The 288358-nt window shown below is 45.4% G+C and overlaps 3 long non-coding RNA genes across 3 annotated transcripts; 1 reads left to right on the top strand and 2 right to left on the bottom strand.

Moving 5' to 3' along the window:
* Window positions 1-75125: 75125 nt before the first annotated feature.
* On the bottom strand, window positions 75126-204501 carry LOC144680792 (uncharacterized). Its single transcript, XR_013576626.1, has 3 exons — window positions 204371-204501; window positions 191980-192066; window positions 75126-75185 (listed from the first exon to the last, which is right to left on the bottom strand). It is a non-coding gene; the product is annotated as an uncharacterized LOC144680792 (long non-coding RNA).
* Window positions 154093-155252, bottom strand: LOC144680791 (uncharacterized). Its single transcript, XR_013576625.1, has 2 exons — window positions 155110-155252; window positions 154093-154463 (listed from the first exon to the last, which is right to left on the bottom strand). It is a non-coding gene; the product is annotated as an uncharacterized LOC144680791 (long non-coding RNA).
* Window positions 204502-251404: 46903 nt separating the features above from the next.
* On the top strand, window positions 251405-280081 carry LOC144680317 (uncharacterized). The gene is made up of 4 exons (XR_013576534.1): window positions 251405-251871; window positions 253099-253263; window positions 264418-264574; window positions 279487-280081. It is a non-coding gene; the product is annotated as an uncharacterized LOC144680317 (long non-coding RNA).
* The last annotated feature ends 8277 nt before the right edge of the window (window positions 280082-288358 follow it).

The following is a 288358-nucleotide window of genomic DNA, read 5'->3' as shown; positions in this document are numbered from 1 at the left end:
AGAGAGTTACCAAGAAATCAAATAGGGAATTCGGAAGTAACTTCTTTACCCAAAGAAAATATGCAACTCGTTTGCATAGGAAAAGGCTAGGGCAAATAATATTGATGCATTTAAAGAGAGGCTAGATAAGTAGACAAGGGAGAAGAGAGTAGAGGGTTAAACTGACAGAATTAGATGAGGAAGGAAGGACGGGGGGTGGAGGGTCAATTGGAACATAAACACAGACATAGACTGGTGGGCCAAATAGCTTGTTCTATGCTGTATATTCCTTGCATTCCAATGAGTCTTTCAGCTGATTTATAATCCTGAATGAAATTCACTCTTAACCAAATAAAAGTTGCCTTCTGCAACAACAATCACAGTAATCAATTAATTTAAGAAAAAAAAAGACAAATAAGATGAAAAGCTTCAACATGTATCCTTCCCGTGTATACTTCATATGATGATCAATTCAGGAGATGGGTGGAAAGAGGCATATGAGTTTTATTATTCCCACTTCACCCTTCTTTTAGTCTGTAAATATGTTGGGTTATTTTGGCCAACGGGTGAAAACAGGAGCTAAATTGGTGCAGTACTACTAAAGAAAAAAGAAAAAAAATTATATTTGTATAGTGCCTTTCAAAACAACGGGACATCCCAAAGCACTTGACAGCTAATGAAGTATTTTTGAAGTATAGTGACTGTTGTAATGTAGGAAACACAGCGGCCAATTTGTACACAACCAGCTCCAACAAACACCAATGTGATAATAGCCAGATAATCTATTTTTACGATGTTGATTAATGGTTAGATATTGGCCAGGACACCAGGGAAAACTCCCCTGGTCATCTTGAAAAATAGTGAGCAGAATGATCCTAGATTTGCACTAAATACAGTAGCGGGCGGGTAAAATGACATTTTACCCGCCAGCCGCGATGGCGGGTTTTCACGCCGTATTGTTCCAAATCCACCACATTATTTATGCATTCCCGGGAAACACGCCATTTCAATGGCAGGTGGGCTCTCAATTGCCCACCTGCCATCACCTTGCCGCTTCATCATGCCGTTGCCATATTTAAAGTCCAGCCATGCACACCACACCTCAGTGCTTCCAGGGAAGATGTCCATGAAAGGCAAGAAGACTGCAGCCCCCAGGTTTAGCGACACAACACTGGAATGCCTTTTGGATGCTGTGGACTCCCACCAGGATGTCCTCTATCCACACTCTGGCCACATGATGGGCAGCGGCATGACCAACCAGGCTTGGGAGATGGTAGCAGAGGTGATCAGCCCTTCAAAAGAGGTCAGCCGCCCAGTGCCGCAAGAGGATGAAAGATCTCCTCCGTTGTGCCAGGGTAAGTCACTCTTCTCATCACTCTCAACTCACACATTTACAAGCCCATCGCACATCCACAGGGCCCTCACTCACTGCCAGTTCAAGGGAAATCACCATTCATTCTCTCACACTCAGTGTCATTGTCCTCATCCTGTCCATGGGACCATTCACCATTCACACTTGCCAGGCATACTTATCATTTGGCCTGGCAGGTGTCCTGCTTACACTTTCTCCATCTCTATTCATGCAGGACAAGCTGGCACATAAGAAGAGGGAGAGGTCGCAGACCGGTGGAGGAATGGCAAAAATGAAGGTCCTCATGGACTTTGAAATTCGCGCCATCCAGATGGCTGGTGATGGTCTGGACCAGTCCAATGCTGATGGTGAGGTTGGCTGTGCTCTATCAAGTGAGGGTCCAGCAGGGCAACATCTATCAGACGGCCATGCTGTGAGTGATGTATCCTGTTTCACAGACCACTGCCATGCACTAATTATCTCCCCCTGCTTCCCCAGGCACATCTGGGAAACAGCCGATGGAGTCCGTGACCCAGGGCCTCCATTCAAGCCCCGAAGAAACCTCTGAAGAGGAATCTGGAGGGAAGTCCCATCATAGCGCTCACCCACACTCTCCACCAGTGCAGAGATAGCCCCGGGATCACAATCTGGTGAGCACATTGTACTGTCTGATCCACAGCAGGTGGTGGCAGAGACTTCCCAGGTCCCCCGCACTCAGAGGACTGCTGGAGGCCAGAAATCTGCTGAATCCAAGTCAGATGACGAGCCTCTGGACTTGGTCATGTCACACTTGCTGGAGCTGCAAAGGCAAGCTAGGGAACATCAGGAAGGGATGTCCGCTGCACTCCTCAGTTTGCAAGGCACGATGGAGGAGTCTATCCACCTTCAGGCTGAGGTGATGGTGCCAGCATGCCAATGCACTGAGGTCAACACAGGTAGGATGGCGGATGCCATGGAAACCTTGGTCCAGGACGTCGCTCCTGCACTGCTGTGCGGGCTTAACTCAATCGCTGATGCCATAGGTTGGCCTCCAACAGTGTGTAAACAAGAGGGGTGCTGGGCAGCTTGATCTCACTCCAGCTATCCCTTCTCCTCAAGGAGTCAGCCAGGGGCCCTTGGGCACCCATTGGGAGGAGGGTTAGCAGGTGCACACCCTAGGGCCATCCATCCAGGTAACTCCAGGAGTGTCCGTCCCATCCAAATCCCCTCTCACAGGCAGAGGAGGGTGCCACAGCCACACAGCAGGACCCTGAAAGTAGGCCAGGGCCCTCCAGGTCTTGGCCCTCCAGAGGACGCCTGCCAAAATCATCACAGACATGGTGTAGCACATAGCAGGCTGCCTCCAACTCTGCTGTGGATATTTGGGGAGCACCAAGACATAGCATCAGAGTTAGGAACGTGAAGGAGAATTAGTTGCACAGCCTAGGCATGCGTGGTAATCACTTGTACATAATGTTCACTATTGTCAATAAACTCTCAAGAATGTCTCCATGCTTATGGTTCCTCGTTCTGGTGTGCAATGTTTTTGTCACTCAGGTGCGAAACCTTTCTTCACAAGAAAGTCGGGGGCCTCTTCCCTGTGCTTTGTGCAGCCTTCAGACCAAAGTGATGGTCAGGCCTCACCCTTCCTGGACACATTATTGATGCCTCAACCTCGGCGGTGCTGGTCATGGGCAGGTGTCACAGAGTTCCATCATTCTCTGTGTGCTTTCAGCACCTTCATGGTGGGGCTGACCCCCTTCTCTTCAGCATCTGTGACTGGTGACGCTGTGCTCCCGAAGGGCTCAGGTGCTGAAGGCGGACAAAGGATCAGATGCTTCTAAAGGTTCACGGCTGTATCTCCATGATATGACCCTGATCACAGAGTGCAAGTGAGCTGCTCTCAGCCAGACAAGAGTCAGACATTCTCAGAGGCTATGTGAAGATCTATGGAGTGTCCTCACTGCATGTCGTCATCATCCTCCTTGCGATCAAGCAACTATTAGGGCCTCCACTGCGTCTCCATGACAGGAACATTCTCATAGAGGGTATGTGCGCTGCCATAAGCCAGACTGGAATCAAATGTTCACAGATGCAATGTGAGAATCTATGGTGTCACCTCACTGCATGTCGTCATCATTCTCCACAAATCTAGCAGGTATGAGGGCTTCCTAAGCACACCTGCCTCATCTAGCCAGTGCGAGGGTCTCATCCCCATCGTCACCACCTTCGAGGATCTCCTCACCCTCATCCCTGTAGGCATTCTCCTCTTCGGAGGAGATTCCAGCTCTTCCATCTCCCCCTCAGCCAGCTCGCCTCCCAGTTGTAGCGCCAGGTTGTAAAGGGCACAGTAGACAACGACAATGAGTGACACCCACTGTGACTGAATTGCAGGGCTCCACCAGACTGGTCCAGGCACTGGAAGCACATCTTCAGCATCCCGATGGTCCGTTCCACCAAGTTGTGAGCTGCAGCATGAGCCTCATTATATCGTCGCTCTGCTGCAGCCTGAGGCCGCCACATGGGTGTCATCAGCCTGGACCTCTGTGGGTAGCCCTTGTCCCTGAGGAGTCATCCCTGCAGCTTCTTTGGACCTTGGAAGACTCCATGGACCTCTGACTGACTGAGGATGTAGGAGCCATGCACACTCCCTGGAAACTGTGCGCACACCTGCAGGATATGTTCTGGTTGCACTTTCAGCGAATGGAATTCCTTGCGATTGATGTAATTCACCGTGTGTTGTGACAGAGACCTGAGCGCCATGTGAGTGCAGTCGATGGCACCCTGCACCTGTGGGAAACCCGAGATCTGGACGAATCCAATGGCCCTTACGTTCTGGCTGTCCCGGCCCTGGACGAAATGCACAAGGTTGTGTGCCCTCAAAGATGGCATCCGTGACCTCATGGATGCATTTGTGGGTGGAGGCTTGTGAGATCCCACAGGGGTCACCTGTGGGGCCCTGAAAGGAGCCACTGGTGTAAAAATTGAGTGCTGCGGTCACTCTCAGGGCCACTGGCAGTGAATGCCCTCCTTGTGCCCATTGCACCAAATCCTGCAGCTGGTGGCAGATGTGACTGACCAGTTCCCTAGACATGCGCAGTCTTCGATGGCACTGGTCCTCCGACATCTGCAGGAATGAAAGGCGGGGCCTATAGACCTTGGGTGTTGCTAGGCAGTGACCAGTGACGGCTCGCTGTGGCTCTTCGGCGGTGTGTGCGAGAGCCCCAACCACCCCTTCTTCTTGAAGGTTCTGCTCCTCCCTTTATGCAGCCAGGACCCTCATTCACTCTCTTCTACATCTTCTTTGCTCTCTGTAGGCCATCAGGCATACAGCTAATTTACCAGGTTCCATGTTCCTGATGTACTCCTCCTTCAGGATGAAAGAGGGAGACACGTGGATTAGAAGCTGCCCTGGTTAAGTCTGAAGACCACTTAACGTTTCCTGGAGCATGCTGGCACCACTTGCAACACCTCCGCCCCACTTCACCCAACCGATTGGCTGCAGCTTTGCCCATTGGACTGCATGCTGTGCTCTCAGCTCAGGCACAGGCATTCTCCTAACCGGTACTGCAAAGCTGCACTGTTAGCTTGAACCGTGGGGGAGACTGGTCCAAACCGGGATGATGACATTGCAAGGGGCTGTGAGCACCTCCACCAGTGATTGCTCCATGGCCAGATTTAGCAAGGAGATTGTGCAACTTGTACAGTCCAACTGCTCTGCGGTCCAGTAAAATGCTCATGGCTTTGCAGTTTGCGCTGGGAGAGATGAAAAGCTCTGCAGAACTTGACGGCACTTTGACGCCCCTGAGTTGCTTGAGTGGGCAGATAAGCTAGAAGACCGACTCCAATCATCTCAATATAGCTGCTCCTGAACTGTCTCAGCTGCAGAGGAATGGTCACTTTATATAAGGTGCCCCTAATGCATGGCAGCTTCCCTCTCCAACTGTACCCTCACCCCAAATGCTTGTGTGCTATATTCAAACTTGAGGCAGCCCACAAACTCAACTCAATGGCAGGGCTGCCCTCACCTCCCCCAGAAGTCACTTCAATGGCAAGGCAACGCTTGCCCCACCCCCCCCCCCACTACCCCCACAAAAGTCGCCTCAAACGTAGGGCTGCCCTTCCCCCACCCCCACAAGTCACCTCAACAGCAAGGCAGCCCTTGACCAGCCCCCCAATACACCTCAAGCTTAAAGTCCAACAGGCGACCCTGGCGAGCACTGCACAATGTTACTGTGCACTCAACTCCGAGTTCCCCTGAAAGTGTAGCCCGTCAAGTCCACGCCTTTTATATGCTGTTGTGAAATACGTTGGACGACCCAGCAGCGGGGATGATTCCGGCGGGCTGGCTTAATAATGATATGCTGGTGTATTATAATGAGGTTCCCGATGCCCGATGGTGGGAAACGCAGCCCACCATTGGCGGGCTGAGCGGATGATCACAAACTGGTTTCAGGCCATCATGAAGCTGATTGCGCCATATTGTCCGCTCACACCACAGAACAAGCCTGGCGCTGTCGGGCACGGAAAATCCCGGCCAGTGTCATCAGCTCTTTTATATTCAACTGAGAGCACAGACAGATCTCAGCTAGTTTAATATCTCATCTGAAAGATGGCACCTCTGCCAGTGCAGCACTCCCTTGGAAGGGAGATTTTTGCACCCAAGTCTTGGAGTGGAACTTGAACCTACAAACTTCTTTTCTTTTTTTATTTATTCATTAATGGGGTGTGGGCATCACTGGCTAGGCCAACATTTATTGCCTATCCCTGTTTGTACTTGAGAAGGTCGTGATGAGATCCACTTCTGACTTAGAGGTGAGTGGCCTACCAGCTGAGCCACGGTTGATAAAATATTAAACTCATTGAAAGTTCAGATTTATCACACAATTTTGACCTTAACTGCTGATTACCATAATTTGTACTTACCTGGAGGTGCTAAACAGACACCTGCAAGTTTAGCAGTTAAGTGCTAATCAAATGCAATTTTTGTGGATAAGTACGCATGGGGTCCTTGCACCCACATCCACTGAAGGTGTGGAGTGTACTGGCTGGTACACAGTGGAATGTTGCATATTGGTTCAGGGACCAAGTGAGAGGACATGCAGGATCCTGCTGGTGGCACGGAATCCCTGATGAAGGAGGTCCAGAAGGAAGCACGGAGGTCCTGTACCCAAAGGGGAGAAGATCGTCATGCTGCTAACATATCCCTCCTACAGCAGCTGATACTACTCTTCTTGACCCCATGTCCCCCTCCCATTCCTTCTGTGGACCAAGAGGGACCCTTAGCAAATACCCATGATTAACCACTCCCTTTTTCCTGATGACTTCTAGAAAGTGTCCAACAAGCACCAGTGGCACAGTTTTTACCCTTCTTAAGTGTTGCGCAAGTGTTGATGAGATCTTGAAAAAGTTTTGTGATTTGCTTCAGATGTCTTCTTAACACCCCAGCAGCAATAACTATGAAATAATCAGCCTCCCGTTAAGTGGAGTACCCCTTTAAGTAGTGCTTGAAATCCACATCAAATGCTTATGGTCACTGTAATGTAAGGGCATTTGTTGAAGCTCTAGCCAGCAAAATGCTGTGCAGCCTCTTTCATGAGTACTAACAGACATTTTAAGTGGCAGGTGGTTGTTTAACGAGCCTTTGGGACAGCTGTTTCTAGTGCTGGTTTCAACTACTTTATCAAATGAGGCCTGAACCAAATACGAGCTAAACCAGAATTTCAGATCAAGACCCCATCTTGGCTACCTCTTCACTTCTTTAGTGCCTAAACTATTCAGCGAAAATCACCCCTCTAATTTAATCCTTTCTAAATATCCTTATGAAAACATACACAGAAATATTTAGAGCTGTACAGTGTTAAATGTCTGCAAGATAGGCATTTGCTGTGCCAACACTTTGGCAATGATCAAGAATTCAAATTAGGTGTTATGTTGACTCTAAATTTTTAGACAATTGCATTCCCCACCACTTCCAAGTAAGGAAAACTACTTATTGTTTATTTATAGAATATTACATAATAAAATAAATATGAATCCTTGTCTTATTCACGTTAATATCCACAGCATAAGTTTTTATGTCAACTGTAAAAATAGAAAATATGGTTTTGTTCTGCAAGCTGCTATAAAGATTAAATATAAAGATTAAAGATTAAATGAAACAACAGCATAAAAATTAGCTATGATACCTTCTACCCACTATCATCCCACCCCATTTTTGTTCAGTTTTACCTTGCCAACCCTTACACTTTGCAAGATCAAATGCATGAAATGCGTCATAGATTTAAGTTTCCTTAAATCTACATTATTGGTAATAATTTAATTCTTCAGTATTAGCATATTTCAAAGTCATCTAGTGATGAAATAAATCACTATAAAGAAATAAAATATAAGCAATGAAGAACTCAATTATCTGGGAAATTATCATTTATGGGATGTGGTAACCCATACTTTAAGTGCCTTTTAACCATTTCTAAAGCTAAAATTAATTATAATTTAATGTCGAATTTTGTCAACTTTTATGCTTGTCACTAAATTATGGTCAAATCCCCAAAGAACAATAAATTACCTTTGGCCTTGCCCAAATAATGCGAAAACTAAGTCATAGCCAATCTCAACAATCCAAAAACAAATTTAAAACATCTTATTGTATCACCAAGAATGGGGAGCTACTCCCACAAAAGTCAATGATGTCATCTCTCCCTCCATAGTCCTAGCAAAGTAGAATACCAGAGAGCCATAGTTGTCCCTGACATCCAGTCTTCCAGTGTACGCAAGAGAAAAAGCCATTTGCTCTATTTCATTAGTTTACATTGGTGTATATTATGCCTAGTCCAAATGAGGAGGTATCTGTAGGACCATCCCCAAAATACTGATGTTTTCAACAGGACTAGAAAGGATGGGATCCTGCCAGATTTGGGTTTAACCCAAAATTGCAACATTCCCTCCCCGTGAATGTTGTTCCCAAAATCTGTCCTCCCCAGCCTCCAGAATTTCCAGCCCACTTTTTTTTAATATTCTTTTTCCAGGAATTTGGAGCATAAATTGGTTGGTACTGCATTAAGACAGCAATTTTTCTCAAATCATTGAGGTTCCTGATGAAAGTGGTTAGCCATGTAAGCAACTACATTTCAAGAGTTATTTTAGTTTTGGGGTTAGTGCAGAAGAAACGTCTTGTTGTTTTTGACATTTCAAGGAGAGAATGAAGTTTGTAATTATTATAAAGATATGCTTATGTTGAGCACTGTTCATTAACTGGTATAATGGTCAAAAGATTATCTAGGGATTTATAGTTTGAACCATAATCAAACAAATTGTATGTTTCTATGCCTATCAAAGACAAAGAAATCACATTATGGCATGTGATATGTTCCAGTGAACCAGAGTACAGGTGACAAGAATTCTCTGTGGGACACCAAGGGTGGAATTTTCCATTCCGAATCAGATGGGAAGGCAGGTGGTTGGCAAAAAAATCAATTTTCAGGGATGATTAAGGTCACAATATGGATTACTAAGATTTCTGGGAGAGCATGTTAAATGTTTTCGGGTCTTTTCTAACCTTCTCACTTGAGGTTATTTGGGTATTCATGTCATTCTGATAGGAAAGATCCTTCCCTTCAAGAGAGCCCACTCTTGCCTTGAGACTTAGGGAAGCTTTCATTAAATTGCCTGGGTAATGAACAGCAAATCCTAACACAGAATTATTATTAAGCTATTGGAAAATAATATAGATCTCTACAGGGCACTAAGTACAGAGCTTGTTCATGCTGAGCTGCCAGCATGAATTGGTTGCAGAGAACAATCCCTGTAACTAAATGAGGTGGGTCCAAGCTACACCCCAAATTGCTTCATGCCTCATTTAAATGAGATTGATGAAGGGACTTTAAATTTTGATCCACTACGTTGCTGGCAGTTGCCCTCAGGTGAGTGCTTAAAGTGGAAGGGAAGATGATTAGGAGGTGGAAACAGCAATTGGAAAGGAAGGTGACCGGAGAGAGGTAGAATCAGGAGCCTGAAATGATCACCATGACTGCAGTTGAGCTGGAGCCTCCTTTCAGTTCTACTGAAGCCCTGAAAACTATTTTAACACCACCTAGCCTCACATTCAAGCATCTATAAAAACGTGCCTTTTTGGTGGAAACCTGCAGCCATTTAATTCTTAGGTAACTGATAACTACACATATTTTTAAAAGTTGGCCTCTATGTCCTTCACACAGTCTGGGATTTGTTATAGATAAAATGAGACCTTCAGTAATAAATAAGACCAGGTACCTCCTTCTCTATATATAGACCGGAAAATATTTACTGTAGCAAACTTTGTTACTGCAAAAGGTCATGAAATCCTCATGAAGACAAATAGTAAAGGTGGATTAAGCGCGCCTTTACTTTTGCTAATCCAAGCCATCTCACTGGAACTGCAGAAATGGCAATTTCTTAAAGGACTTCAGGAGGACATAGACAGACTGATGAAATAGGAAGACATATGGCAGATGAAGTTTAATGCAGACGAGTGAATTGATGCATTTTGGCAGGAATAATAGGAGGCAATATAAACTAGATGGTACAAAGTAGGTGCAAGAACAGACATACCTGATGGTTTATTTGTATAAATCTTTGAGGGTGGCAGAAGTTGTTAAGGCCATCAAGAAAGCATATGGGATCCTTGGCTTTCTAAATTGAGGCATAGAGTAGAAAAGCCAGGAAGTTATGGTAAACATTTATTAAATCAGAGGTTAGATCTTTGGTTGAAATATTGCAGCCAATTCTGGACACCACACTTTAGGAAGGATGGCAAGTCCTTGGAAAGGGTACAGAAGAGACTTACTAGAATAGTTGAGAAAGGGGAAGGATTACAGCTATATGTACTGGAGAAGCTGGGTTTGTTCTCCTCAGGGCAGAGAAGGTGAGGAGAATTACCTGTAACAGCGATGTTCAAAATGATGTAGGGTATTGATAGAGTAAATTAGGAGAAACTGGCAAGAGGATTAGTAACCAGAGGACAAAATTTAAGGTAATTGGTAAAAGAACTGGAGGGGAGATGACAAGATTCCTTTTCATGTATTTAGTTGTTATGATCTGGAATGCACTGCCTGAAAGAGTGCTGGAAGCAGATTCAATTGCAACTTCCAAAACGGAATTTGATATAAACTTTAAAAGGGAAAATTTGCAGGGCTATGTGGAAAGGGCAGGGAAGTGGGACTAACTGGATAGCTCTTTCAGAAAGCTGCCACAAGGACGAATGGCCTCCTTCTGTGCTGTGTGTTTCTACCATTTTAATATTCTATGGTTCTGAATCACTGAGGTGAAATTAATAAACAAAGTTCAACTTTTGTTGCACTTAACCCTGGTATATTTGCAAACAAGACTACAGAGCATGATTGGTATTGAAACCCCAGACTGATTTTAACCTTACCTGATGGGAGTGGTGGATGTAGTGATCAAAATTGGCTTCAGGAAAAAACAGCTTACACCATCTGGCATTTTAACCAGCTATTTTTACTTTAGGCAGTACAGAAACCATAGCCAGAAGAGGTCCAGGTAAGTATCATTTTTTGATTATGCTTACAGGTTTCATTGTGGGTGAGAAAAGTGGGAATGCCTAGGAGTCCTCAGTTCCTACCTCTTTTCACCTGAAATCTCCCTGCCAGCTTCTGTGTCATTACTTCCAGCATTGGGTGAAGCCCCTTTAGAATCATTCAAGTAGGGCATGGGATGTAAAATCTCTGTCTGTATCGGCCCCTGTTCACTGCAGTCCTGGCCCAGGTTAAAACTGGGACTCAACTTTCAATAGATAAAATCACTCTTCGAGTTTAGCAAATTAAAAAATGTCAGCAAGGCACCAAGGACTCTTGTTACATAATTCTAATGCTGGCAGTAAATTATTCTGTCAATGGTTTGCCAATGTCTGATAAAGGTGATAGCTTAATTACAGAACAATGTTTATATGATCAGTACTGCTCAACTAATCAGAACCCTGGATCTGTAGGAACTTAATTATTCCAAACAACAAAACTGCATTACAGCCTCATGAAAAGTACATAAAGGTCACAGCCTTGGAATTTCATGCAATTCCAGTGTCTTTTTTCACGATTTAGTATTGGATGATATGATCAGACAAAAACTAAACAGCAAGATTGGTTGGTCCTGTGGCAGCTAGTTGTTCTGCACTCAAGTAAACCAGCTCTATGTGCAGTCTAACCAATAGTCCTTCAAGCTACTGTCCAATATTAGGTATGCCATTCAGCAGAGACTGGCTTGAATTTCTAGACCAATGTGTGTAAATATCAAAGAAAAGGAAGTGATATTGTCTTAGAAAATAAAACATGCTGTTTTACCAGTACAGAATTATTACCACTTAGAGATTTTTTTATTAGAATATTTATATCCAAAATCCAGAGGCTCTTTTTTTTTTTACAAAATACAGAATATGACAAGGATTTCTGTTATGTATTATATTGCAGCGTAAATGTTCATGAAAAATAGATTTCAGGTAGCTGAATCTCATTGGCCCAGAATATCCTCTGAGATGATCCTGCGTTTTTTCATTAATCATGCTTTCATGGGATCTGGGCATCGTTGGGAAGTCCCACATTTGTTGCCCATCCCTATTTGCCCTTGAAGTGTGTCGCTTGTGAAGCCATTTCAGAGGGCAGCTAAGAGTCAACCACATTGCTGTGGGTCTGGAATCACATGTAGGCCAGATCAGGTAAGGACAGCAGATTTCCTTCCTTAAGGAACATTAGTGAACCAGATGGATTTTTACAACAATTGACAATGCTTTCATGGTCACTATTACTGAGATTGGCTTTTAATTCCAGATTTTATTAGTTAAATTTAAACTCCACCAGCTGCTGCAGTGGGATTTGAACACATGTCCCCAGAGAATTAGCCTGGCTCTCTGGATTACTAGTACCAGTGACATTACCACTATGTCACCATTTGGTCCTCCTAAGCCTCCTGCTTGCCACTCTTCTTGCTACCTTCCATTCACTGCCTCTCTCAATCCCTTTGGTTAGCTGCTCCTCTTGCCGCTTTCCTCACCTGACCCTCCCACTTGCAGAGCGGGAAGCAGTCAGAGTTTTGGGAGAGGGAGCTAGCAAGAGGGGTGGCAAGCCAGAGGGTCAGGAGAAAGAAGTGACGAGCCACAGAGCAGGGAGAGGGAAGTGATGTGCGAGAGTGGGGAGAGGAAGTGACGCGTGAGGGGGTCAGGAGAAGTGGCGAGCAAGGGGGCCAGGAAGAGTGGCAAGTGAGAGGGTTGGCAGAGGGAAGTGGCGAGTGAGCGAGTCGGCGAGTGAGGGGGCGATGTGTTTGAAAAACCAAACTGAACATGCGCAGTTACAAAGCAACTCTTAGGTAGAATCATACCTATGTCAGGCGGGCTGGGTGGGAGTGGGCCGGGTGGGTGTGGAGCCGATCGTTGCCCACAATCGGCTGCGCACTGCCATTTTACGCAGGTGGGTCAATTAAGGCCCACCCAGCGTAACGCGCAGTTGGCAGTGCTACCTGTGCGGGCAGGGGGAGGAGGGAGATTCGGGGCCTGCGCTCTTCCGCGCTTGTGTGCAGCAATCTCCCTGAGGCATGGAGCTACCTCAGGGAGATTAAGTACAGAATAAAAATTTTTAAATAAAGTGAAAAGCTATTTAAACATGTCCCCTCATGTGACGGTGTCACATTGAGCTGGGACGTGTTTGTGAAGTCAAGAAAATTTATTCATTTATTTTATACAAGCTTCAGGAAACCTCATTCTGCCCATGGATGAAGTTTCCTGAAAAATGCAAAGGCCACTTGGGCTCTTCACCTGCCCTCCAACCTTAAGGTTGGGCGGGCATATTTGCTAGCAACTTAAATTGCTTTTTTAATGGCCTTAGTAGGCCATTGACAGTTCGGCGGGCGCGCAGCTGCCTCTGGTGCGCACCCGCTGAATTAAATATCGAAATGGCACGCGATGATGTCGGGACACACGTCCGACCTCATTGCGCGTCATTTTACACATCAGCATGTCGGGCCCGCCCCTGCACACCGACGGCAATATCCTGCCCTTAGTGTAAGTGCAGTAGCCAGGCTAAAATGAAAATGGAGCCAATGTTACTCGGTTAAGTTCTGTTATTTACACACACACTAAAATTAAAATGTGCTATTGGTGCATGTTTTAAATGGGGGATACCAGTGCTTGTCTGTTTGGTTCAAATAAAGTATCTCTGTGGTAGCATTGGTCATCAGAGTGGCTGTGAATCTGCTCATTAAGATGTAATAAAGCTAGGGAGAGGGACACTGAGATGGCAGAAAGGGTCACTATACTATCTAATATTCAGAGGACTTGGATATCAGCGAGGAAGATGTTTGTGAGGGTTTGAAAGTTGCCATGGTAAGACTACCCACAGCCAGAGTTTTTAGGATGGCAGGGTCTGCCTTCCCACCATCCGAAGAATTGGCGGGGAAAACATCTCCATCAATACTGTCTGCCCGGTAGCGCTTTCATGCCAAACGAGCATTAATTGGCTGCAGGCGGGACTTAAGCGCCTCAGTCAGGAGGAAGTCCTGCCTTAGAGAGCTGCTGGCCAATCTGATTAGCAGGCAGCTCTCTAGTCCCTGCAGCACCAGAATCTGCAGTGGACAAAACCGGGACTGCATGCAAAATGGTGTCCTAGCTGCCGACAGTGATGGCAAGTTTTCATCCTGTATCGTCCCAAACCCGTCTCATTATTTATGCATTCCCAGGAAACACGCTGCTTCCATGGCGGGCGGGCTCTCATTCACCTTCCTGCCATCACCCTGTCGTATCACACCGGCCTACACGTTTAAAAAGCAGCTGACAGCACACCGCTCCTCGCTACAAGCTCACCACCGCTGCCTGGGAGACATGGCTAGCAAAGGAAAAAAGATCGCAGCCCCCTGCTTCAATGACAGGTCCCTCAGGCGACTGCTGGATGCCGTGGAGGCCCACCGGGATGTCCTGTACCCCTGCTCTAGCTGCAGGATGGGCAGCAACATGACCAATCTGGCTTAGGAGGCGGTGGCAGCAGTGGTCAGCGCCAACGCCTTCAGAAGAGGACAGCCGCCCAGTGCCGCAAGAGGATGAATGATCTCCGTTCCATCAGGGTAAGTCACTCTTTTCATCACTCCCAACTCACACACTCAAAAACCCATCACACATCCACAGGGCCCTCACTCACTGCCAGTTCAGAGGACATCACCATTCACTCTCTCACATACACCTTCATTGTCCTCAGCCCGTCCATGGGACCATTCGCCATCCACACAGGCCAGACACATTTATCATCTGGCCCGGCAAGTGTCCTGCTCACATTTTCTCCATCTCGATCCATGCAGGACAAGCTGACATACAACAAGACAGAGAGAGGTCACAGACCAGTGGCTGAATTCCCGAAATCAAGGTCCTCATGGACTTTGAAAACAGCCACCCAGCTGGCCGGTGAGAATCTGGACTGGTCCTGTGCTGATGGTGAGGTCGGTGCGGCTCTACCAAGTGAGGATCCAGTAGTGCAACATTCATCAGACAACCATGTTGTGAGTGATGTGTCCTGTTTCACAGGCCACTGCCATGCACTAATTATCTCCCCTTGCTTCCCCAGGCACATCTGGGGAACAACCAACAGAGTCCATGACTCAGAGCCTCCAAACAAGTCCCGAAGAAACCTCTGACGGGGACTCTGAAGACACCTAGAAGACCTGTCACGGTGCTCACCCACACCCTCCACCAGCACAGAGACACACAGCTCGGTGGGACCTAGCTTTAGAATAGGCACAGGATCACAATTTGATGATCTCACTTTCTGATCCACAGCAGGCAGCGGCGTGACTTCCCTGGACCCTGGCATTTGGAGGACTGCTGGAGGCCAGAACTCTGCTGAATCCAAGTCAGATGACAAGCCTCTGAACTCGGTCATACCTCAGTTGCTGGAGCTGCAAGACGAGCTCGGGGACATCAGGAAGGGATGACCGCTGCGCTCCCCAGATTGCAAGGCACGATGGAGAAGTTTGTCCGTCTTCAAGCTGAGGTGATAGCGCCGGCATTGAAATGCACCGAGGTCAACACTGGTAGGATGTCGGCTGCCATGGAGACCTTGGTTCAGGACGTTACTCCTGCACTGCTGTGTGGGCTCAACTCCATCGCTGACACCATAGGGAGGAGGATCAGCAGGTGCACACTCTGGGCCCATCCACCCAGGTGACTCTGGGAGTGTTCGGCCCATCTGAATCCCCTCTTCCTGTGACCTCAGCAGTTCCAGCTCCACAGATCGAGGAGGGTGCCACTGCCACACAGCAGGACACTGAAAGCAGATCGGGGCTCTCCAAGTCTCGGCCATCCAGAGGACATCTGCCAAAGTCATCACAGACAGGGCGTTGTAGTCAACAGGCTGCCTCCACGTCTGCTGCAGCTGTCCGGTGAGCACCAAGATGTAGCGGCAGTGTTAGGAAAGTGGAGGTGAATTGGTTGCACAGCCTGTGCATAGATATTAATCACTTGTACATATTGCTCGCTACTGTCAATAAACTCCCAAGAATGTCTCCCTGCCTATGGTTCCTTGTTCTGATGAGCAGTGTTCTTGTCACTCAGGTGTGAAACCTTTCTGCATAAGTTAAAGGCAGGTGTCTCAGTCCAGGGCCTCTTCCCTGTGTTCTGTGCAGCCTTCAGACCAAAGTGATGGTCCGGCATCACACTTCCTGGAAACATTACTGATGCCTGCACCTCGGCAGTGCTTGTCACTGCTGCCAGAATGTAGTGGACAGGTGCCACAGAGTTCTCTCATTCTCTGTGTGCTCTCAGCACCTTTAAGGAGGGGCTGCCCCCATCTCTTCAGCATTTGTGACCACTGATGCTGTGCTCCATCTCCTGAAGGGCTCAGGAACTGAAGGCAGGCACAGTATCAGATGCTTCTAAAGTTTCATGGCTGCGTCTCTATGCTATGACCCTGATCATGGAGCGCAATGGAGCTGCCCTCAGCCAGACAGGAGTCAGACATTCTCAGAGGCTATATGAAGATCTATGGAGTGTCCTCACTGCATGTCGTCATCATCCTCCTGCGATTGAGCGACTGCATCTCCATGACAGGAGCATTCTCAGAGGGTATTGGCGCTGACATGAGCCAGACTGGAGTCAAACATTCACAAATGCGCTATAATGATCTATGGGTTCACTTCACTGCATGTTGTCATCATCCTCTACAAATCTAGCAGCTATGAAGGCCTCCCAAGGCGCATGCCTCATCTAGTCAGTGTGAGGGCCTCATCCCTGTCATCGTCGCCTCTTAGGATCTCTTCACCCTCATCCCCGTCGGCATCCTCTTCATCGGAGGAGACATGCAGCTCCTCCATCTCCTTCTCAGCCAGCTCGTCTAACCATTGGAGCACTAGATTGTAAAGGGTGCAGCAGACAACGACGATGATATGTGACATCCTCTGTGGACTGCATTGCAGGGCTCCACCAGACTGGTCCAGGCACTGGAATCATATCTTCAGCATCCTGATGGTCTGCTCCACCAAGTTGTGAGCTGCTGCATGAGCCTCATTATATCATCGCTCTGCTGCAGCCTGAGGCTGCTGCACGGGTGTCATCAGCCATGGCCTCTGCGGGTAACCCTTGTCCCTGAAGAGCCATTCTGAGGAAGACTCCAGGAATCTGTGACCGACTCAGGGTGTAGGTGTCGTGCACGGTCCCTGCAAACCGTGCGCACACCTGCAGGATGCGTTTCTGGTGGTCGCATACCAGCTGCATGTTCAGTGAGTGGAAGCCCTTGCGGTTGATGAAGTCCATCGAGTGTAGCGATGGAGACCTGAACGCCACATGAGTGCAGTCAATCACACCCTGCACCTGTGGGAATCCCGAGATCAGGGCGAATCCAATGGCCCTCGCATCCTGGCTGTCCCGGTCCTGGGCGAAATGCACAAAGTTGTGTGCCATGGAGAAGATGGCATCCGTGACCTCAAGGATGCATTTGTGGGTGATGGATTGTGAAATCCCACAGAGGTCACCTGTGGAGCCCTGAAAGGAGCCACTGGCATAGAAATTGAGCGCCGCAGTCACTTTCACAGCCACTGGCAGTGGATGCCCTCCATGTCCCCTTGAAGCCAAGCCCTGCAGTAAGTGGCAGATATGAGCGACCAAATCCCTAGACATGCACAGTCGTCAGCGACACTGGTTCTCAGTCATCTGCAGGAATTATAGATGGCATCTATAGACCCTGGGTGTCGCTAGGCGCCGACCAGCCACGGCTCACTGTCGCTCCTGGGCAATGTGTGTAGGAGCCTCTGCTGCCCCTTCTTCCTGAGGCTGCTGCTCCTGCCTTTGTCACTCAAAGGCGCCTCAGTTACTCTCTCCTTCAACTCCTCCGTTCTCTGTTAGCCATCAGGCACGCAGCTAAGCCACCAGGCGCCATGCTCCTGACGTGGTCCTCCTGCAGCACGAAAGAGAGAGAGACGTGGTTAGCATGGGTGAACTTAGCACCTTTCCTGGCCCTGTGTGACTGCCCCTTAACACTTCCCGGAGAGTGCTGGTCACCCCTCGGATGGCCACAGATGAGTGCGCTGCCTGGATGCCCTATCAGCCTGCGACATGGGGGAGACAGCTCCTAACTGGGTTGCAAGGGGCTGTGAGCACCTCCAGCAGTGACTGCTACATGGCCAACGTTGTTGAGGAGATTGAACAACGTGTGCAGTCCAACTGCTCCGCGGTCCAATAAAGTGGTCGCAGACTTGCAGTCTGTGCTCGTAGGGTGGGGTATTGAGGGACGTTGGGGGGTAAGGTCTGAAGCGCTTGGTGTTACTCTAGTGCCTCTGCGTTGCTTGCATGGGCAGGCAGGCTAGGAGCCCGACCCCAATCATATCACTGTGGCTGCGCCTGATCTGGTCAGCTTACACAGATATCCATACTGCGTGGCCACTTCCCTCGCTTACCCTGCCCCCACCTCACCTCAGTTCCCCCAAAGTGAAGGCCGCCAGGTGCATGTCCCCTCTGTGCTGTTGTGAAACATGTTGACGTACTTTCCTGTTGATATGGACGTACAACCTGGCAGGGGTCCAAGAGCCTGGCGGGATGGCCTTTTAATGATATACTAATGTTTTACAATGAGCTCCCTGACAATTGTAGGTGGGAAACGCGGCCCGCAGTCGGCAGGCTGTGTAGACGAACTCAACCTGCCTTCCCGCCGTTGTGAAATCGATCGCGCCATATTTTCTGTACACACCACCTATCACACCTGCTGCCAGAGGGCACGGAAAATTCCCCCCTAAGCCCCAGGACTCCTGGAAGAGGTAAGCTTTGGGGGTCTCAGGCTGAGGAAGGTAGGGGAGGCCTGTGGGAGGGTGGGCAGTGGGAGATTTTGGGTGTCACAGTAAAGGCTGGGTGGGGGAGGGAGGTCCTGTGGTTACCAAACCTTAAGGTGGGGGGCGCCCAAAGTTAAAAGGGGGCTGCTGATGGAGGCTTCCTGCCCGGAGCCTGAATCTAGTTATTATCAGCCTTCCCCATACCCCGGAGCTCCTCCCGCCAGCCTAAAAATTGAGACTGGGCAGGGAACGGCACTTAGGTGGTCAATAATTGGCTACTTAAGGGCTTCAATTGGCATAAGGGTCAGCGGGCTGTCCAAGGCCTCATCCGCCCCAGAATCAAGTTGCAGAGAGGTCGGGCTGGGCGGAAATCTAGCAGGAAGCCCATCGAGGAATTTTATGCTCACCCTCCCCCCTGCCTACAAACCCACCCACTGCAGAGGAGTGTAAAATTCAGGCCAGCATTTCCCTATACAAAGTAAATGTATACAAAAGTATACATGCTGAGCTTCTCCCAATCTGTCATATTACTAAAGCTATATTCACAGCACTCGGACAACCTCACTTGGCTTGCTAGCTTTCACATCCATACCTATGCAGGGCAAATATTCTAATTGCTACTTCAAACTGGATCTATTATTACACTACCGTCTGTAAAGGTGTGCCCAGAAATAAATCTCTTAAGGAAACCAAGCTGGATGCTGTATGTTCATTCACACACATGTGCAGATAAAGGTGGGCATTTGGTCGTTAAACTTTTATGTCAACAAACCTTTTTTATTTGCAGGACAAGGTGGTACATAAATAGCAGCAAATATACACTCCAGGAGGACTAAGAATCACTGCCACATGTCCTTTTTGAACGCCTCCAATGCAAACATATCTTTTCTTAAATTTGGAGACCAAAACTGCACACTGTATTCCAGATGTGGTTTCACCAAAACCCTCTACAACTGTAGTATGACTTCTTTATTCTGCACTCCAACCTCCTTGCAATAAAGGCCAACATGCTATTTGCCTCCCTAATTGCTAGCTGCACCTGCATGTTAACTTTCTATATTCCTTATACAGCAGACCCAACACTTAGAATTTTCACACCTTTAAAAAAAAAAATTCTGCTCTTCTGTTCTTACGACCAAAGTGAATAACTTCACACTTCCCTACATTATACTCCATCGGCCTTCTTGTTGTCTTCACCCACATTGCAATACTATTCTGATGCCTCGACCTTTCTGTTTGGATTTCTAAACCACCCTTCACCCGAGCCCTCCCTGCCCCCTCTGTTAGCCTAAAGCCCTGTCCACAGCCCTAGTTATGATTGGCCAGGACACTGGGTCCCAGGCCAGTTCAAGTGGAGCCTATTCCAATAGAATAACTCACACTTCCCTGAGTGCTGCTGCCATTGCCCCATGAATCAAAACCCTTTCTTCCCACACCACTCTATGAGCCACACATTTAATTCACTAATCTGTTTGATCCTATGCCAATTGGTGTGTGGTTCAATAACAATCCAGAGATGAATACCTTTGATGTTCTGTGTTTTAATTTTGTCCCTACCTCCTCAAATTTTCTTAGCAGGACATCATTCCTGGTTCTACCATTTGATCCTCCCCTCCCATTCTCAGTTCCTCTCCAGCCGCAAGGAGGTGTCCTTAATTCTGGCACTGGGCAGGCAACACAACCACCGGAGTTCTGGTCATACCTGCAGAAAGCAATATCTATCCCCCTGCCTATACTGTCTCCTATCACTACCACATTCCTCTTCGCTCCCCCTACTTGAATGGCATCCTTCACCATGGTGCCATGGTCAGTCCGCACATCCACCTTCCAGTCCTTCTCATCCACACAGGTAGCAAGCACCTCGTACCTGCTGGACAAAGTCAGGAGCTGAACCTCTTCCATCTCCACGTGGTGGTTCCCCATATCTGCCTGACTTTCAGTCACACCCTTCTTTCCCTGACCACTGATCAACTCTAAAGTTCAGCCTAACCTAAAGGGCGTGACTGCCTCCTGGAAGAAAGTGTCCAGATCACTCTGCCCCTCCCCGATACCCCGCAATGTCAGCAACTCTGAGCCAAAGTTGCCTAAGCTGCAGACACAGTTTCCCGGGATTGCAGTGGATTCCAGAGATTCCCACATGCTGCAGTCATGGCGCGCCACCAGCCCTGCCATTTCCGTCCAACCTTATTTATTTAAGTAGTCAATTAGTTGATAATTTACACAGCTAAAGTAATAGAAAGTTGCACTTTCCTGGCTTGGAGACTACAAAGGAAACACCAACTATTGGAGGCTGAGAAAAGTAGTAAAAGGAGCACCTCTTTGCCCCTCTGCACTGAATTCCCACCTGAACCAAATTCCCAACTATTCACTCAATCTACGTCTCACTCAGGCGTAGTCTCCTGTCCTGTGCCCCTTTCTCCCTGTAGGTTGACAGATGACCACCTGTAGTAGCTTTGGAGAAACCAGAGGGATAAAACTTCAGTCCTGTGTTCACCTTTACAGCCAGTGACAAAAAATATCCCTGTTATTGACCATGACAGCACATCAAATTCCAGCCTACAGAGCAATTCAGTCACTGCTCAGTTACTACCTCCCGAGTAAAGCAAAGCAAAGCCTGCAAAGGCAGTTATGCCTAGGTCTATATGCATGTCTCCAGAGGTAAGATAAGGTATAATTAATCCAATTCTGGCATAACCGTGTCTGCTTTACATCCTTCCTTTCACTCTCTTCCCCCATCTTCAGAAAACTTAAAAAGAGTGCAAGGCCCCAAAATTATTTGGAGTTTGGCTCCTCTCCCATTGTAAGTCTGGAAGGAGCTGTCAGATACCCAAGCAGAGGTCTCCATTAGTTCTGGAAGTTCACTGGTTGCCTTTTAAGGGAGGTTATCTCCATCAACCCCTTACAGTTGGTAAATATCAGGGCGCAGTGGTGGGAATCTCACAACAGGGAGTTTCTGATATTCATGCGGAATAGAAACGTGGCTCATCAGTGGAGGCCAGCATGCCAGATGAATGAAGGTGTACCAGCCTCCATAGGAGCACATGTTGACCCAACCAAACAGGAGGACATGAATTTCTAATAAAAAGTAATTCCAGATCAGCTCCCTTATTCAGGAGGCCAATGGATATATGGTTGTGTTTGGGGATTAACCTGGCTAAACATAGTCACGAGATTTCAAAAATTTCCATCAGCATTAGGCTGGCAGGAAGTGGCCCTCGTGGCAGACATGCTTGTATGCCCCATTGCTAATTAGGTGCCCGGCCAGTGAATCAACAAATTCAGCTGAGATCGGTGCTGGAAGGCACTGGTGAGCATGATGCTGTGAAATGTCCAGGATTGCATCATGACTAACCATGGGACCCAAAAATGAATCCAGTACTCATTTAGGCCAAAACAATGAAGAATTCAGTAATACAGCTTTAAGCACTTGAAAATCGAGAACATGCCTACTCTTTTTATACATTTTATATGGTGAGATGAATAGATCAACATATTCCTAGTAAAAGTATCTTGGCTTCAGTTAATGCCATTCACACATTTAATGAAGCTCCCACACATTTTGTACAAGAACCCTTCAAGCCAGCCTGGGCAGGGATCTGGAAAATGGTGTCCTTGCCAGATTATCTGACATTTGCACATATACACATTGGAAAATCTCTGTCACACATTATATTTAAAAAAATTAGAAATGGATAATGCCTCCAAATGGTATCTTTTGGTACAGGAGAAAACAGAAGTCAGTTTTAATATTTCCTAGTGATAGTCATAGGAGGCTTGTAAAGCTGTTGGATGCCTTGTCTGTTTTGCTAAGACATATACCGCAATAGTGAACATGAATCATCGGATCAATATAACACTGTCTTAGGTGTGTTTAAACTATCTTTGACTCCATGAGCAAGTCTTGACAACTGTCTAAATTATTAACTATCAGTTTCCATCAAGAGTTATGGTATTTTATATCAAAGTCAGCTGTATAGAAAGGAAACATTAACACCACTTCAGTTCGTGTTAAACTGGCCAACCGCCAGTGGTCCTATGGTTATCTTCAAGCTTTAATGTAGCACAATAGATGCAAAAGCACCTAAATGTGTTGTATTTCACTGTAAGTCTGAGCTTGACCATGTGATGTGGCTCTCTGAAATTTCCATCCAGACATGTTTAAGTCTACTTACTGAGGTGATCCAATACATCGGGAGTCAAACTCAGACTGGTAAGTAAATAGAGCTATTTTGTAATGTGTGGCATGATGCACATTGGAGTATGGGGCACTGTTTTGACTCCAATCTCTGACTGGGATTTAGGATGGTGCTATTCCTTTATCAATCTACATATTCAGCTTAACTTGCGGGTGACAGAGCAACTAGGCTGGACTGGGAATTAGAAGTTCTATTGTAAGATTTTTTAAAATGAGTCCACTTTGTAATTGCCATGAATTTGGACCAAAATTCTAATTGAAGTTTTAAATCTTTTCCAAGCTTTGGTTCATTGCAGTTTTCCAGAGTTATTCCTATAAAGAATTGTGTATGAGCCTCCTTTCACGTGTGTTTGTTAATGAGACTGGTTGCTTACTGCTGAGAGCAGCATGTTAATTTTGGCAGACATGCTAAATTTAGCACAATTATTGCCAGGCTGTATTTTCCACATAGCATTAAACACAACATTAATGGGTTGCCCTATATTGGTTACAAACACTAATTCAGTTATAAGGCAGTAAATTTAATTTGAATAACTCAGGCTATCATTTTCTACACTTTTGGAGGTGTTAAACATAGGTGCCAGGAGTCCAATTTTACCTTTTGGTATTGTTCAGTATCATATTGCATCAACTGGAAGGTAGGATTCTGCAGTGATGAAAGAAAAAAACACAATTAAATAATTAAGCAAAGGGCAGTAGAGTAAAAGAAAAATAATTAATAGAACAGCAGGCAAATAAAATAAGAAAAAATGTAGCTGCCAATATTGTTTTTATCTGCCTCTTTACTTCCTAAAAGGTATTGACTTGAAGATGAACGTAGCTAATGAAGGTTTATAGCTTTAATGTTCAGGAAAAAGAATAGGGAATAAAGGAAGTAATGTAGGCTCATATGTCCTGCTAAGGAAATGCGATCCTGTGTTACATGACTTGATAATTAAATAATGGCGATAACATACAGAGAATGAAAGCTCAGGCATCCCTGACAGAAAACATCCACAGCTTGATGGGGATTGGCTGGGTGAAACTGTTTAACATTGAAGTTTAGGGGCAGAATTTTACATTCGGTGTGCAGGCGCGCGCCCGACATGCCCGAGCGTATTATGATGTGCGATGACGTTGGGCGTGTGTCCTGACGTCATCGCACACTCGTGCGATATTTCATTCGGCGAGCGCGCGCTGGAGTCGGCTGCACGCCCACCGATAATTGAAAGGCCGACTAAGGCCATTAATGACCTAATTAAAATCAAATTAACGCAGCCCATCCAACCTTATGGTTGGCGGGCAGGCGAAAAAGGCCAAGCAGCCTTTACATTTTTTTGGAAACCTCATCCACAAGCGGGATGAGGTTTCCTAAAGCAAATAAACATTAACTAAAAACTTTATTTTTGAATTAAAAACACGTCCAAGCTCATGTAACAGAGTCACATGAGGGGACATGTTATTAAAATTTTTTTACTGTCTTTAATAGTTTTTTAAAAAAGCGCTTCAATCTCCCTGAGGCAGCTCCTTGCCTCAGGCAGATTAAAGTGCTCTTTTGCCCGCATGCACGAACTGCGTGCCAGGCCTTCTCTCCGTCCTCCCCTCGCCCGCACAGGTAGTGCTGAGCGCTGCCGCCTCGCAATCTACGCAGGGCAGGCCTTAAGTGGCCCGCCCGCCTGAAATTGCGGAGAGGAGCCAATTGCCCCCGTCCACTCCTGCCTAGCCTGCCTGACGAGGGAAAAATTCTGGCCCAGGATAGGTTAGAAGCAGCACATAAGCCACAGTCATGCATGAGGATGCCCCTGTAGTCTATTAGACTGACCTTCAGGATGCTCTGAAGGGCAATATGAAGAAAGCTATCTTTCAGCTGCAAGAAGGATTGCTGATTTCAGACCGGCGTCAGTGGGTAATCAACTAGAAAGTTAACCAATTCTAGTAACTGCGTGATGGGAGCCACTTGGCTCAGTATCCAAAACAGAACATTCTGACCTTAAATACTTTTGTTTTCCACATGATCTGAGTACAGAATCATAATTGTTGAAGATATTTCCTGACCATTGTGCTTTCTGTCTGCTTTCATATTTTTATTATGACCACGCTTTTAGAAGAAATGACCTATGGGGGAAAATTGAAATGTGGCCATTTATTTCAGCCATTACCACATCGTAGAGTATGATTATCTCATGGCCAATTGCATTTTTTCTTTTATCACCGTCTGCTTCATCCTCATTAAATTGTCTCTCCTAAAATCACCAGTCATTCATTAGTGGAATAAATAATTTGCAGCAATATGAAACATTGGTTAAGATTTTTATTACATTATTTGAGGAACATTTTAAACCAAAATTACAATATAAGTTACAGAATTTATTTTCCAAATCTTCTATTACACAGATATTATTACAATCTGCCTCATCCAGGAAAAAGGGGTGGTTGGTGGGGGGCTGTTTGGGGCAGGTTGGGGGAGGTTTTCACAAGCAATTGAGTGTGCTGCAGTTAAAGGTGGATGTTGGTGGATTCCAGCCCATTTCCTGACTAGCTCTCAATTTCAGCCCTTTTAACCACTAGCTGCCTGATCCTAAAACCACACACACTGTTAGGTTAAAATCTTTCTCAATGTGTCAGGCATTTTGGGTCATTTCTTTTCTTTACAAATGCCCAAAATTTGAAACTCAGCACCCTAAAAGGTTTCAGATTTTCATCATTAGTTTGGCCTGGAAGGTATGCCCTGAATAATGAACACATCAACATTTAGCACCTTTGGAGGAAATTGCTGGTTTAACAGAGGTGTTAACCCATCTATTTTAAATATGTTAACACCTCTATGAAATGAACAGTCACTACATATGAAAGTTTAACCACTTGTATGATAATATTTCACAGCATGACAGCCAGCTAGGACATGGGTGCTTCGTGCAATAAAACAAACTGATTTAAAATGATCAGCTGGGTCATATCAGGTTATTAATGGCCTAAATGTATACATTTACAATAACTTTCCTTTGATGGGTATTTACTTATTGCTGTGTAAACTGCTGTGTGGCTATGTAGAAACTGACAGTCTTACAGATGTGCTGTAAAGAAGTGTAGTTATGCTTGTTTAATGTCAGCATTTCTCATTTACTATTAAAACTGAAAATAATCTATCAAAAGTATGTACTAGCATTTGGTTAGGCATACAGTTAAATCATATAATCTTAGAATCATAGAAACTTACAGCAACAAAAGGGCTGCTTGGCTCCTTGTGCCTGTGCTAGCTCTTTGAAAGGGCAGTGGTGCTCAGTCACAGATCCCTAAATGTGTACACTCCTCATCCCCAATTTCCTGCCCAACTCACATTTAAAATTATTTATGATTTTATTCTGATGTACTACTAAAATTGGTCCAACCACATACTTCCTATAATCAAGAACAAATATATTTTATGAGTCCAGTGCAATGCCTGCTACCCTGTTTTATGGATTACATGGCTATCTAATTAAGCGTTAAGCATGATTCCCTGTCTTGAGCAGCTGTGAGTGAAACCAAGAACCATTTGTTCAACCAATTACATTCTTAAATTGTAACAAGAAATCTACTTATTTCCTGCATTATTAGCAGTGGTGGTTCAATGAACCTCAGATATCTATCGCATATTTAGTTTAGATGAAAGGCTGATTAAACTTTTTTGTGAAAATGTGTTGCAATGACTACCATTGGCTTTCAACCACTCTTGTACTTTGTAAGTGGAGCAAAGAACAAAGGTAAAGCATTTCTTCGGATGGATGCCCTTAATCATTCACAGCTGCGTGTAACTCCATTATAAGTGGTTGTTTCATTAAAGAGTAAATTAAACTTGCCTTTACCCTAGAATAGATTTTGGTGTTCACCATCTGGCTGATGAACTGGAAGAATGAATCATCCATCCATTGTAGAACTTGCATGATTTTCATTTCCATTGCAAAGAATCAGTATAAAATCAATTGTGTTCTATAATAGGTAAGCAATCCACTTGTCCAGCTTACTACTACCCAAGTGGTGAAGACCAATGTCTATTCATCCATATCTATGCACCCATTAGTTTACACATCAAAATCTTGTAAAATCAAGTCACTAAATTTTGCACAAAGATATAAAAATGGCATCCATGCACTGGAACATGACTTTCAGGTCAACTTAAATTGGAATTGATTGAAGACTTTTAAGTGACACAAAGAAACAAATAACTTGCGTGTATACAATGTGAGGTGAGAGCGACTGCCCTTGACATCATTTGACTGAGTGTGGCATCAAGGAGCCCTAGCAAAACTGGAGTCAATGGAAATCAGGAGGAAAGCTCTCCACTGGTTGGAGTCATACCTAGCACAAAGGAAGATGTTTGTGGCTGTTGAAGCCCCAGGACCTCACTGCAAGAGTTCCTCAGGGTAGTGTCCTAGGCCCAACCATCAGCAGTTGCTTCATCAATGACCTTCCTTCCATCATAAGGTCAGAAGTGGGGATGTTCACTAATGATTGCACAATGTTCAGCACCATTAGCAACTTCTCAGATACTGAAGCAGTCTGTGCCCATATGCAGAAAGATCTGGACAACATTTGGGCCTGGGTTGACAAGTGGCAAGTAACATTCAAGCCACACAAATGCCAGGCAATGCCAATCTCCAACAAGAGAGAATCAAACCATCTCCCCTTGACATTCAATGGCATTACCATCACTGAATCCCCCCACTATCAACATCCTGGGGGTTACCATTGACCAGAAACTGAACTGGACTATCCATATAAATACTGTGGCTACAAGAGCAGGTCAGAGGCTAGGAATCCTGTGGTGAGTAACTCACCTCCTCACTCCCCAAAGCCATTCCACCATCTACAAGGCACAAGTCAGGAGTGCGATGGAATATTCTCCACTTGTCTGATGAGTGCACCTCCAAAAACACTCAAGAAGTTTGACACCACTCAGGACAAAGCAGCCCACTTGATTGGCACCCCACCCACCACATTTAACATCTACTCCTTCCACCACTGATGCGCTGTGGCAGCAGTGTGTACCATTTACAAGATACACTGTAGCAACTCACAAAGGCTCCTTAGACAGCAGTTTTCAAACCCGTGAACTCTACCACCTAGAAGGACAAGGGCAGCAGATGCATGGGAACACCACAACCTGCAAGTTCCCCTCCAAGCCACACACCATCCTGAGATGGAACTATGTCACTGTTCCGTGACTGTCAATGGATCAAAATCCTGGAACTCCCTCCCTAACAGCACTGTGGGTGTGCCTACACCAAATGGTCTGTAACGGTTTAAGAAGGCGGCTCACGAACACCTTCTCAAGGGCAATTAGGGATGGGCAGGGGTATAGTGCCAAATTTTGAGGTGTAGGAGATCTAAGAAAATGTGTAGCCATATCATTTCTAAATCTAGTATTATGCTGTTTTCCTATGTATTAATCATTTGAGTCCCCAACCATCAGTAAAACTATGTTTTTTAACTGAAAAGTATTAGCGTGGCAGGCATTTTATTTGGAACCATGTGGTATTTTGAATCATTGGTTTTGGCGTAGCTAGAATTTCATTATGCGTCAGTTTAATTATTTAATTCAAGCCTATTAAAAACATGAATTAGAGAAATCTTTACTTATTTCTGACAGGGGGATGGTGTATAGAGGTAACACTGCTTTTCTTGATTTATATTTATAACCTAGACTTGAGTGTACAGGGCACAATTTCAAAATTTGAAGATGATGCAGGTTGAGAAAGCAGTTAATAAATTATACTGAATCCTGGATTTTATAAATAGGGGCACAGGGTACAAAAGCAAGTAAGTTATGAACCTTCATAAAACACTGGCTCAGCCTCAATGGGAAGGATGTGAAGGCTTTAGAAAGGGTCCAGAAAAGATTTACAATAATAGTCCCGAGAATGAGAGACTTCAGTTATGTGGAGAGATTGGCAAAGCTGGGGCTGTTCTCCTTGGTGAAAAGAAGGTTGAGAGCGAATTTATTACACATGTTCAAAATCATGAGGGGTCTGGATAGCGTAAATGGGGAGAAACTGTTCCCATCAGCAGAAGGTCAAGAACCCTAAGGTGATTAGCAAAGGAACCAGAGATGAAATGAGGAAAAACTTCTTTATTCATCAAGTTGTTTGGATCTGGAATGTATTGACTGGGTGTGTGGTGAAGACAGACTCAATTGCAGTTTTCAAAAGGAAACTAGATAATTATCTGAAGAGAAAAGATTTTACAGGGCTGCAGGGAAAAGGTGAAGGAGTGAGTCTAGCTGAGTTGCTGTTGCAGAGCACTGACACAGAGACAATGTGATGAATGGCCTCCTTCTGTGCTGTAACCATCCTATGATTCTAGTATAGATACATTCAAGGAACTTGATAAATACATGAGGAAGAAAGAAGCTGAAGGTTACCCTGATAGTGTGACCAAGAAGGGTGGGAGGAGGCTTTTGTGGAACATAAACACCAACATAGATGAGGTTGGCCAGATGGCCTCTTTCAGTGCTGTTAATTCCATATAAAGCGGTCAGCAGGGAATACAAACACTTGGCCATCACAGCCAAGGAATTAATGTTCAGTAGGCAAATGCAGCAGGGCGTTTGGGGATATTGATGCTGCTTTAGATCCCAGGAACTTTAAGCTTCAAAGACCCTGAAATGTCTGTTTATGAGAAAGCTGTGTGCAGGGAGTTGTAAGGTCTGTATTTTTTTACACTTAGAGAGCTGTACAGGCGGGTCACTGCTGTTGTCGTTGCTGCACATTGACTCAAAGACATTCAGCAACATCAGCATAAGGCCTGGGACCATGGGCCTGACCTTTCCTCCGTCACCTCATAATCTCCCCAGACTCCAGATTTACAGCCGCACTGCGAGCTCCAGACATTCCAGTCAACTCTTACCATCCAGCCTGATCCAACTCAAACACCAGGAACTCGTGGCCAAACTTGCCCCTGTGCCCCACAAAATAGTGCAGGTAGAATTCACTCAACATGGTCCCTGTGCCAGCCGCTGTACGCTGTGCAAGTCACACAGCCCCACATGGTTGCGAGAGGCTTTCTGTCCAGTTCTGACCATCACCATGAATGAGCCAAATCCCCCTGCATGTGTTACATTTAGAAACAAATAGCTTCAATATTGGAGGCAGCAAGGATTAAAATCAATACCAATCTTATGATTGAAAATTCAGTCAGACAATTAATGGAATGGATTTCACTGAGATCAGTGGAAAAAAAAATTTCAGTGGGGTGTATAACGGATGTTAAGCCGGTCTGTCAGGTCCCAAGCTCTGGCTGCTCAGCATGGATGACAAGAACTTCGGTTAAAATAAGCTTGTCCAACCTTTTCACTTGTGGGGCCCACATTTCCATTTTTTCTTACTCAACGGGCCAATGTGCAAATTTTGGGAAGATAAGTTTTGGCATAACTTTAAACAGAATTTTGAAAAAAAATTGAGGTATTACGAAAAGAAACATTTGTTGAGCAAAAATAAAGCAATGTCATAGCAACAAGTTGCTAATTTGCAAAGAGTAATTCATAAAAATGGCCAGAGTGTCAGAGGGTCACAGTGTGTGTGTGCCAGGCTTATTCCCAGTCTCAGGGTGCTCACTTACCCACCATCACCCACTGTGGGTGGGTGTGTGTTGGTGTGTAGTGGTGAGGGTAAGTGAGAAATCTGAGACTGGGAGTAAGGCAGACACACAATCACATTCTTTCACTCGCCCACCCTCTCACTCACCCATGCACACTCTCTCTCTGACTCACTCCCACACACACATACACACACACACATATACACCCACATATGCATTCTGTCTCACTCCCCCCTGACATACACACACATCCACGCACTCTCTCTCTCACTCCCACAGACACATACACACACACACACTCTCCCACATACACACACTCTTTCTCATTCCCACACACACATGCACACACTTTCCCTCTTTCAATCCCACTCAAACACTTTCTCTCAATCCTACACCCACACCGACACCCCCACCCACCCACACACACACATGCATACACACACACTCTCACTCCCACACAGACACACTCTCTCACTCCCACATACACACCCACACACTCACTCCCTCCCTTACTCCCACATACACACACACACAAATACACACTCACTCTCACGCACACACTCATTCACTCTCACTCTCACACATGCACGTGCATACGCATGTGCACTCACACACACACACACTCACACACACAGGTACTCTGTTTCACACACACACAAACACACACATATGCTCACACACTCTCTCTTTCACTCCCACACACGCACTTACTCTCTCAATCCCACACCCACACACTCCCTCACTCCCACACACACACTCAGGCCAGAATTTTACGTTCGGCTTGTAGGCTCGGTGAGAGAGGGCAGGGGTGGTCGGGAAGCCGACCATCGCCCGCGATCGGCTCCGCACCACGATTTTACGCAGGTGGGCCAATTAAGTCCTGCCTAGTGTAAAGATGCGACAGCGGCAACAGGGAGAAGGGGGCAGGATCTCAATGTCTACCGGGTCCAATGGCGACCTGGTGACCGCGGCAGCCATGCGGAGGCTGCCAGTGAAGCAGATGCGCCTCGTCATGGAGCTCGTTACTGGTGAACACGGCAGGTGGGAGGGCAGGTGGGTGGGGCAGTCGGACCCGCGTTTTTCTGATGAGTGTCGCACTGCCCCCCTGGAGGAGGTGGCAGCATGAGTTATACTGGACCCCAGGGATGGGAGGAGGCGGCCCCCCCACCTCACCAAAAATGCCTGGGAGGAGGTGGCATCCAGGGTCACCTCCCATGATGTGGTGAGACGCACATGGGCACAGTGCCATAAGCGCTTCAATAACCTCCTGTGATCGGGAAGGGTGAGTATTGCGTTGGTATGGGTCACTTAGCACAGCAGTTAGGAGCTGCCCACTACCCCACCACCCCCCCACCCCTGCCTTGAACCTCAGAGTTCTTAGAATGGAAATGGCAAATGCCAATGATGCAGCATCTGGGCAAGTCCTGAACTGAAGCCTGTTATTTCTGTCAAAGCAGCTCTGAAGCAAAATGAAGTTGTCCTGTTCACACAAGCAAGCAGCAGTAAGTTATAATCTAAAGTACAAACAATTCGCATTAGCGAGCCCACTCACCCCTCTTATCCTGCCCGTGGGTGAGGTTTTTGAAAATGTGGCCCACCCACCTGTCTATTGCACCCATGCGACGCCCTGAAAACCACCCAGGCTGTGTAAACTCCGAGAGAATTGGCGTCTCAAGGGCCTTAACTGGCCCGTTAATTAATGGCGGGTGTGCCTCTGTATTCATCGCTTGTCCGCCTAGCGAAATATTGCGAGGGTGTGCAGTGAGGTTGGGACGCATGCCCAACGTCATCGCGCGACATATTACGCTTGGCTGTGTTGGGTACGCGATCGCACACCCAACGTAAAATTCATGCCTCACTCACTCACTCCCACATATGCGCACACGCATTCTGTTTCATTCACACACACACACTCTCTTTCCCTTTCACTCCTACACAAACACTCGGCAGGATTTTGCCCTTGGCAGGGGTGCTTGGCAGGGGCGGGCGGGGGCAGTTGGTAAACCGACCACTGCTCGCGATCGGCTCTGCACCGCGATTTCATGTGGATGGGCCAATTAAGGCCGCCCCGGCAGTGGATTGCGAGCGGCAGCACTCAGCGCTGCCTGTGCGGGCGGAGGAGAAGGGAGAGCCGGGCTTGGCGTGCAGTTCATGCATGAACGAGAAAGAACGCTTCAATCGCCCTGAGGCACGGAGCTACGTCAGGGAGATTGAAGCGTTGTGTAAAAAAAAATGAAGAGAAAAATAACTTAATAAAACATGTCCCCTCATATGACTCTGTCACATGAGCTGGGACATGTTTTTAATTCAAAATAACGTTTTATTTAATGTTTATTTGCTTTAGGAAACCTCATCCCGCTTGGCCTTTTCGCCTGCCCACCAACCCTTAGGTTGGACGGACAGCGTAAATTTGAATTTAATTAGATTGTTAATGACTTTAATAGGCCTTTTAATTATTGGCGGGCGCACCGCCGCCTCCAGCGGGCACCCACCAAACGAAATATCGTGAGATTGTGCGATGACGCGGGATGCATGCCCGATGTCATTGCGCACCTTTTTACGCTCGGGCGTGTCAGGCACATGCCTGCACACCAAGCATAATATTCTGCCCTTACTTTCTCAATCCCACACCCACATACTTACACACACACACACTCTTACTCCCACTCACACATGCACTCTCTCACTCCCACATACACACTGTCTCACTCCCACACACACACACACACACACACACACACTCACTGGTATTGTACAAGGAGGTGGGATTAATTAATGATCTCATAGTGAAAGCACCCCTAGCGAGCAGCAACCATAATATGATTGAATTGTACATCTAGTTTGAAGGAGAGAGGAGTGCATCCAAAATCATGTTTTTAAACTTAAATAAGGGCGATTACGAGGGCATGAAAGCAGAGCTGGCTAAAGTGAATTGGAAAATTAGGTTAGGGGATGGGTCAATAGAGACGCACTGGCAAACACTTAAGGGAATATTTCAGAATACACAGAATAGATACATTCCAATGAGTAAGGAAAAGTCCAAAGGTAGGACCCACCATCTGTGGTTAACTAGAAAGGTTAAAGATAGTACCAAACTTAAAGAAAAAGCATATAATTGTGCAAAGACAGGTGGAAGATCAGGAGATTGGAGAGAATATAAGGAACAGCAAAGGATGACTAAAAGGAGGGAAAAATTAGAGTACAAGACAAAGCTAGCCAGAAATATAAAAACAGATAGCAAGAGTTTCTATAAATGTTTGAAAAAGAAACATGTTTACAAAGTGAGTGTTGGTCCAATAGAAAGTGTGTCTGGAGAATTCATAATGGAAAACAAGGAGATGGCAGATGAATTGAAAAGGTATTTTGCATCAGTTTTCACTATAGAGGATACAAGTAACATCCCAAAAGCAGCTATAAATCAGGAAATGGAAGGGAGGGAGGGACTCAGGAAAATTACAATCACCAGAGAAGTGGTGCTGAGTAAATTGTTGAAGCTGCAGGCTGACAAGTGCTGGGATCCTGAAGGACTTCATCCTAGAGTCTTAAAAGAAGTGGCTAGTAAGGTGGTTGAGGTATTGGTTTTAATTTTCCAAAACTCCCTGGAATTGGGGAAGGCCCCATTAGGTTGGAAGATAGCAAATGTAACTCCACTACTCAAAAAGGGAGACAGAAAATGGGAAACGACAGGCCAGTTAGCTTAACGTTTGTCATAGGGAAAACATTAGAAGCTATTATTAAAGCTATAGCAAGGCGCTTGGATAATTTCAAGGTAATCAGGTGGAGTCAACATGGTTTTGTCAAAGGGAAATCATGGGCAGGATTTTCCCCTTGTCAGGAACCGATGGGCAGGCCCGGGAATGGCTGAGAAACGGTTCGCCACCCGCGATTGGGCCCTGACTGCGATTTCACTCTGGCTGGCCAATTAATGACCAGCTAGCATAAAACGCATGCTGAGAGCCTCAGCGCTGCCGGGCTGGGAGCGGGAGGAATGTGAGCGCTGAAGTTTGTGCATGCTTGGGGGTGCGCTAAGTGACAGCTCCCTGAAGGCACAGAGCTGCCTCAGGGAGCTGAAGAGTTTTAAAATGAAGAATTAATATAAACATGTCCCCACATGTGACTCAGTCACATGAAGAAGGACATGTTAAAAATGAGTTTAAAATTTAAAAGTTTTTTAAATTCACTGTTGGAAACCTCATTCCGCCTGTGGATGAGGTTTCACAAAAAGGCCGCCTGGCCTACTTGCCCACCCGCTAACTATAATGTTAAATGGGCACCAAAAAATTCTGCCTAATTACCTGCTTAAGGGCCTTAATGGGCCTCTTAATTGTCAGTGGGCACACTGCAGACTCTCATGCATGCCCACCAACCGAAATATCATGTAAGTGCGCAATGACATCGGGATGCTCGCCTGACTTCATCGCACGCTATTTCATGCTCAGGTGTGTTGGGCATGCACCCGCACACTGAGCTGAAAATCCTGGACCATGTTTAATCAACTTATTGGAGTTCTTTGAGGAAGTAATATGTGCTGTGGATAAAGGGGAACTGATGGATGTACCGCACTTAGATTTCCAGAAGGCATTTGATAAAATGCCATGTCAGAGGTTATTGCGGAAAATAAAAGCTCATGGTATAGGCGCTAACATATTAGCATGGATAGAAGATTAGCTGGCTAGCAGGAAGCAGAGAGTAGGCATAATTGGGTCTTTTTCAGGTTGGCAAGATGTAATGAGTGGTGTGCCACAGGGATCAGTGCTGGGACCTCAACGTTTTGCAATTTATATAAATGACTTGGATGAAGGGATGGATGGGATAGTTGCCAAATTTGCTGATGACACAAAGATAGATAGGAAAGTAAGTTGTGAAGAGGACATAAGGAGGCTACAAAAAGATATAGATAGGTGTTATGATCCCCAGCTGAGGTTACCACTGGACAAGCCTGATCCCAGGGAGGAATCCAGATGATAGGTCCTAACTTTTATTTGTTTGTTTAGATACATGGAGAGTAGCTACTGAACAGAATCACCAGAGTCAGCTAATGAACTTTTAACAAAAGAATAAAATATTTATTAAACAAGAAAAGATTAACTATATTACAATACTCCTTCACCCACAACTATACCTTTACAGATAAATACAGATTTGTAAGGATAACTCAGTAACAAATGCTATTTTATATGCTAATGTTCACAGTAAGTACACAGTCCATGTAAATCAAAAAAAAAGTGACCTGTGGTCAGATACACCATACTCTGAAACCAAGTGACAGACACCACTCCAAACAGGTGCAATGGATCTCTCTCCAAATCCCCCCCCAGACGCTTGTTACACCGTGAGCAACTGGTCTCACTGCACTGCGTTCTTTCACACGAGGGTTTCCAACATTCACTGTCCAAGACCTCGCCTTGGAGTCTTCTTCTCATAGACGCCTTCCCCAAGGGTTCACCTCCAGGATTTCGAACTCTCCTTCCAATGTTCCTCTCCCCTGGGTCACCATATGCATTCAAGATGTTTTCCACGCACTCTCTTTCACCAACTCAGACGCCAACAGTACACCACTGCTTCACATGCCCATAGCAAAGAGTTACAGACCTTCAGTTTTCTCTTTGGACCTTCTTGCCTCTTGCAAGCTGTTCTCAATTTAAATCTGCTTTCTGTGGCTTTTACCTCTTTAAACCTGAAGCTTGGAGCATTTCTCCCTGCCCCTCACTCTTAACTTCACTTAACAAGACCTTTTCCAGGTTCTTGTCCATCCTTTGACTAGAAGGTCTGCTTGACACCCTCCCCTGTTCCACTTGCCTGGATTTTTGGGTCTTTTCCTTAGCCTGGGGTTGGCTATCTGTTCCTTCTGGGTTGCGTCTCTGGCAGCTATCTTCAAAATCAGCTGAACTTCAACAGCTTCCAAAAAAAATTGCTGTTTCCAGCTTTTCTGTGTGTGTGTCTGTGGGAGGGACCTGTCTCTCCGGGCCCCTGTTGCTAGGCAACAGTCTAATTCTTTTATTCTTGTTTGTTTACCTTAGCTTAAGTCATAAAACTCTCATTAGAAATGCAGGCACCTTTTTAAAGTAAAACTAAGAGGGATATAGACAGATTAATTGAGTGGGCAATGAAGTGGCAGATGGAATATAATGTGGGAAAATGTGAGGTTATGCACTTTGGCAGGAAGAATAGAGCTGAATATTATTTAAATGGAGAATGATTGCAGAAGGCTGCAGCACAGAGGGATTTGGGAGTCTTTGTGCATGAATCCCAAAAAGCTAACATACAAGTTCAACAGGTAATAGGGAAAGCAAGTGGAGTTTAAAAATAGGGAATGGAGTATAAAAGTAGGGAAGTCTTGCTAAAACTATAAAAGGCACTAGTTAGACCACACCTAGAATACTGTGAACAGTTTTGGCCCCCTTATCTAAGGAAAGATATACTGGCACTGGAGGCAGTCCAGAGAAGGCTCATTGAGTTGATTCTGGGAATTAAGGGATTTTCTTATGAGGAGAGGTTGGGTAGGTTGGCCCTGTACTCATTGGAGTTTAGAAGGATGAGAGGTGACCTTATTGAAACATATAAGATTATTAGGGGGCTTGACAGGGTAGATGCTGAGAGGTTGTTACCCCTTGAGGGAGAGCCTAGGACCAGAGGGCATAATCTCAGAGTAAAGGGTCACCCATTTAAAACAGAGATGAGGAGGAATTTCTTCTCTCAAAGGGTGGTGGATCTGTGGAATTTTTTTCCCACAGAGGGTTGTAGAAGCTGGGTCGTTAAGTATATTCGAGGCTGAGATAGACAGATTCAGTAAGGGAATCAAGGGTTATGGGGGAAAGGCAGGAAAGTGGAGTTGAGGATTATCAGATGAGCCATGATCTCATTGAATGGCAGAGCAGACTTGATGAGCCGAATGGCCTACTTCTGCTCCTACGTGTTATGGTCTTATGGTTTTAAAGGCCAAATTTTCACCTTGGCGTGCGGGCGTGCACCCAACACACACGAGCATGAAATAATGCACGATAACGTTGGGTGGCATGAGGTTTCCGATGTTAATTAAAAATAAAATAAAAGTTTGCAGAACTCATTTGCAACATGTCCCTGCTCATGTGACACAGGGGACATGTTTTCCCTATTTTTTCAAACTTTATTTTTAATGTGGAAAACCTTCAGCTCCCTGAGGCAGCTCTGTGCCTTCAGGGGGCTTTTTGTGAGTGTATCCACATGCATGTGCTGACATCCGCGCTCGCCCTCCTCCCCACCCCCCCACCTAGACAGAACTGAACATTTCAGTGCGCGATTCACGCTGGTTGCCGTTAATTGGCAATGAAATGGCGGTTGGGCGTGATCGCGGGTGGCGGACCGTTGCGCGGCCACTCCTGGGCCTGCCCGCCCGACGAGAGGAAAATCCTCCCCTAAAACTAAATTTGACCTTATCTTAACACACAGATACAGAAATATAAATCAAACTCTAAAGCTAAAACTCATTCCTAACACCTACAAATACCAACATAACTTACTTAAACTGTCTCTATTTCCTAACAATAGGTTAATTGAATGGGCAAAGATCTGGCAAACAGAGTATAATGTGGGGAAATGTGAAATTGTCCATTTTTGCAGAAAGAATAAAAGAGAAGCATATTATCTAAATGGTGGGAGATTGCAGAGCTCTGAGATGCAGAGGGATCTGGGTGTCCTAGGGCATGAATCGCAAAAGCCTAGTATGCAAGTACAGCAAGTAATTAGGAAAGCTAATAGAATGTTATCATTTATTGTGAGAGGAATTGAATACAAAAGTAGGGAGGTTATGCTTCCGTTATACAGGGCACTGGTGAGACCACATCTGGAGTACTGTGTACAGTATTGGTCACATTATTTAAGGAAGGATGTAAATGCATTGGAAGCAGTTCAGAGAAGGTTTCCAGACTAATACCTGGATTGGGCAGATTGTCTTATGAGGAAAGGCTGGACAGGCTAGGCTTGTATCCACTGGAGTTTAGAAGAGTAAGAAGCAACTTGTTTGAAAAGTATAAGATTCTCAGGGGCCTTGACAGGTTGCACATGGAGAGGATGTTTCCTCTTGTGGGAGAATCTACAGCTAGGGTTCACTGTTTAAAAATAAGGGTTTGCCCATTTAAAATGGAGATGAAGTGAAGTCTTTTCTCCCAGAGGGTTGTGAGTCTTTGAAACTTTTTCCTCAAAAGGCGGTGGAAGCAGGGTCTTTGAATATTTCTAAGGCAGAGATGGTTAGATTCTTAGTAAGCAAGGATGTGATAGCTTATTGGGGGTAGTTGGGATGCAGATTTCAGGTTGCTATCAGATCAGCCATGATCTTATTGAATGGCAGAGCAAGCACGAGGTCCTGACTGGTCCTCTCCTGCTCCTTGTTTGTATGTTCGTATGTACTCCCTCACTCCCACACCCACACTCACTGTCTCACTCATATACAGACACATGCTCTCTCATTCTCTTATTGCACCCCCAACACACACACATAGACACACACACTCTCTCTCACATCCACACACTCACTCAATCTCCCACATACGGCAGTCCCCCTCCTCCATTCCCCTCTGCCAATCCTCGACCTGGGGCGCCACAATATCTCACTCCCAGGCCTCTCAGCCTGCCTCTACCCCTGGGGCCCTGGCAATCCACTCCCTGGCACTCCGCTCCCTGGCATTCCATTCCCCCTGTCCTGGTTGGAGGTGCTGAAGCGGCACTCTGATGTGCTCTGGCAGCACTACATTCCTGGGGATGGGCAATAACAACGCTGGCCTAGCTAGTGACACCCACATCCCGTGAAAAGAATTTTAAAAAACAACTTATCATACCCTTGGGTTCTCTCAACTTTGTCAGATCCTATACATTACTTTTTGAATTGCAGCCATTTTTATGTAGACTGGGTCAAAATCCTGGAACTCCCTTCCTAACAGCACTGCAAGTGTACCTACACCACATAGACAGCAATGATTCAAGGGATGGACAATAAATTCTTGCCTTGCTAATGGTCCCTACATACGATGAAAGAATATATATAAAAATACATCACCCAATTTGCACATAAGATCACACAAACAGCGTATTTCATGAATCCTTAATGTTTGAATAAAGGCAACGCACTATCTGTCTTCAAAAAGTGCCATGGGATCTTCCACAGCCACCTTAACAGGCAGATATGACATCATTTTAATACCCATGACTGTTGGTAGCACCAGCAATACTGCAATTGCAATATTTAAGTTATGGAGTGAGACTTAACACAACTCGATAACAACTCAGAGGTAAGAATGCGAGCACCCAAACCAAGCTGACAATGGCAGCTATTATAATATTGATTATAAAATAAAGTTTATTCACTTTGGCTAGCACTGATTTACTGCAAGCCAACAATATTTCTGGTCAAATGGCACAGCATTTTGATGTCCTGATCTTCTGGGAGGAAAGTAAGTGATATGTCAAAAATCCACCAATAATTGCGTGCTTGTGTAAATGTTGAGATGCAGCTATTGTAAACCTCTGTTGGCCCTGGTAGATTTTCTGTGGCCATGAGGAGGCTCATTCATTTTTTTGTGTTGGTGTAGGCGCTAATGTCATGAAGGTCACTTGCATGACATCCATCATTGCAGCGAGGCTGGGAACCTTGACCAAAGGAAGCACAATTGAGCCGAGTATAATAAAAATCAAAAATATTTGTGCTTCAAAGCTCATACATTTTTCAGATATGTCTGTCACTGTTGGCCAATTGTTTTCCTCTGTAAATAGGTCAAAACATTTTTTTTACATGTGGGTCCAAACCACAGTCCCATCCTAGAGACAATCCTTCATTCACCCTTTGGTGGGATGGAACCCTGGTGTGACCAGGCATACCATGAACAGCCCAACTCCAGTCCCACTGATGGCCAGGAAAGTGTAAACTCCTGATAACCTTATTCCTTTTAATAAATCTTTAAATCTGAGGTGGGTTGAGGCTTTATTCCCAATAAGCCAATTGAGAATGTCAAGGTAAAGTTGGAAAAAGGCCTACCTGAGCCCAGTTTTCAGCCCTTCTGTCAGATTCCCACCAAAGTTACAGCAGGAATATGCATTAAGGGCTATAGACTTCCAGGCTCAGGATGTCTAGGAACAGTATTTGTTAATGGATACTGCATAGAGGAAATCCTTCCCGAAGTGACTGTTTTACTGCAGGTTAGTGGGAAACACCCTACTGAGCAATCAAATTTTGAAGCATCAGCATTGCTAGAGGTGGATGCCGAGGAGTTAGTCACCAGTACAGAAATGGGGCATGGTGCAAGTTCTTGGGAAAAGGGGGAAAATAAACAAAAATATATTATTTCAGCTAATTAACTGTATTCTGTATTTAATATATCAAATGGGTTTTCCGCTCAATAAGGTGGAATCTAGAAGGGATAGAATCTGGTGACTGAGGACAGAAAGGCCTTTGGTTTGTCCCTTGTCAAACTCCATGACCGCTGTTGCTGAAAAGCTTTCATGTTCTATTTTACTTTGTTGCTTTAGCAAGGTAACCGTAGAATCAGGTTCTTGGCCAGAATTTTGTGTGGAGGCAATGGCCCTGCCCACTGGCTGGAAAATACCAGCTGAGACGCAGGAAGAAGCCCTATCGTGGCCGTTAATTGCCACTTAAGGCACTCAATTGGCCTATGGGTAGGTGCTGGTAAAAATACAGGCCAATGTGGGAAGGCAATGGCACCGCACATGGCACCATCGTGCCATCCTGCCCACCTCCCAGCTCGATCCCTGGTAACTGAATCATTGCGAGAGATCGAGATGAAGATAAGTTTATCTTCCACGTTGATGCCACAAACAAGGTGTGTTGAGACACATGGGTAGCGTGAACTCACACTTCCACAACTGCCACCTTTCAACATCAGAGTTTATTACTCTCATTGTCACCAAATTCCCATTTTAAAACTCTTTACTCTCACTCTGTTCCTAGCTTACTCGTTTACCGGTTCTCTGCTGCTAATAACTTACTTACGACATCCTTGTTCATGTTTCTCTGTCGTTACAGCTTATGTTTGCTATTTTACTGTACGATTCAGGGGCAGGGTTTTTACCTCGTCTGTTGGGCGCGGTGGGCGGCCCCGGGGGCAGCTGTGAAGCCGGCCGCTGCCCGCAATCGAGCCCCAACTGCAAGTTATTGCGCGCTGCAATGCTCAGCGCTGCCAGGGTTCGGGGGGTGGGGTGCGGGAGGAGGGCGAGGATGGAAGTTTGCCCAGGCGCGTGGGTGCGTGCACTGAAAGCACCTTGAAGGCATAGGGCTGCCTCAGGGAGCTGAAGATTTATAACAGTACATATAAAGATTAAAAAAATTAAAGTGAACAGGTCGTGTCATGTGACTCTGTGCCAACCGAACAGTTGGATGGGCAGCAAAAAATCTGATTTGATTAACTGATTAAGGACCTTAATAGGCTTCTTAATTGTTGGCGGCTGCGCTGCCGCCTCTCGTCCACGCCCACCGAGTGCTCACCCGACGTCGTCGCGCACTAATTTACTCTCGTTCGGGCCGGGCGCACATCTGCCCGGTGAGGGAAAAATTCTGCCCCAGATCTTTCTTCATCCTTGTGTCCTTCAAAAGATTGAATTATTTATTTCATGCCTCCATTCAGGCAGTCATAAGAACATAAGAACATAAGAAATAGGAACAGGAATAGACCAATCGGCCCCTCGAGCCTGCTCCGTCATTCAATAAGATCATGGCTGATCTTCTTGTGTTTCGATTTCCACATTCCCATCTAACCCCGATAATCAAATCACCCCTCACTCTTCTAAGCTGCAGCGGAAACAAGCCCAGTCCAAACTTCCCTCATAAGACATACCACTCATTCCCTGTGTCAGTCTAGTAAACTTCCTTTGAACCGCCTTCAAAGCATTTACATCCTTCCTTAAATAAGTCCTCTTAGGGCTGAATTTTCTGGCTGGCGGAGGGTTGTAGCGGGAGTGGGCGGGCATGGACCTGATCGCCGTCCATGATCGGCTCTGCGCCGCCATTTTAGGTCAATTAAGGCCTAAATGAATCATGACTCCCAAGGACAGCGGGAGCTGGCGGGCTGCGGCGGGTCTGCAATGGCGACCCGGCGGCCTGTTTTAAAAAGCTGCTGCAGCCTTTCAAAGGCCACGAATCATGGCCAGTGGAAGGGCTCCCCAGAGCGCTGCTGGTGAGAGGCCAGGCAGGAGGGTGGGGCAGGAGGGCACTGTGCCCCTCGTTTTTCCGATGATTGCCTTGCTGCCCTCCTTGGGGAGGTGGCAGCACGATGGGAGGTCCTGATACCCCAAGATGGGAGGAGGAGGCCCCCCCACATGACCAAACGTGCCTGGGGGGAGGTGGCGGAGGTGGTGAGCTCCCGCGACGTGGTGCGGTGCACCTGGGTCCAGTGTCGCAAGTGCTTCAATGATCTGTTGCGCTCAGTAAGGGTGAGCACCATGTTGGCATTGTTCACTTAACCCAGCAGGTAGGCTTTCCCCTGTGGTGCCCTCCCCCCACCTCAAGTCTGAGTGTAGTGACTACATTGAATCATTGATGGCATGAATCCTTCGTTGGGTGGGCCAGCAGATATTGTCCATGCCGAGGTCACCCTGAGAGGGTGGTGAAGAGATGGGTTCTGCCCCACAGCAAGTGGTGCACTGAGACCCACATTACTGTTTTGGGGGCAACCTGGAGAAGCTGCACCTAGGCGCAGTGCTGGAACTCCAGGACATGTCAAACTCAGGGTGATGACATACTGGGAGGGGAGCTTCAAGGTGGCGTGATCGATCGATCTGCTGCCCTCTGCGCTCCGTGTGCTTGTGCCTCCTTGCTATGGAAGGTTAGACCGTGTGGTGCCCAATGTGATGTAGGCAGCATTTGCCAAGGGGGTGGGGGTGTGGGGTCAGGCCTGGCATCTTTGTGTGAGTGTTCGGCAGCAGTGGGGTGAGGAGGCACTGGAGCCCTGCAATGTCCCACTCTGGTTGGGGTGGGCCGCCTGCGAAGAGAGTCCAGGTACAAGTAACGCTAATTAACGCTCTTCTCTCCTTTTCAGGAGAAGAATGCTCATAATGCCGCCGAGCGGGTGAGGACTGGTGGAGGGCCAGCATTGTTAGCCTTTCTCAGCCGCTTCAAGCAGGAGGCCCTAGATTTGGAGAGGGGCCTTGTGCACAGGTCCACCGGTGTCGGTGAGGCTGGGGTGCCACTGGCAGGTATGTTTGCCCAGCACTGAGGTCACCATTGTTTTCCCAGCAGCCATGGCAGTGTTGAATGTTCAGTGATTGAAGTTTGCAACATGGCTTGACCATTGCTTATGGAAGGATGAGCGCATAATGATCCAGGGGACAGGGATGTACATTGACATTGTCTCCACGTTAGCTGATCCAATGTCCTTGTTCTTCCTTTAAGTATCAGTGGAGCAGGGCTGGATGAGGACCAGCAGAGGCCTCCTCTCATACCTGAGGGCCCTGAAGTCTCACCAGTGTCACACCATCTCTGCCAGGCAGACACCAGCGCAGATACTAGCACCTCGGTAGGAATTAGAACATCAGCTAGTGTCCTGGAGTACAGCAGTGAGGGCACGTCACAGTTGCTATAACAGCTGGCAGAGACAGCGAGTACCCATGGTTCTAGCAGTCGGAGGGCTGCAGGGGACCAGGCACATGCTCAGTCGGTGCCTGATGATGTGCCTCTGGAGTCGTCCGTGATGTAGCAAGCGGAAGAAATGCGGCCGGGTGTGCAGGACGATCTGGGGGAGATACATGAGGCAATGCTTGGCTTGGTGTCCGTGGTGAAGGAGTCCACGCGGACTATCGCTGAAGCAATGAGCCTCATGGCCGAGCGCCATGCGTCCTCCATGGAGAGAGTGGCGACTCTCGTGGAGAGTCTCCTCCAGGAGACCAATCAGGGCTTCCTGGGGATGCGCTCTGATCAGCAAGCCCTCACATCAGCATTGATCTCATGTGGTCATTGCCAGTGTGGTGGATGGTGTGGGCATCAAGTTTCCCAGCTCGGTGCCCATCCATCCCCGGTGAGCAGGGAGGTCCGAAGTGACCTCATGCTGACGCAACAGCTGCCTGTCGTCTCTGCGGGCTCCTCTGGATGAGAAAGGCAGCTTCTCCGCCCCTCTGCCAGTGACCATTGCATCTGATGAGGCTACAATGACTGGGGAGGTGCCAGCTGTGGAACTGGCAGCTCCCTCCCAGGCGGGGCCAGCACAGACTCCACGGGCCAGAGGACAACCGCCAAAGTCATCGAGGCCAACAGGACAGCAGAGTCAGCAGGCTGGCTCAGATGCCAGTCCCAGCGAGGGGTCAGCACCAAGATATAGCACTCGAAAACGTAAACATAAAGCACCTTAGGTACACCACGGGTTTATCACTTGTGTTGGCCCGAGATGAGGTCTTTATGAGCTGGCGTGATTCTTAACACCTTTTTCATTTTGTTTTATTAGGTTTCTTTGATCGCAATATTAAATTCAGACATGTCACCATGGTTGAGGGTGCCTCTTTTGATCTGCAGGTGGATGGCTTCCAATAATGTTATGAGTGATTTGTGGGACATTCAGCTTTGTTTACAAGGATCTTAGTTAATGTTCCTCCCCAGGCAGATTTTGCACTTAGGTATCGAGTATGGAGCCTGCAGCCCAGACTTGTCCTGGTGGTCCATCTGTGGTGTGCTAGCTGAACATTTGTTGGATTAAAGCTTCCCGGGTGTCCCTGCCTCCCTGGAGTATACCTGGGTCAGCATCTACCCCCTCAGCATTTCCCTGTGTGTGCTCATCCTCGGACTCACTGCTGGATTCATCATGTGCAGCCGCAGCCACTGCGTCGATGTCTTCATCGTCCACAGCGTCCCCCCTTTCCAGCGCAAGATTGTGGAGAGCGCAGCATGCAACCACTATCACTGACACGCGATCTGGGGGATACTGGAGTTCACCCCCTGAGTGGTCCAGGCATCAGAAGCGCATCTTGAGCAGACCAACGGCTCTCTCCACCACAGCCCTTGTGGAGGCGTGGCTCCTATTGTAGCGCTGCTCAGCTTCTGTTCTTGAATGGCGGAGAGGCGTCATGAGCCACCTTCTGAGGGGATAGCCCTTGTCACCCAGCAGCCAACCATCCAGCCGGGCTGGAGCACTGAAGAACCTCATCATCTGGGAGTGTCTGAGGATGTAGGCGTCGTGGGCGCTGCCTGGGTACCTTGCACAGACTTGTAGAATCAGCTTCCTGTGATCACAAACTATCTGCACGTTCATGGAGTGGAAGCCCTTCCTGTTGACGAAGGCACTGGGCTCACCTGCTGGCGCCATGATGGCCACATGTGTACAGTCTATTGCACCCTGGACACGGGGGAAGCCAGCAATGGCCGCGAAGCCTCTGGCTCGCTGTGTCTAGCTTGCCTGGTCCCAATGGTAGAAGATGAAGGTCAATGCACGTCTGAACAGTGTGTCTGTAACCTGCTTGACACAAGTATGGACAGCTGATTGGGAGACACCACAAAGAACACCCACCGACCCCTGAAAGGAGCCAGAGGCATAGAATCTGAGGGCAGCTGTGACCTTTAGAGCCACTGGCATGGGGTGTCCACCCATACAGTCAGCGGAGATCTCAGGCCCTATCATCTGACAAACAGAGTTGACTGTCTACCTTGAGAGATGGAGCCTCCTTCGGCACTGCACCTCAGACATATTGAGGTAGCTGCTTCGCTGCCTGTATACCCTGGCAGCAGGATAGTGGCATCTTCTGTGGCTCCTTCCGCCTTGGACTACCTCTTGGCCCTGCGCCCCTTGTGCCTGCGCCTGACCTCCCAAAGGTGGCTCCCCTGGAGGCTGAATGTGCACTCCTGGCCTCCTCCCTTTTCTGGCCCTCCCTTCCTCCTCAGAGGAAGTGCCTCCAGTGGAGAGTTCAGCTCCCATTCCCAGGCTAAGGGAAGGCTTCCTGAAACCTGCAGGCCCATAAAATGATTCCTCACTGCAAAGTGCTGATCTGAAGGTTGTGAGTCCAAACCAAGCAGCTGGTATGCGTTTTGAAGTATTGCAGATCACACAGGCAAGTATCAATAACTTTGAAAAATCAAAATTTGACAGAGCACACTCGCGACCCCAATGAGCCCTCTTATCCCGCCAGTGGATGAGGCTTATACAAATGCATCCTACGTGACCTGAATATCGCATGGGTGCCGAAAAATCGCTGTCAATTGGCGCCTCACAGGCCTTAAGTGGCCCGTTAGTTAATGGCGGGTGCTCGTCGAAGAGCATTGCGCGCCCAATGCAATATTGCAATGGTGTGCAGTGACGTCAGGACGCTTGCCCAACATCACCACGTGTCATTTTACCCGGGTGCTTGCGGGGTCCGCCCCTGCATGCCAACGGGAAAATTCTGCCCTTAGTTTTAGACAACGCAGGTGTAATTTTCAGCTTTACCTCAGGTCATAACCTGGCAAAGAGAATAGAGCTGCCTGTTTTACAACCTGTATGATTCCCCGCTGATGAAAATCAAACGAGTTGTATACGTGTTGGGCAATCTCTTCCACTGCATTACTAGCCAGGCAGTGAAGGAGCCCCCAAATTGTCGGAAGTCACATATTTCAAAATTCTGCATTGCTTTATTTATTTTAATATATAATGCGTTTTCACCTCCTCTGAAGCTACTATACATATAACAGGACATTTGTGCATATACTTTTCAAACGAGTGTACACACACAGCTGCAAATTTCATTAGTGGTTCACCTTTTCCCCCAATATATTGAGAAATAAGAATTTGGTTGCTTGTTTTAAAATTTAATATAAAATATGTTTCCAACTGTGCTTAAACTGCAGAAAGGGATTTTAATGAAAGACTGTTAACCAAATGAATGGAACTCCCATGTTTGAAAGTGTAATGTTTGTAAATTTTAAGCTATACCTAAGTCTGAAAAAACAATAACTATACATATTTATTACTGAATAATGACCGCTTTTACATTGTATCATTACATAAATGATTCATTAAAAAATTGTAACAAATTGTGTACAAGAGTACAGTATTTCTTTGTTCGGAACCCAATGTCATCTACTCTTGTTTTGTTATGAGTCTGTGACCCCTGCTTAACTTTAATCTTGAGAACAATAATGAATTCTCACATTGTCAACTTGGAGACAGGAATTTGAAAATTCCTTTTCCATGGTAATAATGCTTTAACTCCCTACAGATTTCACTGACAGAGCAGCAGCGTGAACAAAGCTATAGCTGTTTTCCCATGATGGTCAGTCTTCCTGACAATTCTGGTAGTGACTAGGACAATGTGTTACAAAGTAACAAACCATCTGCCGATGAGTTACATCCTGAAGTCTCAGAACTCGCTGCTTCGTGTTCTTACAAGCAAGGATATAAAGGGAAGAATTATGTGAATCTCCAAGGCACTTGCACACTGTTGGTGGCTTACTGGAAAAATGAGTTCCTTTGTTGTCTGTACTCCCCAGTATTCCTTTACCCAGTATTGCCTGCACTAGCCTCCATTGATAACACTGGATATAAAATCATAGCCAGCATATCCATTACTTTACAATAAATCACCTTGCTGATGATGCCACAGGCCTTTTATGCCATTTGCCAAATGAGGCTTTCATGGGTGCCAGGGCCATGAAGAGACGTGCAATTGATGCCAGGGACAACCTGATCTACACAAGTTTCACGCAACAATAATGTATCTGCATGACCATCGCTCCATCGCCAACCTCCATCACCTTTCTGGGGTGTAGATCTATCCCTGCTATCTTTCTTTGCTGAGTAAACTATTAACCTGCATCCTCCACAACCTAGAATAGAAAGGGGAGCAGAGCTTTGTTACACACACTTGCTCGTAAGTGCTGGTACCAAGAATATCTTAGGGGTACATGGATATCCCCAACAAGTCTCAACAATTATGAATGATTACAGAAAACAAATTAAATTGCATGCATTTTAACAAGCGAGACAGACATGGAAAAATCACCCATGCCACCGTAGTTCTCATACATGTTTTCTTTCTACCACAACATCTAGGTGCGACTGTGACATCAGCAGCTGAGGTGGAGGCAGTCAGCTCAGTGTCATGCCCTGTTGCCTTCAATGACTATGGCTGGCACCCTCTGGAGACGAGGGCCCTGAGGGCTCCAGCCTTCTGGGGGTCTCCTGCACTAGTGCAGGGGCATCCCCTTTGGCCTCGCCTGCTGGAGCTCTTGGGTTTAAATATGGAGGGAATGAAGAGACGTTGCTAACCCTGGGAGTGTCCTGAGATGAAGGCCTGACAGCGGCTGGTGCACAGTCCTCATTCAGCTGTGTGCTTGAGGGCACCTTCCTGAGGGGAAGGGGTTCCTGGAGAGAGGTCCAGGGGCCTCATCGCCCTCTTGCCTAGTCACTGCTGCACTGAGTCCATGGCCACAGCAACAGAATGTAGGTCAGAGTGCATACGGATCGAATGCTCGACGTGGCTCTCTATGGGCGTTGCCAACCTCTCCATAGATGAAGCCATGCGCTCAAATGTCTGAGAAATGGCAGAAATCATGGTGTGCATGAACTCTACCATACCCAGTGCAAAGAAGCTGTATATAATCCCCAATGTCTTTGCTATATTTTCCCCTAGCCTCTGCTGCAAGTCCAGCAGACTTCTTGTGACCATGACCAGAGCCCCATCATCACATAGGGCTCAGCATGGGCCTGATCCCCATCGTCTAGGGACCCACCTGTTACATCCTCCCTCAGTTGCTGAGATGTGTCTGTGATGTGCTCAGCAGATTTTGCTCCTGAATCTACACACCATCCCTCCATGGACAATGTAGGTTCAACAGTGCTGGCGGAGGTTAATGATGAGGCAGATGATGGTGTATCTTCTGGGACACTGGCTTCTTTGTCTCCAGCAATGGAGTCTTCAGGCTGCTTCCTTGGCTGCGGCCTGGTCCTTGGATGATGATGACCTATGCGGGAGAACAAAAGGAATCACCATTAAGAATCATCGCAGTTTGGATGTTTTACATTTCATCATATCCATTCTGTGTACCCATATATCACCACCAGGATGTTTGTCTCTTCCTCCTTACTCCTGGCTGGTCCAGCCTCACCTTCCACCATCGATCATGTTCCTCCCTCGGCAGCAATCTCCAACGCCTCCTCCTTGGCTGTGAGGACCCTTAGGTCAGGAACTCATCTTGTATGTCTCTTCTCCCTGGCATCGTGGGTCAGGTTGTCCCATATGACAAAGTGCAGAGTTAGTGACATGCCAAGTGACATCTAACCCCCTTGTCTGCATGCATCCCTATCACACATATGGTCCTGTCATCCACATGTTGCATCCAAGCACACACAAAAGGCAAACTTCCGAATGCTTTAGACTCAGTTTCCATGTGGCACTAAGGCTGATCACACATTCACTCTGCTGGCATAACTGCCCATATGCATATACACATTATTGATGACCACACAAGTAATCCCTGTTGAAGATGCAACACCAGATTGGGGTAGGGCATTGACCTGTTCCTGCACTGGACCCAAGTTCAGAGGGTGACCTCACAGTTGCTCACCTCCTCTGGCACCTCCGTCCAGGCTGCCTTGGTCTGACAGGAGGGCTTTCTGATGCCAACTTCAGGAAAAACACGTCCTGCCTTTCCCTGGCGGCCTGGAGGAGAAAGTACAAGGTGGCATAGCTGAACTGTGGGGCTGGTCTGCTGCGACAATCTGACATTTCTTCAATAACATAGCATTCTCAATCAGTGGAGCGTCCTGATAGTGCTGCACAGCTTCACTGCATGAAGAGGAGACTCTTTAGTAGGCCACACATAGACGCAGTATTGTCAGCTGATGGCAGGTTTCACAAATGAGAAGCTTCCCTCACCGCTAAATTGCACGTTTTCCATCATGCCACTGGCAGTTAGCATTTTAATTATAATTGTTTGGAAAAGGGCAAAAAGAGAGAAAGTGGAAGTGGTGCATAGTTCTGGTTATGAGACTGGGAATGACACACTGTTGACAAAATCCTGGCCTCTTGTATGAAATTATAGATTTTAATAATTTCCTACAACAAATGTTAGACTGACAGGTCGATAAATTCCTAATTTCCCTATCTCACATTTCTTACATAATGGAGTTACATTTTCAATTTTCCAACCTAAAGAGACAATTCCTGATTTGAGAGAGCTTTAGCAGAATATGGCTTACACTAATTTCCTTTAAATCCTGGGGTGGATGCCATCAGGCTCTGGTGATTTGTCACTCTTCAATGCCATTATTTTTATAATACTGTTTTCTTGCATATGTTAACTTTGGTGAGTTACAATTTTTGATTATTAAGTTCTCTGAATGTCAGATATATTATCCTCTCCTCCTGTGAAAATTGACACAAAATAATTAGTCACCAAGTTTGCCATTTCCTCAATTTTATTTGCAATATTAATAGGTCCACATTATCTCTGACTATTCTTTTTCTTCTAATATAATTGTAAAAAAATTATCTGTGTTAATCCCGGTGTCTCTTACAATTTCCTGGAGCAAGAGTTTGAGAGGCAGTCACACCAATGGGAGTGAGGAAAAAGGCAATGAGGATGAAGATGGAGGATGAAGAAGAAGATGAAGATAAAGGTGGAGGATAAAGGTGGGTGACTATCCGAGACACATAAGAGTGTCAGGAGGCTATGCCACTTTCTTTTTGAAAATATGATTTTTCAACTTTCAACTGACTGGAAATTTTGCAATTGAAATGAGACAGAACAAACTACTTAAAAATGCAAGGCCACCTTCAAAGGAGAAGGTAAAAAACAACAAATCTTCAGGGACCCATTGAAACTCATCACTCTCTAAGGAAGGGACATTAAAATGCAAAGTTCTGGATATTGAAACAATGGCTGCCACAGGTAGACCCACCCAAAACCCCCTTGGAAATTCACAGTGGATGAAGTATAACAGGCCAGGCTGTAGCCACTGCAGAGAGTTTGCAAGAAAGTTTTCAGCAAAGGAAACAGGCTGAAAGCTGGGGTCTCTCCCTCTCTCTCTTTTGGAACAAGTGTCTTACCTGGTTCGGAAGCCAACATTTTTAGAAATCTACAGCAAACAGAGATCTCATAATAATTGCAACATCTACATCTGACCGCATCCACGAAACTAACTAATCCAAATCAGCCACAATGTTTAAAAATGTATGTCTCCAGGACAATCAAAGGACATTTAACTGTATATTCTTTTAATGTTTTTTCACTGGACTCTAAGTTTCCTTATTTCTGATACCCGTGCAAGTGACGTCGCATTTTTATTATTTTTTTCTCGGGATTAGTCGTTAATAAATTTGCTCTTTCTTTAATTCAAGAAGATCTTGTTTTTTTTGGCTCCTCAATTGCTCACTGCAGGAATAGTTAAATACATTCTGATTTGGAAAAGGCATATCCTCGTGAAAAAGAAACTTAAACCTTTGTTGTGACCAAACAAGGAGGTTGAATGGAGGGTACAGCTCACGCTGTCTCACCTGGTCATAACAGAGGTAGAAAGGCACAGTTAGAACAGAAACACCTAAAGCAACCTATGCTCTTAAACAGATCTGAATCTCCAACTTCCTGTTGGAAAAAAAAATGGGGAATCTGGACAAGGCCCCCAAATAAATATCGATAAATGTCAATATCGATATCAACTAAGAATTAGTGATTCTAGGGGGTGGGGGAGGGGAGGGTTAGTGTTGGGAAGAATGTGTGCCACAGCTAGGAATACAGTACTTAAAGGGGATTCAATAGTTGGAGGGGCTCAAATAATCTATTTTAGTCTAGACCAACAGTCCTGGATATTTTGTTGCCTCCCAGGTGCTAGGGTAAGGAACACACAGAATTGATCAGCAAAAATTGTGCAAAGGGACGGAGAGCAACCTGTCATAGTGGTCCATGTGGGAGCATGTGGTAAAGATAAAAATCAGCCTGAAGTCCCGCAAAGCGAATTTAGGAAATTAGCCAATGAGTTTAGAAGCAGAACCTTATAGATGCTAATTTTAGGATTACACAGTGCCAACTTTGGCTCAGTGATAGTCTCTGACTCAGAAGGTTGTGCATTCATGCCTATCTCAAGACACTTGAGAACATAATCTAGGCTGACACTTCAATGCAGTACTGAGGGAGTACTGCACTGTTGGAGGTGCCATCTTTCTGGTGAGACCTTAAAACACTTGTCCTCTCAGGATTTAAAATGTTCACATGATATAATTTAAAGAAGGAAAAGGGTAAGTTGTCTTCTGTTGTCTTCTTCATCATTTATCCCTCAACTAACGCCGAACAGAAGATCTGGTCATTTATTTCATTGCTGTTTATGGGACCTTGTGTGCTCAAATGGCTGCTGCATTTCCAGCATTACAACAGTGACTATATTTGAAAAAGCACTTCATTGGCTATAAAGAACTTCGGAAAGGTGAAAGTTGCTATATAAATGCTAGGTCTTTCTTTTTAGTGATGCATCAGAATGGGGAAAGGCTGGAAGAACATGGAAATCATTGTGACTAAAAGAACAGTGTCAGGAAGAAGGGTTCCACTTTGTTGGGCATTGATGCCAGTTTTGGGACCGATGGGAGCTATTCTGTAAGGACAAGTTACATTTGAACAGGCAGCGTGTTAATGTCCTGACAAAATGGTTAAGTAGGGAGGTGACAGGTTTTTAAATTATCGCTTGGTAGTACAGAACTTGAATATTGCTGAAAAGAGAGCCATGTTGCAGAAGCTTTTTGTCTTGCCCTCATCAGGACAAACACAAGAATTCTTAATAATAAAAAGAGCTCTGAAGAAGAGTCACATGGACTCAAACCATTAACACTGTTTCCCTCTCCACAGATACTGCCAGACCTGTTCAGTTTTTCCAGACTTTTCTGTTTTTATTTCAGATTTCCAGCATCCGCAGTATTTTGCCTTCTCAAGAATTCCTAGGGCAGAATTTTGCCCTTGTTGGGGGGGCACGGTGACCACCTCCCACAATCGAGCCCTGACCGCAACTTCATGCTGTTAATTAGCTCAGCGCTGCCAGGGTGGGGGTGGGAGGAGTGCGAGTGCTGAGGTTTGCATATGTACGCGGGTACCTGCAGTAAAAGCTCCCCGAGGCACAGAGCTGCCTCAGGAGTTGAAGATTTTTAACAATAAAACATATAAAATGATGAAAACATGCCCCCTCATGTGACTCATGAGCAGGGACATATTAAATAGGGGTGTAAACAGTTTTTATTTTTCTTTCAATCACTGGTTGAAACCTCATCCCCACCATGGATGAAGCTTTGCCAAAAATACAAAGGCTGCTTGGCCTTTTGAAAAATTTTGCTCAATTAAAGGTCTTAATCAGCCACTTAATTGTCGCGGGCGCGCTGCCGCCTCTCACACGTGCCAGCTGACTGAAATATCGTACAAATGCGCGATGACGTTGGGGCGCCTGCCCTAATTACAAATAACCACAACAACTTATACCAAAGTAGGTGTGCTGATTGGTTGGCAAGTCAACTATGATTGGCCAAGGCATTGCAATGAGCAACAGAGAAATATAGGCCCCCCTAGCTCCCTGGTAATTCAAAAAAGTCACAAGGCTTGAAAATATTCCTTTTATTTGCTGGTAACAGGTCCCTGCATATGAATGTGTCACTTCTAGCAAGCATAACTGAATATAAAGCTGCAGAAGCCCCAGAAAAAAACAATAGAGATGCAGTTCTGCTGAAGTTAATAAAAGAGAAGTGGGAAAGTCCCATGGAGGACTAATAAAATTAGCTGGTGTATTTACCAAACTGTAAGCCTGAACTTCAGGTCATTATCAACACGAACATATTTTGGTGATCCGTCATACATTTCCAGTGGGACAATTCATGGATACAGGAAACTTCCAGCTGAAGCAGATTGGAACTTTATTTAATCTTCTGCTGATACTCTATGATGTCATTTTGATATCAATGTGATTTCCCAACATTTGTACTTGCCAAACACTGAGACATCTACCAGCTTCTTTGAAATGGGCAATCAGGGATACAGGACACTGTGTGGTTTGTTAAAGTTTATTTAAATAGTCTTTGTTTCATGTTTAAAGACATGAAGAGCTTCTCAGTGCTTTCTCATTGTAAGTCTTTATTGAACTGATCTAAAATGGCAGCCTGCAAAGCTGAGGCCTCATGGAAGTCCCCTGACTATAGCAAGCCAGATTGGACATATAGTAATGTTGCATTTCAAATCCCAAACATCCCACTTTTCATAACGAACAAATGACTGTGAGTTACTCAAGTTACCCACTATATGCCCAGTCCTCACACATATGAACAAACTGTTAGTTATTCTTGACTGTCGCTACACATGCATTGCACACATAGTCGTTCAATTGTGCAAGTCTCTTAATGGTACGTGTGCGCGTTGTCATTGGCTGTTTGTCTGGATGACGTACCCTCTCTGGGAAGTGTCGTTCCTATGGCACTTGTTGCTATGGTAACTGTTGCAGTTCCATTGCCGTTCTTGGGCACACATGGACTTCTGGGACCGATGGTAGTTCTGTACTCAGTACAGCTGGTGAGATCCCTTCTTCCTGACTGGCCGATTGCAACAAAGGAACAGCTTCACGTTATGAAGGACCATCTTTGCTGGTTGTGTGTATATGTCTGCGCTGTTGTGCCGGTATATTTGGTCATCCACTTCCACCACATACAATCGAGGCGATAATTTCTCTATGCATATGCCAAGTTTCCATGTGGACCGGCTCCTGTTGAGAGTGTTGAATTTTTGTAGACTGACTGGCTCTCCAATGCTCAGCTCTGGCAATGGTTTGGCAGTCTTGTCAAACTGAACTTTGGCTTTCTGAGTTCCACTTTGATTTTTTTTCACTCATACCTTTTACTACGTATGGGCAGGAGTTTCCCCCCGTTTGGGCGAAGTTGAATTGTGGGCGCGCACAGGCGCGCCTTCGATAGGCGCCCCGATCGGGGGAGCAGTGCCATGTTACGTGGGCGGGCAATTAAGGCCCACCCAGCGTGATGTCCGCATGGAAGTGCTATGTGCTCCCTATGCGGGCGGTGGGGGTGGGGGGTGGGGATTCCCTAAATCGAGAGTGCGCTCTTTCGCGCATGCGCACAAAAGAGTGCACTCATCTCCCTGAGGCTAAGTGCTGCCTCAGGGAGATCGGCTGTTCTGTCAAAAATATTAAAAATAGAAAAAAAAATTCCTGACATGTCCCCTCATGTGACACTGTCACATGAGTTGGGACATGTCCATAATTTAAAAAAAAACTTTAATAAAATTTTTAAAACCTACATGAAACCTCATCCCGCCCATGGATGAGGTTTCATGCTTTTTCTAATTCCCACCAGGGCTCCTGGCTTGCCCACCAACCTTAAGGCTGGATGGGCAGGTCCATTAATTAGTTAAATGACTCTGGCAATAGCCAATTGAGGCCATTGACAGGTTGGCGGGCGCACAGATGATTTTGCTGCGCCCCCACCTACTTGAAAATTTAAATGGGGCGCGGTGACGTCGGGAGTTCCGCCTGACATCACCGCGTGTCATTTTATGTGTCGGTGAGCGGGCCCCGTCCCCCGCTCGCCGACGGGAAAATCCTGCCCATAATGTCAGTAGCACTTTTGCTATTGGAAGAGGCAATTGTGTGTAGCGTGACATTAGTCTTTGGACAGGACTACTTTCCATGCCTTCAGTTGATATATTTCTCTACTCGAGGATTGCCCTGTATACATTTGTGCTAGATTTGTTCGATTTCTTGATGATTCCTTTGGTGATTTTCACTGCTGCCTCAGCCTCTCCATTTGACTGTGAAAAGTTCAGAGATAATGTGTAGTGTTCAATTTCCCAATCCTTTGCGAAATGGCTGAATTCTATATCATGAACTGAGGATCATTGCCACTCATCATAATGCCTGGGATGCTGTAATGGCTGAATTGTGCTTTCAGGCAATCTACTATTTTTCCTGTTGATATTGAAGTCAGCTGGTCTAACTCCCAGTAGTCAGAATAGTAGTCGACAGTGACAGGATAATCAGTTCCTGCTATAAGGAAGGGGTCTACTCCCAGTCTCATCAATGATCTGTCTGGGATGTCATGTGTCATCAATGGCTTTCTAGCTTGTTTAGCTTGGTACTCATTACAAGCACCACACTGGCCAATGTGATCTTTAATTTCATTGCTCATGTTTGGCCAGTAGAGCGCTTCTCTTGCGTTTCCCAGATTCGATTCAATTCCTTGATAGCTTGCATGGATGTGCTTCAGCATCTCTCCTCTCATCTCCTTAGGGATGATGACTCTATTTCCTTTGTACAAGATGCCGTCTTGGGCTGTCAATTCAATTCGATATGCTCAATAGGCTCTTGCGACCACAGGTGTATCATTGATCCTCTAAGGCCATCCTTTCATCTTTACTTACTGCAGCATTTAAAAATCTGCATGTTGTTGGTAGTTTGCTTGATGTGAGGAGGCTCCTGCCTGTCAGGTTCACTGTCTCTGCTGGGCCAGTGATTTTGAGATCATGTCGAGCTGCTGCCTCACGATGAACCTGGAAGATTTCACATTTCGTTGTAGCTTCCTTGGCTTTCTTCAATGGGAACACTGCTCTCAACAGCATGCCAGCAATGTACATCTGTTTCCCTTGTTTGTATATCACATCCAGATTATATCTTTGTAAACAAAATAATATTTTTTGCAGTCGCTTAGGAGCAGATAGTAGTGGCTTGAGAAAAATGTTTTGAGGTGGCTTGTGGTCAGACTCTGCTGTGACTTTGTCTCTCCCAAGCAGGAAATGATGAAAATGGTCACAAGCAAAAACAATAGCCAGGCTCTTTCTTGATCTGAGTGTAACAATATTCTGTTTGCGTTAGTGCCCTGGATGCAACTGCGACTGGTTGTCTTTGCTGCATTAGGGTTGCTCCAAGACCTGTCTCGTTGGCATCACACTGCAAGGTGACTTCATCATTGACATCATAGTACTTCAGCACTGGCGTTGTTGTCACTAGTTGTTTGATTTTAGTGAACGCTGCTTCTTGTTCTTGTTCTTGTGCCACTGCATATCCTTGGCAGTCAGCTTGCGTAATGGTTCACACTCCACGGACAGATTGGACAAAAATTTTGCTACGTAATTCACGAATCCAACAAATCGTTGCACTGCATTCACATCTGTTGGTCGCTGCATCACTGTTAACAGCTGTCATCTTGTCAGGATCTGGGTGAAGACCTTTTGCTGTCAATACATGACATATGTACTTGACTTCAGACATTTTCAGATACAATTTTTTCTTGTTCATCTTTAGGTTCATCTGGTGAGCTCTCTCTAGCAGTCGTATTAAATTCTGATCATGGTCAGCAATGGCTTCTTCCATTATGTCTCCACATCCACAGACCAGTAGACCATCCACATGGCCTCCACTCTGGGAAGATCACTGACTATCTCATGCTGTCTGTGTTGATACCCTTCTGGAGCTGTGAAAATGCCAAATGGCATGTGCAAACATCTGTATCTCATGAGCTGCATCCAGAATATAGTTAGAAAGCTGCTGCTTTTGTCCAGCTTCACTTGCCAGTAACCATACTTTGCATCTAGGGTAGTAAAGATCTCTGCCTTGGCAAGTTGTGGCAAAATTCCTTGGATGGTTTTCATGGGATAGTGAGATCTCGTCAGCGCTTTATTTAGATCCTTTGGATCTATGCACACTTGCAGCTTTCCAGGTCATTTAACTGCCACCATGCAGCTAATCCAGTCTGTGGGAGTTGTCACTTTCTTGTTTACTCCCCTCTTTTCCAACTCATCTATCTTGTCTCTTAGGCTTGACTTGAGGGCAATTGGAACTCTTCTCAGTAGATGCTGAATTGATCTTACATCCTCATCTACTTCTAGATGATATTCTCCTGGTAGACATCCCAGCCCTGTAAACACATCTTTGTACTCCTCTAGGATCTGTACAGCAGTCAATAGTTTGGTGTGCTGCGACATGTTGTAAATCTCTGTTGGCATGTTCAGGGTTACCAGTCCAAGTTTTAGACTTGCTTCAGCTGAGATGAGTGGCTGTTGCATCCCATCTATGGTCTGGAGCCCTAGATCTTCCTTCTTGACATTGCATTGGGCTCTCAGACTAATGTGCCCTCTCGGAATTAATATCGTGCTATCATATAGCTTCAACCTTACTTTCGAGAGCTTCATTTTTGCATTGCCATGTTGAGCTACCTCTCAAATGTCTGTGAAGGTCATGATGTTGCATGATGCACCAGTTTCTATCTGACATTTCTGGTTCGCTTGATACACTCCTCCTGCAGTCATCATTGTAACAGTCACAAACCATTTCTCACCTATAGATTTGACAGAGCCAACCTGTTGCACCGTGTATAGTTCTTGATCAGATTCTTCTGCTGATATCTCTCCAGTGGTCACCTGTAAAGGCTTGTTTTGCTTCTTTATGGCCAAACACTTGTATTCAAAATGATTCTATTTCTTGCAGTTAAAACACTGCCTTCCCTATGCTGGGCAATCCTCCTTTTCCTTTGTATGATGTCTTCCGCAGTATTTGCATCCTGACATTTGTCAGCGATTGCTCCGCTCTTTTGACCTGGACTGCCTCTCAACATAATATACCTCCTGGTCTGCTCTGCCATACATGTGCTCTAAATGATGTTTCACAACTTCTGCATTTCCATCCACGTCTATGACTTTCGTGAGCATCAGTTTCTCATCTTTCAGTAGACTTGCTCTCACCGAGGGGTCTCAAAGGCCTAAGACTAATCTATCTTCAATCAGATCATCTTTTACAAACATATAAACATACGAAATAGATATAGGAGTAGACCATTCAGCCCCTTTAGCCTGCTCCACCATTCAATAAGATCATTGATGATCTGTTTGTGTTTCGAATTCCACATTCCCATCTATCCCTGATAACCTGTGATTCCCTTGCCTAACAAGAATTTACCTACCTCCCCCTTAAAAATATTCAGGGGTTCATGGGCGCCACATTTGTGAAGGCACACAACTTCGTACATTTTGCCCGGGATCAGGAAATCCAGGTAGCAAGAGATGATGCAGACAATATCCATATCCATAGATCCTCACATAGCTTATGTGAATGTCTGACTTCTATCTGGCTGATGGCAGCTCCCTTGCGCTCTGTGAACAGGGTCATATCATGGAGATGTCGTGGGAAAACTTTAACTTCTCCTGATCTCCTTGGTGACCTGAACCCTTCAGGACCACACTGTCACCGGGCACAGACGCTGATGGGATGGGGGTGCCAGTGGCACCTCAAAGGTGCTGAGAGCACACGGAGAAAATGACGGCCCAGGACATTCTGGCAGCAACGATAAGCCCCATTGAGGAGCAGGCATGACTGATGTGACCAGTGACTGTGAAGGTGCAACATCAGTGTGCTGGGAAGGTTTCAAAAAGCACAGGGAAGAGGCCCTGGACTGAGACACCTGCCTTAATCTTGTGCAGGGATCAGGATTTCACATCTGAGTGACACAAACACTGCTTATCAGAACAAGGAGCGATACACAAGGAGACATTCTTGGGAGTGTATTTACAATAGTCAACGTTAAGCACAAGTGATTAACATCCATGCCCAGGCTGTGCAATTACATCTTCTTAACCTTCTTAACCCTGTCGCTACATCTTGGTGCTCCCCCAACGTCCACAGCGGGGGTGGAGGCAGCCTGCTGGCTGCAACTACCTGTCTGTGATGACCTTGACAGGCATCTTCTGGAGGGCTGAGACCTGGAGGGTCCTGGCCTGCTTTTGGGGTCCTGCTGTATGGGAGTGGCACCCTCGTCAGTCTGTGAGGCTGGCGCTGCTGGGGCCACAGGGAGAGGGGATTCAGATGGGCTGCACAGTCCCAGAGTCAACTGCATGGATGGGCCCAGAGTGTGCACCTGCTGATCCTGCTCCCTATGTGTGCCTGAGGGCCTCTGGCTAAGGAGAAGGGAAAGCTGGAGTGAGATTGAGCTGTCCTGCACCGCTCTCGCATTGAAACTGTTGGAGGCCAACTACGGTTAGAGCATTGGAGTTCAGCCCACGTAGCAGTGCAGGACCGATGTCCTGGACCAAGGACTCCATTGCAGCCGCCATCCTGCCAGTGTTGACCTCGGTGCGTTGGCATGCTGGCGCTATCACCTCAGCCTGAAGGCAGACGGACTCCTCCATCATGCCTTGCAATCTGAGGAGTGCAGCGGACATCCCTTCCTGATGTTCCCGAGCTTGCCTTTGCAGCTCCAGCAATTGAGGGTTGACCGAATCCAGAGGCTCCTCATCTCACTCGGACTCAGCAGATTTTTGGCCTTCACCAGTCCTTTGAGTGCTGAAAACCTGGGAAGTCCCAGCCGTCACCTGCTGTAGATCAGACAGTGTGATGTGCTCACCACTTTGTGATCCTGAGGCTACTCTAATGCTAAGTCCCACCAAGGTGTTTGTCTCTGCTCTGGTGGAGGGTGTGGATGACCACTGTGATGGGGTCTTCAATGGGGCTGTCATCGGATTCTTCTTCTGAGGTTTCATCGGTGCTTGAGTCGAGGACCTGGCACATGGACCCCCTTGGCTGCTTCCCAGATGTGCCTGTGAAAGCAAGGAGAGTTAATTAGTGCATGGCAAGGGACTGTGGAACAGCGGAGCTCACTCACAGCATGGGTGTCTGATGTACGTTGCACTGCTGGATCCTCACTTGGTCAAGCACCGCTGACCTCACCATTAGTACAGGACCGGTCCAGATCATTGCCGGCCAACTGAATGGCTCTATTTTCAAAGTCCGTGAGGACTTTGATTTCGGGCATTCCTCCACCAGTATGCAAACTCTCCCTCATGTTGTGTGCCAGCTCGTCCTGCATGAATACAGGTGGAGAGAGTCTAAGCAGGATGCCTGCCAGGCCAGATAACAAGGATGCCTGGCATGTGTGTGGTTGCTGAGTGGTGCCATGGATGGGATGAGGACATGATCCACAGTGCAAATGAACGTGTGTGTGAGAGAATGAATGGTGATATCCCTTGAACTGGCAGTGAGTGAGATCCCTGTGTATGTGTGTGAGTGAAGGGTGATGAGAAGAGTTACCCTAGCGGAATGGAGGAGATCATTCATCCACTTTCGGCACTGGGTGACTGTCCTCTTTTGCTGAGCGTTGGCGCTGACCACCGCTGCCACCGTCTCCCATGCTGGATTGGTGACCTTGCTTGCTGGTCTTTGCCCAGAGTGGAAGTAGAGGACTTCATGGCGGGGCCTCTATTGCATCCAGTAGGTGCTTGAGGGAGGCATGTCTTCTCCATTTGGCAGCCATCAGTTCTCAGCAGCTCCTTATCCCTTGACGAGTGCTAGCTGTGTGCAGGGGTGGCCTTTGAATATGGTGCCTGGTTTACTGAAGGCCTGAGGTGATGGTGGGGTGGGCGAATCGGATGCCACCCTGCTAGCAGCCCGGCATGTTTCCCGGGAATGCATAATGAGGTGGGAATGGGATGATTCGGCATGAAAACCTGCCATTGAGGCTGGCGAGTAAAGCGTCCTTTTTCCCATCCACTACTGCACTTAGCGCAAATCTAGGATGATTCCGTCCCATCTTTCATGTTTAAGGACAGCAGAGTTTCTCAGCACTTTCTCATTGTAAGCCTTTATTGAACTGATCTAAAATGGCAGCCTACAGAGCAGAAGTCCTCTGACAACAGCAAGCCAGGTAACACATGTAGTAATGTTACATTTCAAAACCCAAACAGCCTTGAAAGAAGATTCCTCAACATGGGGTTTTTATATGATCGTCTAACTTTTTTTTTGGCATTTTTTTTGCTGTTGTGGCTTAAATTTTCATGAATCTTTGGCAATTGTTGAACTGCTGGCTTTTTCCCAACATCTGCAAGAATGTCACTATTGGCCTCCCTATGTGAATTCCTCATAGCTCTTGCTTTTTAAGAGGTAAAAGAGGAGCATCACCAGAAGGATACTAGGTAGGCCAGGCTGCACCTCAGAAGTGAATGCACCTATGCATCCATACCCAACATTTCCACACTAGATTCTGCAGTAGAGGTGCTCACCTACTTTTTACAGACCGGTAGTTCTTGCAAAACATTCGAATGACAAGAGGTGCCATGGATAAGTTATGTCACTACCCCAAGTACATCTGCAACTAAACTCAACACAAACAGGCACTGCCAAGCTCATAATTGCTGTTAGCTTTTATATTTTTGAGGTAAATTTTGGGGGTGCCAAGAACAAGGGCGATAGCCTTAAAATTAGAGGTAGACCTTTCATAAGTGAAAACTGGAAACAAGTTTTTCACACACAGGTAGAATAAATTGAGAACATGTTCCCAAACAAAATTGTGAATAAAATATTGAGATTTTTGTTAGCTAAAGGAATCAGGCTGTAGACCAAAGGCAGATAGAGTGGAGGTGGGGGCCAGTCATTGGATCATTGGATTATTGCCTGGAGACGATGAAAATTTCAGCAGCAGTTGAGTTGAGGTAGGTGTCGATGTGGGTGAAGTTACAGATGTCAAAGATAGGATATGGGATTGACAGCTTAGCCCAAGTTGAACAGGACACTGAGGTTGCAAACAATCTGGTTCAGCTGATGTGATGTGATGTGTTGGCTTTTTAGCTGGCTGTGACAGTGGCAGCCTACTGGAACAGAAGACATGTTGTTTGTAATACACTTTGTAAAACAGCACTTATAAGGCAATGTGCAGCATACTATTATGCTTGATTGCATACCTCTGTGATAATAAATGAGTCAAATTAATGGGATTAAAGGACATAACAAAAGAAGCACGATTGTGCTGCCCAACCAGGAAAAGACCTCCAGTTTCACCTAGCACCACTCCCTCTAAGGGCAGAATTTAATGCCCTCCCCTGAGCAGAGTTTGTTGGCTGGGGCATTTAATCTGGTGGGATGGTGGCAGGTAAGGACCAGCCTCACCCCCCTCCTTCTTGGCTCTGTCTCCATTGAATCTCGGGCGGAAAGACCTGTGACAGCCCTCCCAGCTGCAGCCAATTGAGGCCCTTAAATGGGCAATTAGCGTCCACCTAAAGGCCTCATCCTGATGCTGCTGTTAGTGACAGGTGGAAGGCTCACTGTGTGGAAAGCCCGAAAAGCAAACCCTGTTGAGGCTGCTTGTGGGCTTCTGGATGGGTGAGGGGTGGAGGAGAGAGAGTTCAATGGAGAAAGGGCATTCAAAGGCACTCAGTGCCTGATGGAAGGGCCTGGTATAAGGAAGGAGGGTTCTGCTAAAAGCCACCCCTGCCCTTGATGTCAACCCACCTCCCCCTCCCCAGCGACAACCACCCTACAACCCCCATTCCGCCATCATTCGCCTGTGATCCTGGGCCTTGCGTATGTTCACCGCTCCCCTTGTGGTGCTGCCGAGCAATGCATGTCTATCGGCCTCTGAATGGTGGGCAGTTCTTGGGGATGGGGACACGATTTCCACTCTGGGTGTCCTTGATCCCAGGGAAAGTCTTCCGCTATCCAGTTATGTGTCTGATCAGCAATTAATTTGGTGGGGATCTTCTTGAAAGGAGGCAACACAGGACACTCGCTAGCTCTCCAGCTGAGGGGCAAAACTCCCAATGCCTCCATTAAATACCATCCATATGTCTGTGACGATGGTGTCCATTATGGCCTCTTCTAGGGATATCATGGTGTATGATTAGTGATTATTTCATGTTGTAAGTTTGTTCCCTCCTTTTTGAAATAAATTGGCCTACAAACAGAAAATTGACATTGAGATACTGCGTGTTTGAAAAGTATATACAATGAGCTGAACTTGCCATCTTTCATCTCAGTGTACGTAAGTAAATGGCTATAGATCATGCAGATAAGTAGTCCTCCAAGGCTGTTTGTTGTGAGCACCTTTTAAAAATGCCTGCATGGGTACAGGTAGGGGAGTTTTGGATAGTCTTAAGATGATGGAGGGAAGAATGTGGTTAGCCAGGCAGGAATGTGTTGGATTAGTCAAGTCTAGAAAGGAAAAAAAATGAATGAGGGTTTCAGCAGCAGATGAGCTGAGGTAGGGACAGAGTCAGGCCATGTTACACAGGTAGAAATAAACAGTCTTAGTGATGATGTGAATATGTAGTCAGAAACTCACCTCAAGGCCAAATGTGATATCAAGGTTGCAACAATCTGGTAGAGATGGTAGACAGTTGCCAGGGAGAGGGGTAGAGCTGGTGTCTAGGGCACAGAGTTTATGGTGAGTACCAAAAGATTATGGCTTTGGCCTTCCCAGTATTTAATTGGAGGAATGTTCTGCTCACCCAGTACTGGATGTTGGACAAGCAATCTAACAATTTAGAGTTGATAGAGAAGTCGAGAGAGGTGGTGGTGAGCTAAAGCTGACTGTCATCAGCATACATTTGAAAACTCATGCTGTGTTCTCTGATGATATCGTGGAGGGACAAAATGTAGATGAGAAATAGGAAGGGGCCAAGATGTGGAACACCAAGGTAACAACATGGGAGGGGGAAGAGAAGCTATTACAGATATTCCCTGACTACAAATTTTCCAGCCAAGCTGTCGAGTGCAGCTACAACACTGGCATCTACCCGGCTATGTGGAAATTGCCCAGGTATGTCCTGTACACAACATGCAGGAAAAATCCAACCCAGTCAATTATGACCCCATGAGTCCACTCTCGATCTTCCGTTAAGTAATGGAAGGGGTCATCAACAGTACTATCAAGCAGCTCTTGCTTACCAATAACCTGCTCATTGACGCCCAGTCTGGTTTCCACCTGGGCCACTCAGCTCTTGACCTCATTACAGCCTTGGTTCAAGCATGGACAAAAGAGCTGAACTCCCGAGCTGAAGTGAGAGCGACTGCCCTTGACATCAAGGCAGCATTTGACCCAGTGTAGCATCAAGGAGCCCTAGCAAAACTGGAGTCAATGGGAATCAAGGGAAAACTCTCCACAGGTTGGAGTCATACCTAGCACAAAGGAAGGTGGTTGTGGTTGTTGGCGGTCAATCACCTCAGCTCCAGGACATCATTGCAGGAATTCCCCAGGGTAGTGTCCTAGGCCCAACCATCTTCAGCAGCTTCATCAATGACCTTCCTTCCATCATTAGATCAGTGGGGATGTTCGCTGATGATTGCACAATGTTCAGCACCATTCGTGACTCCTCAGGTACTGAGGCAGTCCATGTCCAAATGCAGCAAGACCTGGAAAATATCCAGGCTTCGGCTGACAAGTGGCAAGTAACATTTGTGCCACACAAATGTCAGGCAATGTCCTTTTGCGATAAGAGAGAATCTAACGCCCTTTCATGTACATTGGCATTTTCATCACTGAATCCCCCACTATCAACATCCTGGGGGTTACCATTGGCCAGAATCTGAACTGGACTAGCCATATAAATACTGTGGCTACAAGAGCAGGTCAGAGGCTAGGAATCCTGTGATGAGTAACTCACCTCCTGACTCCCCAAAGCCTCTCCACCATCTACAAGGCAAGTCAGAAGTGTGATGGAATACTCCCCACTTGCCTGGATGAGTGCAGCTCCCACAACACTGAAGAAGCTTGATACCATCCAGGACAAAGCAGCCTGCTTGATTGGCACCACATCCACAAACATTCACCCCCTCCACCACGGATGCACAGTAGCTGCAGTGTGTGCCATGTGCACTGCAGGAATTCACCAAGGCTCCTTAGACAGCACCTTCCAAACCCATGACCACTACCACCTAGAAGGACAAAGGCAGCAGATAGGTGGGAGCACCACCACCTGGAAGTTCCCCTCCCAAGTCACTCACTATCCTGACTTGGACATATATCACCATTCCTTCACTGTTGCTGGATCAAAATCCTGGAACTCCCTTCCTAACAGCACTGTGGGTGTACCTACACCACATGGACTGCAGCGGTTTAAGAAGGCAGCTCACCACCACCTTCTCAAGGGCAACTAGGGATAGGCAATAAATGCTGGCCCAGCTAGCAAATCCCACCATCCCCTGAATGAATAAAAAAAAGGTTCAGAATGGAACCAAGTATGTCTCACTCAGTTAGATGACAGTGCGAGAGGCATTTGAGGAGGATGATGAGGTCAACCCATGAGAAAGGCCACAGATAGGTTGAAAAGAACGGGGATGGATAGTTTACCTTTGTCACAGTCACATAGGATGTCATTTGTGACTTTGATAAGAGTCGTTTTGGTACTGTGGCAGGTGCAGAAGCCTGATTGGACAGATTCAAATGTACAGTTCAAGGAAAGATAGGAACAGGTTAGGAGGCAACAACATCTTCAAGGACTTTAGTGAAATAGAGTTTGGAAATAGGCCAAAGGAGGAGAGTTCAAATTTAGATTTTTTTGTTAAAATGAGTGATAATGGCAGATTTGAAGACACTTCAAAGGAGATCTGTTAACGATATCAGTTAACATGGGAGCCAGGAAGGGCGTTGGGTGGTCAGCAGTTTCGTGGGAGTAGATTTGAGGGAGCAGGAGATGGGTTTCATGGTAACGATGAGCTCAGAGAAAGCATGAGGGTAGGTAGGATAGAAACTAGAAAAAGATGTGAAGTCGGCAGAAGAAAGTTTTTGAGGACAATTTTCCTGTTGGCTGGAGGAAGGCAAGTGGCAGAAGCAGCTGTCTAAATTGCCTCCATCCTAGCTCCATGCACTTGTTATTAGAGGTCAGAGCGGATGAGACAGAGGAGAGGGGTTTAAGAAACCAGTTTGCAGTAGAGAAAGTTTTACTTTAACATTGGTAATTTTGACTTTCATATGTTATTTGAACAATTCCATTGTTATTTGCATGTTAGAAAATAGCAGAACCCATGTGGTATCTTCAGTTTAAACTCACCATAACTTAACAATGTCGAAATTTTTAAAAAGTACATGATAAAGAAAGATTGCTTAATAACAAAAGATGATGGAATCATGAAAGCAAGAAGTTACTCATGTGGTTGCCTTAATGCCATTTGCACCATTACTTAAACTTACTGCCTGTAGTACAGCTTACTGGCTGCCACTGAATTACTAACATATGTTTAGACTCAGAGGGAATGTGTTTGAAGTTTGAGAGAAGATGTTGACCAGCTGCCAGTAACCCTGTGCAATGGTGCAAATGGTTATCAGCATTGATGCATTCACAAGCTTTTCCTTTTCGTGACTTCCATGTGGTGCTGAAATCTTTGTTTCTCCACTGCTTCTTCACCCATGGAGCTTCTCTTTCTTTCATTTCAACTTGGCACATAAAAGGGCAACAGCACAAAGCAAATGACAAATTTCAATATTTTTGCATTAAATTCAGGGCCTTGATGAGGCTAAGGCACGAGATGGGCACAAGCAGCCCAGCTCACTAAATGCTGAAAGCCACAGAACTGCAAATAGAAAATGGCCACAGGACCAGCTGCACTTGGAGTTCTGTGATCCTTATACTCACCTACACTCCAGGAAAATGGTACCACAAAACCGACCCTTGTAGTAGCGGCATCCTGTTACTGTAGTAAACATAATTTGCAAAATGGAAAGGGGCAATTAAAGAACCAGGGTTGTGCCTAAACCCCTATTTTACATAAAATTTGGTGGCAAGCAAGAAACTCTTTAAAATATTCAAACTGTAGGGGCAGAATTCTCCCCTCCTGCCTGTGGTGGGGTTTGGGGTGGGCGGGAGGGGAGGACCTAGCAAAAAATCGGAAACCCGCTGGTGTAAAAATAGTTTGCGATTTTCCCGAAGGCAGGTTAATGGCGGGTCGAGTATCCTGCTGAGTAGTGGCGTGAACGCCATTTGCATCATTACCATCTCATGAATGGCCATTAAAATAGCTTTTCGCCAGAATCGGGTGCTGCCTTCCAATCTTCCGTCACACCAGCGGAAAATCATGTCTGTCTGAATCTCGTTTGAAAAAGGGTGGTGGCACACGTCGGGCCTCATTTTGCTCGGGACTTTGAGGTGAGCGCAACATACATAGCCTACTTTCGACTTCGCTGTGCTGGTCTCGTTGCGGTGCCAGTAGAATGCCACATTGGTGGGGCTGTATGGTTGGTCTGCTCACGGTGGTTGCCCCTGTGGTCACAAGGTCACCACTGTGCAACAGTACTCAGGCAGGGCTCAACTTTCAGACACTGACCAGTATTGTCCACCATTTTGAGTAGCAGGGTATGCGCTGTGAAACCTGCCCGCCACCGCATTTAGTTTCAAAACGGAAAATTAGGCCCTAAGTAGCAATTGCTTTAACAAAAGATTTTAGAAGATCTGTCAGCGACAGTCCATGTTAGTGGCAGCATTACCTTTTTTATTATGAGTGGGTTAAATTATAAAAAGACAGGATCTTACATTCTAAATGTTGTTGTTTGGGGCTTCTTACATATAAACTGGGAATTCTTCACAATAGAAGGTCCTTAAAACACTGACGTGTAAGGTTCTAATGCACTAATTCATGGGAGACATAAGTTTGACTAAAAGTTACAAGTTCCCTTTTCACCAGTAAGAAAATCTCATATGGTATGTGTTCTCTTTCTCTCTTATTTTCCTTCTCTGAACCTATACCCTGATTACTCAACGACTAAACACAAGTATGTTGTCTTGGTTTAGTTTGAAATAATTTCCCTAAAATGTTCGTAGACCCATTATTAGTCATCCCATTATTATCTTTGTCATGTGGATTTTACAAAAAATGTGCTGATGAGCGGAGACTAGCAAAACACTCGCATATTTCCCATTCAGCCACTGGAAGGAAATGTAATTAGTATAGATCAGAGCTGTCTGCAGTCAAGTGAGTGGTATACACCCAAACTGAGAATAACCTAGAATAAGCAGCTTGACCTTTGGGTCAGCGTAAGAATATACAAACAGCAAACATATTTTTCAAACTTATATTAGTGATATAGCTACCAAAAAACTAAAAAAAAAACAATTGCTGAATTAAATAAGGCTTGACCTATTTACAAAAGCTCTAATTATAATCTGAAAGCTAGGATAGACTTTAGCACTTACTGCTTAGATGAATATCCCACTGTAGTGAAGTCATTTTACTGAAGTTTCTTGCCAGAGATCTTTCTAAACAGAGGTAAGTACAAATATGAAACAATCTCAGGTTGATCCAAATGTTTCAGGATTGGTAGAGTCAAACTGAAACAGCATTTTGCTAAATTCGGCAACTGATCTATTTTTCTATTGTTTAGCACTTGGCCCAGACTCAATGGCAGGCAGTTTGCTTATCTTCCACTATATTGAAAGCCAGCGCTGATCAGTTGCTTCCCAGATGGGAGTTAGTGTTTCCAGATTAAACCGACACAGGCTACATGCAGTGAACTTACTTAGTAAAGCAACCAGGAAAAGCCTCACCCTATGTGAAGAAAGTAAGAACTTTCATTTACATAGTGCCTTATCACATCCTCAGGACATCCTTAAACCAAAGAATTACTATCAAAATACAGTCACCGTGTTTATATAGGCAAATAGAGCAGCCAATTTAAATGCAGCAAGGTCCAGCAAAAAATAAATGAACGAAGAAGCACATAACCTTGTTGTTGTATGTTAGTGAAGTGAACAATGTTGGCCAAGCACAAGGAGAATGTTCTGCTCTTCTTTATTAGTCTCATGGGATCTTTTGCATCCATGTGAGGTCTTGTTTAGCATCTCATCCAGAAGGCCGCAAAATTGACCATACAGCATTTCCTCACTACAACATGGTATAGTTCAAGTCAATTGTGGGCCTGTACATTCTGATTCAAAGCTGAGAACACTGCTGACTGAGGTAAGATGATATCAACATGGACAAATATTAGGAAGAAATTGGACTATAGAACACGGGCACACAGACAGATAAATAACACTAGAAATAACCTTGGGTGGAATAAACATTTCGTGTGGAGACTTTGGGATATATTTTCTTCTACAGTTACCAGATCCTGTTCACCTGACGCCACTGTGACAATTTCCCACTGGATGTGGCGTCGGATATACAATTTACCCATTGAAATTTGGCAAGCATGTTGTAATAAGTCACAAGTAATGGGAGTTATACTATCCTAATAAAGAACATCATTTGCACCATAGCAACAATTGGAATATTGTAATGTTCCTGCATGGTTGTGAAGTCAGTAGAGCAAATTTTGAACTTTAAAGGATCAGCTTGTCCAGTGACAAAATGGATGATTTAAAAGGTTGAAAAAAATATTCTTTTAGGGGCTGTAAGCTATGAAGCACTGTGACAAGTGCTGCAATCATTTCCTTCCCACTACTTCAGACAGATGACCTGACAGTGGCAGAAATTCCGCCTAGATCCCACCAAAATTTTCAATGGCCTTGACTTTGGAAAACACTCAAGGTGAAAGAGTGAAGCCATAGATGAAGGAAGTTCTGCTGTGTGAAGATCCATTGCCACAGGAAGCCAGAGGGGATCTGCCCTTTATATTTAATAATTACGTAAGTGAAAAAGTAAAAATGTCCTGGATTGAGAAGGAATGAATCTGTATTCTCGCGAACAAAAGAATCAGGATCCAGTCCCTGGCTGCGTTATACACGCCAATTCATTTCCTAGTCTGCAAACAGAGAAAAAATAAATGTTTTGCTGCTGGATCAGATGAAATTGGCACATACAACCTTCCCCCGGGTTGCCAGATTTAGCAGTGAGGCAGGGAACATTAGGAACTGATGATATTCATTATACATGTCACTGGTTGATTATAGAGTATCAGGCAACACTTTGGTTCAGAACTGTGGCTCCATCATGGAAGGATATTCTTAATTTTAATTTTACAGATTATATGACGCCTTTTAACTTTTCATATGGGATTTAGGATATACAGAGTTGAGATTAGAAGCAGATGCTTCCTGACTAACAAGAATCCTTTTGGTACAGATCCACCTTAGATATACTGTATATCCTTTGTATTGTAATTCTTAAAAAGGAAGTTAGACCAAAATGAGTGTCACAACCAAAATTTAGAATATATTTGTTGCAGAAATTCCCAAATTACCTTCCTCCTGTTTGGGAAAAAGTAAAACGCTTGTATCATTGTACATTAAAATATCTATGGACAGAACTTTCCACTGATCGGGCGGACGTGTGCCCAACCCGATTGGACGTGAAATCGCGCGAGATGATGTCGGGCGAGCAGCCCAATGTCATCCCACGCTCACGAGATATTTCGGTTGGCGGGCGCACGTGGGTACCGGAGCCCCGCTCACCATCAATTAAGAGGCCAGTTAAGGCCATTAAAAAGGTAATTCACCAAGATTTCATGTCGACCGTGTGAGTTTGCGCTCATCACACGGGCAAAACGGGCAGGCAGGCAGCCGACATTTTGCAAAACCTCAGCCAAGGGCGGGATAAAAAGGGTCATCAGCATTGCCAGTGTGAGCAGTGAGGAGTTTTGGACATAGTTTGTAGCTGGTTGCTTATTGGTGCTTGGCAGCTTCATCTCTGTTTGGGGATTCATTGTTAGCATTTCCAGGCCTCAATTCAGAACTTATTGGTGTCTCCAAGGGCCACGAAGGATTCAGACCATGTGGACCCTTCCAGGTATCAGACCACCTTCCCTTACCCTGATAATGGGGATTGTGGTCTCCGCTGGTGGCACCTCCTCTGAGGAGGAAGAGAGGGCCAGAAGTGAAAGGAGCCCAGGTGTCCCAACACAGCTTCCAGGGGAGCAACCTGTGGGAGGAGAGCCGCAGGCACAAGGGGTGCAGGGCCAGCAGGTAGGCCAAGGCAGAAAGGATCACAGAAGATGCCACTACCCTGCTGCCAGGGTTTACAGGCAGCGATGCAGCTATGCCAATATGTTTGAAGGAGGCTCCACCTCTCCAGGGAGATGGTGACTTCCATTTGTCCGATGATTGGGCCTGAGATCACCTCCAACTGTGTGGGTGGACACCCCATGCGAGTGGCTCTGAAGTTCACAGTGGCCCTCAACTTCTATCGGCCCGGCTCTTTCCAGAGGTCAGTGGGGGATCTGTGTGGAGTGTCCCAATCAGCTGTCCATAGTTGCATCAAACTGGTGACGGAAGCTCTGTTTAGGTGGGTCATGGCATTTATTAATTTTTGTACAGATGAGGCCAGCCAGGCAGAGCAAGCCAGAGGGTTTGCAGTGATTGCTGGGTCCCCCTGCATCCAGGGTGCAATCGACTACAAACAATCGACTGCCTTGGGGAGGCGGTGGTGTAATGGTACTGCCTCTGGATTGGTAATCTAGAAACCCAGGGTAATGCTCTGGGGACCCGGGTTTGAATCCCACCATGGCAGATGGTGGAATTTGAATTCAATGAAAAAAAAAATTCTGAAATTAAAGGCCTAGTGATGACCGTGAAACCATTGCCACCTGTTGTAAAAATCCATCTGGTTCACTAATGCCCTTTAGGGAAGAAAATCTGCTGTCCTTACCTGGTCTGGCGTACATATGACTCCAGACCCAAAGCAATGTGGTTGACTCTTAAACAAGGGCAATTAGGGATGGGCAATAAATGCTGGTCTAGCCAAGAATGCATAAAAAAAGTAGCATCAAGGCACCAGCAGGTGAGCCCGGTGCCTTTGACAACAAGAAGGAATTCCACTCCATGAACTTGCAGATAATGTGTGACCACAGGATGCAGATTCTGTAAGTCTGTGCAAGGTACCCTGGCAGCTCCCATGTTGTTTACATCCTGAGGCACTGCCAGGGCTCTTCATTGCTCCAGCCCAGCTGGATGGATGGCTGCTGGGTGACAAGGGCTATCCATTGAAAAGTTAGCTTATGACACCTCTCTGTCACCCAAGAACAGAGGCAGAGTAGAGTTATAATAGGAGTAATGCCCCCACAAGTGTGGTGATAGAGAGGATGCATATCTGATGTCTGGACTGTACAGGGAGAGCACTACAATACCCTGCAGAGCAGGTGTCACTGATAGCGATTGCATGCTGCACTCTCCAAAATCTGGCACTGGCAAGAGGGGGCCCACTGTGGACACAGCTTAACCATGACCTTATTGAATGGCGTAGCAGGCTTGAGGGGCTGAATGGTCTATTCCTGTTCCCATTTTTTACGTCCTTATGTTCTTTACACCTGGCAAGGCGCATCCGAGTCATGACCCTCGAGCCCCAAGACACTCAGTCCAAGTAGCCAGAGCTCACCCCCTTGGCCAGCTCCAATGTTATTGACAGTTGGCACTCATAGTCTAACACCCCTGAGCTCCACAGGGGCAGGGGATGGCCAGCCCTTAACACTTCTGCATACTGATCCATGCCAACATGGTACTCACTCTTCCTAAGCGCAGCAGATCATTGAATCTCTTGTGGCACTGCACCCATGTTTTAAAATTAGGGGTTGCCCTTTTGGGACAGAAATGAGGAGAAATTTTTTCTCTCAGAGGGTTGTGTGACTTCGGAACTCTCTGCCTCAGAAGGTGGTGGAGGACGGGGTCATTGAATATTTTTAAGGCAGAGGCAGGTAGATTCTTGTTAGGCAAGGGAATCAAAGGTTATTGGGGTTAGATGGGAACGTGGAAATCGAAACACAAAAAGATCAGCCATGATCTTATTGAATGACGGAGCAGGCTCAAGGGGCCAAATGGTCTGCTCCTGCTCCATTTCTTGGGCAGAACTTTGCCCTCAGTTGGCGTGCGGGCCCCACCGGCTTGGCGGTGGGTGGCCAGCCAACCCCCACCACTGAAACGGGGTCCGTCACCATTTTTTAAGTGGGCGGGCCAATTAAGGCCCACCCAGCGGCATCCCCGACAGGAAGCGCTATGCGCTTCCTGTTCCCGGGGGGGGGAGGGATTCCCCAGCTGTCAAAGTGCGCTCTTTCACACATGCGCACGAAAGAGCGCACATCTCCCTGAAGCAAAGTCCTGTCTCAGGGAGATTCGTGACAGGTAAGTTAAGTGCAAAAATAGAAACATTAAAAAATTATGTCCCCCTCATGTGACAATGTCACACAAGATGGGATATGTTAGTAAAGAACACATAACCTTTATTAATTTTTTACAAAATGGACATGAAACCTCATCTTGCCAGTGGATGAAGTTTCATTAATAATCTGGAGCCCACTGGGGCTCCTGGCCTGCCCGCCATCGACAGGTCGGCGGGTGAACAGCTGATTTCGCTGTCTGCCCACCTTCCTAAAAATTTAAAGGGACTGGGATGACGTCGGGGATTCCTCCCAACGTCATCCCACATCATTTTCCCGTCGGCAACCGGGCCCTGCCCCCAAATCACCGAAGGGAAAATCCTGGCCCTTATGTTCTTATGTTCCCACGTGCGTTGCACCACGTTGTGGCTGCTGACCTCTGCTACCACCTCCTTCCAGGCTTTCCTCGTTAGGCATGGTGGCTTCCTCCTTGGTACAAGGGTGTCCCTCCTGGAAGCCACCTCCTCTAGGCGAGACACTCCTCCAAAAGGCGGGGGCCGAGTGCTTATCCGACCTGCCCTCCCGCCTGGCGTCTCCAGCCGCTGCCGAGTCCATAAGTACCATCTCCACAACACAGACTGTATGCTTCTTCACCGGCAGCCATCAAGGGGCTGTTTTTAAACTGCCCACTGGGTTGCCTTTGGACCCGGCGCACGACACGCCCCTGCATGTGTCCGGTCCTTCCCAACCATTGGGAAGCCGCGTTCCACTCTGGGCGGGCCTTAATTGGCCAGCCAGTGGGAAATCATGGCCGTGGGCCGATGGTCGGTAGCAGCCTGTTTCCTGGCCAATCCTGGATCCGCCGATCGCGCCCGCCCACCGACATGAAAATTCAGACAGAAAAAAGAAAGGTAATTGTAGCTACTACGATTGCAAAAGGTTGCAACAAGTATTTATTTTTCATGTTTAAAGAAATATAATGAAAAACAATGTCAGGAAAAGTGTTTGTAAATTTTCATATGCAGATGTTAGGGTCCTGTTACAGTCAGGCGAAAAGTGGTAGAATTGCTGCCCTCTCTTTCCATCCCATGGTTGACTGCAGCAGGTGTTTTATTTAAAGGATTTGCTTGCCAATTCAGTGAGTGTTTAACTGTTTAAGTTCTGTGACTGTAAAAGACACACAGACAGGTTCACTTGAAAATTTTAAAAGAAAAGAGAATAGCATTTATTGTATTTAACACAATCTAAATAAAAATAATAAAAACGCTCCAACTCTCACTCACATATGCACTTAAGAGTTCATGCACACACACACACACACACACACACGGAGAAGTATGTTACAAAGTGGGAGGGCAGGTTAAACTGTTTAAGAGTTCAAAAAAAGTCAGCAATAGAGGGATCCTGTAGATTGATGGTTTGGATGCTTTTGGACTGGGCTCAATAGTCATTCCGGATTCTGCGCCCAGATGATTTAAAGATGTCGATGGATGATTTCTGTCTTTTGTTCTGGAGTTAGGAGCTGCTGTGTTGATATTTAAGATGCTGTCTGCAACAGTGGCTGGTCAGAAAACAGGCTGGAGAGACAGAGTGTCAACTCAGGCTCTTTCTGGTCTCACTCTGACTGACCTGGAAAGAAGCACTTTGTTATAATGCAAAGAGGAGTAGCTTGCTCACCACATGACTACCTCTCACAAACTGGCTAGTTACCCAGACATGGTCATAGTAGGCTGGTTCCAGGTCCATTGCTTAAAAATGATTAGGTTATATGGTTGGTGGAATTCCTTTTGCAGCGGGGTCCAATGTCCAAAGTGATAGCCTAATGGCTTGCTCCACACCCAACTGAACACACAGGTTAGGCTGGATTTTTACAGAGTCAGGGAGACTTGGCGGACCTTTAAAAATGATGGGCGAGTTCTGACTCTGGGATTCCTGGGCTCCCTCAATTTTCATCAGCATGGGATAAAGGTGCAGGTTAGTGTGGGTCACAAGCCTGGACCCTGCACTCCCAACCTGACAAGCTCCATTGTGGGGATAAACATCTCACAGCCCCCAGCAATTTTTATGGAGTCAAGCCAGCAACTCATGGTTCACAGCCCCTCAGACCTGTCATGAACCATTGCCTGGATGAGGGAATCTTCTGAAGGATATGCTCAAAAGGTCTTTCCCATGATCCCCATGCCAACCTATGCCCGTCCACCCACCCCAATGGCCTCTCATACCCTCCATTCCACCCTGAGCCAGGAAATTTTCCAACTCTCACTACCATGTTACGTCTGGATGTTTGTGAATGTTTCAGGAGATGGGTCATTCACACTCGTGTCTGAGTTAATTGTCTCTGGTGAGCTACTTCAAGATAGCCCGGCTTTTTGCTGATGGCTTTGGAAATTATAGGCTACAGCTATGTAAATGTTCAACCATCTTAGGAGCTCCTGTTTAAGTCACTTAAAATATTGTATTTTGTTAAGTCTTTTTGAACTTATCCAGTGGCTTCAGCCCACTCATTAAATAAAGTCATTTTCAATATTGGCTTACTGAGTGAAAGCCCTTATGTGCTTTATAATTCTGCAGCCCAGTGGCATGAGATTTGTATACTATTGGAGGAATTCTTTTTTTCCCTTCTTACATGATTCACCACTCCACCAGCTTTCATGTCTAACCACATGAGTGGGCAGTGCAATGTCTCTATTGTTACCTATGTCAATATTCATAGAAACTAAAGTAAATGAGGGTCTTTATATATTTTTTTATTATATTTGTTCTCATGAAGCGGCCAGCAAATGGTCACATTCATTGCCATCATACTTTCTTTCAGAAGTGGATGGTGGGCTTTCTTAGCAATCGTTTCTTATAACTGGATGACTTACTAGGCCATGTTAGAAGATGTTAAGGGTGATGATGTGTTTGTTTTGGCAGGGGGAGTTGAGGGGAATGGTTAAAAGAATGACCAAGCAGAACTTTTGCCTGCCCAGGGTCCCATATGCATTTTTAACTACTTACTCAACCTGCCCTGTCACTTTCAACAATGTGTGTACATGTATCCCCAGCTCCTTCTATTACTGTACCCCTTTTAGAATTGTATGCTTTATTTTATAATGCATCTCCTTATTCTTCCAGCCAATGTGTATCATTTCACACTTCTCTTCAATAAAATTCAGCTGCCACATGTCCACCCTTTCCAACAGCTTGTTTATATCCTCTTGAGGTTAACTATTGTTCTCATAGTTCACAATGCATCCAAGTTTTCTATCATCTGCACATTTTGAAATTGTGCCCTGCACACCAAATCATGATCATTAATATAGATTAAAAAAGCAGTACCGACCCCTGTGGAACCTCAGTATATTTCTTCCTCCAGTCTGAAAAATCAACTCTTCTCCGTTTACTGTCTCTCAGTTAGTTTCATATCCATGCTGCTGTAGTCCCATTTATTCTATAAATGAACTGGCTCCCTGGAACCATTCTCCTAAATCTTTTCTACAACTCTCTCCGATGTCTTCACATCCTGTGGTGAAGTGTGGGTGCCCAGAATTGAACATAATACTCCAGCTGAGGCCCAGGAGAGAAACTGTTCTCGTTGGTAGAAGGGTCAAGAACCAGAGAGCACCAATTTAAGGTGAATTGCAAAAGAAGCAAACTTTGCTTAACTTTGCTGACAAACCTGTTATGTGACACTTTATCAAACACCTTTTAGAAGTCCATGTACACCATATCAAACACATTACCCTCATCAACACTCTCTTACTTCATCAAAAACCTCAATCAAATTGGCTAAACATGATTTGTCCCTAACAAATCCGTGCCAGCTTTCCTTAATTAATCTACATTTGTCCAAGTGGCTGTTAATTCGGACCTGGATTATCATTTTGAAAAGCTTTCTCACCATAATTTAGCAATGAACTGCTGATTGACTAAGGTCACCAGGGATCACATGGAAGCATCTGAATGTGTAAAAGTTAAGCACTGATGTCAGTTCTGCAGCCACAGACAAGGTTGTGCACCTGGTGAGAAGAAGCTGTGTTATGGCACAGCAGATGGTGAATGCTGAGGTGCTCAAATCCCAAAGGGAAACTTGAAACAGCTGCCGCAACTATTTTGCAATTTGTATTTTTATTTGGAGATGCGTGCCTTGAATTCAGTAGTAATAAGTCCACTGAGTCTTAGAGGATTTTTACAAAACTAAATTAAGCATTTATTAATAAAATAAATGATCTTAAGCACATACATAGCTCTACAAATTACTACTATGATAACTCCTAGTTTCCCTAATTAATCTAACTCCTAGTTGCACCACCTTTAAGGTGACAGTAAAACATTATAGATTTCAACAGACCCAGGCAAAGCCCACAATACCCTGGACAGTGATATTTAAAATGAATTCTCTTAGCTTTTGTTCCTGGAGACAATAGCTTGGTACATGGGGGTTAGAGGCTTTTCACACTTGTTAGATCTTAGAATGCCCTGTTTCCTTCCACATAACCTCATCTCCTTTATACATGTTTCTCCCTTTTTAATGTAAATACCATTGTTCCATTATGTCATTGCAACTTCACTTTTTCCATAATATACATCTCCCATAGTACTCATATTATCAGTAATCTTTGGGGGACATAAACACACTGTTTGGCTTAGCCTCCATTGGCCAGGTATAACACCTTACCATCTCTTTGAAATTCATGATTCTGGTTTATCTAAAAATGCAAATATTCTTCACACCTCACATCCTAAAACTTCAACCATGTTTACGTATTTAGAATTTCAAACCTAGTTTCCCTTCTGAAGCATCAAAGCACCCAGACCAACTGTCTGCCCACACACACACCTACACACAGAGAAACTAATCCAAACCCCACTATTAACCTACCTTTACAATAAATTACAATACTATTATGAAAATTATCATATTTTCATGACAGCTGCAAGGTGGGTTCAAATAGTTGGTAATTTTTTGTGATGGTGTCAGAGGAACATACAGCCTTGTCAAGCACTACACATTTGAAATCTAATTAAGGCTTCCTTAATCTGTAGCCACTGGGGTCACATGTTGCCTACATTCACTTTGCCGGTCTCTCCATGCAATATCATCATCCCTCTCAAAGTACTAGATCAATCAAATCCTCAGAGGGAAATCTATTATTTCATGATGTAGTTCTCAGCATGTTTCACAAAATACCTTGACATTTTTAGACAAGTGGTGGAAATTACAGTATAAAGGGTTAATATATATTATGCTAATAGCTAATATACATTGTCAGTGATGTCAGATCAAGTGTGACCAAAGCTCAGAGAGAGAAGGAGCCTCGTGCTTATCTATCCCTGTATATAGTTGTATATCATTAATAAACGTTTGAAAGTTCCTGGAGGCCTTACTTCCAGCAGTCTATGTTAAACACACCCTGGACTGTTTGGAACGTTATTTCAGAAATAATTTCAGAATTGCAAGAACCTCACTCCTGTGTGATCTTTCACTTCCCGATCTTCTCCTCCTGCCTGTGGGCCATCGTACGTGCTCAGCATTCCGAGCTTGACAGTAGCAATTATTTTCAGAGGTAGTAATTGACTAGGGGGGATAGGAAAATCTCAGAGGGTAGCTGACACAAACTCTGCTATATTTAAATATAAAGGGTGTCCATCTTACAAGTGGATCAGCATCACATCGGAGTTATAGAAGCCAGTTTTTTGGACTGGAGAGAAATGGCTTCTGCTCCCTATTTTGCTTGCCAGATCATTACTGCACCACCCAAAAATGGTTAATTTTCTTCAAAAATTCAGGCCAAAGAGTGAAACTTTTATTGAGACCACAGTCTTCTGTAAACCAGAGGAGCCCAAGTCAGGCAGCAAACTCCTTTTCTTTAAGGGAATTAATGAATCATTTGCTTCCTTTATGATAAACTGGCAGCTTTGGTGATCATTGTTGCTATACTGTCTGCCCACAAATTACCAAACATATTAAATTCAATTTCTCAACTTTCCATGATGGGATTTAAAATCTTGAATTTTGGGTGTTGTGCTTTCTCAATGGGAAAAATCTGCTCATCAAATTGCAGCTTTAACAGTTCTAGACTCCAGAGACAAAGTAGTTTGCTTATTGCTCAGCGTTATTATAGGTAATAAAACATAAGCACTGCACAGTGAGGGTCAGGAACATCTCGTACAACTGATCGTTATTATCGGCAAATAAAATTTCTGCCTTTCCTTGAGAGCTGTGGCTCAGAATGATATGCTTACCACAAAATTAGAACCTATGTGAGCTGCATGGAGTGCAGAATTTGAAGTGCCAGTTTTTAAAAATGCCCTCATCCAAAAATCTGTTGTGCTCTCAAGTCTTACATGGTGAAGATTGATGTTTCTTTCAGTGAATACTTTGACAGAATTCAAATCATACAGCTATATAAGGGTAAGGATTCTACACTTAAGAATCTGAGTAGGAAAATATGGGCTGGAGTTTATCTTGCTGTGGTGCTACAGAGTACGGAATTTAACTTTAGTTTCTTGTATGCAACAGCATGTGACAAAACAAGATGTGAAAACAATCAGCTCCTGGTGTTCTCTGCAGAAAGTCAGGGGGTATTATGGCACAGCCGATGGTAAAGGCCGAGTTGTTCAAACCCCAGAGGGAAACTTGAAACAACTATCATAATCCATTTTTGCAATTTGTATGTTTCGAGATGCAGGCTTTGAATTCAGTGGTAATAAGACCACTGAGTCTCAAGGGATTTTTTTTACTAAAACTAAATTAAACATTTATTAATACAAGAAAAATTGTAAGCACATACATACGTCTACAAAATTACTACTGTAATAACTACAAAAATCCCCTAATTAATCTGACTCTCAGTTACACCTCTGTTAAGGCAACAGTAAAACTCATAGATTTTAAAAGACTCCAGGCAAAGCACATTTGACCTTATAAATTCAAAATGAAGTTCCTTGCAGACACAGTTGCAGGCATACAGGCTGGTTAGATCTTAAATGCCTCTGCCTTACACACACCATCTCCCTTCTGTTTATATCTAGTTTTTCCTTTGAATGTATATTTCCCATTGTATTACTAGGTTTTTAACGTCACATCTTCTAACAATAACATTTTCAATACCACTAATGTTATTCGTAATATAAACACATTTCTTGGTGTCTTCTAGTAGGCGCAAGATTTCACCCATTCTTTTGATGCTCTATTTAAAAATGAAAATTGCCTCCTTAACACCTATGTTTCTAAACTTCCCCATGTCTATCTAATTACCATTTCAAACCTACTTCTTTCTATACAACAAAGCACCCAGACTAGCTGGCTTTAATCCAATTAAGACACACGCACATACCACGCATAGACACACACACAAAACTCTATTTAAAAAAATAATTTCCAATAGCATGATGGACATTAATCTCTTCATGACAGATGGGCAGGGTATATAAGGTTTAGTGTTGTCTTCGTGCTACTAGATGGGTTAATGCCTAAATCACTTGTACGTTATAAGCTCAAGTCAATCAGACACATATTTGTAAGTATAATCCATGGTTCATATCTTTTCCACTAGCTATGAAAAAAATACTGACATCAATAAATCAGTTAAATACAACAGAATAGTGAAAATAATAGTTATTAAGTGGGTGAATTTTCTTGATGTTTCCAGTGTCATTTTAGTAATGAAATTTAGTGTGACCCATTTTTACAACTTGTGTGCCATTCAAACTGGTCCCTCGAGTTTCTTTAAACCTTTAGAACTTTCCTGCAAAGGGTCCACCAAGTCCCCGCTAAGCCCATTTTCATACCTCATCTGTGGGCTAACTGTATGGGCAGAGTGAGTTTCCTGTATTGTAATTGCACTTCGGGTAACTTAGACTGAAACAAATGAGATAATACATGATCAGTTGATCAAGGCAGAAGTGAGAAGTCTGTGGACAGAATTTAATCCCCTCCCTTGTGGCAAGTTTGGTGGAGGGCGAGTGTTGAATCAGGCTGGAGGATGGCATCCGTGAACAGCCTTCCTATTCTGCAGCCAATTGATGCCCTTAAGTAGGCAATTAATGCCCACTTAAGGGCCTTATCTCACCGCTGCTGATATTGACCCAGCGGCAGGTGAGAAACCTGAAAAGCAATCCTGTTGGAGTTGCCTGGGGCTCTGGGCAGGCCCTCGTTCAAAAGCACTCAGAGAGATCCAGCATCTGGAAAGGGGAGTGGTGGCTAGGAGCCATCTCTCTGCCCTTGTTGTTGAAGCTGTCTCCACTGCTCCCCTACGACCATTACCCTGCAACCCTAGGCCTTGGATAGATGAAGTACAGGCAGTAGCAAACCATCTTCCCAGTGGTACTGCCAATCAATGAAGAGCTGCTGGCCTCTGATTGGCTGGCTTCTCTCAGTGGGCGGGACTTCCACATCCCAGGATTCCTCAATCCTGAGAAAGGCCCATTGCTGTCCAGTTAAGTGCCTGAATGGCATTTAATTCATGGGGCCTTCCCCAAAGGAGGCAATAGCAGGATCTCGCAGGCATTCCAGCTGCTGGGTAAGACCTGTGTTGATCCATTAAATATCACTCTGTGAGGCATTAATTGCCCACTTAAGGGCATCAATTGACTGCAGGATGGGAAGGCCATCCACGGGGACCACCCTTCAGCCTGATTAAACAACCCCCTTCACCAAACTCGCCACAAATGAGGGCATTAAATTCCACCCACAAACTTCTCACTTCTGCCTTGATCAACTGATCTCATTTATCCCAGTCTAAGTTACCCAAAGTGCAATTACAATATAAACCCAGGAAACTCACTCTGACCACTGCCCTGTGAGCATGAAGAGCCTGGAAAATGGATTTGAACTTCTTTTTTGCATTTTTCTCTTGCCAAGCCTGCACTGGACACCTCTGGCCTCTCATTGATTCAGCTCTCTGGTAGGTTTTTAACCATCCTAACTCTCATCCCCCCTCTTCCTATCCTGCTTCCTGTTATCAGGGCATCTCAGTATGGCTTTTCCTGTGGGAACACTGTTGGAGTCATTCCTAGCACAAAGGGAGACGGTTGTGGTTGTTGGAGGTCAACCACCTCAGTCCCAGGACACTGCTGCAGGCGTTCAACAGGATATTGTCCCCGGCCCAACCATCTTCAGCTGCTTAATCAATTACCTTCCATAAGTGGGGATGTTCGCAGACGATTGCACACCATTTGCGACTCCTCAGATACTGAAGCAGTCCATGTCCATATGCAACAAGACTTGGACAAGATTCAGGCTTGATCTGATAAGTGGCAAGTAACATTCGCATCACACAAGTGCCAGGCAATGAACATTTCCAACAAGAGAGAATTTTACCAACATTGTCATCACTTAATTCACATGCCCCCTGCTTCCGACCCACCCCTCCACTTCCCTGGTAACTTGGGGGTTACCATTGACCAGAAAGTGAACTGGACCAGCCATATTATTACAAAAGCAGATCAGAGGCTAGGAATCCTGTGGCGAGTAACTCACCTCCTGACTCCCCAAAGCCTGTTCACCATCTACAAAACACAAGTCAGAAATGTGATGGAATACTCTCCACTTGTTTGGATGAGTGCAGCTCCAACAACATTCAAGAAGCTTGACACCATCCAGGATTGCTTGATTGGCACCCCCATCCACCACCTTAAACATTCACTCCCTCCACCACTGACACACAGTGGCAGCAGTGTGTACTGTATACAAGATGCTCTGCAGCTACTCACCAAGGCTCATTTGATAGCACCTTCCAAACCGACAACCAGTACCATCTAGAACAAGGACAGCAGATGCATGGGAATGCCACCACATGCAAGTTCCCCTCCAAGTCACAAACCATCCTGACTTGGAAATATATTGCCGTTCCTTCGCTGTGGCTGGGCCAAAGCCCTGTTAACTCCCTCCCTAACAGCAACATGGTTTACCTGTACCATTTGGACATCAGCAGTTCAAGAAGGCAGCTCACCTCCTCCTTCTCAAGGACAATTAGGGATGGGAACAAATGCTGATATAGACAACAACACCCATGTCCCATGAAAGAATTAAAAAAATCCTTTACCATTGTAAGGTATTCATATGTTATGAGCATGTGATCTGGCAATCTTGATCTCTGTCTCTCTGTACAAGCTCCTCCCAATATGCAAGAGATTATGTTGATATGGGTTTAAAGTGCAAAAGGTTTGGCAGCAATTGCTAGTAAGCACTGTGATGAACAAAATGAGCTGGCTCCCAGTGACCTACCTGTTAAGATGGTAAAGATTTTTGACTAGTTTGTGTTGAGCCTCATTGTTCCTGAAAATATATGGCTGTACTCAGTAATGGGCTGCTGTCAGGTCCCAGCATCCATCTACTTTAACTACCGACTATGTCAGTGGTAGGGAAATTATTGGAGAAGATTCTTCGTGACAGGATTTACTACCATTTGGAAGCAAATGGGCGTATTAATGAGAGGCAGCATGGTTTTGTGAAGGGGAAGTCGTGTCTCACTAACTTGATCGAGTCTTTCGAGGAAGTGACAAAGAGGATCAATGATGGAAGGGCAGTGGGTGTTATATACATGGATTTCAGTAAGGCCTTTGACAAGGTCCCTCATGGTAGACTGGTACAGAAGGTAAAGTAGCACGGGATCAGAGGTGAGCTGGCAAGATGGATACGGAATTGGCTTGGTCATAGAAGACAGAGGGTAGCAGTGGAAGGGTGCTTTTCTGAATGGAGAGCTGTGACTAGTGGAGTTCGGCAGGGATCAGTGCTAGGACCTTTGCTGTTTGTAGTATACATAAATGATTTGGAGGAAAATGTAACTGGGGTAATTAGTAACTTTGCAGACGACACTAAGGTTGGAGGAGTTGCAGATAGTGAAGAGGATTGTCAAAGGATACAACGGGATATAGATCGGTTGGAGACTTGGGCGGAGAAATGGCAGATGTAGTTTAATCCGGACAAATGCGAGGTAATGCATTTTGTAAGGTCTAATACAGGCAGGAATTATACAGTAAATGGCAGAACCCTTAAGTGCATCGACGGGCAGAGGAGATCTGGGTGTACAGGTCCACAGGTCACTGAAAGTGGCAACGCAGGTGGATAAGGTAGTCAGGAAGGCATATGACATGCTTGCCTTCATTGGCAGGGGTATTGAGTATAAAAGCTGGGAAGTCATGCTGCAGCTGTATAGAACCTTGGTTAGGCCACACTTGGAATATTGCGTGCAATTCTGATCACCACATTACCAGAAGGATATGGAGGCGTTGGAGAGGGTGCAGAGGAGGTTTACCAGGATGCTGCCTGGTCTGGAGGTTATTAGCTATGAGGAGAGGTTGGAGAAACTCGGATTGTTCTCACTAGAGCGACGGAGATTGAGGGGCGACTTGATAGAAGTATACAAAGTTATGAGTGGCATGGACAGAGTAGATAGTCAGAAGCTTTTTCCTAGGGTGGAAGAGTCAATTACTAGGGGACATAGATTTAAGGTGAGAGGAGAAAACTATAGAGGAGATGTGCGGGGCAAGTTTTTTACGCAGAGGGTAGTGAGTGTCTGGAATTCGCTGCCAGAGGAGGTGGTGGAAGCAGGTACGATAGTGGTGTTTAAGAGGCAGCTTGACAAATACATGAATAGGATGGGAATAGAGGGGTACAGACCCCGAAAGTGCAAAATGTTTTAGTTGACGGGCAATATGATCAGCGCAGGCTTGGAGGGCCGAAGGGCCTGTTCCTGTGCTGTACTTTTCTTTGTTCTTTGTTCTATGCTGGCATTGGTGAGTTTGTTCCTATTCAGCTTACTGAGCTTCTGCATCACTGTAACAGACAACAACAGTAAAGTGTTTACTGGGTCATAGCTACATTTGAAAATGGGACAAAATGGTTGTGCTCACACAATACATCAGAAGATGAGGAATAAATGCTAGAGCTTGAGAGCCATTCCATTCATACGTTGAGAGAATGGACATGTTCTTCAGAGCCAATAATAAATTAGAGTTCAATGGTGAAAGTGAAGAGGTCCAGGCTGAAAATGAAGCGATTCTTGAATACAAGAAAACAATTTTATTCAGAAGAGATTGGCCCAGAAGCGTATGGTGCACTAACAAACCTTTTTGCTCCCAGCAAGACAAAAGATGTAACAAAAACAGAAAATGCTGGAAAAACTCAGCAGGTCTAGCAGCATCTGCGGAGAGAGAAACAGAGTTAATGTTTCGAGTCCGTATGACCCTTCTTCAGAGACTCAGACCCTTCTTCAGGCGGAAGATGTGCCATTCAAAACAATCATCACCAGGCTGGAGTTGGTTTTAATCCTAAGCCACTAGAGAAAGCGGAAAGCTACATACTTGGAACCAGAAACCAGAAAAAACAAATAAATTAATTGGTGAGTACATTGTGGCACTGAAGAATTTACCATTACTTTGCAAATTCAATATATTCTTGGTATGAAACGGATTGATGTATGGAGGATGGATGAAAGAATCTAGTCAAAGTTACTAAACACATAAAATCTTACACTTGAGCTAGCATGCAAGATTACTTTTACCATGGAGATGGCATCAAAGAATGATTGGGAATTTCATTCTATGTAAGTGACTAGTACAGCTTCTGTCCACTGTCAGAAGTAAGGCTTCTGCCAAACCTAAAAAAGAGAGACCTAATCCAAAGAGTGCTGGTGATAGATGCTTAGTAACTTGTTATCGCCGTAATGACAGCCACATGGTACAAATATGTCCGTACACAAATGCCAAATGCGTTAATTGCCAAAAGAAAGGCAATATTGTGATTGTTTGCTGAGCGAAGGTCAGAAGCAGGAAAGAGAACTCATGTCAGTGGTAATGGAAAGTAGCGATATCTTAAAGATGGAGTTCACAATCTTGAAGTGAATTCAATTTGTTGAAGTAGAGAGGAGCTAGGGCTATACAGTATTTATGGCACTCAATCACTTAAATGACAGATTTTTGTACAAAGGTGTTGGAAAATCAATAGTACGTCAACATGCACATCAATAAGACTGCAGATTGCTCAATCAATGTAGAGACATGCCCAAGAGCCAATTCAATGAGGTACCTCTAACTGAGAGCATAAGTCAATTGAAAATCTGCTCTGGTGAGGTGTTAAGAATGTGCAGACAAATGGACTGCAGTGTCCAATATAAGGACAGGATCCTTGAGATACCTATTGTTCTAGTGGGATATGTCATCAAACCAATGTTATTGGGCAAAGACTGGCTTTGTAAGCTGAAGTTAGACTTGAAACATGTTTTTCAAGATGACCAAGAAACTTAATCAGCATTTTCAAAGATGATAATGAAGATATCATCAGTACGAAAATGCACACTTGAATCGGTCCCAAGTGCCGCATTGCTTGTATAATCACAGTGATGGCTTCTATAATCACAGTGATGCATTGATTGTGACTGCAACAGAGGAAGAGAATCTTCAAGTGCTCGATGAAAAGCCAAAAAGGCTCAATGATCATAATTTGAAGTCAAAAAGGAGCAAGTGTTCTTTTGTGCAATCCGAGGGAGTATATGTTGGCCTGAAAAGCAATATAAAAGAGCCAGTGGTGGTGAAAGAGAAGATATAGAGGCTATAGTCAATGCTCCAAAACCTGATGTGTCTGAGCTTAGATCCTTTCTAGTCGTGGTTTAATATTACTCAGGATTTCTGCCTGAGCTTGCAATGGTGTTAGCTCCACTACATGAGTTGTTTTCTGTAATGGCAGTGGACTGTACTTCTCTCACAGTATGGCTACAACATTGAGTACCGTAGTTCAAATGAGAATGCAATTGCTGATGGACTGTTGTGTTTGCTGCATGAAGTCTCAAAAGTAGGCTTTGAAGGTGCAACCTTCAAAATAGGAATACAGATTGAGGACTTTCCAGTCACTGCAGTTGAAGTTGGAGCTGAAATCCAGAAAGACTTAGGCCGGAACTTATCAGCCATCCTGCAGCGGGGCTAGCGAGCCATTGAAATCTTCATACTGGTGGGACCGGACGATCCCGCTGGCATGAGACGCTATAAATTCTGGCGTTAATTTTAAAGGAGTCTACGAGCAGACATTGAATGGCATGACAGAGTTTGACCTGAGTATAGATAAGGAAATGAAATCGTTCCCGATCCACTTAATGGTCAGAATTTTACGTTAAATGAGCGTCTGACCCAAAATCATGTAAAATAGCGCAAGAAGACTTCGGGCACACGTCCCAATGCCTTTGCGCTCTCGTGCAACATTATGGTTGGCAGGCACGCACAGGAGTCGGAAACACATCCGCTGACAATTAAACGGACAATAAAGCCCTTTAACAACCCAATGAACCCTAATTTTATGTTACCCGCATGATTTCGGGCTCACCAGACGGGCAACATGGGCAGGCAGTCAATCAGTTTTTTGTCATTTCTCATCCAAGGGCAGGATAAAAGGGGACTGGAGCATTGGCTGTGTGAATTGTTATGAGTTCAGGTGAGAGTTTGCTGCTGCTTTAGTGCTGAGATTTCATACCTTTTCCTGTGGTTTCTGCTGTTAGCTTTGGGACTCTCTTGGAGAATTTCTGCCGAGTGCACCCTTCAGTGCACGAGACAGTGCTGTCTGCATCTCAGCAGATGGGGATTGTTTACTCCACTGGTGGGACCTCCTCTGAAGAGGAAGAGAGGGAGAGGAGGTCAGATGTCCGTCCCAGGGAGAGACCTGTGTGAGGAGAGGCACAGGCACAGGGGGTGCAGGGCCAGCAGGGAGAGCAAGGCAGAAGGCACGGTAGAAGACATCAATATCTTGCTGCCAGGAGGTCAGATGGCTGCAGGCAACAATCCAGCCACCTCAACATGTCCAAGGTCCAGTGTTGCAGGAGGCTCCACCTCTCTAGGGACACCGTGACATCCATATGCTAGATGATTGGGCCGGAGATCGCTTTGAACTGTGTGAGTGGGCACCCATTGCCTGTGGCTCTAAAGGTTACAGTAGCCCTCAACATTTTTGCATCCGGATCTTTCCAGGGGTCAGTGGGAGATCTGTGTGGAGTTTTCCAATCAGCTGTCTGTAGCTGCATCAAGCTCGTTACGGACACTCTGTTCAGACGGGACATTCATTCAATACTGGACGGACGAAGCCAGCCAGGCTGAGCAAGCCAGAGGTTGTGCAGAAATTCCTGGGTTCCTCCACATCCAGGGTGCCATAGACTGCACTCACGTGGCCACCAAGGCACCAGCGGATCAGCCGGGAGCTTTTGTGAACAGAAAGAGCTTCCACTCCATGAACATACAGATAGTATGTGACCACAAGACACAGATTCTGCAAGTCTGTTCAAGGTACCCTGAGAACTCCCATAATGCACACATCCTATGACACTTCCAGGAGTTCATGGCTCCAACTTGGCTGGATGTTTGGCTGCATGGGTGACAAAGGACATCCCTTGAAAAGGTGGTTCCTGACGCCACCCTGCACCCAAGGACAAAGGCGGAAGAGAAGTACAATAGGAGTCATGCCTCCATAAGGTGATGGTTGAGCGGACCATTGGTCTGCTGAAGATGAGGTTCCGCTGCTTGAACCAATCAGGGGGTGCACTGCAATATCCTTCAGAGCGCGTGTCGCTTATCTTGTCTGCTGCCCTCTGCACAATCTGGCACTGGCAAAGAGGGGCCCACTGGAGGATGAAGATAGCAAGACAGTTTCACAGGCCTCAGAGGATGACTCTACTGATGGATCTGATGAAGAGCCCAGGCAGGCATAGGGTAATGACGTGGAGGCAGACTTGAGGAATCTTCAGGGAGGCAGGGACACCAGGGAGGCCTTGATTCAATGCTCCTTCAGCTAGGCTGCCAAGGATTGGCTTTGATCTTTTGGCAAGGGCACCGCCTCCTGCACATACAGTTCTGAGAAGGCAATCCCATGACCCCGGTGTCGCCTCATAACTCCTGTAATAAAGTTTGCTACCCCTGCCGTCTATCATAAGGCACTGATGAGGCCTGCAACTATGGAAAACATAAGAGAAACAGTGCATTGAAACAAAATCTATATTTATATCTTTTCCAGAGTTGCAAAAAAGGAACATAACATAATTTTGATGCTACTGTCACACAAAAACAATACCTAACACTGATGAAATGAAAGATTGTCACCCATGATAACCCAATCCTGTGCTCACAGTGCCTTAAACCTATGCTTGCGAGTTGCTGTGTCTTGGTGCCCGCCTCCCAGGTAGTGGCAATGGAAGCAGATTGCTATCTCGGCTGCTGTGTTGACCTTGATGACCTTGACGGTCGTCCTTTGGCCACCAGGGATTGAGAAAACTCTGCCTGGGAGGGTGCGACCAGCAACATGGCTAGGTACTCCTGAGTCATCGCGGCCTCATCAGATTTCACAGTCACTGGCAGAGGAGCGGAGGAGCTGCTGCCCTTGTCCGGAGCAGCGTGAGATGAACCCACAGAGACAACAGGCAGCTTGTCCATCAACGTGAAGTACATCTGGATCTCCGTGCTCACCATTGATGGATGGGCACCTAGCAGAGAGACCAGGTGCCTCATCCATCTCTCACACTGTGACCTCCTGAAGTTACAGCTGATGAGTAGATTGCACGTCCGAGAATGACCCTAGGAACCCCTGATTCTGTTCTTAGAGTTGCCTCTCCATGAGAGCCACCACTCTCTCAATGGAGGTGGCTGTGCGGTCGGTGCTCAGGGTCAACGTGGTACTCAAGCTCCTCATGGACTCCTCAAAGTCAGAGACCATGCATTTGTAGACCCTCAAGGATCTCCACCAGATCTTCCCGCGCATCTGCTGGACATCCAGCACCTGCTGCCTGATGGACGACTCCAGGGGCTCATCATCTGCCTTGGACTCAGCATTGTCCTGATCTGCAGCAGTCCTCTGACAGCTGGCACCCAGGGCACTCCCTGCCTCCGCCAACTCCTCATGCAAGTGTGCCATGACCTCCCCACAGTGCACTGCCACCTGAGCTGATGAACTAATGCCCACCGACGTTCTTGTATCTGCGCTGGTGCCTGGTGTAAAGAGAGTGTGTGGTGCAGGTGGATCTGTCTGCGTCTCATCCTTAGATGTCAAGGGAGGATCCTCGGGGTCTCAGCAGCCACTAGAGGATGGCTCAGCTGTGGGAGGAGGACAATATGTCAGTATTAACAATCATTGCATAGTCAATGTGCGTGCTAGGCAGACGGAAGAGACTATGGACAAGTGCATCATGGTGACTGTTGGATCACTGGGACTCTTGCTTCAAAGTCCTCATTTGAGATGAGATAACCCTGCATTGTTTGCACTCTTAGCCAGACTGGCATCTACCCACTGGACTCTTACCTTCCTCCAACACCCCTGCCTCCCTGTGACCTGATGACCTTGCTCCTCACTGGCACTTTAGTTCAAGGACGCGCATTTCATATTTGGTCAGTGTGAGAAGATTGGCCACCCCAACAGCCGCTCATCTGCGCTTCGAGTTCGGAACAAAGTGCATTGATTAGTCAACCCTCTACCTTCAACACTACACCAGCCCCGCTTCACCTCGCTGCGCCCCCCACCCCCACCCCACCGGAGGCCCAGGTTAAGGAGCTCTTCAAATTTGCACATCCCACCCTTCTATGCCTCCAAGGCTAGCGGCCACATCTCCCAGCCTTGGCTGGCACAGGTATATGTGCCTTTTGTCACGCTAATTCTTACGCTCCTGAGTGTCGTGAAGGTCGACCACCATTCACAACATCTCCACACAGTACCATGCCAACTCAGTAGTCACCCATGCTGAGCACAGAATATCATTAGACTGTTTGTGGCTCTATATCCAGGAGCGACGCACTGGGCTGCCAGCTCTGACCAGGCCTTCTTCATCTGGTATGGTGGCCTTCTCTTGCTGTCCCGCAGCATCAGGATTTCCTACCTGCACTTACTGCCTCCACTAGAGTGTGCAGTCACTTGTCTGAGAACTGGTGTGGGGTGGGGGCTGGTGGTGCAGAGAGCCCACCGGCATTGCCCTCCTGCTTTGCTTGCCCAGTGGGTGCTGAGGCCAAACTCCTGTAAATTTCAAAAGTCTCTCCATGACAGGTCCCTGAGGCTCCTCAAAACCTCCTGACAGCCTTCAGGGAGCTGCCTCTGCTGATTTTAAACGCCTCACTGGGTCTCCATTGGTCCCAGCACTTGCCATGCTCCCACCTCTGCCACCAGCACATCACCAATGTCCGGGTGCGTTTTATGCTGGACAACCCTTAATTGGCCAGCCAGCCAATTGCGTTCGGGGTCAATTTGCGGCTGAGAGCAGAAATTGGGGCTGCTTCCGGGCCCACTGATCAAGCACGTCTGACAAGCGCAAAGCTCAGGCCAATAAGTTGTCATTTGAGCAGGGCTGCATTAAATGGGGTCACAGAGTGGTAGTGCCTGGTTCTTTAAGAGATAAGATTCCGGCAGAATTTCATACTGAACACAGGTATAGTGTAATAAACTTGGTATACCGGACAGGTTTCTTACTTGAAACAGATAACTTTATTTACAGAGTTCTTGAAGAAGCTACATGCTTGAACCAGGTCCATGACTAGAAATCTCTGTCCCTAAGATTACCTGTGCTTAGGGCTGATTCGCCTGCACAATCACGTGACCCCAAAACAGTACGAAAGGCTTTAATTACAATCACTACATTCCTCGGCCTTTAATTTTTTTTTACATTGCTTATTTACAGGAGTATCTTAATCCACAACATATACATATATGCACAGGTCATGCGATTATAGATTGAGTCTCTGAGGTGGTTTTCTAATTCCGTTAGAGCGACGTAGTCCTACGGTTTGAGATTCTCCCACTGGATTGACATGGCCAAGAACTGGAACATCAGGGACCCCCTTAGACAATGGCAGTTGAGAATTATTTAATTCAACAGAGACATTGGGTATGTCTATTCTAGGTCAGCCTGTCACCTCAGGGATTAAAGGTTCAAAATCAATTTCAGGTGGTTGTTAGAGTATCTCTCTACTTCTTAAATGATTCACATGTTTATGAACAACCTGGTTTTCCACTTCCACTTATTATGACAAAGGTGCGGTTTCAGAGACAATTATACCAGGAATCCAGCTAGGTCCAATTCTAAAATTTTGCATGAAAACTGCCTCTCCCACTGTAAATTTTCAGCTTTGCTATGAATACCATGATTCGCTTTCTGTCTACTCTGATTCTTCTCTACCTTCCCCTCTAAGTTAGGGAACACTAGGTTTAACCTTGTACGAAGGCGGCGAATCATCAGTAATTCAGACGGTGTTGAACCAGTCGTTGCATGAGGAGTCGTGCGATAGTTGAGAAGTAATCATGAAATTCATGTTTCTAACATTACTTTGGAAAAGTTCTTCATTCCTGTTTTAAAACTTTGCACTGCTCTTTCTGCTAACCCATTGGAAGAGGGATGATATGGTGCTGTTTTAATATGTTTATCCCCATTTAAAGTCATGAATCTCTGAAATTCTGTACTGGTGAAAACAGTACTGTTATCCGAAACAGTGACTTCTGGTAGGCCACGTACACTAAAACATTGGTGCAGCTTTTCAATAGTTGCACATGATGTCGGTGATTTAACTTCATACGCATTCATCCACTTAGAATGTGCGTGGATGACCACTAAAAATATGATGCCTAAAAATGGACCTACACAGTCTAACCCAGTCTAACCCAGGATCGACTAGGCCACTCCCATGGATGCAGTGGAGCTGAAAGGGCAACTACTGTTGTTGCTGGCACTGAAGACAGTGTTTGAGCATTTTTTCTATATCACTGTCTATACCTGGCCACCAAACATAGCTTCGCACAAGCATCTTCATTTTTGAAATGCTTGGATGTGCACTATGACGCTCTGTCAAGAGTGGTTCACTTTCTTGCAAAGTGACGACGACTCTTGCTCCCCACAACAAAATTCCATCTTGACAACTTAACTCAGTTTTACGGGCATAGAATGGTTTTGTCTCTTTCGAGACAGGTGCATTTGATCATCCTTGCAATACCTGGTCTCGGTCTTTTGATACAATTGCGTCTCAGTTTGCCAATTCTTTATTTGCATTGCACAGACCAGCGAGGAGTTCAGGAAACACAACACAAGTACAACTTCTTGTGGCACTGGAGCATGTACAATGCTATCTGGCAATGGAAGGTGACTGGGGGTGTCTGCATTTGCTATATGTGCACCCAGATGGTGCATAAAGGAGTACTCGTATGCCAACAAAATCAAGACCCATCATTGAATTCTGGCAGAGGCTATAGGCGGAATCCACGACTAGAAGGCTCCACTCCTAAGATTAAGCAGGCTTAGGGCTGATTCTTCAGTACAATCACATGACCCATAAAACAGTAGGAAAGGTTTTACTCACAGTCACTACATATAATTAATATAAAATCCATAGCCAGAAATTTTGCTTTTTGGCCTGATCAAGGCAGTGATCTAAAATCATTGGTTAGCAAATGTACCATTCACCAAAATTGCAGAAGTAAGCTGACTAAAATCCTTTACAACCATGGTCATGGTCAACTTGTTTATTACAAAGAGGGTGTACAGATTTTGTGAAAAAGAAAACAAAGATTGCAATTAGAATTGAACCACAAGAGAAAGGAAGACTTAAAAAACATGAAAGCTAACTATGAAAAAATAACTAATCAGGAATGTGTAGTGTTAGGGTCTGGCACCTATATGGTTAACATGGGACTGAGTTCAGTACTGCCCACACAGTAATGTAAAGGAACACATGACCAGCACCTAGGGGTCAGTCTAGTGTTGGACAGAGCCGTGTGCACAAGCAAGCATGGAGAAAGCTTCTAGCTTGAACCCTTTACTGTATATGTGCACATAGTTGTTGTAGTTAATAAATACATAGAGTTAACCTAGTTAACACTATGAAGACTTCATTAAGACCTACTGAATGGTATCCAACACCCTGCAACATAATAGCAGCTCTTGGAAAAACTCAGAACCTCAGAGAAGCTGAAGCAGAAATTCAAAAGCTGGGAAATTAAAGGGGCAGCATTCTGACCTGACTGAAAGCACCTGAAGTGAAGACACAGGAGACTGCCTGAGAGAAGCTCCATAGCAGAATTGGGAGTAGAGGGCAGAAGAAAAAACTCCAATGTGCAGCTGAGAGTCCACATTAACGTGCAGAAGTTCAGTTTAAATACCCACAAAGCGCAGTGTCTTAGGAGCTAGCAAGGGTGAGTTAAAAATTAAGTTCTTGGCCAGAACTAGTCTTAAAATGTTTTAAAAGGCAGAACAGCCCATTTTCGAAAGCACAGCAGCCAGCCAGACTCCCAAGACAGAGTCTGAACACGTGGCATCTGAGCTTGCTCCAAGAAGGAAAAATATAAATTAATTAATTAATTTGGAAGACCAGTAAAGGCCAGGATTTAATGCTCGTGCGACCCTAAAGCAATGCTCTAAAATGGGGAAGTCTGCAGCTAGTCGATCCAAACAGCCATTGTTTAAAATTATTTTCAAGGCTGAGTGTAAGTGCCTTTGCAGTGGCAGCCAACCAAAGCTGGCAAGCGTGAGTAAACTCTTTGTCTTCAAATGAATGGCGGTGCCATCTTGAATTTCAGCAATTCCTTAAAGCTGAACTTACACTTTAAAAATTTTAACCATGGATCAGAAATCCACTCTTCCAGATCAATTTGGACTTACCTCAGGCCCAGATCAATCACATAATTGGGGACTGTGGAGAAAAAGATTCCTTAGATACATGATTGCTTCAGGCCTGGGTAAAAAGACAGGAGCCTCAACAAGATAATGCATTGCTTTACTCGGTAGGGTGGATAGTGAACAGCATTATTGCTAGACAAGGGATCAACGAATCATCTGCTAAAGTTGAAGAGGTATTAAATCATTTGATATTTATTTTAACCTAAGAAGTAACAAAATCCTCAAAGGGGCTAAATTTGATGAGCGAGTCCAGCAGCCAGGAGAAACCTGTCGACTCATTCTTTAGTAATTTATACAGGATGGCTGAAGGCTGTGAATACAGAGACCTAAAATCTGAACTTATCAGGGATAGAATAGGTGTAGGAGTAGCAGACAATGCACTCTCAGACATGTTGCAAGCAAAGGAAGATCTAACCCTCGAGAAAGCTATTCAGATTGTTAGGCAGTCTGAACTCTGTGTGCCGCACAGGTCTATTTTAAGAGGAGAAAGTAAACTGTTGTACAAAGGAAACCCCACAGTCCAGTTAGTTAAGCTGCACAGAAACAGGGGCACCCCAGGCTAAAGGAAGCAATACCCTTACTGATCAGTAGAGCAAGCATGCAGCGCTGTGGAGCAAAGTGACTCCACAAGTGAGGTAAATGCCCTGCCAATTCAGCCCAATGCTTTCAATGTGACAGAGTTGGACTCTTCAGCAAGGCCAACACATCTAAACACACAGAAGACCCAAGGATGATTCACGAGATGAAGTCTGCACAGCAAGAGGGAACACAGCCATGCTTCTTGGGTGAGGTCAAAGATCCAGGATTTTCATATTGGAATGCGGATATTTCTGTTAACGGTCATCTCACAAACTTTAAATTGGATATGGGAGCCAGTGTTACAGCTCTATCAGACAAAGAACCATGGCTGAGAGATGTCTGGCTTTGAACAACAGACACACCACTCTATGGGCACAGAGAAATTCGACTTGTGATCACAGACATGATTCAGGAACAACTAAGGTATGGTGGCAAAGAAATCTTTGAGCTGATGTACATCATCCAGAACTGGTCCCTCTTGAGCGGAGATGCCTGTGGAGCCCTGAATCTCCTCAAAACTGCCCCCATGTGTAAGAAGCCAACATTTAATTTGCCTTCCTAATTACTTACTGCATATGAATGCTAACATTTTGTGATTCATGTATCATAACACCCAGAGCATGCTGTACCACAGCATTCTGCAGTCTCTCTCTATTTAAATAATATTCTTTCCTATTCTTCCTGCCAAAGTGGACAATCTCACATTTTCCCACATTACACACCATCTGCCAATTTTTTTGCCCTCTTACTCAATCTATCTATATCCCTTTGCAGGCTCTTTGTGTCCTCCTCACAACTTGCTTTCCTACCTATCTTTGTACTGTCAGCAAATTTGACGATGAAAATCTCCGGGTGGGATTTTCCGTGCCCGCTGGCATTGAGCGTGTTCAGTGGCGTGAGCGGACAATATGGCGAGAAAGCCAAAAATCGGTTTCAGAACGCCGTGACATGAGTTTGAAATCGTCCACTAAACGCGTCGATGGCAGGCCACATTTTCCGACGTCAGACACTGGGAAGCTCTTTGTAATATGTCTGCATATCATTATAAACCTAGCCTGCCAGAATCATGCCCCCAAACTGGATCATCCGAGCATGTCGGCGTGATTGCATGCCAATGTGTTTCACAACAGCATATATAAGGTGTGCTTTTGGCGAGCTGTACTTTGCTCGGGACTCCGAGGTTTGTTTGCTCACCTTGCTTCGGGCAGCACTCACAGTCATCAGCGCCAGGCTTCACAGACAGCACCACATCACTTTAAAGGGGGCTCACAGGCAGGTCTCTACCTACCAGGCCAGCCATAAAGCTTGGCTGGCTTTTCAATGGCTGCAAGGTTAGGGTTTGTTTGGGGATGGGGGAGAAGTGGCCTTAGGCAAGGGAAGGTGCTTCAGGGCAAGGGTGGTACTGTGGAAGGGGGATACCCCAAGGTGTGTGTGAGGGCACATGTTGATCTGCACAAGTGGCCTCAAGATAGTGAGGGCTGAGGAGGCAGTCTCCAGAGGAGATGAGGCCAGATGGGCATGTGAGGGTATATGTGACAGAATGGGTAGTGATGTCCCTTGAGCTGGCAGTGAGTGAGATATCAGGGAATGTGTGATGGGCTTGAGTGTGTGAGTTTAGGACGATGAGATTGTTGCCACACCCTGGCTACGTGGATGAGGTCATTTATTCTCTTTCTGCATTGGATGGTGAACCTCTTCTGTGCAACATTGGCACTGATCACCGCTATCAGCGCCTAGCAAGCCAGAGTAGTAACATTGCTGCCCCTCCTGCTGCCACAGCAGGGCTAGAGGACATCACAGCGGGTCTCCACAGCAGCCAAAAGGCATTCAAGGGATGTGTCATTAAACCTGGGGGCTGCCGTCTTCTTGTCTTTCGGGCCCATGTCTTCTTTGCAGCAGTCCTGGGCTGGAAGCACTGAGAGGTGTGCATGCTGCTGCACTTTACATGTGGCGCCCGGTGTGATGAAGTGGTGAGGTGATGGCATGGCCACCAATGAAATGGTGTGTTTCCTGGGAATGCGTAATTAATGCAGCGGGATTGGGACGATGAAAAACATTGTTTTTCCTGACTGTGACCGTACTTAGTGCAAATCTTGGATGATCCCACTCTCAGTGCCTTCATCCAAGTCATTAATGTACAGGTACCAGATCCCGTATCCAGGAAGCTTGGGACCAGATGTGTGCTGGATTTGGGGATTTTACAGCTTTAGGGTCCCAAGCCTGGCATGTACTTATAGTATATAAAATAAAATATGAAAAATAAAGAACAAAAGGGTTTTATTCAAATTGTTACCCAGAGTGCCAGCTTCAAACGTAACTGGTTTTCAAGTCCTTCTGGATTTTGGGATGCTGGATAAGGTGTCTGGTACCTACAGACTGCAAATAGTTGAGGCCCTAGAACTGAACTCTATGGCACCCCACTAGGTACAGTTTGCCAGTCTGAAAATGACCCAATTCTCTGTTTTCTGTTAGTTAGCCAGTCCTCTAGTTATACTAATATATTAACTTCAACACCATGAGCTCTTATCTTGTGTAATAACTTTTTATGTGGCACCTTATTAAATGTCTTTTGGAAATCCAAATACATTACATCTACTCGTTCCCCTTTATTTAGCCTGCTTCTTACATCCTCAAAAATCTCTAATAAATTTGTCAAACCCTTTGGTATTTTATTTCTTATGCTCCTATTTCTTCCTGGCCTATAGTTCCCTGCCTTCTGTCTCCCTCCTTTCTTGAATAGGGGCATTACATTTGTGGTTTTCCAATCTTCTGGGACCTTTCCAGAATCTAGGGAATTTTGGAAGATCACAACCAATGCATCCACTATCTCTGCATACAGCCACTTCTTTTAAGACTCTGGGAGTCTGCAGACCATCAAGTCCAGGGGACTTGTCAGCCCTTAGTCCCATTAGCTTCCCTGGTACTTTTTCTCCAGTGATAGTGATTGTCTTAAATTCGTTCATCTCTTTGCCCTTTGATTTTATGCTATTTTTGGGATGCGTTTTGTGTTTTCTAGCATAAAGACAGTTACAAAATACTTGTTCAAAGTCTCTGCCATTTCCTTGTTTTCCATTATTAATTTCCCAGTCTCAACCTCTAAGGGATCAATGTTTACTTTAGCTATTTTGTTCCTTTATGTAGAAGCTCATACTTTATTATGGCAGAAGGTTCTTTCGGTGAAGTGCTTCAGAGGGATGCCAGAGCGACAGTGTAGGTGCTCGTCACTAACCTGGCATCAGCAGGGAACTGCTAAACTCACCAGCTCCCACAACATAAGCTGAGTGAGTGCTCACAAGCTGTATGCCCTTGATCTCAAGGGGGATGAGGGGTTTCAATGTGAGATCCAGTGTGCCTAATTTGCTCTGTAAGAAAATAGAGTAAATTAAGATAAAGCTAGCTTTAGAAGGGTATGTGCTAAGTGGCAGGGGAGGGATGAAGTAAGAGATAAAAGCAAAAAAACTGTGGATGCTGGAAATCCAAACCAAAAACAAAAATAGCTGGAAAAACTCAGCAGGTCTGGCAGCATCTGCGGAGAGGAACACAGTTAACGTTTCGAGTCCGTATGACTCTTCAACAGAACTAAGTAAAAATAGAAGAGAGGTGGAATATAAGCTGGTTTAAGCAGGGGTGGGACAAGTAGAGCTGGATAGAGGGCCAGTGATAGGTGGAGATAACCAAAAGATGTTACAGACAAAAGAGGTGTTGAAGGTGGTGATATTATCTAAGGAATGTGCTAATTAAGGGTAGAAAGCTGGACAAGCAAGGTACAGAAAGCCCTAGTGGGGGTGGGGTGGGGTGAAGGAATCAAAAAAGGCTAAAAGGTAGAGATAAAACAATGGATGGAAATACATTTAAAAATAATGGAAATAGGTGGGAAAAGAAAAATCTATATAAATTATTGGGTAAAAAAAGGGGTGGGATCGGAAAGGGGGTGGGGATGGAGGAGAGAGTTCATGATCTAAAATTGTTGAACTCAGTATTCAGTCCGAAAGGCTGTAAAGTGCCTAGTCAGAAGATGAGGTGCTGTTCCTCCAGTTTGCGTTGAGCTTCACTGGAACAATGTAGCAAACCAAGGATGGACATGTGGGCATGAGAGCAGGGTGGTGTGTTGAAATGGCAAGCGGCAGGGAGGTCTGGGTAATGCTTGCGGACAGACCGAAGGTGTTCTGCAAAGCGGTCACCCAGTCTGCGTTTGGTCTCTCTAATGTAGAGGAAACCGCATTGGGAGCAGCAAATGCAGTAGACTAAATTGAGGGAAGTGCAAGTGAAATGCTGCGTCACTTGAAAGGAGTGTTTGGGCCCTTGGACGGTGAGGAGAGGGGAAGTAAAGGGGCAGGTGTTGCACCTTCTGCGGTTGCATGGGAAGGTGCTGTGGGAGGGGGTTGAGGTGTAGGGGGTGATGGAGGAGTGGATCAGGGTGTCCCGGAGGGAACGATCCCTACGGAATGCTACCGGGGGGTTGAAGGGAAGATGTGTTTGGTGGTGGCATCATGCTGGAGTTGGCAGAAATGGCAGAGGATGATCCTTTGAATGCAGAAGCTGTTGGGGTGATAAGTGAGGACAAGGGGGACGCTATCATGTTTCTGGGAGGGAGAAGAAAGTGTGAGGGCGGATGCGCGGGAGATGGGCCGGACGCGGTTGAGGGCCCTGTCAACCATCGTGGATGGTTGATGGTTGAAAATTCCTCTCTGTCTCCCATTGTGCTGTTGGAATGCAGGCTGAACAATGTTTTTTAAAGATTTCACAGGAGTTTACAGTTTGTTTAGTTATGTCTACACATGGTGTATTTTGCACAGATGGGAATGCAAATGAGTAGACCCAGGAAACACATGTCTAACTTGTTCCAGAGGCTGCTGGCAGTTGCAATATATCTTGACAGGGGCATCAGTGGCCTAATTTATAGGAAGGAAATTCTAGGCTTAAGTGTCTTTGTGCTGGAAAAACAACTACTAGAAGCTGTTATCTAAGTCAAGGGTACAGATCTTAAAAATTAAGACAGTGAAGTGGTTCCTATCTTATTGCAGTTTCTCTTTTGATTATGTTTCAGCCAGCTAGGGCCTGCAAAGCGTCTTGTAATAATGAAAGGTTTGTAATAATAACAGCTTATTATTATCAAAACATCCACCAGCAATTTTCTTAAAATGTGAAGCAGGGAAGGAACTTTACTGAATCTATTATTATTTTCTCACGCATATCCTTGGAACAGTAGATGCATTTAAAATAAAAATATTTCTTACCTAGTACCTTTGGGTTGAGGCAAGCCATATATTTTGACATGGATGTTTACTTTGCAGTTTTATTGCTTAAAATTTGAATGATAGCATATATTAGCATAGGCATTGCAAACAAGTCAGGCCTGGACCTCATATAGAATGATGAGGCATGAACAAACACAAATATTAGTCCTGATTGTAATTTCCTCTGCTTTAACTTGGCTGAAACTGGGTGGGCCAGTTAAAATAATGTGTTGGTTACCCCTACCAATATTGTTCTCTTGCTATCATGTCTCCAAATAACCTACTATTCAACCCTTCCTCCCATCTGATAGTAGTCCTGAGCCTCAGACCCCACCAGATATTGGGGACTGCTCACAGGTCTCCAGATGCAGCCTCCTGCTGCTTGCTTATGCTCTAGCCTGCTGACCAATTTGGCCAGCTGGCTGGTGAAAGACTGTAGTATTTTACTGAAAATAAGACCCTGTATTTAAAACTGGCAGGGCCTCCTCTTCACCAGGTTTATTGGATTCTTTGGCTGATTACAGCTTCCTTGCCTCATTGTTAATATCGGGGCTATAGCGTGCAGCAGAATATTTGTTTGAAAATAAAGCTAGTTTTATGAGCCACATAACTTGGAAGCACCTTTAAATAAGATTTCATTGTGCCTGCTTTCTCAGGCATTCAGCTGTATGTGTGAATAATTAATTTATTCAAATCCTGAATAGTGGGAGTGAACAGCTTATGTTAATGCCCAGTGATAAGGAATTTTCGGGTGGTGGGGTGGTGTGAGGGGTCTTCAGCACAGGCATTCACCCAGTGATGCTGGGAGATGTAAGACACATAGAAATATGGGTTATGTGAAGTTGGGCAGAGACTCAGAGTTATGGGCCTCTGCACTTTTTCATCTCCATTTATAATTGGTGCACACAACGTTCTAGACAGAGATCTCCTTATTTAGATCAAGATAAAAGCTACTGCAATTATGTCAAATGTTTCTTTGCACATATGACAACATGGAGAAACAAGAGCCCCAAAAAAACTAACAATTCCAGAATGATCCTGATAAGGCATAGGGCCTTGTAACTTAAGCGCTATGTGTGCGTACTGCTTTTTCATTGGAATGGGATGAAAGAAAAATCCAAACCCAAAGAGAAACCCAGAGCGGAATCATCCCAGATTTGCCCTAAGTGTGGCCGCGATGGCGAGTTTTCACGCAGTATCGTCCCAAACCCGCTGCATTACTTACATATTCCCGGGAAACACGCCGCTTCCACGACAGTCAGGCTTACGTTCACCTGCCACGCCATCACCTCACCGCTTCATCTCACCAGGCACCACATTTAAAGTACAGCCACGCTCAGTGCTTCCAGCCCAGGACTGCAGCAAAGAAGACATGGCGAAGCAAGGCAGGCAAACAAATCTTGAAGTCCCAAGCAAAGTACAGCCCACCAGGTTCACTTCGCTTCTGTGCTGTTGTGAAGCACAGTGTTTTCCCACTGACATGGGGAGATGGTCCAGCAGGGTGTTGATGAGCCCGGTGGGCTGGCCTTATAATGATATGCTGATGTATTACAATGAGGTTCCTGACATCCGATGGCAGGAAACTGAGCAGATGATCACGCCGTCGTGGGACCGATCGCACCATGTTGTCTGCTTATGCCACCGAACATGCCCGACGCCAGTAGGGGTGCTGGGGGGGGTGGTGGTGTCGGTGGGGGGGTGGGGGGTGCGGAAAATCCAGGCGTAAATGTTGTAGAAATATAGTGATGCACTTTCGGGATTAGGTTTGGGTAATGGGGGTGTGTGGTGAATATGCTGCTATCAAGGATTCTGAATTTTTGCTTTTAAAGAATGATGCAATCTGGTTCATTTTAAACACTTCATATGTAATCCAAGCAAAGGAAAAGCAAAATGATCTTTGGATTATCAATATATCAAATGACCCAAAAGTTAGCTCAACAGTCAACTCCACCCCTCACTACTCTAGTTCATAAAGGCAGCCTTGCCCCATCAGGCCCGCTTAACAGAGCCGTAGCATTCCATCTAACTCCTGTCCCTTTTACAAACATGGGTGGAAGGGGGGGCTGAATTTTCAGATTGGTGCCGGGAACCCGATGCCTAGATTATCTCCTGGTCCTGATCCCGTGCTGCAACTGTAATGCTCATTGTTGAAATGTAAATGTCCTAATTGGGCCCAATTAGTGGTATCAGTGCTTTACGACGAGATGGGAACTGCTGCAGAGCGCAAGCGTCAAAGGTAGATGGCAGCCATGTTGGGGCCTGCTGCTGTCTTGCAGAGGAGGGCAGGGCAGCACCTTGGAGGGCCAGCAGCCTCAGCAAGCACCAATGGTCTGATAAAACATGCGATTTAACGCAGGATTCCTCAGCTTCTGAAATTTTTCACAATTAAAAAAAATGCTTTGACTTTTGCCTGATTTGAACCCGAAATCTGTGCACTAATGTGCACCAGGTGTTTTGGGTTCAATAAATTCAGCTTTGAAAATTGCATTCGTGGCACCCCCCCCCACCATCCCCCCCCCGCTGGCCTGTTGACAAACTCCTTAAGAAGCTTAATGGGCCACGAATTGGAGGCAAGCAGGTTCCCAATACCTCTTCCCGCCCTCCCTTTGAAAATGCATCATGGTCCGCGGGTGATGCGATCCAGTATCACACTCCAGGAATGCGATTTTCAAATCATGCCCACACCCCTTCCTGATTCCCCTGGCAACTGCAAGGCCCAGTTACTCTCTTCTGATCCCAGTTGATGCTGGTATCTTTCTCCCTCTCCTTTACAATTCAACCATGTATTCCTTTCCCCTCCCAACCCATTAGTGCTCTTAGTGGCCACAAAGGGAACATTTACAAGGCATCTCTCCTGGTTCCGCTTGCCTTCAGATGTGTTGGGTTGTGTCAGCTATTTTCTGAAATTCACTGTACCCAAGTGATCCAGTACATGCGGACAGAGACCCACTAAAATCACTTTTTCCTAAAATTGCTTGGCAGATCTGAAATCACCTTGAACGTTTATATGTGAAGGAAATTGGGGTCAGGTGACAAGACATACCAAACATGACTTCAAAACCTGAAAGTACAGGATTTACTGAGGTCAGAATGAATGCTAAAAAAAATTAGAAAACCTGGATCTCAGTTCACCACTTAGATAGCCATTGTTGTAAGGACAGGGAGCAGGGCTGAGTCGGGGACCTCCTAGATTGGGAGTTCCCATATGCTGTGCTTTTAGTATGACCTGGTATGAGGCCAACACATCTCCAGTGGGTGGTGTACTGGCCAACCAAGTGACAGATGTGGGACCCGCCTGGTTGGGGGAATGGGAATGGGGGAGGGTGAGGCCAGGATTTAAAAAGTATCTTTTGGATACCCGGTTAGTCGTCCTTTTCCCCTTCTGCTTCCAAGCTAACGGAGGAGCTTGGAACAGGGAAAGGAGTGGGGGATTTGACCATATTGCAGACTGAAGGCTGCCGGGTATTTTGGAGAATGATTTCTTCATGCAGATTGTTGCCAAGATTGCCTTGGGGTTATCACCTTCACTGAACTTTTTGTCTATGGATGCTTTAGATGTGCTCCGAGTGGCACAGGTGCCCACCAAGCCACCAGTGCAAGGTAAACAAAGGAACCTCTCCCTGAGCTCAAAATCCTCACACTGATATGTGTTGCCCTGTACATTTTCAGGGCTACAAGGTAGAATTGCTGTAAATTCTGAGGCCAGAGATGAAGTCTTGCTGGTGAGGGAAGTTTTCAGCTTGCCTGCCGCTTCTCCAACTCCAGGTCAGAATAAATCTCCATGAAATGAATGTCTTTCTTTCTCTTTTTTTTTTGATTTTTTGAAACTTTGGAGTGTAGACCCTGAAATTTAGTGGATATGAATGAGATGCATGAGTTTTAAGTGGCTACGTTTTTAACCAACACATGCATGAAATGCTTTGTGTGAATTTAAATCGGGATGTTATGGCCTTCGCTTTAGTGCTTGTACTCTGTAAAACACTCATTCACAAAGCTCTAGAGACTAATGTCCTATATGTCAGGCAGTAAATTTTCAATATTTCTACTAAGTTCCTACTAAATATCATAAATTACCATAGACACCCATAAATTGCCATATGACAATGTAGAAAATGTAAATATTTTGGCTCAGCAGTGCGCACTCACACAAAAGCACACGTATTATAACTTTTATGTATTCATACTCTAAAATTCTTTACAAAATCTTCAAATGGTGATGTAAAATTCCAGCCTCTAGCTTTGCTTAAATTGTAGAACTAAAAAAGTAGTTCAAATAAACCCATGCATTCCTTTGTAGGGCATTCAGACACAGTTAATAGCTTTTTCTCTTGTTCTGTTTTTGAGATTCACGTACAAGGATTTGGAAAAATGCTTATTGTGGCTTGACAAGAATTGCTTTTCCCAATCTTTGAAAGTAGACCTCAGAAAAGGGATAAAGTTCTTGACTTTGTTTGAATGCCCTATAATTATTGTGTGGACTTATGCTGTTCTGTGGAGTGAGGCTGACACGTGAACACAAATGTACTGATAATCAGCAGGAAGGAAGTGGCTGTGTCCTATTCATGGGATAAGCACATGGCATCATTGGTTACAAAAATATTTTTCTGTCATCCACTGTTAATGATGTGTGCATAGCTTGAACTCAAAACATGACTGTTAACCTTTGAGGGCTGCAACCCCACTTTTGCTCTAAAATAAAAAGAATGATGAGCTATGAATCTATTATGAGTCAAAGAATATAATTTATTAAAACTACAATTGGATCCTTACAATTATCTAATTTTCTCCATACTGGGCTGCATTGGCATTATTGTTTTTGTAAATGATATAGAAGTTTTTTTTAAGTATCCAAGGATGAAGTAGATTGTCAACCAAACTAACTAACTAGAGGAGGCTAGCCTCCTGTTCCTGAAGTAGCAGAGGTATCTCCACATTTTCAGCACCTGAACTTAAAGACCAGGACAAGGGTTAGCTTTAAGTATGATGGCAGAGCAGAGAGTGAAGTGGCTCATAAAAGCAGCTCTCATTTGCCAAGCAGTCTATGTAGGATGAGATAGAAGGGAAAAGGAGGATGAGGTGTGAAGCAACCACATGTCCCATCCCCTCCAGTATTTCCATTCGCATGATCATACCTCCTGTTGCCCAAGTTGACCATCATGTTTTCTTCCACAGGGGAGAAGATGTACAGACGGGCTTGACTCCTCCAGTGGCAGCTTCCTGGAGCAGGACCTCCTCCTGCAAGAAAGGAGTCTGTTTGTGCAGTCTTATGAGGTGTTTACTGCATGTAACTTCTGTAGTCAATTAGCGCACATGTAGTGTATAAGATACGAAGTCTGGGCAAATGAGGTTTGTAATTATGCTGAGTGTGAGTATGAGGAAAGTGTAGAGCAGTGATTATAGGAGAGTGGAGGGAAGTAGGGGAAAGGAGTTTCGTGAGAAATGAGGCTGGGGATGGTAGCGGTGAGGACAGTGTAGAAGACAACAGCATACCTACCTTGACAACACTGTTATAGTAATTGACCTTCTCTTGGTAGTGCAGCCATGTCCTGGAAACTAAGCATTGACCTCCACAGTGGCCTCATTCCACAGTTAGTGAAGGTATTGCCTGATTGGTTTTCTTCCCCTGGCTGAAACAGGATATCCTTCCCCCTGTCAATAATCTGCACCAGGGCATAGAAGAATTTGGGTGCCCTCTCTGAACCCCTTCCATCTATCTACTTCAATCTTGGCAGTTTCCCTGCTGTCTGCGACTAGAATATATCTCAGCTTTAAGAGAGGTTGACTGTGTGTAGATAGTATCAGACACCTATTTTACTGCCCATCCTCCAAAAAGGTGTGCAGTCAATGAACAGTGCAAGTAGTGCTAGCTGCTTGACTGAATCATTTTAATGAGGTTCAGCATGAATTTAACATGCTGACTGGACAAAGTGAACAGTTACATTTTTGGGCACGATTTAATATTTAAGCCTCAGGACAGAATTTTCAGCTCTTGTTGGCGTCAGGTGTGTTTGGCGACATGAGCAGACAAGGTGGTGAGAAGACCAAAAACCGGTTTTATGCCGTCGTAAAACCAATTTGTGATTGTCTGCTCCACCCGTCAATGGCAGACCATGTTTCCCACCGCTGCACATCGGGTACCTAATTTAAACACTTTAGCATCTCATTATAAGCCCTGTCCGTCGGAATCATCGCCCCATGCTGGATCATCTGGGTATATTGGTGTATTTGCACGCCGACGTGTTTCACAACTGTGCACAAGTGAGGTGCACCTGGCGACCTGCACTTCACTCGGGGCTTTGAGGTTTGTTTGCCTACCTCGCTATGGGCAGCTGTCCATGGTCATCAGCGCCAGGCTTCGCAGACAGCACCATATCATTTTTAGGGGGGCTCACAGGAAAGTCTTCACCTACCAGACCAGCTGTAAGGTGGGGGGTGGCATTTCAATGGCTGCAGGGCCAGGGCTTGCTTGGGGAAGGGGGAGAAGTGGCATCAGGCAAGGGAAGAGGCTGCAGGGCGAGGGCTGTCCTGGGGTAAGGGGGGGGGGGTATCCCAGGTTGTGTGTGGGGGCACATGTGGATCTGTGCAAGTGGTCTGAAGATGGTGAGGGCTGAGGTGGCAGTCTCCAGAGGAGATGAGGCCAGATGGAGATGTGAGGGTGTGTTTGGAGAGTGACTGGTGATGTCCCTTGAAATGGCAGTGAGTGAGATGCCAGTGAATGTGTGATGGGCTTGTGAATGTGTGAGTTTAGAGTGATGATTTGGTTGCCTTACCCTGGTGGCACGAATGAGATCATTCATCCTCTTTCTGCACTGGATGGCGAATCTCTTTTGTGCAGCTTTGGCACTGACCACCGCTGCCACTGCCTCCCAAGCCGGAATGGTGAGATTGCTGGACCTCCTGCAGCCAGAGTGAGTGTGGAGGACATCACAACAGGCCTCCAAAAGGCATTCCAGTGGTGAGAGGGTGGTGATGAGATGGGGTCTGCACCCGCAGAATGTGGTACAGCGACACCCACATTACTGTTTTGGAGGCAACCTGGAGGATCTGCACATAGGTGCTGTGCTGGAACTGCAAAACATATCAAAGTCAGGGTGCTGCCATGCTGGGAGGGGAGCTTCCAGGTGGCGGGGCACTGATCCATCTGCTGCCCTCTGCGCTCCATGTGCTTGCGCCTCCTTGCTTTGCAAGGTTAGACCGTGTGGTGCCAAATGTGATGTAGGCAGCATTTGGCCAAGGAGGGAGGGAACAGGCCTGGCATCTTTGTGTGAGTGTGCGGCAGCTGTGGGGTGAGGAGGCACTGGAGCCCTGCAATGTCCCACTCTGGCTGGGGTGGGATGGCAGCGAAGAGAGTCCAGATAGAAGTTGCACAAATCAATGCTCTTCTCTCCTTTTCAGGTGAAGAATGCACATAATGCCGCCTAGCAGGTGAGGACTGGCAGAGGGCCGGCCCAGTTGGCAGTCATTAGCAGGTTCGTAAAGGAGGCCCTCGACCTGGAGAGGCGCCATACGCCCAGGTCTACCGGTGTCGATGAGGCTGGGGTGCCAAGGGCAGGTACGTTTGCCCAGCACTGAGGTCACCATTAGTGTCCCAGCAGCCATGGCAGTGTTGAATGTTCAGTGATTGAAGTTTGCAACATGGCTTGATCATTGCTTATGGAAGGATGAGCACATAATGATCCAGGGGACAGGGATGCACATTGACATTGTCTCCACGTTAACTAATCAAATGTCCTTGTTCTTCCTTTCAGTATCAGTGGAGCAGGGCTGGGAGGAGGAGGCACAGGGGCCCCCTCTCACACCTGAGGGTCCTGAAGTCTCTGACCCACCAGCGCCACACCATCTCTGCCAGGCAGGTACCAGCGCAGGTATTATCACCTCGGCAGGAATTAGATCATCGGCTAGTGACCGGGGCACAGCGGTGAGGGCACTTCATAGTCTCTGGAGGAGCTGACAGACAGAGAGTGCCCATGGTGCCAGTAGTTGGAGGACTGCAGGGGACCAGGCACATGCTCAGTCGGCGCCTGATGATGTGCCTCTGGAATCATCCGTGAGGCAGCAAACGCTGGAAGTCCAGTGGGGTGTGCAGGAGGACCTGGTGGAGTTACATGAGGCTATGCTTGGCTTGGTCTCCCTGGTGGAGGAGTCCATGCGGACCTTCGCCAATGCATGGCCAGGCGCCATGCTTCCTCCATGGAGAGAGTGGCGACTCATGGAGAGGCTCCTCCAGGAGACCCATCAGGGCTTCCTGGGGATGCGCTCAGACCAGCAAGCCCTCACATCAGCAGTGACCTCAGCTGGTCAGTGCCAGTGTGGGAGATGGCCTGGGCACCAAGTTTCCCAGCTTAGTGCCCATCCATCCACGGTGAGCAGGGAGGTCCGAAGCGACCTCACGTTGGCGCAGCAGCTGCCTGCCGTCTCTGCAGGCTTCTCTCAGGGTGCTCCGGCTGAGGGTGGCAGCTCCTCCGCCCCTCTGCCAGTGACCGTAGCATCCGATGAGGCTGCGACAACTGGGGTGATGCCAGCTGTGGAACTGGCAGCTCCCTCCCAGGTGGGGCCAGCACAGGCTCCACGGGCCAGAGGACGGACGCCAAGGTCATCAGGGCCAACAGGACAGCAGAGTGAGCAGGCTGTCTCAGATGCCTGTGCCAGCGAGGGGACAGCACCAAGACGTAGCACCCGAAAGCGTAAACATAAGGCACCTTACGTGCTTTTCTGTAGCCCTGCAATGAGGTCATTATTAGTTGGTGTGGTGTTAGACACCTTTGTCATTTTGTTTCCTTAAGTTCATTTTGTTACATCATTAAATTTAGACATGTGACCATGGCTGAGGGTGACTCTTTTCCTCTGCAGGTAGATGGTTACCCATGATGTTATGAGTGAGTTGTGTCACATTGAGCTTTATTGACAAGGCCCTTAGTTAATATTCCTATCCAGGCAGATTTAGCACTCAGGTATCGAGTATGGGGCCTACAGCCCAGGCTTGTCCTGGAGGTCTATGTGGTGTTCTAGCTGAAGGTTCGTTGGATTAAAACCTCCCGGGTGTCCCTGCCTCCTTGGCGTCTGCCCGGGTCAGCGTCTACCCTCTCAGCGTTGCCCTGTGCGTGCTCTTCCTCGGACTCACTGCTGGACTCATCGTGTGCAGCCACAGCCACTGCGTCTACGCCTTCATTGTCCACTGTGTCCCCCCTTTCCAGCGCAAGATTGTGGAGAGTGAATCATGCAACCACTATCACCGACACACGATCTGGGGGGTACTGGAGTGTGCCTCCCGAGTGGTCCAGGCATTGGAAGCGCATCTTGAGAAGACCGATGGTTCTCTCCACCACAGCCCGTGTGGAGGCATGGCTCCTATTGTACCGCTCCTCAGCTTCTGTTCTTGGATGGTGGAGAGACGTCATGAGCCACCTTCTGAGGGGATAGCCCTTGTCACCCAGCAGCCAACCATCCAGCTGGGCTGGAGCACTGAAGAGCCCCGGCACCTGGGAGTGTCTGAGGATGTAGGTGTCGTTGGAGCTGCCTGGGTACCTTGCACAGACTTGTAAAATCAGCATCCTGTGGTCACACAATATCTGCACGTTCATGGAGTGGAAGCCCTTCCTGTTGACGAAGGCACCGGGCTCACCTGCTGACGCCTTGATGGCCACATGTGTACAGTCTATTGCACCCTGGACGCGGGGGAAGCCAGCAATGGCTGCGAAGCCTCTGGCTCGTTGTGTCTGGCTTGCCTGGTTGCAGCAGAAGTGGATGAAGATCAATGCACGCCTGAACAGAGCGTCTGTAACCTGCTTGACACAAGTGTGGACAGCTGATTGGGAGACACCGCAAAGATCACCCACCAAGACCTGGAAAGAGTCAGAGGCATAGAAGTTGAGGGCAGCTGTGATCTTTAGAGCCACTGGCATGGGGTGTCCGCCCACACAGTTAGGGGAGATCTCAGGGCCTATCATTTGACAGATATAGTTGACTGTCTCCCTTGAGAGATGGAGCCTCCTTCCGCACTGCACCTCAGTCATATTGAGGTAGCTGCTTCACCGCCTGTATACACTGGCAGCGGGATAGTGGCGTCTTCTGCGACCCCTTTCGCCTTGGACTACCTCTTGGCCCTGCACCCCTTGTGCCTGCGCCTCTTCTTCCAAAGGTGGCTCCCCTGGAGGCTGAATGTGCACTCCTGGCCTCCTCCCCCTTCTAGCCCTCCCTTCTTCCTCAGGGGAGTGCGTAATTTTACCACTCCACCCCCACCCCCGCATGCCAATGGGAAAAGTCTGCCCCAAGGCTTTTTCCAACAGAGCTTTTACAAATAGTATTAATTGAAAGTCACTGGAGTGAAATCTTTCTCCATCAGTTGTGAAAAATGGGCTCATAGCAAATTGCCAGAAAAGAAAGGCAAGCAGGATGTAGAATGGGCAGGTAATTACCAATGAAACTGTTCCGTTCCACTTGTGAAGACCAATTTTCACCGCATGAGTTTGACTTGGGTTTGAACCAATGGCTCAGATTTTCCTCAAAGCCAGAACAGTGAGGAACCATCTTTTTCTCCCACACCACTGACTCTCATAAATCTCCCTGGCCTTCTTCATTAACAGGCTTTATAGGTTCATGCCTTTATTGGAGAGCTGAAATCAAAATCTACTGCAGACCTCAGGTGGCAGTGACACCATGGCCTTGGTGAGGGTTCCGTTCCCAAAGTTCTCTGCATTTGATTGATGTCTTTATTCTCGTGAGAAGGAGGAATTAAAAGAAAGTAGTATTACTAAAACAAATAGTGCTAGGGAATTTAATGGAACCTACATCCCGGGGCACTAAAAGAGGTGGTCATGGAAATAGTGGATGCGTTGGTTGTCATCTTCCAAAATTCTGTAAGTTCTGGAACAGTCCCAGCAGGTTGGAGGGTGGCAAATGTAACCCCATTATTTAGAAAAGGAGGGAGGGAGAAAACAGCGAATTACAGACTGGTTAGCCTAACCTCAGTAGTATGGAAAATGCTAGAGTCTATTATAAAGAATGTGATAATAGGACACTTAGAAAATATTAATGGGATTAGGTAAAGTCAACATGGATTTATGACAGGGAAATCATGTTTGACAAACTAACAGGAATTTTTTGAGGACGTAACTAGCAGAATAGATAAGGGAGAACCAGTGGATGTGGTGTATTTGGATTTTCAGAAAGTTTTTGATGAAGTCCCACATAAGAGGTTAGTGTGCAAAATTAAAGCACATGGGATTGGGGGTAATATACTGGCATGGATTGAGAATTGGTTATCAGACAAGGAACAGACAGTAGGAATAAATGGGTCTTTTTTGGAGCAGCAGGCGGTGACTAGTGGAGTACTGCAGGGATCAGTGCTTGGGCTCCAGCTAGTCACAATATATATCAATGATTTAGATGAGGGAACCAAATATTTCCAAGTTTGTTGATGACACAAAACTTGCTGGGACTGTGAGCGGTGAGGAAGGTGTTAAGCGGCTTCAAGGCGATTTAGACAATTTGAGTGAGTGGGCAAATACATGGCAGATGCAATATAATGTGGATAAGTGTGAAGTTATCCACTTCAGTAGGAAAAACAGGGTGGCAGAGTATTACTTAGATGGTGATAGATTGGGAAATGTTGATATACAAAGGGACCTGGGTGGCCTTGGTGAGGGTTCCGTTTCTAAAGTTCTCTGCATTTGATTGATGTCTTTATTCTCGTGAGAATCACTGAAAGCAAGCATGCGGGTGCAGCAAGCAGTTAAGAAGGCAAATGGTATGTTGGCCTTCATTGCGAGAGGACTTGAGTACAGGAGCAAGGGTGTCTTACTGCAGCTGTACAGGGCCTTGGTGAGACCACACCTGGAGTATTGTGTATAGTTTTAGTCCCCTTACCTAAGAAAGAGTATACTTGCCATCAAGAGAGTCCAGCAAAGGTTCACCAGATTGATTCCTGGGATGGCAGAATTGTCATATGAAGAATGATTGGATTGATTAGGCCTGTATTCACCGGAGTATAGAAGTAAGAGAAGAGATCTTGTTGAAACGTATAAAATTCTGACAGGAATGGACAGACTGGATTCTGGGATGACGTTTCCTCTGGCTGGGGGTTCTAGGACAAGGGGTCACAGTCCGAGGATACGGGGTAGTTCATTTAGGACTGAGATGAGGAGAAACTTCTTCACTCAGAGGGTGGTGAACCGATGGAATTCTCTACTATAGAAGGCTGTGGAGGCCAGGTCAAGGAATATATTTAGGAAGGAATTAGATAGATTTCTAGACTCTAAAGGCATCAAGGGGTATAGGGAGACAGTGGGAGTTTGGCATTGAGATAGAGGATCAGCCATGACCATATTGAATGGCGGAGCAGGCTCAAAGGGCCAAATGACCTCCCCTGCTCCTATTTTCTACGTTTCTATGTAATGAAAGCTCCAAGGTAGAGAAAAAGCAATTTTATTTGATTACCAGGTACAAGAAGTGCTTTGAGAATGTGAATGAAAGATGAGAATCAATTTATACCAAGCGTGGCCAAATCCCTCCACTCTGGCACTTCGGAGCCAACTCTGGAGCACCTACTGTCAGCAGCAATATTCTCTCCTGAATCCATAATGAGGAAGGTGTTCTACCTGAAGAAATCTTCGAAGGTGCTTTTTGCTTACCGTATCACTGTCACAATTGAATGCATGTGAATCAACCCAGGAACCTATTAATCAAGATAAGATAAAGCAGAAAAAGAAAGCTTATGACAGTCACAAAAAACTTAATTCTGTAAAAAGCCTGGAGAAGTATAGAAAGTACAGGGGTGAAGTAAAAAAGATAATTAGGAAAGCAAAGAGATGATATGAAGAAATATTGGCAGGTAAAATCAAAGAAAACCCAAAGATGTTTTACCAGTACATTAAGAGCAAGACAATAAATAAGCAAAGGGCTGGACTAATCCGACATGTACATGGTATCTTGTGCTCTGATGCTGAAGATGTGGGCAGCGTTCGCAATGAGTACTTTGTCTCTGTCTTCACAGAGGAGTGGGATGATGCAGGTATTACATAAGAACATAAGAACTAGGAGCAGGAGCAGGCAATTCAGCCCCTCGAGCCTGCTCCGTCATTCATTATGATCATGGCTGATCTCATTTCGGCCTCAAATCCAATTTCCCGCCCTCTCCCCATAACCTTTCAACCCATTACTAATTAAAAATCTGTCTATCTGCTTAAATTTATTTAGCATCCCGGCATCCACTGCACTCTGAGGTAGTGAATTCCACAGATTCACGACCCTTTGAGAAAAGTAATTCCTCCTCATCTCTGATTTAAATCTACCACCCCTTAGTCTAAAACTATGGCCTCTCATTCTAGAATGCCCCAGGAGGGGAAACATCTGCTCCACGTCTACTTTGTCTATCCCCTTTAGCATCTTATATGCCTCAATTAGATCTCCTCTCATCCTTCTAAACTCTAGCGAGTATAGGCCTAAACTACTCAATCTCTCCACATAAGACAAGCCCTGCATCTCTGGAATCAATCTAGTGAACCTCCTCTGAACCGTCTCCAGTGCAACTACATCCTTCTTCAAGTAAGGGGACCAAATCTGTGCACAGTACTCCAGGTGCGGTCTCACCAATGCCTTGTACAGTTGCAACAACACTTTCCTATCTTTATACTTTATTCCTTTAGCAATAAATGCCAAAATTAAATTTGCCTTCCTTATTACCTGCTGTACCTGCATACTAACTTTCAGCGATTCATGCACGAGGACACCCAGATCCCTCTGCATTGAAGCATTCTGAAGTTTCTCTTCATTTAAATAATAAGTCGTCTTTTTATTCTTCCGACCAAAATGGATAACCTCACACTTATCCACATTAAATTCCATCTGCCAAATTTTGGCCCATTCACCTAACCTGTCCATATCCATTTGTAAATTTCTTATTTCTTCATTGCAGCTTACTTTCCCACCAATTTTGGTTATTCTAGTTAAAGAAGAGGACTGTGAAATATCAGATACAATAAGCATAGTGTGAGAGGATGTACTGAAAGGACTGACATCCCTGAAGGTGGATAAGCCACCATGGTCGGATGGATTACCAGAGGTCTGTGAATATTGTACCATTATTTAAAAAGGGTGCAAGGGATAGGCCAAATAATTATAGGCCTGTCAGTCTGACTTCTTTGGTGGGAAAATTAGAATCAATTCTGAGAGACAGGATAAACTGTCACTTAGAAAGGAACGGATTAATCAGGGATAGTCAGCATGGTTTTGTTAGGGAAAGTTGTATCTTACTAATTTAATCAAATTTTTTGAGGAAGTAACTAGGAAGATTGATGAGGGTAGTACAGTGGATGATGTCTACATGAATTTTAGTAAGGCATTTGACAAGGTCCGACATGGCAGACTGGTCAAAAAAGTAAAAGCCTATGGGATACAGGGAAATGTGACAAGTTGGATTCAAAATTGGGTCAATGACAGGAAACAAAGGGTAGTGGTTGATGGATGTTTTTGTGAATGGAAAGCGGTTTCCAGTGGTGTTCCACAGGGCTCAGTGTTGGATCCCTTGCTGTTTGCTGTATATATTAATGATTTGGACTGAAATGTGAATGGCATGATTGGGAAATTTACACATGACATGAAAATTAGCTGTGTAGTTGTCAGTGAAGAGGACAGTTGTTGTCTCCAGAATTATATCAGTTGTTTGGTTGAGTGGGTGGAAAAGTGTCAGATAGAATTCAATCCAGAGAAGTGTGAGGTAATGCATTTGGGGAGGACAAAGCAAGGGAATACACAATAAATGGGAGGATATTGAGAGGGGTAGAAAAGTGAGAGACCTTGGTGTGCATGTCCACAGGTCCCTGGAGGTGGCAGGGAAGGTGGATAAAGTGGTAAAGAAAGCATATGGAATGCTTTCCTTTATTGAACAAGGTATAGAATATAAAAGTAGGGATGTAATGATGGAACTGTATAAAACACTGGTTAGGTCACAACTGGAATTTTGTGTACAGTTCTTGTCGCCACATTACAGGAAGGACATAATTTCCCTGGAGACAGTATAGTGGAGATTTACAAGAATGTTGCCAGGGCTTGAAAGTTGCAGCTATGAGGAAAGATTGGATAGGCTGGGGTTGTTTTCCTTGGAACTGAGGAGGCTGAGGGGTGACCTGATAAGATTCTGAGGGGCCTAGATAGGGTAGACAGGGGTGCCCTGTTTCCCCTAGTGGCGAGATCAATTAGCATGGGGCATAGATTTAAGATGATTGGTAGAAGGACTAGAGGGAACATGAGGAAAAACTTCTTCACCCAGAGGGTAGTAGGTGTTGGAATTCACTGCCAGGTTTGGTGGTGGAGGCAGAAACCCTCAACTCACTTAAAATTTACCTGGATCTGCACCTAAAGTGCTGTAATCTTCAAGGCTTTGGGCCAGGTGCTGGAAGGTAGGATTAAAATGGGCAGCTATTTTTTTTTTCGGCCAGCGCAGATAATATGGGCTGAATGGCCTCTTTCTGTGCTGTAACTTTTCTAAGGGTTCTATGGTTCAAGGTCTTCAAAACAAGATGACACAGTCCCCCAAAATATGGATGACTCAAGAATTAGAAGCCTATCAAAAGATCTAGAGTTGTAACTGACTTCCTTATCTAAGAGAAGCAACATGGATGAGGGTTCTAGCATCCTGAGAATCACACTGCAGAAGGCTGTGTTAGAAGGACAGGCTGGTAAAAGGGAAAAAGTAGTTCTTTCAGATGAGGAGCCCTTCAAGCTTTGGAACTTGTAAATGTAGCAAGCTCGTGAGAATCAGCAGTAAGAAAGAAGAGATAGAGGAATGAAGGCAGAAAACTTTCAGAACACTGGCAAAAAAGAGATTCTAAGAAGCGAGTGATTTCTCTGGGTCTTTTTTGAGCCCTGCTCATCTTCCTGCTAGTTTCACTTGACTTTCTATGGTTTCCCTAACTACCCAGTCTTTGAGAACAAATTGCAGTTGAGGCCTAATCACATCATCATGCCTTAATTTGCACATTTGTCACTTACCCAGAAAAACTGCTTAAAATCAAAGACTATGGGAAAGGAGTGGGGTTTTGGTGGGTGAGTAGGATTAAACTGAATCAGGATGAGTTTGGAGGAAAATTGTTTATGGAAATTGAACTGCCCATCTTTCAATAGACAATTTGATTGAAGCCTTCAAAAGTCCACAGTAGAGGATTGTGTAAGGGTTTACAGATGTGGCATCAATAGTTTTTCTGTCTCCACCAAACCTTCCTTTGTGGTGATTCTTCACAGTCCTTTTTCCTTTGGATACTATTTGCCAGCTAATGTGAGGAAGAATCTTTGCTTCTTTATTAATTCAAGCTGCATGTTACAAGGCTGATTTCCACCATAAAAAAGATTTCTGTAATTAAAATTAACCTTCTTTTTTGTAAAACAGAATCTGGTTTACCAGTGGGAGAGTAATCATTGGAATAAAACTGAATGTGTACTGACTACTGTATATATTGCAATCTGTAAAACAGAAAGGCATATTATGCTGGTATGAGTCATATGAATCAAATTACTTCAGTATGACTGTTATAATTGAATGACTTGTCATATTCCAAATCTGCTTCTCGGCCACTCTGTCATGCCACCCTACATCGCAAACACTTTCCATGTTCTGTTCTCCATCAGCAGCTGCCTCACTCATGCAGATTCTGTGCCATTCGTTATACATTATAAACGCAATGGAAATTGTTTCCAGAGATGCATTTTGCCCAGTTTTAGTATGGACAAACTGAGAATATCTTTGCTGTATTCTAATCCTTTTTACAATATACAGAGCATCTGTCTCTATATGCTGTCATTATCTAGCAGTTCTAAAGAATGATAAAGAAGGCTGACCTTTAGTGGAAAAAAACTCCCTTCCTTTGTGGTTTTTGCATGCTTGACTTTATATTCTCCTCATTCACAATGATGAATCGTTTTGCAAGAAGAAGGAGATAAAGCATTGGCTCCAGCGGTCTGAATGCCCAGAGCCACCTGAAACATTTGTGTTTTTCTCTCTGAAGTATTGCCATGGTTCTTCTTGGAAACTTTGAGGCAGAAATCAGACTTTATTATGCCCTTGGGGCGGAATTTTACGCCAGCGGGATTTTACGGTCCTGCCGAAGTCAATGGACTTTTGAATGGCTTGCTGTATTTTACAGCCCCAACCCTGCCATGACGGGGCCATAAAAACCCACCCATGAGTGTAAAATAGGTACAATGAGGGCCAACTTCAGGGGCCAACATACTGCACCCCAAGGATGCCTTAAAAGATGTCAGACCAGGTATTTGGCTGGGTGATTTTTATTTTTAACATTTAGTCATGCTGACACAACAGCATCAACTTTAATTTGTATAGGGCCTTCAATTAGTAAAATATCAGAAAGCACAGTGCAAACAAAATTCGAAACTGAGCCATGTAAAGAGATAATAGGACAGGTGACCAAAAGCTTGAACAACGATGGAGGTTTTAAGGACTGTCTTAAAGAAGCAATAAGAGGTAGAGTGATAGAGAGTTGTAGAGAGGGAATTCCTGAGCCTAGGGCAATCGCAGCTGAATACATAGCCATCTATGGAGAAGCAATGATATTTGTTGATGCACAAGAAGCCAGCATTGAAGAAGTTCAGAGATCTGAGAGGGTTGTGGGGCTGGAGGAGATTGCAGACATTCTTTTGTTGTGTTTTTATAATGAGATAAAAGCACCAATCACTCATTGGGGATTAGGTAAACACATTGTGAGTTCATTTATTAATTTTAGGCACACATGAACAGATGCAGATGGACAGAAGGTTTGAAGACAGCAGAGTTGTGTGTTTGTGCTCTGCTGAAAGCAAAAGCGAAACTAAAACTGGATCGCATTGCACACTTCCTTTCTAGTGATATCATGCTGCAATCACTTAAAGACATTTGAACAATCCTTTTTTTTAAAAGATATTTCCCCTTCCAAAGAAGTATAACAATTTACTTTATATGTTCATGTTTAGTAACCATTGCATAAGTGCATTGGACAGATGAGTCTCTATGAGCCTCTAAAGCGTAAAGGTAAGCTGCTGACATGCCCAGGATCTTATAATAGGAACCTTCTCGGGATGTTTCTTTAATTGCTCACAGTGACCGGTGAGATTGTCGTTCTTGGATATTGCTCCTGATTGCGTTTGGGACCTTGTCCTAGATGTAATAGGACTGTATGGTGGTTGAGGTCTGGAATGGATCTGATTCATCCTCAGTTACACCTCACTGTTGCGCCTGTGTGTGTAATGACTTCATAGGACCTTGGTTCTGAACAAATCCTTGTCACCTTGGCTGGTTGCCACGTACCTTCTGTGGGATCCTGGATGCAAACTTGTTGTCCCAACTGTAAACTTGACATTTCTGTACCTGCATTTTTATCGTGCGTGTTTGTCATCTTCTTTCGTAGTTTTAAAACTTGCCCTCTAGATTCTGAGAGAGTAGAATGGGTAAGAGTAGAGAAATTGGTGTGCACTGGTCTGCCAAACATGAGCTCTGCCGATGATGGAATAGTTGCACTTAAAGGTGTCGCTGTCAGATGTAACACTGCAATGTCTAGAGCTTGCTTGTTCTGTCTACATTTGAGAATTAGGGATTTCACCATGCAAATCATTTGTTCAGCTAGGCCATTAGATCTAAGATAATGAGGAGAAGAAGCAGTGTGATTGATATTCCACTTCTCACACATGCCCCGAAATGGCATACCAGTAAATTGCAGACCTTTATCTGTGATGTTCTCTCTAGGCACACCAAGTAAACTGAAAATATTACTTACAGTGTGTGCAAAAGTTGTGCTTAACGTATTGTGCAATTGTCGGATAATGGGGTACTTGATAAAGTAGTCGACAATGATAACGAAGTCAGCGTCATGGACATGAAAGGGGTGGAATGTAATTTTGGACCAGGGATGGGTAGGAATTTCATGTGGAATGAATGGTTCTTAATTCTAACTTGACATATGCTCTTGACATGCCTTGCACTTCTTGAAGACGACTTCAACATCATTGTTCATGCCTGGCCAATAAATTGTTTCTCTTGGAAATCTTCTTGTCTGATCTATGCCCATGTGCATATTAGGTTACAAAGATTCCAGTATGATGACCTGCCTTTTAAAAAGGACTTCCCAGGAGGTGCCAAGCTCATCCCGATAAGGCCAAACTGGTCTCACGTTGGTCTCACCTGCTGAATTCAATCAGGACATCTTTTGAATGTGGATTTTCCACAGTTTCTGCATTGTGGAATCTTTCACCGTTTCTTCTTGTAGCTGTTTGCATTTGCGATGTGCAAAATATACCAGATTAATGGGCAGACTTGCTTTCTGCTAAAAGTGTGATATTGCAGCCCCCTCGAAATTGCCAATTTTGTCGAAACATTCTGGATATTTGGATGTCAGGTCGTGAACTGAGATGATAGGAGTAGTTTCTGAGGTTGATCTGCCTTGTAAGGTTTGACTAATTCCATGGATTGTCACTAGTGTAAGGTCATAATATGCCAGTAGGCCTGCAATTGCTGAGCCTTTAGTCTCCACAACATAGAACATTAGTGGCAACTAGGAGGATTGCTTGTACTTGCACTCCAGGAGTGTAGATCCTGCACATGGAATAAGTAAACTGCTGTACGCTGAGAGTTTCACAGCAGTAAGTTTCGCCATGGCCTTCCATGTCTGTGGATACATGTCTTTTAGAATTCATAGGGATAGTATGTTGGCACTTGCTCCTTGGTCAATCGTGGTCAATACGAGTAGTTACCAATTTAGGACCGATAAATCAAATCTTGACAAATACTCCATACAGTGAAATGACATCTATATTTTTCATGAGATTGACGGTGTGAAACCTGTGTTCACCACTTTTTATCTCATCGCGCACACCATCATTATTTTCTGGTTTGTCAATCACCTCATGTATATGCTCATTCTTATTGCTTGAAGGTACCTATTGTGTACGGTCTGTTTGGATCAGTGCATGACTCTTTGTAGCTGCATCAGCCTTTGCTCTAGTGCACTGCTACTGCCAATGGCCCTTTCTGCCACATGCTTTGCAGAATTGCTGGAAAGCTGGGCATTCCCTTGGTGCATGCAGAAGGCCAAACCTGCCACATGTCTTTCTAGGTTTGGGTGCTCTAGTGAGCGCATCAACAAATGGGGTTGTACTTAAGACCTGTAAGCTTTGTCGACCTGTGGGGGTCGCTTTGTACTTACATCCATCCTTGAGTGGTTCTTCGATGCTATACATTTTGGGCTTGTCTAGCAGATCTTGCTGTAATGCTTCCATGGGAGTGGATGCGATCACCAACTCAACAATTCTGTCTGCTAGTTCTGCATCCGAAAAATCACAATACGTACCCTTCTCTCTGCATCTGCTGATGTAGTAATCTATGGATTCTGTAGGCTGTTGTCGAAATGACATGAACTCTAGTTGATGAATATGGAAGTTTAATCTGATTCTGAACTGGTCTTCCAATGTAGTCCAGACTTTTTGGGGATCCTTTAGCACTTCTGCTGTTAATCCTGATGTATTCAGCCTGCGTAGACCTTTGTTCCCAATTGCAAGACAATTTTTTATGGTTTGCTTGTCTGGTTCAGATACACCTAAATCAAGAAACCATAGCTCTGTACGCTGTTTAAATTTGGATAGTAGGTCAGCTGCATCCCTATACAAACTGGAGAATTTTGTGGACATTCTGGCAATATCCCTTGACCTTCTTTCTTCTATAATACATGGGAAGAGTGTCACTCTAGCTGCTTTCGTGAGCTTTTCCAAAACTCCGCCCATTATAATCGCAACCTTCTCTGGATTTTTATGATGATTTAAAAAAAAAATTGCTTGGCTCTCCTTTGCTCACGATTAATCCGGTTCACACCCTGGTCACTTGCCTTTCCCGACTGTGCTAACTTGGTGCAAGTCCTCTCAATTTGCTGTCCCACTCACTGAACTGACTGCAATCTCACCACGATGGATCCGTCTGCTTACCAGCTCTTTATCTGAGCACTATCCTGGCACAGTGTCTTCAAAGCTTTTCTGTACAGTCACCACGCTGCAATTTCAAAACACTCTGATGCTGCGGACCCGTTGTTGTCTGACATAAATGTTGAGGGTCGTAGCATGATTTAAGACTGTTCACCATGTTGTACCTGAGCTGAATCTTGCTGCCAGGATGAGCACCATGTCGTTTAGAAGGAACCACTGTTTCACACCATGTCATGTTTATATAATGACATAAAAGCACCAATCGCTCGTAAGGGATTAGATAAACACATTGTGGGTTCATTTATTAATTCTAGGCACATGTGAACAGATGTACATGGACAGAAGCTTAAAGACATCAGGGCTGCAGAGCTGTGTGTGTGTGTGCTCTGCTGAAAGCAAAAGTGAAACTAAAACTGGATCATAAGAAACACTTTCTTTCTGGTGATGTTATGCTGCTATCCCTTAAAGGCATATTACAACAAGGATGGGGTGAGGACATGGAGGGGTTTTAGAACCTAGTTCTAAGTTCGGGACAGAAAGTGCACAGACTTGCAAACTGAACCTGGAGGTGGAAGACCAGTGACAGAGGTTCATGGGATTGAAATAGAGACGGTCTCCAAAGCCACATTTTGCAACTTCAGAAAGATTGGGGGTGGAAGGGTGGTGAGGGTTGGGGGGCAATTCATGATTCTCCCCTCAACTCCTCCCTGAACCCCACTGAACTTCCACTGTATGGCATGAAATGAGGGTAAGGAGCTGTGATGGTTCAAGGGAGTTGTGCTTCCTGTACAAGATTTGTTCATGGTATTGGGTATGAGGAAAGGAAGAAACTTTGCAATAAGAAGTGGTAAGGGAAAGAGTCAAGTACATCAGTTTATACTGCAAATAGTATGATCCTCAATCTAATTAAAACTACATATCCAGCCAAGTTTCATCTCAACTACATGCTTCAGCATTGTAATTTCAAATGTGACCATAAAACCGATTTGCTGCTGGCTCACTCAATTGTAACCCTAAGTGACTTCTTAAATTGCCATGTGCTCTGAGATTCCCAGTAAATTATTTTGTTGTCTTTTATGAATTTACAGAAACTTAAAAGATTGCTGATGTCCCCTTTTCTCTAAGTACTGTAATTGGGTGACATTTCTTTAAATTGCACATCAGCTTCTCTACAGTCCTCCAGAACTTTGTGTTTATAGTGCAGAACTAAAATACTCACGAAACCACATTTAAAAAACCTTATTTCCTCTGTGTGGATATTGGAAATCTGCTGTGTGGCTGATCGTAAAAACCTGCATCCTTCTTTTTGGTTGCACAGATTTAACTTTTCCAAAACAAATCCCACACACATCCTGTTTCACAGATCTCAGCTGTAGCACAGATTTCCTGGTCATTTATGAAACATCTTAAAATGCTAATTGATGGGAATAAACAATCTAAAATGTGACTGTTCCTTTTAGAGTATACTTTGACAAACTCACTCAATGAAGCACGGAAGGGAATGTATGTGTCCAATTCCATTGGGTGCAGGGGGCAATATTGCAAACTCCCCAACCAACTAATTTTCATGGTTGGGCTTCATTTAAATCAACTCAGTGAGCTGCCTTGCGCTCAGTAGTGTTATGACCAGGTGAGGAGGAATGAACTGACTCCCCTCTATTCAGCCTCCTTGGTTGGTCACAAGACAATAAAGGTTTTGAAATTTCTTTTCCCCTATGAGTGCCTTTTCCAAATTCCACATGTATTTTTTTAAAACTACTTATGCAGTGAACAATAAGGAGCCAATCACGTTTTCTTGAGTCAAAGAAAGAGCAAGTTTATTAGCTACTAAATCCGAAGGAAAAATAATTATAAAAGACATGGGGCAGGATTTTGAGTTCGGCATGCGGGTGCAGTCGGTGGGGTCGGGTGGAGCCAGGAAATGGGCTGTCACCTGCAATCAGCCCCTGACCGCGATTTCACACTGGCTGGCCAATTACTGGCCTGCCAACGTGAAAGACATGCTGAAATGCTCAGCGCTGCCGGGGTGGGGAAGGGAGGAGGGTGAGCGCTGAAGTCAGTGCGGATGTGGGGGAGTGTTCCAGAAAAGCTCCCTGAAGGCAGAGAGCTGCCTCAGGGAGCTGAAGAAATCAAAAACCATAAATGTAGATTTTCAAATGATGCGAAAAATACCCGCACATCAGGATCAGTCACTTCAACATATGGCTGATGTAAATTCTGTCCAAACATTTTTATCTTTTTTAAAATTAACATCAGAAACCTCATCCCACCCTTGGATGAGATTTCCTCAAAAAGGCAAAGGCCCCCTGGCCGATTTGCCCGCTTGCCAACGATAACATTGGACAGGCAACAAAAAAATCATCGTTGATTATTACTCCAATGGCCTTAATAGGCCTCTTAATTGTCAGTGGGTGCACTGCCGACTTTTGCACTCGCCCACCGACCGAAATATCGCTCGGTGACATTGGAACGCTCGCCCAGCGTTATCACATGCTATTTCATGCTTGAGCGGGCCAGGTGCATGCCCACGTGCTGAGCGAAGAATTCTGCCCATGATGTCACACACACACACAGGTATCAGAAGTAAGGAAAGTTAGAGGCCAAATAAAAATTAAAAGAATACATAGTTATAAGTCCTTTGCTATTCTTTGAAACATAGGTTGTTAGAAGTTACAGCTGATTGAAGTTACCTAGTTCCTTCGAGCAGGTCGATGTAGAAGATGTTGTAACCCTTACAAGATCCCAGTTCATTGGTAGACCTTGGGTTTGCTGATTTCTTGAACTGGGTGCTGCGCTTATTCCCAGGGAGGGAGAGAGAGATGGAGAGAAATACCTCTTCAGTCTGTTTCTCTGCTGAAGTTTTTTTTCCCCAAAATCTCTCTGATGGTGTCTCAATGGACATTCACTATCTCATGTCTATTTAATTGTTACACTGTAAAGATAGGGTTTTACTTAAGCCTTACTGCTCCATTAGCAGCTTCTCCAGATTCCTCTGCTTCTGCTTGGCAAATCCAATTCTTAAAGTCCTGCTCACTGTATATTCCATAGGAATTCAATTACCATGTCTGTTGCAGTCATTGTTATAGAATAATTAATCACATTTTGATGTATCATCTCAGAAACTTTTGACACATTTCAAGATAGTAGAAACCAATAGGAGATGGGATTCTTTCATTCTCAACAGGGGATTGGTTGTATGTCCTGGCTGGCTAGCAGTTCCTCATTGTCCTCATACTTCCTTTGTGAATTGGGCCTTGATAGCCTTAGGTGTGACATTCCATGAACAATCATGTCAGGGCATGCCTGCAGTGCAATCGTAGAGTAACTTAGTAGTCCATTTACATTTCCAGACATTAGGTGACTTGTGGCAGCCATCTTTAGTTTGTGCTTTTTTTCTTGTCTTTGGAAAAAAAAGGTCACTTTTAAACAGTTCAGTGTATTTTTGGTTAGCTGGTGAAATTTCCGGCTGACATCACTCATTCATAATTTCCCATCGTCATGACAGGGGTGGGCAGGGGTAGGAAATTTGATGGTTGCTCTGAACTGGAAGTGGAATTTTAAAATTGGTGTGTTGGAGGCAATCCTATTTCAGGTTCCCACAAAGGGTCTAAGCAGCAGTGGGAAGATTTTTGTGAGCCAGGAGGAACATTCCCAATGCCATTAAAAGTGCTTCAAAATGTTTTACTTATTATTTGTTGAGCAGCCTCCAGCAGTACCTCTGTTTAGGCTGCTGTACTGCAAGCATCAGCTGGCAGAGTATGCGAAGCACAATCCCTGCTCATTAGTTACTGAAAATTACACTGGGTTCCAAGTATGTCAAAGAACCTCAAACTTCATTTCTGAATGAGGTGTCTGTCTGATTTCCTTCACTCTTTTCTAGGACCAGATGGAAATTACATTGGGTGGATCAGCAATGGGAATGAGACACTATTTAGGGCATTACTATTGTAGTATTGTCCCATTCCCACCCAAAATTAGGGACAAAAATCAGCCCCATTGTTTATGATTTACCAACAAAAGACCATATTTTCCACTAAGTTCCTTTAGTTGTAAGCAGAAAGTGGGTCAATGGATGTACAAAGTGGTAAGAGTCATATATTCATTTACAGCTGTTTTAACTCTTGCAATCTTGCACACAACAGGTAATAAAAACAAATATTTGCTAAACACTATTAAAGGTTTGTTCAGCAGAGCTGGATGAAGAATTATTGTGGCCTTGGGCACCATGAACATTCAGGGACCCTCACATCCCAGCAGTGATTAATCTTTAATTCCTTGAGATTCTGGAGTAATCATGGAGAGCTGGCAACCTGAATTACAGTGACTATTACTTTGGGATTTATATTTATATATAAAACATGCAATTAGTACAAAGTGGATGACCCCACATTGAACTACATTTGCCAAAGCTTTGCCCTCTTAATCTATTTGTCCCTTTGCAACTTCATGCTCTCATCTATGCTGTCCCTTTTAGTATCACCTGCAAACTTGGATATATGACTCTCTGGGGGAAGAATTTGATTCCCCAGGGCAGAAAGCGGCAGGGGTTTTAACCTGCATGTGCCCTGTTGGTTTCCTCATTGATATCATCAATAAACACCTTGATATGGAGCACTGTCTGCCCCCGGGGATTCCATGCAAGTCTTCGTAGCAGAGATACATTAATTAATTTCTCCCCCTATACACATTCATCCAATGAGTCAGGCAGTTTGTTGGTTTAGCTTTTGGACATCTAGCACTTGCTTTTCTGGACAATAAAAAGAATACAACCTGCAAGGCACATTAAAGTGATACCATTTGAAGTGCATGAAGGATTGTTATACTTGAGCTGTTCAAGTTTCATTGTATTTTCCTGTTGTGTTTCTACATACTGGTAACTGTTCTCCTGGTTAGAAAAATAGCAATATTGGGTGACTAATAGGTCAGCTTCTTGTGATTCAACCCTGATCACTTCGTAGTAGGGCCGGGAGAGTCCTTTGTTAATGCCTTTTAGAGCTTTTTACTTTGTGATGTGATGTCTGCAGCCACATGTGCAGGGCTATATGTACAGACTTACACCTGCTAATGACATAACTGATACTTGAAACCTCTTGTGACTCATCATACAGTATACAACTGGAAGTCACATCTTTGCAAGACTCGCTGATTAGACCCAGTGCAGAAAAGTTGCAATCTATAAACTCTCTGAAACTCTCTCCCTGATGGGCATCTATAAACATTATTGAAGTAAATTGAAATTAGCTTTCACTTGTTCTTGGATACCAAAACATTCATAGCAACATGGGGAACATTGATGACAAATTCATTAATTCAACATTGTTGCATCTGTTTTACATCCCCTTGCATTTTGCTGCTGCTAAATTCAGCAGGACCTATTATTTAGGTAGCTCAGATGTCCCTCTAAAATGTACACATATTTCAACATTGAAATGAGGTTCCTGGGGTTATCAAAAAATAAACAGTGCTCTACTTGAGCCACTTCCAGCCTACCGTCACCTCCCCACCCTACCTGCATCTTCCCGAATTTTTGTAAAAGTATTTGTTTTTTACTTCCCTCAGTCATAAATTTTTTAATGCCCAAAATTAAGCTTACAACAACATTGTTAACATTACCAATTGAAATGTCTTTTGACTTTTAATGCCTGTATTATATGTTTTATTTCAAGACCTCAACCTATTTGAAGAGCCTTTGACAAGGTGATTTTATCTCACAACAGTTGGAGAGATTTTTCAACCATGTCTGTAAACACAAAGCATGTGGAGTTTGTAGAATTCACCAGCAAACAATATGTATATCAGCATGAGTTGATGTAAAAGGGTTATGTCCCTCTGTGGATTGAAAGTTTCTTTTCTTATTCTAATAAACTTGTGCCTACAATGTCTGTGGGGGTTTCTCCTCACTTTGTAGTGTTCAATTGTTCCGTGTTTGATTATGTGCATCTGTTTACTATTGATGCTCGCTGTGCTCGATTAGTTAAGCCTGGGTGTGTACTCAGAGAAATGTAAACAAACTGTAGATAGCTGCTAGAAGGAGCTAGAAGCGAGAGCTGGAAGCATGGAACACACATTTCAAAGCACTGCGAATAAACCTGTCACACACATAGAAACTAGTGTCATCTCTGCATAGTTCCAAGATATAAAAAGTACAATACGTATAAGTGTCATTATATATGTTTTTCACTCTATGTTCCACCAAAGTATTATAATTACAAAATTCAGCTCTATAGCACCTTTGGTTTTGGCATTCAAGGAGCCAGGACTTCAGAAAGTGGCATGAGTCTGCCCCGTCAACTTTCAGTATAATGCACACTATTCATCATATTGGAAAAAGTGATAGTGTAGGCATGCTGTGCGTCACCAGAACAATGTAGGGGGGATAGTTGTGGCATGACTCAACACCTAACACTGATTTGATGCCTGAGCTGCCTGGTATGTCCTGTTAACACCCTCTCTTAAACACGCACAGCTGAACATGCATTCAGCTACACAAGGAATCCCCCACTATATAAATTGTAACTTATACATGAGGTGTTTTTGCTTTTATTTTGTTGTTGCAAAGTTAGTGGAAGTACTGTATACTGTGTTGTTGGAGGAGCTCACGTTAGTTCTTAGAGTCAGAAAGGAGTAGTGCTAGAACTTTACAAGGAGTGGCTTGGATTTTTAAGGCCTCTAAGCAGATAACTTGCTCTCAGGTATGGGCTTATAGTTGCAGTCCCTCTTGGGTTGCAGAATGATAGGGAGATGATGGAGGTACATGTTACGACTGGTCCCTGGGTGAGGTTCCCCCAAATTGTTATGCTCCCAGGTGAGGAGGAATGAACTGGCTCCCTTTCTTTATTCAACCCCTTTGGTTGGTCACAACAAGGTTAATTTAAAAAGGATCCCTTCCCTCATGAATACCTTTTCCCAGTCCAAATGCATTTATTTTTTAGAAGGAGTGAGATTAACCAGGTTTTCTGGAGTCAGTGAAAGAGTGAGATTATTGGTTACTAAAATGCAAGAAAAAAATAATGAAAATGCAACAGACAAACACACAGATTAGAAATGAGAAGCGAGTCCAGAAACAAAAGTTTAAAAAGTTATGCAAATCAGTTTTTGGCTTGTCCGTGAGGAGTAGATGGTGAAACATTGTGGCCATTAAGTTGGATGATTCTGGTGGTGCTGACTTTGGCAGCTGAGCAGTTGGTTTGGAGATTCTTGGTTCTTCAGGTTAGCTGAAAGGAGTTGTCCTGTTTCCTTTTTGGCAGTGGCTTTGCTGACTTGTGACTTGCTTCCAGCAATCATAGAGAGATACTTTTTTACCTGTAACTGGAGGGGTGCCTCGGTGATGTTCTTTAGCTGTGACCTACACAGCACAAACTAACAAAGCACACACTAGAACAACAGAGTGGCACTCCGAGACCAGGGTTGCAGTTGGCTTTTTAACCCCTTTCCTTGTGTATTCCTGGAAGAGAAAACACAAACATGTCTTTCGTCCAGAAACTGCCTTTATTAAACTTAGATCATGTCCACAGTCTGGAATATAACTCAACAGGAGATAGTTTCAGCTGAGATGGTAATGAGCCCCCATTGTCTCCGCGACCTCAGGAGATTACAGTTCAGTTTCTGCATTACATCTCTTCCTTAGAAGTGTCTCTGTCTGAAGTAGGCCATGATACCATTTTAGGTGCAACATTCTGTTCTCTCTGTACTAGTTGGTCAAGTGTAATCCATATAGGAAATTTCAATCAAGTGGTTACTTAAGAGTCCAGCCAGCTTTTGCTTGTAGGTCCCATTTAAAAAACACATGTCTAACTTAAAAGTTTTTTTTATTCATTAACGGGATGTGGGCATTGCTGGCTAGGCGAGTATTTATTGTTCATTGCTAATTGCCCTTGAGAAGGTGGTGGTGAGCTGCCTTCTTGAACCGTTGCAGTCCACATGTGTAGGTACACCCACAGTGCTGTTAGGGAGGAAGTTCCAGGATTTTGACCCAGTGACAGTGAAGGAATGACGATATATTTGCAAGCCAGGATGGTGAGTGGCTTGGAGGGGAACTCCCAGGTGGTGGTGTTCCCAAGTATCTGCTACCCTTGTCCTTCTAGATGGTAATGGCCGTGGGTTTAGAAGGTGTTGTGTAAGGAGCCTTGGGGAGTTTCTGCAGTGATTATTGTACACACTGCTGCCATGGTTCGTCAGTGGTGGAGGGAGTCAATGTTTGTGGAAAGGATGCCATCAAGTGGGCTGATTCGACCTGGATGGTGTCAATCTTCTTGAGTGTTGTGGGAGTTCCACTCATCCAGGCAAGTGGAGAGTATTCTATCACACGCATGATTTTTGCCTTGTAGATGGTGGACAGGCTTTGAGGAATCAGGAGCTGAGTCACTCACCACAGGATTCCTAGCCTCTGACCTGCTCTCGCAGCTACAGTATTTATATGGCTAGTCCTGTTCATTTTCTGGTCAATGGGAGCCCCCAGGATGTTAATAGTGGGGGATTCAGCAATGGTAATGTCATTGAATGTCAAGGAGAGATGGTTGGATTCTCTCTTGTTGGAGATGGTCATTGCTGGCACTTGTGTGGCACGAATGTTACTTGCCACTTGTCAGCCCAAACTTGGATGTTGTCCAGGTCTTGCTGCATTTGGACATGGGCTACTTCAGTATCTGAGGAGTGGTGAATGATGCTGAACATTATACAGTCATCAGCGAACATCCCCACTTCAGACCCTATGATGGAAGGAAGGTCATTGATGAAGTAGCTGAAGATAGTTGGGCCAAGGACAATACCCTGAGAAACTCCTGCAGTGATGTCCTGGAACTGAGATGATTTACCTCCAACAGCCACAACCATTTTCCTTTGTGCTAGGTATGACTCCAACCAACGGGAGTTTTTCCCCTGATTCCCATTGACTCCAATTTTCCTCGGGCTCCTTGATGCCACACTGTGTCAATTGCTGCCTTGATGGCAAGGGCAGTCACTCTCATCTCGCCTCTGGAACTCAGCTCTTTTGTCCATATTTGAACCAAGGCTATAATGAGGTCAGAAGCTGAGTGGCCCTGGCGGAACCCAAACCGTGAGTCAGTGAGCAGGTTATTGCTAAGCAAGTGCTACTCGATAGCAGTGTTGATGACCCCTTCCACCACTTTGCTGATGATCGAGAGTAGATTAATGGGGCGGTAATTGGCCAGGTTGGGTTTGTCCTGCTTTTTGTGTACAGCACACACCTGGGCAATTTTTCCACATAGCTGGGTTGATGCCAGTGTTGTAGATGTACTTGAACAGCTTGGCTAGGGGCACGGCAAGTTCTGGAGAACAAGTCTTCAGTACTGTTGCCGGAATATTGTCAGGGCCCATAGCCTTTGCATTATCCAGTGCCTTCATCCATTTCTTGATATCACGTGGAATGAATTGAATTGGCTGAAGACTGGCATCTGTGATACTGGGGACCTCCGGAGGAGGCCGAGATGGATCATCCACTTGGCACTTCTGGCTGAAGATTGTTGTGAATGCTTCAGCCTTATCTTTTGCACTGCTGTGCTGGGCTCCTCTATCATTAAGGTTGGGGATATTTGTGGAGCCTCTTCCTCCAATGTGTTGTTTAATTGTCCACCCACCATTCATGACTGTATGTGGCAAGACTGCAGAGCTTAGATCTGATCTGTTCGTTGTGGAATCGCTTAGCCCTGCCTATCACTTGTTGCTTATGTTGTTTGGCACTCATGTAGTCCTGTGTTGTAGCTTCGCCAGCTTGACACATTTTTAGGTATGCCTGATGTTGCTCCTGGCATGCCCTACTGCACTCTTTATTGAACCATGGTTGATCCCCTGGCTTGATGGTAATGGTAGAGTGGGGGATATGCCGGGCCATGAGGTTACAGATTGTGTTTGAGTACAATTCTGCTGCTGCTGATGGCCCACAGTGTCTCATGGATGCCCAGTCTTATGTTGCGAGATCTGTTCGAAATCTCTTCCATTTAGCATGGTGGTAGTGCCACACAACATGATGGAGGGTATCGTAAATGTGAATGTGGGACTTTGGCTCCACAAGGACTGTGTGGTGGTCACTCCTACTAATACTGTCACGGACAGATGCATCCGTGGCAGGCAGGTTGGTGAGGATGAGGTATGTTTTTGCCTCTTGTTGGTTCCCTCGCCATCTGCCACAGACCCAGGCTATCAGTTATGTCCTTTAAGACTTGGCCAGCTCGGTCTGTGGTGGTGCTACTGAGCCACTCTTGGCAATGGACATTGTACACTTTTGCTACCCTCAGTGCTTCCTCCAAGTTGTGTTCGACATAGAGAAGCACTGATTCATAAGCTGAGGGAGGGCGGTACATGATAATCAGCAGGAGGTTTCCTTGCCCATGTTTGACCTGATGCCATGAGACTTCATGGGGTCTCGAGTCGATGTTGAGGACTCCCATGACAACTCCCCCTCCGACTGTATACCAATGTGCCGCCACCTCTGCTGGGTCTGTCCTGCTGGTGGGTTTAACTTCTTGAGGATGCAGTCATGCAGCAATGTCAGGTTAACGGGCCCACTGGGAGAGGTGAGTGCTGCCAAGGCAGGTAGTGGAGCATGGCGGCTTCAACATAAAGATACCCTCAGTTGCCTGCATAGAATTCATGAAATAAAGAGGCTTGAAGCCGGTTGGCACATCACTGGGTTGAAGGGGACATCCCTCCTCAAAACGAGTGATGCATGCAGCTGTATCCTTTCATCTTTGAAGCTTCATCATTGAGGCATGGAGCGACTCGGACTGCTGCTGGAAGGTCGCCTTGATTCAGTTGGCGAGCTTCACGCATAGGGTGTGGGCCACTCTGGTGTCAGTAAAGTGTCACTGTATGGACCTGACATTGAGGTCCCAACTCATCACTAAGTGGTACCTCAATTGGACTAATTGACTGCCTGCCTTTCTGGAGTGAGCAGCCGACAAGGTTCAGAGTCAGCCCCTAGGAAAGTCCCTGGAGGTGGGGATGTCTCGGGAAGCTATCCCAACGCGACTCTTTATTTTTCTGCCTCCCTGTCTCCAACCCCATCTCCATGGGGCCAGGAAAATACAGCCCACTGAGGCCTATGCTGTCACCCAAGTTATTTTTAAGCTGTGGACATGCAATAATGACAGTTCAGTTATTTGGACTATGTATTTTGAGAGAAGGTCTATGTGGCCCAGCCAAAATTCCCCAAATCACCACTGTGTGGGAAGAGAAGTCATTGTGGGTAATTATCTGGCTACGACTGGATAGATAAGAATGGAATCAGATATATAGCACAACCTGTTACAATGAAACATGAGATTTAAGGATACATATTTCAATAGTTCTATAGGTGTGCAGCAAGAGCACAGACCAGAAATTCTTGCATGCACTATGCATGATTTTCCAGCCATCAAAGTCATGTGTGGTGCATTGGAATCTTGGCTTTGTGCTCTTGGTGGGTGAAGTTCCTGCCAGGAACACAAGGTTGGAAAGTTTATTTGGCAATCATAACATTATTTTCCATTGGGTAGTTGGCACAGAATTTTAAAAGTTAGAACAGGGTCCATATGGTGTGTTATTATTTGCAGCATAGATCTTGACACAGAAATGTGTGAGGGCCACGGAGATGGTGTAGGCTACTTACTGTATGGGTGAAATTATTTCAAAGGAAATGAAAATTGGGCTGTTCAATAACAGGTAGTTCCCAGCCAGAAAGTACATTAAACCCTAACGCTGTGTGTTTCAAGACTGCATTCTGTAATTTTTCCCAAAATTAATAAGGATAATATTATTTGCAACAGTTTTGGAGAAGACAGTTTAATGCAGGAGATTTCTCCATTGGTTTCTGAAGCTGCTAAAGAAATCATTTAATCTACAATCAGAGGTCATACACCTACCCATAAAAGATTCGAGGACAAAAAGAATGAAATCAAGAGTTTACACATTGCAAAATACCAGGGATTTATAAAGCAAAGTCCAAGATCATTTAGGGTTAAAGCAACATTTTTAGAAGGCTCCAAATGATTTGATGGCTTTTTAAATGCTGTGCAGGAGGCCAGTGCGCTCAGCAAGCGACACATTAAAATTAAGCTTAAACTATCCCCCCTGGCCTTGTATTGTACAGATGTAGACTATACAGGCTCAGTTGTAATCAGATAAGGAAAGTAATGTTACATTAATTAAATGGGAATGACATGGTGGTAATTTGAAAGACTGAGCATTACTGAACTGGATAATAATTTCACCAAACATTTCCTTTTCACTTTTGATTGTTCCAGGTCCTCCATTATTTTCTTTAATGAAGCTACTATAATTTTCCCAGATGTACTTCTATTCCAAAGTTAATAAAACAAACCAACAGGCTTACATTTCCTGGCTGAGGGATGGCTGGAGGCAGACAGCCTGCTCCCTGACATTTGCTGGAAGTGCAAAGTCAGAGAATTATCCCTACTTGGAATTAACATACTAACTCCCCTAGTCAGCAACCAAATTTATGAAATAATCCATGTTTAGTCACTTCAATTCAATGGATCTTGCCATAACTCACAAGTCTTCAGTAAATAGTGAGAACTTGTTAAAGAAGGCAGCCCACTACTGCCTCCGTAAGGCAATTAGAGATGGGCAATAAATGTGGGTCTTGTCAGTAACACTCATATTCCGAGAACAAATAAATACTGATTGTATTTAGTTCATAGCGTCCATTTACCTACACACTACTTCTCCATATTTGTGATTTTTCACAAACTCACATTTGAAGATCCAACAAAGAAGCAGCATGCAAGGAATTGTCAGACATAAAGGTTTTCTGTGAGGCTGCTTATTAAAGTGGATTGTTGAAACTTTGGGCAAGTTTTGGTATTGGACACCAGTGCTGAATTTTTTAACTGTGAGCTAAAATATTTTTACTGGCTGTCAAAGAAGACCCCAAGACTAAACTCTTGCACTGTGCTCACACATTCAAAGATGAGAGTCTGGAGCTGTTTCAATAAGAGATTGAAAAGCAGAGAGAGATCTATATTCATCATCTGGCAGGAGGGTAAATAAAACAGACAGCAGGAAGGCTTGGCAGGTGGTAGTGAAGGGCTTCAATGTGCAACAACCACATGGTTTCAGTATCATATAAGTTCAATGATCTGAGCAGAAGTGCAAGGTAGGTGTGCATCCCTGAATAACTGCATCTTATACCAATATGTAAAGTGTGGTTACCACTTGAACCAAGCGCCTTTGTGAATACAGGAATGCCATTTTGAAATCCCCTGCAATCACAGCGCACTCCCCACACCAGCAGTGTTGATACTTGAGAGAAGTATCAGAATCATACTCACCTTCCCTAGCTGAAAGCAGTGATCTACCACTGATGGAGGGTCAGTCACCATTTAAAATGTTTCATCCTTTGAAGAGTAAACCACAAGCAAGCAGCAACAACAAAAACTTGCCTTCATTTAGCAACTTTAACATAATAAAATGTTCCAAAGCGCATTATAGGAAACATCATGGGACTAAATTGGGCACTGAGCCACACAAAGGGATATTAGGACAGAAGACCAAAGGTTTGGTCAAAAAAAGAGCCTTTAAGGAGTGTCTTAAAGGAAAAAGAGGTAAGGAGGCAGAGAGAAATAGGGAGGGAATTCCAGGGCTTAGGGCACAGCCAACAATGGTGGAGATATTAAAATGGGGGCTGCTCAAGAGGCCAGAATTGGCAAAGTACAGGGATCCAGCAGGGGAGGGGATGGCAAGATAATAGGGCTGAAAGGGGATTACAGAGATAGGGAAGAACAAGGAGGTCAAGGAAGGATATGAAAACAAGGATGAGAATTTTAAAATCAAGGCATTTCTTGATTGGGATACAAATCAGAGCGCACAGTGGGGATGGGTGAATGGGACTTGGTGCAAATTAGGAAATGGCCAGCAGGGTCTTGAATGGCCTCAAGTTTGTCGAATATGGGAGGCTAGTCAGGAGTGCATCGAAATAATCAAGTCTAAAGGTAACAAAGGCACAGATGACGGTTTTATCATCAGCTAAGCTGAGGAAAGATGGAGTGTGGTAGGGAATTCATCTCAAGGTTAAATATAACACTAAGATTATAAACCGCCTGATTCAGCCTCAAACAGTTTCCTAGGAGAGAGATGGGATCAGTTATCAGTGAATGGAGTGTGTGACCAGGAACAAAGTCAATAATTTCTGTCTTCCCAATGATTAATTGGAGAAAATTTCTGCTCATTCAATACTGGACGTCAGACAAGCAACCAGATAATTTAGGGATTGGGCTGGCATCAGGAAAGATGAAAGAGCAAGAGAGTTGGGTATCATCAGCACACATATGGAAAATTATGCCATGGTTTTGGATGATGTCGTCGAGGGGCAGCATTTGGTGAGAAAAAGGAGGGGATAAGGATGGATCATTGGGGTTTACCAGGGGTAATGGTGAGGGAGCAAGAAGAGAAGCCATTGCGGATGATTCTCTGGTTGTGACAGAATAGATGGGAATGCAATTAGGTGAGTCTAGGCCCGCCCAGCTGGACAATGGTAAAGAGGTGGTGGAATGGAATTTTGTGCTCAGTCATGTCAAAGTCTGCTGATAGGTTGAGGAGAGAGAGAGCAGGGATAGTTTACCTTTGTCACAGTTGACTAGGGTGTCTTTTGAGATTTTGGTAAGAACCATTTCAATAGGGGCAAAAACCTGATTGGAGGGATTCAAACAAGCCCAATGTCTGGAGTGGACTGAATGGTCAACATCCAAAGTGGTATCCTTGTAACAAGAAAAAGCATCTGCTTTGACTGTCAGCTGTGGCTCAGTTAGCAGCACTTTTGCCTCTGAATCACAAAGTTCTATGTTCAAGTTCCGCTTTAGCACTTGTAGCCTAAAAGTCAAGACTGATACTCTAGTGTAGTACACTGAGCTCAATCAAGGTTGTTCTTGTTTAGATGAGGTGCTTAACCAAGGCCTATCTGCCTGCTCGGATGGATGTAAAAAATGCCATGCCACTATTTTGAAGATGAGCAGGGGAGTTAACCCGATGTCCTGGCCAATGTTTGTGCCTCAATCAACAACATGAAAGAACAATTTATCTCATTATTATTATTATATTGTTGTTTGTGGGAGCTTGCTTTATACAAATTTTATTTATTCAAAAAGGGAGGGAGTCAGAAAGCAGGAAACGACAGGTCAATTAGCTTAACATCTGTCGTAGTGATTAAGTTAGAAGCTAAAAGATGTTATGGCAGGGCAATAAGGTAAATTCCATGTAGCCAGGCAGAGTCAACATGGCTTTGTGAGAGGGAAATCAGGTTTAACCAATTTATTGGAGTTCTTTGAAGAAATCACATGTGGTGTGGATAAAGGGGAACTATTGTTTTTTTTATTGGTTTATGGAATGTGGGCTTTGCTGGCTAGGCCAGCATTTATTGCCCATCCCTTTTTTCCCTTGAGAAGGTGGTGGTGGAGGGAGTGAATGTTTGTGGAGGGAGTGCCAATCAAGCTGGCTGCTTCGACCTGCATGGTGTCAAGCTTCTTGAGTGTTGTGGGAGCTGTACTCACCCAGGCAAGTGGAGAGTATTCCATCACGCTCCTGACTTCTGCCTTGTAGATTGTGGATAGGCTTTGGGGAGTCAGGAGGTGAGTTACTTGTCGCAGGATTCCTAGCCTCTGACCTGCCCTTGCAGCCACAGTATTTATGTGGCTAGTACAATTCAGTTTCTGGTCAATGGTAACTCCCAGGATGTTGATAGTGGGGGATTCATCGATGGTAATGCCATTGAACGTCAAGGGGTGGTGGTTAGATTCTTCTTGTTGGAGATGGTTATTGCCTGGCACTTGTGTGGTGCAAATGTTACTTGTCACTTGTCAACCCAAGCCCGGATATTGTCCAGGTTTTGCTGCATTTGGACATGGACTGCTTCAGTATCTGAGGAGTCGCGAATGGTGCTGAACATTGTGCAATCATCAGCGAACATCCCCACTTCTGACCTTATGACGGAAGGAAGGTCATTGATGAAGCAGCTGAAGATGGCTAGAACTTGGACACTGTCCTAAGTAACGCTTGCAGTGATACCCTGGAACTGAGATGATTGACCTCCAATGACCACAACTATCTTCCTTTGTGCTAGGTATGATTTCAACCAGTGGAGAGTTTCCCCCGATTCCCATTGACTCTAGTTTTGCCAGGGCTCCTTGATGCCACACTCGGTCAAATGCTGCCTTGTCAAGGAAACTCACTCTCATCTCAGCTCTGGAGTTCAGCTCTTATGTCTATGTTTGAACCAAGGCTATAATGAAGTCGGAAGCTGAGTGACCCTGGCGGAACCCAAACTGAGCATCTGTGAGCAGGTTATTGCAAAGCAAGTGCTGCTTGATGACCTTTTCCATCACTTTACAGATGATCAAGAGTAGACTGATGGAGCGGTAATTGGCTGGATTGGATTTGTCCTGCTTTTTGTGTACAGGACATACTTGGGCAATTTTCCACATAGCCGGGTAGATGCCAGTGTTGTAGCTGTACTGGAATAGCTTGGCTAGGGGCACGGCAAGTCTTCAGTACTATTGCCATATTATTGTCGGGACCTGTAGCCTTTGTAGTATCCATTGCCTTTATCTGTTTCTTGATATCACGTGGAGTGAATCGAGTTGACGTCTGTCATGCTGGTGTCCTGCAGAGGAGGCCGAGATGGATCATCCACCTAGCGCTTCTGGCTGAAGATTGTTATGAATGCTTCTCCTTTTGCACTGATGTGCTGGACTCTTCCATCATTGAGGATGAGGATATTTTTGAAGCCTCCTCCTCCAGTGAGTTGTTTAATTGTCCAGCGCCATTAATGACTGGATGTGGCAGGACAGCAGAGCTTAGATCTGATCCGTTGGTTGTGGAATTGCTTAGCTCTGTCTATCGCTTGTTGCTTATGCTGTTTGGCATGCAAGTTGTCCTGCATTGTGGCTTCGCTGGTTTGACATCTCATTTTTAGGTGTGCCTGGTGCTGCTCCTGGCATGCCCTCCTGCACTCTTTATTGACCCGGGGTTGATCCCCTGGCTTGGTGGTCATGGGAGAGTGTGGGATATGCCAGGCCATGAGATTACTGATTATGGTGGAGTATAATTCTTCTGCTGCTGATGGCCCACAGGGCCTCATGGATGCCCAGTCTTGAGTTGCTAGATCTGTTCGAAACCTATAGCATTTAGCACAGTGGTAGTGCCACACAACATGATGGAGGGTATACTCAATGTAAAGACGGGACTTCATCTCCACAAGGACTATGCAGTTGTCACTCCTACCAATACTGTCATGGACAGATGCATCTGTGGCAGGCCTGTTGGTGAGGATGAGGTCAAGTATATTTTTCCCCCTCTTTGGTTCCCTCACCACCTGCCACAGACCCAGCCTAGCAGCTATGTCCTTTAGGATTTGGCCAGCTTGGTTAGTAGTGGTGCTACCAAGCCACTCTTGGCGATGGACATTGAGACACTCTGCGTCCTTGCCACCCTCCGTGCTTCCTCCAAGTGGTGTTCAACATGGAGGAGCACTGATTCATCAGCTGACGGAGAGCGGTATGTGGTAATCAGCAGGAAGTTTCCTTGCCCATGTTTGACCTGATGCCATGAGACTTCTCGGGGGCCAGAGCTGATGTTGGGGACTCCCAGGGCAACTCCCTCCCAGTGGTATACCACTGTGCTGCCATCTCTGCTGGGTCTGTCCTGCTGGTGGGACAAGACATACCCAGGGATGGTGATGGTTGTATCTGGGGCATAATCTGTAAGGGATGATTCTGTGGGGAGTTGGTGGTGTAGTGGTGTTGTCACTGAAGTAGTAATCCAGAAGTGTTGGATAATGCTCTGGGGACCTGGGTTCTAATCCCACCACAGTACTCCTCCATGTTGACCACCACAGTGGGATTAGTGGGTGGAATTTGAATTTAATGAAAATCTGGAATTAAGTCTAATGATAACCATGAAGAGATTGTCATTAAAAACCCATCTGGTTCATTGCTGTTCTCTAGGGAAGGAAATCTGCTGTCCTTACCTGGTCTGGTTTACATGTAACTCCAGAAATAATGTGGTTGACTCTTAAATACCCTCTGAACGAGGGTGATTAGGAATAGGCAATAAATGCTGGCATAGCCAGTGATGCCCACATCCCATGAATGAATTTTTAAAAAAGTATGATGATGTCAGGCTGTTGCTTGGCTAGCCTGTGAGACATCTCTCCCAATTTTGGCACAAGCCCTCTGATGTTAGTAAGGGGGACTTTGCAGGGTCGACAGGGCCGGGTTTGCCATTGTCATTTCTGGTTCCTAGGTCGATGCCAACTGGTCCATTCAGTTTTATTCCTTTTTATTGACTTTTTAATGGTTTGATACAACTAAATGCCTTGCTAGGCCATTTCAGAGGGCATTTAAGAGTCAACCACATTACTGCTAATCTGGAGTCACATGTAGGCCAGACCAGGTAAAGACGGCAGATTTTCTTCCGTAAAGGATATTAATGAACCAGATGGGTTTTACGACAATCAACAATGGTTTCAAGGTCATCATTAGACTTTTAATTCCAGGTTTTTATTGAATTCAAATTCCACCATCTGCCGTGGGTGGTTTCAAACCTAAGTCCCCAGCTGGTGGTGTGAATTACCGGTCCAGTGACAATGCCACTATGCCATTGCCTTCCCCATGCATAAGATGTATAAGATCAAAGATTATTGTGGAAAATAAAGCTCATGGTGTAGGGGGTAACATATTGGCATGGATAGAAGGTTGGGTAGCAAACAGGAAACAGAGAATAAGCATAAATTGGTCATTTTCTGGTTGGCAAGATGTAACGTGTGTTGTGCCACTGGGATCAATGCTGGGGCCTCAACTTTTTGCAATTTATATAAATGGATGAACGGACTGAAGGCATGGTTGCTAAATTTGCTGATGCTACAGAGATAGGTAGAAAGGTAAGTTGTGAAGAGGACATAAGGAGTCTACAAAAAGATATAGATAGGTTAAATGAATGAGTAAATGTCTGGCAAATGGACTATATTGTGGGAAAATGTAAAATTGTCCATTTTAGCAGGAAGAATAAAAAAGCACATTATATAAATGGTGAGAGATTGCAGAGCTCTGAGATTTAAAGGGATCTGGGTGTCCTAGTGCGTGAATCACAAAAGGCTAGTATGCAGGTACAGCAAGGAATTAGGAAAGCTAACAGAATGTTATAAAAACAAAAAGCTAAAAGCTACTGCGGATGCTGGAAATCCAAAACAAAAACAGAATTACCTGGAAAGACTCAGCAGGTCTGGCAGCATCGGTGGAGAAGAAATCAGTTAACGTTTCAAGTCTTCATGACCCTTCGGCAGAACTGAGTATAGTTAGGAGAAAGGTGAAATATAAGCTGGTCTAAAGTGGGGGGGCGGGGGGAGAGAGAAGTAGAGGGTGGGATGATTGTGGAGATAAGCAAGCAGTGATAGGAGCAGATAATCAAAAGATGTCACAGACAAAAGGATCAAAGAGGTGTTGAAGGTGGTGATATTATCTAAGAAAAGTGCTAATTAAGAATGGAAGGCAGGATACTCAAGGTACAGCTCTAGTGGGGGTGGGGTGGAAAGACTAACAAAGTTTTAGTTTTAGATTTAAAAATAATGAAAATAGGTGGGAAAAGAGGAATCTATATAAATTATTGAAAAAAAAGGGAGGGGGGAGAAACGGGGTGGGGATGGGGGGAGGGGGAGTTTAAGATCTAAAGTTGTTGAATTCAATATTCAGCCCGGAAGGCTGTAAAGTGCCTAGTCAGAAGATGAGGTGCTGTTCCTCCAGTTTGCGTTGGGCTTCACTGGAACAATGCAGCAAGCCAAGGACAGACATGTGGGCAAGAGAACAGGGTGGAGTGTTAAAATGGCAAGCGACAGGGAGGTTTGGGTCTTTCTTGCGGACAGACCGCAGGTGTTCTGCAAAGCGGTCGCCCAGTTTGCGTTTGGTCTCTCCAATGTAGAGGAGACCGCATTGGGAGCAACGAATGCAGTAGACTAAGTTAGGGGAAATGCAAGTGAAATGCTGCTTCACTTGAAAGAAGTGTTTGTGCCCTTGGACGGTGAGGAGAGAGGAAGTGAAGGGGCAGGTGTTGCATCTTCTGCGTGGGCATGGGGAGGTGCCATAGGTGGGGGTTGAGGAGTAGGGGGTGATGGAGGAGTGGAGCAGGGTGTCCCGGAGGGAACGATCCCTACGGAATGCCGCCAGGGGGGGTGAAGGGAAGATGTGTTTGGTGGTGGCATCATGCTGGAGTTGGCGGAAATGGCGGAGGATGATTACTATGTTATTGTTTATTGTGAGGGGAATTGAATATAAAAGTAGCGAGGTTATGCTTCAGTTATACAGGGCATTGGTGAGACGACATCTGGAATATTGTATACGGTATTGGTCTCCTTATTTAATGAAGGATATAAATGCATTGGAAGCAGTTCAGAGAACGTTTATTAGGAAATACCTGGAATGAGCGGGTTGTCTTATGAGGAAAGGTTAAACAGGGTAGGCTTGTTTAGAACAGTAAGAGGTGACTTGATTGAAACCTATAAGATCCTGAGGGGTCTTGACAGGGTGGATGTGCAAAGGATGGTTCCTCTTGTGGGAGAACCTAGAACTAGGGGTCACTGTTTAAAAATAAGGGATCACCTATTTAAGAGAGAGATGAGGAGAATTTTTTTCTCACAGAGGGATGTGAGCCTTTGGAACTCTCTTCCTCAAAATGCAGTGGAAGCAGAGTCTTTGAATATTTTTAAGACAGAGTTAAATAGATTCTTGATAAGCAAGGGAGTGAAAGGTTATCGAGGGTATGAGGGAATGTGGAGCTGAGGTTACAATTAGATCAGCCATGATATTAATGAATGGCAGAGCAGGCTCGAGGGGCCGAGTGGCCTACTCTTGCCCCTAATTTGTATGTTTGTATGTAAATTGGCTGCTGTCTTTCCTCCATTGCAAAAGTAACTACACTTCAAAATAGTACTGCTGCGCTTTGAGACATCCGGTTGCCTTGAAAAGCATTATATAAATGCAAGTCTTGCATTCCTTTTTTTTATGATCATCGACAAATTCACCGAAGCAACAACCTAACATTCTTTTAATGTCGTCCCTGAAGAAGGACCAAGGTTGGGTCAATCAAGAACATGTAGTCCAAGTGAATCACAGTCATCTATTATCCTATAGTAACGAGCACCAGCTGAGATCCATCCATCTCGGGGGCTTACACAGGGAATATAAATGAGCAAGAGAGATAAATGGCTTGGTGCAGGTGAGCAAAAACAATAAAGAGGAAGTCCCTCATGCAGAGGTTGAAGGACATTCTACTGCCCTCTCAGCAGGTGCCGGTGAAAGGAATCCTAAGATATGGAACCCTACACAGAGTATCAGAGCTGGGGCAATTGCTGCAATGTGTGGCGAATGTACCAAACACCAGCATTTGCACTGATCTGAAATGACGCTGGAGCCAACTCCCTTTCTAACAGACCCAGGCATGAGATGCAGAAAGCTACTAATTGTGAGGGCCTTGCAAACCATACGTCTAAAGTTACCTATTCTTCCTGAGCATATCACACTCACCACTCCACTAATCATTTTTCAAACTATTTGCATGCTGTGCCCCAAAATAGGATTTTCTGAAAAAATCTATCTAATTTGCATCTGAATGAATCAATATTAACTCCTCCCACTGACCCCTTAGGAAGACTGTTCCAAAGATTGCCCAATTGGTCACCAAAATATTGTTTCCCTAGATTAGTTTTGAATTTACCCTTCTTCCTAATGTACTACTTTCTTTGAAGATAGACATTGACAATGGCTACCACAAGATCACTAGGTTAATGATCAGGCTACAGTTCAGAGAATAAAACGTAGTTGCTGCTGAGTACATTGTAAATAAGCTTAAAGTTTCCACCCAAGAAGTGCCTGCAAATTAACACCATCACTAATAGTACAACGTGGCCACCCTACAATAAACTGGCGACAAGGATAAAACAAGATTGAACAGAAGAAATCAAGTTAGAAAGAAATCGGCACTGTACCTCGCCCAGTGATTGTAAATAGCAAGCTCCGTTTGAATTGAAGAAGTTATTCTGTCTCAAAATGCCACAATTTTGGGGAATTGATCCTTTTGAACCAGCCATAGACGATTGGTCTCAATACATAAAACGCCTCACATTCTTTTTTCACGGGAACAAGATTACGGGGGAAGAGAAGAGGTGAGCGATCCTCTTGAGTACTTGTGGGAGCAAAACCTATGGTTTGATTCGAAGTTTGATGGCACTCAGTGCCCCAGGTTTGAAGAATTTCAATGAATTGGTGGATCTCATGAAGGGACACTTTCAACCAAAGCTCTCAGTCATGATGCAGAGGTTCTGATTTAATTAGTGACATAGAACCCCGGCTGAGACAATTGCATGCTACATGGCAAATTTGAAGCAGTTGAAAGAACATTGTGAGTTTGGTATGACTCTGAATGATATGCTCAGAGATCGTTTAGTGTGTGGTGTGAAAGAGGACATTGTTTAGAAAAGATTATTGTCCAAAGTGAATCTGGATTTCAAGAAGGTGCTAGAGATAGCATTAGCCCTGGAAAGCGCAGTAAGAGATTTAGAAGCAACACAGGGTGCATTAAATGGTGCTGTCCTCCACATCGGGCAGGAAACCTCAGCCGAGAATGGCGCAAAAAAGCGAGACTCTGCCAAGAAGCAGGAAACAGCAGCCCCTGTTAGCCGAAGAATAAAGAAAAATAACTTAACGGTGACATCGAAGAATAACTTTAGTAAAGGTGGAAACAAGCAGTCTTTTAGCAAGTGGCAGTTTAAAAAAATCCAATGCTACTATTGTCACAGAAATGGACATATGATGAGGCAGTGCAAGGAAAGATTCAAGCAGGCTTGTAAACAAAAGAAGAAGCCCAATGAAATCTACAATATAGAAGAGTCTGAAACAACGAATTCAGACATTTACTCATTGTTTAATCTGAAAGCTGGAAAGACAGAACCAATATTTGTCACAGTGAAAGTAAATAACAAACCTGTTAGAATGGAAGTAGACATGTGAGATTCCACTACAGTAATTGGGGAACATACTTTCAAATATTTAAATAATGGTGAACAACAATTAAGCTTAGAACAAACAGCTGCCAAGCTAAAAACATATATGGGTGAAGACATTCAAGTAAAAGGCATAAGCAGAGTAACTGTCCATTATGGAAGCCAATCGGTACAGCCACCTGTGACAGTGGTCGCAGGTGAAGGGCCAAGCCTCCTGGGGCAAAATTGGTTAAAGGAAATTAAGTTAGAATGGCTTGAAATCTTTCAGTTGAGTGCAAGTGGGCTACCAGAGCTACTTAGAAAGTACGCCACCATCTTCCAGGATGAACTGGGAAAAATCCAGGGCCTGCAGGCCAAGATTTATGTGGATCCTGAAGCAACCCATCACTTCATAAAGGCAGGACCAGTGCCATATGCCCTGAGAGGAAAAGTCAATGCTGAGCTGAAGAGGCTAGTGAAACTGGGTGTTATACAAACTGTTCAGTTCTCAGAATGGGCAGCACCCAAAGTCCACATCCTTAAACCTGACCAAAGCGTCCGAATTTGTGGGGACTACAGACTGACAGTTAACAAAGTAGCCAGGCAGGCACCCCATTCCAAAAATTGAAGACCTGTATGCCAAGCTGGCAGGATGGACAACGTTCACATGAGTCATGCTTATTAACAACTAGAGTTGGATAATATCTCCTGGGAATTTGTCACAATTAATACCCACAAAGGTTTGTACCAATATACATGATCGTCTTTCAGTGTCTCCTCAGCTTGTGCCACCTTTCAGAGAACAATGGAAAGCTTACTGCAGGGTCTGCCCCAGGTTGTAGTCTATCTAGACAATGTATTGGTGACAGGATTCACTGAAAAAGAGCATTAGGCAAACTTAGAAGAAGTCTTAAAATGTTTCTTGCAAGCTGGAGTGCGTCTAAAAACAAGAGAAGTGCATGTTCCAAGTGAGAGAGGTAATTTAGTTGGGTCACCGGGTAGATTCACAGGGCCTCCAGCCAGTTGGGGAGGAAGTGAGAACCATAAGAGAGGCACCTGTGCCAAAGAACGCCTCAGAGCTCAAATCATTCTAGGAATGATCAACTATTACGGTCAGTTCTTAACCAATTTATGTACAGTGCTGGCTCCCCTGCATTCTCTACTCATAAAGAACCAACATTGGTCTAGGGAGGCGCCCCAGAAAGAAGCTTTCATAAAGGTGAAGCAATTGTTGCACACTCGTCCAATCTATTAGTGCATTATGACCAGATGAAAGAATTAGTGCTGACATGTGCTGCATCCTCCTACAGAGTGGGAGCAGCGCTCTCTCATCGGATGGACAACGGCACGGGGTGGCCAATAGGTTATGTATCAAGAACACTCACCACAGCTGAAACGGGATACTCATAGATAGAAAAAAAAGGCCTATCCATCATCTTTGGTGTCAAAAAATTTCACCGGTGCGTACATGGCTGCCATTTTACAATTGTACCACATAGGTTTGTTTAGTGAGGAAAAGGCTATACCACCCTTAGCTTCAGCAAGAATACAACAATGGGTCTTAATTCTGACAGCATACGAATACACTTTCATACATAGGCATGGCAATCAAATCGCAAACACTGATGACCTTAGTCGTTTGCCTTTGCAAGAAAATGATGAGCACTTCCCAGTTCCACAGGAACTTGTTTTACTGTTAAATTTCTTAGATTCCTCACCGGTATGTGCTCGACAGATCAGAGACAAGTCGGGACCCAATCCTATCTCAAGTGTGAGAACAAGCGCTACACGGTTGGTCACAGGAGCCTGTATCTGACGAAATGAAACCGTACTTCAACAGAAGACATGAAATAACCAGCCAGGATGGCATCTTATTGTGGGGAGTACGAGTGATAGTTCCTCCAAAAGGAAGGGAGCCATTTTTAATTGAACTACACAGTGCCCATCCAGGAATTTCCCGAATGAAGACCATAGCATGTAGCTATCTATGGTGGCCAGGGATGGATGGTGAAATAGAGAGTATGGTAAAGCAATGTGTGCAATGTCAGCAACTGCAAAGGTTGCCAGTGACAGCTCCATTACATCCATGGGAGTGGTCAGGTAGACCCTGGGTGCGATTACACAGCAACTACATTGGACCTTTCCTGGGAATAATGTTTCTGCTCATTGTTGATGCCCTTCAAAATGGTTGGACGTATATGAGGTGAAGTCACCAACGTCTGGCACTACAATTGAGAAACTACATTAGGGGTTTGCCATTCATGGACTACCAGAAGTGGTCATTTCTGATAACAGCACAGCATTTACGAGTGCTGAGCTTCAACGGTTTATCAGCTTCAACAGTATCACTCATGTGAAAACTACACAGTACACCCAAAAGGGCGGTTCAAACATTCAAGATAGTCATGAGAAAGTTAACTGGTGATTCCTTGGCAACTAAGCTAGTATGCTTTCTTTTTCATTACAGGACTATCCCTCACACAACAACAGGTGCCACACCTATGGAGTTATTGTTGAAACGCCGTCTCAGGACGAGATTGAGCTTAATCATGTCAAATTTAGGGGGGAAAGTGGAAAGGAGTCAGGGAAGCCAGAAAACTAGACATGACTGGCATAGTCGCGAGAGGGAATTTACTGTGAGAGAGCCAATATATGTGAAAAACTTTGGGGAAGGACCAAAGTGGTTACCGGGTGAAGTAAGTGCAGTGACTGGGCCTCTATTTTACCACGTGGAGGAGGAAGATTGGATCATCCAGAAACATGCAGACCATTTAAGGAAGAGAGAGACAAATCATCAAGATATGGTTCCACCACTGACTATGAACGGGTCTGCGTTTCCTGTTGAAGATGCTCAACCCAGGATAGACATATCTGATGTTCCTGTAAGAATTGAGGATACAGAGCTGCAAGTGCCCACCGAAGCACCTGATGTTCAGGCAACTCCGGAAAAGGAGGTTCCTGACAAAGAATCTGAAGTTGTGGAGCTGCGACGTTCCTCACGTACCAGGAAACCACCTGAAAGACTGAACTTGTAAATTCCTCACCCAGAGTAAATATTATGTTATCTTGAAAACTTTGTACTTGTAAACATAATATGTATAGCCAAGTTAAAGGGCGAGGAATGTAATAATTATGGTTTCATTTAGTGTGTAATGTACCTTAAAGAATAATACTTGTTAGGAAAGATCACATGATCTGTAGTAACCAATAGGAGACCAGCGTGGGCTACCTCAGCAGTCAATGTAGAGAAAGAGTTGGAGTTGAAAGCACACGTGTAGGTGCTGCTAAGTACATTGTAAATTAACTTTATGTTTCCACCCAAGAAGTGTCTGCAGATCAACTCTATCATTAATAGTACAACTCAGCCAAGTTACAACACTTGTTAAAACCTCCACTCCTGATCAGTAATTGATTGGTGGGAGACTTTGAGCTTTTTCAAGGTGATGTGTACGGATAACATTAAGTACCTAGGATAAAAATAGAAAATGCTGGAAAAACTCAGCAGGTCTGGCGGCATCTGTGGAGAGAGGAACAGTTAACGTTTCGAGTCCGTATGACTCTTTTTCAGAGCTAAAGAGCAATAAAAATGGGATGGGTTTTATACTGTTTAAGAGGGGGTGGAGAAGGTGGAACAAAATAGAGAGTGTTAATGATAGTGTTAAGGACTAAATTAAGGTGCTGATAGGCCTTCAACTGTGTCCGACCCATCTCCCACGCCTCTACCCTCACACCTTTCTCTCCCTCCCAGAACCATGATAGGGTCCCCCTTGTCCTCACTTTTCACCCCACCAGCCTCCGCATTCAAAAGATCAACCTCTGCCATTTCCCCCAACTCCAGCATAATGCCACCACTAAACACAACTTCCCCCCAACCACCCTTCGGCATTCTAGAGGGACCATTCCCTTCATGACACCCTGGTGTACTCCAACATCGCCCCTGACTCCTCAACCCCTTCCCACAGAACCTTCCCATGCAACACTTTACCTCCTTCCTCCTTTTCATAAACCAAAATAAGTCAAGGCTACTGCATCTAATTCTTCATCTGGGGGTCCTGAAGTTTAAAATGGTCAATGTTACACAAATTATGCACGTGATATGTCCAAATGTTTGGTTATCAGACATAGCCCGGGATTTTCCATGCCCACTGTTGTCAGGCGTGATCTATGGTGTGAGCAGACAATATGGTGCGATTGGCTTCATGACGGTGTGAAATCGGTTTGCGATTGTCCGCTCAGCCCATCGATGCCAGCCACATTTCCTGCCATCGAATGTTGAGAACCTCATTGTAATACATATGCATTGCATTATTAGGCCAGCCCACCGGAATCGTCCCTACCTGCTGGATCATCCGTCCACGTCAGCGTGATTGGATGCCAACATGTTTCACAATAGCGTATACATAGATGTGCACTTGGCGGCTGCAATTTGAGGGGGACTCAGAAGTGAGTACAGGGTCGCCTGTTGGACTTCAAGTTTTTGAGCCATATGGGGGGGTGGTGTAAGGGCTGCCCTGCCATTGAATGTAGCGCTAAAGCATTAGTGGTGGGGGTAGGGTGGGCGAGGGAAGTGGCCACGCATTTGGGCAACTGTATAAACTGACCATTCCTCTGCAACCGAGACAGTTCAGGTGCAGCCACATTGACATGATTGGAATGGGGCTTCTAGCTCATCTGCCCATTCAATGCAGAGGCACCAAAGTGCCACAAAGTTCTCCAAAGATTTTCACCCCACCAGACAGACTTTGCACAGACTGCAAAGTCATGAGTGTTTTCGTGGACTGCAGAACAGCTGGATGACTGCACACATTGTACAATCTCCTTGCTAAAGCTGGCCATGGAGCAATCACTGGTGGAGGCGCTCACAATGCAAGGCCCTTGCAATGTCATCATCCCGGTTTGGACCAGTCTCCCCCATGGTTCAAGCTAACAGAGCAGCCTTGCAGTGTGGGTTAGGAGAATGCCTGCGCCTGAGCTGAGAGCACAGCATGCAGTCTAGTGGCTGAAGCTGCCGCCAATCAGTCAGGTGGAGTGGGGCAGAGGTGGGTGGGGTTTTGGGCAGCAATGCAGCGCACTAAACTCTGGCCACCCAAGTGGTGGCCAGCACTCTCCGGGATGTGTTAAGGGGCCTTCACACTTAACCAGGACAGGCTCTTAGTACATCCAAGCTAACCCATGCTTCTCTCTCTTTCACCTTGCAGGAGGAGTACATCAGGATCATAGAGCCTGGTGAGAGAGTGAAGATGACGGAGGAGAGAGCGACTGAGGCTCCTGGCTGTGCAGAGACAGAAGCAACTTCAGGAAGAAAGAGTGGCGGGGGTTCCCGCACACACCACCCAAGAGCCACAGGGAACCGTCGCAGGTCAGCACTTAGCAACACCCAGGGTCCATAGACACCGCCTTTCATTCCTGAAGTTGTCTGAGAACCAGTGTTGCGGAAGACTAGAGAATTGGTTGCTCACATCTGTCACTTGCTGCAGGATTTGGCGCTATGGGGACATGGAGGTCATCCACTGCCAGTGGCTGTGAAAGTGACCACAGTGGTCAATTTCTACACTAGTGGCTCCTTTCAGGGCTCCACAGATGACCTCTGTGGGATCTCACAAGCCTTGAGTCACGGATGCCATCTTTGCCGAGGACACACAACTTTGTGCATTTCACCCGGGACCGGGACACCAAGATGCAAGAGCAATTGGATTGGCCAGATCTCGGGTTTCCCATAAGTGCAGGGTGCAATTGACTGCACTCACAGGTCTCTATTGCAACACATAGTGGACTACATAAACCGCAAGGGATTCCACTCGCTGAATGTGCAGCTGGTATGCGACCATCAGAAACACATCCTGCAGGTGTGTGCATGGTTTCCAGGGAATGTTCATGACGCCTATATCCTCAGTTGGTCACAGATCCCTAAGCCTGCTGGGGTCCACAGAGGCTGCAGGGTTGGCTCCTTGGGGACAAGGGCCACCCACAGAGGCCGTGGCTGATGACACCCGTGCAGTGGCCTCAGGCTGCAGCAGAGCGACGCTATAATGAGGCTCATGCTGCAACTCACAACTTGGTGGAGCAAACCTTTGGGATGCTGAAGATGAGGTTCTGGTGCCTGGACCGGTCTGTTGCAGCCCTGAAATACAGTCCACAGAGGGTGTCACGCATCTTCGTCATCTGCTGTGCCCTTCACAACCTGACGCTGCAACGGAGTGAGGAGCTGGCTGAGGAGGAGATGGAGGAGCTGGAGGTCTCCTCCGATGAGGGGTATGCTGACGGGGAGAGGATGAGTAGGTCCTTGAAGGTGACGATGACAGCGATGAAACCCATGCATTTGCTAGATGAGGCAGGTGTGCTCAGGAGGCCCTCATAGCTGCTAGATTTGTGGAGGATGATGATGACATGTAGTGAAGTGACTCCATAGATCCTCACATCGCTTTGTGAACGTTTGACTCCAGTGTGACTTATGGCAGCGTGAATACCCTCTGTGAGAATGCTCCTGTCATGGAAACACAATGGAGGCCCTAATGGTCACTTGATTCCAGGAGGATGATGACGACATGCAGTGAGGACACTCCATAGATCTTCATATAGCCTCTGAGAACATCTGACTCCTGTCTGGCTGAGGGCAGCTCACTTGTGCTCCATGATCAGGGTCATATCATAGAGCTGCAGCCATGAAACTTTAGAACCATCTGATCCTTTATTCGCCTTCAGCACCTGAGCCCTTCAGGAGCACAGCATCAGTGGTCACAGATGCTGAAGAGATGGAGGCCAGCCCCACCTTAAAGGTGCTGAGAGCACACAGAGAGAATGACGGAACTCTGTGACACCTGCCCACGACATTCTGGCAGCAATGACAAGCACCATCGAGGTGCAGGCATCAGTAATGTGTCCAGGGAGTGTGAGGCCTGACCATCACTTTGGTCTGAAGGCTGCACAGAGCACAGGGAAGAGGCCCTGGACTGAGAAACCTGCCTTTATCTTGTGCAGAAAGATTTCACATCTGAGTGACAAGAACACTGCTCACCAGAACAAGGAGCCATAGGCAAGAAGACATTCTTGGGAGTTTATTGACAGTAGTGAACAGTTTGTACAAGTGACCAACACCCACGCCCAGGCTGTGCAACTCATTCTTCTTCACTTTCCAAACTCTGCTTCTCCATCTTGGTGCTCCCCGGACATCCACAGCGGAGGCGTGCAACCTTCCTGATTGCAACCTTGGCGGGTGTCCTCTGGATGACCGAGACTTGGAGGGCCCCGGCCTGCTTTTGGTGTCCTGCTGTGTGGCAGTGGTACCCTCCTCGTCCTGTGGAGCTTGAGCTGCTGAGGTCACAGAAAGAGGGAATTCAGATGGGCTGGGCACTCTTGGAGTCACCTGGATGGTTGGCCCCAGTTGTGCCCCTGTTGATCCTCCTCCCTATGTGTGCCCGGGGGCGCCAGGCTGACGCCTTGAGGATAAGGGGTAATGGGAGTGAGATCTGGCTGCCCGGCACCCCTCTTGTGTAGACGCAATTGGAGGCCAACTATGACATCAGTGATGGAGTTCAGCGCGTACAGCAGTGCAGGAGCAACGTCCCGAACCAAGGTCTCCATGGCGGCCACCATCCTACCAGTGTTGGCTCGGTGCGTTGCAATGCCGGCGCTATCACCTCAGAGTGAAGGTGGACAGACTCCTCCATCGTGCCTTGCAATCTGAGGAGTGCAGCGGTCACCCTTTCCTGATGTTCCCGAGCTTGCCTTTGCAACTCCAGCAACTGAGGTATGACTGAGTCCAGAGGCTCATCATCTGACTCGGACTCAGGAAATTTCTGGCCTCCAGCATGGTTCCCAGAAATGCATAAATAATGTGGCGGGTTTGGGACGATATGACGTGAAAACCCACCATTGCGGCCAGCGGGTAAAACAACATTTTACCTGCCTGCTACCTCACTTCGTGCAAATCTGGGATGATTCTGCCCATATACACAAAGGATATGCATTCGCATCTGACAATACTGAAGTCCCACCTTTGTTTCAAAGAATTAGCCACAGAAAATTCTACTTTCCAATTTTCTTTGGCACTGATATTTTTCATTAAGTGTAATTTTCAGTAATAGCAGTAACACCTAGTTGGACAACTGAGCCAGGCAGGATATTTGCCAAAAGGTCATCCTGTGGATCTTCAGAACGTCAGACTTGAGATATTTCTTGAAGAAAGTTCTAACCAACTTTGCCGTGGGATCAAGAATTGTGGGAGCAACACTTGAAACTTCCTTTTGCAAAGTGTTTCTTTGAACGGACTTGATTATGACCCTTCAGGAGGGCATGGTCATTACACACTGCCTTAACATTGCGATTGCTAGAAACAGGAAATACTTTTTGATTGAAGTGAAAACAGATTCTGATCAATTTGATTCCAAAGAAATACTTTCAAGGTTATTCTGATATCACTATTTTTGTTAATTGCCGCTCATGAAACATGTACTGAGGTAATTTTATCAAATTACCCTCTCAGTTGGTGAGGTGCCATGCTGGCTTCATAAAGTTGCCTCTCATAGGTCCTGTTGTATATTTTGCCACTTGTTTGAGAAATGAAAAACATAAACACAGCATTCACATTCCTTTTTTTGTTAAGAGTTATTTGGAAAACATTACCGTAAACAAAAGCCTGTGGAGATCATTGACAAAGTTTATGTTTGAAGTGTGTACTTAACATCATGAAAATCTAGATTTGAAAAAAAACAACAATGACTACATTAGTAGAATGGCTGCGCAATTTTATTTTCCTATGTATGAGTCAACAGTAGATATGGAGATACGTTTCCATGGCTTACTAAACAAAAGCAAGTAGAGTGCTGAAATATACATCTCTGACAGGGCAACCCTTTGGGTGCATTTGTAGGATCAACTAATTGAGACTGCACTGGCAATACAGAATCTTGTTTTCTGGGAGTGCAGGTCATAAGAACAGAACCTGATTTACAGTGGGGTTCATTCTGTGGTGAAGAACGGCTATTTTTGCAGCTTGTGTTTCTCTCTCCATGGATCCGGCCAGCCCTGCTGTGTATTTCCAGCATTTCCTGTTGGCGCCCGAATGTTCCGGATCTCTTGGCAGCTATCTCTTTTAGCCATCCTAATATTGGAGTGGAAGAGATACATGGATCAGTATGTGTTGTCTAAGTGTGTGGCGCATCGTTAGCTTGTTAAGATGCCATGATAGTGAGGGGATGGTGTTTAATGGTCTGACATCAGTGATGAGTTCGCCATGTAGAGGTGTGTTGGCTTCACCGTTGCTGTACAAGTGCCAGGGCGGCATGCTTTGAGACTGCGTGGCTACTTTGTAAGAGGCCACAGCTCCTTGAGGGGCACACATGCCTTGGTATGAGGTAAAGCTAGGAGTAGCCGTGGGATGGCTCACTTCCTGGTCCCCTCTGTTGAGGTTGCAGTCAGAGGGAAGTCGAGGGCCAGTGGAGTGGAGGTCTGGGTGTTGGGTGCAACATCTGAGCTGGGCTTTTCTGCCCAATTGCAGATCTGTGCTGTGAGTTGCTGCACGTTTATTTGGTAGAGTGTAGCCACTTGCTGTGGCAAGCAGCAAAAGGCTGGTCTAGCAGAGTCCTTAGAGCTAGGACTCCACAGGCAACAGATAAGGACAGTAGTGGATCCTACAATGGGTTGGGAGGTTACTATTTTTATACTACTACTTTTCATAATGGGCCAGCTTTCATAGGGCAACTATGTATCAGCAATCAATTACATCAACAATGACAGTGTGTACTCACAGGTCAAAGTTCAGCCACCTTTAGTCACTTCCTGAATGATATTCCTAGTAATGTAATGGTAAAAGCTGGAGGAGGACCTTTTATCCGGCTCCCGATTATGCCTCCATTTTGCTTTGGGAGGACGGGGCTCCATATTCAGCATGCCCCTGACTCTGCAGGGTGAAAATATAGAGGGTGGGCTTGGCCACTTAGAAAGTATTGAGAAGTCATACTCTAATCTTTAACTTTGTATCAGTCATTTTCACTTTCTATAGGAGAGTGCTGCATTGGTTGTACTTGCAAAATATTTACATTCTCAAGTTTCTAACATTACTGAACAAGTCAAAAAATGTGTTACCCAGTGATGGTAATTCTCAATTTTGACACCTAGGTGATACCCTGGCAGAGTGGAACATCCGTCCTTTGTAGATCAATAGCATTTACAGTTGTTGGGTGAATTGTTCTACCACATTACTGCGTAAGTAACAAAGCTGAAAATTAACCCATACATATAGGAATGTATGCATGAGAAAAAGTCTTAACTCCTTAAGTTAACAACATGTTAAAAATGTATACTGCTAGGGGATTGTATCATACTAAGTCACTTTTCTAGCTTCTTTTTATGTTCAATATAGCCTGAGTTTTATTATGCTGTAGCTCAGTAGAGTATTAATCAGAGCATGGACATCGTCATGTGTAAGCTCATTTCTTTTGCTCTAACAAGCATGCAAAAAATGGAGTAAAGCTCCCCATTAACTTCACATTAAATAAAGAGATAGTTAGAATTGTTTTATTTCTGTGTTGTATGCTCAAATGCGATTGAGTACTTTTCCACAAACAAGCAAGGTTTCAATTTTTAGGGCTTTTCTGCACACTTTCAGAAATTGGTCAATATTATTTGTCTCAGCAGAAATAACTTAAGGTAAAGGGAGCACATCTCATCTAATTTCTCTTTCCTTTTAATAACATAACTGCATTTTAGTGAGAAGACTGTACAAAGTCATGCTATCAAGTCATCCCCAACATGAGCACAGATTGGGATATTATAGACTTGGACAGCATCATTTCCAATAAGCACTCCTGGCAGCTGGGCCCCTGTCTAAAGTTATCCCCATGATAGGGGAGCTGAAGAGCAATGTACATGGTATAGAAGTTAGTATAATGTGAAAGAAAATCATTGGGTGGAACTTACTGCTTGCAACGATGAGTCTGTCCACCATCCGGAGAGCCGGTGGTAACCTCGCTGCGGCCATTCCAAGACTGCCCCCTGCCCCAATTTAGTGCCAACCAGGCGTTTGCCTGATTGGTGATGGGGTCCTCACTGTGTTCAGGGCAATTATCCTGCCTCCAATAGCTGTCGACCAATCAGAGGCTGACAGCTCTCCAGTACCAGCAATACCATTGGGAGCAGTGGCCCTGCCGTTACTGCAGGAGACCCAGGCTGCAGGATCATCCCTGGAGCCTGGAGTGAAGGTAGGTAAAGCAGCCTCACTGGGGCCAGCTGAGGAAGCCCTGGCGAGGGAAGGGGAAGGGGCTGTTAGTTTTAAGGGCAGAAAAAGGTCTTCACCCATGGGTATCCCTTGCCTCTGGTTGGTCTCTCCATTGAGCATGGGCTGCCCAAGTAGAAGGCACCCCCCTCCATCAGGCCGCAGGTATATCTGCCTGGATTGCATGGTGGGTTACCCACATTGTGTGGTCCCCGCCTGTCACTGGTTGAATATAAGTGGTAAAAGGATGAGGCCTTTACGTAACCCAAGGCCTTCGATTGGCTTTCAGTCAGGAGGTCATCCTCGACCCTTCCCACCTTGGATTTAATTGGGAATGGGGGGAGCCGGGAAGGCAGAAGGATCTCCACCCACACCTTCCTGCCAGATTAAATGGCACCCCCGTGCTTCCCAGCCTGTCTTCAGGATGGAGAATTGAATTCCACACATTCTTTATGGCTCAAGACTACCCATTGGTCAGTTACAACCTAAATGAATAGCATAGGTTTTATACCTTATGCAAGTTCAATTTTTTTGATCTTCAACCCCAGGAATACCAATTCTCTGGCTCAAAAGTTAGGAAAAGTAGGGAAGGAAATCTCTAATGCCAATTTCTGTTGCCTTTATTTTGCCCTGAGATTTTATGGGATATCTTGGAAACTCTCTCCCCTCAACCTTAGAATAGAGGACTGAAAAAATAAATGGTAGAGCTACAGAGCTACAGAGCTACAATCATAATTTGGTTTTCTGGTTCACATTGTGGGATTCCTTCTCAGTGCAGTGATTTGCTCAATTGCAGCAAGATTTTACATCAATTAGATTTAATGAATAGTAAGCCTTGTAATTAACTGATTTACGTGCCCAAATTGCTAAAACGTGCTGCCAGGGCAAGGTTAACATTGAGAGTTTAAAGTTATGAAAGCTACATTTTTAATTCGTTAAATATTACTTAAAAGTCTATGTTTTATTGTACTTCAATATATTCCTATTACAGGGACACACTGGCTGACAAGCCTGTAGTTTTTAGGATTATGTTTCAGCATTTTTAAAAAAAGAATGGAATAGCATAAGATATTCGCCAATATTCTTGTAATCTAGCCCCTGTAAATTTAAACCAATCCACCATAGATCGTAATCTTGGTCTCATTTTTAACGTCCTTTAATTTCAAGTCTTTAATTACCTTATAATGTTGCTGATGATAGAAGGTTGCACTGTGGTGGGACTCCTCACTATTTTCACCAGCAGTTTTCCCAACATTCTTTCAGTGGAAATGGATACCATTCCTGCTGGCCAGAAACAGGCTGAGTATTTCAGCCAACCTGTACAGACAAGTAATATTTTTGCATTCCCTAGCCTATGTGCACTTCTCTAGGCTTGGGAGAGGTCTGACAACTAAAATAAAGTTTTAAGCCATGGCTTTCAAGAAAATACATGGGCACAATTTTACCGTATCTCACCGGTGGTCTAGCCCGTAAAATTCCCCAGGTGGTCTTCCCACTGCTTTCCTGCATACCATCGACTTGTCTGCAATTTTAAAGAGTTTGGGGGGGTGGGGGGGCAAGGCCTAGGGCAGCTCACCCATCCATGCCCCAATTGAGGCCCTTAAGCGGCCAGTTGTTGCCCACTTAAGGGCTGCTTCCTGTCTGGCCTCAATTTTGAGGCTGGCGGCAGATGTTCAGGGGCAGGGGAAGTGAGTGCAGCCTCCCTCATGGGTCCCCTTTCCACTTTGGGTGCGCCTCTCCCAAGGTTTGCCCCCATGGGTGCTACATTCCCCCCCAGCTTCTCTATTAAGACATCCCCCCCCAGGCCTTACCTCGCCTCTTCACTGTAAGGCCCCCCATTTACCTGCTCCTGGACTTAGAATCTGGGTACTGTTCGTAGTCCCAGTGCTGGCCACTGTTGCCACTGGCGCTGCTGGCACTATAGAGCTGCCAACCAATCAGATTGGCCAGCCACTCTCTGAGGCGGGACTTCCACCCGAGTGAGGGGCTGAAGTTCCGTCTCCAGCCAATTAACACTCCTTGGAGCATTAAATGGCTGTGGGGCTGTTGTAATTAGCAGGGATGGACAAATACTCACCCCTAATTGGAAAATTTAGTCATGCATCATAACCATAATAAATATCACGTGAACATTTTATTAACTACTGAAGCTACACAGTGGTAAATGTTGGGTAGTACATCAATAGACTTCTAGGGACTGGAGACTTACAATCATTGGGCTTTTGAAGAGCTTTTGCAATGTAGACAGGCCATTGCATATATTTTATTTGGGTCTTGTGAGTGATGAATATTGAGCTGTTTCAAATTTATACCAATTCCTCTACTATTAATTTCTATTCTCTCCACAAACTTGGATCCACTCTTGTGCCTTTGTTTGACAGAAATAGATTATCACACCTTTTTTTTATGAAAAAGGACGAATAAAATATCCTGATTAAATTTCCAAAAGCACTTGTATTTTTATGATACTCCATTTATATGCCAGAGGCATTACAAGACATCAGGAGATTGCTGCATAATTCTGTGCCAATTTTTAACCAGATGGATGATTTAAGGTAGTTTATCGCTATGGCAACATAAGGAAGTAAGCTTTGATAGTGTTTTCTCTTTTACCAAATTGGGTTTCCCTTTATTTTTATACATACATTAACAGCTTGCTAAAAGAAAGTCAAATATGGTAACAAAACAAGAAAGCTACAGAGTACCATCAGAGAGAAAGAGATGTGCATTTTTTGTGTGTATGTGTTTTCCATAAGTTTTTTATTTGGTTTCAGGAAGTAGGCATGAATAATGAGGGCTATATTTGGTTTGGACATCGGATGGAATCTTGCTGTGAGATCAACGTATGCACAGGTTGGATTCAGGCTGTCCATTGCACCCATTGTACACTTGAAAGACAGATACACGGTATACCAATTTTTATCCCAAGGTGCTTCATGTTCCATGAGCTATACATTAAAGACAGATTCTCCTACAGACCCTTTAGTAACTTGGAAATATTCTGAAGTCATGCTCAGATGCTCTAGTCTTCGAATTTAGTTTTGGTGCTCCAGGGCAAAATCCTTATAGTTCTTATAGGGAAATTCCTGAGGACTGTCCTCAGAAGAGCAGCAGGGCAGTTTTTAACCATTTGTCTGTCACGTTTCTCACCATTTCAAATTCCTAGGAGGAAGGCATTTTTCGTAATGGGGGAGCCCATTAATGGGAGTATTGGGATTTCAGAGCCACATTGCTGTTATGGAGTTACAAGCTGGTCTGGTCTAAGAAACCAGCATTTAAAATTTGAACTGCTGGCTGTTCCATTTTTGACTTGCTGCTCTCCCCCAGAAATAATCAACCTCTTTAAGGTTCATGGCTGTAGGAGAGCGAGTATGTTTCATGCAGGTGAACCTACAATTAGATGCATAGAAAAGCCACAACAAAAGGGTGTGGGCATGAGAAACGCCAGCCCCCTGCCTTATTGGGATTTTATACAGTGTCCAGGAAGGGAAGAAACCCATTTGGAACAGGTTCTGTCTCATTTCTTTCTTCATCTCTGGATTATGTTAAGCAAATGTCCAAAAGGGCTGAAATTTCTCTCCATCTGACTTTTCCCCATATTTTGTGCTATTATTTAATGTGATGTATGTTGATTATTGGTTTCAGAATTTTAAAACCTGGAGGGAGGGTTACAATTTGTCTCCCTTAGGTGAGAACAGAACGAGTAGAAAAAATGGAGATTAATTCGTGATATCTGATTTTAACGCTTTTGGTTTTAGTGGCTGACAAGTTGATTCCCCTCTTCACCCCCTCCCCCCCAACCCCCAATTGAGGTGGGAGCCTCATGCATAAATCGGGGTCCTACAAAATAAAGAGAGCTTCGATGGCAATGTAATTGTGACCTAAGCAAAAAAGCCACCATAGATTTCCCACCAGGCTGAAGCAGATCAACGGTATATGGAAAAGATGGGAAAAGCCTCAACTGACTGAGAAAAGTCTCTTTTGTAGGCCAAAAGGAGCAAATGGTGGACCAGTGTATTCAAATGAGGCCTGGCACTTAGGCCAGTGAGAATATTTCACACTTGCCCTGTATGAAACCTGCTCTGGATGAAAATCAGTCGGTTGAACTTGCTGTTCAGAACCTCAGTTCTTACATTTCCAAAACTTTGCATACATATCAATGCCAAAATGCCCACAATTGACTTCTATTGTTATTGCAGTTTAAAATTGCACTGTGTGGCTCCTTGGCACATGCCATGATCACATAATACAAAATTGCACACTCCTGCAATTTTCTGCCTATTAAAGTTAATGGACAAAACATCACAAGCTGGGAGAAGTCCACAATTTTTCAATATGGTTTCCTGGCAGATGCCCAGCAGCAGCGCAATGGAATTTTTTACCTCACATTTTCAGACATTTGGTGGGTCATAGTCCTAACATTTATGGTAACAGTGTGGTAACAACTGTGCTTGACTATATATCAGTAACTGTTGAGAAACCTAATTCCATCAGAATAAAAATGTACTTGATTACTGCTTATTGTTTTGTCAGCACAGCCAAAAGTGTAGCCTTGGCCTGTAGTCAGCAATCTTTCCACGTAAGGCAAACCTAAAAATGTAAGTGATCAATTTGTTCATCATAAGTTGCTGCAGAGAAAAATTTTTACAGCTAAATTCTAAATGTTGTACTGTTTAGCAACCAGCAGTTTTGTTTAATTCGTAATGCATGAAACAGCAGCTATTGTCAGAGGTGGCTTCCACATATTAACCATAAAAGGGTGTCCCCAACATGGGCAAGTAGGACTTTTCTAGCATTAGTAGTGGAACTCATAACTGGACTGGCATAGTACTCCTTCCTGTCAGCATTGTACATCCTCTAGTTCATGGCTTTAAAATTCTGTGTTAATATAATTAAATAATCACTCACAACAAGCAAAACTATGGTTTGCACTTGTTAAATCCCCTGTTCCAGTTCCTGAATTATTGTTCCTTCTCGTGATATGTTTACAGATGGTGGGATGGCTGGTGGTGGTTGCACGGACTTCAATATGAAGGGAAATCAGACAAGGTGTTTAATAGGTGGCTTTAATGGGTGGCTTGCTGATCTGATATCACTCATTTAACACCATTCAAAAAAGTTAAAATTAGCCCTTTGGATTCCAGACTGCAAAATGCTCCTTGATTAAAGATTATGGTTCCAAAGTTCCTGGAGCTATACCCCGCCAGCAAAATGTGGCAGAAAAGAACTCTTTTCCTTCTTTGCCTCAGACTGAAAACACCACGACAAATCCAGCACAAGTTGATTTGCATAGTGAGGATTTGCTACCCATGCCTGCCAAGGTGCATCATTGGAGGTTAGAAAAGTGATCTTGTTGAAACATAGGCCTGAATTTTACAGATGGTGAGGCCTTGTTTCCCGCCATCCAAAGAGTTGGCGGGGAACATGTCCCCACTGACTCCGACTGTCCCACAGACATTGTAATGCTCCGACGAGCATAATTGGCTGTAGGCGGGACTTTTGCCCCTCACTTGGGAGGAGGTCTTACCTTAGAGAGCTGCCGGTCAATCAGATTGGCTGGCAGCTCTCCAGTCCCTGCAGTGACAGCGCTGCAGTGGACAGAAAAGGAAGTTCAAAAAGTTGTCAGAGACTCCAGGAACTGGAGGCTTAGGTAAGTTCAGGGGGTCCTGGGTGATGAGGTTTAGGGAAGCCGGGGGGGTGGGGGTCAGGGGGGGAGCTTGGGGGTGGGTGGTGTCGGTGGGGGATTGAGGGGACGATCGGATTCTTGGGGAGAAGCTGATGGTGGGGGGGAGGTTCGGAGGCCACTGGACCTAAAGGGGGGTTGGGGGGTGCCCGACCAGAAGGAGGCTTCTGATGGAGCTGCCCCTCCACCACCCCCCTCCACCTTCTTCCAACCCTTGATGTAACTTTGATGTATTTCGGGCTTCCCCCACAGAGGTTCAATCTTCCTGCCAGCCTAAAAATTGAGTTGTGAGGGAAATGGCCTTTAACTGGCCATTAATTGGGGCGAGGGTGGGCTTACCATCTGAGGCCTTGCCTGCCCCAGTGTAAAGTTACTGCGGTTGGGGCAGCGGGAACCAGAAGGGAATCCCATCCCTTTAATTTCAGTCTCCCCACCCTCACTGTAAACCCACCAAGGGAGAATAGAACTCTGGCCATAAAAGATCCTGAGGGGGGCTTGACATTGTAAATACTGAGAGGATGCTTCTCCTCGTGGGGGGATGTACAACTAGGGGACACAGTTTCAAAATATGGGTTCTACCATTTAAGATCTACATGAGAATTTTTGTTTCCCTCAGTGGGTCATTAACCTTTGGAATTCTGTACTCCAGAAAACAGTGGAGGCTGGGTCATTGAATACATCCAGACTGAGTTAGACAGATTTTTGATCTTATAAGGGAGTCAAAGTGGGCAGGCAGTAACGTGGAGTTGAGGCAATGATCAGATTAGAATTGATCTTGTTGAATGGTGGTGCAAGCTCAAGGGTCCAAATGGCCTACTCCTGTTTCTTATATTCTTATCACGAATGCTTTCCCTGGCCAAACCCAATCCACCTGTCTAAGGCAGAATAGCAACTTACCACTCCTTCTGAAGGACCCAAATGATGCAGTATCTCTTAAAAACAATTTGGCTCCTACTGAAGTCAGCTCTGACTAGACAAAGTATTCCAGGATCAACTACTTTATCAGGGTAAAGATATGGGAGTTGTAGGAGACCTCATCAGAACTCAAACCAGGTCTCAACTCAAAGTTCTGAAGCCTTTAAAGAGAAGAGTCCCAAAGATGAAGTGGGAATTTCTTCTTTTGATACATAGATGGGAGGATGGAAAATCCAAACATCCTCCCTAGAATTTCACATTTTAAGGTTCTATCCTAATTAGGCAAGAGTCCCAGTGGAGCTGGGTTTTGGGCCATGTTCTGGGACTCCAGAGAGAAATAGTATTTGTCCTCTATCAGAACTTGAACTTCAGGGCCTAAAGGCCTTTCATTTGCTGGCAAATAGCATATTTATATAACAGAATTGATTCAAGAACCTCAATGTCCTGTTCTTGTGGAACCTGTCCTATTTATGTTTCCATTGCAATAAGATAAAAGAAAACCATCCATAGATGTGCAAGCTTGTGCACTCACAGTCATTTTAAAGTCATGACTTGTATTTTTGTTTCCAGCAATTGAGCCTTATCCATTGGCAGATTATCGAAACAACATCTGATACATTGGCCTGTATGGCAGTCGGAGCTTTACAACTCTAGAGTGGACAGAAAGGATGGTGTTTTCAGTTTAAACAGCGATCTAACTAATATTATCAGGAGCACCCCTGCCTTCACAGCCTCTGGAAAATATTTAACTGAAGCTAAGAATGCTACCTTGTTTACACTGGGTTGCTACTAACTGAAAGGAAGAAGAAATACTTGTAATTTTATAGCACTTTATTAAAAATCTCTCACAATATTTCCAAGCACTTTACATGCAATAAATTATTTTAATTGCCTCAGGCAAATGGCTCAGCCATTTTTCACACAGTAAAATTCCACCAACAGCAATGAGAGGTTGGTTATTTGACCTTTTATGGTGGTGGTAAGGATTTTGGCCACGACAACAGGAGAACTGTCTGCCCTTCTCTCTTCCAATATTGATATGGGGAAGGATTTAGTAAGAAAATTATGAACGATCTCAGACAGAATGGAGTGTATTTGAATGGTTCCTGAAAAATATGCATGTAAGTAAATAATATTTGCCTTATTCCTGCAAGTAGATAACAAAAATACTTCCTTCACTTATCACAGCTATATAAATAGGTGAGTCTGCATATAATATTGGGAAGCAAACCTTTTCTGTCCAGATGTTCATGTATGTGTTTTTATACCAAGCAAAAATGATACATAAAACTTTAGAAAGATTGAAACAATTTGTATATTTGTTCTTCAGAGCCTGACCTGCATAGTTATAGAGAACCCTGTCTATTTGGGTCAGGTGCCCTTGCATCTCAATTTAAAATTGTAGTTGACCGGATACGCACAGGATAGGAGTGGGTAAATCTCCCTCTCTGTTATAATTCTTCCACTGCCTGGAAACATATCGGAAGGCTTCTGGAAACCCATATAAATAACATCCACAGGCACTTCCTTCTTCTTGAGTTCTCAGCCTGAAGGCAGGTCCGACCCACAGCACCACAGCCTCCACCAAGGGCAGGGCAAGGAGGCAGGTCCCAGCTCCACCCTAGCCAGAACAGGGAACAAACACCATGCCATTGGCACCAATCTTATCCACACTAGCCGTCCAGCTAACAGAGCTGGCGGCAGCCCCCCCCACCCCCCAACCCACGCCCCTTGCCCGCCGCCCCAATAAGGACGTGCTAGATTCAATCCATTCATTGAGTTATAGTTTAAATCGTGTTGATATAACACCTCAAAGCTCACAATCTGCCAGACTATCAGCCCTGTTTCCCATTTCACTTCATCTAAATACTTCGTAATTTCAGGAGCTTCTACTAAATCTCTTCATACCTTCTCCGCTCTCGTGAAAATGGTCACAGTAATTCAAATCTCCCCTCATAGCTATTGTTTCTCATTCCTGACATCATGCTGGTGAATCTACACTGCATGGTCTCTAACACTTTGATCCCTCTTCTATAATGGGGGCCTCAAAATGACACACAAGGCACTTTCTCTCTTTCTCATTTATGCTCTGCCCTTGGATAGGTCCTAACTTAAGTCTCACAAATGGAACTCTTGATCCACTTATTAGGGAAATATAGCTGTGCTGATTTCACATTGCCTTCTGCAGAGTTTTCTTTTTATCTTTGCCGTGCCTTCTCCTAAGCAGGCTGTTGCACAGGCTATAGAGACCCAGCTAATATAATTCAATGACTGGCCATTAAAGTTAATGGGTGGAAAATTGCGAATTGGGAGTACACAGCTTTTTAACATGTGTTCCAGGTGAAGGTGCATTGAGATTTCTAGCCCTTGTTACAACAGGATTATTAAGTATGATTTTGTATGATTAAGTATTATTCCAAATAGTTTGAAAACTATGAACAGTGCATTCCTGAATTTCCAACATGTACTTTTGTCAGACAACACTCCCACCAGCATGGCAAAGCTCAGTATGCCTGTTATCTCATTTAGCTTTCCTAGGATACTTGGCATTTGAAATATTTCACCATATGCAGCATTCACATTATCCAAGTGAATTTATTCATTCAGTATTTTACGTGACTAGTATGGGTTGGCAATATTTGTTTGTTAAAATTATTTGGAATTGAAATGCAATGTCCTGGAAATTCATTGATACCATGCCTGTTAGCTGGGCTCTAAGCAGATACCTAAGCCCTTAAAGATACAGGCAGGAATGCAATCTTATATAGGTAGAAAAATAAGTGTGTAAGCCTCAAACAAGATTTATCCTCTTTGCATATGCAAATATATCTAACACTTTTATTGAAGCCTCTGTCTGCAATACTTGGGGGGCTGTGAGACAGCCAGTATCAGCCGTTGTCATGAAGAATGATTTGTCAGTTTGGAAGCAGCCAACTTTGGGTTTCATACAATAACAAAAGGCTGGAAGCTGCCTAAAGGGAGAACCATCTTGAACATCATGAGAGAGGCACCTTGAAACAGAAACTACTTTTCAACAGGGAGAGACCGAGCAAAGCTTCCAGAGACAGCTATCGGAACAATGCACTAAATCAGACTACCAAGAGCAGTACTGCAAAAGTGAAAACATACTTCACTCACTCCCAAGACCTGTTCTGTTTGTTGAGTCTACCTGCAAAGGCAAACTCTAACTCTTCAACTGCAGAAGCCATTGCAGCTGCTAAACTGAACCTCAAGTTCCAACTCCTTCACTTTGGAAAAAAGGAATTCAAGCTATGACCCGCAAAACTATCTCATAGAGACTGTATTGAAATCTTACCTTTAACTTTCTTTTTATCTTTACCTGCTTTTAACCTTTGTATTTGTATTTTAATTAATAACTATATCACTTTTACCTATGTAACATTGGTAGTAGTTTTTGTAATATGTTACGGCACAGCCGATGCTAAATGCTGAGCTGCTCAAATCCCAAAAGGAAACTTGAAACCAGTGCCACAACTGTTTTTCAATTTGTATATATTTTGAGATGCATGCCTTGAATTCAGTAGTGGTAAGACCACTGAGTCTTACAGGTTTCTTACAAAACTAAATTAAATCTTTATTAATAGAAGAAATTATTTTAAGTACATACATAGATCTACAAATTACTACTATGATAACTTCTAAATCCCCTAGTTAATCTAACTCCCAGTTACACTTTTGTTAAGGCAACAGTAAAACACACAGATTTAAACAGATCCAGGCATAGCATACACAAAGTGAGGTTTCTCAGCTTCGGTTCCTTGTAGACAGTAGCTTGAGACTTAGATGCTGGAGGCTTTTCACACTTGTTAGATCTTAGAATTCCTGCCCTTACACACAGACTTCTCTGCTTTAAACATATTTTCTGCTTTGAATGCAAATTCCCATTATTTCACTATGTCTTTGGACTTTACCTTTCTAACAATAATAAAAAATCTATCAGAGTACCAATTTTACCAGTATTCTTTGGCAAAAATAAAAACCTGTTTCTTTACCTCTCCTGGCTCAGTGAAACATTTCACCCCTGCCCCCATTTTGAATTCAAACTAGTCTGGTTTATTTAAAAATGCTAATGGCCAGGATTTCCCGGTCGGTGGGCGGGGGGTGGGGCCCGCTTACCGACGTGTAAAATGACACGGAATGACGTTGGGCGGAACTCCCGACGTCACCCCGCCCCATTTCAATTTTCAGGTAGGGGGGCACAGCAGAATCAGCTGTGCGCCTGCCCGACCTGTCAATGACCAATTGAGGCCATTGACAAAGTCGTTAAAGCAACTAGTGGACCTGCCCGTCCAACCTTAAGGTTGGCGGGCAGGCCAGGAGCCCTGGCGGGCATTGGAAAAAGCATGAAACCTCATCCACGAGCGGGATGAGGTTTCATGTAGGTTTTAAAAAAATGTAATTAACGTGTATTTAAAAGTGATGGACATGTCCCAACTCATGTGACAGTGTCACATGAGGGGACATGTCAGGGAAAATGTTCTTTTCTATTTTTAAGATTTTTTATTGTGAGCTGATCTCCCTGAGGTAGCACTTGGCCATGCACGCGAAAGTGCGCACTCTCGGCTCAGGGAATTCCCCCCCCGCCTCCCACCCGCACAGGGATCGCACAGCGCTTCCTGGCGGACATCACGTTGGGCGGGCCTTAATTGGCTCGCCCACGTAAAATGGCGGCGCGTCCCCGATCGGGGCTGCCGATCGGAGGTGCAACTGCATGCGCTTGCTCCTAAACTCCTCCCCCCCACCCAACCGACGGGGGGGATATTCTGCCCAATGTTTCCTTTACACCTCACATTCTAAAACTTCCCCCATGTTTACCTACTTAACATTTCAAACAGAGCTTATCTTCTGATACATCAAAGCCTCCAGGCCAACAGCCTTTAATTCAATTAAGTCACACAAACACACACACTCACTAGCACGGACCCCAATTTTACTCTGCTTCACAATAAATTCCAATATAACATTATGAAAATTATTATATCTTCCTGGCAAACAAACTAACCTTTATCTTGCTTAAAACTAAAACCTGTCTGCTGGGTTATTTTTAAATTGAATAATTCATAAATTAAAAGGGGGCTACATAAATACACGCAAATTCTTAACTCATGGACCAATTTAAGGGAATGCTTTTTATTTGTTCGTGACAGTACTGAAAAGAATTTATGGCTAAGTTTAAGAAATTTATAGGTCTACGTTAGTAGTTATAAATTTAGCATATTATAAATTTTAGGGAGATAGAGTTAGTAGAGAAAACAATATGATGCATGGACTTTCCACTTTGGATTCAATTGATGATCCGAGCACAAATTATGCATTTTGAAAAGCTTTTTTTCTCTCACGTTTCCACTCAATATTATTTCAAAATTAAAAACAAAAATGCTGGAAATATTCAGCAGGTTGGACAGAATCTGTGGAGAGAAACAGAGTTAATGGCTTGGATTTTCATCCTAGAGGTGGGTAAGGGGAGTCAGGAAAATTCCTGATTCGGCCCGCCTGCCTCAGGAGAAAGTGCCTGCAAAGGGGGATCTTCATTACTGGGGGGACAGGTGCGAGCTGGAATCAGCCGACCTGGGAAGAAGTGCGGAGGCAATCACATGGGCTGCCAGGTGTGGAGGCAAGATGTGTAAAAGGCTTACCTCAGTGTTAGTGGAAAAAAAACATAAAGGCCCCCAGTCCTCGCTCTCACATGCCCTTCATCCTTCAAACATTCCCCATGCCCCATCCATGCCACCTTGTCCCCTCATACCCCCTATACCAAGCTCTGGCACTTCTATGCCTCTTGACCCACAGTACACTTTCTAGAACCAATGAACAACACAGTATAGACTCGCATTTGTAAAAAAAAAAAATGAAGTAAGGTAATCTATTGAAAACTTTCTCTTATGCTTAAAAAAATAGTCAGGACCAAGCTAATAACAATGGCAATTATCCAGGCTCTTTGAAGTTTCAAAAACTACGTACTCGTGAAACCACTTAACTTGTGTCAACAAGCTTTGTGAAATTGACTGCAGAGATCAGAGAGCCTGAGCTGTCAATCAAACAATGTTTCCTCTGGGGAACAGGTGTTCTTGTAATGTAATATTTGTCTGGGCTCTCAGCCAAGCCTTATGATATACAATTGTCTGAGCTTGGCATAGGGGCATAAGGGGCCTGAGGGATTGGGTGGAAGGGCAGAGCTTGCATTGGGGACAGGAGGGGGACCATTTGAACTTAGCTTTTAAAAGATCCTCTCATGCACACTGGAGTTCATGACTTCTCTAAGGGGCTGTGAACCACAACTCTTGAAAACCCTAGCCCAACTCCATGAAAATTACGGAGGAGTAGGAGATACCTAGCTCCACAATTGAGCTGGCCATTTTGGGAGTGCCAAATGCGAGCTTGTGAAAGGAAGCAGCCCGTAAGGTTTAAAGGCATTTCTGAAAATTAACAGCCCGATAATGGGGTCAGGAATCCTGGAATCGGGACTCGCCCGTCCTTTTTAAAGGGCTCCCGAGTAAATCCCGTGGCTGGTTCGGGGAAAATCCAAACCAATGCTTCCAGTGGATGAAATATAGTTGTTGAAGGTCAATCATCTCAGTCCCAGGCCATTAACTGCATGAGTTCCTTAGGGTAGCGTCCTCACCCAACCATCTTCGGCTGCATCTTCAATGACCTTCCTTCTATCATAAGGTCAGAAGTGGGGAATATTCACTGATGATTGCACAATGTTCAGCACCATTCACAACTCCTCAGACACTGAAGCAGTCCATGTGAAAATGCAGCAAGACCTGGACAATATCCAGGCTTGGGCTGACATGCGACAAGTAACATCTCCACCACACAAGTGCCAGGCAATGACCATCTCCAACAAGAGAGAAATTAATCATCTTCCAAGAACATTCACTGACATTACCATCACTGAATCCCCCACTATTAACATCCTGAGTGTTACCATTGACCAGAAACTGGTCCTATGGACCAGCCATAGGAATACTGTGACTACAAAAGTAAGTCAGAGGCTGGGAATTCTGCGATGGGTAACACACCTCCTGACTCCCCAAAGCCTGCCCGCCATCTACAAGTCACAAGTGAGGAGCATGATGGAGTACATTTGACTGGATGAATGCAGCTTCCACAACACTCAAGAAGCTTGACACTAACCAAGTTGAAGCAGCTGCTTGATTGGCACCCCACCCATCTCCTTAAACATTCACTCTTCCTCTACCACTGATGCACAGTGGTGCAGTATGTACCATCTACGAGATGCACTACAACAACTCACCGAGGCTCCTTTGTGAACACCTTCCAAACCAGCGACCTCTACCACCTAGAATGAAAAGGGCAGCAGATACTTGGAAACATCACCACCTGGAAGTTCCCCTCCAAGCCAAACACCATCTTGATTTGGAAATATATCGCCATTCCTGCACTTATGCTGGGTCAAAATTCTGGAACTCCCTCCCTAACAGCACTATGGGTGTACCTACACCACATGGACTGCAGCAGCCCAATAAAGCAGCTCACCATCACCTTCTCAAGGGTGATGGGCAATAAATGCTGGTCTAGCAAGCAATGTTCACATCGCATGAGAGAGTAAAAAAAATGTTTGTTGCAACTGTACTGCTGTTTGGCTAGAGGCGTGGCTAGTTCTGGAGCATAGGTCTACAGCATTCCAGCCTCTCACATGGTGTGAATTGAATTGGCTGAAGACTGGGGTCTATGATACTGGGAAACTCAATAGGAGGCTGAAGTGGACCTTCCATCAGCACCTCTGACTAAAGATGTTTGTGAATACCTCAGCCTTGTCTTTTGCACTGATATGTTAGGCTCCACCATTGTTGAGGATGGTAATCTTCGTGGAGTCTCTTCCTTCGGTTAGTTGTTTAGTTATCAGGGTGACCAGCTGTCCCAGATTTTCCAGGACTGTCCTGTAACTTAGTCTTTTGTCCCACATCCCAGGTCAGGCCTTCCTGGAATGTGGTTTATCCTGGATTTCTGCTGTTTCTGCAGACTTCGTGTCTGCACACGCCTTAACATCGGCAGGTTGGTGGCTTGGGTATGGGGCTGTTGAGCAGTTGTCTGAGGTCCGAGGTGGCATTTGCAGACTCAGGAAACCACTTGTCCATCCCGCTCTCAAGGTGTTGCCGGAACCTTCCTCCGCACCCCCCAACAACCCATCGTTTTCATAGTCTCACCACCCCTTGCTCTTGAGGTATTGCTGAACCCTCTATGGTGAAGTGTCCCCTTTTCTTTCTGCCAGAGTTGGCCTTTGTTTTCATTGTGCATTTCCATTCACAATGGAAGTGGCTGGACTGTAGAACTTACAGCTGACCTGCTAAAGAAAGGAAGACTTGCATTTATGTAGTGCTTTTCCGGACATCTCAAAGCACTTTTCAGCCAAAAAAGTACTTTCTGAAGTCTAGCTGCTGTTATAATGTAGGAAATGCAGCAGCCAAAAAGCAGTTAGCAAACTCCCACAGGCAGCAATGTGATAATGACCTGACAATCTGTTTTTTGTGATGTTGATTGAGGGATAAATATTGTTCAGGACAGCGGGAATAACTGCCCTGCTCTTCTTCAAAACATTCCCATGGGACCTTTTAAATCCACTCAAGCAGGCTCTTGTTTAACCTGTCATCCTAAAGCCAGCACTCCAGACAGTGCAGTGCTTCCTCAGAGTGCCAATTTGATTTTTACACTCAAGTGGCCCTTGAACCCATAACCTTATGATTCAGCAGTAAGAGTACTACCAAAAAGGGCAAGCACAAACTTAGAATGCAAACTAACAAGGTTTATTGGACAACAAAGATTAATACTTAGGGCGGAATTTTCTGTGCGCGCTGGCATCAGGTGGATTCGGCGGCGTGAGCGGACAGTATGGCTAAAAGGCCAAAAATCAGTTTCATGATGTCGTGAAACCAGTTTGCAACTGTCCGCTTTGCCCGTCAATGATGGGCCAGCCGTCAGACGTCAGGAACCTCATTGCAATACATCTGCATATCATAGTAAGCCCAGCCTGCTGGAATCGTCCCCCCACATTGGATCACCCGAGCGCGACAGCGTGCATTCACACTGACGTGTTGCACAACAGCATATATAATGCATGCACTTGGCGGGCTACACTTTGAAGGGAACTCGGAGGTGAGTGTACAGTAACGTTGGGCAGCACTTGTGAGGGTGACCTGTTGGACTTCAAAGTTGAGGCACTTTGCAGGGGGGCACAGGCTGCCTTGCAGTTGAGGTGAGTTGGGAGGAGCAAGGGCTACATTACAGTTGATGGTAGTGCACCAGCACATGTGGGGTGGGGGGGGAGGCAAGCAACGCAGATGCATGCAATTGCCGCCAAGTGCTCCTGAACTTTTCACTCCTCAGGCACAGATTGCAACAAAAAGAACGTTTTAGTGGACTGCAGAACAGTTGGATGACTGGGCATGTTGTACAATCTCCTTGCTAAAGCTGGCCATGGAGCAGTCACTGGTGGAGGTGCTCACAGCCCCTTGCAATGTCATCATCCCAGTTTGGACCTGTCTCCCCCAGTGGTTCAAGCTAAAAGTGCAGCCTTGCAGTGTGGGTTAGGAGAATGCCTGCGCCTGAGCTGAGAGCACAGCATACAGTCCAATGTGCAAAGCTGCAGCCAATCGGTCGGGTGGAGTGGGGCGGAGGAAGGTCGGGTTTCAGGCAGCCATGCAGCGCACCAAACTCTGGCCATTCAAGTTGTGGCCAGCACTCTCCAGGATGCATTAAGGGGCCTTCAGACTTAACCAGGAGAGGTTCTTAGTACACCATGCGAACCCACATGTCTCTCACTTTCATCCTGCAGGAGGGATACATCAGGAGCCTGGTAACTAGCTGTGTGTGGCGTGCAGAGAGTGGAAACACAGGAGAAGAGAGCGACAGAGCGGTCTGGCTGCACAAAAGAGGGAGCAGCACCCTCAGGAAGAAGGGGCGGCTGGGGGTCTCACATATGCCACTGAAGAGCCACAGATAGCCATTGCTGGTGGGTGCCTAGCTAGACGGAGAGTCTATAGATGCCGCCTTTTATTCCTGCAGATGACCAAGAACCATTGTTGCTGAAGACTGCGCATGTCTAGGGAACTGGTCAGTCACATCTGCTATCTTCTGCAGGATTTGACATCACGGGCACATGGAGGGAATCTACTGCCCATGGCTGTGAGAGTAACTGTAGCGCTCAGTTTTTATGCCAGTGGCTCCTTACAGGGCTCCACTGGTGTCCTTTGTGGGATATCACAAGCCTCCACCCACAAATGCATCCATGAGGTCATGGATGCCACCTTTGTGAAAGCACACAACTTTGTGCATTTCACCTGGGACCAGGAAAGCCAGGATGGAAGAGCGATTGGATTTACCTAGATCACAGGTTTCCCACAGGCACAGGGTGCCATTGACTGCACTCATGTGGTGCTCAGGTCTCCATCTCAACACACGGTGGACTACATCAACAACAGGGGCTTCCATTCACTGAATGTGCAGCTGGTGTGCGACCACCACAAACGCATCCTGCAGGTCTGCGCACGATTCCCAGGGAGTGTCCACGGCTCCTACATTCTCAGTCGGTCACAGATCCTTGACTTCTTCCAGGGTCCACAGAAACTGCAGCGATGGCTCCTCAGCAACAAGGGCTACCCACAGAGGCCGTGGCTGATGACACCTGTGCGGCAGCCTCAGACTGCAGCAGAGCGACGCTATAATGAGGCTCATGCTGAAACTCGCACCTTGGAGCAGACCATCGGGATGTTGAAAATGAGGTTCCAGTGCCTCGACCGGTCTGGTGGGGCCCTGCAATACAGTCCGCAGAGGGTGTCATGCATCATTGTTGCCTGCTGCACTCTTTACAACCTGGTGCAGCAATGTGGAGATGAGATGGCTGAGGAGGAGATGGAAGAGGTGGATGTTTCCTCCTATGAAGAGGACGTTGATGGGGATGAGGGTGAGGAGGTCCTAGAAGGCGACGATGGTGACGATGATGCCCTCGCACTGGCCAGACAAGGCAGGTGCGCTTGGAGGCCCTCATAGATTTGTGGCATATGATGATGACATGTAGTGAGGAGATAGCATAGATTCTCACATTGCATCTGTGAACGTTTGACTCCAGCCTGGCTTATGGCAGCGCACATACCCTCTGTGATAAGGCTCCTGTTATGGAAATGCAGTGGAGGCCCTAATAGTCACTCCATTCTCAGAAGATGATGTTGACAGGCAATGAGGAGATGCCATAATATCCTCACATAGCCTCTGAGAATGTCTGACTCCTGTCTGGCCAAATGCAGCTCACTTTGCGCTCTGTGATCAGGGTCATATCATAGAGACGCAGCTGAAAAACTTTAAAACCACCTGATCCTTTGTCCACCTTCAGCACCTGAGCCCTTCAGGAGCACAGTGTCACTGGTCACAGATGCTGAAGAGATGGGGGCCAGCCCCACCTTAAAGTTGCTGAGAACTCACAGAGAGAATGATGGAACTCTGTGACGCATGCCCACGACATTCTGGCAGCAATGACAAGTGCCACCGAGACGCAGGCATCACTAATATGTCCAGGGAGTGTGAAATTGGACCATCACTGTGGTCTGAAAGCTGTGCAAAGCACACGGATGAGGCCCTGGACTGAGACACCTGCCTTTATCGTGTGCAGAAAGGTTTCACATCTGAGTGTCAAGAACACTGCTCATCAGAACAAGGAGCCACAGGCAGGGAGACATTCTTGGGATTTTATTGACAATACTGAACATTGTGTACAAGTGATTAACACCAATGCCCAGGCTGTGCAACTGCATCTTTTTAACCTTCCTAACCCTGCCGTTACATCTTGGTGCTCCCTGGACATCCACAGCGGAGATGGAGGCAGCCTGCTGACTGCATCAGATGGGCCAGACACTCCCAGGGTCACCTGGGTAGGTGACCCTGGGGTGTGCACCTGCTGATCCTCCTCCCCATGGGTGCTGAGGGCCCCTGGCTGTCCACATGAAGAAAGGAGAAACTGGAGTGAGATTGAGCCGCCCTGCACCTCTCTCGCATTGACACTGTTGGAGGCCAAACATGGCATCAGCGATGAAGGTCATCCTGCTCAGCAGTGCAGGAATGATGTCCTGGACCAAGGTCACTATGGCGGCTGCCCATCCTTCCAGTGTTGACCTCGGTTCATTGGCATGCCGGTGCTATCACCTCAGCCTGAAGACAGACGAACTCCTCCATTGTGCCTTGCAATCTGAGGAGTGCAGTGGACATCCCTTCCTGATGTTCCTGAGTTTACCTTTGCATCTCCAGCAACTGAGGTAATACTGAGTCCAGAGGCTCGTCATCTGACTCGGATTCAGCAGATCTCTGGCATCCAGCCATCTTCCGAATGCCGGGGACCTGGGAAGTCCCTGCCGCCGCCTGCTGTGGATCAGACAGTGCAATGTGCTCACCAGATTGTGATCCCGAGGCTATTCTAAAGCTGGGTCCCACTGAGGTGTGTGTCTCTGCACTGGTGGAGGGTGTGGGTGAGCGCTGTGATTGGTCTTCAATGACAGCGCCTTCAGATTCCTCTTTAGAGGCTTCTTCGGGGCTTGATTGGAGGCTCTGAGTTATGGACTCCATCGGCTGTTTCCCAGATGTGCCTGCGAAAGCAAGAAGAGATAATTAGTGCATGGCAGTGGCCTGTGGGGAATGGCAGGGGAGTGTGGAACAGGGGAACTCCATCATGTCATGGTTGTCTGATGGATGTTGCACTGCCGGATCCTCATTTGGCTGAGCACTGCTGACCTCACGGTCAGCACAGGAATGGTCCACATCCTCAACGGCCAGCTGGATGGCTCTATTTTCAAAGTCCATGAGGACCTTGATTTCAGGCATTCCTCCGCTGGTCTGAGACCTCTCCCTCTTGTTGTGTTCCAACTTGTCCTGCAAGAATAGAGATGGAGGGAGTGTAAGCAGGATATCTGCCAGGCCAGATGATAATTATGCCTGGCATGTGTGGGTGGTGAGTGCTCCCACGGATAGGTTGAGGACAATGAAGGCCTGTGTGAGACAGTGAATGGTGATGTTCTTTGAACTGGCAGTGAGTGAGATCCCTGTGGATGTGTGATGGGTTTGTGAGTGTGAGAGTTGAGAGTGATGAGAAGAATGATTTACCCTGGCGGAACGGAGGAGATCATTCAACCTTTGTCGGCACTGGGTGGTTGTCCTCTCTTGTAGGGCATTGGCGCTGACCACCGCTGCCACCGCCTCCCATGCTGGATTTGTGATGTTGCTGCACATCCTGCAGCCAGGGCAGGGGTAGAGGAAATCACAGCGGGTCTCCACTGCGTCCAAAAGGCGCTCAAGGGTCACATCATTAGACCAGGGGTTGCAGTCTTTTTGCCTTTCAGGGCCATGTCTTCCTTGCAACACCTGTGGGCTGGAAGCACTAAGTGGCGTGTTTCCTGGGAATGCATAATTATTGAGGTGGGTTTGGGGCAATACGGTGTGAAAAGCCGGCATTGCGACTGGTGAGTAAAACATCCTTTTTCCCGCCTGCTACCGCACTTAGTGTAAATCTTGGATGATTCTGCTTTTAATATTCTGAGCTGCCACCATGTTCTGAACTTGTACTCTAGGTACTCTTGGCAGGCGAGTACAGAAAATGCAGGGTGGAGCTTAAGAAAGCAATTAGGAGAGCAAAGAGGGGATATGAGAAAGCTCTGGCTGGTAAAAGTAGGGAAAATCCCAAGATATTCTATAAGTATATCAATGGGAAGAGGATAACCAGGGAAAGAGTAGGGCCCATTAGGGAGCAAGGCGGCAATCTATGGGTGGAGCCAGAGGACATCGCTAGAGTGTTGAACGAATACTTCACATCCGTCTTCACCCTAGAGAATGAGGATGAAGGTATTGAATTCGGGGAGAGAGACTGCGAGGTTCTTGAGCAAATTGATATAGGGAATGACAAGATATTGTAGGGGTTGGCAGGCTTAAAAGTGGACAAATCTCCAGATCCAGATGATTTGTGTCCCAGACTGCTGAGGGAGGCATGGGAGGAGATCGCAGGGGCTCTGACCCAAATTTTTAATTCCTCTCTGGGCACGGGGGAGGTGCCAGAGGACTGGAGAACAGCTAATGTGGTTCCGCTATTTAAGAAGGGTTGTAGAGATAAGCCAGGGAACTACAGACCAGTGAGTCTCACATCAGTGGTAGGGAAACTATTGGAGAAAATTCTGAAGAAGAGAATCTATCTCCATTTGGAGAGGCAAGGTTTGATCAGGAATCATCAGCATGGCTTTGTCAGAGGGAGGTCATGTGTACCAAATTTGATTGAATTTTTTGAGGAGGTGACCAGGTGTGTAGATGAGGGTAGTGTAGTTCACGTAGTTTACATGGATTTCAGCAAAACCTTTGACAAGGTCCCACGTGGGAGGCTCATAAAGAAGGCAAATGCACATGGGATACAGGGTAATTTGATAAGGGGGATTCAAAATTGGCTTAGTTGTAGGAGACAGAGGGTGATGACAGAAGGGTGCTTTAGTGATTGGAAGCCAGTGTCCAGTGGCGTACCACTGGGATCTGTGCTGGGTCCCCTATTATTTGCCATTTATATAAACAACATAGATGACTATGTAGGGGGTAGGATTAGTAAGTTTGCAGATGACACAAAGATTAGCCAGGTCGTTAAGTGAAGTTGAGTGTCTTGGGCTACAGGAAGATATAGACGGGATGGTCAAATGGGCAGATAAGTGGCAGATGGAATTTAACCCTGAAAAGTGTGAGGTGATACACTTTGGAAGGAGTAACTTGACAAGGAAGTATTCAATGAATGGCATGACACTAGGAAGTTCTGAGGAACAAAGGGACCTTGGCATGTGTGACCATAGATCTCTGAAGGCGGAGGGGCATGTTAATGGGGTGGTGAAAAAGACATATGGGACACTTGCCTTTATCAATCGAGGCATAGATTACAAAAGTAGGGAGATAATGTTGGAGTTGTATAGAACCTTGGTGAGGCCACAGCTGGAGTACTGTGTGCAGTTCTGGTTGCCACATTATAGGAAGGATGTGATTGTACTGGAGGGGGTGCAGAGGAGATTCACCAGGATGTTGCCTGGGATGAAACATTTAAGTTATGAAAAGAGGTTGGATAGACTTGGGTTGTTTTCGTTGGAGCAGAGGAGTCTGAAGGGTGACCTGATCGAGGTGTACAAGATTATGAGGGTCATGGACAGGATGGATAGGGAGCAGCTGTTCCCCTTAGTTGAAGGGTCAGTCACAAGGGGACATAAGTTCAAGGTGAGGGGCAGAAGGTTTAGGGGGGAATGTGAGGAAAAACGTTTTTACCCAGAGGGTGGTGACGGTCTGGAATGCGCTGCCTGGGAAGGTGGTGGAGGCGGGTTGCCTCACATCCTTTAAAAATTACCTGGATGAGTACTTGGCATGTCATAACATTCAAGGCTATGGGCCAAGTGCTGGTAAATGGGAATGGGCAGGTCAGGTGTTTCTCACGTGTCGGTGCAGACTTGATGGGCCGAAGGGCCTCTTCTGCACTGTGTGATTCTGTAATTCTGCATGGGACTTGGTTCTTAGCCAGACTGTAGACATTCTCTGGTACCTGCTTAACACATGTTTATTAGTATTGCTTCTGAACGGGTTACAGAATAGGCACATGGCTCTTAGGCATGATTCAAACCTCTCTCATGAAAGCCTAACACATGACTGACTAGTGTCAGCGGTACATCATTATCTACATCATGTATTAGCATATCCTATCTGTGAACTCTTTATACTACACCTCCCCCCTTAAGTATGCTATCCTACTTTTTAGCAACAACATGAATCTACGTCTTTACCTATTTACATTGCATTTCTGTAACTCCCTTCTTACACTGCTTCTACTCAATTCCAATTCCCATTCTTCCCCTGCCCAAGTCACAATTCTGTGTGATTCAATCTCCCTCAGTATTCTTGGCCTTTAGGGAAGACGGCTTGGAGGCACAAAAGCTTTCTTCTACATCTGGTATGGCATCTTCAGCTGCAGAAATTGGACTACACTTTAGCAACATTGCTGTCAGCATAGCTTGCAAGCAGAGTTTCAGAATGACTCAATTGCAAGGACAACAAAGACTTTTCAACAAAAGACTGATCCAAAGGAGAAGACTGAAGAGAATCGACCTTTGGACCCTCTAGGACGAGAAGAGAAGAACTCAGAACACTCTAAGAAACTCGTTACCCCCTTGAAGGCTTCTGAGAAGAAGCTTCAAAAGAGGAATGATCTTCAACTCTTGGGAAGACTATCACAGCTGTATCATCAGCCACTATATCAAAGGCTGAAAAGACATAGAAGATCTGAGATTGCAATGAACTTAGATGACAAAGAAAAAAACGACCAACTTCCTGTAAGACTGTCAGGAAAAGAAGAAGAGATAATTTCCCAAAGATTTTCGGGAGGACTGTGTACTTTCAGTAGGCAGTAGTAAGAGATCCACACTTCTCACTGTTGCTCCACTATGGGCAATGGGAAGATTTGCTGAGCATATGGAGACAAGACAACCTCATCTTCTGAAATGAGAGGAATTTCCTCTAGACAATCAACTCTGAGACAAGGTTGCTGTACATGATTCTGCAGCTTCAGAAGTGCTAAAGATTCTGTTGCAACTCCTGTGCTGACCTCCAGCTCTGAGGGGAAGACTTTCAGCTAGGGCTGAAGCATGGCTGCCTGGGAAGATACCAGCTCTCCAACAGTGCAATCCTCTATGAACTCTAACTTGAACTCAGGCAAACATTCTTGGTGGAACACTCTTCATGAACAACAGGAGATAAAGTAGGCAAAACATCAGTAGATTCAGTGAAACTAAGATCTGAATGCTGCACAACCACTAAAAGCACAGCTTATTCTTCTAAAAATACAGCAGAGACATAAAGTACACAAAGAACGTGCATCCAACAATGGGAAAGATGAATCATTCTCTGGGACATCAATCTCCAAGAGGTCAGTGCTGTAAGGGATTCTTCCTCATCGCTCTCTAGGAAGAGCCAATTCAGCTCCAGCAGGTCTTCATGCGGATGGTCACCATCTGCTGCAGTGCCTTCTGTATCCATCACCTCTGGCCTTACTTCATGAAGGACGCATGAGGGCCTTAACAGGCCATTTAATTGTCGGCGGGCCTGCTGTCGATTCCCGTGCACGCCCACCGACCGTAATATCGCGCGACAGCACCTTGACGTCGGGACACTTGCCCAACGTCACTGCATGTCATTTCAAGCTCAAGCGCGTCGGGCATGTGCCCGCCTGCCGAGGTAAAAATTTTGCTCTATGTGTGGGACTTGGTTCTTAGACAGACTGTAGGCATACTCTGGTATCTGCTTAACACTTGCTTATTACTACTTGTTCTAAACAGGTTACAGAGTAGGCATATGACTCTTAGGCATGATTCCAACCTCTCATGGAGAATCTAACACATGACTGACTAGAATAAAAATAGAAATTGCTTGATAAACTCAGCAGACCTGGCAGCATTCATGGAGAGAAAAGCAGAGTTAATGTTTCGAGTCCATATGACTCTTCTTCAGAGCTAGTGTTGTACCATTGACTAGTGTCTACATCATACTTGAGCATATCCCATCTGTTAACCCCTAATACTACGCTTAACATTCCACTATTCAAGGGAAGGCATGATATACTGTCTTTGCCATGGAAGCTAGGGCTTCTTGCATCTTCTCTTCTGCATGGTGCCTTAAACACACAAAATTCTTTGAGATTTTAACTTAGTCAACTGAACTCCAACATACATGCAAAACCCCTTTGCAGCTTTAAGACTTCAATTCTAATTTCCCAGTTGACATGGATTGCTGTAACTGCATGTTTCACAGCTGCTGCTGAATTCTCTCTCTCTCACTCTCGTCCTCTCTCTCTCTCTCTCTATCTCGCTTGCCTCCATCCTGGCAGGCATCCTATTTTTATACCCTTTTTGCAGGCAGCTTTGTAACAAACAACCCAAGTTGTGCACCTGTGCCAACACAACAAATAACTTCTACTCAAATATTTGTCATTCATAACCAATGGGAAGAGTGCTTCTGGATTCCCTACAACAAACTAACCTTAATTTGTGCCCTTTTCATCCAATTCCAACCCTCAGGCCATCCTTCTAGCTAATCACCATCCCAATTTTGGCTTCTGGTTACCTCTAATACTTGACTCACTGGAGCCCAAATGCAAAATGTATCCCACCTACAACTTTAGTTCCCTTCTGTATTTTTTTTCATAAAGCTACTATGGAACTTAAAGAGATGCCAACTTAAAGACTCTTAACAATATTCTGGCAATACATGCAAATTTAAGCTTTTCATTACTCAGCTTACAGTACAGTTTAATAATTTAAACCTTATTAATTACACAAATGTGTCAAGGTGAAGTCTAACAGTCACAAAAACAAAAATTGCTGGAAAAACTCAGCAGGTCTGACATCATTTGTGGAGAGAAAGAGTTAATGTTTCGAGTCCAGATGACTCTTCTTCAGAACTAAAGAGAAGTAGAAATGTGATGAAATATATACTGTATAAGGGGGGGGGGGGGGGGGGGGGGGGGGGACAGATGAAGCTGGACAGAAGGCCAGTGTCAGGTGGAGGCAAAGGAGAGATTGCAAAAGATGTCATAAACAAAAGGTCGAAGGGGTGTTGATGGTGGTGATACTGGCTAAAGGAGGTGCTAATGGGGACATTAAGAGTAGAAAGCAGGATGAGCAAGTGACAGATGGCCCTAGTTGGGGTGGGGTGGGGGGATGGGATGGTGTGGGAGCAAGGATCAAAATAGGCTAAAAGGTGGGGATAAAACAATGAATGGAAATAAATTTTAAACATAGTAATAGAAATAGGTGGGAAAAAATGTATATATAAAAATTTAAAAATAAATCTTTGAAAAAAAGGGATCAAAAAGGGGTGAGGATGTCTACACAGCCCCCTGGCTTGATCATAATGGTAGAAACAGTGATATGTTGGAGATGAGGATGGAGGAGATAGGAAAGAAGGGTATGAAAAGTCAGTTGAACAGTCAGTTTACAGTAGAGAAGCCAAGCCCGGGATTATCTTTGCATTCCAGAATGGTCCTGGAAGAATGAGCAGTTTTGACAGAGGAGAAGAGGGCTCAAAGGTGCTATAGGATGTCGAGTCAGATTTGGTGATGCATGGCTAAACCAATTGTTTTCCAGAAATGTCAAGGACTCCCATGGCTTAAGAGAGTGAAGATGAGGGCCATACTAGAGGAAACAGCCAGGCTGGGAGAGAGTAATGGTTTTAATAGGGACTAGAGCATCCAAGATGGATGTGAGGACGTGATTGAGAATATTGTGGTGAATTAAGGGCCAAAGTCAAGACAGCTGGTATTTTGAAAGCCCAGTTGTAAGCAAATTGGGAGAGAGTTGGGAGAGAAAAGGCAGATGTGGGCAAAGAGTAAATCAAAAAGTGATCAGAAATGGCTTTATCCATGTTTGGCATGAAGGAAGTAGTGAAACCATGTGAGAAACCAAGGGGGTGGCCGTGAACATGGGTTGGTGAATTTACAAGGACTGAGAGATTAAGGGTGAATAAAAGGGTAGTGGTCTTGGGTGGGAGGTAGAGAACAAGAATATAAAATGAGAGGCAAGAGGGGTGGAACAGGGTGAGATACTCAAAGGGTAGAAGGTGCCACTGGAGTGCAGGAACAGACCAAGGTGTGATTTGCTGATTAAAGCCAGGTTGTGACTCGGGTAGTTTGGGCAGGGCAAGTGATGGAAGGACAGCTAGGTGGAGAGGCTTCATTTAGGGACAAGGTGTCATCATCCTCAGCCAGGTTTCTATCTAGTAGTAATCATATGTTAGTAATGCCTCTACTAAACCTCTTTACTTCATTATTATGTATTACGAGGAAGTATTGCAAGAAACTAGTAGTTGTGTGTTCTTAATGAGGGTAATTTTCCATTTACTCCCCTAGGGCAGAGCTTCACTTGCTGAGAGAACATAGCAGTTGATCTGGCATGTGCACAATTTCTGACCATTACTTTAAATGATTGTTGAATCATGTGCAACAAATGCCAGAATTGTTGACATGCACTCTCAGTGGGCAAGGCTTCATGCTAGCAGTGCAAGTTGTAAAATTACTCCTAATGAGTGTTCCCAGGTTTTCTTACCAAAATTCTAGAAGAAACATTGGGTAACTGAGAGAAACATCTTCTTGAACATGTAAAGATGAAAATAATGCTTTGTACAATCATAATAAATTCACAGGTAGCACATGGATATATGTATATCTACAGTAGTCATCAAATATTGCTTGCATGATTTTCTGAATGAACTGTATTTTGCTTAGAACTAGAATTTTGATGCAAAATGATAATTGAAAGTTCATTTTTTAAAAGTCGAAACTGAGGATCCACAATGAGGCTGTAATTTTCCAGCCTTGTTGGCATCATGGTGGGCAGGAAAGGGTGTAATGCGGCGAGACGGCTAAAAATGGATTTCACACTGTTGTGAAATCAGTTTGGGATTGTCCGCTCTACCCATCAATGGTGGGATGCGTTTCCCACTGCTACACGTCAGGAAGCTAATTTCAATACTTTAGCAGCTCATTATAAGCCCTGCTTTCCAGAATCATCCCCCCATACTGGATCATGCTGAGGTGTTTTATAACTGTACATAAATGACATGCGCCTGGGGAGCTGCACTTCACTCGGGACTTCGAGGTTTATTTGCCAACCTTGCTTCGAGCAGTACTCACAGTTATCAGCACCAGGCTTCGCAGGCAGCACCATATCACTTTTAGAGGGGCATACAGGTAGGTCTCTACCGCGGGCAGGTCTCTACCTACCAGACCAGCCATAAGGCGGGAATGGCTTTTCAATGGCTGCAGGGCTAGGGCTTGCTTGGGGAAGTGGGAGAAGTGGCATCACGCAAGGGAAGAGGCTGCAGGACGAGGGCTGTACTGGGGAAATGAGGTATCCCAAGGTGGGCCACATGTTGATCTGTGCAAGTGGCCTCAAGATGGTGAGGGCTGAGGAGGCAGTGTCCAGGGAGATGAGGCCAGATGGAGATGTGAGGGTGTGTATGAGAGAATGAGTGGTGATGTCCCTTGAGCTGGCAGTGAGTGAGATGCCAATGAATGATGACCTTGTGAGTGTGTGAGTTGAAAGTGTTGAGATGGTTGCCTTACCCTGGCGGCACGGATGAGATCATTCACCCATTTTCTGCACTGGATGGCCGACCTGTCACTTACAGCATTGGCACTGACCACCTGTGCCACCGCCTCTGAAGCCGGAGTGGTGACAGTGATGGGCTTCCTGTGGCCAGGGTGGGGGTAGAGGACATCGTGGTGGGCCTCCATGGTGTCCAGAAGGTTTCCCAGGGGTGCATCACTGAATTGGGGGCTGCACTCTTATTGACTTTTGCAGCCATGTCTTCCTGAGCTCAAGCATTGAGAAGTGTGAGCGTGGCCGCAGTTTAAATATGGCACCCTGAGTGAGGAAATGGCGAGGTAACAGCATGGCGGGAAAATTGGAGGCCGCTGCCAGCGAGACAGCATGTTTCTTGTGGCTGCATAATTAATGAGGTGGGGATGTGACAATCGGCCATGAAAACTCACCATTGCAGCCGACGGGTAAAATCGCCTTTCTCCCACCTACTCCTGCACTTTGTGCAAATCTGTGACAATTCCACTAAATAAACTCTCTTTACAGGTTCTGTAACTATTGTCAATCTGACTGGGAACTTAACTCAAACCCTGAAAAATCAAATTTAACAAACGTTCTAGGCTCAGCTGCTCATTAGGTGAATCTGCTATATAAAGGTGAGGAGCTGGGCTCCTCTGTGCCTGTCACAAATCAACAACACCAGACCTGTGCACTTCACACAAAAATACACAAACACATACACAAATACATGTAGGTAGGAGCTGGTGCCGCTCAGTGGTTAGCCATCCCATCCCCTGAGCCAGAAGGCCCTGGATTCAAGACCAACTCCAGGACTTGTTGGCCATGAAAGAATCCAGCCATTAGTGCAGGCAAGCTAGTGTGTACCAGTGCTGGTCCCCAGCCAGTGGTGGGGAGGGCCTCTGGCTGTAAAATCCGCCTGCCAAATCCAAAAGATGAAGGTTAATAGGAAGGAATGATCAACCAGCATTGTGGTGACCCCATGTAACAAAGGAAAAGCTGAGAGAGCAATATACATAAACAGAGGTGTGTGATAGATGAGCGCACATACACACACGCACAGAGTTGTACATAAAATGACCCCACGGGTGGAATTGTCCCAATTTGCACTAAGTGTGGTAGTGGGCAGGAAAAAGAATATTTTCCCTGCAGTCTGCAATGGCAGTTTATCACACCGCATCATCCCAATCCCACCTCATTAATCATGAATTCCCGGGAAACACACCGGGCTGCTGGCGGGGCGTCCTCTCATTTGCTCGCCCACCGTCACCTCAGGCCTTCAGTTAAGCGGTTGCGATATTTAAAGGCTGCCACTGTACAGAGCTATCATTCTTCTAGGGATAGGAAGCGAACTGATGGCTGCCAAAGGGAGGAAACATGCTGCCCCCAGATTTAGCAACGCCTCTCTGAAGCGCCCACTGGATGTAGTGGAGAGCCGCTGCAATGTCCTCTACCCCCTTGTCAGAAGCAAGATCACCAATCCTGCATGGGAGGCAGTGACTGCAGTGGTCAGCACAAACACCCCTCAAAAGAGGACAGCCACTCAGTGCAGAACAGGGATCTCACACCTCAAGGGACAACACCACTAACACACACACACTCCACATCTCCATCCGGCTCATATCCTCTCAAGCTCAGATCTTCATTCCTGTTCAGTGGCTCACATTAGGCCCCTCACTCACTTTGAGGAGTGTGCTATCGCACTAATTGGTGTAGGACGTGGACCATGCCAGTGGTGACGGTGTGGTTGGTGGCAAACACCCTTGTGAAGATCCTGCACCACATATTCCCTCTCTCAACAAAACTGTGAGTGCTCTCTCTCCTGCTTTTGACTTGCTGCCAAGCACTAATTACCTCTGCTTTGGCTCACAGGGAGCTCTGCCTAGCGACTGATACACTCAGGCAACCAGTCCCTCAGCTCCATCCAGGTCCTCACCTCCAGCCAAGAAGACACCTCCTCCTTTGAAGATGTGGAAATAAGCAGCCAGGAAGACCCATCACAGTGCTTACCCACAACCTCCACCAGCGCAGAGACACACACCTCAGTGGGGCTTAGGTCTAGAGCAGGCTCGGGTTCAGAATCGGGTGGTCACCTCATGGACACGTGTCCACAGCAGGAGGAGGCAGGTTCAGCCAAGCCCCCCAGCAGGAGGAGAACTGCTGGGGAAGAGGCATCTGTGAGGTCCGGGTCAGATGATGAGCCTTTGGATTAGGCCTTCCAACTCACTCTGGAGAGTCAGCAGAAGGTGGGGTAACATCACACAGAGCTGCTGGAAGCCCTCAACATAGTGGGATGCGAGTCAAAAGAGTGCCTCCACCTGCTCTCTAATGAAGTGGTGCCCATATGTCCACATATGGAGGTCTCCATGAGAAGGATGGTGGATGCTATGGTGACCATGGTCTAGCAGAATGCAGGGATGCATGCAGGCCTGCACCCCATCGACGTTCCTCCAGGTGTTCCTTCCCCTCAGGGATTCAGGCCGGGGCCTTTGGGCCCCCGAAGGGAGGAGGAGCAGCAGCTGGACACCCCTGGGTCATCCACTCAGTAATCTTAGAGGCTATACTCTCTCTCAGGGTCCCCTTTGCCTGTGGGCCCCTCAGCCTCATTCTCTGCCACCATAGAGGGTGCCTCTGGCTCACAGGAGGACAGCCAAAGCAAGCCAGGGCCTTCAAGGCCTCGGCTCTGCAGAGGACCCACGCTGTAGTCATCAGAGGCTACATGGCCAACCATTGCACAGGATGCCTCCACCCCTGCTGCGGATGTCAGGGCAGCACCTAGAAGAAGTGGTAGGCCTAGAAAAGTTAAGAATTTCTGATCACTAGTTGTTGCATGAATGAACACATGTTGACACTTTATAATCTGAAAATATATTCACCTTTACTGAATAATGTGTGATGGTGTCTTTCAGGTTCATTTACAGGCTTTGCAAGTGCTCCCCTTGCATTCCTTCCCACTAGCAATTCAGCTGAACACAGTGGCCTACGAGTAACTCTGGAGGAAGAAGTGTGTGTGTGGCAGGGCCTTTTGGAGTCTTGTGTAAATATTCTCCCACACACATGGATCCTTCCTCTATCTTCATCATCTCAATGTCCTGAGCATTTTCAATGCTGCCTGCTGGGGTTCTCTTTCAGTTGTCCATCTGAGCTGACCTGCATCTCCGTCCACCCACTGACCACCTATTCCTGCCCTACCCTCTCCGTTCACTTTCGATTTTGCAAGATGGTAGTAGTGAAGTGTGGCTTCAACCGCCCTGTCCTTTCCAATTACGCAGTCACACATGTCCTTTCCCCCATCACTATTGACCCCCTGGCATCACCTTCCACCTCCCCACTGTCACCTACCAGCTAGAACCCTTGTCTTTCCAGGATGTCCAGGTGAAAGTGCACAATCCCCATCTTCCTGAAAATTCTGTCTCCATCCACATTGACCTCCCTGACTTCCTCATTCCCACCCCCAGGGTCTGTGTCTACCTCTGAGTCCCCAACAACCACCCTCACCGTTGCTTCTACTATTACCATCGCACCCTCACACTGCCCCCCCTACTGGCTCACTCTGCCATCTCTCATTCTCACCATTCCGTCCTACCATGCCCATTCTCATTTTGCTCCTCAGGAGGCAGTCATCGACTCCACAGACCCCTGGACATCACCCCCCTTACTGACCCTTACTTCTTCTTCCCCCCTTATTCCTTCCTCCACCCTTAGCCCTTCCTCCCCTGGGGGTCCTTCCTCCCCCTTGGACTCCTTTCTTCCTGTGAAATGTTTCCTCCCACCGGATCCCTTCCTTCCCCTGGGCTCCTTTCCCCCTCCCAAATCCTTCCTCCCCACCGAGGACTTGCCCTGCCCCCCCAAACTCCTTCCTCCAACCGAAGCCCTGCCCCCCTCCGAATGCCTTCCCCCTTCCGAACTCCTTACATTACACCTTCCACCACCCTTACACCTACCTCCTCAGTTGCCGCATTCTCCCCTGTTGCACCCTCCTCCACCCTGTACTCCCTCCCCACAATCCTCACCACCCCCCCAACACCATCGTTCCCTCCCTCCCAACCTCACCAACCCCTGAAACCATCGTTCCCCCACTCCCAACCTCACTCTGCACCCTTCGCGGTACACCTTCCTCTCCCAGTCAAACTTAGACCTTCCTCCACCAGTCTCCCGATACACCTTCCTCTCCAAATCACAGCTGGACCTTCCTCTCCCCCCTTTGACAATCGTCCATAGCAGACCATGGCTAAGACACTGATGTCCTGAAGCAGGCCCTCAATGGTGACCTTCCACCTTCTGTGAGCTGCTTTGTGGCGGAGCCATGTCCTTTGGAATCCACCAAGAATGCGATGCATGTGTTCCTCCAGGGTCTGGTTGCTGTAGGGATCCGGCATCTTCTGCTCCTTGGATGTCCATAATATGACCAAGGCCCTGACAGTAAGTTCTGACTTCTGCATTTCCTGGGCCGGTGTGTTTCCCAACCGACGTGGGCAGTAAATTTGACATGGGGGATGATTCTGGCGAGCAGGGCTTATAATAATACGCAGATGTATTAAAATGATGTTCCTGATGTGTGGTGGCAGGAAAGGTGGCCCACCATTGATGGGCGGAGTGGACGATTGCAAACTGGTTTCACGACAAGGTGAAACTGATTTTTGGCCTTCTTGCCATATTGTCCGCTCACACCTGCCGTGACTCTCGACACCAACAGGCATGGAAAATTCCGCCCTGCATACATGCAAAATTCCAACGTTCATCTAAGTAAACGTGCATGATAAAATAATACTGCCACACAAGATAAATGCATATTTTCCATAATTAAAATCCCATTTATTGCATTAATTAAGTTTCTGAGTTTCAGTTCAGTTAGTCTTGGGTCAAAGTTCGCATTTTCGGCTAAGCCACAAGGTTGTGAATCAAAGGCTCACTCTGGAGATTTAAGCACGTTATTTGACACTTCTGCTGTGCTAAGGAGGTGCTATTTTTTGAAGGAGATATTAAACTGAGGACCTTTCTGTCCCCTCAGGTTAGTATAAAAAAATGGCCTCAGCATCAGTTGATTAAAAATAGGGGCATTCTCTTGGTATTCTGGAAGTTTCCCTCCAAACCACTCAACATTCTGACTTGGAAATATATCGCCATTCTTTCACTGTCATTGGGTCAAAATCCTGGAACTCCCTCCCTAACAGCACTGTGGGTGTACCTACATCATATGGACTGCAGTGGTTCAAGAAGGCAGCTCATCACCACCTTCTCAAGGGCAATTAGGGATGGGCGATAAATGCTGGCCCAGCCAGTGATACCCACATCCCGTAAATGGATAAAAAATATTTATCACTCAACAAGCATCACCAAAACAGATTACCTGATCATTTATTTCATTGTTTGTGGAATCATGCTCTGTATAAATTGGCTGCCAGGTTTCCCTACATTACAACAGTGCTTAAACTTCAAAAATTGTTCATTGGCTGTGATATGACTTGGGATATTGTGAAAGATACCATACAAAGATAAATTATTTCCTTTGTTCACACAAATGACTTCTAGCTAAAACCAATTACTTTTGTACATTACATTTTCGATTGATAGAAACACAAACAATGAGTAAGAAAGCAAAAGCAGCTCTATTGGAATTTGGCTGACTACTCAAGTATTCTTGTGCACATTTAATTTATGACAAATAAGCAAGAGACAACCAGATCCATTCCTTTTGCCTGTGCTTTTGAGTTATGTAAGCTTATACCTTTCACTCCCTTTCTATGATTACTCCTTCACTTCATTTCCTCCATCCTAATCATAGGAAATGGCTAATCCCTCAGGAATGAGAACAGATATCCAAAACCAGTGTGCATAATGGAATTAGTTGACAAGCCATTAGGTTTGTTCAAATTGACAGATTAGTAATATAAAAGAGCAGAGTCATGCTTAAAATTTAGAGGTGAGAAACTCCGAGTGTGAAATATACAGAATCCCTACACATAGTGCTTGCAGCTTATAATGAACTGCTGTCTGCCAGATATACCACTGGGACTGGCATGCTAATGGAAAACAGCTGGGGTGAGGTGCTTGGAATTTAGCACTCCATGAGGCCATAAAATGTGCTTTGTGGTTTCTGTAACAGCTTGAAAAATAGCTTTGCTAGGTGCATAATACATTTATTTTTTTATACTCAATTTAGTGTTTTGATATATAGAGTCTTGGTATGTTATTTTGATTAGTTATGGCAATAAAATGTAAGGTGGGGGAAGGGATAATCAAAGGAAGATTAGTTGTCAGGGATGCAAATTTTCTTCAACAACCTGATTACATGGCACTCTTATAATCTGAAGGTAATGAAAGTTCAATAGTTACAGCTTAATAACAGAATAATTAATACTGAGGGATCAAAGTGTGCTTCGTCTGCAAAATAAATAGTCTTTCTGGAGCAGAAACACTTTCTCACCCACAGCCAACATTCAGCACTCCCTGGAGTCAGTTATAGCATCAGACAGACACAGAGGAAATTATTTCCCTTGGTCTTATACATTTCTCAATATTGGCCCAGCATTCTACTGAATCATCATGATGCTTCCATTTCTCACAGTGGATATTCTCATTACCAATTTATCGTAAACTAATAATGAGTTATTGATGACCCCTTTGTCTTAGACCCATTAACAAGTGAATTGAGGTTGTCCAAAATTCACTTAAGGCTCAGCTATTAAGTATGGAATAGAGGCTAAAAATTGGTCTGCACCAGTGTATGCTCTAATTATTGGGGGCGATTTGTTTAAGAGCAAGGCACCTTTAAATTTTGTTTGCCTGGCTTTGCACAGGCAGTAAGTTAAAGAGGCTGACTTGTGCATGGCTTGCATGGGAACCTTTCGGGCCGCACGACTCAGGAGGAACTTTGATCTGCCCCCATTTTCAGGCATGGGGTTTGGAATCATCCCACGTCTAGTTTCACTAGGGCAAGCAGCATGCAAACCTCATGGTGCCTCCTCAGTTGCATGATTTGACTGTGTTATTAGCTGTTGCAAGCACAACAAAGGGCCTGATGAAATGCAAAACTAGCATGTGTTCCAGCTAACTTCTAGATCTTAAAGACAGTCTGTCCTTCTTAAAGAGGAGCTGCATTGACTGAAAGGAAGATGCTGTTGACCGCCAGTACTGCAATTTTCTACATTTGGTAAAATGGTAAATTGAGCAACAGAGCAGAGAGAGGGTTCCCGGATTCACAGAGGCATGTGGCATTGCGGTTAACAGGAAAAGAGAGGCCATGTTTCCACAAGAGGCTAGGAGACCATTAAGGGATGGTCAGGGCGGTCAATGCAAGGAGTCTGGACCGAAGGCCTGGCAACAAAGTTCAATGACTGTGTGAGGATGGTTAAGGTCAGTGCATGCATCTTCATTTGACACCTCATATCCACAATATCCTCTCATGCTGAGCAAAACACCGCACCCTATCAGTCCCTATTATTCAGGACTCGGACCTTGCATTCAGATACTCCAACTCACCCTCACACACTTTGCAATAATGCCAGCCTCATTCCCACCTCTTGCTGTCTCCACATACTACCAACCAACACACTGCAACACATTCACTGACATTCTTCCCCCTCTCTTGCTCTTGAGTTTTTTGGATTCTTCGGAAAGTCTGTCTTGGAGGTTGCTTTCTTCTGCATTTATTCTGTTTACATACCTTCAATCAGCACACGAGCCATGATGAAGGCTTTTCCTGCTACTTTGATTGGGTTGCATGAAGAGAAGGAGAAACAGCAACAGCAGGCTGTCATAAGAACATAAAACAAAATAAAATAGGAGCAGCACTAGGCTATTTGGCCCCTCAAGCCAGCTACACCATTTAATAAGCTCATGCCTGCTCCTCAACCTCAACTCCACTTTCCCCCCAATCACCAATTGATTCCCTTGAGAGTCCAAAAATCTAGCAACCTCAGCCTTGACTATTCTGCTGTCCCTGTCAGCAGTGAAGACAATATGCTACCCGTGAGCATGCATTTAGAATGAGAAGAAAGGTTTCAATGTCCCCTTATGGTTGGTGCAAGAGGATATAATGCAGGGAAGGAAGTGTTCAAAGGAATCAATGGTGCAGGGAGGGTGGGGGAGAAAGGACGTTGGGCTGTTGCCAGGTGAAATGCACTAGAAATGAAGAACTGTACTCCCTCTTGCTGCTGTGCTCAGGTCTATGAACATTTCCTTTGCATTGTGTCTAGGTCCTATAGTTATTGCTGAAAAGGGAGACATTGCAGAAGCTTTTAATCTTGCACTCATCAGGAAAAACACAAGAATGCCAAACGTCAAACGATCACAACAATTTATACCACAGGAGAAAAGGGTGTTGATTGGTTGGCAAGGCATTGCCATGGAGAAAGCAATGGGGAACCATAGGCTCCCCAAGCTCCAGGTAATTTCAAAAAAGGGGCAAGGCTTGGACATATTCTTTCTGTTTGCAGAGAACAGATCCCTGCATATGAATGTATGTCGCTTCTGGCAAGAGTAAATGAACCACATTATGAGCTAGACTGATTCTCTTAGATTGGTTGTTAGTATAGCTATTAGGGTTGTTCAGCAAGTGTTGTCCAATTGCAGAATCACACCTAACAGAAGGTGTTTTGTTTTGGGTTTTGTAAGCACAGGCTGATTGAGTACGGTTTGTGCTCTACCTATTACAAACAACCAAAGCAAAATGCTGTTTGATTTGATCAGCCAATTGTAAGGCATATGACCTACGTACCTGACATCACACCAACACTGAAATTCATACACAAAGTTGTTCAATTGTGTGGTAGGCAGAGCATCTTTTTGGACTGATGGCAACATTCAGTTAGTGGAAAATATCACTTGCATAGCTACTGCATAGTAGCAGCATGACATAGTGTGCTTATCCTGTTGTTCAAATTTTTGAGATACTTTTCCTTTCCAAGTTAAATTGTGGTAGACCGGGTACTTTTCAGGTCCAAAAGTGGTGGCCTTTGGCCCATTTGCTATCCTCATTTTCAAATCCCTCCATGGCCTCACCTCTCCCTGTCTCTGTAGTCTCCTCCTGCCCCACAACTTTCTGAGATATCTAGGCTTCTCTAATTCTGGCCTCTTGAGCATCCCCAACTTTCATTGCTCTACCATTGGTGGCCATGCCTTCAGTAGCCACTGCCCTAAGCTCTGGAATATCTTCCCTACACCTCTCTATCTCACATTCCTCATTTAAAACACTCCTTTGAATATACCTCTGACCAAGTTTTTGGACATCTGCCCTATTATCTCTTTATGTGGCTCAGTGGCATACTTTGTTTTATAATGCTCCAGTAAAGTACCTTGGAACATTTGATTATGTTAAAGGTGCTGTATAAATAAAAGTTCTTGTTGTTGTCTTGATTACTCAGAACTGTTGTTGGAAGGAATCACTCCTTCTCCTTGTGTTATAATATAAACCTCTCTGTATTATTGTTCCTTGCTTATCTCTCTCCTAATTTATGCATTTACAATAGAATTAATCTTTGATCAATGGAAAAAACAATCAATTTAGGGAGCTACTTGTACAGTCTGCTACACTAACCATTCATTATATCAGCTTTCATTTCAAACTCAATTTTGTATTTTTTCTGATTGTTATTGTTTCCCTTTAGAAGGGATAAAACACAAAAATCAAAACAATTGTTCACGTCTGTAAAAAGAGCTATCTTAAACCACAATTTTATTCCACAACCATTAAGATCTGAATCTTGTGTGTAATAATGCTATTAGCCACTGGTTGTGGTATGTTGCCATCAGCAGTAACCTAACACAGATGGTGCTTACTGCTTCTTTGCATTTTCCATCTAATATTTAATTGAATCTTAACAGAACACCTCACATTGAATTAATCAACAATTATGTTAATAGTTAGTTGGCACAATTCATTAATCTGTTTAGAATTTTCCACACTTTTGTGAAGAGTAGCATACATATGCATTCTTAATCATATCTCAGGTTAGGTTAGCTTTAATGTTTAGATTGCCAGCAGGTTCACATTAACCATTGTCTGCCTCACCCAACCACTTTATTTCAGTACAAGAACTGAAGACAATTAAATAAACATTAATATTAAATGATCAAACTTTCCAAATACCTGGAAAAGTTTCTTAATGCAATATTAACCTTAAACTACCTAAGTGGTTTGAATGACAGGTTAAATTTCAGCAACATTTGCCCTCTCAGGCGCTGGTAAAAGATCCCGCAGCACTATTTGAAGTAGAGCAAGGTACTTCTCCCAATGGTCAACATTTATCCCTTAACCAGCACCTCACACTAATAACCTATGTCTGAATTTTTGCAAAGCAGGAAGGTCTTGTGCCTTAGCCAAAATGGCACCAGAGCCTGGAAAGCAGAAGTCCCATTCCTGAACCTGGCACCCTCCAGTTTCGCTAGGGTGGGGTGGTGGAGCTGGGGGATGGGGTGTGAGGAGGGGTGCAATGGTGAACAGGGTTGGGATGTATTACGCAGGGCAGAATTTTTTGCCTGGCGTGCAGGCACATGCCAGACCCACTCGAGCGTGAAATAGCGCACGACGACATCGGGCGAGCATCCCGGTGGCATTGCGCACTTGCCTCATCCAAGGGTGGGATGAGGTTTTGAGGTTTCCGATATTAATTTAAAAAAATAAAAATGATTGGACAGAATTTTCATCAGCCAGATGTCCAGGTGACTGATTCTGATTTGTGGACATTTATTTCAAAATCTTTATTCATAGCTTTTGATTTCTTCAGCTCCCTGAGACAGCTCTCTGCCTTCAGCGAGCTTTCATTCTGCACTCCCCTGCGCCCATGCTGACTTCAGCACTCACCCTCCTCCCGCCCCCCACCCTGGCAGTGCTGAGCATTTCAGGGTAACTTTCACATTGGCCAGCCTGCGAAATCACGGTCAGGGGCCGATCGCAGTTGGCAGCCCATTTCCCGGCCACTCCCAGGCCCACCGACCACACCCGCATGCCGAACTCAAAACCCTGCCCACACATTTGCAGTTCACATTCAAAAGTGTAGCTGCCTTCAAACAGAAGCAATTTTGGTCACCCAGGTTTCTGAAACATGACTCATGGGCTTTAGGCATTTGAGAGAAAGGTCTAAATCTGCCAGAGTTTTTTGAAGAGACAAGGCACCCCATAGGCAGAGGTCAGGTACCCTCTGGGAGAGGTCAGGTATCCTTTGGGATTGTTAAGAGTATACATGAATGTGTGTAAAAAGTAGATAAAGTCTATGGAACTGTCAAGCTGTCAGATCTTTTAAATAACCTGCCCTTTTAACATTGAAAAAAAACCAGCCAGTCTACAGTTGAAAAAAATCAGTGCTTCAATATCAATAGATTTTTGTTGACATAAGCTTGAAGGCTATCATTATGGGATTTGGACTGCTTGACTGCTCCCACAACCTGTCATTATCACAGTGGGGGCCTGGAGGTTTCAGTTTGATTGACAGCTCAGAACTGTTACAAAGAGATTAGATGTAGGGCTATGAATACAAATGTACAATAATCTAGGCCTGGATTTTTGCAAAGCCAGAAGGGTCCCATGCCTTAGCCAAAATGGTGCTGGAGCCTGGGATCCGGAAGATCCTTCCTTAAACTGGCACCCACCAGTTCCACAGGGGTGGCGGTGGCGGGATGGGAGGTGGGGTGGTGGGGGGTGGTCGTGAACAGGTTTGTGATGTATTACACACATTCACAGCTCACATTCAGAAGTGCAGCTGCCTTCAGACAGAAGCAATTTTTGTCACCCAGGTTTCTGAAACGTGATTCGTGGGTTTTAGGCATTTGAGAGAATGATCTCATTCTGCCAGAGTTCTTTGAAGAGACAATGTACCCCTTTGGCAGAGGTCAGGTACCCTTTGGAAGAGGTCAGGTACCCTTTGGGATTGTTAAGGGTAGACACGAATGTGTGTAAAAAGTGGATAAACTCAGTGGAACTGTCAAACTGTCAAGTCATTTAAATATCCTGACCTTTAAATAAAAAAAACCAGCAAGCCTGCAGTATTCATATACAGGAAGCTACATATATTAATACACAGTGCCCCGTTCTTTGCAGACAGAAAAAAAAAACATGTACACACATTGCACCTGTTTCAGCTAAACAAAATAAGTCATAGCCATTTGCTGACTAATTCCTCAGGACAATGCCTTGACCAAGCAGGGTCAAGTGGTCTGGGTTAAATTTAAAACAATACTTAGCAGTTAACTGCCAGTCACCATCAATTGGTGCATTCTCCATGGAAACACCTCAGAGTCCGCTTGCCAACCAATCAGCACTCTCTTCGCATACAGCATACCTTTATATTTGGTATTCTTGCAAGGTGTCCGGATGAGTGCAAGATGAAAAGTTTCGACATGTCTCTTTTCTCAGCAATATTAATGCAAGTCTTTCTTTCTTAAGCATCTTAACACTCCTTTTCTCCATGTTATGATTGTCTCATGAAGCCTCATTTCTGTTTAATCTAGGCGAATGTTACATAAACAGTAAGTGCTGAATACTTCAACAACCTCCAAACTATGTACTATACAAAATTATTTAATTTCAATTTAGTTGCTTCTGAATAATAATGAGAGACATAATTTTAAAATCAAAGGAATTATAAAGGCAGTTGTTTTGGTTATGGACTTTCACTTAGGGCTGATACCATCAGAAAGAGGAAGCCTTCAGCCCAATATTCTGAAATGAATTCAGTCCCAGTAGCCAGGGGCAGACAATAGCATTTTACAAGTTAGTCTTTCCCTTTGCATCTGTATCTACTTAAAGGAATCTAGGGCCAATAATTATAAAAGCTCCATTATTATAGTTTGTTTCTTTGGGCTACATAATGCCTGCAGATTCCTGTTTGATTATAATATTCTGATTAATATTGGATAACTATTTAAAGCTCAGTTTCCAAAAGATCACTTGCACAAAGGTTAAGGATTTTTGGAACACTGCCGTCTTTCAAATCTATAGCAATGATCCTATGACATTGATCCCAATAATCAGAATAAGGAACAGTTTAGGAAAGAAATTATTTAGGATTGATTCATTTGATAAATAAAAAGCACCTTTTCATTGCTTGTCTTGTGTCACATGCAAATTACCATTTGGAAACATTTGTTGACTGAAGATAAAAATAAATTAAGGCAAACAATTTTGATCTCAGAAATGGTACTACCACTGAACCCATTAAAGAGACAGAGCTGCAATTAGGAATATTCCTACAAATAAAGAGTTACAATGAATTATTGTAACTTTAGCATCTGCTCTGTTCTTGAATAAACTTAGAAGAGTTTGACAATAATTGGCTGCTAAATTAATTTGCGTTCAAGTCAGTTAATTGTTGAGCCTTGTCCAAGGATTAGTGGCCAGATTTTTTTCCATTGTCAGTACTCTAAATGTATTCAATTATTTTATGAAACAATTTCTAGCATCTGTTATGTATAACAGCACAATGCAATTAATCACATGACAAAATGTATGCTGAATAATTAACATGCATTTAAAATTCTTTTAAATTAACATGCTTGAAACTTGACCTTTAGGGGCAGTATTTTCCTCCACGAAACTGCAATAATAGGTCCCTGGTGTGCGCCTTTACAGAGACATCTAATTTTGGCTGTATGGACATTATTTGCTGAAATTGCAGGTATTTGCATATTTAATTTACATTCATGCATAATTTTACTGCAGCTGTAACTTTTTAAGGGACTTGTTCAAAAGACAAAAAACTTCAGACCCATCGTTGAAAAGGAAAAACTGTGTAATATGTTTAGTTGCATTTTGAATTTTCCCCTTCATCAATTGTCCCACTCCCTTCCCAAGACCCAAGAACATTTTCATACAATCAGAGTTTCCTGCTAACATCAGGCTATAAATCTTAGGGTGGAAGCGTCTGTGCCCGTTGGCATTGGGCATCATGGTGGGCATACGTGGACAATATGATAGGAAGGCCAAAAATCAGTTTCACGCCATTGTGAAACACGTTTGCAACCGTCCACTCCGCCTATCCACGGCGGGCAGTGCTTCTTGGCACCGGTTGCAGGGAACTTTATTGTAATACATTTGCATTTCATTTTAAGCCCAGCTTGTCAGAATCAGCCTCGCACGCTGGATTATCTGAGCATGTCAGCGTGCATTTCACAACAGTATTTATAAGGCGTACACCTGGCAAGCTGCACTTCGAGGGGAACTCGGAGCTGAGTGCACAGTAACATTGCACAGTGCTCATGAGGGTTGCCTGGTGGACCTCAAGGGTGAGGGGCCTCACATTCAGGTGAGGGGACAAGCAAGTCGCTTTTTCCCAGCTGGCTGACAGTGCGGTGTTGGGGCAAGGGTTGCACTGCGGTTGAGACGAATTGAGGGGGTGGATGGGCTGCACTCCGGTTGAGGTGAGTTTGGGGTGGGCGGGTGTGGGGGGCAAGGGTTGCCCTGTGGTTGAGGCAAATTGGAGGGTGGGGGAGCACGGGCTGCACTCCGGTTGAGGCAAGCTGGAGATGGGGCAAGGGCTGGACTCCGGTTGAGGCAAGCTGGGGGTGGGGCAAGGGCTGCACTCAGGTTGAGGCAAGCGGGGGGTGGGGCAAGGGCTGCAGTCCGGTTGATGTTAGTGCGCAAGCATGTGTGGGGGAGGAGAGGTGTTGTGGGGGGTGGGTGGGGAGGGAAGTGGCCATGCATCAGGGAAACCTTGTATAAAGTAACCATTCCTCTGCAGCTGAGACAGTTCAGGTGCAGCCACATTAACATGCTTGGAGTCAGGCCTCTAGCTTATCCGCCCACTCAAACAACACAGAGGCCTGAAAATACCACCAAATGCTGCAGAGCTCTTCACCCCTCGGGCACAAACTGCAAACTAATGAGCATTTTAGTGGACTGCAGAACAGTTGGATGACTGGGCACATTGTACAGTCTTCTTGCTAAAACTGGCCATGGAGCAGTCACTGGTGGAGGCGCTCACAGCCCCTTGCAATGTCATCATCCCGGTTTGGACCAGTCTCCCCCATGGTTCAAGCTAACAGTGCAGCCTTGCAGTGCAGGTTAGGAAAATATCTGCACCTGACCATAGAGCACAGTATGCAGCCTAATGGGCAAGGTTGCCGCCAATCGGTCAGGCGGAGTGGGACGGAGGTGGGCGAGGTTTCAGGCAGTCATGCAGCGCACTAAACTCTGGCCATCCAAGTGGTGGCCAGCACTCTCCGGAATGCATTAAGGGGCCTTCAGACTTAACCAGGAGAGTTTCTTAAAGCACCCAAGTTAACCAATGCGTCTCTCTCTTTCATTCTGTAGGAGGAGTACATCAGGATCATGGAGTCTGGTACCTAGCTGTATGCCTCAGGGCTTACAGAGAGCGGAGATGAAGAAGAGAGAGGCAGAGGTGCCTGGCTGCGCAGATGGAGGAGCAGAAACCTCAGGAAGAAAGGGCAGCTGGGGATCCTGCTCACACCGCTGAAGAGCCACAGTGAGCCATCACAGGTTGGCACCTGGCTAGATCCAGGGTCTATAGACACTGCAGTTCATTCCTGCAAATGACCAAGAACCAGTGTCACCGAAGACTGTCTAGGGAACTGGTCGGTCACATCTGCCAGCTGCTGCAGGATTTGACGCCATGGGAATGTGGAGGGCATCCACTACCAGTGGCCGTGCAAGTGACCATGGCACTCAATATTTAGGCCAGTCGCTCCTTTCAGGGCTCCACAGGTGACTTCTTGGGATATCGTGAGCCTCCACCCACAAATGCATCCATGAGGTCATGGACACCATCTTCACAAAGGCACACAACTTTGTGCATTTCGCTTGGGACCAGGAAAGCCAGGATGCAAGAGCGATTGGATTTGCCCAGATATTAGGTTTCCCACAGGTGCAGTGTGCCATCAACTACACTCATGTAGTGCTCAGATCTCTGTGGCAACAAGCGGTCAACTATGTCAACCGCAAAGGCTTCCACTCGCTGAATGTTCAGCTGGTGTGGAAATGCATCCTGCAGGTCTGTGCATGGTTCCCAGGGAGTGTCCATGACTCCTACATCCTTAGTAGGTGTCAGATCCCTGACGTCTTCCAGGGTCCACAGAGGCCGTGGCTGATGACACCCGTGCGGCGGCCTCAGACTGCAGCAGAGCGACGGTATAATGAGACTCATGCTGCAGCTCGCAACTTGGTGGAGCAAACCATTGGGATGCTGAGGTTCTGTTGCCTGGACCAGTCTGGTGGAGCCCTGCAAAATAGTCCTCAGAAGGTGTCAGGCATTGTCGTTGCCTGCTGCGTCCTTTACGACCTGGTGCTGCAACGAAGAGAGGACCTGGCTGAGGAGGAGATGGAGGAGCTGGTTGTCTCCTCTGATGAGGAGGATGTCAATGGGGATGAGGGTGATGAGGTCCTTGAAGGTGACGATGACAGGGATGAGACCCTTACACTGGCCGGACAGGTAGGTGCACTCGGGAGGCCCTCATAGCAGCTAGATTTGTGGAAGATAATGACAACATGTAGTGAAGAGACACCATAGATCCTCACATTGCAACTGTGAATGTTTGACTTGAGTCTGACTGATGGCAGCGCACATACCCTCTGTGAGAATGCTCGTGTCATGGAGAAGCAGCGGAGGCCTTAATAGTCACTCGATTGCAGGAGGATGATGCCAATATGCAGTGAGGACACTCAATAGATTTTTACATGGACTCTGAGAATGTCTGACTCCTGTCTGCCTGAGGGCAGGTTGCTTGGGCTCCGTGATCAGGGTCATATCATAAAGACGCAGCCATGAAACTTTAAATGCATGTGATTGTTTGTCAGCCTTCAGCACCTGACCTCTTCAGGAGCACAGCATCACTAGTCACAGATGTTGAAGTGATGTGGGGGTGGGGGGGAGTCAGCCCCACCTCAAAGATGTTGAGGGCACACAGAGAGAATGATGAAACTCTGTAAAACCTGCCCACAGCATTCTGGCAGCAATGACAAGCGCTACTGAGGTGCAGGCATCATTAATGTGTCTAGTGAGTGTGAAGCAGGACCATCATTTTGGTCCGAAGGTTACACACTGCACAGGGAATAAGCCCTGGATTGAGACACCTGCCTTTATCTTGTGCAGCAACCAAGGTTTCACACCTGAGTGACACAAACACTTCTCATCAGAACAAGGAGCCATAGGCAACATTATGTACATGTGATTAACACCCATGGCCAGGTTGTGCAACTACATCTTCTTAGCCCGGTGCGGAAGGGGGTCGGGAAGGAGGAGGACCTCCTCGTGAGCCTGCTCCTGGGCCTGGCCAAGTTGGCCATTAACAGGTCCAGGCAGCGGGCAATCGAGGGGGGAGTCCTGCCCGATTGTTTGTCCCTCTTCCGCGGCTACGTTCGCAGCCGGGTGTCCCTGGAGAGGGAGCACGCGGTGTCTGCCGGCACTCTCAAGGCCTTCTGTGCCCGGTGGGCACTGCGGGGACTGGGGTGGTTTATTGACCCCTTTAATCACATTTTGGTTTAATGTTTGTAAGTTTCCTTTAAACTTTGTCCTTGGTTTTACAGCTGACCTGACTTAGGGACTGTGCTTGATTTATCCCTTATTTTGTTAATTTAGTTTAATTGGTTGACTCTTAAAAGAGTTACATCTTCTTAACCTTCCTAACCCTGCCGCTACACCTTGGTGCTCCCTGGACATACACAGTGGAGGTGGAGGCAGCCTGCTGTCCTGTCTGTGATGACCTTGATGGGCGTCCACTGGGTGGCCGTGACCTGGAAGGCCCCGGCCTGCTTTCAGAGGCCTGCTATGTGGTAGTAGCACCCTCCTTGGCCTGTTGTGCTGGAGGTGCTGGGGTTACAGGAAGAGGGGATTCAGATGGGCTGGACACTCCCCGGAGTCACCTGGATGGATGGCCCCGGGATTGTGCACCTGCTGATCCTCCTCCATGTGGGTGCCAAGGGCCGCAAGCTGACTCCTTGAGGAGAAGGGAAAGCTGGACTGAGATCGAGTTCCCCCATGCCCCTCTCGTGTTGACACTGTTGGAGGCCAACTATGGCATCAGCGATGGAGTTCAGCAGCGTAGGAGCAACGCCCTGGACCAAGGTCCCCATGGCGGCCGCCATCCTACCAGTATTGACCTCAGTGCATTGCAATGCCGGTGCTATCACCTCAGAGTGAAGGCGGACGGACTCCTTCATCGTGCCTTGCAATCTGAGGAGTGCAGCGGACATCCCGTCTTGATGTTCCCAAGCTTGTCTTTGCCACTCCAGCAACTGAGGTCCAGAGGCTCCTTATCAGACTCGGACTCAGCAGGTTTCTGGTCTCCAGCAGTCCTCTAAATGCCAGAAACTTGGGAAGTCCCTGCTACCGCCTGCTGTGGAACAGATCTTGTGCAATGCGCATCAGGTTATGATCCCGAGACTGCTCTACACCGATGTTCCACTGAAGTGTATGTCGCTGCATTGCTGCACTTTGATGGATCTTCAATTGGGGTTTCAGCAGACTCCTCTTCTGAGATGTCTTTGGGGCTTGAGTCAAGGACCTGGCCCATGAGCTTCATCAGCTGTTTCCCAGATGTTCCTGCAAAAGCAGGGGGAGATAATTAGTGCATGGCAGTGGCCTGTGAAACAGGAACATCACTCACGGCATGGTTGTCTTATGGATGTTGCATTGCTGGATCCTCACTTGGTAGAGCAGCGCCGACCTCACCATCATCACAGGAAGAGTTCAGATCTTCACCAGCCAGCTGTAGGACTCGATTTTCAAAGACTGTTAGAACCTTGATGTCGGGCATTCCTCCACCAATCTGCGACCTCTCTCTCTTATTGTGTGTCAGATTGTCCTGCATGAGTACAGGTAGAGAGAGTGTAAGCAGGACACCTGCCAGGCCAGATGATAAGGATGCTTGGCATGTGTGGGTCATGAGTGGTGCCATGGACGGGATGAGGGCAATGAAGGTGTGTGTGAGAGTGAATGGTAATGTTCCTTGAACTGGCATGTGTGAGATCCCTGTGGATGTGTGATGGATTTGTGAGTGTGTGAGTTGAGAGTGATGAGAAGAGTGACTTACCCTGGCAGAATGGAGATCATTCAACCTTTTTCAGCATTGGGTGGCTGTCCTCTTTTGAAGGGCGTTGGCACTGACTAACACAGCCACCGCCTCCAAAACCAGATTGGTGATGTTGCTGCTTCTCTTGGCGCCAGAGCAGTGGTGGATGACATCACAGTGAGCCTCTATGGCATCCAAAAGGCATTCCTTTTGCATTCAGGCATCACTGAATCAGAGTGCTGCAGTTTTCTTGCCTTTCAGGGCCATGTCTTCTGTGCAGCAGTCCTGGGCTCGAAGCACTGAAGGTGTGCGTGTGGCTGTACTTTAAATATGACTTCCGGCATGAGGAAGTGGTGAGGTGGTGGAGTGAAGGGTGAATGAGAGCCTGCCCGCTATCGAAATGGCGTGTTTCCCGGGATTGCATAATTAATGCGGCGGGATTAGGACGAAACAGCATGAAAAGCCGCTATTGCGGCCGGCGGGTAAAACCTTTTTTCCACCCGCTACCACACTTGGGACGATTTCGCCCATAGTTCTGATCAAAGACAATTTTACTTTTCCCAGCCTCTATTTTTAATGCTAGTATTTAAATATCAGTATTTCACTTCAATTCATCCACAGTCCTACACACATATATACCTCTGTATATATAGTTACAGTCCCCATTGAGACCAATAACTTTTAGAAAGATATTTGAATTTTCATTGACTAACTGAAAGGATCACACAGCAATGTTTCAAGTTTTAAGACCTTTACCATAAACAAACTAAAAGCAACATTGAATAAACACTATTTCAGTAGGTAATTTATACTCTAAACTACAGAAAAATTTCCTCATTTAACTTTTAAAATGACCAAAAATCCCCCTCCATGGATATACTTAATTCTGCCCCTTAAGTAGTTCATTCTCCAAGAACTAGTCCCATAGTTTTCTCAGTTCCCAATGTCTTGCTTCCTTTTTTTCTTTTCTAGCCAGATAACCTTTAGTCCCTGAACTGACTTTCACCGTCAAAAGTGCAAGCTGTGTACTTTAAAACTGCTGGAATGTTGTGCTGGGCTTCTATCTGTTGGGCTGATAAAAATCTGTGTGAACTCACCTGCTTCTATTTGTTCTCCTCGCAGCCGGAGCTGTGAGTGCATCTTCCTTCTGCTGCTCCTCCATCTCCACCTGCAGAGTGGAATTGCCAGAGAGTTTCCAAAGAGGAATATAACACATTACCAAAACAGCCTCAAGAATTCAGAAGATTCCACAGCAGAAAAAAAAAATCTGAAATCCCCGAAGTTGCTAAAAATAGCCCATTATATAATGCAAGAAAAATGTCTCCACAAGCTTTCTGAGAGCGACTGAGGATCCTTATAAATATCACCAGAACTGCCCACCTCCTGAAGTAACAAGATTTGTATGTGGAGTCGTGAACTAGTGGCAGTAATGCGGCAGAAATGAAAATGGCTTTGGAGGAACAGAGAAACCTTAAAGGAATTTTAATATATTATTTGCCTTGGACTCTTCTAGTGCTGAACCTAATTCACAGCAGCTTTCCTGGGAACGTATTGATGATTAAAATATATTTAATATCCTCATGATGCTATTGTGGTCCTGACTTTCAAATATTTACGAGGCTCTCACCTGCCTGGGGTGAGGCCCTCTGATGCTGCCCAAAATGGCCTCTTAAAATGGGACAAGTGCAACTGTGGTGTGACAAAGATGACAGACTTTCCATAATAAACCCCACAGCCAGGGCTTCAAATTAGGAGGGCGGAAAGAAAATGATTTCTCTGCATAAAGCTGCAGAAATGTAGCTATTAGCAGACTTCAGGCACCCTGTAGAGGACCCATCGACTTGTGATCATTCTTCCTGTTGTTCAAATGCTACATTGGGACTCCCCTTACTGCCAGATGAGCTGCATCTGACTGCTACTTCACACTAGTCTATGCTTTGCTGTCTAATACTGTTACTGGCCACAGGCAAAGTGATGGCTTCCTGGACTGGAATAGATTTTCTGCCTGCTGACTATGAATAAATGAAGCCTCTGGCCTGTGATGTATAGGCACTGTTTTTTTTCTATTTTGCCTGACATTGGGTGGGTAGATTTTGGTCACTGCCCCCAATGTTGCTAATGAGAGACTCAGTCAATATTCACAGTGATGCCTTATTGGTGAGCTGGAAAATCCTGTAGCTCCACTTTGGGCCCAGCTGCAGGCAAGTTAAGGGGGGGATTAGGCATTCACTGGATTGAGGGTGGGAGTGATCAAATAGCACCAGGGATCGAAGGGACGGGTATTTGTGATGCAAGAGGACAATTACTAACTTCGCAAAAACTATTTTAAAAACTTTTACTTTCCCTTTGCTGGTTACCGTGCCTAACACATGTACACAGACAATGCATTCTGCCTTTTGGTCCCTAAGTATTTCACTGGGGTCCTACTGATGTATTAGAACCCTGACTTACATGAGTTAATGAGGAACCTGCTTGGGCTGTCCGTATTTAGGATTCACCCAAAATGGTGGCTTCCGGATGTCAGCATAAACAGGACAGTAAGTACAAGTTTAAGATTTTCATTGTGCTCCTATTCTGCTCCTACCCAGAGGGGATCTACATCTAATCTCCCTGTGAATGTTGGTTCATCAAGAACCTGCTGGCTAATCTCATTAAGAAGATGACTGAATGTCCAAAAGTGACCTCCCGGTCTGAAAAGTATGAAAGTATCAAACATGCCAACCAACGGTCCTCTTTAGGACCAACCAACCAAGATAATTGGTCCAGCACTCCGCATTTATTAACCTAATATTGAAGGTCTAACTAGAGCCAAATGTGATGTTTTGTCAAGGGAGCTTGGGATAGAAATGGTTGGCATTCATACCCTCCATGAAACCCACCTACCCAAATACGGCCAATAACAGATACAGATCCATGGATTCCACAGGACACCATCAGAAATATGTTTTGGCCACATATGTCCAGTCTGACCTGTTTACCAAAGCTGAGGAAATCCTGCTGGCAGACAGCTCATCGATCATCATTACAATCAGAGTGGGCATGCTGACCATCGTGAAAATTGACAAACCATATCGCTAACCATCACCCAACCAACCATCAGCCATCCAGTCATCTACATCAGCGATTTCAACACCACCACTACACTACAAAAAGTTGACCGAGGGGACAAACAACTAGAAGACTAGACATTGGCCTCTGATACCCATCTAATCTACAATGCCAAACAGCCAGGCAACAGCTTTTTTCTGACCATTGGTGGAAGAAATACTCAATGAAACTCTGGGAAGAGTTTTCTCGTCAGCAAGTGGGGAGCGGGACCTGCTCACCAACACGTAAAATGATGCGCGGTGACGTCGCACGGGTGTTCTGACATCACCGCACATCATTTAGATTGTCAGTTCGGCGGGCGCACAGCCGCATCAGCTGTGCGCCCGCCAATCTGTCAAAGGCCTATTAAGGCCATTAACAAAGTCATTAAAGCTGTTAAGAATGCTGTCCGTCCAACCTTAAGGTTGGTGGGCAGGCGAAGGGCCCAGGCGGCCTTCGTCTTTTTCATGAAACCTCATCCACAGGCAGGACGGGGTTTCATGAAGGGATCATTAATTAAATAAATTTTTTTCAAAAAATTAATGGACGTGTCCCAGCTCATGTGTCAGTTTCACATGAAGGGACATGTCCTTAAATTTTTTTTCACCTGTATTACATTTTTCATGACATAAGCTAATCTCCCTGAGGCACCTCTGTGCCTCAGGGTGATTTCTGTGCTCTTTCGTGCACATGTGTGAAAGAGCGCAGGCCCTGACTCAGGGCATCTCCCCAACGCCCGCACAGAGAGCGCTCAGCGCTTCTGGGTAAGCGTCACGCTGGGTGGGTCTTAATTGGCCCACCCACGTAAAATGGCGGCGCGGACCCAATTGGGTTCACACTCGCTTCTGCCCACCCCTGCCGGGGGAAAATTCAGCCCTCTGTTTCCTGACTGATGACAGCAAAGGACAGTTTCTCACCAACTCTCGGAAGATCCTTAGGAACTTACCCCATTCACAACTCCTGCCCACATCGTACACATAGGGTGTCCTGAAGCCAAGATGGGACTTTGAACAGCTTCATGACCTAGCTTCACAAGCATCATCGAGAATACAATCCAGAGAATGCTGACACCTCTCTCCACCACTCCCCCCAAAGAATTACAACCCATTTTGCCTGATTACTGAAAGTGGGGTTTTGCCGGGAGTATCGCAAGCGGCTACTGGGAAGAATATGTGGCCTGTTGTTTCAGGAGAGCGGCAGATTGCTGGAAGAGTTTGATGTCCCTCTGGACCAAGGTACAGCAACAGCACTCATGGATTTCCTAGACTAGCATGATGGTTAGAAACAACCGAATTCCTGCATTCCACATGTTCCAGTAGGAAAGTGGGTCAGGATTTTCCCTTTGTTGGGCTGGCGCGGCGGGTGGGCCTGGGAGCGGCCATGAAATGGACCACCACCTGCGATCGGGTCCCGACTGCAATTTGGTGCTTTTGGGCAAATTAAGGCCCACCCAGCATGAAACGCGGCTCCGCACAGGCCGGGAAAGGCTGTGCAGGGGTTGGGGCCTGTTGGTCACCGAGTCCAAAGGTGACCTGTGGGCTGGTTTAAAAGTGGACCAGGCAGCCCCTGGAAGGCTGCCATGGAGGATGTTGGCAAGTGCAGCAGGACATGGCAGGTGGGAGGGCAGGTCGGGTGGGCACTCGGCCCTCTGTTTCTCTGAGTGCCTTGCCATCCTGCTGGAGGAGGTGGCTGCCAGGAGAGGAACCCTTGTCCCTGGGTTGGGAGGAGGAGGGTAACACACCTCGTAAAGAGGGCATGGAGGAGGTGGCAGCACTGGTCAGCAGACGTGATGTGTTGCGGTGTTTCTGGGTGCAGTGCTGGGGTCAATAACCTGCTGCATTCAGGAAGAGTGAGTACCGTGTTGACATGGGTCAGCGTGCAGATGTGTTAAGGTCTGGTCATTCTCCCGTAGACCTCAGGGGTGCTGGAGCCTGAGTGCCAACTGCTGGAGTTGGCCAAGGGGGTGAGCCCTGGCTGCTTGGACTGAGTGCCTGGCGGCTCGAGGGCCACGACTCGGATGTGCCCTGCGAGGTGCTCCTCAGCTGGGGTTGGCCAGGCTGTAGCTGCAGATACAGATTGGACTAATCAATGCTCCTCTGTTGTTTTAGGAGAAGACAACCCACAATAACATAGAAAGGTTGCAGACCGGCGGAGGTCCTGCTAGCCTCCTAATCCTTTTGAGGTTTGAGCAAGATGCCCTGGAGCTGGAGACCCAGTACACCCCACGTGCAACCAGGCGTGGAGAGGCTGGGGTGCCAGAAAAAGGAAAGAGTGTAGTGCACAGAGGTGAGAATTTCGGCTTGTGCAACCATTCTAGTGTAGTCTCTTCATTGATTTTTGAGCCTCGAACCTGGAGTCCTCATTAATCATTGAAAAATGAGGACACCATGATGCAGATCTGCATAGTTTCACCAGGGTACCAGGCATGCACAGTGACAGTGTGCTGACTTTAACTAATGACATGTCCTTCTTCTCCCTTTTAGGTTCACTAGCAGGTGTCCGGTCTCCGTTCTGCCAAGGGCCACACCTGACACCGGAGGACCACCAGGAGTCATTTGTACCTGTGTCACACCCGCTCACTGAAGCAGGCACCAGAGAAGATACTAGCACCTCGGTGGGCATTAGAGCGGCTGCTAGTATATTGGTGCACATTGGTGAGCGAAATTCACAATTTCTTGAGGTGCAGGCGGAGGCAGAGAGTGCCCAGGGCGAGGGCAGTCTGAGGACTGCTGGGGACCAGGACGATGCTCAGTTGAAGGCAGATGATGAGCCTCTGGAGTCGTCCATTAGGTGGAAGATGCTGAATGTCCAGCGAGATGTGCGGGTCTGCGTGCCGTGGTCTCCATGATGGAGGAGTCCATGTGGAGCGTGAGCACCACGTTGACCGTCATGGCTGAGTGCAATGCCTCCTCCATTGAAAGAGTGGCGACTCTCATGGAGAGGCAGGTCCAGGGACAGAATGAGGGATTCCTGGGGTTGCGCACGGCCCTGCAAGCCTTCACACAGGCACTGACCTCAGGTAAAAGCAGAAAGATAAAAGCAAAAAACTGCGGATGCTGAAAATCCAAAACAAAAATAAAAATACCTGGAAAAACTCAGCAGGTCTGGCAACATCTGCAGAGAGGAGCACAGTTAACGTTTCAAGTCCATATGACTCTTCAACAGAACTAAGTAAAAATAGAAAAGAGGTGAAATATAAGCTGGTTTAAGGGGGGGGGGTGGGACAGGTAGAGCTGGATAGAGGGCCAGTGATAGGTGGAGATAACCAAAAGATGTCATAGACAAAAGGACAAAGGGGTGTTGAAGGTGGTGATATTATCTAAGGAATGTGCTAATTAAGGGTAGAAAGCAGGACAAGCAAGGTACAGATAGCCCTAGTGGGGGTGGGGTGGGGTGAAGGGAAGGGATCGAAAAAGGCTAAAAGGTAGAGATAAAACAATGGATGGAAATACATTTAAAAATAATGGAAATAGGTGGGAAAAAAAAAATCTATATAAATTATTGGAAAAAAAAAAGAAAAAAGGGGGGATCGGAAAGGGGGTGGGGATGGAGGAGAGAGTTCATGATCTAAAATTGCTGAACTCAATATTCAGTCCGGAAGGCTGTAAAGTGCCGAGTCGGAAGATGAGGTGCTGTTCCTCCAGTTTGCGTTGAGCTTCACTGGAACAATGCAACAGGCCAAGGACGGACATGTGGGCATGAGAGCAGGGTGGAGTGTTGAAATGGCAAATGACAGGGAGGTCTGAGTCATGCTTCCGGACGGACCAAAGGTGTTCTGCAAAGCGGTCACCCAGACTGCGTTTGGCCTCTCCAATGTAGAGGAGCAACGAATGCCGTGGGCTAAATTGAGGGAAGTGCAAGCGAAATGCTGCTTCACTTGAAAGGAGTGTTTGGGCCCTTGGACGGTGAGGATGGGGGAAGTAAAGGGGCAGGTGTTGCACCTTCTGCGGTTGCATGGGAACGTGCCGTGGGAGGGGGTTGAGGTGTAGGGGGTGATGGAGGAGTGGACTAAGGTGTCCCAGAGGGAACGATCCTTGCGGAATGCTGCCGGGGGGATGAAGGGAAGACGTGTTTGGTGGTGGCATCATGCTGGAGTTGGCGGAAATGGCGGAGGATGATCCTTTGAATGCGAAGGCTGGTGGTTTGATAAGTGAGGACAAGGGGGACCCTATCATGGTTCTGGGAGGGAGAGGTACTCAGGTCAACGTTGGAGATGGATGAGGCACCCAATATCCCAGCTAGGTGCCTGTCCATCAATGGTGTGCGGGGAGGTGCACAGCGACCTCACATTGGCACACGAGCTGATTATCATCTCTGTGGGCTCCTCTCAGCACTCTCTGGATGATGGCAGCAGCTCCTCTGCCCCTCTGCCAGTGACTGTGGCATCTGATGAGGCTGCAATGACTGGGGAGATGCCAGCCATGGCACTGGCCACTCCCTCCCAGGTGGGGCCACCACAGGCTCCACTGGCCAGAGGACAAACACCAAGATCATCAAGGCCAACAGGACAAAAGAGTCAGCAGGCTGTCTTCAATGCCAGTGCCAGCAGCAGGGGGGTGCACCTAGACGTAGCACCCGAAAATGCAAGTTAAAGGCACCATGCGCACAAGAGGGACAGGGCACGGGTGATTTTATGTCCACTTTTGTTAACTTTATGTATACTAGTTAAATGTTGAATACCAGAAATGTTTCTGTTAAGATTATTGAATTGTCAGAATGACATAAATTGTGTCTTCATGGCCTGAGTATGTTTCACCTTTGTATTTCATTGGCGCGGGGAATGCCAGTATGTAATGCTGGATATAGCTGGTGGCTCTGAACTTTATTGCACAGGCACTGAGTGTTCTTTGTCTTCAAACGAAAGGGTCCTTTCAGACATCTGGGATGTAGGTGGCAGCCCTGGCATGCATTTGAAGCAGATCTTTGGTAACATAGCTGAAGGAGCGTCAGATCAAAGTGTCCCTGGCGTCCCTGCCTCCCTGCAGGTTACAGAGGTCTGGCTGCATGCCATCAGCGTTCTCCTCACTGTGCTCATCTTCGGACTCACTAATGTACTCATCATCTGTGGCCTGTGCAGCTGCCTCAAGATCCTCTTCCTCCAGTGGGGCCCCCTTGCCAGTGCCAGATTGTGGAGAGCACAGAATGCAACCACGATCAGTGACACCTGCCATGCGTGGTATTATAGTGCTCCCCCTGAATGGTCCAGGCATCGGAAGCGCATCTTGAGAAAACCTATGGTCCTCTCAATCACCGCCCTTGTGAAGGTATGACTCGTAACTTACGAAGTCATGACTTATAACCCTTCTCAGCCTCTGATGTTGGGTGGAGGAGAGGCGTCATGAGCCACCTTCCTCAACGGATAGCCCTTGTCACCCAGCAGCCATCCATTCAGTCGGGCCGGAGCACTGAAGAGCCCCGGCACCTGGGAGTGTCTCAGGATGTAAGTGTCATGGGAGCTGCCTGGGTACCATGCACAGACTTGTAGAATCTGCATCCTGTGGTCACACACTATCTGCACGTTCATGGAGTGGAAGCCCTTCCTGTTGATGAAGGCACCGGGCTCACCCGCTGGCGCCTTGATGGCCACATGTGTGCAGTCGATGGCACCCTGGTTGCAGGGGAACCCAGCAATTGCTGCAAAGCGTCTGGCTTGCTCAGCCTGGTTGGCCTCATCCGTAAGGTAAAGAATAAAGGTCAGTACCCACCTGAACAGAACTTCTGTCACCAGCTTGATGCAACTGTGGACAGCTGACTGGGAGCCTCCACAAAGACCCACCACTGAACACTGGAAAGAGCCAGATGCATAAAAGTTGAGGGCCACTGTGACCTTCAGAGCCATTGGCATGAGGTGTCCACCCACACAGTCTGAGCTGATCTCAGGCCCGATCAACTGACAAATGGAGGTCACTGTCCCCCTGGAGAGGCGGAGCCTCCTTCGGCATTGCATCTCAGACGTATTGAGATAGCTGCATCGCCACCTGTAAACCTTGGCAGCAGGATAGTGGCATCTTCTGTGGCCCCTTCCACCTTGGACTTCCTGTTGGCCCTGCACCCCTTGTACCTGCACCTCTCCTCCCACAGGTCCCTCCCCTGGAAGCTGCACTGGGAAATGGGGCTTCCTCTTTTTTTTGCCCCTCTCTTCCTCCTCAGAGGAGGTGCCTCGAGCGGACACCACAATCCCCAATAGCAGGGTAAGGGAAGGCTGTCAGATACCTGGAATTGTCCATGCAGCCTGAATCCTCTGGGGGCCTGGCAATGAGTCCTGAAATGAAGCCTGGAAATGCTAAGAATGTAGCCCTGAACAGAGATGAAGCTGACAAGTACCAATAAGCAACCAGCTGCAAACTATCTCCAAAACAGCTCATTACTCACACTGACAATGCAGCTGACCCTTTTTATCCTGCCCTTGGATGAGGTTTGGGAAAATGTCGGCTGACTGCCTGTCTGTTTTGCATGAGCGACGAGCAGTAAATCGCACAGGCAAGGAAAAATCACAGTCAATTGGACTGTTAAGTCCCTTACGTGGCCGCTAAATTAATGCCAGGTGCTGCTCCAAGACCCGTGCATGCCTGATGATGTCGGCATGCTCACCCGATGTCATCGCCTGCCATTTTATTCCCGTTCGGGTCTGTCACGTGCCCGCCTGTGGGACGAAAAGCTCTGCCCCTGTAACTTGCTTCCTAAGGAGGTCCTTGCTCTCATGTCAACATTGAGTCAGGGTTCCAGGAGCACCTGAAGACTGGAACTCCCTTCACAGACTTATTATCAGCTGCTTCAAAAGCCTATAACAGAATATTTCAACAATCATTCACTGCCACAGAATTCTTAGGCCTATCAACCCCTAACAAGCAACGGTAAGTTCTGCATTTATCTTGGCGGCAAGACCAGCCAACATGGGCTCTCAACAATAGTCTGCCACAAGGGTCAGTGCTTGCACCAGTCTTTTTAGCATCTATACAGTGAACATGTCCTGTACTAATTTTCTGGCAGTTTGTCTATGTTGATGATATAGCACTGCTGATGCAGGTATCCATGCTAGGAGAACCAAGTCAGACGTTCACAGTGAACTGTTGGAATGCTACTTCCTGACCTGGTGCTTCCACCCCAATGCAGAGAAAAAAACTTGGCCTGAATTTTTAACTTGGCGGGCCTGGGAGCAGTCAGGAAGCAGACCGCCGACTGTGATTTGCCCCTGACAGCGATTTCATGCTGGCTGACCAATTAACAGCCAGCCAGCGTGAAGCGTGCGCTAGAAAGCTCAGCTCTGCTGGAGTGGGGGAGGGGGGGACAGGCGATGACAGAGAGCTACCTGAAGGCAGAGAGCTGCCTGAGGGAGCTGAAGACCTGAAACCTAGGAAATAAAGTTTTTAAAATCAGGAACAAAATGTCCAAGCATCACAATCAGGAACCTGAACATCTAGATTATAAAAATGCTGCCCACAGATTTCTATTTTTATTTGATTTAATCATTGAAACCTCATTCGAACCTTGGATGAGATTTGCTGAAAAATGTAAAGGCTGCGTGGCCAATTTGCCTGTCCGCCAACCATAAGGTTGGACGGGCCACGTAAAATGACAGACAATTGCGCCATTAATGGGCTTAATTGCCCTCTTAATTGTCGGCGGGCGCACTGACCAAAATATCGCGGGAGCGTGGAATGATATTGGGACACTCATCCGGTGTCATCTCACGCGATTTCACGCCCGATGAGGTCGGGCACGCGCCTGCCCGATCAGCATAAAATTCAGCCACTCGTGTCAGCATTCCACCTGAATGCTAACTCTGCCAGGGAAGAACTTAACATTTCCTCTGTGGAAGGTGACTTACCCATGAGCCCCACACAAAACATCTGGGTATCACCCTGAACAGGGCTCTCGCCAATTAATCTCATCCCATCAAAACCAGCCAAAAAGTGAAAACTAGAGTGAACCTGGTCTGCAAACTCGCTGGAATTTCAGGGGAGAGCACAGCCAGAACAATTTGTTATGACTGGTGAGGACACGCGTCAGGACTTGACCTTCCTTTCCCACTCCTTGACTGATCGTAACAGGGTTTTTTGTAATTTATAAGGATGAAGGTATTTATTCAGTGTCTGTACTTAACCATTTATGTGCTGATTGCAAATAACTCAGTCTGACAAGCTTTCTTGTGTTTAACCAAAAAAGGAGTTGGCTTTTATTGTACTAAAAACTGACCTAGGTGAAGACAAAAAGATATTTTAAAAAGATAAACATGTCCTGACTTTCACAATACACACACACACACACACACTCTCTCACAAGTTATACATTAGGAGGTTAGCTTTTTGACCAAATTAAGATTAAGGGAAGGTAAAAATAGAGAGCTCACTGTTTGAGGCCTTCGCTATTGTTCGTGGTTGAGGGAGATTTTTTCACAGTGGTCTTGAGGTTCCAGTGAGTTTGAGGCTGGTGTAAGGCTGAAATTTCTGGAGATAGTCTCTTTTTAAAATGTAATCCAGCTTCTCAAAAATTCGATGACATTGTACTCAAGTTTCCTTTCAATTAAAATTCCCTATCTCTGTGATGGATTCCGCAATATAACAGAGATAGGGCTTTGAACTTGAGAGCAGGGGAGAGAGAGATGATATTACTACTCCATTAGCAGATTTCCTCTGGACTGCTTTTAGAAACCCAGGCGTTGTAATAAAATACATTTTAAAATGATTATTCTGGTCACATGAGCTCTCTCCCCATAATAATGAGTATCCCACAGAAGGTAATTGATTGGCTCATGTCTGGACAGACCTTGTCTATTATGTTTGGACCTATGTGATTAGCTTCTTAAATGTCCCAGCCATCAGTTCTCCATGGAACGTTCTTCATTGTGATGAGCTAGGAAGAACCCCTTCTATATAGCCATTGTCCCAGTAGACTTTCTGTCTTTGCCTGAAAAGTAGCTTTCTAGAAATGCAAATAGTGTGAGCCAGTTACAAGTTTCAGCTCATATTTGAAATAATTGACATCAGCAGGTGTGAAATTCAGTAGGAGGCTGCCTTGGCATGTCCTAATTGTAATCCACATTGGAAACTTCCAGAAACAGGCCAACGTGTAATACCAGATGTGTTATGTGACCTGTGGTAGACATCTTAAGTCAGGGTCTTTGCTTTGAAAAACCATTCTGTTCAAGAAGCTAAACATATATTTGACCAGCTGATGAAATTAAAGATTAATATTACATATGCACACATCACATCACCATGACAAATTTGCCCCTTGTATTTTCCACACTCATTAAATCATTACTAATGGAAGATTGTATGTGAAAAAAGAGTAATTTAAAGTTGTCAGACCTGGAATTGCAGGATGGAGGTTTCAACCTCTGTTGTTATGTGAAAAACCTTTGCTATCTGATCTTCTGTTCGACATTTTATCATCAATCCTGGCTTCAATAATATTGTTTTGGCATTAACATTCTAATTGTTTTCCCATTATTGAAGTTTTACAACTTTGTTATTTTTATACTTGTCCAAGTATAAACAGTTGTTACTGAGTGTCTCGTGGCTATGTCTGACTCCTTCTAGATTCCATGCTGTGCTTTTAATACTCTCAAAAAAATGCAGTCATTCTAATTTGCATTTTTTAGCACTTCTAACGCATGTGAACATATGTAAGTAACTTTTGGAAATAGTAGATTTGAATAATATTAAGAGTATTGCTTTCCAGCGGTAAGCTAAGTTATTGTGTTGCGAAATATAGCATTCCCATTTGGGCAGTACGTGAAAATAATTATGTGCACATAGCAAGCAAAAGGGCCTCAAAAGACCACAAAAAGGAATGTCAAATATATTGCTCTAATACACAGAAGCATTTCATTTTGTTTTTTATTTCATTCCGATAATTTTTCCTTGAACATTCGGACCCTGCTTTTTATATGGAGGCAGAAGAGAGTGGAGGAAGGATTTCTGAACAGAAAGTTTGGCTTTTCTGAATGTCTTGCAGGACTCAATTCAAGTACACCTTCTAAATCTTTTCTGTTGGTTTCCCATCATAGTCAAGGAGCAGAGAATTGTAGGGAGGGTTGGAGAGACGCAGTCGGGGCGGGGGGGTGGGGGGGGCATGGTAGCTATGGGTGCAGGAAGGAAGGATTAGTGAATGCAAATGAGAGTGCATGGAGTTGGTGTGAGATCTTGCTCAGGCTGGGGTGGGGGTGGAGTGGGGGGTAGGGGACGAGGGACGAGAGCTTGGAGATGGGTGATCTTCATCTGGAGGGGAGGGGTGTTGTCAGTGATTATGTGGCTGGAAGCAGGTAAGTTGCTTTAGCCTTGGGGAAACACTTCTGCCCCTCCTAGCTCACAAGCAGTGCTGGAAAGACTTATGGGTGCATCCCTGTTTACCTTCTTTTACCTGTTGGGATTCCTGAGGCCAAAATGGGTAGAATAGCTTGATAAAACAAAGACAAGCAGTCTCCTTATAAAAATTAACTAACTAACCCGTTTCCTTAGAGCAGATTGGTCATTTGTTCCCACTCTGGCTCTGTTACAACTGGAAATGGGCGAGTTGGAGTCATTTTTGAAATTTTTCAGTTTTTTCACACCTCACCTGTTTTGGGGGATTAGATAATCCTCTTAATTTCAGAGCCTTGAAAATGTTAATTAACTTATTAGCTGTGAAATAAATGCTTCCTCAAAGTAACTTCTTAGTCAATGTTCTCCCAGTCCTGTGTAAAGTGAAATCTCTGTAACCGCTGGAGCTGGGTGGATGTGTATTTTTGCATTCCAGGCAGTCTCATTGGTTCCAGTAAATTCCTGAAGCTAGTATTTGTTTTTTAAATACACTGTGGAGCCAATTCTATGGCATCAAACAGTGTCGCTAACTTGAAACATTAGCTACACATGTGGCATCCAATTAAGTTAAAAGAATAAAACATTACCAAGATGTAGTTTTACTGTGTTCACAGCTGACAAATGCACAAGTGATTGGGGTAGATGCAAGTTCTATAACAAAAGTTAAATGCCAGCACCAATAGTTAAAAACTATTGTTTTCTCTTCATACAGGAAGAAATTTATGCCTCCATTAATTGGCCTCATAAAGTCGTATAGAGACAGCCGACTAGACCTGCTGTAGCAACATCTGTTTACCAAATGACAATGTAAGGTATTTCTAAGCTTTAACGTCATCAGACTTAACACGAAACTGACTTCAGAAAATTGAGAAAATATAAGTACCAGATAAAGAAGAACTGATGGATGCTTTTGTTCCCCAAATGGCAAGAACTGGAAACCTCACATCTGCTAAGAAGAACACAGCTTTTAATCATTTGCAGTATTAAGAGCTTGTTGGTGCATGATCAAACCACAGAGGCCAGATCCAGACTATTTTCCAAAGTGCATAATAGAAACAGCAAGTTCTCTCTTTTCTTTAAATGTACAATTAATTGTACGTGCCATTCATAAAAGAGACAACATGATATTCAGTGGCTAATTTAATTCAAAAATACAGTATAAAATTAGAAATTGCCATGACCATTTTCTTTTTCATCAAGCCATACTTAAGAAATAATACATTTCCAGCACTTAAGCATTCCAATTACTTTAGAAAGTTAAATCAAATAAAACCATGCATTAAAGTTTTGGGGTAGAAAACCTCCATGTTTGAGCATGTGGGTAAATAAATCAGCTTTTCAGTTGCTTATGTTTTAGTTTTTTTTTCTTCTCCCAGGCAGGATTTTCCAGTCAGCGAGCGGGGGGTGGGGCCCACTCGCCGACACGTAACATGACGCGTGGTGATGTCGGGTGGAACTCCCAACGTCACCGCGCCCATTTCAATTTTCCAGTAGGCGGGAGCACAGCAAAATCAGCTGTGCGCCCGCCGACCTGTCAATGGCCAATTGAGGCCATTGACAGAGTCATTTGGATAATTAATGGACCTGCCGTCCAACCTCGGTGGGCGGGCCAGGAGACCAGGCGGGAATTAGAAAAAGCATGAAACCTCATCCACGGGTGGGATGAGGTTTCATGTAGGTTTTAAAACATTTTAATAAAGTTTTTGTAAAAATTATGGACATGTCCCAACTCATGTGACAGTGTCACTTGAGGGGACATGTCAGGATTTTTTTTTTCTATTTTTAATATTTGTCTCAGAACAGCTGATCTCCCTGAGGCAGCACTTAGCCTCGAGGAGATGAGTGCGCTCTTTCGTGCGCATGCGTGAAAGAGCGCACTCTCGATTTTGGGATTCCCTCCCTGCCCGCACAGGGAGTGCATAGTGCTTCCGTTTGGATGTCGCGCTAGGCGGGCCTTAATTGGCCCACCCACGTAAAATGGCGCCAATCGGAAGCGCATCTGTGCGCGCCAGCCCTTCGACTTCGCCCCTGATGAGGGGAGAATTCTGTCCCCTAAGTTTGCATTTCCCTTTCTTAAAGGTGTGAATCATGTTAAGCTGGGATGTGCAGGGATCAAATGCTCCCTGTTATGTCAGCCACATGGCCATTGTCACTACTGAGTCTGCCGGAATGCCAAAGATTTGGTGAGTCCTCCTAACTTAAGTGCCTCTTCCTGTTGTGTGAAATTTTACATTCAGGCAGCTATGAAAGAGGCATATGCTGCAAAGAGAAATGTGAAGTGAGTTGTTCCAAGGTAACTCAGACAAGAGTTACCTTATGTGATTTTGTGAACCTAAGGAAAGTTACGCTACCACAATACTTGGTCCTTAATACCTGGCTCATTAAGTGAGAAGCAAAACAGAAGGTGACAAAGTGATAAAAAAAAGATATTATCAAATATTTCTAAACTTGTCTTAGAAATCTTTGTATTGGTCAAAACATGTCTTCCTCTGCTAACACTTTTGTTGGATCCTGGTCACTATTTTAGTTGGACTAAAGGCTCCAGGTTGCACGCTTGTCTCAGGATGACTGAGTTGGTACTATAGGCATAGCAGATCAGTGGACAGTACTTATGTAGAACGCATTCTATTTATTGATAAAGGAACTCAGCAGCTACACTTGTGTACTTACAACTAAAACCCTGTCTCTACATCACAGACTCTTACTCTAGACTACTCACTACGGACTACTGACTACAGTCTACTAAGGTAGCCCGTGTTACTCTGTCATTCGATAATAAGATCATGTGATCTTTTATTATAACATTCTTCTTAAAGGTATATTACACATCAGATTACCATATTCCTCCCCCTTTACTCAGAAATACATTTTACAGTTACAATTACAATTCTTCTCAAAATATCAAATTATTTACTCAGATAAGTAATTTACAAATTCAGTCTTTCTGGGGGTTTCCTTATGTGTGTAGAATGTCTCAGCTCTACAGCTTCAGATGTTTTGTCAGGAGCCTCCTTTTTGGGTGTTATCCGAACACCAGGTTCTTTGGCGGCACCTGCAAATCTGTTTCTTCAACTCTTGTAGGTACAGCCGATCCTTCAAACACATCTATGCTCAATTGAGTTCTTTCAACAGAAGATGTTGACACAGTCGTGAACACTGGAGGAATCATTTTCTGATACTTTGTTTCTCTCCTCCTTATATGATCTATATGTCTCCGTATGACTCGGCCTTCTACTTTCACATAGCAAGAAAGAGGTCCAGTCACCGCACTTATTTCACCTGTTAACCACTTAGGTCCTTCACCAAAAATATTCACATATACCGCCTCTCCTACGGTAAACTTTCTGTCACGACTATGCCAGTCATGTACAATTTTCTGACTTCCCAGACTCCTTTCCGCCTTCCCCCCTAAATTTGGCCTTACTAAGCTCAATCTTATTCTGAGACGATGATTCATCAACAATTTCACAGGTGTGACACCTGTTGTTGTGTGAGGAGTGGCTCTATAATGGAAAAGAAAAAGTGCTAACTTGGTGGCTATGGAGTCTCCAGTTAATGTCTTCATACCATTTTTGAACGTTTGAACTGCTTAACTTGGCCAGTCCATTCGAAGAAGGGTGGTATGATGAAGTTTTTACATGAGTAATGCCGTTGAGGCTGATAAACCGTTGAAACTCAGCACTCATAAATGCTGTGTCGTTATCTGATACGACTACTTCTGTTAGTCCGTTGATGGTGAAACTTTTACGTGACTTGTCAATTGTAGCAGAAGATGTTGATGACTTTACCTCATATATGTCCATCCATTTTAAGTGAACATCATCAATAAGGAGAAACATTGTTCCCATAAAAGCTCCCACATAGTCAACATGCAATCGAATCCATGGCCTTCCTGGCCACTCCCAAGGGTGTAATGGAGCTGTTGGAGGTAACTTTTGCACTTGATGACACTGCATACAACTTTTCACTAAGCTCTCTATTTCTCCATCCATTCCATGTCACCATAGGTAGCTGTGTGCTATGGTCTTCATTCGGGAAATAGCTGGATGTGCACTTTGTAATTCAGTTATTAAAGGCTTTCATCCTTTTGGAGGAGCAATCACTCTAGCTCCCCACAATAAAATACCATCCTGGCTGGTTATCTCATATCTTCTGTGAAAATACAGTTTCATTTAGTCAGATTCCTGTTCTTGTGACCAACCGTGAAGAACTTGTTCTCGTACTTTTGATAAGACTGGGTCTCAAATTGTCCAATTGCTAATCTGTCTAGTACATCACGGTGATGAATCTAAGAAGTTCAATAATAAAACGAGTTCTTGAGGAACTGGAACATCCTTATCATTTTCTTTCAAAGGCAAATGACTAAGTGCATCAGCATTTGCAATCTGATCTCCAGGCCTGTAAATGAAAGTATACACATACGCTGTCAGGATCAATGGCCATCTCTGTATTGCTGCTGAAGCTACGGGTGGTACAGCCTAGTCCTCCCTGAACAATCCTAGCAAAGGCTTGTGGTCCGAAACGATAGTAAAATGACAACTGTGTACATACTGATTAAATTTCTTGACACCAAAGATGATTGACAAGCCTTCTTTTTCTATCCCTTTTCAGCTGTGTTGAGCATTCTTGAAACACAACCAATAAGCCTTTCTGATCCATTATCCATTCAATGGGAGAGCACTGCTCCCATTCCATAAGGAGATGCATCACATGTCAGAACTAACTCTTGTCTTTGGTCAAAATGTACTAATAGGGTGGATGCTTGTGGCCCTTGGATCTTCCCAAGTTCATCTTGGAAAACTGAGGGATATTTTTGTAGTAGCTCAGGTAACCCAGTGGCTCTCAGTTGGAAGATCTCAGTCCAATCCAAATTAATTTCTTTCAGCCAGTTTCATCCAAGGAGACTTGGCCCCTCATCTGCTACCACCATCAAGGGTAATTTCACTGATTGACTTCCTTATTGTACAGTAACCCTGCTTGTGCCTTTGATTTTGATGTCTTCTCCCGTGTAAGTTTTCAATTTGGCATCTGTTTCTTCCAAATTTAACTTACACTCCCCATAATTCAGGTACTTAAAGGTATGCTTACCTATTACCTTAGTGGAAGCCCCTGTATCCACCTCCATTCTGATAAGCTTATTATCGTTACATAGATTGGTTCTGTCCTTTCTTTAAATTATACAATGAATAAATATCTGAATCTGTTACTTCAGGCTCTTCTATGTTGTGAATCTCGCGGGGTTTTTTTCTTTTGATTGAAAATCTGCCTGATTCTTTCCTTGCAATATCTCATGAGGTGTTCGTTTCGATGTCAGTAAAAACATTCAATTTTTTTAACTTCAATTCATTACAAGGTTGTCTGCTTCCACCTCTGCTACCATTATTCCATGTTTTCACTGCTAAGTCACTTCTTTTTATTTGTCTATTTGTTTTCCGCTTCTCATCAGAGCTGTACATTTTCATGCCAATTTTGGATGGGGCTCCCTGCCCAACGTGGAGGATGGCACCATTTTGCGCTCCCTGTATGGCTTTCGAGTCCCTCTCTGCATTTTCCATGGCCCATGCAATTTCCAGTGCCTTCTAAAAGTTCAAATTTGTTTCAGACAGTAATCTCTTCTGAATAGAATCTTCATTTATACCACACACCAAATGATCTCGAAGCATTTCATTTACAGATGTACCAAGCTTACGATATTCTGTTAACTGTTTTAGACTTTCCACACAAGCAACTGTCTCCCTGGGGCTCTATTTCTTGAGTTAAATTTGAACTGTTGCATCGTTACCGAAGGCTTGGGCTGGTAATGATTCTTCACAAGGTTCACTAAATCTTCAAAACTTTTCGAATCCGGGGCACTGGGTGCCATTAAACTTCAATCAATCCATAAGTCTTACTCCCACACATGGATAAGAGGATCGCGTGCCTCTTCTCCTCCCCCGCAATGTCATTAGCTTGAAAAAAGAACGCAAAGCATTCAACATAATGAGACCAATCATCCACCATTGGATTGAAAGAATCAACTCTTCCAAACTGCGGCATGCTTCGAAGGGACTACTTCAATGATTAGGGCGGAAATTCTACTTATAATAACCGTGCAAGGTATGGCCCGATTTCAGTTCACTTGTTTTCCTTCCTTGCTTTTCTTGCTTTTTTTCGTCCTTCCTTGCTTTTTCTTGCTTCTTCTCTTGTTGTCAGTTTGTTGGATCCTTGGTCACTGGTTTAGTTGGACTAATGGATCCAGGTTGCACCCTTGTTTCAGGATGACTGAGTTGGTACCATAGACAGAGCAGATCAGTAGACGGTTCTTACGTAGAACACATTCTATTTATTTACAAAGGAACTCAGCAGTTACACTTGTGTGCTTGCAACTAAAATTCTGTCTCTACGTTACAGACTCTTACTCTAGACTATTCACTACTGATTACAGACTACTAAGGTCCACGCTATTCTGTCATTGGATAATAAGATCATGTGATCTTCTATTATAACATTCTTCTTAAAGGTACACGTCAGATTACCACAACTTTCAATCACATGCTGCTACCATACTGCTACAGTTGTACATTTTATTGCTAATTGACCTCCCTTTAAGTAGAATGGCCTTCCCCTACAAAACCTATTCCAGAAAGTACTCCAGCATCTGATGACTGAATGAGTACAAACTGGAACCAGTCATTTTTGGTATTAACTGTGAAGTCCGGCTTTAAAGCCAGCCATTTTCCCCTTACATAATCCAAGGGTGTTCAGATCGTTTTTAGTGCACCTACAGTTGGCTTAGGGAAGGAAAATTGCTGTCCTTACCTGGCCTGGCCTACATGTGACTCCAGACTCACAGCAATGTGGTTGACTCTTAAGTGCCTTCTGAACAAGGGCAATTAGGGATGGGCAATAATTCTGGCTTAGCCAGCGATGCCCACATCCCATGAATGAGTAATAAAAAGAGTTGAGATCATTACACTTCATGATTGTGAGGAATTAAAACCTTGAAATATGAAAAAGGAAGCTATTTTATGAGAAGCAAAGTTTTGACAACTCAAGGCAACTGATGATACGGCTATGGTCAAATAAATAAAAGAAAGGACATTCTAAGAATTGTATTATGTGTTATAGGTGGCAAGAGTTAAATGAAATTTTACCATGAAATAAGGATGGCAAATTGAATAAGATGAGAAACAAGGACAGTATGAAATTGCAACTAACTGCTGTAAAAAGAGAAAAACAGAACATGGACCACTTCCCTGCAGCATAAAAGAAAGTGAATGTGACATGGAACCTAGGAGAAGTACCGCAGTTGAGTAACCTGAGAAATAAGAATGACAAATGCTAGAACTAAGAATATAATGAACTCAGTACAATTAGGCATGTAAAAAAAGGAAGCACTGCCTTCATTCAAATTCTTTCATGAAACTGACTTCAATAAATCTAGAGCAGCCCAAGTGCACCACTGAATTGTTATGAAAAGAAAAGCATTCCAGTGAGGCACTGTGAGGAACTAAAATGTCACGCTGAATTATGACGACTCCTAACAATAAAGTGCAATGCTCAGTGAATCTTGGCAAAACATTGAGAAGCAAGTGCATTTTACTGAATCACAGAACAAAATGAGAGCATCATAACAAATTACAGCAGGAACACAGAGTACTGTAGCAAGCCCCTGCAGAGTTTGATGATGTGACAAATTCCGACGTGTAACAAAAGGGTTGCCAGGAACCCATGCAACAGTGAAAACAGAGAGCTATGTGTTACCCACCAAAAGTCAATTGCTGAAGGATATAACTGGAGCCAATCCTTACACACTATTTAAAGTTTTATTTAGCTGCAGATTACAAGCAGGCGCCTCCTAACCCTACAACCATATTTGAAGACAATGTGTATTTACAAGGGCACAAGTAATCCACAGTTAATGCCCATCACCTGCATATAATTAATCACAAAGAATACACACTTACAGGTTCTCTTTTCCTTCTTTAAACAAAAACTATGGTTTATATGTATCAACAAAATTTCAAAACAAATTAAATCAAAAACTTCCATATTCTGTACAAAGCACCTCATTGCGGGATGCCCCTCCTCTAGAATGCTAAACAATTTCTTTGTACATGCATTATTTTTGTAAAACTATCATACAGTTGATGATTTACAACCACCCATTTAATTTGAGATTTCTCTTCTCTCTATGATTTATTTCAAGGTTGCAAGGTCAATCCTTAACCTTTTGTCAATCACATTTTTTTAGACTGTATATTATCCAACAATGAACAATTATCCACATAACATTCAATGAGTATACTATCTTCAGTACTCCCATTGTACATAATCTCACTTAAAATCTTTGGAATCCCATATCAACTGCCTTCACAAAAAGTGTTTCAGCAGACAAAGTACTTTTAACACCCTTTTGTATTATCTTAGCTTCCCAAGCTAAGGGACAACATTTTCCATCTTCACCCATAAGAAACAGTGGGAGTGACCAAGACTAAAGAACACAGTTTAAAAATAAGGTGAAAAATAAGGAGAATTTTTTTCTCTCAGAGGGTCGTAAGTCTGTGGAACTCTTTCCCAGAGAATGGTAGATGCAGGGCCATTGAATGTTTTTAAGATAGAGATAGATAGATTTTTGACTAACAAGGGGATCAAAGGGTATCAGGAGTAGGTAGGACGGTGGAATTGAGGCCACAATCAGATCAGCCATGATCTTATTGACTGGTGTAGCAGGCTCAAGGGGCTGAATGGCCTACTCCTGCTCCTAATTCATATGTTTGTATAAGGAAGGTTAGCATGTGCAACATCAGTAAAAATGACCAATTTCACATTCCTTGGTTCACCTATGGATGCAAAGATAATTATGCCTTTCTCCAAATTATTTTTTCAATGTTTTGGTTTCCCTTAAAACATGCTTAGCTTCATGGTTTTTCATCAGAGTACTTATCCCCAGACGTCAAAACTAGTATCTGGTCTAATCTGAGCATCCAACCAGTTCAACTGACCAATCAAGCTTCACAATTGCTCTGGCTCTTCTTTAGATAAAACATCTTTCTGTGATGGCTTGAGTAAGATCAACTGGGATGGGCATAACACTCTAGGATCATTAATTTAAAGCTATTCCAGACCTACTCGGTTTAATATCTAAACCAAAACATTTAAAAGACCCCCAAGCCTTACTCTTCATTTTAAATTCTACTCTAATCTTATCAATAACACATTTCTCAAATTCTGTAGTGCCACCCCTTAAGAAATAATCAACATGCATCATGAAGATGCCTGGAAGTTTTAATTATAATGCTTCAAGATGGGGAGGGGTCAGGTCAACATCGGGCATCAGGATGCCCACAGAAAACACTTCGGGGGAGGACAGGGATATCAACAACAATCAGGATGGGATCCAGGATTAGAGGTGGGGGAAGAAGAGAGATCGGAGAGAAGGAAACTAGCACATGATGCTCTTCCAGGATGATAGGAGGGACCTGGATGGTCACATAGTGGGCGGGGGGGTTGGAAGCTGGTGTCACAATGCAGCGGAGCACTACTATTTTGCCAGCTGATGCAATGACGCAGTTGAAAAATAACCTAGGAAAGAAAAAACCAGGGGAGGTTCTGAGGGCTTGTGGGAGGAGTTGACTACTACACTTTTGGGCCGATTGAAGGGGTACCCTAATAATTCCTGCTTCAGGACAGGGACAGCAAGGCTCAGCTGAGACATGTTAGGAATAATCAAATGCCAACTGAAGGATTTGGGCAGCTTAAATCATGAGACGCATTCTTGCCAGAATCCATAGCGGCTTGGGGTCAAATGTTGATTGGGTATGAACGACTATTTGTCCCTCTCATAGGAATGTGCAAAAGTCACAAGGATCCAACTGTAACGGAGAAATGGCTAAAGTGCATATGCAAAAAGCATATCATATCCCCTTTGTGAAAACACTGTCATGCTTGGGGTGTTTGGGAGGGTGTGGAGGGTGCTTCCAGTGATCCTTAAGACTGTGCGACAGCTGCAAGGGATGACCTGAGGATGGAATGCTTGGAATGAGGGCAGCCCAAAGGCTTAACAATGACTCCCTAGCTTGGCAGTGGAAGGTGATCACTGCCGGGTTTTTGTCATCATATCTCTGTTCAATATCCTGCAGAGATGAGGAGTGCAGAATGGATGGAGCAAGTAATGCTACCTTTTTGATGGCAGGCAGGCAACTGAGGAGGAGAAGAAGGGCCCATCACTGTCAGGCAGAGCAAAGGGAAGAGCATCTCCCTGAGGAACATGGGCCAGAGAGACCCCATCAAGACCCAGAAGATGAGGCTGACAGACCAACACCATGGAGGTGTTTGGCTTGATCAATAGTGTGCCGAAGACGTTTCTGATATCTACAAAAGAGCGAGAAACAAATGCCTTCACTTGTCAAGGCACGTAGTGGCTAACACCTGCCACGTTCTTTGGGATGAGCCTGGGAGGCCCTCCATTGCCAATGGTTCTAAAGGTGATCACTGCACTCACCTTTTTTGCGAGTGGCTTATTCCAGGGCTCCACTGGAGACCTCTGCAGGATATCACAATTCTCTGCTCATAAATGTATCTTAAAGATTACCAACGCCCTATTTAGTAAGCAACACAGTTATGTCCAGTTCTGCCTGGATCAGCCCAGCTAGGCTGCCAGAGTAGTGGAATTTGCAGCAATCTCCAAATTCCCCCAGGTGCAAGGCGCTATTGACTGCACATGTGTGGCTTTGAGAACTTCCTGGCAGCAGCCACTATGATTCATCAACAGAAAAGGCTTCCACTCTCTCAATGTGCAGCTGATCTGTAACCACCAGAAGCACACTATGCAGGTCTGTGCAACATACCCTGGGAGCTTGCACGACTCTTCGATCTTGAGACTTTTGCAGGCACCACAGCTCTTTGGGGGCCCTCAGCGCTTTCAGGGTTGGCTCATCGATGACAAAGGCTACCCCTAAAAGACGTGGCTAATGACACCTGTTCAGAGGCCACAACGTGTTTCAGAGGGGAGGTATAATGTGGCTCGGTCAGCAGCAGGCTTCTTGATTGAGCAGACCATTGGCATGTTCAAGATGCATTTCAGATGTCTGGACAGGTCAGGTGGCGGCCTCCAGTACTCTCCTCAAAGGGTCTGCCACATCATTATGCTGCGTTCTACACCACCTAGCACTCCAAATGGGGATGAGTTTCCAGATGGAGAGATGGATGAGCTGCACGTCTCCTCTAGTGATGAAGATGCTGAAAGGGATGAGCTCAATGAGGGTGAGGACGTTGAGCCCCCAGAGGAAGAGCCATAGCATGGGCCAGACGTGGCAGGCATGCCCATGAAATCCTTATAGACATGAGGTTCCAGGAAGATGATGACAACTAGCTCATACGAGCCTCTTTCACCTGTGTCTTCCATGCAGGCTCAACATTAGCACCTTCTTTCATATCCTTAGCATGTCAATTAAGGACCCCAATCTCCAAATGAATAGTGACAATTTTGCATGACAATGGCCTCAATTATGGAAGGCTAGGCAGCCTCTGGAGAATGTCACTGTTCTGTAATGGGATAAGAAGTCTACCACCATGCACTGTGAAGAAATTAGACATGGTGCAGTCCTTTCAAGCATCGCGCCAACATTTTACTGCCTGTGGAAGCCTTCAAGAGGCAAAAACAGCACTGCAAACTTCAGCGCACTCATGGCAGTATGCCTGGAGTCTTGCAAGGCATCTCAGTGAGGACAATTATCAATCACTGGTTCTTGCATTCACGTCTGAGGTCTGATCTGAATCCAGGCTGCGCCATTTCCAAGAGCCATCCTTTATGCAAGAATGATTTTCCGGCCCAGCATGAGATCATTCTTTAGGATGCAGCGACCTGTCACTCTCAGTCAAAGATGCAAGCCTACGAGTTAGATCACCTTTGTGTGCACAGAGAGAGCTTCAGCAGCACCATTGTCTGATCATTGACAAGCACTCGTGACCCAGCCTTCGTGTGAAGCTTCCCAAGTTCCCGTTCAGCATTGCCGTGGCATCTGTGGACCCGAAAATTCCGATACTTCATTTAGGCATTAATTAGTAACTATGTTCAAAGATCATCCATCAGATGCAGTGGAGCTTCGCTCTGAACCCATTTGAGGCCTCCACATTTTCATTTCAGCAGTTTCACATATAAACATAGAAAGCTGGCACACTGCGGACATTGTCACAATCAAATTACCATGTTGATTGCCCATTGGGGAGCTCATGTCAAGCCACACTAGCCAGAACTTCAGGCCCAGAGTGGCATCCTCACATTTAATAGTCCAGCATCTGGGACCTTGACATACCTCTGATCTCGCATAGTCATTGCTGTCTAGCAGGCATTTCAGGAGTCAACGAGTGCTAGCTCGGTCCATAGCTCTGCATCATATAAGTGGAGAATGGAAACTACTATAGTGGTGATGCCTAGCTGTTCACACAGTCACAACCTCACACTATAGGCTGCCATGAATGCCTAAGATCTCAGACTATCACTTAAAATGTTACCCACACTCTAGTCTGACAGACATTACTTGGAGGCCACTGAAAGATGCGAGTTAGATTGACTCCAATGCGGGTTGCCATTACAACCTATAAGATCCACATTGAAGAGCACCAAGAGAATAAACCAGACTGCAAAATCTATTCTCATGAGGCCACATGATATCATCCTCTGAGGCAAGTCTAAGATATGCATTGCCCAATGACCATGTTGTTGGAGCAAGAGGCTTTACTCACGTCACTGTTGTGGACAAAAAGGCAATGCATTGCAATGAGGTGGTGCAAGAAACCATAGATCTGAAGCACAAATAGGAGATACGTGAGGAGGGGGCTTTGGTTACATTGGTCTGACCTCGGAGCATTGCATCAGAAAGAAGAACCATTCACTAGATGAGAATTTCAGAGAAACGCAATGGGCCGTAACTTCTGATGGACTGGCAGTTGAGTTGGATTGCCACTCCGCTCGAAAGTTCTTACCTTGAAATCCAGCCTATCCTATCTCACTTGGCCTTCTGACTCAGGCCGGGCTAAATCTGGGCAATGCAGCACATCCCCAGGACCTCGCTTCGAGGGCTGTAGAGTCGAAGGTAAGTAAGCCATGTCCCCTGTATTATGGCAATGGCTGCCGTTAACAAAGTAAGTTTAAAGGTCTTTGATGAGGTAAATGGGTAGGATTTGAGGGGTGGGAGCGGTTGGGTTGGGTTGGGCCTTGGGGGAGTGGGGTGAGGGGGTTGGGTCAGGCCTTGGGGGTTGGGGGGTCGGGAGCAGCCTTGATGGGGGGTCAGGTCAGGCTTTGGGGGAGGGATCTGGTTGGATCAGGCCTTGTGAGAGGGGGAAGTCGGGTTGGGCATTGGGGGGGGTCAGGTCAGGTCGGGTCAGGCCTTTGGTGGGGTGATTGGGTCGGGCTTTAGTGGGATGTGGTGGTCAGGTCAGGAAGGGTCGGGCTGGACCTTGGGTGGGGAAGGGGTGGTCGGGTTGGGTTCGGCTTGAGTGGGGTTGGGTCGGGTCGTGTCAGGCCTCAGGGGGAGTCAGGGGTTGGGGGAAGTGCTGTGGGCAGGGGGGAGTCCTGTGGGGGAAGGAGTCCCTTGTGGGGAAGTAGTCAGGTGGTGAGGGGAGTCCCCTGGGAGTTTGGGAGTGTGAGGAGAGTCCTCTGGGGTGTCGGTGTGGGTCTGTACAATAGTTACCCAGGAGCTAGAAGTGGTTTTAATTCTTCTAACTCTTTCTGGATAACTATTGATGTAACACAGTGAGAACCATCCGAAGTTTGTGATTTAACTCACAAATTTCGGGTGGTTCCCAGGGCAGGGCAATTGCCCATGGGAAGTTTTCATTTCCCAGGCAATTACCATGCAAACTTATCTGGGAACTTCCAGGTGGGTGGGGGGATTCCCCAATGCATCTTTGGGGTACCCACCCCTGTTACACTGCCCTGGAGCTCAGAAGTTACAGCCCAATATATTTACAGACGCGCAAAGCATATACAGTTAGTGAACACCCGTGCCACCTTTGTGCTCTCAAAATTTCTTCATTTTTCTTACCCTGCCGCTACATCTAGGTGCTTCCTTACATCTGTGGCAGAGGCGGTGGCAGCCTGATGACTGCTATGCCCTGCTGTCTGCGATGACCTTGGCGGGTGTCCTCTGGAGGCACGAGTTCTGGAGGGCCCCGGCCTGCTTTGGGTCTCCTGCTATGGGGCAGGTGCACCTTCCATGGCCTGAGCAGCTGGAGTTGGCAGGGTCACAGGCAGAGGGGATTTGAAGCAGGTGGACAGCCAAGGAGAGTCCTGAGTGGATTGGCCAGGGGTACCCATCTAATGCTCCTCCTCCCTGTGGGTGCCTGAGGGCCCCTCCCTGGCTCTTTGAGGAGAATGGGCTCCTGGAGGGAGACCGAGGTGTCCCATTCCCCACTTGCCTAGCAACTGCTGGAACATTCTCATGGTTAAAGCGCTTGTGTGCAGGTCCGAGCGCATATCCGGCACAAACTGCTGGACCAAGGTGTCCATGGACGTCGCCGCCCTTCCAATGGTGGCCTCGATACGCTGGCATGTTGGCGCAACAACATAAGACTGAGCATGGATGGACTCCTCCATCCTCCGTTCTAATTCGATGACAGCCTCTGACAACCCTGCCAGCTGTGCCCCGCCTGTCTTAGAATCGTCAACATCTCTCTGAGGATCGATTCCAGAGGCTCATAATCGGATCCATATTCAGTAGACATCTGGCCTCTAGCAGTCCGCTGAATGTCAGTGACTTTGGCTATCACTGTGTCTGCTTGTGGTGGACCAGAATCTGTGTTGTGCTCATCAGATAATGTCCCCAAACCTGCTCTAAAACTAGGCCCCTCCAAGGTGTGTGTCTCTGCGCTGGTGGGGTGAAAGCAGTGATGGCTCTACATCTAGGGGGTCCTCAGGATCCTCATCCGAGGTGGTCTGGGGGTTGGGGCTGTTGGAGCAAAGAGTAAGGGTGGAGGAAGGAGTAAATGGGGAGGGATGTCCAGGTGAACGTGCAAGGGAGGGGACTGTGGAGTCGATGATTGCCTCTTGGGGAGTGAAATGAAGGTGGGTGTGGAGGAGGCAATGGTGAGAATGAGAGATGGCAGAATGAGCCAGTAGGGTGGGAGGGTAAGGGTGTGACGGTAGTGGTAGAAACAGCGAGGGTGGTTGATGGGGACTCGGAGGCAAACGCAGAGGTTGTGAAGGGAAGGAGGAGGTTGAGGAGGTCAATGGGGATGGGAGTTGGATTCTTGAGAAGGTGGGGAACGTGCATATTCATCTGGACATCCCTGAAAGAAAAGGGTTCCAGCTGGCAGGTATCAGTGGGGAGGTGGAAGGAGATACCAGGGGGTGTTGACAAAGATGGGGAAAAGGATATGGGTGACCAGGGGAGGGAAAAGGGCAAGGGAGCTGAAGACAAATTTTATCAGCAACATGCTTCTAAAACTAAAAGTGAAAGGAGATTTGTGTTGGCCGGGAATAGGTGCTGCATGGGAGTGTGATCAGTGGGTGGGTGGAGATGCAGGTCAGCTCAGATGGACAACGGAAAGAGAACCCCAGCAGGCAGCGTTGAAAATGCTCAGGACATTGAGATGAGTGTGATGGGGGAAGGATCTGCATGCATGGGAGAGAGATTGCATGAGGCTCCGAAAGGACCCTGCCACACACACACACTGACACACTTCTCCTTCCAGAATCAGTGGTGGGCTGACTGTGTGCAGCTGAACTGCTAGTGGGGGGTCGATGCACTGGGAGGACTCGCAAAGCCTGTCAATGAAGCTGAAAGACAATATATTTTCAGATTATAAAGTGAAGAAAGGTCACCCATGCAATCATTTTGATCAGAAATTCTTAACTTTCCTAGGCCTACCACTTCTTCTAGGTGCTGCCCTGACATCTGCAGCAAGGGTGGAGACAGCCTGTGCAATGGTTGGCCCTGTAGCCTCTGATGACTTCAGCGTGCGTCCTCTGTAGAGCCAGGGCCTTGAGAGCCCCAGCTTGCTTTGGCTGCCCTCCTGTGGGCCAGCTGCTCCCTTTGCGGTGACAGAGGACAAGATTGAGGGGGTCACAGGCAAATGGGACTCAGGGGGTGGGGCCAGTCTCTGAGATTCCTGAGTGCATGACCCAGGGATGCCCAGCTGCTGCTCCTCCTTTCTTTGGGTGCCCGAGGGCCTCGTCCTGAATCCTTGAGGGAAGGGAGCACCCGGAGGGATGTCAAGGTGTCCCGTTTCCCTTTTGCGTTGCCATGCAGGAGGTCGCCCATGGCTACTGCAATGGAGTGCAGGACTGCGCATATCTCCCTGTTCTGTTGGACCAGGGTCTCCATTGTGCCTGCCATCCTGGCTGTGGAGCCTTTCATGTGTGCACATATTGGCACAGCTTCAACAGAGAACAGGCAGACACACTCCTCTAACTCACATGCCACTCGGTTGAGGGCTTCCAACAGCTCTGCGTGATGTTCCCCAGCCTTCTGCTGACTCTCCATAATGAGTTGGAAGGTCAACTCCAGAGGTTCGTCATCTGACTCGGACCTCACAGGTGCTTATTCCCCAGCAGTCCTCCGAGCGCTAGGGAGCTCGGCTGAACCTGCTTCCTCCTGCTGTGGGCACATGTCCATGCGGTGACCACTAGATTGTGAACCCGAGGCTGCTCTATATCTAGGTCCCACCGAGGTGTGTGTCTCTGCGCTGGTGGAAGGTGTGACAGTCTGCTTCTTTTCAGCTCATGAATGGAGGAGTTGTCCTCTTGGCTGGAGGTGAGGTTCTTGACGGAGCTGAGGATCTGGCTGGCTGAGGGTGTCAGTCACTTGGCAGAGCTCCCTGTGAACCAAAGAAGAGATAATTAGTGCACGTCAGCAGAGTCAAAAGCAGGAGAAAGAGCACTGACAGTTGGCGTTGAGAGAGGGGTGGTGTGGTGCAGGATCCTCATGTAGGTGTTTGCCGCTGACCTCACCAATGCCGCAGGCATGGTCCATGTCCTCTCCAGTCAGTGCAATGGCATGCTCCTCAAAGTGAGTGAGGGGCCTAATGTGGGCCTCTCCACCCCCTGTCTGGGACCTCTCCCCGCTGGTGTGAGCAAGCTTCTCCTGCATGAAAACAGATGGAGAGAGTGTGAACATGATGCATGGCACTGCATGGAATGTTTGTGTGGTGACTGGAGCCACGGATGGGATGAGGACATGAGCTCCAGAGGATATGAGCCTGATGGAGATGTGAGGGTGTGTGTGAGAGTTAGTGGTGTTGTCCTTTGAGGTGTGAGATCCCTGTGGATGTGTGATGGGTTTGTGAGTGTGAGAGTTGAGAGTGATGAGAAGAATGAATTACCCTGGCGGAACGGATGAGGCCATTCATCCAATAGTGGCACTGGGTGGCTGTCCTCTTTTGCAGGGCTTTGGCGCTGACCACCACTGCCACCGCCTCCCATGCTGGACTGGTGACCTTGCTCGAGGGAGGCGTCGCTAAATCTTTTCCTCCCCTTGGCAGCCATTGGCTCGCAGCTCCTATCCCTTGAAGAATGTTAGCTCTTTGCAGGATTGGCCTTTAAATATGGCGGGTTTACTAAAGGCCTGATGTGACAGCAGGGTGGGCGAATGAGAGGGTGCCCCACTACCGACCCAGCGTGTTTCCCAGGAATGCATGATTAATGAGGCGGGATTGGGGTGGCGGGTAAAACCTTTTGCCTGCCCACTACTGCACTTAGTGCAAATCTGGGACAATTCCACGCTTAGTCTCCAGAATGGAAAATTCAGCCTTCAATCTAATTGGCCATAACTTCCACAGAGTGGCACTTTCTCGCCTGACCTTCCAACTCAGACCAGGTGAGAAATGTACAGGGCAGAGGGTTCCCAACGCCTTCAGTCGAATGCAGGAGAGTTGGGAGAAAGAAATCAAAGCCCCCTTTTTTACAGCATGAGCTGCCGTAAAGCAGGAAGGTTGAAAGGTCCAGCCACTTTGAAGAGCCAGATGGAAGATAAGTGTGTAAGGTTAGTGGGTAGTATGGGGTGGGTTGCAGGATGTGGGGGTTAGGATGGTTCCAAGACAACATAATATTTACACTGGGTGAGGAATTTACAAGTTCAGTCTTTCAGGTGGTTTTCTGGTATGTGTGGAATGTTGCAGCTCCGCAACTTCAGGCGCTTTGTCAGGAACCTCCTTTTCCGGAGTTGCCTGAACATCAGGTGCTTCAGTGGGTACTTGCAATTCTGTATCCTGAACTCTTACAGGAACATCAGACATGTCAATCCTGGGTTGAGAATCCTCAACAGGAAACGCAGAGTCACTGGTGGAACCATATCTTGATGATTTGTCTCTCTCTTCCTTAAATGGTCCACATGATTATGGATGACCTGGCCTTCCACCGCCACATGATAAGATAGAGGTCCAGTCACCGCACTTACTTTACCTGGTAACCACTTTGATTGTTCCCCAATGTTTTTCGCGTATACCGGCTCTCCCACGGTAAATTTCCTCTCACAACTACGCCAGTCGTGTCTAGTTTTCTGCCTTCCCTGACTCCTTTCCAACTTCCCCTCTAAATTCGACATTATTAAGCTCAATTTCGTCCTGCGACGGTGGTTCAACAATAACACCACAGGTGTGACACCTGTTGTTGTATGAGGGATAGTCCTATAATGATAAAGAAAACATGCTAGCTTGGTTGCCAAGGGATCGCCAGTTAGCTTTTTTATGCCTGCCTTGAAAGTTTGAACTGCCCTTTCGGCCAGTCCGTTTGAGGAAGGGTGGTATAATGCAGTCTTCACATGAGTGATACCGTTGAGGCTGATAAACCGTTGAAACTCAGCACTTGTAAATGCTGTGCCGTTATCGGAAATGACTACATCTGGTAGGCTGTGAATGGCAAAACTCTAATGTATTCTCTCAATTGTAACGCCCGATGTTGGTGACTTCACCCCATATATGTCCAACCATTTTGAATGGACATTGACAATGAACAGAAACATTGTTCCCAGGAAAGCTCCAACATAGCCAATGTGTAACTGCACCCAGGGTCAACCTGGCTAATCCCATGGGTGTAATGCAACTGTCACTGGCAACTTTTGCAGTTGCTGACATAGCATACAATGCTTTACCATACTCTCTATTTTACCTTCCATCCCAGGCCACCATAGACTGCCGCGTGCTTTGGTCTTCCTTCAGGAAATTCCTGGATGGGCACTGTGTAGCTCAATTAAAAGTCGCTTCCCTTTGGAGGAACTATCTCTTGTGCACCCCACAATTGTATGCCACCCTGACTGGTTATTTCATGTCTTCTGTTGAAGTACGGTTTCATTTCATCAGATATGGTCTCCTGGGACCAACCATGTAGCACTTGTTCTCGTACTTGAGATAGGACTGTGTCCCGACTTGTCCAGCCTTTGCTCTGTCGAGCACATAATGGTGAGAAATCTAAGAAATTTAACAGTAAAACAGGTTCCTGTGGAACTGAGACGTGCTCATCATTTTCTTGTAAAGGCAAATGTCTAAGGACATTGGTGTTTGCGATTTGATTGCTAGGTCTATGTACAAAAGCGTATTCATATGCTGCCAGAATTTTGACCTATTAGTATTTCTGCACCTTCTTTCTATGTGTCTTCTTCTTTCTAGCGCAGACTTTAATCTTGGCCTTCTTTTTGACTTCACTATTGTCCAGACTTCTCTCAGATGCAAGCTCAACTTATCTGAGCTCAGTGACTGACTCTCCCAAAATTTCATTATCTGTCTACTTCTCGGAAAATTCTGCGACTTCTGATTCCAAAGCCTTTTTGGCTTCATTTAACATCTATTTTTTTAAACTTGTTTTCTGCCTCCTGGAAAATCGAACATTGTCTTGTCTTGTCTGCCGACTCATTCTTCAGTTTGTTCAGAATGGTGCTCAATTATTTCTGTTTCTCTTCATACTTTTCCAGAGGTATAAACTTTGACCTGAGGGAATCTTGTCATGTGTGAAAGTCTTTCAACAGGTTTTCTTTTTCCTGTGAAGGTTGCTCACCTCGTCCCGAATTCTGTCAACAAGTAGGGTCTCTTCGAGTTCCTTCTGCTGTTCTTCCAGGTTTTGGCTTAGGACAGCCTGCATTTCTTCAGGCTGTTGAGTCCATACACATTCCTTTTTCAAAACAGGAATGTTTCCAGCTTCCTTTTGGAATCTCAGTGGTCAATCAAGGTTGATTTCCCTTAGGCAATTTCACCCTAGAAGGCTTGGTCCTCTGCCCAACACTGGTAGCTTTGCTGATTGGCTTCCATAATGGACAGTTACTCTGCTTATGCCTTTTACTTGAATGTCTTCACCTGTATATGTTTTTAGCTTGGAAGTTGTTTGTTGTTGTTGTTCACCATAATTCAAATATCTGAAAGTATGTTCCCCAGTTACTGTAGTGGAATCTCACATGTCTACTTCCATTCTAACAGGTTTGTCAATGACTTTCACTGTGACAAATATTGGTTCCGGCTTTCCAACTTTCAGATTAAACAATGAGTAAATATCAGAATTTGTTGTTTCAGACTCTTCTATATTGTAGATCTTATTGGGCTTCTTCTTTTGTTTACAAGCCTGCTTGAATCTTTCCTTGCACTGCCTCATCATATGTCCATTTCTGTGACAATAATAGCATTCAATTTTTTTAAACTGCCAATCGCTAAAAGACTGGTTGTTTCCACCCCTATTAAAATTATTCTTCGATTTCGCTGCTAAGTTATTTTTCTTGATTCTTTAGCTAGTGGGGGCTATTTCCTGCTTCTCGGCAGAGTCTCGCATTTTCGTGCCACTTTTGGCTGAGGTCTCCTGCCCAATGTGGAGGACGGCTCCATTTTGTGCACCCTGTATTGCTTGTGAATCTCTTACAGCACTTTCCACAGCCAACGCTATCTCTAGCACCTTCTTTAAATCCAGATTCACTTTGGGCAATAATCTTTCCTGAATAGTGTCCTCTTTTACATCACATACTACAAGATTTCTGAGCATGTCTTTCAGAGTCATACCGAACTCACAATGTTCCATTAGCTGCTTCAAATTTGCACGTAGCATGCAATTGTCTCACGTGGGGCTCAATTTCACAAATTAAACCTAAACCTCTGCATTGTGACTGAAATGTCCCTTCATGAAGTACACCAATTCATCGAATTTTTTCAAATCTGGGACACTTGGTGTCATCAAACTTCGAATCAAACCATAGGTTTTATTCCCACAAGTACTCAAGAGGATCGCTCGCCTCTTCTCTTCCCCTGTAATCTTTTTCACTTGAAAAAAGAACTTGAGGCATTCTATGTTTTGAGACCAATCGTCTGTGGCTGGTACAAAATTGTGGCATTTTGAGAGAGGGTAACTTCTTCAATTCTAACGGAGCTTGCTACTTACAATCATTGGGCGAGGTACAGTGCCAATTTCTTTTTAACTTGATTTCTTCTGTTCAGTCTTGTTCTATCCTCATTGCCAGTTTGATGCAGCCAGGGTGGCTGAGTTGCCTATTTGTAATAGAGTTGATCTGCAGACACTTCTTGAGTGGAAACATTAAGTTTATTTACAATATACTCAGCAGCAACTACACGCATGCTTTCAACTCCAACTCTATCTCTACAGTGCCTATGGAGATATCTCGTGCTACTCTCCTATTGGTTACTACAGATCATGTGATCTTCCGTAACAAGTCTTATTCTTATAGGTACATTACACACTAAATAAAACCATAATTACTACAGCGAGGCTGATCAGTGGTGGGGTTTGATGGTCATTGGGGGGCATTGGGCAGTCAGTGGGGGATAGTTTGGGGGGGGTGGGGGGTTATTTGTGTGAGTGGGGTGTGGTCGGAAGGCCCAGGAGTGGGGTGTCATGGCGGGTGTGTCTGTACATAGTTACCCATGAGTTAGAAGTGGTTTTAATTCTTCTAAATTTCCCCGGGCAACTATTCCTGTAAGACAATTGAAACCATCCAATGATTGTGATTTAAATTGGAGTATAGAATGGTTCCACTGCAGAGCATCTTTGTGAGTCTGAGACTATAGGGCCACAGGATGGCGGTTGCCCAACGTGTTGAAGTGCATCAGACAACAATACCCTTGGAAATCTTGCATGATGGGCCGAGGCTTTTAACACACCTGAAGCACTGAGTGCACCCCCAGGACAGGTTGTGAATGCCAAGGTAGCTGGGAGCCAGTTCACTAATTGGGGGTAATTTTGGGGGTAAGTTTAAGATGGGTGATGATGAATCAGCAGCTGGTTTTACAACTCTCCTCATCATTGTTTCTAGTGAGATGTGAAACAGACCAGGAAAGCTGTGCATTTTTGGCATGTGATGTAATTGGTCACATCAACACAACTTGCAGCACAAAATATACGTTTGTTAATAAATTGACAAAAATCTGCTGAACACATTTTTGCATAGACCCTTCAGCAATGTGTGCTGTAGAACAAAATAATATTGTTCTGAAGTGCAGGGCCAAAGGTCTCTTGAACAACATTAAGAAACAGATTCACTTTGGGCAGAATGCTATGTCACGCAGGCGGGCGCTTGCCCGACCCGACTGAGCATAAAATTCCATGCGATGACGTAGGGTGAGTGTCCTGATGTCATCGCGCACTCGCGCAATATTTCGGTTTTTGGGCACGCACGGGTGCTGGAGTCTTGCCTGCCATTAATTGAGAGGCCACTTAAGGCAATTTAAGGTGATTTTTCCTTACCCTTGCAATTTTGCGCTCGTCACATGGGAAAAATGGGCAGGCAGCCAGCCGACATTTTCCAAAACCTCATCCAAGGGCGGGATAAAAAGGGTCAGCAGCATTGCCAGTGTGAGCAGTGAGGAGTTTTGGAGATAGTTTGCTGCTGGTTTTTTATTGGTACTTGACAGCCTTATCTCTGTTCAGGGCTTCATTTTTAGCATTTCCAGGCTTCATTTCAGGACGAATTGTTGTCTCCAACGCCCCCAGAGAATTCAGACCATGTGGACCCTTCCAGGTATCAGACAGTCTTCTGTTACCCTGGTAATGAGGGTTGTGGTCTCTGCTGGAGGCACCTCCTCTGTGGAGGAAGAGAAGGGCAGAAGGGAGAGGAGGCCAGGTGTCCCAATGCAGCTTTCAGGGGAGCGAGGGGCGCAGGGCCAGCAGGAAGCCCAAGGCAGAAGGGCTTCAGAAAACACCACTATCCTGCTGCCAGGGATTACAGGCGGTGATGCAGCTACCTCAATATGTATGAGGTGCAATGACAAAGGAGGTTCCGCCTCTCAACGGAGAGCGTGACTTCCATTTACCAGATGATTGGGCCTGGGATAAGATCCAACTGTGTGGGTAGACACAGTCATGCCAGTGGCACTGAACGTTACAGTGGCCCTCAACTCCTATGCGTCCAGCTCTTTCCAGGGCTCAGTGGGGGAACTTTGTGGAGTCTCCCAATCAATTGTGCACAGTTGCGTCAAGCTGGTGACAGAAGCTCTGTTCAGGTGGGTCATGACATTTATTCATTTCCATACAGACAAGGCCAGCCAGGCTGAACGAGCCAGAGGCTTTGCAGTGATTTTTGGGCTTCAGCACGTCCAGGGTGCAATCGACTGCACACACGTGGCCATCAAGGTGCCAGCGGGTCAGCCGGGTGCCTTCGTCAACAGGAAGGTCTTCCACTCCATGAATGTGTAGATAGTGTGTGACCACAGGATGCAGATTCTGCAAGTCTGCGCAAGGCATCCAGGCAGCTCCCATGACACTTACATTCTGAGACCCTCTCAGGTGCTGAGGCTCTTCAGTGCTCCAGCCTGGCTGGATGGATGGCTGCTGGGTGACAAGGGTTATCCATTGAAGAGGTGGCTCATGACACCTCTCCGCCACCCAATAACAGAGGTAGGAAAGCGTTAGAATATGAGCCATGCCCCCACAAGTGCAGTGGTAGAGAGGACCATAGGTTTTCTCAAGATGCCTGGACCATTTAGGGGCAGCACTACAATACCCCCCAGAGCAGGTGTCACTGATAGCGGTTGCATGCTGCGCTTTCCACAATCTGGCACTGGCAAGGGGGGACCCACTGGAGGAAGAAGATTTTAATGCAGCTGCACAGGCCACAGATAATGAGCCCAGTGGTGAGTCCGAAGATGAGCACGGTGAGGAGAATGCTGAGGGTGTGGAGCCAGACCTCAGTAACCTGCAGGGGTGTAGGGAAACCAGGGGCGTCTTGACCCAACGCTCCTTCAGCTAGGCTACAAAAGACCAGCTTCAACTGTATGTCAGGGCTGCCGCCTCCATCCCAGATGTCTGAAAGGACCCTTTCATTTGAATACAAAGAACAGCATTTCATACTGGCTTTCCCCGCACCAATGAAATAAAAAGGTGAAGCATACTCAGGCCATGACGACAAAAACACAATTTATCTCATTCTGACAGTTCAATAATATTTACATAAATGTTCCTGGTCTTCAACCTTAGACCAGTATATGTAACGTAAACATAAATTAACATAAAATCACCCATGACCTGTCCCTCTTTTGCTCGTAGTGCTTTTAGCTTACGTTTGCGAGTGGTACGTGTTGGCGTTCCTCCCTCGCTGGCACTGGCATTGGAGACAGCCTGCTCACTCTGCTGTCTTGTTGGCCTTGATGACCTTGGCAGTCACCCTCTGGCCAATGGAGCCTGTGCCTGCCTTGCCTGGGAGGGAGTGGCCAGTGCCATGGCTGGCATCTCTCCAGTCATCGCAGACTCATCAGGTGCCACAGTCACTGGCAGAGGGCCGGAGCGGCTGTTGCCATCATGCAAAGTGCCCTGAGAGGAGCCCACAGAGATGACAGGCAACTTGTGTGCCAACGTGAGGCCGTCCTAGTCCTCCCTGCTTGCCACTGATGGACGGGCACCTAGCTGGGATACTGGGTGCCTCATCCATTTCCCACATGGGCACTGACCACCTGAGGTCATTGCCTGTGTGAGGGCTTGCAGGTCTGTGCGCAACACTGGGAACCCCGATTCTGTTCCTGGAGCTACCTCTCCATGAGAGTCGCCACACTCTCAATGGAGGAGGCATTGCGCTCGACCATGAGGGTCAACGCAGTGCTCATGCTCCACATGGACTCCTCCATCACGGAGACCATGGCATGCAGACCCTCATGGATCTCCGACAGATCCTCCTGCACATCTCACTGGACATCTAGCATCTGCTGCTTAATGGAAGACTCCAGAAGCCCATCATCAACCTTCGACTGAGCATCGCCCTGGTCCCCAGCAGTCCTCTGACTGCTGGCGCCCTGGGCACTCTGCCTCCACCCGCACCTCAAATAAGTATGAAGTGCCCTCACCAATGTGCACGGAAATACTCGCCGCCAACATAATGCTTACTGAGGTGCTGGTACCTGCGCTGGTCCCTGCTTCAGAGAGCGGGTGTGATGCAGGCGCAACAGAAGTTCGGTGGTCCTTCAGTGTCAGGGGTGGTCCTTCAGGGTCCTGAGACTGAGTGCCTGCTGGCAAATCTAAATGGCAGAAGAGGAAAATGTCATTAGTTAAAGTCATCAGACTGTCACTTTGCATGCCAGGCACCCTGGTGAGACAATGGAGATCTACATCATGGTGCCCTCATCTTCAAATGATCAATGGGGACTCCAGGTTCAAGACACACAGACTGAAAGTCTCACCCCTGTGCACTGCACTCTTACCTTCATCTGGCACCCCTGCTTCTCCACGCCTGGTTGCACGGGGAGTGTGCTGGCTCTCGAGCTCCAGGGCATCTTGCTTGTATCTGGGAAGTATTGAGAGGCTAGTGGAACCTCTGCTGGTCTGCAACTTTTCAATATTGTTGTGGGCCACCTTCTCCTGAAACAATAGAAGAGCATTGACTAGTCCACTCTCTACCTGTAGCGCCATTGCAGCCCGGCCAACCCCAGCTGAGGAGCACCTGGCAGGTCACTTCCAAGTCATGGGCCTTGAGCCCCAAGGCACTCAGTCCAAGCAGCCAGGCCTCACTCTCTTGGCCAGCTCTGGCATGATTGACAGTTGACACTAGATTCTAGCACCCCTGAGGTCCACGGGGTGGGGGGGGGAGACAGCCAGACCTTAACATATCTGCACACTGACCTTTGCCAACATGACACTCACCCTTCCTGAGTGCAGCAGGTCATTGAAGCACTTTCAGTACTGGACCCAGGTGCGCCGCACCATGTTTCGTGGCTGCTTCCGGGCCCGCCCACCGTGCCCGCCTGATGACTGCGATTTCTTGCCCATTGAGTCTGGCACTGGCAATAGAACACACTGTTCTTTACCTTAAAGCAGTGCTACCTGAACTTATCCAGTTGTGGCCCCATTTTAATGCCTCAGACTTGGTATGGCCCCAGAGTCAAAATTTGGGGGTGATGAGAGCTGTTGATTGGGCGTGGGGGGGCTGGGGGTGGTGTGGGGAGGAAGGCTTCAGTTGTTGAGCTATAGCAATGGGAGGGCTGGGGGTGGGGGAGCTATGGATCTTGACCAGGTGGTGGGGGAACAGGAATTGAGTGTGGAGAGAGTTGATAATCTGGCAGGGCTTTCCAAAAGAACCAAACACCGATTCACAGGCATTTTTTCCAGCAGCAATTGAGCCTCAGAAATCAGTCCCAGACCCACAGGGGGCCACAGTTTGTAAAGTCCTGACTTAAAAGGAGTTAATTTACTAATTCCATGGGCCGAGTATGAGCTGCTGATATCAACTTGATATCATCCTGATGGTTTTCCTCTTTATCATGAGCTTAAGATACAATTATGAACCTTTTGAGGGTTACTGTACACTGTTCAAAAATGTGGAACCTATGCCTTCAACCCAGGGTAAATAAACAAGTTATATGTATCTTTTTATTTGAGTCCCATCATTTTATTTTATGTGTTAAGGACATCACTGAAGCCCACTCTGCATATATAATGAAGGACACCACTACCTTTTGGTGGGTGCCCTTCTCATCTGCTCAGAAGAGCTGGTTAAAATCACAACTCGCGGGAATGCTGTGGGTAAGTCCCATGAACCATTTTAACTGCCCACCTGCCTGGCTTCACTGGGCTGACTGTTGCACAAACACCGACACTTTGCTGTGCACATCACCCTACGCCAAAACTCTGCCTTTTCAAACCTATCCCATCACATCACTCCTCATGTCGATTTACCTTGCAATTATACCCACCCTTTTCTTTTATGCACTTCATTACATCCACATCTGTCCGCTCACCATACCCATTCACCCTCATCCTTATGCAATTTCATGCCTCTCCCTGACAGTCACCCTCAACAAATGCATTTTGTCCATCGGATGAACACAATCCATTATTTTCACCCATAGGTCTGTTCGTTCAATCCATTGGAGAACAGCACACGGAACAAAGGAACAGGAAGAGAGCCAGGCTGTCAGAAATTTCCCAATATGCATGTGCTGAAGATGAGGAGCTGGATATAAGTGGAGATTTAGCACCCCTGGCCCTTGAAGATGGGGCTACCTGGTGATTTAATTAAATATCGGCAATCCTTATGTCAGTTGGCACTCAGCCATGCTGACTTGGCTTCAACAAGTGAAGATTTTTTTTATTAATTCACAGGATGTGGGCTTCTCTGGTTGGGCCAGCATTTATTGTCCATCCCTAGTTGCCCTTGAGAAGGTGGTGGTGAGCTGCCTTCTTGAACGGCTGCAGTCCATTTGGTGTAGGTACACCCACAGTGCTGTTAGGAAGGAAGTTCCAGGATTTTGATCCAGCAACATTGAAGGAACAGCGAAATATTTCCAAGTCAAGGTGTTGAGTGCCTTGGAGGGGAACTTCCAGGTGGGGGTGTTTCCAGCTATCTGCTGCTCTTGCCCTTCTAAATTGCCCTTATCACCTTCCTCCTCCTTGTTTTCCTCCTCCTTCAAATTGTCTGAAGCCTGTCAGAGTTCTTCACTTGGTTCCTCTTACCAGGCTAGGTTTCTGAACAGTAAGCCCTACTGATGATGATTGTGGTCATATTGGTCCTCGTCTGATGTGCAAGCTAAGGCAGCCATAGTGCCAACTGTCTTGATGTGATTCAGAAAGCCTCAAAGTAGACAGCAAACTCTCAGTAAAAGTACTGTGAACAACCCCTTTTGCACTAATAGGTAAGAAAGCAACTGAGAGTGCTGAGTATTTATTACTGTATAAATCCATGAGTTTGATTCAGCTCAATTGCCAGTGTGGTCTTGTGTTTCCTTCAGTGGCGAGTTTGAAGATGTCAAGGAAATCCATGGGTGTGTTATTAAATTTAAAAATCAGTTGAAATATTATGCAGGCAACCTGCTTCTCATTGGGTTGTCCACAATCAGCCTAAAGCTTTCCTGTTAAACCTGGGAGTTGGTGATCTGGAGCTGCCTTCCTGACACACTGAAATTGTTTGCCCGTTTTAACCTTTTAGCCACACCCAAACCCACACGTTCCTCCAGATTAAAATTCCCCTCTCTGTCTTCACAAGTCCTCTGCAGAATAGGCCACATCAGCACAACACGGCCGGTGGCTGCCAAAGTCAGCATGGCTCTCAATTTCCATGCATCAGACTTCTCCTAGACTAAGACTAGAAACATTTGCAATGTCAGCCAGGTTACAGCCCACAGATATATCAAGGAATTCTCAGATTCATTATTTAGCTCATTCTTTTCACAGGCTGACTGGAGCACAATCATTTTCTCTTGTCGAGTTATTGATGAGCAGTCATCAATTTAAAATTGTCACTTTGAGAATGAAGAAAATGGTTAGGAGACATTTCTTTGCACAGAGCATTGTTGATGCATAAAATGCTTTGCAACAGGGCATGGTTGAGACTGACACTACTGAATCTTTTAAAGAAAAAAAATAGATAAATATTTGAAGCAGAAGGAGATCCAACATCATGGAGAGAGAGAGATGGATTTAGCTTTGGATTGCTTTAGCAACGAGCCAGTGCTGACATGATGGACCTAATGGCTTCCTTCTGTGCTGCAAATTTTGATGGGTCCATGGTTCCAGAAACAGTGGCCAGAATTTTAATAGTAAGAGCAATGTCGGGGAGGGCGGGTGCGGAGGGGGTGGTCAGGAGGTGGGAGTAAAATGCGGTTGGGTTGCATTTGGCTGGACATTTGACATTGTGGCGTTGCTTCCAGATTTTACTAACAGCAGGAACCATGGAGGGCTGATTTCTGATATTGATGCAGTGGGCCATAAAAGGCCAATTAACTCAAATTTGGCAGCAGATTTTTAATTTCATGAATGACGTGGGAAGCATCGGGCTTCACATGCACACTTGTGCCCCTGCGCTCGCTCATCCACTATCCTGTGATGACACTCCTATTTCACCATCAGCAGTTCCCCGGCCACCCAGAGGCCCAGTCAGTTTCAAGGCTCCCTCCTCTGCCAAGGTCAAAGCATGAATGTCAGGGAGTCCGCCACCGGTCCTAGCCCTCTCTTTACTGTTCTGTACCTGTTTCTCCTACAAGCAGAAGGAGGAACACTGTTAGTTTCCCCACAGACACAACACTTATGCTGGTGGCAGCCCAATGGTTCATGATCGCTGCTCACAAATGCCTCCTCTAACGTCCGCTCTCAACATTGTGGAGATCAGCAAAGATAGACAGGAACCACTTGCTGAGATGGAGTGGTGTATCTGATAGGATATGATGCTTCCTGACCTCCTTGCCACCAACAGGGTGGTCACTCCGTCACCAACAAGTGCAGCATCCCGTGTTGCCACATACAAACCCTGAAGAGGAAAGTGGTATGGTGAAATCACCTTGGTTGTTGATCCCTTGCGGCACTGAACCCAGGTTGGTGGTGGGGTGTCTCCATGACTGCTGACCTTCACTGCAATTTCTGTCTGGGCTTGCTTGGGGAACCTGGGGTCTTCCATCTGCTATGGTTGCTGCGGGGTCGCATTCAGCTTCTTGGCTGTCAGCTGTAGCCAGGCAGACAGAGGGCTTTTAAGGTCGGAGGTGGCCACTCCTTCAGACAGCAGCGACTGTGGCCTGGCAGCCCGTAGCACCAGCACCTGACATGGCTTCAGCTGATGGTGCCATTGGCACCCTGTTTTCTGGCTCTGCTGTTTAATTGGATGGGCCCCGACACTTTCCCTAAGTCATTTAGTCACCCACCATGTGATTCCGGATGCCTGAACAAAAGTGTCGCTCACTTCCGGTGCCGCTGCTGGGACTTGCGGCTTGTGATAAAATTCAGCCCTGTAGGTATGTATTGAATGAAATAATATTTTTGTACAAAAAGCTATTAAAGCAAATTATTTCAAACAACAGCTATCAAACTTTCATTTTAAATTCATAGTATACTGACCTTTCTAAAATGTCACATGAAAAAGACACATTACAGAAATGTCATTATCTACAACAAAGTAATCCTCTGTTACATGTAGCATATAGCCCACCAGGGCAGTACCTGCTTGCCAGAAGTGTTAAATCTCAAATTAATCATCTGTACCTCCTTTATTTGAAGGGAATGAAGAGTGTAGCAATGGCACTACAGAGACCAAGGCTATTTATGTGCCAGCCACAGTCAAAATCAGAACATTGGAGCAACAACTCTTATGCTTCAACCAGAATTATTATTAAACACTGATATTTTGAAACCTGTCTGGGCTGATCAATGACAAGCTTTCAGTACAGTTTTGCTTCAAACCCAAAGGAGCCTCCAAGGCCTGTTGTCTGCTGCACGCTCTGTAGCTTCACACAGAAGATCGGCAGCACTGGACAACTCATTGACTTGGATGGCCAGGCTCTAGCAATTCAGCAAGGTGAGTGTATGAATGATGAATTAGCAGTGACTCAGTAAAGCAGCAAGAAATACTAACCCAGAAGGCTCTAAATCCAGGTGATTTACAAGGAATGCCGTAGCTACACAAATTCTTAAAAGGCCAAACCTCATCTGCCAAGTAACTGCACTCAAGCCACCTCGGTCTACATTTCCAGCCTCAGTTCTTAAAATTCCATTTATTATTGCACCTTATGTTTGGCTCCAGCTGCATGTTAAATTAGTGGTCTATACAATGTCAAATCAAGTGCAATGCATTTACTTCCCGATGTTTGAATGTTGTGTTGCCTCTTAATGGTAGCGCTTTGCTTCAGATATGTAATATCTCATTTACCACACCATGTGGAAGGAATAAGTTGGCTGTAAGGTTTCACTGAATCCTGCTTGCATTCTGATAGATTGTGTTTTCTCAGAGTCCTTCATGCACATCTGGGACTGCTGTGGCTAAATGGTTCAGCCTGCTTCAAGACACCTCTGCCTTTTCTTTGTGCACTTTTGAGGGATGGCCATCATTCACTTAAATTGTTATTGTCATGTATTCAATCTGTAACAAGCTAATCTCTTCCTGACTGCTTGGAGAATATTATGTAGCTCCTGACAAGCAAAATGGTTTTCTTATTCAGTGATATACAAATATACAGTGATTTGACAAGTAATTAGTTAGCTTTGCCTTCACAGTGCTATTTCAGGTAGTTAACTGCCTCAATTGTAGTTCACAGCTACCCTCGGTGATTAATGCTATTCCCACATCATTGGCTGGCCTATTGGCTGAAAGCGAATGACCAGGTTTTAGCCCAAAATCTTAAAATAGTAGGAGCAAATCAATTCAAAAATCTGCAGCATTCTGCAATCAACCCTCAATTATTACATGAAGACTGAATACTAGACTTTTTTAGAGAGTCTGGATTCTTGGCATCAGAAATTCTGTCTAAGCTCTAATGCTCACTTCATATGAACAAGAATAGCACATTACAGATGGAATACAGGAAGACAGCAATTTTGTGGAAATGTCCCCTTAAAAACCAGTAATGACAGGATTTCAACGCTAAACAAGCCTAATCTATCCATTATAACACACTGCAAGCTTAAACCCTCTACCATAAAGTCATGATAAGCATTCAGTAGGTGGGAACCATGCAAATGCTAGAAACATTAAAATTGCTGGCTATGATCCTACAATTTCTGTAAGTATAAATGTTTCATGCAGACAGCAGTTTTAGGCACGTATCTTTCTTTATAAGGAGGTTGGACATCTGAATAGATTAAAGGCTATGATGGTCACATTTTGCATCCGAGCCACACATTCGACAAGGTTTACCTTTTTGCACTTCATCCAGTATTTATTTTTTAAAGTTTCCTCTGTGTTTTGTATTAAGCAATTATTTTGATCCTCTATTCCATATTTTTTTCCACTTGAAGGACCACACAGCTACCTCCTGCCACGATGTTTCCTTCTTCCACCAAAAGAACTGGGTAGTTTGGATTTCTCCATGGCAACAGTCAATGGCACCATGATCAGTCACAGGGTCTGCAGGACTGGGACTTGCCCTGCTGTTTTTCTGTGCCTTATTCTCCTCCATGACAAAGTATTCCATTCTATAACCCAGTTGAGAATTGGCAATTCTCACTCACTGAAGTCAATTAAGCTCTAATGCCATTCAACAGTGGGACTTTGGTTCTACAGTCCAGTGAGCAGTGTTAAGGCTCACTGATTTATAATCATTCCTTTGCAGTTTAAAAGAAATTAGTAATTTATCTATCAATCTTTCTTTTTATTTTCGCCACATCGAACACTCTATCGTGGCTGAAAGGGTGGACAAGAATATACTACCTAGGCCTTTGCTACTGCAGTTTCAATCGACCAGAGAAATTTGGGTTCGCAGCAGTTCTGTTTCATTCTTACTCCAAGGAAACATAGAAACATAGAAAATAGGAGCAGGAGTAGGCCATTCGGCCCTTCGAGCCTGCTCTGCCATTCATTATGATAATGGCTGATCATCCAACTCAATAGCCTGCTCCCGCTTTCTCCCCATATCCTTTGATCCCTTTCACCCCAAGAGCTATATCTAACTCCTTAAAAACATACAATGTTTTGGCCTCAACTACTTTTTGTGTTAGCGAATTCCACAGGCTCACCACTCTCTGGGTAAAGAAATTTCTCCTCACCTCAGTCCTAAATGGTCTACCCTGTACCCTCAGACTGTGACTCCTGGTTCTGGACTCCCCCACCATTGGGAACATCCTTCCTGCATCTATCCTGTCTAGTCCTGATAGAATTTTATAGGTTTCTATGAGATCCCCCCTCATTCTTCTGAACTCCAGTGAATATAATCCTAACCAACAAAATCACTCCTCATATGTCAGTCCAGCCATCCCAGGAATCAATCTGGTAAACCTTCGCTGCACTTCCTCTATAGCAAGAACATCCTTCCTCAGATAAGGAGGCCTAAACTGCACACAATATTCCAGGTGTGGTCTCACCAAGGCCCTGTATAATTGCAGCAAGACATCCCTGCTCCTGTACTTGAATCCTTTCGCTATGAAGGTCAACATACCATTTGCCTTTTTTACCACCTGCTGCACCTGCATACTTACCTTCAGCGACTGATATACGAGGACACCCAGGTCTCGTTGTACATTCCCCTCTCTCACTTTATAGCCATTCAGATAATAATTTGCCTTCCTGTTTTTGCTAACAAAGTGGATAACCTTACATTTATCCACATTATACTGCATCTGCTATGCATTTGCCCACTCACTCAGCTTACCCAAATCCCACTGAAGCATCTCTGCAGCCTCCTCACAGTTCACCCTCCCACCCAGCTTTGTGTCATCTGCAAATTTGGAGATATTACATTTAGTTCCCTCATCTAAATCATTAATATATATTGTGAATAGCTGGGGTCCCAGCACCGATCCCTGCGGTACACCACTATTTCAGCATGCCATGCTAAATCTACCTCAGTGTCACAACATATCGCTGTACTTTCTGTTCTGAAGATTTGTTTTATCGTTAACAAAGTTCAAATAAACTTCAGAGTATCACACATGAAAACCACTAGGAACCTAAATATATTTCATATATAGAAGATAATATGATTAATAGCAATATGTGTAAATATAGGATGGGATAGGGCAGTGAAATACTGCAGCACATGGGAGCACCTGCTTGCCATAGTATGGTGTGCTGTAACAGAGGAGGTGCATTGGGAAACAGGAGGGCTAATAACATATTGGTGAAACTTGTGGAAGCCCAATGGCACTTTACCAGTGGCAGGAACCTCAGCAGAGCTTCCATCCATTGGGCGGCCAGTTGCGCCAATTGAGTTCCCAATTAAGGCCACCTCCTGAACCAGCGAACATTTTATCAATTTCAGGAAGGCCTGCCACTACTTGGGGAGATTGCCAGATGATTCTTGGTGGCCTCCCAGCAAGTTCCCAGGTTAGTGGGAGGGGGTGCCCTTCTTTATAGCTCCCCATTGCATTGTTGGAGTCTGCCTTGTTCTTCGAGTGGGACTTGGCATGGAGGTGCTCTCCCCTTCTTCCTACAGTCTCAGCAGGGTTCACCACTATTAGTGGCATTAATTTTACCCACTCTGTGAATTGGTCAAAAAAATTGTAATATACATTTATACTTTTATACTTTCTGTGGACTTATTACCATGAACATTGACAGTGTGCACTATCATTAGCCTGAATGCAGTCAACTGCACCTCTCTTGTCTATAGAATCTCACCATCATCTGAAATATCCTCTCCAATGCTCCATCAGTGGGTTCTGCTTTGCCAACAAGTATCTATCTGGGCCTTTGATAAGGGCAGAGATATGGGGCATTTGATGTTCCATCCTTTAAATGCTGCAATTGTACTTCTGGTTCTGTTATTTCAGAGAGGACCCTTAGGTAATTCCATGGACCTGGGGAAAGGGAAATGTAATGTAGTTTCCAGGAACCCTGATTAAATCTGTCAATATACGCAATAGTTTAATTTAAAGTGAAAGACTAAAAAAAATGAACAAGGCAGATCAGTGATCATAATACTACAAATGTTAAACCATGTATCTATCACCTCATTGTGACTTCCTGAACACACTTTGGTTCTTGAACAGAGACATCCTCAATGAGGGCAGTATACTTATCCATGCAAAAAAAAGTTATTCGATTCTATAACAAGAATGAAGTTGACAAGAGTCGTGAGCAGACACTTGACTCATTTCTGACTTGGAAAATGCTGAGTGGCAGTGGGAGAGGAAACTGAAAGACATTAAATAAAGCTATAAAAATGTGGGAAATAAAACAAGACTTGGACAGCAATAGTTATTTCATTAATGTAGATCATTGAAAAATGCTTGTGGACAGTTAATTCCCCAAGTTCTTATTATTTTGTAGCAGCTTATAGACATAATTCTAGGTATTAATTCTTTGTGGTATTCCTTAGAATCAGAAAACTGAAAACACAGATTAGCAGAAATGGATGGTCTGATGCCAAATGTATGACAAAAGAAAACGACTATAGAGCAAAAGGTGAGAATTTTTCAGAAATCAAACAAAGAATTTTTTTCCTGAAATTTGTAGTGTAGCTGTAAAATGAAAAGGTGTTTGTATCATGCTTACAAAACAAACAACCCCTATTGATGTGAAATTTCTGGCAAGATAGGTCTTATTTTTCTTTCATGGAAACTGGCAGTAGATGGAGTTCTATTCTTTAATTTAATGGTACATTGGCACAACTAGTCATTGCTTTCAAACAAAATGATTGTTCAGCAGAATCTGTCCTTTTAGCAATGTCCAAACATATTTCCATATTGGAACTGATGTCCTTGAAAGCTAAAGTCTCACATGTTGTTATGAGAGTCAGTAATAAATGGATATAACAACAGTTTTGTCCTAAATGAGGTTATTGCAGCATTGAAGTACTCAAGAAATGAAAGCCAAAACTAGCATCAATGGAAGAGCATTGATCATTATGCAACCCCTGAATCTTCCAACCTGTTTACTACTTGAAATGTCCATGTGGGAAAATTGGGCCAAAATCCTTGGCCCTTCCAGTGCACTTTTACTGTTATTTTGGCAGACATTACTTGAAGGATCAAAAATAGACAGGGTTCCTATAATTGCCTTCCTGGGAGTTTCCTAAATGTCCTGTCCCAAATAAGACCATTCACATAGAACTAGGTGACATTGAGGACTCAGAGCCTACATCTCCAGCCCTCAAAGGAACTCAAAATAACATTAGCAATGGCATGGACCAGCCAGCATACAGGTCCCCGCCTGTGAGATCATGCTAATGTTTATGACATGGAACCCAGCAGAAAACAATTTAAATCCAGTCTCCTAACAACTTACCTTGGCAAAAGATAAGTCATTAATGTTATTAAAAAGTGGAGTGTACAAGTACACTCTGAATGGACAATTTATCTATCCATGTTTATACACATGCCGATCTGGCAAATTGAAAGGAACAACCTATCAGTTTCATAAAAGCTAACAGCACAAAACTCAGTACTGAATATAGAACAATAGTGCAGTAAGGTAGGTTCTTATGTTTCTGAACAGGTGCTACACTTTTAAAATAGTAGAATGAAAATAATTCCAATGGGAATATTTGCACTTCATTAATGCACCTATTCAAAATACTAATAAATCTGATAGATATCGTGAGGAGGATGACTAAGTGTAAGATATTCACTAAGTTTTGTGGAAAAAGCTGAGACTTAAGAAAATTGTAACCTTTTCTTTTATAGTGTGTAGCTGATTCAACCAAGTGTGTTGGCCCTTTAAATTTTTTTGTGCAGCCACTGACTTAAGGGTACCATAAGGGGACCGACTTGAACGCGGCCTGTCAGGAAATTTTGGGCTGCTCTGTGGCCAAGCAGTTTACAGGGAAAACTGCTTAAGGAGTGTAAAGATAATTGGGTAGGTGCCATTTAATATTTTCCTGTATGAAATCAAGATGGTTGCATTAACTGAATGGTCTTTACACATTCCAGTTTTACTCAGGCTGGGATTTTCCATGCCTGCTGGCGTCGGGCGTGCTCAGTGGCGTGAGCGGACAATATGGCGCAATCGGTTTCACAGTGGCGTGAAACCAGTTTGCGATCGTCCACTCAGCCCACCAATGGCTGGCCACGTTCTCCGCTATCGGATGTTGGGGACCTCATTGTACTACATCAGCATACCATTATTAGGCCTGCCACTTGGAATTGTCCCCCCAGGTGGATTGTCTGCCCACGTTGCTGGAAAACATGCCGGTGTAGAACACGTCTTGACAAGTGTGACATGCAGTAGTCAGGACTTCTCACATCATGGACATCCAAACAGCAGAAGGTGCTGGAGTCCGACACCAAAGGCACACTGGAGTAATGCGCATGGCATGCTGGGTGGATTCTCATGGACATGGCTCTGCTGCAAAGCAGTGCACAGAAGTTGGCTAGTGATCATTGATGCTCACAACGGAGAGGAAGGTCTAGGATCGGCTGGGAGAGGAACAGGTGTTGGGGGATGTTGAGGTTGGGAGGGGGAAATCAAGGTGTCAGGGGGTGAGGTTGGGGTGGAGGGAGAACGGGGGAGGAGTGGGTAACGGGGGAGAAGACGGCAACTGGGGATGTAGGTGTAAGGAGGGTGGAAGGTGTAAAGGAAGGAGTGCGGAAAGGGCGCGGAGGGAGAGGGTCTCTGGGGGCAGGAAGGGGTGGAGGAAGAAGTAAGAGTGGAGGAAGGAGTCAGGAAGGGGGTAGGAGTAAGGCAGGAGGAAGAAGTAAGGCTGGAGAAAGAGGTAAGGCTGGAGGAAGAAGTCAGGATGGAGGAGGGACTAATGGTGCTGGGAGAGGTAAGGATGGAGGAAGGGGTCAGGAAGGCAGGGGGGGAGCCTGAGGTTGGTGGGTTGGTGGGAGGACCATGGGGGAGGGTTCTGGGAGGGTGGGGAAGGTGTTCTAGGGGGGAAATGGTTCTGGAGGCAAAGGGGTGCGAAAAGGGCATGGGGTGCGAATGGAGGAAGGTGTGTGAAAATGGGCGAAGGTGTTCAAGGGTTGCAAATGGGGGAAGGGGTGCAAATGGGGAAGGGGTGCAAATGGGGGAAGGGGGGCAAAGTGTGGTAGGTTTGCGAAGGGCGGGATATGCATGTGAACGTGCACGGGAAGGGTCGGATAGGCCCATGTCCTGGGGAGCGAACTGAGGGTGGACATGGTATGGAGGAAGGGTGAGAATGACCGTGGGCAGAGTAAGGCAATAGGGTGGGTGGTTGAGGGTTTGACGATAGCGATAGAAGGGATGGTGAGGGTGGTTGGTGGTTGCCTGGGGGCTGACACGGTCTCTGGGGATGCGAAGGAGGAGGTCGGGGGGGTGGTTAATATGGATGGGGTGGGATTTTTTGGAAAGAAGGGAACATGCACATTCACCTGGACATCTCCAAAGGAAAGCGGTTGTGGCTGGTAGATAACGGAGGGGAGGTGGAAGGTGATGCCGGCAGTGGGGGGTCAACTGTGATGGGGGAAAGGAAATGTGTGATTGGGGGAGGTGAAAAGATGGGACAGCTGACGAAAAAGCAAATCCAGGCCATGCTGTCTAAATCAAAAATGAAATGAGAGACGTGTTGGACGGGAACAGGTGCTGTACGGGAGTGTGGTCAGTGGGTGGGTGGAGATGCAGCTCAGCTCAGATGGACAACTGAAAGCGAACCCCAGCAGGCAGCATTGAAAATGCTCAGGATATTGAGATGAGTGTGAAACGTGAAGGATCCATGTGCTTGTGAGAGTGTTTGCACGAGCTCTGAAAGGCCCTGCCACACACACTTCTCCCTCCAGAATCACTTGTGGGCCGGCTGCTCCCTCTGCAGTGACAGAGGGTGAGGTTGAGGGGGTCACAGGCAAAGGGGGCTCAGAGGGAGAGGAGAGCCTCGGAGATACCTGAGTGGATGAGCCAGGCGTGTCCAGTGTCACTCCTCCTCCCCTCAGGGGCCCGAGCGCTGGCCTGACTCCTTGAGGGAAAGGAGCACCTGGAGGGGCGCTGAGGTGCCCCATGTCCCTCTCACGTAGCTACTGCAGGAACTCACCCATGGCTACCACAATGGAGTGCAGGTCTGCGCGCATCTCTGCATTCTGCTGGTCCAGGGTCTCCATGGCTATCCTCCCAAGGAGCCCTCCATGCACCCACATGTGGGCACCACTGCATCAGAGCAGGCAGTCGTACTCCTCCGACTTGCATGCCACTCTGCTGAGGGCTTTCAACAGCTCTGGGTGATGTTCCCCCGCCTTCTGCTGACTCTCCAGGATGAGTTGGAAGACCAAATCCAGAGGCTCGTCATCTGACTCAGACCTCACAGATACCTCTTCCCCAGCAGTCCTCCAAGTTCTGAATCTGCCTCCTCCTGGTGCAGACACGTGTCCATGTGGTGACCACCAGATTGTGAACCTGAGTCTGCTCTAGATCTAGGTCCCATCCAGGTGTATGTCACTGTGCTGGTGGAGGGTGTGGGTAAGTGCTGTGATGGGTCTTCCGGGCTGCTTATTTCCACCTCTTCACTGGAGGAGGTGTCCTCTTGGCTGCATTTGGATGGAGTTGAAGGACTGGCTGGCTGAGGGTGTCGGTCACTTGGCAGAACTCCCTGTGAACCAAAGTAGAGATAATTAGTGCATGGCAGCAGAGTAAAATGCAGGAGAGAGAGCACTCACATTTGCGTTGAGGGAGGGATGATGTGGCGCAGGATCCTCATGTGGGTGTTCGCTGCCGACCTCATTGTTGCTGCAGACAGGGTCCACATCTTCACCAGTCAGCACGATGGCACGCTCCTCAAAGTGAGCGAAAGGCCTAATGTGGGCCACTCCACCCCTACATTTGGGATCTCTCCCTGCTCCTGTGAGTTGGTTTCCCCTGCATGGGAACAGATGGAGAGAGTGTGAGCAGGACACATGACACTACGAGGAATGTTTGTGTGGTGAGCGGCGCCATGGACAGAATGAGGATGTGAGCTCCATAGGGTATGAGCCTGATGGAGATGTGAGGGTGTGTGTGAGAGTTAGTGGTGTTGTCCCTTTAGGTGTGAGATCCCTGTGGATGTGTGATGGGTTTGTGAGTGTGAGTTGAGAGTGATGAGTGACTTACCCTGACAGGACAGATGAGACCATCCATCCTGTAGAGGCACTGGGTGGCTGTCATCTTTTGCAGGCATTGGTGCTGACCACCGATGCCACCGCCTGCCATGCTGGATTGGTGATTGCCATCCTGCGGCCAGAGCAGCTGTAGAGGACGTCATGACGGGCCTCCACAGTGTCCAAATGGCATTCCAGTGGCACACCGTGAAACCTGGAGGCTGCAGTCTTTTTTCCTTTCGTGGGCATCTTCCCTGCAGTAGTTGTGGGCTGGAAGCACTGAGATGTGTATGTGTAGCTGGATTTTAAATATGGTGTCTGGCGTGATGAAGCAACGAGGTAATGGTGTGGCGGGCGAATGAGAGCCCACCTGCCATGGAAATGGCGTGTTTCCCAGAAATGTATAAATAATGCGGCAGGTTTGGGACGATATGGATGAAAACCCGCCATCGCGGCCAATGGGTAATTTTACCTGCCCGCTACCGCACTTAGTGCAAATCTGGGACGATTCCGCCCTAAGTCTTTTATCTTTATAATCACTTGGTAGTACAGAACTTGTGAATTGCTGAAAAAGTTTTACACTTTCAAAGCTTTTTGTCTTACACTCATCAGGACAGATGCAAGAATGCCAGATGTCAAAGGGAGTAACAAATCATACTGTATGAGAAAATGTTGCTGATCGGCTGGCAAGTCAGCTTTAATTAAAGTGTTGTCATGGAGAATGCATCAGGGAACTGTTGCCCCCCATACTTCTGTTTAATTCAAAAAAGGTACAATGCCAGGACAAGTTCCTTTTTCCTGCAGAGGACACACGTGCCCAGTCTATCTTAAATTACCCTCTAAGGATAAGCTATCTCAAAAATTTGAGCAACAGGTGAAGCTTACCATTTTACACTGCTACTATGTAGAAGGAACATGAATTGGTATTTTCCACTGCAGAATGCTCCCACCAATAAAAAATAATATTCTGCCTACCGCACAAATGAGTTATGCGGTATATGCACTTCAGTGCCATTCCATGCCAGGTATCTAGGTCATAGATCTCAATGACTGGTGGATCATTTCAAATAGCACTTCCCTCCGGCTGTTCACAATAGGTAGAATACTTACCGTACTCATCCAGCCCCTACTTGAAAAGCTCAGAACATAATGTCTAACATTAGATGTGATTCCACAATTCAGCACTTGCTGAAAATTCCGAGTGTGCTAAGAATTACACTAACAACAAATTTAAGATTATCAGTCGAATTCACAAAGTGGCCCACTTACACTTGCTAAAAGCTACATTCATACACAGGCAAATGAAACATGTCCACGCATTGTGTCTATTTTGAATTAAAAGCAGGGTGGACAATAGTTCCCTGGTGCATTCTCCAAGGCAACACCTCAACCAATCAAAGTTGACTTGCCAACCAATCAGTGTTCTTCCACCCTCTCAGTATCGTTTATTGAATGGTGGGGTGTCTTGCTCCCACCCTCAGAAAAGCCAGGGCAGCACATTCCCACAATGTCAGCAGCCTCAGCCAGTTAACTCTCCAGAAGGTTAATTGGTTGGAGGCAGGATTTCTGCCCCCCACTCAGGAGAAAGACACACCTCAGAAAGTTGCCTGTCAGTGCTGATACTCCATGCAGCCCCATGAGTCTAAGTGCCGGGAACCCCAGGATTAGTTAGGTGTGGGAGCTGGGACTAGGGAGGGAGGCCCTGGGGTTGGGGTGGGAGTTTGGGGGGCATGCAAATTGGAAAGGCTGGGGGGTATAACGTGTGCACAGGGGGGTCCGACTCGAGAAAAGAGGCTTGTGACAGAGGCAGCCCCCTCTTTGCCATCCAAGGCCCAAGCAGAGTAACCTGTCGGGCATCCTCCTGTCCCAGTCTTCCTCATGCCGGCTTCAGAATTGCAGCCATTAATTGGCCACTTAAGGGCCTCAACTGGGGCAAGGACAGGCGGGCTGCCCCAGGCCACACCCACCGTCTCTGTAAAATTTCAGACAATTCAGACCAGGCAGGTAGGCAGCGGGAAGGCTACCCGAGGAATTTTATGGGTGCCCCTGCCTGCAAACCCGCCAGCAGCGGACTGTAAAATTCTATCCTGGATGTGGTCTAAAGACTGCTAATGAAAATGTTCCTTGCTACTTACAATTTTAACACAATATACCTATTCAAACAGGAAGATGTACCAATATTTAAGGCAAAGAAAGGGGTTAAATTCAGTCCTATGAGAAATTGCTTTGCTTAAAAAAAGTGATTTTGAAAAAGCTCAAAAATGATTCTAATGCAGCATTTGAACCAAATCCTTTTTAAGAATGATTCTGGCATATATAAAAGTAAACAGTCTAACCCCAGACTTCAGGATAAGTAACCACTTTGTTACCTGTACCTTTCTGTAAATGAAATGCAAATATTTTAAAGATTAAATATTATTTTTTGCTTTACACCAACATCATAAACTTTAAGAAAAAAAAATGTTTATTTTTCTTGTGCTCAATATAAAATAGCTCACAATTGCTATGATCTTGATATCTGCTTTTGGTCGGCTCCACAGCATTGAATGCCCCTTAAATATCTATAAAAACAATAGATACTTAAATTTTTAGATATAATAGTTTCATAGCAATACCCCAAAATGCTAAAATATTGCTGTTAGTAATGCACTAAACCATCCAATTAATGACACATGGATCATCTTAATAACTGGAAATGAGCCACTTGACCTTTGCCAGCAGCTCAGGTTTTATTACCATGAGTGGTTAAATAACAAAACTTATACCTCAGATTTCTTCAGCATACAAAGCATGTTTTAAGAAAACGGATCATCTTGACCTGCTAATCAGGGAATTTATTATTTGATGAGAGTATATTGGATCCAGAATGCATGGCTACCTATCAACATCATGAAGCATGACCAAAGGTTTCTTAGAACTTTTACAATAAACTGAAGCAGATGTGGAAAACAAGTTTGTGATATGAAAAGTGTCATAGAGAATTAAAATCTGACAACAATAGTAGCTGAAACACAGGGACAAGGGGATACTTGGGCATCAATTAATTGCTCTGTTTTTACGAACAGTTGATTTTCCCAGATATGTTAAATGTTGAATCACTGGGGATATAACTATAGTTTTGGAAGGCAGTTTTGATTTGTTTACGTCATACAGAGAATGGTGAATATGCAGAATTGATTGCTCAATGAAACAAGGGAGAAGAAAGCAGAGGTTTAATCGTGCCCATGCAGCAGAATCTAGGAAGGCATTTCAAATCACCCTGGGACTAATCTATTGAGGTCCTGCTGTCTTCCTGTAGGTTTTAATTTGAATCTACTCTTTTTGATAGGCGTCATTGTTGGAGCACCAATATGGTTTGCCAAAACGTGATTAAAATATAATTTCTTTGTAATTTGCATATGCTATATTGCTGATCCGTTGGCAGGAAGCAAAGAACAGAGGTCAAGGAATGGTTGCATGATGTTGCTGAAGAGGAGCATGTAGATAAGAAATAAGAACGGGTCAAGGATAGATCCTTGGGGGACATCAGAGGTAACTGTGCAGTAGTGGAAAGAGAAACAATTGCAGTTGATTCTCTGGCTAATACTGAATAGATAAAAATGGAAAGAGGCGGATGCAGCCCCACCCAGCTGGATAATAATGGAGAGATGTTTGAAGAGGGCGATGTGGCTAACCATGTCAAAGTCTGCAGATGGTTCAAGTAGACAGGATGAGGAGGGATAGTTTACCTTTGTCACAGTCACATAAGGTGTTTTTGTGACTTTGATAAGCTTTGTTTTGCTGGCGGGTGGATCCTTGATTGGAGAGATTCAAACATGGAGATCTTGGAAAGGTGGGCATGGATTTGGGAGATGACATCATGTTCAAGGACTTAAGATAGAAAAGAGACGTTTGAAATAGTGCGGTAATTTGCAAGGATGGAAGGGTCAAGCGTTGTTTTTTTTTGAGCAGAGGGATGGCAGATTTGAAGGGGAGGGGTAGAGGACCTGAGAAGAGAGAACCATTAAATATATTAGCTTACATGGGGGTTAGGAAGGAGGTTGTGTGGTCAGCAGTTTAGTTGGAATAGGGCAAGAGAGTAGGAGGCAGTTCTCATGGAAAAGATGAGCTTGGAGAGGGCATGAGAGAAGATAGGAGAGAAAGTTAGCACACACTGGTACAGGACGCAATGAGGAGAGCAAATAGTATGTTAGCCATTCTTACAAAGGATTCGAGTATTTGACTGAAGAACTTTTACTTTAATTGTATCAGGCCTTGATAAGGTCACACCTGAAGTTCTGTGTAGAGTTTTGGTCTTCTTATCTAATGAAGGATATATTTGCCTTAGAGGGAGCTCAATAAAGATTCAATGGATGGAATTTTCCCATCCAGCCCGCGGCGGGTTTCGTGGCGGGCGGGAGCAGAGAATCCAGTGGCAGGCAAAAAGTCAAAAATCCGCCGGCATAAAAAGAGTTTGCAATTCTCCCAATGGTGGGTTTATGGTGGGTTGGTTATCCCGCAGACTAGCGGCGTGAACGCCATTTACATTCATTAATGTCTCATGAATGCTCATTAAAACAGCTGCTTGTTGGAATCTTGTCAGGCCTTCCAATCTTGCGTCACACCAGCGGGAAATCACATCGGCCTCAAACACATTTGAAAAGGGGTGGCATGCACAATTCGGACCTCAGTTCACTCATAAATTCAAGGTGGGTACAACATATATAGCCTGCCTGCCATAGCACTGCGCCGGTCTTGTTGCGATGAACATCACACTGCTGGGGCTGTAGGGCTGCTCTGCTCCTGCTCTTTGCCTACATTGTCCCGAAGAACAGCTCTGTGCTGGGGTACTCATGCAGGCCTCCACTTTCAGAAGCTAGCTCCTCAAACGGGGGTGGGCTGTGAGGCGAGGATGGAGTTGATGAACATGAGAGTGGCAATGGGGAGGGAAGGCTGTAGAATGGCAGTGAGGGGGAAAGGCGAACATGAGTGGGCCTTTCTGGGTTACCCTCTAACCTCCAGTTGCCACAGGAGTGAGTGAACAGGAGTCTGCTTAGAAAGAAGGGAGGAAGACCTCCTTGCGATGAAAGCCACTGAAAGCCAATGGCTTCATTAGCACGGTTAAAGGGCTACTCAGAACTCAGTAACTTCACATCACAGCCACTGCATCTCAAGGGTAACACATAGGAATTTAGAATTTGGGAATGCGGCCAATACTGAGGGAAACACAGCTGGATCATATATGGCATTCCATCAATGAAGGCCTGTCACATGTTCACCAGATTTGAAAGTCCTAACGGGTCAAAGGGCATCCACTCATTGAACATGAGCAACTGATTGGTCATTAATATGCCACATCAGAGATTGGTGCACAGAGCTAGGTTGGGTCACTCAATTAAACCTTAGCATCTCACACATACCACATATCTGTGATACCATCTTGGTCACCTCAATATGTGTGCTAGTGTCTCAGGGACAAGGCAGTATCAGCCACCATGCAAGTAGGTCAAGAAAAATCATGGACGCTTACAGTTTCCAAATGTTTCATCTTCTGAGCTTCACTTTTTTGCCCCTTGAATCATTAATGTCTTCAATGTTTCCTTTCAGAAAAAAGACAAAAGCACATATGGATCCAGGGCTCAATGCTGCTTTCTCAGGGTCCTAATGCAATGGAGGAGGTGAAGGAGGGAGAGGTGACTCTGTGTGCAGCTCCAGCAGGAGGGACTTGGTCAAGCGGAGCCAGACCATGAACAGGAGGGTCAGGGGGAGAGACCCAGACAATGGGGGCGACTCGCCAGATTTAGAGTTTATTGTAGAAGACTCTCCTATCTACAAATGGGTGAGGGACAATGCCGTGCATGTCTGCGTTTGTCCCGAGCTCTAGTACATCACGTATGCCACATTCCTCATGAAGACCTGACACCACGTGGAGTTGGAGGCTAGTGGCTTTGAAGCTGACCACAGCGCTAAATTTCTTGGCCTCTGTTACTTTCCAAGGATCAACATGGAACCTGTGCGGCATCTCTCAGTCTGAAAAACACTAATGCATAAAGCAGGTCATAGATGCCCTTTACAGGAAGGCCCATCATTATGTCAGGTTTGCTCTGGATGAAGATAGTCAGGCTGCAAGATTCACTGGCTTGGCTGCTATCTCAGGCTTCCCAAGAGTGCAGGGTGCAATAGGCTGCACCCATGTGGCTATACGGGTGTAGTAATTATAGTTCTGATAAACATGGGATTGTAGCTTTAAGAATAATCCTGTGTTGTAAGATCACATGGTCTGTGTAAACCAATCAATTAGCAGCATGGGGAACCTCTAGAAGGGAGTTCTTCTTTAGTTATGGAGTTTGATGCATGTGTAGTTGCTGCTGCTGTCTTGTAAATAAAGTTAAATGTTTCCACTAAGAAAAGTTGTCTGAAGATCAACTGTATAACAAACTGGCAATGAGGATAAATCAGATTCAGTGCTGCACCTCACCCAGCGACTGTTAGTATCTAAGTTCATCAAAAATAAAAACAGATATACTCATCCAAAATTCCACAGTTTGGCAGAATCGATCACTTTGAGCCAGCCTCAGATGATTGGCCTCAATATATAGAATGCCTTGTGTTCTTATCTCAAGCCAACTGAAATCACAGGGGAGGAAAAGTGGAAAGTGATTCTCCTGAGCATCTGTGGGGAGCAAGATCTACAGTTTAATTCGAAGCCTGATGGCCCCCGGTGCCCCAGATTCGAAGACTTTCAGTGAATTAGCAGATCTTGTTAAGGGACATTTTCAACCCAAGCCCTTAGCCACAATGCAAAGGTTCAGGTTCAATTCACGGAATAGAGCCCCGGGGGAGACACTTGCTACCTACGTGGCAAAATTAAAAAACTAACAGAATATTGTGATTTCGATGAAACTCTGAATGTCATGCTCAGAGGTCACTTAGTATGTGGCGTGTAGGAAGACACTATTCAGCAAAGATTGCTTGCTGAAGTGAATCTTGATTTTAAGAAAGCATTAGAAATAGTTCTGGTGATGGAAAGTGCTGTAAGGGATTCACAAGCATTTCAAGTGACTTGTCAGGCAGGAACAGTCAGCTGAAAGTGGCTTGAAAAGCTGGGATTCCGCTGTGAAGCGGGAGGCAGCCCCTGCTAACTGAAACTTGAGAGGAAACAGCTTAGCAACTAAATTAAAAAATAACTTTCAGCAACATGGAAATAATGGGCAGAATTTTACCCTTGGCAGTGGGATCGGTGGGGGCAATTGGGAAACCGATGGTTGTCTGCGATTGGCAGTGCTCCGCTGTTTTACACGAGCGGGCCAATTAAGGCCCGTCCAGCGTGATATGCGGCCTAGGAATGAGCGCGCAGGGGGGGCGGGGGCATGATGTCCGCTGGGTCCAATTGCAACCCAGTGGCCGGTTCAAATGCGACCTCGGCAGCCTCTGAAAGGCTGCCACCGAAGGACACAGGAGTTTTGTCAATGGAAACTGTAGCAGCTGGACACAGCAGACGGGACGGGAGGGCAGGCCAGCGGGGCAGTCGGCTCCACGTTTCTCCGACGAGTGCCTCGTGGTCCTCCTGGAGGAGGTGGAAATGAGGATAGAAACCCTTGTCCCCAGGGACGGGAGGAGGAGGTCCCCTCCATTTCACCAAAAAGGCCTGGGAGGAGGTGGCCTCCAGGGTCAGGAACCACGAACTGTTGAGGTGCACATGAAGCGGAAGCGCTTCAATGATCTGCTGCGATCGGGAAGGGTGAGTACCAGGTTGGCATGGGTCATTTTGCAAAACAGTTAAGAGCTGTCCATCATCCTGTGGACCTCAGAGGTGCTAGAGTGTGAGTGCCAAATGTCAATGAGGCAGGAGCTGGTCAAGGGGGTGAGCCCTGGCTGCTTGGAATGAGTGCCTTGCGGGTCCAGGGTCATGAACTGGTTGAGCCCTGCAAGGTGTTCCTCAGTTGGCCAGGCTGCAATAGTGCTGCAGGTAGAGGGTGGATTAATCAATGCTGCTCTGTCCTTTCAGCAGAAAACATCCTGTAACAATGATGAGAGGTCACAGACCAGCGGGGGATCCCCTCGCCTGCTCATCCTCACATGATACAAGCAGGAGCCCCTGGAGTTGGAGAGGCACCATGCACCTCGGTTAAGCAGCTGCAGTGAGGTTGGGGTGCCAGAGGAAGGTAAGAGTACAGTGCACTGAGGTGAGAATGTTGATTGTTGATACCATTCCAGTGTTGTCTATATTGATGTGAGCCTCGAACCTGGAATCCCCATTGATAATCGAAAGGCGAGGCCACCATGATGTATATTTCTGTCTCATTTGGGTGCAATGACCTCAGCACCGGCAATTACCTCAGCTGGTCAGTGTCCATGTGGGAGATGGATTGGGCACCCAGTATCCCAGCTAGGTGCCCGTCCATCAATGGTGAGCAGGGAGGTCCAAAGCGACTGACGTTGGCGCACCCTATTCCCAAGACTGAAGACCTATACGCCAAACTAGCAGGAGGGACAACGTATACAAAGCTTGACATGCGTCATGCATATCAGCAATGGAGCTAGATGACGCCTCCTGGGTATTTGTAACCATAAATACCCAAAAAGGGTTAACAAATATACACAGGAGTGTATATATATATATATATATATATATATATATCAATGTACTGATAACTGGATTCACAGAAAAGGAACACTTGGCTAACCTAGAGGAAGTCCTGAATTGATTTTTAGAAGCAGGTGTGTACCTGAAGAAGTCAAAATGCACTTTTCAAACAAATAAGTCATTTATTTGGGCCACCAGGTAGATGCCCAAGGGTTACACCTGGTTGAAGAGAATGTTAAAGCAATAAGAGAGGCACCTGCACCCAAGAACACCTCTGAACTTTAATCATTTTTAGGGATGATAAATTATTGTGGGCGATTTCTACCAAATTTATCCACAGTTCTAGCCCCTCTACATTCACTGCTAAGAAAAAAAAAACATTGGTCTTGGGAGGCACCCCAAAAAGAAGCCTTCATGTAAGTAAAACAGCTCTTACACTCTTCAAATTTTTTAGTACATTATGACCAGATGAAGGAATTGGTGCTACCCTGCAATACATTCCCCTATGAAGTGGGAGCGGTACTATCTCACAAAATGGGCGATGGCACAGAGAGGTCGATAGGCTATGTATCCAGGGCACTTACCATAGCTGAGAAATGATATTGTCAGATCGACAAGGAAGGTCTGTCGATTATCTCTGGCGTAAAAAAATTCCACCAATACGTGCACGGGTGACATTTCACAATATTATCAGACCACAAACCACTTTTGGGTCTGTTTAGCGAGGAAACGGCTATACCTCCCACAGCTTCTGCAAGAATACAAAGAGAGGCCCTAATTTTGGCAGCACATGAATACACCTTTGTACATAGACCAGGGATTCATATTGTAAATACCAATGCCCTAAGTCACCTTCCTTTGTAAGAGAATGATGAACATATTCCAATTGCACAGGAGCTCGTATTTGTGATGAATTTTCTAGATTCCTCACCAGTCGGTGCCAGGCAGATAAGAAACTGGATGAATCGTGATCCAGTCCTGTCTCGAGTGAGAGACCAAGTGTTACATGGTTGGTCCCAGGAACCATTCTCTGCTGAATTGAAGCCGTTTTTCAACTGAAGACACATGATGAGCAGTCAAGATGGTATTCTATTATGGGGTGCATGGGGAGTAGCTCCTGCACAAGAAAGGGAACCACTTCCAGTAACAGCTACAAAGTGTCCATCCAGGGATCTCCCAAATGAAGATGACAGCACGGAGTTATCTTTGATACCAGGGGATGGACGACGATATTGAAAATGTGGTAAAACACTGTGTCAGTGTCAACAGCTATAAAAGTTGCCGGTGGCAGCCCCATTACAACCATGGTAGACCCTGGGTGAGATTGCACATAGATTACTTTGGTCCTTTTCTTGGAACCATGTTTCTACTGATTATAGGTGCTCATTCCAAGTGGTTAGACATTTATGAGGTAAAGTCGCCAACATCGGGTGCTACTATAGAAAAACCAAGCAAAAGCTTCACCGTCCATGGATTGCCCGAGGTAATCGTCTCAGATAATGGAACTGCATTTACGAGCACTGAGTTACAACAATTTATCAGCCTCAACGGTATCAACCACGTGAAGACTGCACCGTACCATCCATCATCAAACAGAGTGGTGGAAAGAGGAATACAAACTTTTAAAGCGGGAATGAAGAAGTTGCCAGGTGATTCATTGGACAACAAACTTTCTTGTGTTCTATTTCACTACAGAGCAACCCTCCACACTATCACAGGAGCAACACCTGTAGGATTACTGATGAGGTACCGTCTTCAAACAAGACTAAGCCGGATAATTCCCAATTTGGAGGGGAAGGTGGAGAAAAGCCAAGGGAACCAAAAAGTGACTCATGATTTGCATAGTTGTGAGCGACAATTTACTCTTGGAGGAGCAGTATATGTAAAGAATTTCGGTGGAGGACCAAAGTGGTTACCTGGTAAAGGGAGCTCCATGGCCAGACCAATGTCGTACCATGTGGAAGTGGAGGGCCGGATCACCCGTAGGCATGTGGATCATTTAAGAACAAGGGAGATACCCCAACAAAATGATGTTCCACCTGTAACCATTGCTGAACCTGTGATTCCTGTTGAATATGCTCAGTCAAGGGCAGACCTGCCTGATGTCTGTGTCGGAGTGAACGACACTGAACTGCCTGTGCCTAATGAGGTACCTGACATTCATGCAGTTCCAGCGAATGCGGTTCCTGCAAAAGAATTGGAAGTCGTGGAGCTACAACGTTCCACACGGATCAGGGAACCACTTGAAAGACTGAACTTGTAATTTCATGATTTCATGTAAATATTGTAATGTCATGAGATAAATATCCCTGTAAATACACAATGTACAGAAAAGTTAAAGGGGGATGAGTGTAGTAATTAAAGTTCTGATAAATGTAGGACTGTAGCTTTAAGAATAATCCAGTGTTGTGAGATCACATGATCTGTGTAAACCAATCAGTTAGCAGCACAGGCAACCTCTAGGAGGAATTCCTTCTTTAGTTATGGAGTTTGATGCACATGTATAGTTGCTGCTGCTGTCTTGCAAATGAGGTTAAATGTTTCCACTAAGAAAAAATGTCTGAAGATCAACTCTATAACAACGGGCTCCATGGCAGCAGGCCCTAATATTTATAAACCACAAGGGCTATCATTCCATCTATGTACAATTAGTGTGTGATCACTGGAAGCACTATTGCACGTTTGTTCACGGTAGCCTGGGAGTTGCCATGACTCCTACATCCTGAGTCACTCCCAGGTGCCTGAGATTTTTGAGGGGCCATTATGTCTGCAGAGCTGGCTGCTTGAGGTTAAGGGGTACCCACTGAAATGCAGTCCGGTGGCACTAATATGTCACCCTCAGAGTCATTCCGAGGAGAGGAGAGCTGCTTACAAGTCCACATGCTTCCTTATGGAGTAGACCATAGGGCTTCTGAAGATGCGCTTCAGGTGCCTGAACCACTCAGGTGGCTCACTCCAATACACTCCCGGTAGGGTTTCCCACATCATTGCAATGTGTTGCACCCTTCACGATCTGGCAATGCAAAGAGATGAACCTTTGCCAGAGACTGAACTGGAGGAGGATGAGAGCTCAGAGGATGATGATCCAGGGGCCTAGGAACCTCAGGAGGCTGCTGAGGGTCAGTATGAACGTCATCATGCCATGGAGGAAGGAAGACGTGGGAGACGTGCCCATGATACATTAATGGCTGACAGGTCCCAGGAAGAGTAAAATTAAGTGAGGGCACATGGCCACATCTGTCCTAGCCCTCGATGCCATTTTCTTTCATCTCAGGGGATGTCCATCCACTTGCAGCAAGAATGAGTCTACATTCACACTTAGGGTTCTGGCGTCATGAATTGCCAAGCCATGATCTGTGCTTTGGTCCATGGGGCCCTGTGAGTGAGCTCACTCTGGGAACTGAGAGTCCACTTAGGAACAAGAACGATGCGAGAGAAGACTTGAAACCTTTGCTGCCATCTAATGATGCAAACACTGCTGCGACTGAGATGTGGACATGCCTAGGGATCTCCTCCTCCCGTGTATGTCTTTTCTTCTGCTGCTACCACTGAGGAGACACAGATGCCGCTAGATTATCAATGCTGATGAGCTGCCCTCACTCAGTGCCCTTGAGGAAGAAGGGTTAGGAATGCTTACATCACACACTTCCAATAAAGATTTAAACACACTTCCCTGACTTCATCCAAGGGTGTGGAGACCAATACAACTGATGTTGACGTACTGGAATGTGAATCTCACAGTGGGACATTATCACTGAGTGGGAAGAAGGCTAAACCTTCCAATTCCAATGTACAAAATCACAACACATTCAGTTGCCAAAAACATTCACATAGCCATCAAATGTATTCATAAAAGTGCAATTTCATTACATGTATAGCACACCTGTGACCCAAAAGTAACATCAAATTTTCATACATTTCCTAACCCTACCGCCATGCCTGAGTGTAACCCCGACATCCACAACTGAAGCGGAGGCAACCTCTGACTGCTACGTCCTTATGTCTGATGATCTTGGTGGATGTCCTCTAGTGGCCCAAGGCCTGGAGGGCCGCAGCCTGATAAGGGTCTTCTGCTCACGGGCAGAAGCGCTCTTGATGGCCTGAGAAACTGGAGTGGATGGGGTCACAGGCAGAGGGGCTGTGAGCGGCTACACACCCTTGGAGTGTCCTGAGAGGAGGCCCCTGGGGTGTCAGGCTGACACTCATCCTCTCTTTGGGCACCCATGGGCCCTGCCCTGACACCAGAAGGAGATGGTGCATCCATAGGGAGGTCAAGGTGCCTCGTCCCCATGTTGCTTACATCTTGATGGCGGCCACCAGGATGTGTGGCCATTGAGTGCAGGGCCGAGCTCAAATCCAGCAAGACCTGCTGGACCAACATTTCCTTGATGGTTGCCAGCCTTCCCAAGGTGACCTCAAGGCACTTGCATGTTGGAGCCCGAGATCAGATAGAACGCAGACCGACTCCTCCATCATTTGCTCTAGTCTGCTGAGTGTCAAATCTCTGCCTGATATTCCGCCGCCTGTCATTGCATTTCCAGTATTGATTTGGCGGCCGCTTCCAGAGGCTCATCATCTGACTTGGACTGAGCGGGTGGCTGGTCTCCAGCAGCCCTCCGAGTGCCAGAGACCTAGGCTGTCCCTGCCTGTGACTGTTATGGGGACGTGTCAGTGAGGTGTTCTCCAGAAAGTAGCCCAAGCCTAATCTGCAGCTATGCCCCATCAACGTGTGTGTCTTTAAGCTGGTAGAGGGAGCATGTGAGCTCTGTGATGGTTCTTCTGGAGCTTCCTCTTAGGACATTGTCTGGGGCTCGCACTGTTGCTGGACTGGCTTGGGGGCCTCGATCAGCTGGTGCCTAGAAAATAGAAAATAGAGTTGCAGTTAATGAGCATGAGCTAGATAAGACTGCAAGTGACTCACTGTGAATGTCAGGATTTGATGAAATGATGGAGCTGTGATCCGTACTAGATTGCTGGGAGAGGCTGATCTCCCCTTCCCCACAGGAGCGAACCCTTTCCCCTCCAGTCAGCTCAGCTGCAGCCTCCTCAAACTCAGTGATGGCAATGATGTTGGCCGTCCTTCCCCCAGTCTGTGATCTCTCGCGCCTGTTGTGCGCCAGCTTGGCCTGTGTGAAGAAGAAAGAAAGGCATATGATCAGAAGGGATGTAGCAGAGGCTGGGTAAGACGTATGTCCCCTGTGTGTGGTGAGCCCTCCCCAGAAGGGCCAGAGGATGGAGTGTGAGCGTGAGTGGAAATGGGATGGTGGTGATGTGAAAGTCCTGGTGAGAGAATGAGTGTTGATATATGTCCCCCGCTAATGGTTGTGTGAGATCCCTGAAGAGAGTGGCCGTTTGAGTGCATGATGCCGGAATGAGAGTCTGATATTGGAGGGAGTTGAAGAATGGCTTACCCTGACAGAGCGAATGAGATCATTCATCCTCTTCCTGCATTGGATGACATTTCGGGCGCAGTTGCCAGCAGCACTGACCTGCTCTGCGACAGACTCCCATGATGGAGAGGTGAGGCTGCTGCACTTCCTGCAGCCATCCCTGGGATAGAGCGCTTGCCTGTGCGCCTGTGGTCCTCTGATCAAGGCCTGGTGGGTGAAGCAGGGTGCTGCCTTCTTTTTGAGGCTCTTGACCTTCTTCTCCTGGCTGCAAAACTTCTCTGGAGAGCTGGAGAGAGTGAGATTATGTGTCTGAATGGCCTTTAAATATAGTGCCCAGATCTTTGAACCCGCCACCTGATGGCAGGCGGACGAATCACTCCTGACCCACCAGGTGATTCGGACCGAAACACGCCTGTGAAGAATTAATGACCTTCCAAGCACGGACTTGTGCACGAGTTCCCGCCGTTCTGGCCAGCAGGTTAGGCGCTGCCAAGACTACCCGCCACCGCAATTAGTCTCATTAAACAGATTCCTGGCATGAGGGGATTGAGCAGTGGGAAGATGTTGATAGAATGGACCTTTATTCCCTGGAATTGAAAAAACCTCATTGAAATATTTAAAAGTCTGAAGTGGTTTCTCAGGTAAATGCTGGGAGTATGTTTTCCCCTGGCTGGTGTTAGATCTAGGAGTCATTGTCTCAGTATCAGGGCCATTTAAACCGTTTAGGACATGAGTTGAAGAAAAATTCATTCACTCAAAATATAATGGATCTTTGGAATTCTCTATCCCAGAGGGCTGTGGATGCTCAGTCATTAAATATATTCAAGTCAGAGATGATTAGACATTTGAATGCTAATGGAATTAAGAAATATGGAGATAGCATGTGTAGGGGTTCCCTTTTCCCCTCAGAAACCCTTCCCACACTCAGGTTCATGACACCAGATTCACAAATGTATGGCTTGAGCTGAATGACCAGCGAGACAAGTTTCTTCTGATGATTCACAATTGTTTTATTGAATCACCCACAACCCCACAGTACAAAACCCAAAGTTTAAAACAACCCAGTCCCAGTACCCGACGCAAAGTCACCACGACTCAGCTAAAACTTATAAAAACACAGGCAAAACACCATGTCCTGTCCTGAAATCTTAAGAAAAAAACCCTCAGACCAATGCCACCAAGATATGGCTGAAACAAGTTACAAGGTACCGGCAGAAAACATCAAGTTTTCACCCCATACCTTCACAAAACCCTCAGACCAATACCACTATGATATGGCTGAAACTTACAATCCCCAATGCAGCTGGACTGTCTGGTATTGATGGTAGGCCTGAGTCAAGGTGACCAAACTTGACCCTTTTTCTGATTGCAGCCCAGATGCTCAGATCTGCCCAGATAATAATTTAAGTCAGCCATGTCAAAACATATTTCCTGTTGTTCCATTGTCCATTAAGTTGATTGCACGCAAAGTCCAGACAAATGTCATCAGCTCCTGCTGGTAGAAACAATACAGGGTTTTCCATGGAAGATGTATCCAGACAAATATTATTAGTTCTCATTGTATGAGCAATTCTTCTGTTGTTTGAGGTGGCACATTAACAGCACAATAACAGCACCTGGCTCCAAAGTTAATGAGAGTTTGAATGACCCTATTCCAGTACTATTGTCTGTGGCAGTTGAATAATTCCTTGAGCGTATTGTATTGATGATACGTCCTTTGTGCCATTGCATTGGGTAATCAGACTTCTTGATCATGTTGGTCAATGTCCAAACCCTTCTGATGGGTCACTGTGTTTTCACTAAATGTCTGAATTAACCCCTTGCTGCCCAGCCCTGTACTGCTGACTGCAGCTTAGCTTTTTGAAAGTTATAGTTCCAATCATGAGGTCAAAACATGTCTGTCGGTTTGAAATTATGTTCCATAAATTTCCCAGTTGGAAGGGATTTCGATCCTACATCTCCCCCTTTTAATGTCTCTTTTATACCTTAAATGAGATATTACTGCTGATGAATCTTCTGCTGTGATGAGGTATTGCAGGCCCCAGCCAAACCTCACATTTTTTACAGAATTTATACATTTAAACCCATCAACCCGAATCCTCATTTAAATAACTGTTCTAATTTCGCCTGTTTTGCCTTATGTTTTAATTTACATGATAGTATAAGTAGATATAACACCATAACTAACTGTATAATTAATAATACTTGTGATACAATTCAAATCCAAGGGGGGGCTTCGATCTTGAGACCAATATCCCATCAAGATGGGATCACTATCTCCCTGATCTCATCTCCCATTTTACTAGTCTCCTGTTGGAGAGTATAATAATGTTTTTGTGAAAGCTCCACCTCTTTTACCAGTTTTGGGTATCATACCCAAAATGAGAGACTACTGCTCGGTCACATGTTTTATGTCAACCATGGGTGACTGTAAGTGTTTCTTCCCCCATACCTAACTAAGTTACGTACATATTTATCTAAGCAGTTACCCATTTTACAACATTCCTTCTCTTTCTTTGCAGTTGCATATAATCATACAGACATCTGGCTTTCTTACATCTACGTCTTTTCAAATCACACAGTAAATATAATACAATAATGAATTGCACAATAACAAAAAATGAGGATCAATCCAGATCCAGGGATGGATCGGAATGTCAGTGCCAAAATCCATCCCTAATATCACTGATCTCTCTGGGCTGAAACAGCTTATCCATTGTAACTTGAATGTGATCTCTGAATAATATCATCTTAGATTGATACCCCTTTCGGTATGGCACTCCCGACCTGCAGATCACCTCACTCAATATCAGTGAAATTATATCGAGCACGGTATTAAAAGATCCTCCAGCTCTCCCTACATCTGTATCCATCTTGTGGTTTCCCACTCGGGGGTCTTGCAATTTCTGTGCTTTTCACATCTCAAAATTGTCCTAAATCCAAACAACAGTCTTGTTGGGCAGACAGATTTCTTGTAATATTTAATTCAATTCTTCCTCAAAAGAAACCCCTTTTAATATTTGTAGAGACCACCCAGATGGTCTGTGTATGCCTTTTTGTTTCCCTAGAATCCCTTTGAATTTCAGATAACTTTCCCTCAAAATGTACCAAACCATATGAATTAAAATTAATTCATCAATTCCAAATTCTTGTGCCCAAACTTACTGGTTTTGAAAAGTCTGACACTCATTGGTCAATGCGTTTACATCAGATTTCCCATTCTCAAGCACTTTGGTTGGGAAATAACCAATGGCCTGAATGGGTTAAGGCTAAATTCCTCTGAGTTTTCCTTTTTAAAAAAAAGTCTTTAGTCCATGACTATTTTGTCAAAGCTACTGCAGATCTTGTTACTTGCAGTTTGCCTGTAAGAAAAGCACAAAAGATCAATTTTGCTCAGGGCAAAACTAGTTAATTTGTCCAAACATACCTGACAATTGAGAAACTTAAAAATGTTGTAATGCCCAATACAAATAAATTTAAGAAAAACAAAAGCTGTTTCTACATTTTGAATTCTCATGATATCTTTTACACGCTTGCTTAGATTTCTTAACATTTCCCTCAGACAGTATTTTAAATTACTCTTCCAATTGTTTAAAATTCCAAGCTCTCTTTTTTACTTCCCCTACTTTTGGCAGTCTGAACTCAAGTTCCAATTAGCAGTATCCAATCTCAAAATGTTCCCTGTTCTAGGGAGAAAATTCCCAAATCCTTAAACTTTGTAACAAGTTTCTAATCCAAGACCAATCCAATTAGGATTAGCCATGATCACTTCAAATATCTCAGATTTCAATCAACCCTACCAAACATTAAAACTACCTTCGCTCTCACATGTGTGAATTCGTATCCAGATTAAAATTCCCACAAATTTATCAAAATACCCTGGAATCATGATTCTGGCCAGTAATCATGACTGCAGTTTCAAACATTGACAATGTTACTTCACTAATTACACCTCCCATTTATATCACAATTTCAGGAGAAATTTTAAAACGTGCTCATCCACGCAAAATCTTTATCACACACACATTCTCTCACAATATTACAACTTTAACCCACAATAAACAACCAACTGTTTGAAAACCACATATGAAAACAGACCACAAGCGGTTAAGCAACTTTTAAGTGATACAGACACTGGCTTACAGTCACACAGAGAAATCAAAGAGACAAAGACCCACTCTCTCTCTCACTCAGCACAAGTATACAACACACTTGGCTTTAACCCGTCCAACATCCACTCATTGACAGGCACTGAAGCATAGATACACAAATTCAAACAAGATACCCTATTAAAACACACAGACAGAAACTGAATCTACTTATGTACACACAAGGTTTCTTTTACCATTCACACAACATTTTAACTATACTGTGGGCATTTCAACTCAATTTCTTACTTTCTTCTAACCATTTTCCATGACCCCAAAGTTTCTCTTATATCTCAATCTTATGCAAACAGCTGCACCATGGTCTCTGACAAGGAGTTCATCTCTTCTCATCTGAGCAGGGATCAGTACCTGCTGCCTGCCCATTTTCCCTTTTATGTTCCCAATTCCCCTCCGTGCTCTGCATCTTACATTCTCTGACTCCTAAAAAACTTTGCCACATTTCTCAGCACAATAAACTGTTCTAACCAAAACCAGCTCTTAGCTTTTTCTGCTCCTTCCATTCTTGAATGAACATAACTTCTGTACCTCCTTCTCCAGGCACTCAGTGAGCAGTGTCCGGACTTGTTTATTAAACGATCTCTCTACTTCAAAAGGCACCTTGTCCCTGTTCTGTTCCTTTACCAAATCCACCTTCATACCCTCACACTTAGCCTTCAAGTCCTGAGCCTGTAATATAACCTCTGATACTCGCATCTCTCTTCCTCTACCTTACAGACCTGGCCCTGATAATAGCTCATGGTCTGTTCATGCTCTGACTGTTCTATGGTCCTTTCTGTCTCTAACTCCTCAAGTTCCTTCATCAGTTAACTACCGCTTCCCTGTCTGAGGCTTGTTTCCTCAGGATCTCTACTTCTTGCCTGAGTTTAATATTTTACCACTGATCTTTACGGTGTTGATGGTCGTATCCACATTGCCACACTGCCTTTTCTATCTTCTTTCATCTTTGGGATGACTCAGTCCACCCCTCGACCCATCCTAATGGATCCTCTGAATTAGCTATTTCCCTTGACCAAGCCTCATTTGGCTTTAGCTCCTCACAGACATACTTCTGTAACCTCATTTCCATTGTTATGGGAGGATCACTTTTACTCCCCGACTTTGTCCATTGTGCTGTCTGTTCAGCCATATCACCTACTGGTGTCCTGTCACGGTCGCAATTCTGTAGGGGTTCCCCAGAAATGATGGAAAAATTTAGCAGGTCTGACAGCATCTGTGGAGAGAGAAACAGAGTTGACATTTTGAGCCTGTATGACCCTTCTTCAGAGTTCTGAAGAAGGGTCATATGGACTAAAAAAACGTTAACTCTGTTTCTCTCTCCACAGATGCTGCCGGACCTGCTCAGCTTTTCCAGCATTATCTGTCTTTGTTTCAGATTTCCAGCATCCGCAGTGTTTTGCTTTTATCTGTAGGAGTTCCCCTTTTCCCTCAGAGACCCTCCTCAAACTTAAGTTCGTGGCACCAGATTCACAAGTGTATGGCTTGAGCAGAATGACCAGCGAGACAGGTTTCTTCTGATGATTCACAATTGCTTTATTGAAACACCCACAACCCCACAGTACAAAACACAAAATTCCCAGTACCCAACACAAAGTCATCACGACTCGGTTAAAACTTAAAAAAACACAGGCAAAACACCACCCATCCTCCTATTTTTTATGTTCTTATGTTCAGCCTGTGTCCCAGGGCATTAAGGGAATGGAGATGAGGGCTGTACAGGGGAATGGCCAGGCTGAGAGAGTGTGTTGGGATTAATGGGAACAATGTCATCAATGGTGGAGTTGAGGGTATGGATGAGCAGATCGGTACATGGAGAAATGTTGTGGTGTCGAGGCCCAAAGGCTAGGCAGCTGAAATTTTGTCAGTGACAATGGAGAAAGTTTTACCAGCGTTAAATATATAAGGAAGTAGGGTTGGGTGGGGCAAGGGGAATGTGGGTAGAGAGCACAAGGAAGTGCTCAGAGATGGCTTTATCTGTATTTGATGCTATTGGAATAGTGAGGCCATTGGAGATGGCAAGGTCAAAGGGTTGGCAATGAATATGGGTTGTGGAAATTACATGGAGGATGCACGGTGTTCAGCAAAAAATTCTCTTACCTGAACCTCAAAGAGGAACAATGTGTCAGGCGTCTCCGCTTCACTAAGGATATCCTCACTGAAATCTGCCAGCTGCTTCAGCCACAACAGCAACCTCAGAGCAGAGTGAAGACAGCATTGCAGTGCCTGTGAAGGTGACCATGACCATGAATTTTAACGCATGGGCTCCTTCCTGGCTGGAACAGGAGATATTTGCAATATCTCTTAGTTTGCCTTCCACTGTTGCATGAAACATCCAGCCACCTTGGAAAGAAGGGTATAGGACTGTAGCAAGAAGGTGATCCAGTGCTAAACCAAAGTAGCTTGTTCAGCTGCTAGAAGGCATGCTTGGCAGGAGGCTGACCACTCGCTTTTGAACGTATGTAAGATTCCTTGTAATGTATGTACGACCAAAGGGTATATTGTAATGAGTGAATTGTATTGTTTATTAGATTGGTAGGAATACCAAGTTAAGTCGTTGGTGTTTAATTGAGCTTTGAATGTTGTCTCCTTATTTCTCGTAATTCTCATGTTTGAGCCATAGAGTAACCTGTCAAGGGTAAAAGGTTACTTCCTACAAGGCAGTTCTGCAATTGCCAAGGTAAGTCTCACATGGTGTGAAGATAAAGGATGTCACGGAATGGGCGCAGAACATTTTGCAGGAGGAAAGGGACAGCCTTGATTCATTTTGGAATCAATGACATAGGAAGGAAAAGGATTGAGGTCTTACAGAATTTCAGGAGTGAGTGAGGAAACTAAAGGGCAGGATCTCAAAGGTAGATTACTCCCAGAGACATATGCTAGTGAATAAAGGAACAGAAAGTTAAAGCTGGTCAATGAATGGCGAGAAAAAATAGTGCATAAGGGAGGGCTTCAGATTTCTGGGGCATTGAGACCAAATCTGGGGCAGGGGAGAACTTCAGATGAGCACATTGCACCTGAATGGGACTGGGATGGATGTTCTCCATCCCAGCAGGTTAACTAGTGCTTTGGGGATAAAAACAGTAAATGCTGGAAAAACTCAGCAGGTCTAGCAGCAGCTAAGGAAAGAGAAACAGATTTTACGTTTCGAGTCCATATGACCCTTCGTCAGAGCTAAAGAAGGGTCATATGGGCTTGAAATGTTAACTATGTTTCTCTCTCCACAGATGCTGCCAGGCCTGCTGAGTTTTTCCAGCATTTACTGTTTTTGCTTTAGATTTCCAGCATTTGTTTTTACCTTAGTGCAATGGGGAAGTGTTTAAACTAACTTGGCAGAAGGAGGAGCAGAACCACAACCAAGCATTAGAGAGGAGAGACAAGATGCATAGGGAATTGAGAGAGATTAAGTGCTTTAGAATAAAGAGTTGTCCGGAAAGCAGAAGGATCAGGCAGTGGGGAAATACAAAGCAGATGGAAGTGAGCTTGGAGCATATGTGTGTAAATGCACAAAGGTTGATAAATAAGGTGTAGCTGCAGGCATGAGTCGCCACATGGGATTCTGATCAGTAGTAATAACAGAGACCTGACTCAAACAAAGGTAGGAATGTGATCTTAGCATTTCTGGCTACAATGTATTCTGGAGGAATAGGGAAGGAAAATGTGGAGGGGTTGGGTGACAGTGTTGACGAAAATTGCTATTACTGCCCTGGAATTGGTATGGTTGAGGATTCATAGACAAAATCTATTTGGCTAGAGTTAAGGAGCAGAATGGGAGTTGTTCTTCTGCGAGATGTCTACTATAGACTAGTGGTTCTCAAACCAGGGACTATGAACCTCTGGGGTTCCACAGAGACCTTCCAGCAGATCCACAACACAAGGCTGGCAACTGGGTGACGTGGTCAATGTGAGGCTCCTGCTCCTGTTCTCTCCGGTTTTCTCCTTTCTCCGTGCTCTGACTCTCTCTGAGCTCCTGTTCTGCCTAGGCTCCTGCTCTCTCCTTGCTCATGTTCTCGCCGGCTTTCTGCATTCTTCATTCTCCTGCTCTCTCCAGGCTCCTGCTCTCCACATGCTTCTGCCATCCCGTGCTGTGCTTACCCATTGCTCTTGCTCATCCCCTTCTCCTCTACTGCTTTCCCCTTTCTGGACTCCTGTCCTTGCTATTAAAGTGCTATTAAAACATGAAAGTGTTACATGTAAAGAATATTATGAGTATTGTGTAGGATTTTAATTCACATGGTGTGGGGTCTGTGATTATTAATCAACTTGAAAAGGAGTTCTTCAACTGAACAAGTTTGAGGCTCAATGCTATAGACAACTAAATCGCAGACAGAGGAGTATATCTGCAAGTAGATTTCAGAATTATGTAATAGAGTAACAATAACTAGAAATCATAGTGCTTTAACCTACAAGTCTATGGACCAAGAGTTGGAAATTGGGATAGGCTTATTAGCTCCTTTTCAACCAGCACAGGCATGATGGGCTGAATGGCTTCCTTCTGTGTCATCAATGTTTCTACGTTTCAATGTCTTGTTTGTCCCTCATAATCACCATCAACAAATGCTCTACATCCATCAGGTGAACACGTCATTACTGTCACTCATAGATTTTTTTTTTTACCCTCCTTGTAGGAGAGGAGAACAGAGGCAGCATTGAAAGGTAGAGAATTGAAGGTGTCCTCCAGCCAACTCTCAATTAACATCTGCAGGGGAGGAGGCACTGGATCACTGGAGTGTTGGCATTCCTGGCTATTGGAGATGCAGAGATGAGAGCCTCCCAGCTCCTGGTGATTATATTAAATACCAGACAGCTGCATGGCATAAAATACTCACTCATGTTGACTTGGTGTCAAGAATGATTTTTGTATGATTATGTGATTAATGGAAACTTCAGCTATTCCTACCTGCACAGTACTCATTCCTGACTTTTATCTCCCACAGAATCTTTCAGTAGGAGGTGGTCAAGGTGTTCCATGAGGATGACTCCTCAGAAGAGTTCACTCCCTCTGAGTGTGCAGTCACAAGACTTATGTAGAACCATGCAACAGTTATTCAGACTTCGGTGGGATTAAACAGATAGTAGATAACTCACAATGCACACATAAGTAAGAGCACATAGTTGGTGGCAGGAACAGTTAATTGCATATTAATTGTTAATTAATTGTGCATATGCAAGTGGAGGACATTTGGGGTTTCACTTGAGCACATATAAAGAGACACTTATTGAAATTGTGGTGTGTACGAGTTATGCTTGTTATATTTCGCTTTGTAAATAAATGTAAAACTGAGTAAAGTTTGGTTCCAGTACTATCCTTTAACAACTTGCTTTCTAGAATAGAACAGGGACTATTGTGGAGGATCTATGTTATAGGACATAGGATTGTCCAAACTTTACTCAACTGGACACAGATGCTGTACCAGGAGTCCATTAATGAAGAGGGTATTTAACGAGCGACTGCACTGTACTAGCTGTTGTTCAAAGCACACTATGCATGATTACAGAGAGTTTGGAGGAGCCTGTCTCAAACATGAGAGGTATAATCACAGGCCTTTTTGAGGATGCCTTCATGGAAAGAGTGACCAACTGCATGAGGCAATCACACCAGTGCATGAAGACCTTTATTAATGGTTTTCATATTCTGAATGCCGCCTTAAATGGGACAAATGATCCCTAGCCTAGGCCTTACATTGCTCCGCTGATCGGCAGTAAAGTTTTCCCTAGTTAATTGCTAAGGAAGTACAACTGAGTCATGGGAGGGGAAAAGACATGGAAGTGGAGAGTTGGCTCAGAGCACTTCCACTTTGTTATTCCCCTCTGTGCTTAGTCATGCTGCCTTGTTTCTTGATGAAAAAGTCTTTGACAGGGGTCTCATGTACTCCAAAATCCAAAGGATGGCAGTCAAGAGCATCTCAGCAGCCAGAACAAGATTCTGAGCAGCCTGCCTCTAGCTCTGTTGAAGTCTTAGGGCTTGCACTACATATCAACGGTAGGAAAAGGAATAGTAAAGATTTGGAGTTGCAGAAAGGGATACACATGGGTATGTTACACATTGTTAGATTGTTATCTTCTGTAGTCTATTTGAAGCACATAAGTTTTAATTTTTTTAAACCACTTTCCATGTTTGCCATTCTTGCTTATTGAATAACAAGCGGCCTTTTCATTTCTATGGTTATATATGCGAAGGCAAAAATTGACAATCAGAAATGGGGGTGCTATGAAAGCAATGCTTGTTTGTTTTGCAGTCTGATTTGTGTTAATGACATTGACAAGAGGATAAAAAGAGAGAAAATGGTTTTTACATTTGCTTGTTAGATAGGTGCACTTGAGGAAGTGAACCTCACAATCTTGAAGGAATCCTGGACGTCCCGAGCAGCAGTGTATGTTGTTGGTGGGTGCATTACCCGAGTCACCTTCTGCCTCTTTGTCTTCACTGTTTCAGAATCACCTAGAGTTTGACACCCTAGGCCTTGTTCCTACTGCAGGCCCAAACTTCACTGTTGGAGATTGTGCAGAGCCATGGGTATGCTGGAAACCCTGGATGCAGCATGCTGAAGGGTACATCCAGAAATGTCCAGGCACCTGAAGTGCATGTTGATAGCTTTTTGATGATACATTTGGTGATACGGCATTCATTATAGTCTCCTGGGCCTCATTCCTCGCAGCCTAACATGTTGGATTGAAATGAAGAAGTTGGCCTGTTAGAGCCCCTTTCAGGCTGTCAATTTTACTGACTTTAACATTCTACCCACCTGTCTGCCTTCTGATTCTATGTAAAATAGTCTTCCAAGTCACTATCATCCATTTCATAAAGTCAAGATCAACCCCACAGTGTGTTGGGGCTCCACTGCACCATACCATCACCACAGTTGCAATGTAATTTTCAGCCACTGGATATATTCTACATCTGTTTTGAGTTCTATATATTATGTTTTGTAAGCATTACTCTAGTCAAAAATTAACAATTCCAGTTTCATGTGAGATATTTGCCAATACAAATTACACATGTTGCTAAACATTTATTTTAGTCTTGAAGCATTTGAAATTAATTCAACATGACACATAATCAGCACAAGAAATTGAACTACAAAAGGTGTAATTAGTTGACACGCTTTTTCATATTTTTAAGCAAAGCTGTTGATTTAAAGATTAAACCAATATTTATGTAATGGAAATTTTCACCAAAATTTTCCATTTCGCACTGCATATCTGTTACTTATAGCAAAATATAAACCACCTGTTGAAGAGCCTCAGGGGAATAGTTAAATGAGTTAAAATGTATTTCGGTTCTGGATCTCTGCAGTTTAACAAAAGGCAAAAATAATTTTTAAATGTGTTTTTGCTGATAGATTTTATAGTCTTCTTTCACATTTCAAACTTGTTTTGATAAGTATGTCATGCTTAGAGAACACAAATTATTACAGTTGCTAGATCGATCATGTAGGAACTTGAGTACAAAATCTGAGGCTGCTGCTCAATTGGAGGTGCCATCTATGGGATGAGCCATTAACTAGATGCCTCATCTGCCCTCCCATGTGAGTGTCAAAGATCTCATGGCACTAATTTGAAGAGTAGGGGAATTCTCCCTAATGTCCTGGACAATATTTATTTCTTAACTAACGCCGAGAAACAGATTACCTTGGTATTATTGCATTGCTGTTTGTGGGATCTTGCTGGGTCCAAATTGGCCATTTGCTCCTTTGTCCTATTGTTGAAACCTGCCCAGATGTTTGCTGCTGCTCTTCCTCCTGATTTGGAATCCTCAATAGCATGTCCAGAAACACTCCCATGTTCAGCAACTCAGACTAGCGAAATTTGGAAAAATAGCGCTTATCCTCCACAACTCAATCTGTTAAGTATTAATTAGAAAAACACTCGCTAAAACGGCTAAAAACCTGTCTCGAAAGCACCCTAGCAGTCTAATACAAGACTTGCCTTGCTACATCTGAGGATTCTCTCAATAGTTCTTATGATATTCTGGTGGGTTCAGAATTTTTTTTATTCGTTCATGGGACGTGGGCATCGCTGGTTAGGAAAGCATTTATTGCCCATCTCCTAATTGTCCTTGAGAAGCTGGTGGTGAGCAGCCTTCTTGAACCGCTGCAGTCCATGTGGTGTAGGTACACCCACAGTGCTGTTAGAAGGGAGTTCCAGGATTTTGACCAAGCGACAGCGAAGGAACGGCGATATATTTTCAATTCAGGATGGTGAGTGGCTTGGAGGGGAACTTTCAGGTGGTGGCGTTCCCATCTATCTGCTGCTCTTGTCCTTCTAGATGGTAGTGGTTGTGGGTTTGGAAGGTGCTGTCTAAGGAGGCTTGGTGAGTCTCTGCAGTGCATCTTGTAGATGGTACACGCTGCTGCTACAGTGTGTCGGTGGTGGAGGGAGTGAATGTTTGTGGATGTGATGCCAATCAAGTGGACTGCTTTGTCCTGGACAATGTCAAGCTTCTTGAGTGTTGTTGGAGCTGCACTCATCTGGGCAAATGGGGGGTATTCCATCACACTCCTGACTTGTGCCTTGTAGATGGTGGGCAGGCTTTGCGGAGTTAGGAAGTGAGTTACTTGTCGCAGGGTTCCTAGCCTCTGACCTGCTCTTGTAGTCACAGTATTTATATGGCTAGTTCAGTTCAGTTTCTGGTCAATGGTAACCACAGAATGTTGATAGTGGGGGATTCAGCAATGGTAATGTCATTGAATGTCAAGGGGTGATGGTTAGATTCCCTCTTGTTGGTGATGGTCAGCCTTGCAATTGTGTGGTACGAATGTTATTTGCCACTTGTCAGCTCAAGCCTGGCTATCAGTATCTGAGGAGTCACGAATGGTGCTGAACATTGTACAATCATCAACGAACATCCCCACTTCTGACCTTATGATGGAAGTAAGGTCATTGGTGAAGCAGCTGAAGATGATTGGGCCTAGGACACTACCCTGAGTGATGTACTGGAGCTGAGATGATTGACCTGCAGCAACCACAACCATCTTCCTTTGTGCTAGGTATGACTCCAACCAGCAGTGAGTTTTCCCCCTTGATTCCCCTTGACTCCTGTTTTGCTAGGGCTCCTTGATGCCACACTCGGTCAAATGCTGCTGTGATGTCAAGGGCAGTCACTGTCACCTCACCTCTGGAGTTCAGCTCTTTTGTCCACGTTTGAACCAAGGCTGCAATGAGGTCAAGAGCTGAGCGGCCTTGGCAGAACCCAAACTGGGCATCTGTGAGCAGGTTATTACTGAGCAAGTGCCACTTGATAGCACAGTTGATGATCCCTTCCATCGTTTTACGGATGATCGAGAGTAAACTGATGGGGTGGTAACTGGCCAGGTTGGATTTGTCCTGCTTTTTTGTATACAGGACATACTTGGGAAATTTTCCACATAGCTGGGTAGATGCCAGTATTGTAGCTGCACTGGAACAGCTTGGCTAGGGATGCGGCAAGTTCTGGAGCATAGGTCTTCAGTACTATTGCTGGAATGTTGTCAGGGCCCATAGACTTTGCAGTATCCAGTGCCTGCAGCCCTTTTTTGATATCATGTGGAGTGAATTGAATTGGCTGAAGACTGACACCTGTGATGCTGGGGACCTCCATAGGAGGCCAAGATGGATCATCCACTCAGCACTTCTTGCTGAAGATTGTTGCAAATCCTTCAGCCTTATCTTTTGCAATGATGTGATGGGCTCCCACCACCGTTCATGACTGGATGTGGCAGGACTGCAGAGCTTAGGTCTGATCCATTAGCTGTGGAATCATTTAGCTCTGTCTATCACTTATTGCTTATGCTGTTTGACATGCAATTAGTCCTGTGTTGTAGCTTCACCAGGTTGACATCTCATTTTTAGGTATTCCTGCTGCTGCTCCTGACATGCCCTCCTGCATTTTTCATTGACCCAGGGTTGATCCCCTGGCTTGATCGTAATGGTAGAGTGGGGGACATAGTAACATATGAAATAGGAGCAGAAATAGGCCATTCGCCCCCTGGCCTGCTCCGCCATTCAATTGGATAATGGCTGATCTGTTTGTGTGTTGAGGTCCACATTCCCACCAAACCCCGTTAACCTTTGATTCCCTTGCCTAACAAGAATCTATCTAGCTCTGCCTTAAAAATATTCTGTGACCCCACCTTCACCACCTTCTGAGGCAGAGAGTTCCAAAGTTGCACAACCCTCTGGGAGAAAAAGCTTCTCCTCATCTCTGTCCTATAAGGGCGGCGCCTAATTTTAAAACAGTGCCCCCTAGTTCTGGACTCACCCACACGAAGAAACATCCTTTCCACATCCACCTTGTCAAGACCATTCAGGATCTTATATACTTCGATCAAGTCACCCCTAACTCTTCTAAACCCCAGTGGAAACAAGCCCAGTCTGTCTAGCCTTTCCTCATAAGATAACCCACTCATTCCAGATATCAACCTAGTAAACCTCCTCTGAACTGCCTCCAACACAATTACATCCTTCCTTAAATAAGGAGACCAAAACTGCACACAGTATTCAAGGTGCAGTCTCACCAATGCCCTGTATAACTGAAGCATAACATTCTTACTTTTATGCCGTCCATGAAGTTACAGGTTGTGGTTGAGTACAACCCTGCTGCTGCTGATGGCCCACAGTGCCTCATGGTTGCCCAGTCTAGAGTGGCTAGATGTGTTTGAAATCTATCCCACTTAGCACGGTGGTAGTGCCACACAACACAATGGAAAGTGTCCTCAATGTGAAGATGAGACTTCATCTTCGTAAGGAATGTGAGGTGTCATAGATAAACGTATCTGTGGCAGGCAGGTTGGTGAGGATGAGGTGAGAATGAAATCAAAAGGGGGACTTTTACAGACCATCTGATGGGTGTGTTTTCGTTGGGGAGGGGTACATAAAGTAGGCCAATTGGGTTGCTCCCCACCTTCCCGCCCACCACCGATCCAGTTCCCATAATACAGGGGGTGGATCAGGTGCCCACTAGGCCACCCACTCCTAGGTCTATTGAGGCCCTTGACTGCCCAATTAAGTGGCAATTAAGGGCCTCAATCCACCTCCACTGCAATCATACACTGGGTAGTGGAGGGCGGGCAAGAGTGGGAAGGTTGTTTTCTACCAAAGTTGGTGAAAGGGTGGGAAGGAAGGAGAGCACCTCCTTTGGTGGATGCCCTGTTTGCTTTAGGGTACTCCCCCATAAGATCGTACACCCCTTTGTGCCTCCCAGCCTGGCATCCAAAACCTACAGACCACCCCTCTCCCTAGGGTGCCCGATCCCTTCCCTCCCAAGAAACTCCAGATTCACTTTGTCCCGTGTTCATGACACTTCTTCGCAGGCCTCCTTGCAGTACCAGCAGTGCCCACTACTCTCTTCTGGCACTCCTAAGACTGCAAGAGCTGCCAACCAATCAGATTGGCCAGCAGGTTTCGAGGGTGGGAATTAATTCACTGAGGGTCAGAAGTCCAACCCTCAGCTGGTTAAGCTCGCCCCCAGAATATTATTTCTGCGGGGTCGCCTTTTTTGGTTGTAATCGAGTTTACTTCTGGGAGTGGTGTGAGCATTATGCTCCACCGAAAAGTTCAGCTCAAAATGTTTCAGGTGTCCAAGCACACCATGTTTATAAGAAAAAGTCTTTGATTCAGGTGCAGGATCTTTATTATCATATTTAAACAATTCCTAATCCTGTTGCAGGTGGTTTCAATGGATGACTATTGAGTGCCTGGTCCAATCCAGTGTTACATGCACTGCTGCCACAAAACATTGTGCTGTTGTATTAAACTCTGTTGTGTACCTTTTATACCCCAAAAATGTTTGAAGCATGCCACCTTTTCACCCTTTTGCTTTGTTGCAATGAAAGATTTTTAAGAACTGGATGACAAAAAGCATTCCATCCAGTACCCATTAATGTTATGCAGATACCTGTAAATATGTGGCTCTGACTTTTAAAATTAATATTGTTATTGAATAATATTGCTCAAAGAAATGAGCTGTGTCAGTACTGGACTGTTATAAAATACCTCCATTTTTTGAGTTTGTATCAGCACAGGGACTCCTGAATTAGGTCTAGCTTCCTTTATTTGCCCTGAGAGTGTGCCCTCCAAACTTGAGTGTGTTTCTTTCACATCCCAGATGAACCATCCTTATGACTTCTCAAAGGTACATCATCAAAATGAGATCATTTGTGCCAGATTTTAGTCAGTTTTGCTCCGTGGCTCTATGCTTACAAAAAAAAGTTAAACAAAAAACAGCAAACAAATATCTAGTACCCAACAATACACATTGAAGTCCCATTTTTTATTTATGTCCCAAACAAAACTTATAGTACTAAATCTAAATTGATTTTTTTCAGCTGTGGACTCAAGACCCAGGTTTTCATTTCCTATTATGGATAGCTGGAAGTCCTCCACAGACATAAGGAAAACTGGGATGGTGAGATACATAGTGGCCAAGAGTTGGATAGTTGGAAAGCTGGTGAAGGTGCAATGGTAGGATCGTGCAAGGCTATGGAAAGATTTATAGATGAGTCCAAGAATTTTGAATTTAGAAGGGATTTAATTTGGAAGTTATTTAAGCCCGGTTGCAAAGGATCAAGCAAGGAATCAAGCCAATTACTCAGTTTGGATAGAGTCAAGCTTTTTGAGTGTTGTGGCTGCATCTGTCCAGGCAAGTGGTGAGTATTCAATCTGATTACTGACTTGGGCCTTATAAATGAAGGAGAAGAATGGATGAATCAGGAGTTGAGCCGTTTGTCACCAAGTAGACAGACAGTACCCTGCTCTTGTAACCATAGTCCTACTAGGACTAATCTAGTTCAGCTTCTGGTCATTTATAACCCAAGATGTTGGTGATGTTAAAGGTCAAGGTAAACTAGCTGGGATTTTTCTTCTACAAGATGGGTATTACCGGGCTCTTATATGACATTCATTTTATCTGCCACTTATATCAGCTCAAGCCCATAATTTAGCCAGATTCCACAGCAGATTGGCATGGGCTGCCCCATTATTGGAGCAGTTCTGAATAGAGTTGAACACTATGAAATGGTCACTAAACAGTTCCACCCTGGACCTTAGGACAGGGAAGATTATAATGATGAATACGGTTGGGCCAGAACGCTGTTATAACAAATGCCTGCAGCAATATCTTGGGACTGTGATGGCTAGCCTCTGACAACCACTACCATCTTTCTTTTTATCAGGTATGACTCTAGCTACTGGAAGCCTTTCTTTTTGTCCCCGATTAAGCCCATCTGGAATGCCTAAAAACACTGGGCACTACTAACTTAGCAGTGCGCGTAGATTTTTTGTCCAGTTTACGCGTGAAAAATGGATGTAACACATACCAATTTCTACTCTATGGAGTGAACCAATTTGACTGGATGCATATGTCTATGAAGGTGGGAACGTGAGAGGAGTGAAGGTATGATCAGCCACATTACACTTTTAGCTGAAGACATAGCAGGCAAGAATGACAAGGACATGATTTTGGCCACCCATTTATTTTTTTTACTTAATTTGACTCTAGTTGCAGGAAGGTAATTAGATTAGGCATTATGTGACAGTAATTCTATTTTGCTGTCTATGGTGCTACTTCATCCATAACAAGTGGTTTATTATAATAATAAATGCTGGAAATACACAGCAGGTCATTCAGCTAAAGCTAAAAGGATACTGTACCTTCCATCAGACCGCAGGCTAAGAGATAAACCCTATAGTTTGTGCAGTTGGTTAATAGTTAAATATTTTGCATCAAACCTTTTTTAGATTTTTAATATTTGATGATGTTTTACAGAGGTACATTTTAAAGACTAAGAATGGCTGTAATTAGATTGTTATTGGCAGGACTGACATTGATTA

This window comes from Cetorhinus maximus, chromosome 5, assembly GCF_964194155.1.
Source record: "Cetorhinus maximus chromosome 5, sCetMax3.hap1.1, whole genome shotgun sequence".
Classification (NCBI taxonomy): domain Eukaryota; kingdom Metazoa; phylum Chordata; class Chondrichthyes; order Lamniformes; family Cetorhinidae; genus Cetorhinus; species Cetorhinus maximus.
Note: the sequence above shows the minus strand (reverse complement) of the source record. Positions and strands in the feature narration are given on the sequence as shown.